This window comes from Strigops habroptila, chromosome 1 (genome assembly GCF_004027225.2).
Source record: "Strigops habroptila isolate Jane chromosome 1, bStrHab1.2.pri, whole genome shotgun sequence".
Taxonomy (NCBI): Eukaryota; Metazoa; Chordata; class Aves; order Psittaciformes; family Psittacidae; genus Strigops; species Strigops habroptila.
Window position 1 is genome coordinate 127,504,042 of NC_044277.2, and position 288,358 is coordinate 127,792,399.

At 37.6% G+C, this 288,358-nt stretch overlaps 2 protein-coding genes and 1 long non-coding RNA gene across 3 annotated transcripts; 1 reads left to right on the forward strand and 2 right to left on the reverse strand.

The window, feature by feature from the left end:
* Window positions 1-515: 515 nt before the first annotated feature.
* AGMO (alkylglycerol monooxygenase) lies at window positions 516-138,267 on the reverse strand. Its single transcript, XM_030503963.1, is given in 13 exon segments — window positions 516-578; window positions 25,203-25,308; window positions 26,337-26,419; window positions 34,378-34,494; window positions 34,967-35,101; window positions 36,303-36,382; window positions 36,478-36,543; window positions 38,204-38,270; window positions 52,284-52,379; window positions 58,833-58,936; window positions 118,521-118,672; window positions 132,082-132,212; window positions 138,121-138,267. Coding segments are annotated over 13 exon segments (1,269 nt in total). The 5' UTR covers window positions 138,250-138,267; the 3' UTR covers window positions 516-575.
* A 19,330-nt stretch (window positions 138,268-157,597) lies between these two features.
* Window positions 157,598-210,985, reverse strand: MEOX2 (mesenchyme homeobox 2). The gene is made up of 3 exons (XM_030503969.1): window positions 210,435-210,985; window positions 171,650-171,822; window positions 157,598-158,898 (listed from the first exon to the last, which is right to left on the reverse strand). Exons 1-3 carry the CDS (start codon window positions 210,943-210,945, stop codon window positions 158,674-158,676), a joined length of 909 nt encoding a protein of 302 aa, XP_030359829.1. The 5' UTR covers window positions 210,946-210,985; the 3' UTR covers window positions 157,598-158,673.
* Window positions 165,785-170,909, forward strand: LOC115615621. The gene is made up of 2 exons (XR_003994109.1): window positions 165,785-165,850; window positions 169,290-170,909. It is a non-coding gene; the product is annotated as an uncharacterized LOC115615621 (long non-coding RNA).
* Window positions 210,986-288,358: the final 77,373 nt, after the last annotated feature.

Here is a 288,358-nt window from a genome sequence, read left to right on the forward strand (position 1 = left end):
AGTGCCAAACAATGCATCACAAATATCAATGCACCTGTAAGTGCTATCAATATGTGACCCCACCTCTATTTCTGTATATTTGATAGGCAAAACCAAGCTCAGACTTCAGAATACAGTCTAAAGGGAAGGAAAAGAATGACTGCTGATCTGGCTTATCATTATGAAGACAAATACTGATTTACTTTTTAATGTATTTCCTATAATACATACTATATACTATATTCTTTGATATACAGCATGTTTGTGCAGGTGTGCTTCCCCATATGTTCAACAAATATATTTATATTGTGTTTTCATTTATATATATACATAGATGTGAACACAGATTTTCATTCTATTTCTAAGTTTTGTCTGTTCTCTTATTTTCTCCATTTGTCTTTTTAAAGAAGTGGACAAAAGTGGAATTTCATGACAAATAACATTCTCTGGTATTCATTTCAGTAGGGAGTAAATAGGCATGGATGACCTTCTTGTCTTTACCTTTGATTTTTAAAATGTTTCTTGGCACTTTAACAAATGGTTCACCACACTTCAACTAAAGGGGAAGAAGATGTCAGTGACTTGATGGATGCTTTTTACTATAAGTAGAAAGAAGACATTTAGCACTATGTATTCTCAGGACTTGTTTTATAACCCTACTGAATATGTACAATTGAATTGCTAAAATATATTGCTAAGAATATTGTTAAATCTTTCTGCTTGAAATCTCTAAGATTAAATGCTATGAAAAGACACTTAGCATTTTCCCTGAAAAGACTACTATGAAGCTCCTAAATCTCTATTGGAATTTGCTTTTAGTCTTGGGTACAAGGACATCTCAAAGTTTTGTGACAATGTTGAGAGTACACATTATGTTGAGACACACAAAAAATTTCACGGCGTCAACAAAAACAACAAAACAGTTACTGACTGAGCTTTCTAAGCTCTTCTCTGAGCTCTAAGGAAAGATCTTTCTATAAAGAACTGCCATTAAAGTTGTATGCATTAAAAAAATAAAATAAAAATCAAGCTTATAATAATGACATTAACCCATGGCTACAAGACATACATTTTGGGAGTGTGAAAGAGGGGCTTTGATTTGCTGTGCAAGGACCCTCTGGTAGTTGGAGGCATTTCCTTTGCATTACATCCAAGGTTCATTTCATTTTTAATCCATGTTGGTTCCCACATACTTTTGCAACCAGCACATGCTAATGGGAGATGACAGACAGACTTATATAAGTCACTTGGGGCCAGCTCCAATAATAGACTTTGATGCCTTAAATTAGATGTCACTCCACCAAACCATACTCAATAATCCCTCACAGGGATGTCTGCAGGGTGTTTTTTTCACTTTTTGAGCCGAAATCACATCTGCTGTTATGTCTTTTGGCATCAGTACATTTGAAATTTCTCATCTTTCTATAAAGTAACACAAGAATTTCCAGAAAGAAAAAGAAAAATAAATATAGGACTTCCATGAAAGTGATGTGCACCTAGACTAAAAGATTAAGCCTTACAGTTTTGTCAAATCAGTATTAGTATGCAAAGTGCGCAAAAAGACCTGCCAGAATGGCCGAAAGCACAAGTGGAAATTGACCCATATTACTTTCCTATATAAGTAGTGTTAAACTCCCTGTTCCATTCCCTGCTTCCCTTACCAAAGAGTCTTTTCACGACTACTTTCTGCCCCTTTTGTAACTTATTTAATTAGTTCTACCTGTGCAAGTCAAGCGCAAGTGGATACGAATGCCAGCAAACCACAATGGTGAAACTATAGCTACATGCAGTTCACAAAAGGACACCATCAGGTACCATTATATGCAAGTAGCCCCTATAACGCTCTTTCACATTTACATTGTTCCCAGTTCACAGGACCCATTACAAGTCTGCAACTGAGTCCAAATGCACAATTTAAGCTATTCTAATACAAAGTCTGAGAAGCCCAATTTCCTGAATTTACCAATTTTTACTCTATATTGCCAAAGTAAAATGGGCACATAGCTATGCTCAGTTTTGCTGTTACCCTTTTACATTCAGGAATACCTCTTCACCACATTTTGCATTCTGTTGCTTGCAGAAAGTGAAGGCGTTATCTTAGCTTGCCCTCTCCACTTTCCCCCTTTCAACTCGTCTCATAAGCACTATGATTCTACTGATAATTTCCTGTTGGACTATAAACATTATCTTTCTCTTCTTTTTTTTTCTTGTTTCCTTTGCTAGCCTGTTCTACAGCTCCCCACCCTTTCGTATTTGTCTCCTAACTGTGGCTAGCCTGAAAATTAGTTTTGAAAGTGGCTCCTTTTATTCAAAAGTATTTTTTCCCCCTAAATATCCACTCTCCACTGACCTCCCCCTCTTTTCTGTCCTTTCAAGCTAGGTTTACAAAAGTTCAGCCAATCCTTCCATTGCATTGAGTAGATTATTTATTTTTAAGTAATCACATTGAGGTGTATTGTCCAGTCAGTGAGTATCTAAGCAGAGGCAAATTCTTTAATTCTTCTATTCTACCTTTTCAGTTTGACAAACCGTTTCAATCTTTTCAGCATGGACATAAACAGTGTACTTTTAGATCACAGAAATATCTTCCAAATTCTTCCTCATTAACATACAAATTTGTACTTTGATTATGTAGGATGTCCTAAACATTATAGTGTCCACTATATGTTTATAGAAATATAAAGCCATTATAAAGCCATTATAATTCTTTTTTTTGGTAAATTAATTTGCTAACCTGAAGTTCTGAATTTCCAATCTAAAAAACAAATGGTGGCATAGAGATTTAGAGATACAATAAGTGGGGGAAAATACCATTTGCTCTCCAAAAAATTATATTTTCCACTTTGATTAGGAAAGCAAGAGGCATAAGACCTTTGTCTCTATGGCCTCACTGTAACTTTAGTTCAATGGGATTCTAAGGAATATGGGAAGACTTATGAATCCCCCAAGGCCTGTAAATTGGCTATTTTTCCCTTCTTCAGCCTCTCTTGTAGGCGGGGTTCTTCATTTTCTAAAATCCTCTGAAGAGCTGAGGCAGTGGAATTTTAGGCTTCAGATTTAATAAAGGAATTCTTTCCCTTTGGGTATGCAGCACTGGGAAGAGGTATATGCAAGTTCAAATCCAAAATGAATAGAATCATTTCACATATTTTTTTTATTATTATCCAGTGCAGGTGACTGGAGAACACTGACAGTTCAGTCAGTAACATGGCATCAATACAAGAGTATGCACATTTCAAATATTGAGGTGTATACTGGCTCACTAATGAGATTTTAATTAAAAATGACAATTTACTTCCATACTGTCGAAGTGTATTGGAAAAACTTATTTATATACTTAATGAACCATAAAGTAGAGAGCTGTATAAGAGTATATTACACTGTGGAGCTCCTATGAGTTCCGCATCCCTATTTAATTATTCCTCTACTGAATGGTAATTAATTATGGTCATTTTCTTTGACAGCTTTCTGTCAGGCAGCCAGGTGTAATCTACACAACACACAGAAAATCTACAACATTGAGACTGATACTACTCTACATGTAAAACATTGAAGCAGAAAATATTAAAAACCTATCTGATTTAGGATTGAAAAGGCAACAATATTGAGTATTTTTTTTTCCATGGACTTATGCCTAGATTAAACTGATTTGGACACATAAATGGCAGGACCTTTTTTAGGCAGATCCAAGAAAATGCAATGCTTCAAGAGGCTTATGTTCAGTGATTATCATTCTGTGCTTGAAGTTAGCTGTACGTGTAAAATTGCAAGCACCATTAATTACCAAAACTAGAAAAATTCTTATTTGGCTACCTGGTTAATGCTTAGTCATGGGCTACTAACTACTAGATTTTCAATTTACAATTTCAATTTCTTAATATGACTAGTAGCTATGTAAATTATATCTCAAAGGAACTTTCAAAGCATCTATATACTTTATCATGACATTTCACTCCAAAGAAGATCAGTAAATGTATACAGCTGCATTATTTTCTTATCAGAAAATCCTGTCTAATTTATATGACCATGGTCCAATGCCCTGCTCAGCACTTCCATCAGATGGCTCCATCAGGGCAGGAAGCTTGGATTTGTCTCAGTGGTGATATAAAATTTTTTCAGTCTGGGAATGCTGATTTAACACCTCTGCTTGAGGCCACAATTCTCAGCATGAAAGGTCTGTGCCCCGGGCTGTTATCTATGACTCTTTTTTGCCCTCCCAAACATAAATGCAGCTTCCAGCTGCCAGATTCCATTTCTGGTCTCATACAGAGACTCAATGCTCTCTAGTAGTATGAGTGATTCCCCAGTGATTTCCTGGACAAAGAGTACTGTGTACCTGCTTTCAGAGCTTCTCCCTCTCAGCGACAGCAAAGCATCTGCTGCATGGCCCAGGACAGGGTCCTAACAGAGGTCACAGATCCATGCTTGCAAATTCTTAATGTATCATTGGCTGAAAACACTCTACTAAGCCATAACAGTGCCTATTAACATGTAATTCAGAAACTCCTTGGGATAGCCTTGTCAGTTTACTATCTTACCACCATCAACTTCTGCAGCTGAAGTAAGATTAGGGTTTCAAAAAGGGAAGGATTACAAACAAGCCTTAAACTGTCTTTTTTTCTCATGAGTTTATAACCTATAACAACAAACAAGAATTTACAGATGAGACAGTTGTGAGCTATGCTTGCAGCACATGCCTTAGGCCAGCAGCCATCTGAATGTTTCTTTTGGGCTAGCCTTCTAACACAGTGGTTCTTGTCTTTTGAGAGCCCTGAAAGAAGCAGATCCTGAAAAAGGATTTAAGGGAGACATTAGTAAATAGTAACTTAAGAAATCAGCTCAGTGAAACAGTGGAGTAATCAGACAGAATGAACACTAAAACAATCAGGCACAGGCTCAAGATAACCCTCCCTGATGAAACACGAGGTGATGGGAGGCTAACACCATGCAGTCAGAAGCATGGAGTAGGAGAGCGAGAATTTGCATGGAAGATCTGAAGATACATACAAGAAGTTTGAACTCACTAGAACTGGAGTCGGTGGAAGTTCAAAAAAAAGAGTGGCATGAATCACAAGTTATGTGGCAGGCATTATTATGTTGCAGTTTGTTCCCTTTGGGGAAAAAGATGCTTCAGAATCTTTTTTTGAACTGGTTTGGCAACTCTCATTTGTGGGACCACAAGCATGAAGGGCACATCAAGCTAGTGATGATTGGTTTTCTTCCTCTCACATTCTCCCTTTGACCTAAAAAAATAAGTCTATCAACATCACAGGAAATTAATACTAATTTATATACACTCTCCAGCTGAAATAATCTGCTGAATATGTGTGATTACAAACACCCCTGTTTTAATTAATTACATTTGCAGGGGTAATTTTCATTACAACTCATCTTAGGCCAGCTTCACTAAAGCTAGTTAGACAGTCTGCCTAAAGATGGAGCAGATAAATATGCTTCACAAGGCAGTCAAGATTCCTGTTAGAAATGAGTAAAGCAGAAATGATCATAAGAATTAATGCAACTCCTAAAATAACAAAAAATTATTTCCTCAGATATTTTCACTCAACTTCTCTGAAATGACTGGGAGTTATCCAGGACCAGGTGGAGTCAGAATCTAGGTTCTACTGGCTTTAAACACTAAGCATTCTCTAAGTTTAGTTAAACTTAGTTTATGTCTGAATTTGGAAATAACTGAGGTGAGGGGAATTTCACTTTCAGAGTTCTTGTCAGACTTGGCCCGCTTAATCCTTTAATTGGATGTTGAACTTTTTAAGTATAAAACCAGAAACTGTACAAGCTTCTCATATAGGAACACATGGGAAAAATATTGTGTGCATAAAACTGATGAAAATCGGGGGACTTAGCTTCAGAAAATACTTTTAAAGTATAAAAAAGTGTTCACAGTTTTGTTAATTTTTTTTTAGTAGAAAACAGAATCCAAATATATATAACTATATTGTTTTATACTAGCATGGATGATACAGCTGACAATATTTAATGAGTTTCCCAATATTTATTTCAAAGTGGTGCTTTACAGCTTGAAATGAATACCAGTGCTGGCAGGTGTCAAGACTCAATAGCAATTTACTTTCAGAGTAATAATGCAAATTACACACTGGAATTCTACAAAGAAAAGAACAGCAGTAAAATATGCAGTGACAGTACTATGAAGTTTGTAAGAGGTGTGACGGGCAGGCTTCCTGGTATATCTGTTTTACCCAGCACAACAAAATTTTTGTGACTAGCACTGAAGGCAGAATGTACTTAAATTTAGCTATGGGACCAAACATTTTAATAGCTTAAAATCTCACTATGGTTCTTGCTGTTTCCAGAGCCTACACATTTTGCTCTGATTCAGCATTTCTCTACATTCTCTTTACTCAATTTATGCTGAATAGGAAATCTTCCAACCCCAGCACAAGTTCACTCACTCCCAAGACCATAGAACAGAAATCAATAAAAGAGATGATTTCCTTAGTTATTTTATAGTAATGTTGAGAGAAAGTTCAAGACTCATTTAAGAGTAAAAACTAGTACAAAAGTTAGATGTCTGTATCATTATTAATATATTTTAGTATAAACCAAGAATTATTTGGATGTTTATTTAAAAAGTAATTATATAAGTACTTACTCTAAAAAAGTAGCACGTCTATACAAGTTATGTGAATTTTGCAAAAATGTGCTACTAGCCCTAAACAAAAATAGAAAACACAGACATAATAAAATTAAAATCCCATGGAAGCTAGGGAAGATCAAGAAGTGAATTCAGACACATAAAATCTTCTCCATAGACAGCGAGAATTTTCAGCATTTCAGACCAGTAAGCTAACTGCCTTGCGTAAAGGCTCAGGTTAGTGGAAACGAAAATACAGACTACAATCCAGCAAAGATTTAAAACACATGCTTAACTTCATGCACCTAAATAGTGCCATTAACGTGCAGTTAAGCATGTGTGCATGTCTTTGTAGGATCATATTCAAGTGATATCCCTTTGATGAATGTTTCTTCCTGTGTTAGCAGGGAACAGTGTTTGATCAAGCCAGCATGAGGTTAAGTGCCCTTTATCTTTCACCTCTCCACTTCGAGAACTCTACTATGTTGGTGGGGGTGAGGATGAGGATGGGAGAAGCAGCATCCAACCTTGAAGGTATACAGTTCAAATTCTGCTTATTTTAAGAAGAGGAGCCTCTAACACAGTGGAAACTGAAGGTCTAATTCTAGGATTTATATTCTGCAGTACCTGACCTGCTTTGGGTTGCAAACAAATTCCTGATCAGTATGTTTTAGATTTTTTTTCTTTTTTTTCATAACTTGTGTCTCGTGATTAATATGGAAGTAGCTCTGCTGATTTCCAGATTAATCTTGTGCTAAGAATATACCAATCATTTTATTTTCTGTTCCCCTCCAACTACAATAAGAGGCCCATTTGTGTATATAACCAGTTTGGATCTTAATCGCAATGGCAGTGATTGAAAAACAGCTGCATAATATACCACACTGAACAACTGTGAGACTAAGCTGAGCTCTAATTATACATTCCTGGCTTAATGTTTCTTCAGGCATGTTCAGTACAGTAAGAATAGTACAACCTATATATGATGAGAGAAGTGTGCCACAACAGACAAGTTTTGTGCAGAATAAAAACAAGAATGCAGGGAACTGCGTTTCCTTCAACAATGTAACTTCCAATTGCTTAAGGCGTTTCATGGGGTAATTCTAGATTTCTTTACAAACACAGTAATCATACCTAATAAACACATTATAATATGTGCATTCTTGGATGCATTTTCCACTCAGTTAAACCAACACAAAGAAAGATTCTGTCATTTGCTTAAGCAGTCACTAATTTAGCAATAGGCAGGAATGGATCCTCCAAGTTCCTATTCTCATTTCAGAAATAAAGAGGTTAGATTTTTTCCCACCATTTTTATTGAAAATATGTTTTGTTACACTTCTTCCAAACAGAAGTTTATAACTGCGTATAACTACTGTATTATGGACTGCCCTAGAAAGACACATTACTAGACTGTATATGCCACAAGGATGTAACTACACATGCTTGCTAAAATGAAAAAGAATTCAAAACATATGAAGTATATCAGGAGAGAATATAAAAGAATTTAACAAAAGGACAAAAGGAATCCACTCTAGATCTTTTGGTGAAGAAAACCAACTGAGGATTATTAATGGCCGCAAATATTCAGTAGCTGTGAAAAATGTTGTCAAAAGCTAAACTGATCCAGAATAGAAACAGAATAGAAAGCTGAGAAGTTGTATGGGAAAAAAAAAAAAAAATATTTTTTTTCTTAAAAGCTGCTTTAATATTCCATATATTGTTCTAACAGAGTGGATTTGAATGTATTTAAATAAGGAATTGTATTAAACCTAACAACTGGCTCATTACACACCACTTAAGTTGTAGCATCCCTGAATGATGTTTTGTGATGGCTTTGCATATTCCTAACTTTACAGCTAATACCCTTTCCAGTTTTTATTATCACCTCGTTATTCCCATTTCTCCTTCACGATGTTATGGTGACTAAAAAATATGTGACTAGAAAATAATAGCCTTTCATACTTCAATCCCCTGACTTCCCCTGGGGGAGTGGATTACTGCATCATAATACTGGTATCTGTTAGTTAATGCTGTGGGCTTCACTCAACTTCAAAGCAAAGATATTAAAGGGTCGTTTTCCACTACAAGGCAGGTGTATTTTTATTAGCTCTTTTTCAAAATTGCTATGACTTCACTCATGGATATACTGCCAACAGCCATTATTGAAAGCTGGACTATAATTACTAAGGAACATGCAATGTCTGAAGCACTAAACCAATGTTACTGCAATCCTCCAACAATTGACTGAAACCAAGTGTTACATCATTAAAGCTGAATTACAACACACCCATAGCATGTTTTCCATGTGTGCTATTTTAAACAATAGTAGAGAAAAACCTGGATATAAATTCACAGATCCCTAATTTGTTCAAAATTCATGAACAATAAGGGCTGTCTGACAGGCTCTGTTGGCTCTATTTTAGTCAGAAATGTCACGCACCATAATTAAATGTCTGTTTGGCTTTTATTGGAGATGGAAATGCTAGCTTTAGTTATAAATTTAAACAACCTGTCACAAGGGGAGACTCCACATTTGTATAGTTTAGGAAAGTTTAGCAATTGTAATTGCTCCACGAAAGACAAATAAACTAATGGAAACTGTTCTATTTCTTAATTGGCTTTGCACTGGAAAAAAATAAGCTAATGTGGTTATGGTATAGCTTTCATCTGGTTTAGACCAAGTTCTTTGCTTCGGTAGATAAAGTTAGTGCATCAGGACTTTCAATTGCTGTTGCTTAATTTTCATGCAGAAATTAACTGACAATTGCAGTGATCACAGCTTCTAGGTTAAGAGAAGATGCCACTGACAAGTGGTAGCAAAATACCATCAGTCTTCCAGAAAAATGTTCAGTTCAATTCAGCACAGTTCGCCCTGATGTTTTCCAAGTGGAAATATTTTGCTGTCACACTGGTATGCAGGGGCTATTATAGTTTAAGCAAATCCTGCAATTTTTCTGCTCAGCTTCAGAAATTTTACAGTGCCCAGATTCCAGTGGAAAATATTTGATCACTCATATACTTGGATAGAAATTTGTCACCTGGAATAGAAATCAGGGTAAACGTGCCAGCATCCTTATGCAGACAGGCTCTGCAAATATATACTACGCAAGGTCTCTGCCAAATAACTTGTGTCTGGCCAATACCACCTTTCAAAAAGTCTGTGAATACCAGTTGCCAATAAAGATTCATTATACCATGTATAGGTAAATATTATCTTAGCTTTTGCATCTACAATTTTAAGCTTACACAGTAGTAATTCATTTGCTCTCCACATACTGTCTGCAAGTTTCTGTGCAGTAGCCAATCACAATATTCACACTTCTCACTAGCACCTAAACAATATTCTTCTTTTACTTAAAATAGATCACCGTCAGATGCAAGTATTTCAAAGTTGTTTTTCACTACACAAGAAGTATGTACTATAGCTATTTTAAATAGTAATATCGCATGAAAAACTTCACAGTAGACGTTATAATCATTTAAGTCTTTTCCAGCTGCACTGTTTTTCAAGAAGCTAATCATTCCAGATGGGTTCTATAATCTATTTAAATGTAAGTCAATGTATAATGTCTTCTACTTCTGAAAATGTATGCATACATTAAATTAAAGCAAAAGATAATACTATCCCTATATCTCTCACAGTGAAACTTTAGAGCCACTGCCTCAGGCATGGTAGACCCTCCAGAATAGTCCCAAATCATGCACTGGGTTACAGTTGTTAAAAATTAAAAACATTTTAGAAGGTGTGTGTGCTACTTTCACCATAAATGTTTGCCTATATATCTTCATTTTATCTTGTTTAGAAAGCCCATCAACTCAGATTATCCCACTTCAAAATACTATTTACTTTTTTGAAAATTGCTGTTATGAAACTTCTAAAGCAATTTTGTTGATTTAATTTTCATTTTAATTTTACCACTATTTTCACCTGTAAGGACTACATGAGAACAACCTAGTGAATAGATATTAATGTTTGATTCTTCAGTAATATTTAGCAGCAACATTTAGCAATCTTTTTTTTTTTCCCCCATAACAGTTTCCTATTTACCTGACAAATTAGGTTGCTGCTTCTTCTTCTTCCTTTCCTTCTATTACATCCTTACACACAACTCCATCACTTCAGTTTTTCCCACCTCTTTCCATCAAAAAATCTTCCAGTGTCCTTAAGCCTCACTAGCACTTCAGGTATTTCAAGCTCTTTCCTCAAACCTTTCTTTATTGTTCCTCATATATTACTTCAGATTTTCTATGGTGTTTGTTCTTTCCTTCTTTCTGGAAATAATTGTAAATACTAAGGCTTATTTTAGAGGGCCCTTTTTCACATGAAGAGAGCTAATAAATGTTTTTCCCAGATTAAAGGCAAGTGTCTACATGTTTTTATGTGCACCAGCTACAACAGCTAATGGCAAAGAGTTAAGTCTTCTTTAGCACCCTGATCTCCAATTCTTCTGGCTGTTGATTTGTCACAAGCATTGTTCAGTGAATTCTCAACACTACTTCAATTTATTCCTGCTTTTGCAGAATAAGTTGGTGGCTGAATAATTGCTATATCAAAGATGAATCCTCAGTCAGTTCCTTCTGACAATAGCAAAATGTGCTTGCAGCATTAGAGCACTCTCCTAGTTGCAGCATGACCAGGGATCACATTTCGTCCCACGTGTCAGAAAATTTAATTTTCATGTGCTCCCCCCCCAAAAATATAAATTAATAAGTCTCACTACGACGAACTCAGCTAGGATAAGTCTATTAATCTGTTGTATATTTGGACATTTTTATTTAAATAAAATATATTTATATTTTTTTTTTGTTTTACTCAAAAAATCTGTTGTGTAGATCTTATATAAAGTTTACTTCATGCCATTTTGTAGGGCTCAGTAGATACATCAAGTTTTTAGGCCATCATGTAAGCTCAGATACACCAAGTTTTTCTGCAAGCTCTGTCCTCCTTCTGCTTTTGTACCCTTCTAGATATTACTACCCCAAGAACAAATGCTATCATCTCTATGCAGATCCCACTCTATTCTCCAAGTGTCTTCCCCTTCCCCTCACCAACTAAATTACAGCCTTCCCGATATTGTGTCTGATTGTCAGCTTGGGTTAAATATAGTTTATATTATTTGTCTCTTCTGTTTCCAACTAAATTTTGCCTTCTTCTTTCCCTATAATTCTAGATATAATCATCACCACTGTTTATACAACATTATCGATTCCCATCTCTCCTGAGATTCCCCATATTCACATATTCAGATCCGTCCCTAACAACATACCTGAGATAGTCTTATTCATTCATGCATCTAGGATTCTCATGGAGGCCCTTGTCTTCTCATATTTCCAATATAGCAATTCTCTCTGCCAAAACCCTTTATAACTCACTGATGTCCACCTAGAATGCTACTGAAATAAACTGGTGTCTTAGACTGCCTCTTCGGCTACATTATTCCTCTCTGTGTACATTTCCTTTGGCTCCCTGATTTTCACAATTTTAAGGATCTTTTCAGTATATCTCTCTGTTCCCTGAGCTAATTCTGTAGCTCCCATTATCAACATGCTCAGTTTTCATAGAAATATTTTGTGATTTCTTCTCTAATGGTCATAATGCGTATTCACATTCATCTGCTGCCTTTTATCTCAGGTTTACGCATACATGCCTGGAAACAGGACTATCATTTTGTTCTGGATCCTGACAGTGTCTTGAACAACCTTTAGAATACCTGGATGCCATCTAGTGTGACATCACAGTTAATGAAGGAAACATCTACTCTTAAGCAGCACATTGCAAAGAGTGATTGTAGTGATGAAGTATTTTGCTACTTGCAGTCCAGCCTCTCATTAGTGCATTAAAATACTGATTTGCTAATACAGAGTGCATGGACAGTAAGGTGCTTCAGGACTTCCTTAACACAGCAAAAGTCAAAACCAGCCAAATGTTAACCATGAGGACCCTATAGCACTAAAGAAACAGTTGAAAAGTATGTTCCTCTCTAAGTATTTTAATCAGAAACAATCTCAATTTTCATATTTGGAAAGCATTTTTTTAAAACCAGACTGGCCAGAAGAATATTTAGAGCTGTTTATTTTAGAGTGTAATAACACCTGTAAGGTGAATATAATTTTTTGCACTAATGAAGAGATTTCTTCACATCAATGACCTCTCACAATTATTTTAACAGTGAAAGCAAAACAAAACAGGAAAGTAAGTGAACTACCAAATTTCATCTAACAACAAGGCAATCTATTCTGTTCAGCAACATACTTCAAAGTGTATATTCAACCAGAATTTTTCAATTTTTTAGCTCCCATTAAAATAAAAAAACGAAGTGTTTCATGCGTTTCATGTAATGCTAAGTGTTATTTTTAAGCTAAGCAGCATGAAAATGCTGGATGAGAATTAGCTCCAGAGAGCTGGCATTCCTTAGAAATTACTGTACATGAATAGTTACACAGGCATAATTATATAATTACACTTGATGGCAGCAATAGCACATAAAGACTATTAATAGCACATAAAAACTGCAGAAATCTCATGAAGATGAATATCCTCCAAAAGCATGAAAAGGTGGCACTTGGTGCAGAATATATTTTAGTTTTACATTTCAGCATGACAATTACCATGAAAGAACGGATCAAAGTCAAATGGCACAGCTGGCAGCTTGAGAATAATTTAAGAGGTGTACTGGCAATAGCTTTTTGTTTTCAGTAAGATGGACTGCATTAACTGTAATAGGGAAACGATGGTGGAGAAAAGTCATACAGCATTCTTGCCTGGCATTAGTACAACATTAGCTGAACCTGCAGTTTGATGACTTCATACAAATTTTAAGGGAGAAAACTTCTGCTAATGAATATGAACAACAGCAACGTCTCCTCTGCAGTTTTGGGACAAAACAATAATCCAGCACCACATTTAGGCTTAAATCACTGATTCAGGAACTCATGAGCCCTGGGGAAATAAGATTAGCATGTGCCTATAGCACATACGATCACGGTTCCTTAACCTTGTCCCCAAATTACAAAGAGATAATCTGTCTGCAAGGACATGACTAAATGCTTTATAAATCAGGGCAGCTGGCCGGGAAGGATGTAAAACAAGCTGTACAGATAATGCTGTACAAACCCAAGGCTCTTCTCTCATTTCCCACTCTCCCTGTAAAGTTTGAATTTTACAGTATTGCAGAAATGGGATTACAGTGGCAACTTCTTATCACCGAGTTCCTTTACAAAGGGAGTAATAAAAGGAGTTTGAGAGAATGTACAGATCCTCCCTACTTTCCATCCTTACCCTAACTCTCTCCCAGATCATTAGGGTATCCTTTGGAGCAGCTGTGCCCTGCATGGACTGGAGAGTGTCTGTTATGTCTGCCTTCCCCTTCTTCAACCCGTTTTCTTCCACTCTGCTTTTAATCTGGCTAATATTTGAATATGCATTCTCTGTCCAACAAAGGATAATGTTGCATTTGATAATATGCATGACAGTCACCAATTTCCAAGTCCTTCCCTCAAAGAAGGCTGTACCTTGGATGAAGGCAAAAGTGTGACCTGTCTTAGCTGAGTTTTGTTCAAACACATGGACATTCAGAAGAAGACCTACCTTTATTTGTTTTGTAAGGTATTAAGCACAGCTTCAGTTTCTTAGCAGTTAAGCCAACAACACAGTTCCCTTTCAACCACAATTTTCCAAAAGATGCTTTGCATTCTAAAGACTGTAAGCCACAAGGCAAACATTTGTCCACACACAAACACTTCTGAAAATCAGAATCTCCTCTGCCAAGTATATTATGGGTTCTCTGAAACTACTGGCATATATGCCCAAATATACACAGTCTAACACATGCAGATTTTACGGCTGCAATATGTTTTTCTGTCGAGTTTAATAGTATGGGTTACTGCACATTACAAAGCAAAATAAAATCATGAGGACCATGTAATTTGATCTCCACAAAGATCAAAATAAAACAGCAGAGGAGGTAAAGTAGTTGGTTGGGCAGGTTTTATGTGGACTGTCCAGGAAAAATGGACCAGTTTTGCTTGCATGCTGCTTTCACAGTTATTATTTTTGTTAGTTTTGCAATCCGATGCTTTTGATTTTTATTTGATCCTAATCAGTTCTGAAAGCCACTCAGTTTACAAAGCCAAAAAAGTAAACCTGGATCTACTAAAGATCCTGTTTTCCTATTTCTTAACTCTCCACTAACCAGGAGTGGAACTGTCAGTTTTACGTTGCTGGAAGAAGCAGATTTGATTAATCTCCTGGATTGAGACTTTTTATTGGAATTTGACAGAAATTAGTAGATGCTTAGAAGGTGATAAATAGTCCAACAAGATACAGAAAAACATCACGTTAAGATGACACCAATTTATATAAAAGTTAAGGCATATGTTCTGTCACTGTTCTTAATCAGAGTAACACTGTATAAACTGACATTACAGTGGGAAATAAAGTTTCCCATTGCAACCATTTAAATTTGTATCTTGTTCTTTGATATAATTCATTGATAGCTGTGCACTACATATACACATAAAACAGAGACTTTGTTTCTCTCCACCCAATATATGTAACCAGCTCTCCTTCAAGCTCCTTACAAAGCATTTTCTAAGATCTTCATAAAGCCTCTACCAAGAATTTCTTACTCTAGAATTATCCATTTCAAGTGAGCTACTCTTGAGTAATGCATAATGACAGAAAAAAATCAGGGTGTGAAAAAGCTGATCTGAATCTCAGGTGGTATTCTACCAATACCAAGGGCTTTGTTAAAACTTGGACAGTGTTTGCTTTTTCTAATATCCAGTTTCCCTCTACTAATGGAAAGCTTCTTACTGCCAATGGCAAGATCCTCATATAGTCATTCAGACAAAGCACTCTATTAACTCTCTCTGCTCTTGGAAGTAGAGATCAATTCAACAATATCAAACAATTTATTTCTTGAAATATATAATTTCAAGATTAATGAATTTATGGCAAATTGAAGGCTTTTGATTTTATTTTAAATGGAGAAGTTTGTATGAGATGGTTTTATTTCAGGCAATACTTACTTTTGGCATTTGACTGTTATTTTGTAACAGTGGGAAAAACCCCCGAACAACCGTAAAGTGATAAAAAAGTGTATCAGCCCAAGTAGAATGAAATATTCTAGTTACCTGCCTCTAACTTCCCACTTGTTTGTCTTTCATTTTGCAAAAGAAGTGAAAATGTTTCTAATTTTCATGGACCTTAAGTTATTTTGTATCTTTATTTTGCTTAGTGAACCAGAAAATTAAGGTTTCCTATAGCTCTCTATTACTTGAGTCAACAGGGCAGAGCATATTGGGCAATGGCAGTTTGAGACTCCAGCAGAGCTGCTGAGTCTTTACTGACCAATTCAAATATTCAGCACATTGATAGGACAAAATATGTTCACTCTTGTGTAGTTACTGACAGAGGGCCATAAAATGGTAGGAACAATTCCGTCTGGAGCAAATAGATTTGACCAGAAATCTTGGGCTAAGATGAAAATACACAACTGCTAAAACTGGCTAAAATTGTTCTTTTTGGAAATTCCCCATGAAATTTTTTTTTTTCCTTTTTATTTTTCAGTTTGGTTTTTTTTTTTTTTAATGAATTCTTCTGTGTATGTCCTCATATGAATCTTCTCCATTTCCTTTCACTATTTTTGCCTTTTCATATATAAGGAAAAGAAAAAGACAAAGTAATAAAAGGGAAGAGAATGAGAAAGGAAGTGAGGGAACATGCTAAAAACTGCATTTTTCAATGCTTTTTAAAATATAAGCATATAAAAGCACGTGCTTTTTTTTTTTTTTTTTTTCCCCCCAACCAACTGCACATTTCGGACTTCTGTCCAGAGGGCATGGCAAATTCTAGCCAGTTGTTCCTTAATTTTTAAAATTTATGAAGCTCTTCTCAGTTGTTGTTATCTTGGTAACACATTTTTAGGTCCAATTTACAAGTCTGACAGTTGAATTCCTGTTTTTTTACACATTTTATAGTCTGGGGATGCATTTTAATAAGCCTCAGATAACCCCAGAAGCTAATTATCATCCATACATAGTATGGAGGATGCATGTGGAATAGACTCAGTATAGCCCAACACTTTCACTAAAAGTGAGGATGGCCCAACAAGATATTAGAATTAGACTACTCAGTTGAAGACAACAGAGAACTTTAAAAATATATGTTTTCTAAAGAAAAAGTTTCTAAAAAATTAGTTTTCTAAACAAGGCAACTGTTCAGTAGGCTTCACTCAAAGGCAGGAATAAAAAAATTACAAGGAACTTAACTAGGATGATGGCAGCTCTATCCACTGCTTACATATAGTGCACAGAAGCTGTGTAGACCCTTTTACATATGTACAAAGGCAGGTATCTGCCTTAAGATGTTATCATCTAACTAGATTGTTTGCAGATAGAGGGAAGTGGAGATATATATGGAGACATGTAGATATAAAACAGCGCAGTTAATAGCCAGATTCTACTTCTTAACATCCTGCTTAACCACCACTTTTAACTGTTTCCTAATACCTGACCGTTCTTTGTAGCCAACTTACATGATGCCAACAAGAAGAGAAATAAATATACCTTGAGATTTATAGTCGTATGCAGATGTGCAATGAATTCAGGAAATAGCTAAGGACAAAATATAGCATCCTTTGCTCCATAAAATCTAAAATGTTCAAACTAAAACCAGGCATTTTCAACTGTGTATTAGCTTCCAATCAGGAAAATAAACAACCTATTCCAGACATTTCATGGGCTCCACATGAAGATAAACCAAACGAATTCTGACAGGACAGATGTGATCACTCCCAGACTCAATAGGGGGTTGCTGCATTGTTTTGCCTTAATTTCAAGTGATAACTAGAGCTTTACATGTACTTTTTCCCCATAACACCTATTTCCAACTCTTAAACATACAAAGTGTTTTGTGTGTTCTGCATTTGGGAATCAGTTGTTAAACATAGCATTTGCTAATCTTCTTTCATCAGGCAATTTTTATTTGACATTGGCAAGAGAAAGAAATTCTAAAACATTCTGTTTGCCTTGCGTAATACCCAAATATAAAATAAATATAGTATTGTTGCTTTCTCTATATTCCCTCACTCTAAACATCATAGAAAACAGAACTTGTACAAAGGAATGAAATAACAAGGCAGCAATAAAAAGGCAGAAAATAAATCACAGCACAGATAATGCCTTGATTTTATCTTATTGATCTATTGCCCACTTTAGACAAGAGGCACTGGTTAGAACTTGGTATGTAATTGCCCAGATGTCATGAACTAGTTTTCAGCCTCTGTGGTTATTTCAAGTGCTGCTATTAAAAAAACAGAGGCCCAACTTTTACTGCGCTTTTCTTTCTTTGTTGTTCCTAAGAAGCTTCTGAAAAAAGACTGATGATTGGAAAAAAAAGTATATCTTTTGCTCAATTCCAATAAAATATATTACGGAATATTTTGAGTTCATTTCTTCTATCCGAAATACAGGTATCAATTTGGCTTTGCAATGGCCGATGTTACAGGCTGATTCTGTGGGTCTTTCACAGACATTCTGTTCCAGAAATGCTAAGTTTTCACAGTTGCCACGTTCTGGTCACTGTTACAGAAGTGGGAAGGGACATTTATGGGAAGAAGAATCTTGTACCTCTATTTCCCTTGTAAGATGTATAAACTGAGCAACCCAGAAGTGCATGTCTTTTTTGCATTTGGGTTTTATCTATTTAAAATCTTGTGAGACAAAAGTATCCAAAATGCTTTAAATACTAGGCTGGTTCTTTGTGGTCACCGTGTATCTGCCAAACCCAGATTTATTCCACATCAGAAATAGCTAGCTTAATTAAAGCTGTCATCTTCTAAAAGCTAATACAATCCCTCTGGTTGTCATGTTGAGGATAAAATTCGAACTAAGCTATTTGCCTTCATGGCTTTGAAGGTACAGCTCTCCTCCCTTTAAGATTAGGAAAATTCCCGCCTGCTAGTTGCAATAGTTCTGGTGGCAGACCATCAGATTTTTGGAAAGTCTACTAATTTTGCATATCAGGTTGTCCTAATAAACACATACATGCAGGCAAGTTTGATAGGCTAAAGACAGCTAGGCCACAGAGCACACACACATGCAGAGGCCAGGCATGGTGAGGCTGGAACGCTCCCCACCTGGGGATGCTCAGTGTGGCTGGGGGACACAGTCTGAGAGACGCTTATCCCCCCACTGTATGGGTGGATGGGAAATCTCATGCACGTAATCACCCATCTTACACTTGCCTTTGACTCTTAGAGATTGCAATATGTTAATGTGCTTTACACTATACCTTTAAATCAGCTTTGACTGTATAACGTGTAAGAGTGTAAATTGATCAGTAAGCACTGGCTGTCAAGCATAAGAAACATGAGTCTGCTGCAACTGCCTTTGCATCTCTCCTACAGAATCCAAATGGTGCAGGTCTGTCTCTATGCCTGCCTCTCACTCCAGCATATGCCAGTGCTGCTTGTGTTGTGATGCAGAGGTGCCTCTGTGCTTACACAAATGACTAATACTGCAAACAAGGCACTCTCTGAGTGCTCCTTCACTGGTAGTACTTTTTTAAGCTCTTTAAAGGGAGGAAGAAACCCACCAAAATTACTCTACAGATTAGTTTTCCTAGCAGTACTACCTCTGCAGAAGAAATCCAGGTATGAAACAAATATATGCATTTGTCCATTAACCAACAAAAAGTCAGATAATACTCCAGTACTGGAACTGCAATGACACAGACAGAAACATCTACCCATGTGGAATATCTCACTTGTCACCAGGGATTAATATCAGTGAAGCAATCCACTGGTATGGAGATTTCTATTATTATCCATGTGTTATTATGATGTAGAAAAGAATGCAGTTTGATGGGGTTTGTAGCATTACTTGCTATTAGAAAAAATATGCTTTAAGCATGACCAGTCTGCAATGTAAATTAGAAATAACATATGTGAAATGGCAGTTTCATTTTTTACAAAGACACACTTAAATGTATAACTGATCATTAATAATTTCATTTGGCATGGCTGTTATCTTTAAAATGCAAACATTACATACAGATACAAGCCAATCACTAACTTCTTTGGGCTAAGAAAGTTTAGAAAATTAACTTTACAACTATCAATGAGAGTGTTGACAGAGCAAAATGCAAAATTTCAGACAATAGGCATGGATATGTATTTTCTTCTTCAGAGTACTAGTTTTGCTTCATCTTTGACTGCATGCTTCTGATTTCTATTAAGTATGACTACCTCCTTGTCTTGTCAAGCAATTAAAGTGACAAAAGTAATAGCAGATGCCTCTTTCATAGTTGAAACTACAGCAAGCAGACCATAGCTTGCATTTTATTACAACCACTCTATACAGCCTAATAATTGCAAGGTAATTGAAAAGATCCTGATAATAAACCAGCAGTTTACTTTGTTTTAGACAAAATAAATATATAACCCAATTCAGGCTTCATTTTAATGACACCTTAAATGGTTTCCAACTTGTCTTGATTTTTGTTTTATTTTATGATTGTAAATAAACCCTGGAAAATTCCTTCCCCGATTTTACCACCTGAAACTGCAGCTGTTGGCTGACACTATCAAAGCCTCACAATTCCAAACTCACGTGCAAATCTCATCAAGTGCAGACACTTCTAATTGATTCCAGAAGTTTTTCTTTTGCTAAGATCAGCGGGCAGAAGAAGAATAATGAGCAGCTTTTAAGCAGAGGGGGGAGGGTGTTGAGCTTGGGGAGTGGAGATTTTAAAAGCTCCAGCTTGGCTGCTCTGCCAGAAATGCAGAGCAATTTTACGGTCAATTGGCCAGAGCATCTGGAACTATACATCATAGTCTTTAGCTGATGGTGGTGAAGCCGACTCTCAAACTGGCTAAGTCTGAAATCAGTAATGACTCTGCTGTCACACCTAAGTGGAAACTAACTTAATCTACTGCCAGATTTTACTGTGACTTTTTCTAAGGGACATTATTCCCCTTAGGGCAGTTGTCAAGAATATTAAAAGTCCAGTCCCGGGGATACACTGCATGGTATAGCAGACTTTTCTGAATGAAGCTCACATAGAAAATACAGATTACAAGTTGTGTTTGTTTAATTCCATGTATGCTGACAAGGCTTTTTATCATAACACAGTAGAGTTTCCTTCCATCCCCAGCTTCATTTCTAAAATACATTTAAAATACACCAGCCAATCTAGTTAAGGCACAGAGACTGCATAAGTGCTGAGGTCATAAATCACAGTGCAGGGCATGGAGCTTTCACCTTAATGGAAACCAAATATGGGATATGCTGCTCCTTGAAAAGTGGCACAGATGATCATAACAAGCGACCAAGGAAAAATGCTCCAGAGCAGAAAACTATCATTTATGTGGAAATAAATTCTTATGAGTAAATGTTTGCTTTAAGTCAGAACTCGTAAGTCAGTATTCCAATGCTGGTAAATTACGCTAAGAAACAAGTGAGGTAACAGCAAGTCTTTGTATGATGAAAGGAGAAATAAGTAGTGTGGTAATATATCACATTAAGAAGGACTGCTGTGGAATACAGAATACAGTGCAAATCAGTTCTTTAATAAAGGGATATTATATCCAGACAAATTAGCTGACACACTCATAAGAAATACTAGAATTGCATCAAAGATCAGAGAAGTAGTCCATTTGGTACAGAATATTGTCTCAAAAGTGTTTGGAATAGCTGCATCTACCAAGTTTAGATATTCTGGAGGAGTAAATAAACAATTTGACCACAACTAAGTTCATTTCTGCATTCATTAGTTATGGGCTGAATTATACCCTGCAGCACAAGATTCTATGTATCTTCCAAAGTTGGTTATATTTCTAATGCACTGCATGCCCACATAAAACAGAAAATAATTATTAATTTAAAATATCACACATGTATACAACCTCTCTTTTTCCCTCTTTTCCCCCAATGAAATTTTTCCTAGATTTTTTTCCTTCCTACCTGTAAATTTATACATGACTGCCAGTGCTTTCATAGCCAGGCAGCCCATGAAGTTGCAGTGCAAGAGGAGTTTGGGTGAGGAGATTTACTCGCAGATAGAATGCCTTAGCTGAAACAGAGGTAAAAGATAAATAAGCCCATGAAGACAGACATCTGTATTACTTCCTCCAGCTTCTTCACTTCTAGCCCCTTAGCTTAAAAGTCTTTCTCAGTACTGAGTTGCAGCCACTATGAGAGAAGTTGGTGAAAGTATTTAAGACAAGTTCCAACAACATGTCAATGTCTCTCATTTCTACTTGCTCCTCGTTAGTACTACTGTTAAATAGCAGCCAGTGCTTGACCAAAATCAGCTCATGGAATATGCTGGCTGATGCCAAACCAGAGCATTTGGATGGAAACACTTTGAAGAGGTGCACCATCATCACAGGTTTATTTTTGCATATCGTGCCTGCTGAACTGTCACATAACTGAACACACGAGCAATGTTTTCTGCTTCCTCCAGGTGGTTGGGAGACTCCAGGCCCAGTCTGACAGAAAATGATTTGGCTTTAGTAATACACACGATCATCACATTACACAGGCATGAAGTAATCAGCCTAAAGAAAATTAACTAGGATGTGGTAGCAGAGATCCTCAGGCAGAAACACGTTGGTTCCTCATTTTACTGTCTATAACCAGTCAGATATATCTCTGCCCTCATCATCAAGGTTTTCAGTGACCTCCACTCAAGAAACAATTTTTTTAAGATCTAAAAATTTCCTCAAACATCACTTTTTTTCTTAAAAAAACCCCCAAACCCAATCAAACAAAAAACCGCTGCTACTTTCACCTAACCATCCATATAAAATAGGAACAGAAAATGCATGCTGAGAAGCGTGCATTGTTCCACCTCCCATGAGAATTAAAAAGGTCAATTTTCTAATTCTGATAATTTCAAATTATTGTCTTGTTTGAAGAAGGAAAGAACACCAGGAGAGACCCCCAGAAGTAAATCTTGGAAGGACTTCAAATATAATAGCAGGGACAACAATATCTTTAAATAATCAGAAAAAAATAACACAAATTTCCTATGTAAACACAATTTCAAAGTATCAATAGATCCAATATGTACTTACTAGAGTCGACATAGCAAATAACCATATTGCAGCTTTAGCAAAAGCAGAAGTCCTTTCTCACACACCTCTAGCTTCATTTTACTTCCACCTTGCCTAAGCCTCAGCATTAGCAATGTTTCTTGCTCCACAGCAAGTTGCATCACTTCACTAAAGAAAAATTCTTCAGCTGCCTAAGCCAGACCAGCTGGCTAATACAATTAGCTGGGCAGTGAGGGTAAGAGAGGAACAAGTTACTCCTGTTTCTTGTCAAAAATGGACTATCTAGTCAGTTCCAAATAAGAGACTAAAAAAAGTAGAGAAGTATAATATAAAGGACAGACAGGTTGGACAGGGCCTTGAGGAACCTGGTCTAGTGGAAGGTGTCCCTGTTCATGGCAGGGGGGTTAGAACTAGATGATCTTAAGGTCCTTTCTAACCCAAACCATTCTATGATTCTGTAATGAAAGGAAAAACATTAGACAGAAAAAAGGAGGGGAAAGTACAGTAGGGAAGAACTCAAGATGGCAATAAAGTTAAAATTTTAATGTCAGATACATGTAAAGAACAGAACAAGAACCTTTTCATGTTAATTTATTCTTGAAAGAATAGGAAGCTGTACAGTTCCCTACAAACAATAGAAACAACAATCTGATAATTTTAGTTCTACTCATTTCTTAGTAAGAGACACTTTCACATATGCACACACACACATCAGCAAGGCAAGTACATGAATTCTTTTTTTTTAAATTGAACATGTATATTTTGACATATAATTCTCCCCAAAACCAGTTAGAATACCCAAATAATTCAAGTCTGAGAGCTATCTCTCAAAGGCTACAGAATTAATTGCCAGATTTTAGAATTCTTTGCTTCAAGCCTAATGACTGTAGTAGGCTACTCAGTAAATAATAAAAACATTTTCCAAATGATATTTAAGCAAGTAAAATCCTTAAAATGTCTGCTGAGTTCTGGCATACTCTTATCAAAGGAATTCAAGAACTGTTTGATTTATATACCAAAACTTTGACAATGTAACAATATGGGGAAAAAAATCAATCCAATGCTTGATTAGTGGTATTTATCTAGCTTTAAATATTGTCCGGTAGTTATTGTTTCTTATCCAAAGTAAAATGACAAAAGAAAAAAACAAAAACCAAAACCAAAACCCCAAAAAACAATAAACCCATAGTAGCATAAGCTATTTTTCCATTCTCCTATTGCCTGAACTCTTAAAAAAGCAGGAGAATCAGCCCCACTACTAGAAACCTCAAATTAGGAAAGTTGCTATAAATTTTGCAGATGTTTCAAGTCAAAGGAACCATTTTGAACTTGGTTTGAATCTCAATCCCTACTGGTTTATTTCAATTTTTTCTGGTTTTAAGCCAAAAAGTAACTTTCTGACAACAGTTCTACTAGTCTAGAAACTCATTCACAACCCTGCTGATAACTGTCTTTGCTGGTAACCAGCACTGGGTAGCTTCGGAGCGTTATTCAGATCAGAATCATATTAATGATTCAGTGCTATTTAATTCAGATAATATTAAAAGAGTTATTATGAAATACCAACTGTAATGAAAAATAAGAAAAAGGTAGATGTGCTGGTTTGGGCTGGGATGGAGTTAATTTTCTTTCCAGTAGTTCATATGGGGCTATGTTTTGGACTTGTGCTGAAAACAGTGTTGATAACATGGGGATGTTTTAGTTACCGCTGAGCAGTGCTTACACAGAGTCAAGGCCTTTCCTGCTCTCCACACCTCCCCACCAGCAAGCAGCCTGGAGGTGCAGGAGAAGCTGGGAGGGGACACAGCCATGACAGTTGACCCCAACTGACCAAATGGATGTCCAATACCAGATGATGCCATGTTCAGCATATAAAGCTAGAGGAAGAAGGAAGGGTTTGGGGGGATGTTTGGAGTGATGGCATTTGTCTTCCCAAGTCACCATTACACGTGACAGAGCCCTGCTCTCCTGGAGGTGACTGCACACCTGCCTGACCATGGGAAGTGGTGAATGAATTCCTTGTTTTGCTTTGCTTGTACCGCAGCTTTTGCTTTACCTGTTAAACTGACTTTATCTCAGCCCACAAGTTTTTTCACTTTTACCCTTCCAGTTCTCTCCCCCATCTCACCATGAGTGGACTGAGTGAGTGGCTGTGTAGGGCTTAATTCCCAGCTCGGGTTAAACCACAACAGTAGATTAAAAATCAAGTCACAAACAAGATAAAAATAAATCCTAAGAACATAAAAGCAATCATATTTAATCAGACCAAAGGTCTATTTAGTCCATTATCCTATGGCTGTCAATGGCCTCAGTTTATACTGAGGTACAATATAAGTACAGAACAAAATATTTGATATTTAAGACTCACCAAGCTTCCAAGCATAATATTTTAATTATTATTATTAATAGAATTATTAATCATTATAATTAAATATTATAATAATAATATGCAGAAGCAAAATATAAATATTTAGTGTTTCAGCTTTTTCTAAAAAGATAAAAAATCTAGAGTCATCAGCATAGACACTTCATAACAAATGTCCTACCTCATATGCATAGCCCAAGGAAGAAAACTGACTCCTGAAGTAGCCAAGTTTGTACACATCCATGAAGACTAAGCAGCGGATGATTTCCAAAATTCCTGCTTTGGGCCTAGAAATGAGAAGTTCTTCAGATTAACATCCAACCTTTTATTCTTTGATAACATGAATGAAAACAAGAATGTAGAAACAATCTGATGTCCTGCACTTATACCAAGTTGTCTTTCTTAACCTTATAGTTAAGTTTTTATAGTATACACCTCACATGGACTTGTAACACTGAATTTGCTGGGAGTGAGAATACTCACACACATATAGTTATTGTCTTTTGATGACAACAGCAAAATTCTGAAAACTGCTACATAAATAGTTCAGAATCTTTTCATCAGTCTATTTCTGTAAATTTTTACTAATTCACATTCTTAACTCCGTAAGTTACACATCTTTGTTATACTGACAGATTTTTACCTATCCTGAAAGAAACTGTTCAGTCCATATAAGTGAAAGGTATTCCCTTCTGAAAACATAATGAACAGCACATGCAAAGCAGAACTGGCACCTCAATTTCAAAGGAAGCTTCTATTCAACATTTCTGCTCTGGTAGGGCAAATAGTTTCTTTGTAAGAAACTGTAGCTGATATTTACTCTTCTGTAGGGTCATACTGCCTGTACGGACTACATCCATAGTGTACATCTCACTGGGCAGGTACATTCAAGATCCAATTTGATTTGAATCCCTACTGATTAAATTTAGTCTTAATACCATTCTTCACATGATTTTGAGTCTACTCTGAGCTACACTGTGTGCTTTTCATATACCACCACTGTATCTGACACCTACAGCCTGCTACACAGAACTGATACAATATGATTACAGTCTGAGCTTGAGCAGGCTTGGGACAGCCTGCAGGTCTCACTGGTCTGCCAGTGTCCCAAACTCGGAGATGTGGACCCAACAAATACAAGCACAGACATCAGTACCCCATCCCTAACTTTTCTGCAAGGGACAATAGAGATATAGCCAGTAATTGCTATGGGAACACTCCTAGGTTTAGGTGCTGTCTAGTTATATGTTATTTTCTAGTCAACAGGCAGCAACGTGTTTGATTGTATCTATATTTCTTTATCTTTGTATCTTACCTCTTCTCCATAAGTAGTCCCAAACAGACCAGGGAAAGAATGGTAACGCCAATTCTCAGGAGAATAGTTCCCTGTGATAACATCTGTTATAAAGAATACAAAGAATTCATTTAGAGAAACTTTCTGAAGAGAAATTGAGTTTTAACAGAACAGTAGCTTCACCTTCCTCACTCAGTGATGTTAGTGTCTGCTTTTAAGAAATTTGTACTTTAAATTTTACAACCAAAATATCTGCTCTGCATAGCACACTTACCTGGAGTGCTATATATAGCTGTTTCCTGAATGCTGTATTTCTAAAATAATGTTAAAGATATTCCCTTCTGCACTACGTGCTTTCCCAAAGTTACTTGATTCGCTTATTCTTTTACCCAAGAGGGAACAAACTTATTTCTAGATAAAAATCCCAGCAGCCCTCATCTTTTTCTTCATTTTATGTTACCAGGTCTTTAAAACAGTCATCTATAAATCCCAGTGGATACCAAAACAAAACATTGGTGAGAGTAAGAATTCACATGACATGACAATATGACCATAGTTAAGAAAAAGCAAAATTAATGTTGCCCCTTCATGATAACTTGACACTTGGTTCCAATTCAGCAAAACTCTTCAACTCATACCATTAACTTCAATCAGACTTAAAACACTTTTAAACATTAATATGTGTATTAGTACTTGGATGAGGACTTAAAATTTAAATCAAAATGATATAAACTAAACTCAGGAAAACAGAATTTATTTTCATTGTGAAGTTTGATTTTTTCTTTTCATTTATTAAATGTTTATGTATTCTACACAGCTGCCCTTGAAAATCAAATATTTAACCAGTTTTCTTGTTCCCTCCCTGACTTCCTTTCAAATATTAGTTTTGAAAAGCCTTTGTTTCTTCATTTAAAAAGCAACAAAAAAGCCCAAAACAAAAGTAGTGAATCTGGCTGAGTTACAGGAATTCTTTCGGGCTTCAATAGCAATAAGGTTTATGAACAGCATCTTGCGCTTCAAGATTATAGGCACTGGAAAAATAAAAATCTAGGCATGTCTGCCCTGATTTCAGTAAATCTCAGCCGGTGAAATGCTCACCTTCCTTTGGTGGTGGCCCCCACCCCTCGATGAGATCTAAGGTATCTGCGAGCGTGGGAGGCCACAAGAAGATATTCTCAAATTTTACAGCTGTGTGAACTTACAGTGCCCATGTTTGTAAAACACATCAAACCACACACTCGGTTGGGGCAAGTTTCTGTTGTTTTACTGAAGAATCACAAGCACCTACTTAGACATCCTTAAGAAGCAGTTATTGAACAACAAAACTCCACAATCCCAGCAATGTGCAAGCTAAACAGCAGCCCACCAGTTTACAAGCCAGAACACACTTCTCACAAACGACATCTGTCAAGCCACTCTGTTGCACAGTTTTATACCAGGATATATCAAGCTCATTACTGCATTGCTATGTTTCCAATCTGTACCATCCCTCCTCATGATAAACTTACAAAACCTCAGACAGATAATTATCACCATTGTCTACCTACATGTAGACCTTGAGAAAGGATATTTTTACGCTTTTCTAATGCTCTTACCCTGGGCATCTGCTATTGGTCATCACTGGAGAGAGGATATTGAGCTAGATATTGAACCTGGGAGAGACTCAGTATAGCAGTCATGTGCTGAGACTCTCACTTAAATCAAGTGGGCTTATAATCCTTTATCAAGGCTTATATTACTTGGAATAAGTTTGTGAATTCCAGACAGAATTCTTAAAATTTGTCAACAAAAGATTAAACTGAGAGTGCTTCTTTTTGAAAACTTCAGTTTCTAGAATCTGAAAATCTCACAGATATCCTAAGTTTAGAAGACTTTCTATTATTAACATGAAGCAATTTGTTTTGAAGTGACAAAATTTTTGGACAGAGCTTTTTTATAAAAATCAGGCACAGACTCTATTTAAGTTTAATAAAATTAGTAGTGCTTAAACTGCTCATCTCATCACAGTAAGTTCAACTACCACTTCAACTTCCTGTAGAAACTAGGTCACACAAAAATTCAGGAAGTGACTAAAGAAAAACATGATTTGTCATAATGGGAACTCACCCATAAATTTATTTAAAAATGTTTTTATATGCTTTTCAATGATTGTTACTTGTCAAATAGAGAAGTCTGCCAGGGAACTAGGACTGGAATTCAAGACTTTTCTCTTTACAGACTGTCCTCATTTTTAAGTTGGAGAATTATACCTTTCTTAAACATAGTTCTACTGGCCAGGTGGGTCTGATTTTGCTTTGTTTCCAGTGCAATGCAATAGCTTCTACAGGCTGCCTTAAAATTGTTCCCTCAATAGTGGGGCACTATTCCGAGAAAAGGAACATTAGGTTTTGTATCCCCTTTAGGCAGGAAAGACAACTGAGCATCAAATCCAGATTCTAAGCAAGTCACATTACAATATATGGCTAAAATTACACTTTATGGAAAATGAATGAATCTGCAACGGTTTTGAGACAACAAATGTTAATATTTGTCTCAGGAAGAATCCAGCAGTACCTGCTATGAATGCATAAGGGTGTCTCCAATTTCCAGTTTAAAAGAGCTGCATGATTTCACATTCTTCTGCCCTCCCAGTGTTTCTGAACTGGCTAGCAATACACAATCAGTCACCAAGTCCTAGGCAGCTGGGTTTCCTTGTGTTCCAGTTTCAGAAAACTGAGATGCTGATTCATTCTACCTTACATTAAGTACGTTTACGAAAGTGCCTAAAAACCTGTTGTTACCCTAGGATTTCTCTGTAATCAGTGGAGAGAGAGCACCTTCCAAATTATTATATTTCTTGCCACTAGCTAGACTGCAAATCTAGAGGTCCCTGTACTAAGAGTTTGATTTGAGTGGATGACAGAAACACTTCTCCAAAACAGACACTTTGGGGTCATATTTTAGTGGTGTTTTCTCTCATAACTTCAGTTTTGGGGTTTTTTTTCTTTGCTTAGAGATATATTTTAATTGCTATTTCTAGAAGAGTAAGGAAAAATGAATTTTAAAGTTAGCATATTTTCAGGAAACTATACCAATTTTTATTATTATTGTTTTATTATATTGTTGTTGATGGACCTTGAAATAATGATAAGTTTGATATTAGAGACACTAATATTGTAATTCAGATTGGAGCTTTTTCTCCACAAAGAAAGAAAAGATTGCATACAAGAATTTGGAGTGTGATCCTGCAAAACTCTCTTCAGCATTTTCTCTAAGATGTACAAAATTGGAGCCTAGACTTATCATTTAACTCTCCACATTTATCTAACCACAAGAAGAAAAAATCATAGATTAAGAACTTGAAAGGAAATTAATAAATCACAGTTCAGTTTTAAACATGGATTTCTAGGAAAAAAAATAGAAAAAACTAGAAAATGGAAATACATTTTAATGTATGTTAATAAATCAGAAGAACTAAAGCAACTTTATAATTTAGGAAAATCAAACTCAAATATAAGAAAGCCTTTATCTTTAAATGGTTAAAGTGCCATATAATAGCACTTTTTTTAGCATAATAACTACCTGAGTCATGTGCAATCATGTTTTACAGATTCCATTTTTCAGGCCAATTACGCTTTCTCTTCAGATGCTCTCCTACTTGAACCATAACACTTTCAACACCAGCTGTCTGCAAAACTTCTTAGGGTCCAATACCACCTGTGGCTCAGAATGTAAAGGACTGGAACAACCCACAGATCACAGTTAATTGCAAACTGGCACTATCACCACATTCACATAGATACATGGCACTGTAATGGCTGAGTACAGTGTTGCAGCCTTCCACTTCCCAAGTCTTCAGCTTTCTGGAGTGATGAAAGGTGAGACATAAAACCTTACTGGGAACCATGAAGGCAGAAGGTGTAAGTTACCCTTCACTGTGGATACATGCACCACTTTCACACACAGCAAAAAAATGTGTTCCTTCACATTTGTGCTCCTAGTCAAGGACTACCAAGAATTTTGTGGAGAAATACGTCATGATGCCATTTGGGAATAACAGCTTTTAGAAAACCAGCCATGTAGCATAAATTTTAGCATTATTCATTTGCTTCCATAACTTTCTCTTTACAACTCCAGTGGTATAATTACATGCTGCCTTGATTCTTTTATTTACTTTCAAACATGTATCACCCTATGAAGTGGATGCTGGCAGCTGAGGCATCCGTTTTCTAGGCATTACTCTACCAAAATCAACAAAATAGTCAGTGGGTTATATCACTAAACTAAACATCATATATTAAATCTACACGCTGAAATTTGCAGTGTGAAAAGAATGTGTCTTTTACACATTTGTTAGTGCTAGCATCCTCACTCCACCTAAACATAATATGCATGGATGTATATATAAAATAAATGAATATTTATATACTGGAGTATTTGTATAAACAGAGAAGCCTGTGCGACCACAGCAGGTTTCCCAATTACAAGTCAGCCACAACTTTGCAATGTGGTTATTGGCTGCAATCAAACAGAAAAAAAATATTTCTGTTGGATTTTGATTTTATTGAAAGCTTTAAAAATATCTTGGAGCCTTTATAAAAAGGCGAGGGGGGGTGTTATAGATTTGGGAAGAAGTTTACATGCCTTTGTCATCAACAGAATGCCATAGCATTATTATTTTATGTTTTTTTAGAAATAAAAAATAATTTATTTAAATGAAGGAAATACGTTATTCCAAATGTGTATTTAGATGAACATTGAAATATTCCAATTTGACCTTTATATTTCAAAGAACTCAGATTGATTCAATCCTTCTGAAACATAACATGCATACATTTTCTCATCCTGACGAGTTCAGTGTTTCAAAAGAACTGCTAGGAACGATGTCAGCACGTTTCACAAGTTAACAGATGCCCTGCTGTCACACATCAGACACTTTCAACATTCAAATGAGTTATGCTAATACAACACTATGTAAATTGTAATGATAGGTGTCTTTCTATGAATTTATTTTAGCTTAGAATTACTAAAAAAACTTAGCAATATTCCATATATAGTACTTGGTTATGTCCTGCTGAATGGATATATTATTTGTGTTCTCAGATTTTGAGATCTATCTCATCCCTTACTACTTTTCCTCTAACTGAAACTGCTTTGCATATTCATACTATTATAAGCACAATAAATGTTACAGTATCTATCAAAAATAAAAAAAGACACTGCAAAATGTGTTTAAGGTACATTTCACTTTGATTTATGTGATACATGCAGTTCTGGAACTATGAGACTTTCGCTTTGAATGTTCTGCAGTCTTACACTCCTAGCACTCTCTCTGGGACTGATCCAAATCCCATTTCTTCAATGAGCTTTGGATCAGATATAGATGTGCAGAGCTCAGAAGTAATTTTTATTCTCTGGATGCAGTGCAGAGCACTATATAGAAAATAAACACTGCATGCTTTCTCTTGTGGAAAATATATATTTGTTCTTTATTGTTTTGCTCTCTTTATAAGTTAAATGTAGGTCATTCAGACAGAAGGTATATGGTTGCTCTTTATGGATAGAGAAATTTAACACTTCTACAGGGTGTGAGACCAAACACTGAGCAACTGTAATCACTTGAGAAATGTAATAGCTGTGTGCTGTGTCTTATGGCTATTATGAAATGGAACTTATACCTAGAAATGAGGAAAACAGTTAGCTGTCTCCATTTATGGAGCTATGCCACAGTTATGACATAATTCATAGCCAGACAGAAAGTTCCAGTTGTATCCATAGACATTTCATAACTCAGCGTAGTGGAAAACTGATATTGAAGAAAGATTTTTGCCAAGTAAAGTTATTCATACACAGGTTTCCTTCTCATGACAGTTTCCCCACTATACTGCAGAGCGATGCTGGAACTCTGCCTTGGGACCAGCACTTTCTACACCCACACTGAAGGTTTATGTCCTGAGATGAGGTGCTTCTAGTCCCCTGGACTCTCCTTCTTCTTTTCTTCTCCTTGCTACCTTATTACACGGCAGTTTTGTGCAGAAAATTTTCTAGTTGGTTTCTATAAGTTCATAAATGGTGGATCTTCAGGATGTTTCCTCCATGACTGCAAGAATTTAACGATCATCTGGGGCTTGAGTGCATTTTTTAACTTCCCTTATTACTTATTCTTAAACAGCTGCAGTTATCAGCAGAGAAAATAATTTGGACTATCCATTTTTCCTTCCAGGGCCAGAAAAAGGCAAAAAGAGAAAAGAATAAAATATGAAAAAAATAATGAGCAGACTCCTTACTTTTTTCTGCTAAAAGCAACAGCAACAAAGTAAAAAAAAACCAAAACAAAACAAAAACAACTGAACAAAACCCCCACAATTTGATCCCTATGCAGAAATTACTTGCTTCTGGTATGTAGGAATCTAGAAGCATATCTGCAAAATCTTGCAGAAGCATTTCTCAATATAAGAACATTGGCAATCATGTATACTGTATATCTTGTATACATTGGAAATATTTATCCTTACCTTTGGCTGAATTTCCTGTCTTCAAAAATTACTCAGAATAGACTAAGCCTCAGACGGTTTAGTAATCTCCAAATTCCCTGCAGTTGCAGCGTGACCCTTTACAGAGGTGAACACGATGTGTAGAATAACTTAGTATTAATCAGAAGAGTAGCAGAAGAGTAGTAGAGTCTGAGGTAGCTTTTATATTATATCGGGAATGCTACATAAAATACTCTTTAAACTTTTCTCTAAAATCGCATCGTTCTACTGGTCTGATGCGCTACTCACACTACATCTCACCAAAAACGTGGAGGAAAAAAAAGGGCTATAGCAGTTAGTATATGCAGACCTGCCAGAGCTGCTATAAGCCTGCTGCCTCCTATCCCAAGAAATTATTGCAAGCAGAGATCCTCTCCTTTTCTTCTCACTCTGGGATACAAGAGTTGGAAGACCAAAACATCAATGCTCAGACAAGATTTCTGACAGCTTTGAAATGGCTTTGCAATCTTCTGGAATCCTTCATGGATGACCATGGCCAGTTATGCGAAAAAGACTTATTTCTAGAAATCTGCCTCTCGCTGGATCCAGTCATGTTGGTCATGGGCAAAGCCACTGGGGTGCAGCATGAGGGGCTGTTCCATGGGAAAGGGGCATGGGGCTAGCAGCAGCCAGGGGACAGGGCCATGGCCCTAGCAGGAAGGGTGCTGTCCTGCAGTGTCCATCAGGGTGGGCAGGGGACAGTAACCACCATTAGCTGAGAGTTGGAGATCATCAAGTGAGTGTGCTAGGACAAAGCAGCTCCAAAGGCAAGCAGAGTCTGAAGAAGCCAGGGTGCCCCTGGCACCCTGGCAGCAGGCCTGTGGCAACATGGGTGACACAAACATAAGCCTTTAACCAAAGAGGTCCTGCTTCTTGTAGGCAGAAGTGGCCTCATGCTTCACCTTCACAGACTGGCAGGTATCAATGGAGGAAGCATACCATATTACAAGGGAGATCTCATCAGCCCAAACACGAAGTGGTAAATATGTACCTCTCCCTGCTCTGTTTCTATCAATGCTGTTCTATGTCCAAGACTGGAAGAAGGATTTGCCCTGAGTCTGTGCTCCTCCAACTCTGAACTCATGCTGACACCAAACTCTCCACCTTCAACCATGACAAAACCTTTGCAATCTTCCTTCTGAAGCCCGGACAATTGACAATATGAACAACTTTGACATCTTAAAACCTACATAGTTTCAAGCCTGAGGTACATTTTTCTTCTCATGAGGTCCTAAAAACTGAAGCTGACACATACGTCTTCTACGGAACATACATTATTTTTTTATTTAATTGTTAACTTAAGCATATTCATCTATAATTAATTGAAATGGTGACTAAATAATGTTTAATAAATAATATAAAACATTATATATTTATTATGGTGTATTTATCCATTTATGTTTATTCTTTTTACAGAATCTAGTTGTTATTGTAATAGTTTAAATAGGATGAGTCAGGCTGTAGAGCCTCTACTCAATGCTTCATTAGTTAAACATGCTGTGCGTCATATAACTGTTAGCGTGAGATGCTGTCTCATAGAGATTACTTACAGTCTCAGTAGCAAGAAGTTCAGTATACAAGTCCATTATTACAGCAAAATGTACAACTGCATAGCAATTCAGATAAACTAGTACACTTGGATTGAAGGGAACTTCTTTTCCAATGATCTGAAGCAAAAGAGATAATAGCCTTTGAAAATGACCTGCTCCAGCCTGTTATTTCTTAGTATTCTTTATACTTACAAACACAAAAAAGATTAAGGGACATATATAATTGCACAAAGGTAATCCATTATCAAATTTATGTACTACCTAGTGTGAGACAGAGTTTAATGCTCTGTGTGTGTATGTTCACAGCTAAAAGAAAAAGACTTTACACTATAGAACAGTTTTGAAATCTCTTCAGGAAATGAATAATGAAAAGAAATAAAAAAATAATTTTTTTCCCTTCAAATAAAAACACACAGCTAAACCATTCATTTCCTTCAGTTTCTGTTCCCATTTCATCTTCCCCTATGCTTTATGACTGCTAATTTGCTAATTTAAAATAGCATGTGTAGAGTTTTTAACATTGATCCAGTAGCATTAAGAGGTCCAAGCAAATTACACAAAACCGAAAGCCTGTGCATGTTCTATTTACCTCTGGGATTTCCTCAGGAAGGCCAAGTCTAGGCTTGCCTGGTCCCCAGCCTGGCCCTTTGAATATGACAGAAAGCTTATTGCAGAATCCAGGTGTGGCCCAAAACGTGTTCCAAATATGAGCCAAGGGACATAACTGAAAAAAAGAGCAAGTAATTTTTCATTGTTGGTAAAATACAATTTAATAAAACATTATGTTTTATTATTTACTTGAAAGTTAAAAATGAATTTTTGAAAGTCTATGGAGAGAATAAATTAGGAGTAGATGAAGACAGTCAGAAGAAGTTCAGAAATCCTGACAGAAATAGGCAGGAGCCGTGACAAGTCCTTGGTTTATAGTGAGGATTACAATGACTTCTGCTCAGAGGAAAATCTGTCTCTCCTGTAATCAATCCAGAGTATTTAACAGTATATTGTATAGCTATATTTATGGTCGTTTTAAATTAGAATTTGGTTACGGGGACCTTGACATGACATATTCTTAATAATAAAATTACTTAGTATCTGACTGTAATGGATATAATTGCGCAGACTGTGGCCATCCTTCCAGCTTCCCGTCCAGACACTCCTGCAGGTAGAATCTCTCATTCCTTGAGATACCTCCTGGGGTGAACAATCATGAAAAGCAAGTGGGGACTTCAATACTACTCAGTCCCTGAGGTTTTTACAGAAAATTTTTATCCAGCTTAAGTGAAGCCTGGACCAATAAATCTGAGAAGTACCACATTAAGTATTTTTTTTTTTCCCTTTTCTTTTCCTTTTTTTTTTTTCTTTTTATTTCTCTTCTTTTTTTTTTTTTTTTATTTTAATTTTTTTCGTTTAAATTATAAAACCTATATTCAACCTATTCTGGAGGTTTTGCTGATATCATGATGGCTGCTATATAATGCTGTCAACAAAAGCATTCTGGAGTACTCTGAACAGCAAATAAGCAGAAGAGATAAAAATAGTGAAGGTTTTGCACCATGTGGTTATTTATGAAATAGCAATATTTAGAGAAGGCAAAAAACAGATGAAATATATATTTTTGTCTGTGCTTCGCTGCATATTGCTCTGCATATGGCAAAATGGAAATCATTCAGTCCAAGGCCTGTTATATCACTATTGGAATTAGTTATTAATTTTACTGTATTGTTTTTTCATGATGACTAATGAGCTCTGCATATGCTCAATGAATCACTAGAAATATTTGTTTTGTAATTAAATACTGAAGAAATTGTAGATTATTTAATTGTGCATCAATGCAAGGATGGCCCCAACTGTGCCTAAGAGAGGAGTTTATTTCAAACTTGGCTGCCTATTAAAGATACCAGAGTCAGTAATACAAATTATAGCACCTGGAGCATGATGGGATCAAAAGAATTAACTGGATGTGTTAAGCCATATATGACTTTTGCATCTTCTGCCTCACATGTTCCTGATGGAAGAAAAGAACAACCAACAATCAAATTCAAAAGTATACATATTTTTGCCACACTAACTAAACATGAGAGAGAACCTTTTTTTACTTACCAAATATCCTGTCCCAGATAATCAGCGTGCCACCATAATTTTTGTCAATGCAGTAAGGATTTCTACCTATTATAAAAATCATTTATGAGACCAGTAATTGTATATATAAGAATACATGTTATTGAATTATGAAGCAAAATCTTCATCATTCGCACCAATTTATAAACTAAAAAAAAAATAAAATTAAAAGATAGCTAACCCACCACTCCTAATATGCTATAATTGTTTTTTCTTAATTGCTCTCTCTCTACGTAGATTCAAACATAACAATCAAATGTGTCACACCCAAAATTCCTGTGAAATAGTAGGATTCATTTGGAGAGTAAACTCAATTCAAAATATATTTATAAAGACAAATTAAAAAGCAAACAAAAAAATAATTTCATCAGTTTTTACCTAAAAAAACACATGCTAAATACATTTATGTGCAATCATATAATTAACGTCTTTCAGCTGTCTCTATCTTCTATTCCATATTGAATCATAGAATCAGCTAGGTTGGAAAAGACCTTTAAGATCATCAAGTCCAACCTTTACCCCAGGACTGCCAAGACCACCACTAAACCACATCACTGGCTGATCCTGCCTTCGTTATTATTAACTTCAGTGTGAGGGAAACTGATCCTTCTATCTGCTTGCTGGGGAAATGAATTTGTATATAGTACAGCTCTCCTATTAAAAGTATGAGCAAAGAAACATTGATTACATATTCCCAGGTTCGTGGAGACTGTCTGGAGCAACTGTACAGCACTTGATCAGCTCCAGGGTGATTCTGCTTAACTCCAATCAGGGTCAGAGGATTAGTTTGGATTTACAGCACAGCAAGTAAGAGCAGAGTGTGTCCCTCCAGGATTACCAGTACTTGTGCAAATTTTAAGGATTAGACACTTACATCATTGCAGTCTTTTAAAAAGGTCTACACAGTGCCATAAACACTTTACACTTGGAGGATATAATAAATATTAATAACATCCTCTGTACCAATAATTGGATTTGAGTCTGTTTCAAATTATTTTGTTCTTCCACTCCCCTATTACTTTTTTACATGTTATCTCTGCACACTGAATGACCCAAGGATATCTATGAAATCCACTTCTATTCCTCATATATGTTCATGACATTTTTTAGTATGCAGTGGAGTTATTAATCCAATTTAAATGTGCAGTATGGTCTGGAATGCCTCTGAATATTGATGAAAAATCAATCATCATGCACTTGTGTGAAGTGAGATTTTTCAATAATTCAGAAAGCTGAAAACAAATTCCACTAAAACATTCAACAGTTCTTCTAAAAGATAACCATGCCTTTTCACACATTCAGTCTTTGAAGTAGAATGAAAAAGCATGCTAGTTATTGACAAGTTGATGATATTTTAGTAGTCAGGGAAGGATGAGATATTTTTCTATCACTCTTCATATTTAGAAACATTGAACTGTTTTGCTGAAAGTCGTAAAATTAATTCTGTTATCCTTGTTTAATTTCTACTCAGTAATTAATCCTAAATGTTAAAACCTTAAAATTAAATTTCAGTTATAAAAAAGCTTTTAAAATACTGTGAAATTTCTAACTCAACAAGGACTATTTTTGAAGCAATGATCAAAATTTAAATTCTTCTGTAAAGCTAATTTTACAACACAATTCCAGTACCTAATTATTATTAAACAAATAGTGACAATGAAAAAAAACCCAAACCACTAAGGAATAAGAGTTCACACTTTTAGATTACCATGATGAACTCTGTGATGACTGGGAGTATTAAGAAGCTACTCTAGAGGCCCAAGGTTGGTGACAACCTTGAAAAAAATAATGTTTCAATGAATATGAAAATACTGTATAATATCAAGATGAAGGGGAAAGAGGGAGAGGAAATGCATAAAGAGGATGTTTATCTTAAGAAGAATTGCATAAAAATACAAAACTGCACTTTTTTTGCCTGAAGCATTTCACTTTTAAAAGAATTTCACTAACATTTTTTATCCATACCCATTGGCATTGCTTGCGATCCAGTGTAACTTTAAGATCCCAATTATGTGAACAGTTTACATCCACAAATAGCTGGCACTGACCCAGAAACAAGTACTCCTTCCTCCTTCAGTAGCTTGCTTTGTTTGTTTCTTGTACCAGTGACCTTCTTTTACCACAGCACAAATGCAGAAACACCAGAAAAAAAAAAAAACCCCACCCTAATTTGGGAACTGATGCAAGTTAAAACTAATTTTGTTTTGTTTTTTTTTAAATTAGCTTAACTGGATCAGTTCCCAAATCTGATCCAACATATAGTCACAAATAAACTGTCATGACTCGGAGGCACGAAAAGAAAGTCGACTAGCATAAGCTCATAGTGGAGCATTGATCTAAGGCAATGATTCCACAGTACAGAAAATCCAGCCTTGATCATCTTTGTACCAGACCAAAATATGACAGAAAGTGCTGATTGCCATAAAATCACTCTAACGATTCATGCTTTGTCAGAAAATGCTGATGAATTAAGTTTGTATCAGCAGGGTTTATGGTAAATTAGGTACTCACTTGTTTTATGGAGCCATAGGAAAGCCAGCACTAACTTCAAATTTTGTGTTTTGGTTATCTCAATAGAAGTGTGTGGATATCTAAACACAGCAACCATTGCTTAATCCCAAACGCAAAATCATCAGTCACAAATAGATGCAGTCACTGGATGACCAAAAAGCGTTTCTATTCAAGATATAGCCTAAAATGGTATTTATTCACCATACCTGATTATGACCATAACGTCTTGCAATTAACAGGAGACAAAAATAAAAAAAACAACCAACAAAATGGCAGCTAAATAAAAATGCTTAAACCTTAAGAAACAAAACTGAGATCCTATCACTTTGTCTTTTACAGAACTTAATTCGTAAATTTTATACTCATACTGCTGAAATAGGTGATCTGTAATATAGAGATAATATTGGCAAACAACACTCTAAGGAGGCAGACAGTCATTACGCATGAGAGCAGGCCCATTCATCTAAATAAATAAATGTACAAGGATGTTTATTAACTTCAGGTTTACAGAGCAAAGTCTAAAATACACCAGTCCCATTTACGTTTAATTCACACTTGTGAAAGTGAAAGTAGATCTGGACTCAAAAAGTAGATATAGGACATTCTTCAGAAGTATTTAAATTTTTATGAATCAGACAAATATTACAATAAAAAGAAAAAAATACCTTTTGTCCATTTTTGTCTTTAGGAACAGCTAAAAGAACTTCTACTTAATTGGTTAAGTAAAGCATTTCTGTAATTAAAGGAGTATATAAATGAGCAAATTCCTTACAGATAATTTGGAATATCTGTCTCAAAATTCTGCACACATTTGCTTGGAAAAGCAGAATACTGGGACAAGTTTGTTTTGTTGAACACAGAAGCCAAGAACAACACGAGTAAGGTCAATTTGTATTTCTCAGTTCTCCCTCAAATAAGTTCAAGCCTGAAAAGACCACCTAAAGGTGAGAAACAATTCATCATTCATGTTAGCTCCATTTCCTGCCTTTCTTAAGCAGAAAATCCCACTGTTTTAAGCTATGTGAGATGTGACCACTAAATTAATTTAATGAGTTGAATGTTGAATTGAACTGCAGCCCAGCACCTGAGAGAGCAGTGATTTATCTCTTAAACCTCACCTAACTTTGATCTCCTTGGGTGTAATATATTTTTATCTCAGTATTTTAACTATTTTTGTGAAAATAAACCAAATCTGTGCTAGGAGAGCAGGCAATCACTAAGGAATAGCAGTCTTCACTTCGGCTACAGGTAGATTATAGTAAATTGTCCTTCAAGTCTTCACTATCCAGCTGATTAAATTCATATTTAAAAATTAAAATTCATCCTTTCGAAGTCCATATAATACATTGGTATGCTAAAGGAACTTATGCAGAATTTTAAATAAATACTTCTGACTAATCCTAGAGAAAGTATATTCTTTGGATAATGAAACCTCTCTCATCCTTTAAAATAGAATTTCTTTGAGTGTTGACATTTACAAATCTACTGAAATAGCTTTTCTTTAGCATAATTAGTGATTGATGCCTAAACCTACTTCGATTCATTATTCAGCCAAGGTAACCTCCATTGCAAAGACATACACAATGATGGAAATAACATCTGAGATAATAATTATAACTGCAGTATAACCACAGAACTCTGTACCTGACCAAGCAAAAATCCAGAATGCTGAAATTAGCAATTCATAAATCAACACTTCGGCTAAAACACATCAAAAATATTTTTGTCACCAGATAGACAAAATGGTACAGTATGGTATTTCTAGAAGTTTCTTTTGCTATCAATAGGCTTACTTCTATATATTTAGCACATTTCTAAAACAAAAGAAAAAAAAAGTTGTCAGTGGAAAACTTTTAGTGGTAAGTATTTGGTAAGTATTTGGTAAGTATTTTGGTACGTATTTTATAAACATATATTTTATAAATAAATATATACATATATCATTCTAACAAACAGAAATATATTGTATCTGGTGGGGGAAAAGAAAAAAAAAACAACTTAAAAAGCTGGTAAAGCTGAATGCCTGCAGCACCACATGGCAAAGAACATAATTATTTTGTTGAATTGTTCTATACTTTCACCAAAGCAAATTGTCAAGGCTAGGACAGTAACAAAATTTTTGCCAGGCAAGATTCTGACCCTCTCATGTCAGGCTGACAGGAACTTACTGCAATCACAGTGAAAGGAATGAAATTTGCAGGAATCAACTTGTAACAAAATTTAATGTGGTGTAATAACAGCCCATGTTCAAAAGAATGCCTAACAGGCAATAGAAAGAAGAATGGCAGTGGCAGGTACTCCACCTACCCATCTACCTTTCAGCTGTCAGTCTACCCTTGTTTCTGTCTCTTCATTGTGTCCAGATGTTTTCCTTGGAGAATGGCAATTGCAAAGTTGCTCATAAGTGTCATGGTAGCAGTAACCAGAGTTGCAACCAGTCACCAAGGCATGTACACCACTAGGGCTCAGTCATTCCAGACTGTGAAATATTTTCATCTTAAAATAGCTTAGTATTCAAAATGGCTTTTTAGACAAAGATCTTTCACAATGTCAACATTTCTGGGGGAAAAAACAAAACAAAACAAACCCAAAACAGTTTTAAACAAAAATTCAAAAAATTAACATAATATTTGTGATAAGAATAGGAGAACAGCTCGGGTTTTGTGGCTTGTAATCAGCATTTTCATTAAAAAAAAAAAAAATATTTCTGCTACTATAACTTTTGTATGCAGTAGAAAGTTTTGTTGCAGACCTTTTTACTGGAAAGTGGTTTCAAAATCAAAAAAAAAGAATAGTGGAAATGTCATTATTCAATATCCCTATCGATTGTACATCAAACCCCACTTTATATTATTGAAAGGAAAAAGAGTCTGCTTGTGAATATAAAATATTCTTGTTCTTTATAGCATCATCTTATAGTGATCTTGGGAAAACAAACAAATAGCTACCAATCTCCTAAAAGTTGAAGTACCACAACTGTTGTCCAACCTTATCTGTATTTTGACCAATGTGGCTGAGGGGTTTACATTTGTGTTTGTTCCCCTGATACAGACACCTACTGTTTAAATCAATTCCTGTCTCCAATTTTTCCTTTCTCAATTAACACATCGTGTGCACCTCAACTCCCATGTCAGTGACCCAGAGATGAACGGCAGCAAAACTCTTTTCCTGTTTGCTTTGTTTGTTTTTTAACATCCCATAGCCACAAAATACATTTTTTCACTTGCCAAAATACTTACAAATGGACTCAATAAACTACCTAAAAATCAGACATGCAAGTATCTTTTGTACACCAGTTATAAAAGCTTTGTCAGATCTCTCCACAAAACATGTATTTGTCTTTCCTTTTAAAAACAAAACAAAACAACAAAATCAAACAACATATTCCCTCTATTTTAGTTTGGTATCGCTAAATAATAAAGCAGAATTACTGACAATCTTTGAAGCAATTCCAAGAGCAGTTTAATAAATAAGGTAGGCTAAAAGCTGCATGCTTCCATACATTACTGAATAAAATATGCTGGAAGTGAAATCCTCATATATAATGAGAAATAAATGTTTTCTTTTCTATAATAGTAGTTCTTATATAAAGATGTTTCCTTTGTGACAGCAATCCCTAGCCTAACGGAAAAGAACATTATGCAATATCTCTTGCGGCATGTAAGCACCTCCGTTTGCGGTCTCAGACTTTGTCAGCACCACGGGAAATCTTTATTGCCTGGTACCTGCACCACTTCAATGTAGTTCTTGTTTAAATAATGAGAAAAAATCGTGACATGAAATCCAAGGGAAACTTTACATCTTGTGTAACAACTCCTCCTGTCACCACTACAACATGAATCTTTACTTAACTCTGTTTCAACAAGAATGTTAGGAAGGAGTGTCAACTGAGTAGAGCAGGCAATGTTACAGTAAAACCGTTCGTATATGAAAAGTTCTGTTTTGGTTTGGGTTTGGGTTTTTTTTTCTTCTCTTTGAGTACAAGAAAAGCTGTTTGTAGCACAGCATTACTTTTAATATCATAGTGTTACTGATCTGCAGGACAGGGAGGGTAAATTCATCTCTGTAGCATCACTAAAGGAGCACTCTGAACTTTGGGGTTTCTGTTAGACTAGTAGGTAGTAAAACACATATTACTATTGATTTCCTCATGAAAATAAAGATTTTTATACCCAGTATATAAATCGATATCTCAGACAGTCTGGTGGGGAAATTTAAAAATAAGACCCTAATTACCTTCCCCAGTAGAGCTGCTGTGCTAATTTAGGACAACCACCCATGTATTTATACAGATGGCTCTGGTGATCAGATTTGCCATGTGAAATCTCTACGGGGAAGCTGGGGAAAGGCGGAATTCCTAGGATTTGTGCTCGTCTGCCAGTTTCACACTTTGAAATCCTCGGCAAACCCTGATTTATACACCGCCAACTGTTTTCCTGTCTGATTAGGCAGTTTTCTACTCCAGCAAGCATGTAAAATGGATGTAGCCAAATTTCCACACTGAGGAGCGAATAAAACAATATTTATAGTTTAGAAATAAAACAAGTGAGAGGAATCAGGCCTGTTGGGATCATAAAGAGTTTCATAGTGGGTGAATTTCTGATAAACTGGGATTGTAGGAAAGGGAGGTGAAAGCCTAATTTTAATGGATAGTCCAGTTTATTATATTTATATAATAAACACACAGACTTAAAAAATGTGTTTATAATAAATTATCTTGAAGTCAGACCATTGTCACTTTTCCTTGTTTTACACCTCAACCAGGAGCAAAGGTTTGAATCAAATTGGCATCTTACATGAATATTTCAGTTAACACTTTCAATAAGCGGATGCAACTTTATTTTCCTTTAAAGGTCCCACTAAGCCTTGTGGGAAAGATGAGCACATATAGGAAGTTTCAATCAATTTGTCCACTAAAAATGAGAGAAAACCTACACTAACTGGTTGTTTTAATTGCAATATTTCAAACAGCAGAGCATGGAGAAAGTAACTTTTCAGTCATGTATCACATTAAGCATTTTCAACAAACTCGAGAAGAAAAAATGCTATACAACTTCAGTACTTTTCAGCAGCTTGACAAATACATGCTGGCAATTGAAAGGGGAAAAAAATCAAACAAAACAACAACCAAAAAAAAAACCAAAACCCCCAAAACCCCCAAAACAAACAACAAAAAAACCCAAAACAAGTCAAAAAACCCCAATCCAGAAATAATAAATACTAAATCAGTGTGCCAGTCCTTAAAAAAAAAATAAAATATAGCCACATGTAGCTCTTCACCTTCCTCTTTAAATAGAGCAAAATATTGTCAGTAGCCTGCACTTTATGTTTTAACAAATAAGGGTGCTTCAAAGTTTTGGTTGGCTTTGAAGCCATTTAGACAGATTCTCAATGAGTACAAGCTGGGAGAAAAACTCAAGAATATTACACGTAATAAATGAAATTTATTTATATTTTAACAGAGAGCAGTATCTCTAACTTATCTCCACATTAATGTGGTTATTGTATTAAATTTATTTGGTAAACAAGTTGTTTAGATCGTTTTGCAGGATGCAGAATGTACTGAAATGCACTGCATCTCTAAGTAGCTAATTTCATTTTTATCTTCATAATTCTCCAGAGACATAATAGACACAAGTGGCCTAAATAAAATTCTTGAAGCACAATTTTTAGTTTATAGGATTTCTGCAGGTGGATTAAAAGTATTCAGGCCCACTGCTGCTGAAGTAAGCATTTCACAGCTGTCTCTTGCAAGAAGAGTTTTTGGTGCAAGGACCAGAAGCAAACACTCAAATGCAAAGACTTCATTATTACGATGAAAAGTGAAGTTCCTGCTTATGTTCTTGTCCCATAAACTTTTCATTTCTGGTCTCACCAGTGACCCAGCTTCAACAAAGAAAGGGAAGAGTTGTTCTGCCTGGATGCTTCCCATCAATACAAATCACCAATACAAGCCGATTATCATGGTGCTGCTACTTTTCAAATTAAAATGACCATGGCTCCTGTGCTGCATGTTGCACTCAGAGCTACTAGGTGCAGAGCACTATTCAGTTCATTTAAATGACTTACATATTTTTAAGTCCCTCTCTATTCTTCAGTTCAGTTGAAAGAAAAGCTAGATAAAATTAAGATACTTAACTCACTGTGTCAAGGCATTTCTGGGTAGACTCAGATACCTTAAAGTGCAAAGGAACACACAGGTTTTAAATAGGAATCTTATCCGGCGGCTACCAGCTTGTAAAGTCAGCTCTCCTAATCATCTCTGAGGTCCTAGATGCCAAGGAAAGAACTTCAAACCTTATCCCACCATGTTTTTCCTGATTAAACTGTGTTCAAGTGCAGCCTACACTTAGCAGGACAGTGCACTGTCTTATGAATGTTATATTTTCTCTCTTTCGTTATTCTTTTCATCTAAAACAAAAAGCAGAGTTATATGCTTTATATACCTAGAAAGATAATACTTTCCTTCCCTCGTAGGAGTGAAACATGGAAAACTGGAACACATTTTGCAGTTATTGCCAGTATTTCTGCTTAGCGATAGTGTCGTTAGCTGCACTCTTCTCCACACTCTGGCAAGTGCAATGATGATAAGATCTTCATCCTGCAGGTTGGTCAGAAAATCTAATAAGCCATTTTGGCAGACAGACTGGATTGAAACCGTGAGATGTCTTTGTTTCTTAGAATCATGTTTGAGTTTTATTGTCTATATTGTGTATGTATATATATATATATCTTATGTGGACCTACAAAGGCACTATCTGCATTAAAGCATTTTTATCTCCCTGATGCTTATTGACTTATTTGTTCTCCTTCCTTCAAGAATAAATGCGTGAGTTGCAACTTGTCAGCAGGCGAACAATGGATTTCTGGATGATAAAAGCATCACCTATCATGAATGCGACCGGAACTTACTTTTACAAACCAAATTTTTTTTCTTTTTGTAAATCAATGATAGTTCATTCCCCACTGGTTTTAGAATAATTTCTTGATTCTTTGTAACAGTGAGAAAATCCAGCTTCTAAAAGCCAGTATGCTGTCGGACAATGTGATCTGTTTCTAGGAATTCCACTTAAATCTGCATCACTGAGACTTGTCAGGCACAATCTTGAACATCAGACTAGGAGAATAGCTGTAATCACCTCTAATTACATTCATCTTTTTGGTGACTTTTAGCAAAAGTCTCATGAATGGTAAGTTTTTGATCCCTTGTAACCTGACTAGGAGAGATATGTGTGTTTCTAATTTGAAAGAGCACATCAGACAGACCCATGTCTATTTTTGACTATAGTGGCTGAATTGAAGAAAATAAGTTTGTTCGTTCATTAAATGAACCAATATATTAGAATACAGAAAATGAAAGGTTTTGTTCGCATATGCTATTTAAATTCAAAATGAGTTTCCAGCATCAAATTCAAGAGATACTGCAATTCCACAGTTACACTCAATACACTGGATTATTACTGATTTTACTTTTTACTGGTGATGCCCTTTATATTAAAAAAAACTACCACCACCAACAGCAACAAAAGAAAAACAAAACCAAACCATGTTTCTCATCTCAGCCAGAAAATCAGATCAGTTCACCACACTCTGTTTCCACTGTGATCCATTCAATACTACTTGTTTGCCACCATTTTGCAAAAACTTCCACGCATTAAATTTGACTCATTAATAACTGACCCCACAGGAACTATTCACAGTACATTAAATTAAGCATAAATATATGCCTTTGTAAACAAGGCCTCAAGATTTTTTACCTACCAGCAGAGCATCTCCATTTTTCATTTGTTAACTATTGAAGATTTTAGTTCATTATCAAACATCTTTCTCCAACTCCACAATACAACCACAAAACCAAAACTATCTTCTTCCCAATGCAAACTCTCAAAAGTATTACAGTCAAATAGGTTTTGTTAAAATGATTTTTAAATTCAAAGTCTCATTTCTTGATCAAATTTACCTTTCAGTTTTACAAAACAGATTATTAAATCCCTTCTAAACCACTAAACTACTTGCAAGTACTTTATATAAGCCTTGTTACAACTGTTTACTCCTGCATTCCTTTCTTGTTTATTTAAATGAGACTACAGCACACAATGTGGATAAGGTAGGTCCAAGAAAATGGAAAAATTATATCTGCAGAGAAATAGAGGACCAATCTCAATTGTTAGGGCCTGGGAATTAATGACTATTTTATGTTATCTCATGCTGTCACTTATTTATCACATTGTCCTAGAGATTTTATGATTCCTTTAACTGCCATCCAATAGACTTTTGTCTCAAATAGCTTCTTCTTTAAAAGACACATATGTCCTCTAGAGTTTCAAGAATAGCTTTTGCTATTGTTGCGGCAATCACGTGTATACTGCTACTTCCAAGAAATACCTCAATTTTTATTTATTTTACTTAAATTTGCTTGGTTCTTCAAGTTGCTTGTTCAATTTCCTTATTGACCTTATGCTCATATTTGGGGAAAAAACAAACGGGAAAAAAAAAAAACCAAAAACCCCATAGAAGACTTTTTCTGAATTGGGCCATCTTCCTAGGTAAGAGCTGGCTGATGTAAGGATTTCAGGATTGGGCCACAATAACTTACTCAGGGACCCTTGGTAGGCTGTGCATGGATTCCTGCCAGGAATGGAATTACTTTTCATGAAAGCATGAAGCCTCTGCAGTTTCTCTATCTTTCAAAGATTTTCATTAAAGAAAACTGAGCAGAAGTCAAAGCTAAAGCAAGTCATAGACAGAAACTGAAGACTAGTACACACTGCACATAAGTACAAAATATTTTTTGACAAATACAATATACTTCCGCAGCAAGTTTCAGTTTTACTTAGTTGGTGATTTCTGACAAAAATAAATGTATTTTGGCCTGTATTTGTAGCAATTTCATATCTTTTTATCCAGCCTGCATGAGGTGTTGCCAAAATTTTTCTTATTCTTTTCCTGTTTTCATGCACGTTACTCCTGCTTAATAGTAGTGGCTCACCTTTTTCTGCTCCCAGAGTTTGATGAGGTAGAAAGACTTAAGAGAAAAAGAGATGCCTTAAGAAACCTGACTTCTGTGAGCATGGTAAAGGGCAGATTACAGTCTTTCCTTAAATTAGAAAATTAAACAGAAACTAATGCATGTCAAAGATCAAACGGGCAAGGAATAATCTGCTGCTGCAATTACCACCATCAGGGATTGATTCAGTTGATACTTTCCAAATACATTTTGACATCTCATAAAAATTACAGCTAAACCAACAGAAACTAATTTCTGTTTTTCACAGGTGTCTATCAGGTTATAAACACACCTAACTTATTGGTTGTAATAAATGCATAATGGAAGGATATAGTTTAATATGAACCATAGACCTTCTGAATCACCTGTGAAAATAAACTGAAATGGAGCATTTCTGCCTGTCAGTAGCAGCCCTGAAACATTTTGTGGCTTTTGAAAAATTAGATTTTTAATGCTCTTTGACCGAAGTATTTTTTTCTACTCCCCTCATGATCTAGATGAGAATGGTCTAATTATAGAAATGTTTCTCCCAGACCATTTAAGATCAGATCTACTGACTCATTCCATTGACCTAAACAGTACTGGATAGGACTAAAAATTGTTTTCTCTTGATTTATTTGAGACCACAGAATCACAGAATCGTTTAGGTTGGAAAAGACCTTTAAGATCATGGAGTCCAATCACAAACCTAATACTACCAAGTTCACCACTAAACCATGTCCCTACGTGCCACATCTACACATCTTTTAGATACCTCCTATCTTTATGCACCATTACAGAAAAGTGCTAAGTGTTTTCTTCACTTGTTTTGGGTTTTTTATTTTTTGTTGTTTTATTAGTTTGGGGGTATTTTTGTTTGTTTGTTTGCTTGCTTGCTTTGTGTTTGTTTTGTTTTGCTTTTCATTTAAATAAATATGAATTTATTTCAATACCTTGTTGCTACTCAAATATTTTTAAAAGATCTTTGGTAAATTTCTGATATAAATTCAGATTGCCATGTTCACAGTGCAATAATGCACAGAACAAGGAAAAAAAAAAGGTGGACTTCAGACAGCAAAAATTCTTTTAATGGGAGAATACAGTTAAGTGCAAATGCATAACTTAAGTCACAAAGTCGTGTTTTTACTCTAGAACACCCAACCCTTCTTTAATAATTACAAAAATGCCTTTCCTTTATCAGTAGCCCATTCTGATTTTAGTAGTAATAAAAGATCTCTAGCACCAAGAGAATGGTATAGTATAATCTTTATGTAAGATTTATGGTATTTAAAACTTTGTACTATTTTACATTAAAGGCCAAAAGCTAATGCATACCAAGTTTGCAAGACATAAAGAAATCTGAGGTAGAACGAGTGGTACTTTTGATCTTTATGATTTGGTATACCCTCTTCACAGTGATATACGAGCCACTTGAGTTAAAATAAAATAGACCATGTCTGATCTGCTGGTAGAAAAGCTGGACAAAAACTGACGTAGCAAATATTGGAGAAGATCAAAGTTATAACACATGAAACTTCTCTTAGTATTACATGAAACAATAGATACATTCAAAATTAAAGTATAGGAAACTATCAGGCCTATGAACTTTTGCTCTAGGCTGAAACATGGCATAGAAAGTTTCAGCACAGCATGATCATTCTCTTGTAATTACCAAATTCAATTTAAATTAGTCCCAAAACTAAACATCTTCCCTCATAAGCTTTCCTTCTTTCCTATTACTTAAATTTATCGCAGTGGGTTTTTTTCTTTTATAAAACAATAATTGTGCATATCCTTTATTAAGATTTTCAACGCTATGTAAAAAAATTACCTATTAAAGAAAATAGATTTTTTCCTGTATCTTACTAGATTTTCTTTTTCTGAAGGAAAAAGACTTGTAATCAGAAGTTGTGAAGTCACAATTTCCAATCATACTTGACCAATCAATATGGGGCCAAATCTTATTTAAGGAAACACCGGCACTTGATTAAAAGCAGTAGAAAACTGAGGACAAACGTAACATTTCTTACCAAATGGTCCTGCATTTTAGAAGCAAACTATTACAACTTGCACTGGCAGAATAGATATAATGAAGCATATCTACACATAGACCCCTAATGACACGTACTGCCACCCAGCAACAGCAGCCACAATGGGCTCCCAGAGGACACCAGAGCCGTTGGAGGATGATGAATCTCAGCTCTCAGAGCAAGGGCTAGCAGCAGTCTAGCTGCTAGCTAGGTTTTCTATATAACCCTAGGCCTGCAGCCCTAAACAGACCTCTTATGTTGGGAAACTGAGAATTACAGAAAGGATTTCCATTTTACCATAATCTGTGTAAGACAATTAGAACCATTCAAATTCAGGAAAAGGGTTGATAGAAAAAATAAATTAAAAAAAAATTGGAGATGCCACAGCTTTAAACAGTTAAATCGTAATAGTTGTTGTAATGTATATGGTGAAGCATCATATTAATTTCAACAAAAATATTGGCCCATACAAACCTGTATGACTGCAATAGCTGCAACTATTTCCTTTCCTTCCCCTTCTCTTTTCTGTAATGCCCTTGCCCTTGAGAGCAGGAAATCTGCTAATACATAGTGTAACCCTATTTCTATTTTGACATGATTTTTGACCTTAAAGCATGGCTTCAACATATTTCAACTGATTTCAGCTGTGCTATAAAATCAACAATATCAACATTAAGAATAATTTCCCTTGTAAACAAAGATCTATGATTGGATCAACTGGATCAGTACAAAAGATTCATTGTTTTTCTACAGCCACTAATTTAATAGTAAGGAGTGCTTATCTTTTCATTGAGACTGAAATTCATTCTTATTTAGACTAGTGTCTAAACTTGGCATATTGCACGTATGCTATGGAAATTCCTTTTAAGCCCTATGAAGGATTTAGCACTTTAAAGGGATGTAGGCAATTCACAAGCCTCTGAAATTCACTTTAGAAACTTCAGACGCACACTGTGGCATCAGTGCTGAGACTCACTGAGTTACTGCTATGCAGCAGAACATTAGAAACCTCTCTGCCAAGTTAAAAATGGCTTCAGACAGCAGAGAAGATGTAGATGAGGCATATTATTTTTTCTTAGTGGCAAAAACACAGTAAAACCAAATTGGGGAACCTAAGGCATGGGCAAAGAAACTGCTACCACGTGATTCAGAGTATTCATTTGGTGTAATTTCAAAGTGTTCAAATTTGTTCAAAACAATTTTGACAAGCTTAATTATGCATTGCTTGAGTTTATGCCAGTTCTGGTGATGTGTGTGACATTTTATTGTAAGCCTTTCCTATTCACGTGGTGTTGTAGAGCATCAGAGATGTATTAATGATTTTAGAAATGTGCCCAAGAGAAATTTCAAAACCAGAAGTTTGCTATTGGGTCACTCTAAGTAGATTTTTGCCTTACCCTCCCTACCCCACAGGAAACACACAGAAAAGAGAAAGTAATTGAGCAACACATTCACTTAAAATAGCAGATAAAGAAAAAAAAAAGCCTTCAAAAATCTTGTCCTATAAATCACATAAGGAAACTACAGAAGAAAAAAAGGCATATGTATAGTCAGAATAATCAAAGGAGTAAGTCCTGTTGAGATAATTAGCCCACAGCCCACTGGGGGCTACTGAGAAATATGCTACTGCCTTATGCCTTTAAACACCTCTAGTGTAGAGCAAGGAAGCAGAAGGCCATTCAACTACCTGAGAAGTGGAGGAAACTACATACTAATTACAGTTAGTTATTAACTGTACATATATGTAAACTAGATATGGTCTATGTACTCACAAAACAAATAAATAGGTGCACTCATAAACAAATAGCCATCAGATAATCAAAGAGCATTTGTCATCTGAGAATTACATGCACTAAGAAGGAAACAATATCCGACTTCAGTTTAAACTCTAAAATGATCTTTAAGAAGCATTGGTGTTTGGATATTTTTCCCTAAAATATTTATCTTAGAAACGAAATCAGTTTCAGTATCTGCCAGAAACATTTAATAAGCTGCAAGATAGGAAAATATAGTATTAAAATAGCAAAAAGTTTTGATTCCTTACAGTTGCTCTTTTTTCAAATCTAATTGGGACCAACTGGCCTCATTGCTTCTTATAAACTTAGCAATATATATTCAGAAAAAGGAATAAAAATGAACAGATGTTTCTCCTTAAAGAAGTCAGACAAAGATTTTTCTTACACAATAAATCAGCTGCTAGTGGATTTCCAGGACACTGCTCCAGGCTAACTGTTTAGGTATGGCTTAAAAACCTGGTTTACCTCTGTATATATCCAAAACTGGTAGAGTAGATTAAACTGTAGATGAACAGCAAACACTGATGGGGGAATGAAAAGAGGCATGGGCACGTTGAAAATCTGGAAAATGAGAAAGAAAATATACATTAGATTCATAATTCTAAAGTTGTGATGATATAACAAAGTATGATCTCAAAAGCTCAAAGCACTACATAAGATAATTACTTCCTCTAATACCTCCATAATGTAGACAGAGAATAGATACCGATATTATATTACTCCTCGATTTACTCGATTTACTCTAGCAAATGAGACATAAACTGATGCAAAAGTGATTTCCCAAAAGTCATACTGAGCAAATAGAAACATCAAGAAAAGAACTCAGAAATCTAGATGTTTATTCGGCGTACTATATGGAGCGGGTAACAACATATCCTTGACATGAAGGATTCACTTATAGGAGAGAATCATCACAGAGTAAGCAAGGTGTGAATTTATAACACTATAGCTTTTCCATCCAAACTCCCTACGTAAGCACCATAAGGGCAAGGCAACTTGGCTTTCAAAGTTAATTATAAATTCCTCACGACATCTCCCTTGAAGCCCCGATACATTACTGAGCTCTAAAGTTGTGCTAACATGAAAACAGTTTCAGAAAACTGCTTACTTAGCAAAGACTTTGAGTGCCAGGAATTTCACCATTAATTGCTTAATTGGCTGAGCAATAGAACGAGACTTCCAAGACCTTCATGTGCTACAACTCAGTGTGCTTTCTTCAGAAAAAGGCCTATGGTTTTTTTTTTCTTTTTCTTTTACCTGACACTGTATTATACCAGCTGTATTAAAAAGCTAATCCTTCCCTAAAATACAGAGATTTTCTCTAAACCAAGCAGTAGTGAAGCTATCTTAACAACTTTAAAACTCTTCAGCACTCAGGGAAGATCTGGATAGCAGATAAGAGCTCCCTGTGAAACAGCAAAATTAGCAAAATCCATTTTCAAGTTCCTATTGTCCTTCTCACAAAAATCAGATCTTTGAACATCAGAGAGAGCAATCTGATAGCCATGACAGGCCTCCTGATCCAGGCATTGCTTTAGTGTAGGTCTACACGCATATTTAATGTTGATATTCCCTCAGTTTTTGTCAAAGGACCTACCTAACGGGTAAGGTGTCACACTGGGGTTGTGAAACAACTGCACCTCCATCCCCAGAGTGTGACTGATGCTCTTGAGAATGTCACCACGGCCATATCTCACTGTCTTGAGCCAATGGAGGACTAAGGCCCTGCAATCCCAGTTTAGTTTGCTGGCTGCAACACCGGACAATGACTAAAGCACAAGAAAGAAACCCTTATAACACTGCGGTATCACTTGGTAGGGCTGGGAAAGCTGTGATTTCAAAAACTCCATTCAACGGCTTCACAGATCAAAGCTGCCCCAGAAACTGCACATGGAGCATTTCTGCTTGAATGCGTTCAAAGTACTTTTGCAAGAAGTAAAGGAATTGTGGTGGAAGGATTATATTGAGCTTCTGAAACTTGGGGGAAATTCCTCCTTCCTCTAACCTGAGAGATATTTGTCTCACAACAGCCAGAAGGCTGTCATGGTTTTTCTCAAAGGTTATCTTACAAAGAAGCCAACGAAGGAGTAGGACACATGGCCACGTTTAAGTAAAGCTACTTTAGTTTTCTCTTATTATTAATTGTACCTGTCTAATGGCATAAGAGCAGAAGGAAAGGGAAATTTAAAGGAAATGGACAGGAAGTTGATTAAAAAAAACCCAAACCAAACCAAAACCCAAACTCAAACAGATGGTTTTCAGATTATTCATGGAAATGGTTGCAGGATTGAAAGCAGGGTTAAAAATTTTATGCTTTTTCCCTAGAAGTATCAGAGGCAATTTAGCAGTATTTACAGATGACTCAGATGGGAATGAAGGATCATGTTTATACTTATTTTCTAACCTACTTCTCACAAGAAGTACTAGGATTTCTCTGCTAAGTGGTGAGATGAGAGCATTTTTATATAAATCTACAGGTAAATTTGAGATTGACAAAGGAGAATGATTTCCTAACTGCCTCATGTTTCCTTGCAATGTAAGCTTTATTTTGCACAGATTAAGGATTTCAAAGATCATTTACAGAAGCAGAACCCACAGGGAGGAACAAAAACCTCTCCTAAACAAAAGATTTAGTTTCTCCTATTTGTGGTTCCACTGAAACAAGAAGATCAATGTCAGAAAAAAACCCAATAAAATCATTAGTTTTTCACTAGAAATGCCAATTCACCAAACCAAAACATTTCATGGGAATGTACCAGCTTTCACTAATCTGTAGAGGAAAAGCTTTCCTGGCTCCAAGATGGAATTTCTGGTCGAAACTGCAGAAAAACGTTTATCACACTTGCAGATCTTTTCCCACTTGCAGATTCAGGGACAGAGATTGAGAGTGCGCTGCAATAACTGATAACCTGATGGGAAAGGCACTCAGCAAGGGGGTGGAGAGGGATTTGTATCTGGGGCTGCTGCACTGTAGCTGTGTGCCTTCACACTTCAGGCATTGCCCCTTTTGAAGGGTGTGTGTCCGCTGCACACTCTCTGACATGGGCATGCTCTACCTTTCTCTCTCCCATTTGTAAGTAAAAGCTAATAAATGCTTCCATAATAGAAAGGGAAAAACCGGAAACTCCTGAGGTTTAGCAGGAGTGCAGTTTCCTGCACTGAGCCCCTCCATCTGACGCTGGGGCCACCTGCTGATGTGTCCAGCACTCACTGGAGAGGACACAGGGGCAAGGGGCAGCTGCCCACAGTTAATTCATGTGGGTTATACTTGTGTAAGGATTCTGCAGGAGTTAAAGGGTAGAAAAAAACCCCTATCCCTTACAGATCCCAGACTTGGCAAACTCCTCAGTAGATAAGAAGTGAACTTTGTGACTCTGTGCTGAAAAGAATGGTGTTACCTATTCCCTTTGCAGATTTATATATAGATGTTTCCACCGCTTTTAAACCAGCAAGGCATAGTTCAACCTTTTATCGAAATGTATAGTCTAAAGCCATCAAATTATTATGGATTTAATATTTGCAATTAAATCTTAACCTCAGAGGAATGTTGAGAACTGGTAGTCAAAGAATCAAATTATAGCTTTTTGAGGTGTATATAGAATCATAGAATCGTAAGGGTTGGAAAGGACCTTAAGATCATCTAGTTCCAACCCCCCTGCCATGGGCAGGGACACCTTGCCCTAAACCACGTGGCTCAAGGCTCTGTCCAACCTGGCCTTGAACACCGCCAGGGACGGAGCATCCACAACCTCCCTGGGCAACCCATTCCAGTGCTTCACCACCCTCACTGTAAAGGACTTCTTCCTTATATCTAATCTAAACTTCCCCTGTTTAAGTTTGAACCCATTACCCCTTGTCCTACCACTACAGTCCCTAAGGAAGAGTCCCTCCCCAGCATCCTTGTAGACCCCCTTCAGATACTGGAAGGCTGCTATGAGGTCACCACGCAGCCTTCTCTTCTCCAGGCTGAACAGCCCCAACTTTCTCAGCCTGTCTTCATATGGGAGGTGCTCCAGCCCTCTTATCATCCTCGTGGCCCCCCTCTGGACTCGCTCCAACAGCTCCATGTCCTTTTTATGTTGAGGACACCAGAACTGTACGCAGTACTCCAAGTGGGGTCTCACAAGAGCAGAGTAGAGGGGCAGGATCACCTCCTTCAACCTGCTGGTCGCGCTTCTTTTGATGCAGCCCAGGATGCGGTTGGCTTTCTGGACTGCAAGCGCACACTGCCGGCTCATGTTAAGCTTCTCGTCAACCAACACCCCCAAGTCCTTTTCTGCAGGGCTGCTCTGAATCTCTTCTCTGCCCAGCCTGTAGCAGTGCCTGGGGTTGCCCCGACCCAGGTGTAGGACCTTGCACTTGGCTTGGTTAAACTTCATAAGGCTGGCATCGGCCCACCTCACAAGCGTGTCAAGGTGCCTCTGGATGGCATCCCTTCCCTCCAGCGTATCAACCGAACCACACAGCTTGGCGTCATCGGCAAACTTGCTGAGGGTGCACTCAATCCCACTGTCCATGTCACCGACAAAGATGTTGAACAGGACCGGTCCCAACACCGATCCCTGAGGGACACCACTCGTTACAGGTTTCCAACTGGACATCGAGCCATTTACCACAATGGCAATTCTTGCCTTTCACAATTACACTTAAACTGTTTCATCAGAAGCAAAAATTTATATGGTATTAGCTTGCTGATTTCTTCTTGAAAATGAATATACATTTTTATTTCCACTTTTTTTTTTTCCCACAAAATGGGCTTCAAAACCACCTTCAGTCTTAACAGATCTGCTTCTCTATGGCCCCTTCACTGAAGTAATAGAAACACTGTGTGTGCAAATGACATGAAGCAATACACATTTGGTTCCAAGCTCAGGAGTATATCTCGTACCACTGATTGTACTTACTGCATGTTTTTCTCTTTTCTTTCATTTCACATCTTTTCAATCAGCTTGAGCACAACCCACACAGATTAATATGCTGATTTATTTATCTTATAATGTTTAACTTAAAACACACACAGCTGGCAGCAGAACAGTCCCACAATCCCACACCATCCACCACAATTTTCTCACAGCCTCCACAAAACTGGATGTCGAACTGCATTCAGCAGTACATATTCAGCAACAACAAAGGAAGATTAACTAAAGGCTTCACTGAGTTTCAGCTTTGAGGCAGATGGATTTGTGGCGTTCTGGATGAGTCTGGTAGTCTAGAAAAATAGCAGTGCTCTAAGAATTAGCAAGAATTCTGTTCATGTACAGTAAGGCTTTGGAGAAAGAAAACTGGTATACCTCTCAAACGTTCTGAGAGGAGGTAAACCAATATTTCCATTAACTAAATGTTTTGGCTAATACCAGCTATTTGGTGAAAAAAACCACTACGCACAAAAGTATTATGGATTCCTAGGTTCATTTCCCTTTGCTCAAAGCAAATGAGTTTTTAATGTACATATATTATTTGCCAAGTGATACCAGTGTGGTCCTGAGGACGGTCTTCAGAATCTATGGCGGATAGACATCTTGGCCTTCCTGAATGTTTTATGCTCTCTGAGGTACAATCCTCAGAATCAGGCAGGCAGACAAAGTGCTCATGCACACACCCATATGTACACACAGGCTTTTTGTCTGTTCTGAATTATTGTTTTTGTTAAGCATTTGCACATATGGTCCCAATGGGTAAATGTGCAAAGGTTAAATCTTTAACATGGCAGTATTTACATAGGAAGCAGAATTGTGACAGAGATGCATCCCTTCCGCTATTGTTCATTGTGGTTATTTAAATTTGAGGCACTCCTGCTAACATCAGATGATTCTTTTCTGAATAAACAAAACCCAAGAATTTACATAGAAGACTTTAAGAAACAAATCTAAGAAACAGAATCTGCTTCACAATTTGCAGGAGAACAAATAATCTTTTTTTTTTTTTTTAACCTAGCATTTTAACTCATTTAATGCTATGTGCTTAAACCAGTTATAAACAACAGATTAAGTCCATGCTTAGATATGTGAGCACAAATACAGACTAACTTTACAGAAGTTAATGGAGGTACATTGGATTTGCATGTGTGAGCATACATGCTGAGCTTTGAGTCATTTGCTCATAGGCTAGTTGAGATTCCCAGAGGAGTGTGGATTTCCTCCACCACTAGTATTATACATCATTGGAGATGAGCATTTATATATTTTATATATACAAAAATACATTGAATATTGCTTTTTTGACCTCTAATTCTGAAAACACAAAATCTTAAATTATTATTTAAAAAAAAAAAAAAAAAAAAAACAAACTACAATCTGAGTTAAAAAGAAATCTGAGTCAAACGAGAACATAAAACTGAAATGAGGAAATCGGCAGAACCCAATTATCCTGGGCCCAAAACTAAACACTGAATAGTATGTTACATTTATGAATGTATTTGGAAATATAAGGTTTTAAATCTGTAAATGACTACTCGCCTGAATTTATATTACATGTGTACACAGCTCAACATTTAAAATAGATCGTATCTGAAATAACACTAGGTAAAAGTAGTGGCATACTGCCCTTACTGGAGTACTGACACATGACATTAATAAGCAGACAAATAAATACATTTGCATGTCCAAAGCAATCACTAGCAACGATTTCTCTCCCTGCTCCTTTCAGTTATACAGACATATTCTAGAACAGTTATACTCTGATCTTTTGCTGTGTTTATGCATGAATAACTGAACGAAAAAATTTGCCCAATTTTATTAAAAAAGTTATGAAAATATAAATGCAGGGCTATAATTAGCCTTCTTAAAGGCTACTTTAAGAAGTACTTCTGCATCTCTTTTCAAGTTTGCTGTAGAAACATTAATGAATGTGTTTTTAAAGCTTATGGTTCTCACATTCTTCAGGTTCAACTTCTGTGCTTTCGGGGTCAAATATCTTTAAAAAAAAAAATGTTTTTCTTCGAAGGAAAATAAACACTATGTTTTCACTTTTACTACATCTTGTTGATATTCATTTGTCAAATCTTGTGCAACTTACCCAGGAGGTGTACCTCTGCAGTACAGATTGTCTCAAGGCTGTCAATAAGTTGTAATCTTCAGAACTATGATGTACTTGGTGCGCTGCCCACAGTATATTAACCTCTGCAAAACACGTAATTTCTAATGAGGTATGTACTAGAGAACAAAGCAACATTTGTTTGCCAAGGCCTTTTTTCATAAGCTAGAAGCAACTAATCCCCCAACTTACACTTTGTTTTTTTGCCATAGTATAGCAGGTAATAAAACCTAATGCTCAGAGGTGAGCTTGGGTAGGCTGGGTTAAATGTCGGTAAGTTGACACAAGTCAGTGTAGCTTTCATGCTGGGGAAGGTGAGGCTGTGGCAAGAACTCAAATGATTGCTGGAAGAGCAGAAGGATGCTTGAGATGAGAGTTAAACAGCCAGAAAACCCGAGCTGAGTCCTGATAACATGAGTCAGTAGGAGCTCTGTTCTGGAGTTCAGATAGACGAGGACTGAGGATGCTTTCATGCCTGTATTTGTTTACTAAAGTTATATATATTTTAAGACCAGAAGGGGCCACAAAATCTTACACTTCTAATTTAAACAACTTAACTGGTGTCTGCTGTTATGCTTACAGGTTTCTGGAAGGCGTAAATCTGCAAGCCCACTGATACCAGAGACCACAAAACACAGACATTGCCTGCCCACTAGTGACAAATGGAAAAACAAACGGCCATGTGCTGGGAACTCTGGACACAGCCAAAGAAGAGCAGTGGCTCTATTGTGTTACAGTTCAAAAAAAGTTGCTGCAATAAGGTAAAAACCAGTGTCAGTCATGTCCTCTGAAGGCACAACACCTCTAATGTGCTGCAGTGAAGAATACTTCAAAATCCTGACTGTATTTCAAGCTATTTTCTTATTAAGTGCAGATCTGGGTGGCCCCTCTGCATTGTATATTGGTATCCGGACAGCTTTAAGTGAGAGGTTAAGATAGAAATGTTTAGGGCCATCACATGTATAGCTACAAGGATGACCTTAATTATAGCAAAATGAAAAAGTGGGTGGTTAATGAAGCCCAAATAATGCCTATTTAGCATAAACCTAAATTTAAAGGTCACATGTTTTTCCAGGGATGAAGCGTACACAAAGCCTCAGCTGATTACAGAAATTAAAACTTAACTGGCTGTCCGCCAGCTGCACACTCCATTTGCCACTGACTTGTTTCACTAGAGCAATTAGAAAAGTGCCTTTGGCAGATATTAGAATTGCATTCATAGAATGACCTTATAATGTGTATTTAAAGTCCTCAAATTATCTGGTGCCAAGCTTACATCAAATAGTTTAGGCCTGGTGATTAACATGTACTTGCAGTGTAAAGTAATGCCAAAAACTCCTCTTAATGAATCGCAAGGTATCTACATCATCTCAGGGGACTAGACAGTCTTGCAACAGGAGGTCAAAGTCTTGTATGCTAGAAATTGAGAATTCTAAATCTAATTAATTTTGGCAGTTTGGTAATTTACATGGCAACATCATTTTTTAATGTGTTTAAGTCCTAGAAAATCCTTACAATTACTGAAATAAAATTGTAATTTCAACTATCATAAGACACTTAATACTAAATCTAAGAATTCTTCCTTCTTTAAATGCATTTGTTCCTGAAGGAACAAATGTTCACTATATCAAGAATTAGTGATCTCTCTCAAAACCTCTCCAACCTCATCTTAATGCATCTCTGCCTAATAAGCTCACTAGGAGATGAATCATTCAGGTGAGCTTCAGTACTCAGTAATAATTTGTATTTGAAATGCTTCCCAAGACCTCAACAGAAGCTAAATGAGTGAACAAAGCATCTGAAAAGGTGGAGGTTAAAGACCTGTCTCCTTAGTTGTTTTAAAAGCATTTACTTCCTATCACAAACTGTGTAACACAAGCCTCCACTCAATGAAGTACAGCTGTGCAAACAGGGTACAGTAACTGGATCTTGCTTCTTTCCCTCAGTCATTTTTCAGCATTATGAAAAGTTCAAGGAAGGGAATCTATGATGATTTTTACAGTCTACTTTCATTGTAGTTAAGGTCAAATGGTTTTCAAAATGAATTACTAAAAAGGCATTTTATTAGCGTTCATTTTTCAGTTAAACTGGCTCTTACACTAACAAGAATATGGAATAAGGTAACTGAATATTGGTAAAATGTTAATCTTTCAGATGTGCAAGTCATCTAAAATGATCTATCATTCAAAAATACACCACAGGAATATTAGGGACATAAACAAACAATTCTGCCACAAGTAATTTAAGTGCTAAAGCTATTTCTGACTTCTTCTGTTACAGCTACGTAAATTAAATCCTGCTCCTTAATGCTATTCTTGCTGACATCAACATCATAGACGATGTTAAATTCCTTGGCAAAACAGGCAGATCTGATGATCAGAAATAGTTTTTGTCTTAAAAATTTACCCGAAGAAACTGATCATCAACAACTTTTTATTTGAAGCAAAAGAATAACAGCAGGAATAAGAGTGAAATAGATCATCCCAAAACTCAGTCTGTAACCATTAGTACATTAAAAATATTATAATCATAACACCTAAAAGACATGTCACAAAGGTAAGAAACAGAGCAAACACTCTTCAAGGAATACAGCTGACTGCTCACCAACTACCCGCAACAGAAACCAAAATCTGTGCACCTATAGAAGAGTTGTGGTTTCACTTTTTCATTCATAATGATGGTAACTTGAAGCAAAATGAGAAAAGTTATTTGAATGAGAACATAATTATAAGAGACTCACATGCACTTTCTCATAATGACCCAAAAGGAGAGCAAAACCAAGATATGGCCAACTCCAACACAGATTTTTATTTTTTTTTAAATCTATGTAGAAAACAGGAACTATTAGTGCATTTTGTAGATCTCTCCAGTCAAATTGTCCCATGAAGCCACAGGGAAAAAGTAGGCGATGGAATTGGAGAAGCCACCCAGAAAATGCTCTAATGGATTTTCAGTGTTTCCTAAGTCAAATGTGATTGGTAAATCCACATATACACAACCCCCCTATTTTGATTCAGGAGAGCGAACATTATAGAATCACAGGATAATTCAGGCTGGAGAGAACCACAGTCCAACCTCTTGCTCACAGTGGGACCAGCTTTAAGTTCCCAAGTACTACACCCAGTTGGATCTTGGAAACCGTCTGCAGCTGATGCTATTATGAAGAACTATCTCTAACAGATAAAAGTGGCATTTCCTTTTCCTGTAGTTGTGCGGAAGGTTATACAAATTATAACCTAGCACAGCAAGGGACTCCTTTCCTGGTATGGCTTTCGCTAGGTTCCTGGTAATGGGAACTGATGAGCTATTCACATCTGGGGAAGAACAAAATAACCACATAGTGCTACTAGATCTAATTATTGTTTCATGCATTGTTATTATTACCATTGTAGAGAATCAATTAATATTATCTTCCATCACCCAATATAAACTGTAAAGAATCAGCACGTAATCCCAAAAGAGAATGAATAATGACATGTAGATGGGTGAGGAAAGAAAGAAAATTGGTGCTGCACAGAATTGCTGGGTGATAGTTATCACCCAGTTATCACCTGGCCCTTACTTTTCCCTCTAGCTTTTTAAGCCTCCATGAAGTTACCTCAGAGTCAGACTTGCAGTTGCCAAAATCAGTGGGCTCCAAGTGGTTGATATATTTGTATCCTAATACTAATTGTAAAGGAAAGCAAAGGTCTGTCTTTTTTTAGCATTAGTTCAATATATGAATTCTACTCATAGAAGAAATAAAATGCAAGGCTAAGGGAAGTAGCCTGGAGAAGAGGAGAATTTAGGGGAAATTAATAGCAGCCTTGCAACACCAGTAAAGCACCAGTTACCAAGAAGCTGGAGCCATCCTTTTTGCAGTATTCCCACTTCATCTTTTTTTCTGGATTTTCCAAAAGAAAGAAAGATTAATAATATTATCCTTCTTCTCCACTTTTTCCCTTCCTCCTCCTCCTAATTAATGCATACATAAATTGCAATGTTTCACACACCATCACAACCATATTGGTACAGCAACCAATGATTCTTAGCCTTAATTTTATTCTATTTTGAATTCAATTTTTGGCACTAATCAAATCCCTGTGATTTGCCTGGGCCATATTGCACTACTTCTGAAGTATTTCTGAAGTATCTTGTGATAGTAGAAACCAGTCATTTTGCACAAAATATTTCTCTTTAAGAATGCATAATGCGGAGAGTTCAAAATGAGACTTTGTTGTTGTTAATTTCTGTAGCTTTCAGTGATTTCCACAGCCCAACACATTCTGGTTAACAGCAGGAGAAAATATGTATGCCAAGAAAACCTGTAGTCCTTTCAAGGAGTGAGGTCAATGAAAACAACCATTTTACACAATCCTCAAAGTCAGTGAAATGGTAAAAATCTGATGAATTCTTAGGGAATAAAAAAGATTACATATACCTTTTAATTAAAAGGGTATGATTTCTTTGCACACTGCTTTCTAAGACCTGGATCTAAAACAAAGTGGAAAAAAAAAAACCAAATTATTTAGAAATACATCCATTTGATGAGTCATGTAAAGCTTTTATTCTCTTTCAGTCAATGCTGACTCTAGTTAGGAGAACAGGTGAAGGCTTCGCCTCAGCATTTACTTAAATTTAAACAAAACCTTCAGTTTCATTATGCTTGCCACCTCCTACAAGATTAAATGCCTTCAGTATTCAGTAAGGTAATGAACTACAGTTTACGTAACTAGAAACTTAAAAGATAGCAAAATTACATTTACTGTGGCACAGATCACCACATTATGATGAACTCCACAAAGCCAAGCATTTGGCAAGAAACCCCTTGTCCATGGCATGGTCCCTGCCAATCCTGGCATGAAAACTGGTGCTTCCTAGAGCAGCTGTAACCAGCAGTGCTTCAGAGGCAGGTATGCTGTGCTGCATTCCCATACAAGCAATAGAAAAGGGATCATCTCATGGATCTACATCTCTCCAGCCAGAATTAGTAGAAACCTGAAAACAGCTAAGGAAAGAAAAATGGCCTGGAAGGTACATCTTCCAGTCATTCCTTTTTTGTGCATTTCACCTCCCCCCACCAAAGATAAAAGAGAGAAAATACATAGTGTTTACATAATTTCTCCAGTAAACTATTCGCTTTTTTATTCACAATTACTACCTTCCTGCCTTGTTCTAATTGATCTGTTCTGTTGATGCTTTCAAAATGTTTGAACAAATCTCTCCTCATGCAGGGCTTTTTCAGAGTCTTATTCCCTGCTGGATTCTATGCTTGCACTGGATGAACAACCACTGAGGCAGAGCACCATTTAAGTTTTGTTACCAGAAGGGACAATTAATGCCTTACATGAAAACAGAAATCTACCTACACAGGTTAGTTATCATCTCCACAACAGAAGTATATATGATCTGTACGTGACTCTCCTGTTTACTCTGTTGTGCTGCAGTCCCTCTTTTGTCACTCTTCTGATTCAACTTTGCTTTATGGTTTTTGTTTTAGTGTTGTTCAGCAAGAGTTGCAAAATAGGTTATTTGCCAAAAGCCTCTGTTTCCTTGTTATTAGAAATATAATTCTTACAGGAACAAATTCTTTCCCCAGTTACGTTAGTGTAAGCATAGAGCTGTGCGGGTTTAATGAGAACAGGATTAGATCCAAAGAACTGGTCTGGAAGACCGTGTTATATACCACACACAAAGAAGTGTGTATACAGGGAAATGCACACTTTTATTTTGCCTTCTTTTTTTTTTTTTTAATAAGACACATTTTTCTTACAGTTCGGCCTTGGCTACAGTGAGTGCTAGCAGTTTGTATTCTCAGGATAATCACATACATAAATCAAAAGACTAGCTGTAAGGGGATCTCAGTTCAAGTCATTAGCCTTGATTCACTGTAGAGCTTCAGATGATTTTCTTAATGTTCTTCTTCAGCACATTTTTATTGGGAAGCACCTATCTGTGCATGTACCTGACACGGACCATTTCAGCATTTAGAAAGAAGGAGTTCCACTACAGTTTAGAATAATAGGAAAAATAGACTACATTAGCCTTTGTTCCCAGAGTTTGTGTGTCAGAAGAAGTGGAACAACTCAGAAGCACCTCTTCAGCCTCAGTACTATCTGGTCGTCTTTGGTCATTTTGCAATGAAATATGTTGTGGCACCCACGTAATTCCAGGCTAGGCAATCATACAGCATGTCACACAGCCAGTGTCAGACAGAAAATAGTGCTACCATGAGACACTCTCTAACCTACCTCATTGCAATCCAGCAGCTTTATTAGGAAATTTCACTAGGTATTCAGCATCTGATATTTCTGTGACGAGAGATGTGCTTTTTCTGTGCTTTGTTCAGTATTATTTCTGTTTTTCAGCCCTCTTCTTAAGTTACTGGATGTGGTCAGCAAACTATTTAGTAAGTGGGCTAACTTACAATCAAGTAATACATGGTATATGCTTCCATGGCTTACAAGCCAAAAATCAGAGCAACCTTTTAAAAAGCCTACCTCCAGAATCTGTTCATAAGCTAAAACCTCCTGCTTGATCTGCTGCCATACCAGTTGAAAACACAAAACTTCTCCCACACAAAAAATCCACAATATGATCTGCAAAACTTAAGATGCAGAATAGTCTAGGAAAACGTGGGAAGAATCAAGACAAGCCAAAGCATTACATATGCTACCCAGAACAAACAATGGGTCAGATCATATCCCCTCTTAGCAAGAATCCAGGGGACTGTGAATTATACTCAGAAAACACTTCCGAATCTGTAAAATATTTAAGATACTACATGGTTAGGAAAGCAGAGCTTGGCCAGGTAAAAAAATAATGGTCCTCTCAACCCGTACGTGACCTATGTTATTTCCTGGCACCCTCGTAAGCATAGGACATCAATAGAAAGGCTAGAAAAGGCAACAGTGTTCCCAAAGAGTCAGTCTCTTCTAGCAGGAGTAGTTCCCTCAGAAGCTAAGCTGCATGGATGAAACTTCATGCGCCATAGTTATATCAACATAAATAAAAGTCTCAGTCAAGTACATTAGGACAGTCCTAACATGCCCTGCGAGGTTTTCATACAGTTGCTGGGAATTGAACAGTCTCTTTCCACACATGCCATAGAAAACCACAAAGGAATAAAGGTTACTAGGTAAGAATTCAGAAATTAATTCACAGTGACTGAATCTCTGATTTCAGTCATAGTTTTTAATAGAAATTGAATGTGCATTCCTTTGTGGGGAAAGATACTGAGAAGGCAAATGATCCAAAGCAATTTTAGCATGAAACTATTGGATTTGGACACTTTCACAAAGACAAACAGGAAAAATTCAAAGGATGAACACATGAAAGGAATGAAGTTTTAGTGACATGTATATATGTAATCTCTGAAAATAGTGAAATACTTGGCAAGTCTTTCAGTACACAGCAGGTCTCACACAAATTCTGACTGACCAACCCGTTTCTCACACCTTTCTGAGGTAAATTGTTCAAGTTCTGTAGTTGCTTGGAGCAGCCCTGCAGCTGGTTAAAGTTTTGTTTGCCTGAGGTCTGGTTGATATCTGCAGTAGATCTGAGTCTCTGGATCACAAAGAACCATGACGGCAAGAATGGTTCACTGTCACTTGTCTCTTTTGTGGCTGTATAAGGCGTGATTTGGGTACCCGTTTTCCAGTTGTTCTGGCTTTCATAACAGATTCCTTAGCTATAAAAGTCTGAAAACAACTCTGATTTGTACCAAAAAAATAAATTGGCGCCATGTCAGTTTTAAAGATAACTAAACCATAGCATAAAATCCTGTTTGTGAACCCCGTCCCCCCCATATTGGGCTCAAGCTTTTCAACTATCCTTTCCTCACTGACGGTTCCTATTGGGTATAGCAAGGTTTGTGCACCTTATACACTCACTGCCTCTTGACTGAGTGACACTGTATATGTTAACTTCTGCAGCTCACTGATGTAGCTTTTTTTTTTTGCAGCACTTAGCTTTTTCTGCACCTTTTTACTATAAAGAAGAGCATATGGCTCATTAACTTCACAACTATAAATCATCCTGTTGGTGAAATTAGATTTATGTATTAAAATAACCTGCAACAAATTTCTGTGCAGAGAAGAAGATCCTCAGCAACTGGTGCAAAGACTTCCATAGATCTGTGCCACTTTATACAAGCTGCAGACCTGACTCAAGCTTCTCCAAATACGGCTGATTACAGTACTGGCAATCTTTAGTTTTGAGCATTTGCCAGCCTATAGAATACAATTTGGTGTTACTGAATACTGATGTCAAAGTGTGGTATAAATGTGTGAAACTCATTAACTGTGACCAAATTAGCACTCTGCTCCTTCACTTGGTGATAAAGAGAACTGAGACTAAATGAAATAAATTCCTTAAAAAAAAAAAAAAAGCTACTTCAGATAAAAACTTTTTTTTTTTTTTTTTAACTTTGATTCTTTGCCCCCTTTTTTTTCCCCCCACCCCAAAAGCATCTCAGCCACTGAAATGTCAGCCTATGCAACTTGAGAACATATTCATCTTGGAGGTTCTTAGAAGGAAACTGTTGGAATGAAATGGAGAAAAGAGAAGATAAGTCTCCTTTTGTTTGGGTGGGGTGGTTTGGTTTTTTTTTGGTGTGTTTTTTTTTTTCTTTTGGTGGGGGAATGAGGGTGAGAGTTCTTTTCTCTTGTATTCTGGGCTGTCTGTACAAAAGATTGATGTCTAGTGTCACCGTTAGGAAGTGCAAACTGTTCAGCTTCATTGCGATCTATGTCCTCATCCTCTTGCTCTGCAGGATACCACATACTTTGGCAGGCAATATTCAGATGGGAAGCACTTTAATGGCAAGAATGGATGCCAATGAAACCTTTTCCCACAATGTTCAAAACTCTGAACGTGCATACATTAAAGCAACATAAAGCTGCAGGATATTAGGAAGAAAACAATAACTGATACTACTCAGCCACATTAATCTTAGTTTTTTGCCCCTCAATACATTCAAAGAATGCTAGGGAAATACACACACACAAACAAAAAAGGGAAGGAAAAAAAATTAACTGGAATGAATTAAAGTCCTCCAACTCAAAGGCATAAACATACTTTTTTAAAGCAAATATCCATAGCCCCTTCACGTAACTTTTATCGCGTAGGTCACATTCCTGCATTCATTTATTTGGTTCTTCATTTTTCCAAGCCAGATACAGTTAGAATTAACACTGACAAGTCAATGGAATTATTCTGGTGTAAAAGAGGAATAAGCTCTATGTAGTTTTCTCTTGCAGAGTGTTTTAGATGATTTACTAAACCAAGTTCCTGAAAGACAGATGTGTGGAAATCCAGACTAGATTTGAAAAGGAATCTATTGAAATTTACTGAGATATCAGGAAAAGCTGGGGGACATCAAGATACCCCACCCCCTTGAATAAACTGTTTAAATATTCCAGAAAAAAAACCCAACATTTACATCCAACTTTCATCCCACTCCTTCCGAGATTTACAAACCATAGAAAAAGCCAGACAGACACTTCAGGCAATGCACATGAGTTTTGCATGCTGTATGGACCTGATTCAAACTCTACTGAATTCAGCTGAAAAATATCCATTAACAGATTTTGAAACAAGTTCATTATATATTATACAATATGAAACAAAGGACAGTTAACCCTTTGAAATAAAGTTCAGGTATTTAGTGAGATGGCCCACCATATTTATTTATACATTTGTTTTACAAGTGTCAAATTATTTCTTGGAGAAATATAAAGAAAAACTGTAGTAACAGATCACAGAATCACAGAATAGTTAGGGTTCAAAAGAACCTTTAGATCATCTAGTTCCAACCCCCCTGCCGTGGGCGGGGACACCTCACACTAGACCACGTCACCCAAGGCTCTGTCCAACCTGGACTTGAACACTGCCAGGGATGGAGCATTTACCACTTCCCCGGGCAACCTGTTCCGGTGCCTCACCATCCTTACAGTAAAGAATTTCTTCCTTATATCTAAATTGAACTTTCCCTGTTGAAGTTTAAACCCATTCCCCCTTGTCCTATCACTACGGTCCCTGAGGAACAGTCCTTCTCCAACATCTCTGTAGGCCCCCTTCAGATACTGTACACCATATGCTTATTTAACAGTGATAGATCCATTGTATTTGGTAGTCACACTGCTTATTTACAGTACATGTGATGCATACAAAAAGAAAACTGCACTTCCACAGATTACATTTGGACAGGCATTGTCAGTACTTATACTCCCACTCCTGAAAGTACATAGCTAACCATAGGTCCTCTGTGTCCATTAAGTAATTAGCTATTGCTGTATCTGTACATCTACACAAACAACAGATTGGCTCTGGATGCTATTAAACATAGTGAGACTTTAATAGGCTTTTCCATTTATCATTCTAACAAGAAGGACATGGAAGCCATGTAGACAGACTAGCTAAAGAGACCAGAACAGAGGTGACTGTCAAAACAAGCAGCCTCAATTAAAAGGTGAAAAAGAAAGCGGGCTTATAAGTTTGCCTCCATACCCATGAAGCTGGGATCCATATGGTAGAGCCCACTCCTAAGTATGTCAGCTAGGACTATCTGGAGGATGCCTCTAGCACCAGATGCTATCTTCAAGGTTTTCTCTCCCACCACTCCCTGCCCTGTCCCTTTAGCAGGGAACAAAGACACGCACCAAAATTAAGTCTACACAAATAGGTCTTTACATTAGAGCCATCCATGGGGATACAGCACTGGCAGTATGATCAGCATATTTATCAAAAAAGCATTAAACAGCCTTTAAGAAAGCCTTTTATTGAGTGTCCGTCACTACTGATGGTCTCTCATGAACTTTGATAATCAGTCAGGAGTTACTTTATACTCCATTTCCTCTTTCCCCAAAATATTAATAAATGATTACCAGCTGAAGACTAGTGAGGCCACATGCAGTAGAGTCTCAGGTACAGAGTTCATTTCAATGTTTACCATAACTTTTGGTACCGATGTTTGTGGGGGCAAAGCTGCTCTAGCACTTCCAGCAAACACTGAAACAGATTACAGGTCTGGGAGCGCGAGATGAGGGCTGGTAACAGCAGCAGCAAACAGATGAAGCCAGAGATGCAGGGGAGCAGGACCAACAGGCTCCTGTGATGCTAATTCGGGACTGATTTGCCAAAGAACAGCTATAGCACTTGACCTGTAAAGGCACTCCTCCTACATACTCACTGGTTTTTGCAGCCACATGTCTCCTGCCTGATGTATTTTTTTTTACTTTAAAGGCCTACAGCTAGTGGCTGGATAATTAGTAGCAGAGCTAACAGAAAGGAAAAGATTTCAGAGACAGAAAATACCAAGTATGGAAAAGAATGATTTTTAACTGATTGATTATGACATCTTGATATATTCCACTGTAAATGAATTAATTTTTATCCTTTATCTGTTTGCTCTAAGCTATAAAATAAGCCAAGATTGAAAACTCATTGCAGGATGCATCTGTCGTACTTTCCAAACACACAAAAATAAGCATTAAAGCTATGAAGTGCAAGATACCACACTGCAGACTTACCTCAACCACTAAAATTGTATATAGGAAACAGATCTGCCCAAGGAAAATAGGTTCCTCCATTTTATAAAGTGTCATTATTATCTGGCAAGGGTAGGGTACTTCATTTTCAATATAAAAACGGAAATCTTTTTCGGCTTTGATATCTCTGGTTAAAATCCATTGCTAGACAAAAGAACTGACCCAAAATGAGAGCGTGCTTTTGGCCTCTTCAGGCAGATTATGCCAAACATAACTCTAGTCTACAAGAAAAATCCCGTTACTCCACAGCCAATCTCCTCCCACAGTTAGCAGGGGAGGAGAGGGAACCAGAGAATCTTTATCTACAAAGTGTTGATTTTCTAATGGAAAACATACTTGTAAGTACAAAGGTTTACAGTGTGTTAAGACATATCAAACAGTAAGCATTTATGTATAATTTCATAATATATTTTATATGCATGCCAGTACCCATTACCTCTATACCCATCATGGGAGCTCTCACAGCTTCTAAGTTAAATGACTACTCCATATTCATCCCAGTGCTAATGTTCATTCTTTAATAGAAGGCCCCAGCAATGGATGAAGTCTTTTCAGCTGCTCAGCCAAGAGACACTCAGTAGCAGCTGAACACTGGCCAGAGGGAGGCACAGCACAACTGTGTCAGTCCAGGCTAACAATGCCATTTGCTAAAACCCCAGGAGACTTGCTGTATGCTTACACTGGGGAATTAAGACCCAGATAACCAAAGTAGTACAATTTACAGCACCTGGTGCCAGTATCACAAAATCTAGTAATTTTGTGATATAGCACAGGAACTTTCTTTATTTCACCTCCATGGAGGGGAAGAAGGGGAAAAGGCAAAGAAGGGTGGGAGGGGTGGGGGAGAGGAGAAAAAAAAAAAAAAAAAGAAAAAATGGTATGAACACAAGTGAGTCTAACTTAGATTTAGCTGGTGAAACACATCAAGATGGTAAATTTACATGTATTTATAAAGAACTCAAAGGATATGAAGGTTGACATTATTTTACAGAAACAGATCAAACCATTGTTTAAGTGATTATTTAAATAATTTTAATCCTATTTAAATAACATTCCCAAATATTTTACCACTGCCATAGAGGAGCAGCATGCCTGATAAAGTAAATGGGAATTGAATGACATGGGCAGAACAGTAAATTTCTCTGTTCCTTAGTTCACAGAATGAAAATGTTACTTCACAGGGCCACCGCTTACTTCCCTCTGCTACTAGCAAAAAGAAATGTAGTTTAAGAGTACTAAATACTATCCTTATTCCCCCCAAAATTATAAGAAAGACAGTAGTGTCTTGATAAAAAATTGAGAAAAGAATAATAAATGTCTTAGCAGGATGTCAGTACAGATTATAAATAGTACAGGTATCAGATCTAAAAGCAAAATAAATATCTACATTTTGTAACTAGTAAAGGCAATCATATCACCACATAGATGTTCACCGAATTCTATCGCACCACTCTTCTAATCACCCACATACTTTCTCCAAAACTAGATTACAAACCATGAGATCAGGAGCATTTCTTTCTGTGCATTTGCTGAGCATCCAGAACCTACCAGCACCAACCTCTTCCGAGACTCTGCAGACCTCCTGCACCATAAGAGCACATAAGATATGAATAATCTAAGATATAAGGAAAGATTTATAAAGGTGTACAAGAGACAGATACATTTGTTTCTGGAATAGGATAGAACTGGTGAAGTAGAGCTCAGTGGAAAAGCAGGTGGTTGAGATTATAATCAACCAATCAAGCAAACTCAGGTAAGCTGGACCAGATGGCCTTTTTTCTGTTACTAATATTACTTATGTTCCTATTCAGCTGTAAGAAGTTACAAATAGTTTACCTGTTCAGATTTTTCTGACTCAAATTACATAAGATCAATGCTCTCACTTCACCATCACATTAAAAGTTATCATGACACTGTCCGTAGTTGTATTTAATAATTTACAATGCTGCCTACCCAGAGGAGAAACTGGTAGGTGTAACAGAAGTTTTGCTTTTTACAGCTCAAATTATGTAGCAAACCATATAAAAAGGGAAAAAAAAAAAAAAAAGAACCCAAACCAAAAGCAGAACAAAAAAAAAAAAAACCCAAAACAAACCAACCAACCAAAAAACTAAACAAACCTTAATCTAGAGGATTAAGTGCTACTAGATACAAACAAAATCTAAAGTTAGAACATATTTCTTGTATTAAAAGATGAAATTTTGAAGGAAAAATAATGGCCATGACTAAACTGCAGTCACACAGATTGCATGACACAGTAATCTACAACTGCAGCAACCATGTCTAAATCTCTCCTTCATCTAACATGGGTCACAGTTCAGAGGCTATAAATATAAATTCAGGAAGGTATTTCATAGGTGTAAGAAAAATTTAACATCTCTAAGCTCCCAATTTGCATTAATTTATTTCAAAATTACACAAGCAATTTTCACATATAAGATAAAGCTCATTTTAAAATTGAAGCTAATATGAGAATAGCTTTCACATGACAGCAGATCTAATTTAATGTTAGCAAAGCAAACTTATTAACATTTGTGGGGTATACTCTGATGCTGCAGATTCTAATGATCCAGTGAAAAAGTTGAGAAACAGTACAGGAGTGACCAGCTTTACAGTATTACAACTACACATAAGAGCAATCCACTCAACACCTATCTTTACTTTCCCAAACAGCTCTCTCCACTGTATTTTGATATCATATATTATAATATTTAAGACAAAGCCAACTGTGCCTATCACAGACCTTATAAATACTTAAATTATTCTGCATTTATGTCTATTTATGTTTTAAATGTCATCTTGGTCAATGATAGTCTTTTGATTCAGCTCTTCATGCACTTCAGATGCAGGAGCATGAGGCCATGAGAACTGCTAAATTCCAGTTCACATCTATAGGGAGCCTTAGAGAAAACTACGAAAATGTGTAAACTATATATTCTTCATGTCCATTTATTAAAGCAGGCATAGAACATGGTACTTCCTTCAGCTACTAATACGCATAGTTATGGATTTTTGCTTCATTTCCTTGTAATTATGCCAGAGGAATGCTGGAGGAAGAGTTTGAAACTAAAAACATACTACAGCTCCTGTGATAGATCATATTTCAAGAACAGCTTTAACAACACAATGCACACATTTTCTTGATCCTGATTCTGCAGACATGCAAGCATTTTCATTAACATGTGGTATGGATTTTTTGTCTGGTTTGTTTGCCATTTACAGTGACAGTGTCACAGCACTGTTTTCTTTAAATATACTGGGCTGAGCTGGCAATGGAATGACAGGTGTAGTGGGCACAGCCAAAGCTGCTGGAAAGAAGGAGACTTTCCAAGGAGCACAGAAAAATCCTCACATGGGAATTATTCAGAACAGAATGTCACTATAAACTTATTAGGGTTGCACTCCTCCCTGGAATGACACAATACATGGGTTTTCTCATCTTTTTCCAGCTTGATGCATTGCAGATTTTGGGGGTATGTGCATTCAGAGATTTTTCTTGTTCTAGTTTATGTATCCACCGTCGTGTTAAGGCAGAGCTTTAGAGACTGGAAGCCTTCACTATATTCCAGCACTCTCGCATTTCAAAGAAAGATCAGCAGTTGTATCCCCAAGGGTCTTGTTAATTTGGGACCTGCTACATATGGAGATTTGATTATTTATGTGTTTAAGTGTTTTGTTCAATCAGAATCAGAGACATTTAAAAATGCTTCTTTTCTTTTGCACCATGCACAGCCTCAATAGCCTTTGCATAACTGAACAACTTAAACTTAGTATTTGTCCCTGTATTACATCAGTTAATGCCAGCCTCATTACCTCAGCACAATAAAATAAGCATTAATGCAAGAAATTGAGCTGAAAGAGCTTATTATGCAGCAAAATATACTGAGAGATAGTTTTGGGGAGTTTCTCTTGGAGGCCAAAGACATAATCCCCATGTGATCATCTGACTAAATATTATGTTAGTGTGCTGTATATACAGATGTTCATTTATGCAGATTTGATTCTGCCTTTGCATATTTTAATGAAGATATTTATTCTGGACTATTTATGCTCCTCCTGTTTTAATGGAACAGAGAAGAGCAGAATACTCATGCATAAACAGCCTGAAAATTGGAAGGACATTTAAAAAGAGAAAAGAATCAAGGGCAAAACCAATATACTCTGTGCCAGCCATCACAGTCTCTTCTATGACTCTTCTAGCATATTTTCAAGTGTATCGATATTCTACTTGACTCTTAGATCAACAAATGAACATGCACAAAACAGAAAGGACAAAGCAAGCACATTTCTCAGAGAATTCTCAAAAGCACTAAATAAATAGCATGGTCACAAACTTTCTGTTCACATTTAATTCAACTCTCTTCCATTAAAGAAATCAAGCGAATGGATCAAATCAGACTCAGACCCCATGGTTTCATGAGCCTAACAGGGGACAAAGATCTGTTTAAAGAAAATCTATGAGTGGATTTGCTGTGAGCATTGGTATTTTTTAACTGTTTAAAGATTTTTGGACAGTCTCTTTTTACCAAGATTGCTTAGAAGCTTTCATTTTAATGCCATTTAAGAACAAAAAGAAATTATTTTTTCTATGTTTATTATTAAAAAAAAAATCAGAAAGGTGATCTCTTTCTTATATTGAGTATTTCTGCATTTTGCCTTACATTATTTAAGTTGTTTTGAGGTATTTTAAGTATTCTTATCATAATCTGTTCTATTGATCTGGAGTAGACAAAATGGCATATAAACTGATTTCAGGAAAAAAGTCCCACTTAGAAGCAACTTTTCAGATAGGGCTTAATCCTGAGAGGTGCTGAGGCCTCAGCAGTGTATATGCACAGTAGGCTGTGTTAGTCTTCTCTTGAGCTGCAGTGCTAGACTAGAGCAACAAGAGATAAAGCCTGTGAAACAATGGGGATCTCTAGAGACCATAAATACACTTTCTTGTCCTTAAACTCTAGCAGAATTTCACACCATTGGTGTCCTATATATGTTAGGAGCTTATATATAAATTGCCAACCTCATGACCCAAGGACTATGCAGTTTATGACCTCATGCACCATGTAATCTACAGATGGCATGGTTTTCTTGCAGCTTAAAGAGTGAACCACAAATGACAAATATTTGCATTAAATTTTCACCAACCATGAAGATCCACAAAATGGTTCCCAGTCACTTTCAGAAATGTACTGCGTTAATTTTTTATTTCTGGATAGAAAAAATTTGCTGAAGGCACAGAACTTAAAAAAACGGTTTTCTTCATAACTTTTTGTTATATATCAAAATGTTGGAGGAAGTCTTGACAAGAAAAAATAACCTACCGGCTACTCTCCGGTTGTACTAGAAAAGATCAATGCGATGATTGTTGAGAAATACAGCTGCTCTGTCCTGAAATTTCTGGCTTTTTTTTCCCCCCAATCATTTATCCTGAATCTATACAAGTTAATTCTTTTAGTGTGCCTAATGTTTTGATCTCTGGATGTCAACCAGGTCTTTAAAATGGCCAAACTACAGATCTAGGGCCTGTGAGAGCAACTCACCAGCTCCAACTCATACATTGCTGCCGACTTTCCCAGATACAGCTTTGCCCTACCTCAACAAAACCCTCATGGGAAACTGGTTTAGAATTAGGCCAGTTGAAATGACTCCAAGTGATGCTTATGGCAGTCAGAGTATGATCAAAAATTACCATTCACAGCCATCCTCTACTGACTAGTAAAGCTCTTGACAAAGAACAAGAACATTCCTCTGCCACTCAGCTATTCACTCTATCGCTTTGCATGTCAAGATGGATTTGATGCTTCTTCAGCCCAGAAGATCAGTACAAAATCACATAAAATATGGAAGAGAGGCAGGCTACGGACAACAGATGAGGAGATCATGTGTGATTTTGAGATCTTAACAGGATGGCTTCCTTTCAAGTTAGAGTTATACAAATGTAAAATCAAGAAAGCTGAGCACCATGCATGTAAGATTTTTGTTCCATAAACATGCCATATTCTGTGTACTTCTGTATACATCTGTTGTTATGTATTATACCTAATGATATCCCCTCCGCAGTACAGTCATCCATTGGTATACAGGTAGAGGTATACGGATCCTATTCACAGTCTATTTTACTAGGCCAGCTTTCAGCACAACTGACTTTAAAACTTGAAATGTGCACGTAGGGATTTGCCTGTGGCCACTATTTTGGATTAATGAATGAGCCCCAGAACACACTGTGCATCTGATGAGATCTCCAGCTGCAACCCAGAATTACAATTTATCATAGAAGAGATCTGCTGGGTTCTATTAGGAAACGGTTTTAGAAGTAGGGGAGTAAAGGTGTCATAGGTCACAGCCAAGGGGCGGCTGAGAAAGCCTGTTGCAATTAAGGCAGCCTTACACAACTGTCACAAAAAATTTTCAGCTCAAAATACAACATCTGTGCAACCAACTCTACCACAGCAGTTGTGAGGACAATGACCAAAAAACAAGGAAAATGATACTATATTCTCTCCTAAAAAGAACTTCCAACAAATATGCAGAATTTTACAGGGCTTGACTGAGTGAAATGTTGAGGTCATAAGGGAGAAGTTGCAAGGGGCGAGCAGAAGAGATAGGTCAAATCCTTAATAAATAAGCATCAGCTACATATTTGCTTAGTGTGGCCTCAGTACTGCTGAGGGAGCCATGAAAGAAAGAGGCTAGGGGATGTAACTTAGGAACAAAGAAATCAATACTAATATTCCAAGGAGACTTAACATTTATAATATTAAAAACAATAGATACAAAGTATGCACTTTAACTATTTACTTACTAAGTTCAAAACATCTTAATTTCTTTATAGCTGCAAGAAAGAAATAAATGACTTGGTTAAGCAGTTAATGGGGAGAATCAGTGGACAAAGAATAGTTTTTTATGAAAAGTACTGTTAACAAATTTAAAAATAGATAATGATAAATTTAAATATGTCAATGCTTTTAAAAATAATTACCATTTTAAATGGGCATATTTCTTTCAGTGGGAACTTGAGTTAAAAATAGAAAGTACAACAGGATCAACTGTCAATAGGTGTCGTAGCTATTAACAACATATATATTAACAACCTATACGGGGGTCCAGCGGACCAACCAGACAAAGTGCAAAATTATGCTTCCCACTCATACATGCAAACAAACTTCATTGGTTAGCTCTATGAACCTCAGTGTTTTTAAGCAGAGGTCTCATGTTCATGGTACAGGAGTACACCGACTGTGTCCTGAATTGATGGACTGCGTTGCACTCACTGATGGTGGGATCTGCCAGGCACTTGTGCTCTGCAGTGCACCTGCACAGCCATATTGCACATCAAGGCAGCATCACTCATACATACAATATTCTCTGGAAAGCACACAGGGAAGAAGAGTACCATAGTGGGTTCAGAAGGATCTTTTAATTAGGCTGGTGACAAAGACCACAGCACACACAGCATTTTAACGTAAATCCGATTCACTTTGCAGGTCTTCCTCACATACCCCAGCAAGAGTATATCCAATATTTATCTTTAAATAATTCGCTCTCCTCTTGCTTGAATTTACCCTTCTGTTAAGTAACTTTCAGCCCTGTTCTTCAATCAGGCTTAATATGCTTGGAGGCATCGCTTTGCTACGCTTATGCTGGAGATCCAACAGCTGCTTTTATTGCCATTTTGAGTCATCTTACTGCACTCTACTGACCCTGGCTTTGATTTTAGACACCAAACTGATGTCCAGATTCTACTGATGTATTTAAAGATGCACGGAAAAAGAAATGGTACCTTGTTTTCTGCTTTCTACTTATATTTCTTTCCCAGACAGCATGAAAACAATAAATTAAACCCCACACAGGTGCAATCGTTCTCCTATTGACCAAGAGCCACTTTTTACAGTTTTGAAGAAACTAGCTGATTGCATCAGTTTCGTTCTCACAGCTAACTTTGATTTTTAACTTCAGAAAAAACTCTATTTAAAACATAGACTTTTTGTGTAAAAAAGTCCTTAGACTGGAATGCATACGTGTAAAAAACAAGTTTAGAGGAGTTTAGTATTAAGCTTTATTTCTTGCTAGGATTAGAAATTGAAGGGGTTTTTTTTTTAAGGATAGGAAAAATGGGAAGGAAACATATTGTTCTAAAGCTAACAAACAAAAAAATACTTTTATTTTTAAAATCAAAATTCTGAACACAATTTTCCACAAGACAATGGCATTGGCTAAAATTATAGGAAAAAAAGTAAATAATAAGTATTTATCTTCCACTGCAGATTTTGCCTGCATCCAAGAAATCTGATTCTTTGTTAACCACAGAAATGACTAAGTCAATAAGAATAGCATAATCTTACTGTTGAATTTCATGTTATTCTGACACATTAGAAAAAAACCCCAATACGTAGCTATCTTGATTTTTTTTTATAATCCAAACCTCAAAACAGCTCATGGCATCAGAGTTCCATTGACTTAATGAAGTTTAGTATTTACTAAAGCTTTGTAGAAGCAAAATTTGGTGTTAAAATTTAAAACCTAACGTTAAACATTTCCAGTGTCTTCCTCATCACAGAAATCGCTCCAAAACACTGAAATGCCCTCAGCATGACATTGTCATTTTGTATCCTGGAATGAAACTTAAAATCAAGATTAACCAAAAAAGGAAACACTGCTGTTCCTAAAATTATCCATTATTTAATAATAGTAAGGGATGGTGAACATATGACTATATTTCCAAATAAAATCCAGTGGCAGATTTTGGGCTGTGGTTTTAAGGGTGTTTCTGTAATTTTATTATAAGCCAAAGTTGTCGGTGATGCAGAAATGATGGCGAAGTTTTTTGTTTTTTGTTTTTTTTTCCTGTGCATGGGGCTCTTGACTGGGATTTAAAGTTACCAAAACTTTCCCTAAAGGGATTATTCCTAAGTGAGGCAAATTTTCCTTTCAAAATTTTAAGCATCTTTAAATGATAAAAATTGATGAAAATTCAGATGTAGTGACTTAGAATTACCTTACCAATATAAACTTGTCATTGTAACAATAAATAAAAGACTAAAAAAACCACCAAAATTAAATTTAAAAAAAATAGTTAGTAAGAGACAGGTCAAATTCTTCAATGTTTGATTTTTATCCATCATCACAAGGTAGTCCTTTAGACATTTTAACCAATCCTTGGAGAACATTCCCTAAGAAATCAGAAACATAGATCTGGGAAGACCCATAAACACTACACTAAATCAATTACATCAAAAAGGAATAACAGATTTGGGATTGTGACAATATTCCTTTTTATTTCACAATGTTTATAATGGACTCAAGTCACACTAAGATTTTTAGGATTTTTTCACTGAAATCACAAAGTTTAGAAATTTACTGTTTAAAAATACTTCTGTTTAGGCTGAAGATTTTTCTTCAGAATCATAGAATGGTTTGGGTTGGAAAGGACCTTAAGAGCATCTAGTTTCAACTCCCCTCCCATGAGCAGGGATACCTTCCACTAGACCAGGCTGCTCAAGGCCCTGTCCAACATGGCCTTAGTATTCATCAGAACTAAGGGGTAAGGCTTAAGTAAAACTACAATTGTTGTGTCAGATGTAAAATTATGCAATTTAGTAATAGTGCAGTATTAGAACCTACTAATATTAAAATCTGTGGTGCAGCATGGTGCTGCTGTTACACCAGCAGCTACCTCTGAGACATACTGGTCCAAGCTCATCCCAGTGTACTGGCTCCACACCTGAATTCAGATTCAGAGCACAAAAATCTAAAGGTTAATGGAAAACTTACTCAACTCTTTAATTTGACTAAAAAACAAATAAACAAACAAAATCTTTACAGAAATTGTTTAGAGCTCAGTCACACATCTTTAATGTCAACCATTCTAATGTAAACCAATTTATATTCCCTGAAATCAGCCAAGTTATATGAGTTTTAAATAAAAAATTAAAACTAAAAGCAATCTAACGAATACTATATTCCAAATAATGATCTAAACATTTTGAATGAGAAAATATGGTAACTAATAAAATACCAACACTACTTGTACTTTACACGTAGTAGACATATGTTAGGAACTGCTTCTGTAAATCTTACAATGCTTATAACACTTCCTTATGGGGCTGTGATCCCTGTGCATCCTCCAGGTTCAAAGCATCAAAGTGCTAAAAATGTAAAATTTATTCCAGTCCAGTTGTGAAATTCTGTCCACAAGCCTGTGCTAAAGTTAATGATGCATTTGATGAAAGGTCAAAAGCTACAACGGGTGTAGAGCCTAATCTCACCATTTTCTGGGAGAAAACTTTTCTGCTATGTCAAGCATAACATGAAAATGGAGTACAGAAAATGAAAGTTTTTATTACGTTTAAGGTAAGCATTTTGTATATTTTATTTGCTTTTATAGTATAAGGTATTATAATTGACAATAAACTATATTCAAATATCATGTCATCTGTATCAAATTATGTATGTATATTTAAACATAGACAATTACTGATAATAATATTGGTAATATTACATCATCAGATCTAAGTTTGTAAAATAGGAAAAATCTGTAAGTATTAGTTTTTAGGTTTTGTTGAGGTTTTTTTGGTAAGGCAACTAATTTCTGCCATTAAGAAAGGGCCGTCAAATATATAGAAAGTACCAAGTCTGTTAGGATTTAGATTCCTTTGGGGTTTTTACTTCCTGGTTACTCGGACATACAGCAAAAAGCATAGTGAAATGCTGAAGCTGGTGTTTCAACCCACACATCACATGCTTATACTAAGCTGGGAAAGCCAGATCCTCTCTAGGATTTAGAAGTTTCACTCCTTTTCTGCAGTACAGTGGGTAAGTAAGCATAGCCAAATTATTAATGGCTTTCAACCTCTTTGTCAGCACAAACCAGTTTCAGATTTCTAAAAGACAACAACCTGCTGGAAGTAGTGAAGAGGAAACCTGGTGAAAAGGGAAATGCCTTCATTTCACCATCTTGCTTCTAGTTACAACAGATTTGGTTAGTGTCAGATTCACTACCTGGAAATCAAATGACTTGAAATTTGTGCCACTCATAGGCACCTGCTTTGCAGTCAGTCATTTTAGGCATCCATGGTGCAATGACTTTCATTTTGGCCAAGTTTATTGCAGCCAATATTGTCTTTATTAAACTATTTAGCTGCCTCTGTGCAGTTAAACTGAAAAAACAAACAAATAAACAAACAAACAAACTCCAACCCAACACCAAAACTACATCATAAAGTACAAAAATAATTGTAAGACATGAGAACAACTGAGCTATTGAAAGGAAGTGACAGCCAGGTTAATATAATATACTGCATTTCTTTAGGAGGTTGATAATGAGCTCAACTTATTTTGAAGATACAGTGTTTCTCACCAAAGTGAGTTGTTTGCTGTGAACATCTTTCTCCTGAACACCAGACGTATTCAACTTCAGATGATGAACAAATGCCAGTGTGCATTTGATATGCTAATCTTATGTCCACCTATATCTTACAGTGTTCTCTTACAATGGGAGCAGATGGGGAGAATAGTTCGATCATTCTTCATACTGATCTGATCACTTTGGGAGTAGGAGGATTTAAGATCTCAGGAGAGCATACTCCTGTTTGGGAGCAATTCCATGAATGGTTCTTTCATTGCAGACATCTGAAAGAAGTGTGCCTTACACATGTTATGCATCTAGCTGCAGTATTCAAGAATCCTTTAATTTTTACCAAATAACTCATATAAATTTATCAGCAGTTAATAGAAAGATTAGTCTGTAGCTGTTGAGATTTTATCTGTAATAATTTAGTTATCTGTAAGAATTTATTCATCTTCACCATTAGTAAGATCATAGAGTTTTACTTCTGTATCCCTCAGTGTTCACTACGGCTTGATATTGATCCATCCCTTTGTTTCCCTTTTCTTGATTACATTTCTTGCTTATAATCAATGTTGTTATATTTCAGTAATCAAATCTTTCAGTTAATACTTCCACAGTTCCTATTATTTGGAAGAGTGCATCTTTGCGGGTTTATTGAATCATAACTTCCTGACAAACTTTTTAGGGGATCATAATGAAATTTTTCTGCTGTTCTACAGTTCTTTAGCAAGCTTTTTGCTTGATTTCTGTCAGCCTGCAGATCTTCCATTTCTTTACTTACACAGGATGGAGTACACCTCTGGCAAAACTCAAATCTCTACTTGGCAGTATCAGCCTTGACAATAGAATCATAATCTTGTAACTTAGTGGTTATGATCTCATGGAATTTTTGTGTAATTTTTCCATCCATAACTTTGACCACAGAAAATGGAAATTGGATCCATTTGAACTTTTTTTTTACACACTGTAAGACTGTTGAACCAGGCTCAGCTCATCCTTCAATGGATGTCTATGAGCTCTGTTAGAGTTTAACTATTAGAGTAAGTCAAAGAAGATAAAAAATTACTTTTCAGTTTTAGATTCACATTTTCTATACATTCTTGCATAGCTCATGGGAATGTGAACTCACATTTAGACACCTGTAATGAACTACATTTTGTCAATCTGCACAAAGTCTATAATCAGGATTTCAAGCACATCATGTTTGCAAAGGTTTTCATAATTGTAATAATTCTTAGTTGTCCAACTAGAAATGATGAAAGAAGAAAATCATCTATTAAGTACACTTACTGAATTCTATTGAGTTATATCAGGAATAGGCTAAACCTGTTATTTTTTATGCTGCTGATTTTAAAATACTTTGAAAAGTATAATCATTTTAGGTGAATTATATTGTTTTAACTTTGGTCTTATTTTACTCCCTCCAAGTATCAGTACAGAAATTCTCAGTTATCTTTAATGGAAGATAAAGTCAAAATCCCCAATCCAATACCCCTTTTTCAACTAACCCTTCACTATGCTTCACTAAATATGAGCTATGAACTGAAAAAATCACAATGTCCCAGCTGCAATGCACAGATGATTGTTTAAAAGAAGAAGAAAAAAAGACTGGACATATATGCAAGACAATGTGGAGTACAGTCAGTCCTGATTACAAGCCAGCTGTGTGAGCCTGAGTTCTCATTAGCAGGGTTTTAACTTCCTGGGTTTAGGCTGAAAGTTAGCACGCATTTTCTTTTTCTTTTCCTTTAAGAAAAAAGATGTGGCTTCATGTAAAGAAAAAAAAAATGTCCTTATCAGGTCAACTTTACTCCTCTCCTCATCAAATGCAAACTTTTTAACTTGCTCAACCATAATTCTTGTTATGGTTGAGTTTGCAAGTTACATGTTCCAGATGTGAGGCAATAGGAAAATTGCAATGTGGGGGTTGGCTTTGGGATCTGTGTGTGTGTGTGTGTGTGTGCAGCATTCTTTTCCCACTAGGAACTTTTCCCACATTTATAATATTGAAATTGTGAATAATGAAAAAAAAAAAAGTTCCTAAACACAAGGGCCAACATTTTCAAATTATAAACAAGAATAAAGTACGTCTTCTCATGATTCATCCATTAATTTTGGAAACTGGTAACTACAGGTCACACCATCTATTTCAGAACTCAGAGGGAAAAGCTGGCTAATGACTTCTTTTATTAGAAATATTTTGAATCTTTGCAAACGCAGCCAGCAGAAACGTAGGATGCAATGGAGTTCAAAGTTTGTGTGGGTGTATGTGGTAGTGAAGTAAAGAACAGCAATTCAGGCTGCTTTAACTTGCCAGATACAATTTCCTTTCTCAACATTGTTTCTATGGGCTTGCTTAAAAACTGGAAAAATTTACTTTTTCTTTGCCAAATTGGCTATAGCTGGAATCAATCAAGCTGCACTACCAAAATTTTAAGTTTCATGTAAGAGAAAAATAGTGACACTGGCTCAGTATTTTCTTTCTTATCCTGAAATAGATACATGCAAATCAAATGAACTGTACATGTTATATGTACACAGATAACATGAATGTATATATAATGTGTGGATTCAAACACAAATTACATATATGTAACCCAAGGTCAAGTCCAAGATTTTCTGACACGATCAGTCTCTGAATACACACACTGGTAAATAAACACATCCTGTTCCTGTAAAGTATTGTGCTCCTGGGGCTTCTCTAGAAAGTAGTTGGTGTGGCTGGAAACACCCTGGAAATAGGGCTGGGCATGCACTGTCCTCCCCAAAGTCACAGATAATCCACTGGATGCAGAATGAAGCCTGAATGTCTGTCTGGTTGTTTTTTATCTCCTCCTGCTCTTTCCCCTAATCAGGCAACAGAAAATTAATTTATACCCGGGCTTGAGTAGGAAGACACTTTGGAAACATAGGCTCCTCCAAATGTGGGTACCCTAGGCAACGGGGTCCACTGCTGCCATTCCCAGATGTTCCTCGTTCTCACAGCCTGTTCCTCCACCACATTTCCAGAGTGGTGGGATTTTTGGTCAAGTCCTCCAGCCCTTCTGTGTGGAGACATGCAATCCCAGAGATGCCAAGAAAAATGAAAGGAGCTGGACTTCTTTAGCTTTCTGGCTCAGCGGACTGTACAGACTTCCTCCAACAAAACACGAAAGGTGTTTTGAGGGCTGGCAAAAATAGCCCTGGCTCTCTGGTGTGGAAGAGTAAAACCAGTCTGGATATGCAATTAAATACTTGGTCATTTTGCTGGGAGTACAAACATGACAAACTGAAATTTCACGCTACTCTGAAGACAGGACATTTTCTTTGTGTATAATCTCAATGGACACAGTTCTGGAGATGGCACAGGGCAGCTCTGCTGACTGATGTAAGGAAACACATTTGAGATTTTTTCTCAAATCTGAATGGCTCAAACAGCTTTTGGCAATATTTTCTCTACTCTGACCCCCAATTATGTCTTCTAGGGCATCACAGCATTCTGGCTGTCTCCTGAATCCACCAGTCAGCACCAAACGAGGCTCATAACTTTGTGACATTAGCAGCATTGATTAGACAGATTTAAAAGCAAGCAGAGGCTTGAAATGGAAGACTTCTCAATGCTTACATTACAGAGACCCTATCTTCCCAGGAAGGATATTCCTCAAGTCTCTGCTTTTGGATTGCTTAGAAATAACAAATACATGATTATAAAGGAAAGGCTTTTCTTGTTTTATATAAATAATATTTTATGACGTATTGTGTTTTGGAAGAGTTATTGAATACAATATTGAAAGATAAGTGCAAAAGAATCTGTGTGTCCTTTTAGGAAATCCGAATTTATTATGAACAGAAAAAGCTTCACTTTCCTTTTTAACTTTAAATTAGAAACAAGCAGACAAAATATTAATTTCCCGAGTGTCTTTATATTATGATTTTTTTCAAGCAGCTACTAGATACATTGCTAACAAAAAGCAGACATATTTATTCTACCCTGCTGGGCAACTTAAAGCACATTATTATAAGTTTATGAGGAGACTTTCCTCATACATTATGGGAATGAACATAGTGACAGTACGCACTAGAACTCTAAAATTACACACTTACAGTTCTTAAATGATCAGGGGGGTTTTAACCACAATTTGCTGAAAAAAGATTTATGCTGAAAAAAGCTGATGCTTTCTGGACCTGGCCAGAGGTTCTCCCTTCCACTCTTAAAATTTTAGACTGGATGAAATAGCAAGTCAACATTCTGCCTTCTACAGAATTAAAATTATTTGTTTGTGGGGTGGGTTGACCCTGTCTGGATGCCAGGTGCCCAAAGCTGCTCTATCACTCTCCTCCTCAACTGGACAGGGGAAAGAAAATGCAACGAAAGGCTCATGATAAGGGCAGGGGGAGATTGTTCACCAATTACCGTCATGGGCAAACCAAACTTGGGGAAATCAGTTTTATTATATTACCAATCAAAATCGGAGTAGGATAATAAGAAAATAAAACCAAATCTCAAAACCCACCTTCATCCCACCCCTCTTTTTCTCCCACTTCTTAACTATGTTATCCCAGAGGTGCCACCACTGTTGCTGATGGGCTCAGCCTTGGCCAGCGGTGGGTCCATCTCGGAGCCAGCTGCATTGGCTCTATTAGACATGGGAGGAGCTTCCAGCAGCTTCTTGCAGAAGCCACCTCTGTAGCCCTGCTGCTACAAAAACTTTGCCATGCAAACCCAATGCGGTTGGTTACCTAGCACAGGCTGTCATCCCAAGGTATCATGCTCTGTTACTTTATTTCAGATTCACATAGACTCTTAAAAAAGTATTGGACCAGTCTAGTTCAGAGTGGTTTTAAGCTAAAAGTGATTTTAAGCCAGGACAGAACTCTGACTTTAACACATGTTATATAGCTGATGTGTTAAAAACCATATTGTCCAAAAGTTTCACATGAACTTACAACAGTCAACCATCATCAAAACTGCTGACTCTGCAGAAGGATAAGACAAAATGGCAACAAACTATCAGAGCTGCCATTTATCAATGGAGCTTTCGCTCTGAACTCCTCCTCTTCCCCTCTGGTAGGATGCCAGGGAATTAAAGCCCCAGTGGCACATTTTTGATGGAGTAACAGGACAGTCACTGATGTTTTTTCTGACAGAAAAAATCCCTACCCAACCCATCCCCTAATTCCTCACGCAAAAGCCAATTATAAAAAAGCAAACTAAATTGTATGGAAAATGCTTAGCAATCAGTGAAACTGCATCTCGGAAGAAATGTAAAGAAGGAGAAATACTAAACAGACATTTGGGTATCTGGGAAACTCTCACCTCTCCTTGAGCTCCTGCCAGGTGCTACTTTCCCCTCTTCCTACCAGTCCTGTGGATTAACAGCTTTTCCTTTTCAATTATCGGCTCTGGTTCAGCTACAGGTCTGCCCCTCTCCAAAGCCTGAGACAGATTTCCTTCTCACCTTGAATCCTCCAAAGCCCTTGGAAGGAGGTGGCGATGTTTCACCTCTACCACTGTTACCTGCTGTTAGCACTTGCCTGTTGCAGCAATGGAAAGCTGAGGGCTGTCTCTGCAGACCTGGTGATTCCCCTCGCAACAGTGAATAGTGTGCCTCCATCAGAAATAATGGAAGTGTGGGGATTTACAGAGGGACATGTGAATCTGTCAAACCTAGCCCCATAGGGATTTCCCTTGAACCACCCTGGCTGCACTGGATTCACCCTAAGCGGAAAGGCCTTAAAGTCCTGCTTCAGTTTGTATCTGGAGACATGTAAAGGAAATGTTTTCTGTGGGAAGGCAAATGGAGCTCCAGGGAGAAGCCAGACCACACGGCAAAGCCCATCTGGTAGTTTGCTCTAACCAAAGAGCAAACTCCCTCTCCGGCTGCTCTTCCCTCTCTCCTTCTGTACACCCACACACGCTCCTGCTCACTCTGGCACTCATGACAACACTCAGCAGGGTAATTCAGCTCAGTGGGTTAGTTTTTGGCTGGGCTTGTAAAACAAGAGGAGAAGTGGGACTGTCATCCTTGGCTCTATCATCTGTTTAGTTTTCCTTTTAACCCCTGCTTTTCCCAGCATGGATAGCACTTGGTCCCAGTTATAAAAATATAGTCCTAACAACAGTGAGCACAGAAACACCTAAAAGACAGGCATGAAATTCAGAGAGTATTTCTGTCCCTTATCACATGCGTAGGGAAAGGTATGGGTCTCTAGAAGCTCAGGCATTGTTCTGAACTTAAGACAACTGAAAGTAAATTATCAGTTTTCAAACCCTGCGTATCTCATGCTTTAGCATTTCCCTGCAGTCCCAAGATCTGTGCCGTAGAAATGAGGAAGCAAAATCCCCCACATGAAAAGCTACTGCTTAAAGTACTTAAGTCATTCTGTTGGATGTAGACAACTGACCTGCTCTTCTCTGGTATGACGGCAAGAGGTGTTGCAGTGCAAACAGTAACAGTTGTGCAAATGCAGGGATCCTTGGACCGTGACCATATCCAGTCCTGGGTAGGACTATGAATCCAGACTGTGTAAATGCAGAGATCCTTGGACCGTGACCCTATCCAGTCCTGGGTAGGACTATGAATCCAGACTTCCTCCAAAACACATCTCAAGATTTTAATTGCCTGTCATCGCAGAAGAGCTAATAACTTCATTATTTTGTATACTTAAAGACCAACAAAAAACATAATAGAACCACCTCTTGAAACTCATCACAGAAGTGCAGCCAAAGATCTTGGGCAAAGGAGAAAGGAAGACAGATTGGACAACACATAATTTGATTAAAAATAATGAAAAAAAGCTTTCGAGATGTGTATATGTATTCACATTAAATGTACCTTGCTTTCTGGCATGCTTTTCATTACCTATTTAATTTTTTTTAATTTCTTGAACATGTATTTGTTTATACACCTCTGTCCTTTGGTGACCACTCTCAGCTCATTTATCATTTCTACAAAGTGTCAGACTGTTAAAAGTCAACCTAGACACTTAAAAAATCTGCATGTAAATACACACTTCTCCCTTTGAATATTACTATAGGCTTACTCATAAGCCAAGTGTTCCTTATGAAGAAATCAATTATGAGTTTAACTGTTCCTACAAATTATTCATATGTTGAGTCAGTAGAAGAGGGGATAAAAGAAATATATGGATGCACTTTTTGTGGTTTTGGGGAAGGGGTGAGTGAGAGGAGTAGATCAACTCCCAGCACCTATTTACTGCTTCTCACCACAGACAGTAAATACTTAAGAGAAAACGCTTCTTCCTTTCCTGCAGTAAAGTATGTTTTGGAAAACAGTTGTGCAAGATTTAAAGGTAACAGTAACGTGAACTGATACACACGTGGCACTAAAACATGCAACACAAAATCAACGCCTGGGCCTTCCACAGTAAGAACGCTTGACAGTCTTTGTCATTGCAAAGTCAAGCTGGTAATTTTTGAGTGGCATTCATGAATTACTGCTTACTTTAAAAACAACTTTGATCTAACTGGTACACATATGCCCTCTCTTGACAGCAGCTTTTTACACATAAATTAAAATAAGGATCAGTACAACAGGGACAAAGTCATAATTGAAATACTACTTAAAAATGTTTCTCAGTTTCACACTATTTGTTAATAAAGACAGAATATATAATGAAATTTGTTTTGTCTGTTAAAATTCTTTCAACAAAACACTGAAATGAAAGACGTATTTAAATATATATGATTTTCTTTTTAGAATCGTAGAATTACAGAATCACAGAATGGTTAGGGTTGGAAAGGACCTTAAGATCATGTAGTTCTAATCCGCCTGCCATGGGCAGGGACACCTTGCACTAAACCATGTCACCCAAGACTCCATCCAACCTGGCCTTGAACACTGCCAGGGATGGAGTATTTGCAGCTTCCTTGGGCAACCCATTCCAGTGCCTCACCACCCTCACAGTAAAGAACTTCTTCCTTATATCTAACCTAAACTTCCCCTGTTTAAGTTTGAACCCATTACCCCTTGTCCTATCACTACAGTTCCTAATGAAAAGTTCCTCCCCAAGGGACGCTGATGTTTGCAGAAGGTACTGTCAAAAGAAAATATCCCCTTTGAAGGAAACATATAATAACATTTATGAGTAATGAGATATCATAAAGGCATAGAAACCCACTGCACACAAATCAATGCATAGCTCAAAAAGGAATTTCATTCACTAATGGGCAAGAATTGAACTCCAGTTCTCTGCCTCTTTTTCACAGATACGCACATAGAAGCTCCAGTACACACAATTGTAAACTATTTTGAATAAACACAGGTACTTGTTGGAGTAATTTTTTCAAATGCTGAGAAATAAACAATATGCCAACTTTTGCCAGTAAAGAAGGAAACGGAAATCTCTCATTTTACAATGTAATCTGAACAACTAACTTAGATGCTTTAGGGAGGAAATTTCACATTGGAATCGCAACCTTAAAAAAAAAAAAACAAACCAAGATGAGCTGTTGAAAACTCATTAAAATCAATGCAACTCAATAAACTGTCATGCGCGTCTACTTTTTAAACACAGTTAAAACTGTACAAAGCAGCATAAAATCACTTTTTATTGCTGTCTAAACTTGTTCTGGATCAGAAAGTGCAATGCTTACTACAAAAAATAATGAAAGCAGCTAATAAACCTTACAGAAAACAGTAGAGTCAAGCACATGCAAGCAATATGCCGAATAGCTGTTGATTTTCTGTCTGCTGAGTGACTTCAGATCTTGTCACCAGCACAGTCAATGGGATACAAAATCCTATGGAATTTGCTGTGTGATGCTGGCCAAGCAAAACAACCACTGGATCCTAGGACACTGGACATGTCACGTGCTGTCATCACAGATCACATTGCTGTTCTCACTCCCATGCCAGCAGAAAAGCCTGCTTTTTATATTAAATGCAGACTCTCTCAAATCAGTTTTAATAAAAAATTACTTGTGTGCAACAGTATTTAAATCTCCAGCAATTACTCTGATTAACTCAAGATGGTCTCTTTCTTTATTCAACTCTTTATACTGACTACCTAAAGGTTAGATGATAGAAAGCATATCAAAAAACATTTTAGTTTGCACTTGCTATGGTTTCTCCTTTTAACCTCATAAGCAAAGTATTGAGCATCCCCAAGAGACTTGTTGCCAAAGCAAGACTTGACATATCTGGTATTTTCTGAACACTTACTAAATGAATGTGTCCTTGAAAGCTGATGATGGGCTATGACAATTTTTTGCAGGATGTAAAGAGTCAATGTATTTTGCAGAATCACATGCACAGTATATACATTCACGTCTGGTATCTATAGCCTACAATATAAACTGGGAGCTTGTGTATTGAATCCCTTCTAAACTAAAGAAACAAAAATTAGAATTTCATATAGTGTCCTGCTAAATCAGTCTAGGTATTTCAGGCACCAATGTCAAAGGATTAAACTGTTATTGTCAAAATCTCCTTGACTTTTTTTTAAGGGATTATGACTATCATTTGAGTAGCTTACTCATGAAAATTTCTTACAAAGAATGCAGTTTGTTTATTTTGCACAACTTCACAACTTGCAATTCGTTAGTAAGACCACTGACACCAGGGAAGTGAGAATGTTGGGTAAACGGAATTTTCTGTTCAATGCTTTGCTTTGTTCCCTATAGCAGAAGGAAGTGATTTTGTTGTTGTTGTTGTTGCAATTCCTATGAATTGGAAAACAACTCTTCTTAACCTGGCTTTGAGAACTGAACAGGTACAGTTCAGTATAATAAAACATGGGGACCCTCTACCCTTGCTGGGTATTGAAATACAGAAATATGATGTGATATATGGAACAGTTGTTACTAGCACACAATTTATTGATTACTCTCCCCATAATACAAAAGGTCTGTAGCTGGCTAAAATAAAGATCTCCTAGTATGAGAGCAACATGCATACCAACATGTAGGACCTTGATTTTCTCCTGATTGCTATAAGGTATTGTCTGCCCAGAGCCCACTGGGATCATACATTTGGTATATTTCAAATTTAATTACAACCACGAAAAATCTGCCAAAAACACAAAATAGTTTCAAATACATTAAAAGGCTGACACCCTCAAAAGGGAACTAACTAGTTGTTCCAGTAATAACAGGTTTCTAGTGAAATTACTGGGGTTTATTTTCCATTTTAAAAACCCATAATTAAGTTCAAAAGTTGTGGTGAACATTAGTTACCAAGAATACAGGCATTGCTCATATTGCATCTTACTGACCTGTATAAATCCACACACTGGAAACAGTGGATTTTTTTCATTTGGTAAAGACTGGAAAGCACTGGAGTGTCAGGGCATCTATAATGAGAATTACGGGGCCAAATTCTTTTCAGATGTACACCTTTGTGAAATTTGCTATAAAATAGGTGGCTAAGGTCACAATAATAAAATAATAACAATGACTAGCATAAATAATTCAATCTTCACTTGTGAAATAATGAAGCTCTTTTCCTGATATGCTATCTCTAATTTTAAAAAACATATTTTTCCAGTCTGCTAAGCTGTACAAGACTGTGTAAAAGAATGTGACTAAATCTTTAATGCAGAGAATCTTTCCATCAAATCAGCATTAACTCTTTTAAAATTTTTCCTATTTCTCTATTTTTTCTTCCATTCTGAACTTATTAGATTGTTTTTCCATTTCTTTCCTGATATTAAAATGGACTGCAATGTACAACTTGAATTCCTGATGATGGATAATGATACTGGAATGATAATTCAGTCATAGGGAGAGTAACATTGTCTGATTTTGTTTAGGTATAATGTGTTGCCTAAAAACTTCCAACATGTACAGTAAGAATGTCTTGAACTATTGAATAAAAGAACATAAATAGATAAAGTTCAGGCAGATTTACTGTGGAGGAACATTAAGTCCACCCATTATCAGCTGTTAGGGTAGTCCTCATTCATTCCCAGCTCATGTATGAGGCTGCACCCACAAAAATGGTACCTTTCCATGTCAACCGGATCAGGCTGGGTTCTTCCACTGGATAATATTGCCCCAAGCTCACAGCTCCGCAGTGTGTATCATTTATCATATTTTCTAGAACGCTGATGTATGTGTATTAATTATGGTTCAACTGCCTATCATGCTCTATTTTCCATTCCTTTCTCCCAGTCTTGATATAAACACACAAATCTAGCTCTTGCTGACAATCCTGGTTTCTGTAAGGGAATCCTGAGCAGCCTTTTTATAGGATTTTAATTTCTTTTTGATTAAGCCTGTGTGAATTTAAACTCTTAATCAAAGCTCTTGCCAACATTTTACGTAAATTGCAAAGCCAATCAAGACTTGGTCGTTTGTTTTCATTATGTTTCACCTCATGTAAATCTTCCACTTGGGGGAATGATGGTATGCTGAAATGTTAAAATAGCAAATAAAGGAAGGAAAACATGCCCTAGAAATATTACAGCACATAAACTCTACCAACATACATTCTGCTCCTGTCCCAGCAACAAGCAGAAAAACCTGAGCCTCCCTATTCAATTCAAATGGCCTTAAAGCTGGTCTTGCGTACTTTTCTAAGTATTACACTTTCAATTCTCTGCCCTTCCCTTTCTTCTTGCACAAGAAATATGGATTCCAGGGTAACGCAACTAATTTCCATCTGTTTATGCACAACTGCAGAGAGGGATAAAAGAAAAGCTTCAGGTACAGCCCAGAATTAGGGATTATGTCATCTCTAATACCTGCTGCAATGCAAAACCACCTAACTGCTACTGTAAGCCCAGTTAGCTGAAATGGCAGAAGTCTTGCGATTTTTGGACCTGAAAAGTCTACTCCATTTGCAGGGTCACCAGTACACAGCTGGCAAACACCAAGGCCCGTGGCTTCAGTACTGATGGAATAAGAGAGGCTATGTATATTCCATATACATATATCATGTTTGAACAGGTGCAAATATTAACCACAAAGAGTTTCTCAGTTTCATTTTGGACTGTGAGACTAGCATGTCATCAGTATGCTCCAAGGAGGCTTCTTCAGTCAGCTTTGAGAAGATCCTGCACTGCAAAGCATCTAACTCAAATGATTTGCAGATGATAGCAAGATAAAACAGTCACCTGTAGGTGGACAGATAATACATTATATAAAATTCTTTTCATTGCAGCACGGTAAGTATGTGGAAAGTCAAAATGAATCAAACATTTATATTATAGCCATTTTATCTTTTCATGTTTTCTATTCTGATCACAAGCTTTAATTATTACTATATTGCTAAGAGAAGTGAGTTTTCTAAGCTGAGATTTCAATGGTATTTAATTCTTTTTTTCTTTTGTTTTTGGTAAAGAATCATTATGGTTTTAAGATTTTATGCAGAAGGCCGTGAGGAATCTAAAATTAAAACTGTTATTAGAAGCAGCTGAAAGCAGGCAGTGAACTGAAGCTGTGCCTTGCAATCTTGGCTATTGTCGTATTATTGCAGAGTCCCATAGGCAGCCCTCACATGTACAGTACAGAGACTTCACATTCTGGCTCTTTTGATTCTTTTGTCTGCCCTCCAACCTGCATGGCCAGGAACTTTCACTTGAGAAAGATTTATGAAGCCTCCACTAACAGGGTCAGCCCTGTTATATCACCAGAGGGCTTCTTCTTAAAAATAATAACATCTATCCGCAGCTCTGCAGGGCGGTCTCTCTTGGCACTCGCCTTCCCTGTTTGCCTTAACAACCGGCACACACAAAGCCCTCGGCTCTAGCAAGGGCAGCCAGCAACTCCCCTAGGCACGGTAGCCCCGTCTCCTTCTATCTGCCAGACCTTGTCAGCCGAGATAACTCACACCTCCAAGAACTGCTCGGTGTTCCGAAAGGCTTGACTCTTATAGCCGGTGGGGCTACACCTATATGTATTCAGAAGAGTTTGCAAATCTGCAAAGCCTGTAAAAAATTTGCAAGGAGAACTAATAAAAGCATTACAGAGGCTCTGATTATACTGAATTACAGTGCAAGACCCTTTATTTTTATGTGCCAGTCGCTAATATTATTTTGCAAGCAGTCATCCTGACTGAAAATCTCCTGTCATTTCTAAGAATCAAGTGATTCTTTACTACCATGTTAGAAGTTACTTCCAAGGCTCTTCTGACCTTTACAGTGCAAGTGGCTTGGCTGTTCATTGCATACATCTTTTGGAAGAGGGAGGAAAATGACTTTTTTTTTCCTACTGAAGTTATCAAATATTAAAAATAGGCAGGGAAAATTATTTTTACAGTGTTTTTCTCCAAAAAAGTTCATGCTTAGATTTTGAACAAATCCTCAGATAATCTGTCCTACTCTGCATATTTCTTAATAACATAAAAAGTTGAACTTGTTCCCATTCCTCCCTTTTTGCTTAAGAAAATGCTCTTAGATTTATTTTATTTATTAAGATTACATAAAGTGTGTCTTTCACAGTAAGCATTCCTAACAAGCTTAGTCCCCTGTGCTGGGAGGAGAAACACTCTTTTCATGGATACTCAGCCAAGGGTTCCTGAGAGTTAATACTCCCACTCTTCTTCTTTAAGTGTCAAGGGATTTTTAACATCCGCAAAACAGACAGGAACTTGGGTTTATGCCTTAGGAAAAGAATGGATTTTTTTTCACCACATAATAATCTGCTGTGCAATTACCAATAAAAAAGCAATATTCTATGCTATAAACTGAACAATGTGCAAGAAGCGTTTATTGGTAATGTACTGCAAAAGGCATAAGGAATTTAAATCAAATATTTTAAAGTGAATATAGAAATCAACAACATAAAGAAACCATGAGCACAACACTATACAATGCAAATTATTTAAATGATAAATAGAAGCTTATAATATGACAGGGTATTGAGACGTCACAGACTAAACTGTCCACTTTTATAAAATATCAATGACTAGTAGCTTACGTTCACCGTATCAAGTGCCATAAAGCTAGAGAGGTATAACATGTTCACATAAAAAAAGCATTAGTTTCAGTCAGCAATGTGTGGGAGCATTTCCCTTCACAAATCCAGCTGGAGGACAGGGCCTTTATTAAACTAAAGACTACTGTTTCCAAACTCTAATAAGATAGATTGAGGGAATGAAGGTTTTGTCCCTGCCACGTCCATTTACTGTGTATAGAAGTGGGGGTTAACCTGTCTTAAATTAGAATTTGCTGGGTTTTGGTTTTTTTTCTGGCCAGAAGAGGAGTACATGAGTGAAACAAATTCTTTACATGATGGAAAATTACAAGGGTAAGGAAACAAGTTGAATGAATGCTGGACCCCCCCAAATAAGCTGTTATTTTGTTCAAAGAGAACACTAATGGCACTTAAATGTTTCATAATAAATTCATCCTGAACACTGAGCAACTGGAATAGTCTTTCATTCAAATATATATACACATGTTTCTACTGAGTCAGAATCTGGCAGTAGTAAAATAGCATTCATGCTCTACAAAATGATATTTTCCTCTCTTTTGAGCCATTTCACACATACAAAATGTTTTTACAAAACCATAAATTTTTGAATCATGCTTACCTTCACAAAGAGAATATTAGCGATGATGTACCTGCCTTATTTAATTAAAACCATTCCTGAAAACTTAATCATCATTCTGCAACACAAATTTTGAAAGTTGCTTTAAGGTATGTTGCTCTCCTAATCCATGGTTAAGCTCTTCCATGGGCAGTGAAACAGCAGCCAGCACAACACGCTTTCAGAGGGTACATACATTCTATGTGTCCTTGGTGGATAGACTAATTCCTGCTTAAAAAAATAGGAGATAAAAGCCACCAAGTATGAAGACTTTCCTAGGTAACTACAGGTTGGGTAGAATTACCAAAGCTAATTCGCAACTAGTTATTTACTGGAAACCAAGGCAGCAAAATGTAACACGAACTAATCCTGCTTTGTCAGAACAACCTTAGAGCTTGCAATGAGATCTGTTTTCCTATGGCTATCAGAAATAAACCAGCTAGATTAACGACGTCCCCATGAGCAGCAGTTAATTCCACAAGAGCAATTACTACAGAACACAGCTATTCTGGAAGAGATAATGTTCTTCAGTCTCTCTAGAGAAAAAGTATTCCCTAGGTTGTTTCCTTCAGACATAAGAAAGTAGTACAATGTTCTCCCTTAAATACAAGCTTTTTTTTGGGTGGGAGGTGAGGGAAAACCCACCAAAAAAACCCCCAACAGAAATTGGTGTTCACATTAAACATAGATCTATAAGTTTTCCTTTAATTCTCATACTGACTCAGAATCACAGCATGGGATGTATCCAGTGAATTAGAAAATTGTATTGATCACATTTTGGCTTATCAGTGAACTGATCTGTCTCACCTTACAGGTTATCACACCAAAAAGTAGAGCCTAGTGATTCAGAAGTCTGTGACCGTTTAAGATATGACTTGAAAATGTGACTGACAATTAATTCGCTTTGAGCTGGCAAATGGAAAGTTGTGGCTCTGGTTCTAGATATCTCCATATTGAGGATATCACCAGCATAATTTTTTAAAAATGTTTCGTATTTCATAATTAAATAAAATTAAAACTACATTGAACATGGCATTAAAAACTATGGCAAGAATATTATCTACTAGCATCATTTGGCATTATTTACGGTTATATTTTTATATGTACAACTCAGCAGTATAATTTAGTAACAGTTGAAGTTAACACATAAACAGAAAATCACAGGGATGCTCTCAAGTTTTCAGGACATTGACTATCAGAAGTCATCTGTCAATTAACAGTTGCATGACTCAATTTTAAATATCTGTTTTTAAGGAGAAATATATTTTGTTACCCTAGTGGCCCCACCCTTTGCAGTGTCTAGTTTTTTATTTGTCTCAAGTAAACATTTTTAAATAGAAAATACTCCATATATTTATAATGTTATGAACATATAAAAATAGCCATCCATTAAATGTGCACAGGTTCAAAAACATTTCTTCCTGCAAAGATGACTTTTCCATACTTCCTCACTATGGTTGGATGTAAAGTACATTACAAGCCACAGCTCAGTAAGGGAAAGGCCCTCCCTCCTAAGCCAGCAGGGAAGTGCTAAGAGCCTCAGCCCATACCCTGTAATGTTTCCGTTGACCTTTTCCACATGTAAAGGAGGCTCCAACTCAAACGACCCCCTCATTCCTCAGGCAACAGCAGCAACTGTCCTCAGTCCCTACCTTGTAACAGTCCACAGTCTCTTGACCAAAAAAAGTAAGGCAGACTAGAATCTTCTTTTTAAGAAATTCAGCTCTTTCTTTGCCATGCCTGTTTCTTTCTCCACCAAAAGGTCAGCTGTTTGTACTTTTTCCTGAGGTCACCTAATCTTCCAAAGCAATGGGAATTCTGAACAATGGAAACATTTTCCACTTTATCTATGGAGCTACTGAAGAGTTACTCCATTATGGTCCTAATGTACCAGGCTCTCAAACAGACATGAATTGCAAGCCTTGCCAACACACACACATACACACACACACAGCCTCTCTCAGCTAGAATAGAAACGTTTAAATATCAGCTTTGTGGAGTCACCTCTCAAAATGATGCTATTTCCATAGACATAAATACCTTGATAATTTGATACCTAGAATTTTAATATCTAGGGATTGGTACTTGCTACTGTATTGTTATAGAGCAATTACTTGTTATTTAAAATTAATATATGATTAAACATTATATAAACTATGTGTTAAACAAAATTTGAATTCTACAAATGTTCTTTTAAAATGTCAGTGCCATCTTTTAAAATGTCAGTGCCATCACCATATTCAAGACACTGCATAGTAACCATTCGCTGTAATAATTATTCCCTGCACTGTGCTATGGAATTAACATTTCCAGCAACCAAATGATGAGTGACTTCTGAGACACCATTTTTATTTATGTTTTTTTATGTCACCTATATTCACTAAAAAAGTATTAAGTGAATTCCCCAGTCCTTCATTTCTTCAGCAAATTAAAGATGAAAAATAATCTTATTTTGTGCACCCTGTACGGAATTTGTACCGTTGCAAATCATGCTCATACAAAACCTAAGCACATCACTTCAGTCAACTAGAAAATCAAAGTTTCTGATTCCCTTATTAAATGAAAACAATGAAAACCCTCTCATGAAAACCCACACACAAAAAAACCCAAACCTTACAGTCCTAAAAGCAATTCATCTTATTTCTTTTAAAAATATGTCTTCAATTGCCAGAACTATCTCATTTAATTGAAAATCTGAAATCATAAGAAAATTTAAGTTTTCTATCATATTTCCAGAATATAAATGTGGAATGGACTTCTTTAAGAAGTCAGCTGTGCATTTTTACCAGATGCTCTGAAACGAAATTAAATCACAACAGTCATACAGGTATAGAATATTTTTTCTCAAATCTTAAAAGTAAATATATTAACAAGTAATCAAACAGAAGCATTAAACATTATTGCAGTTTTGTATTTAGAATTTCTTTTAAAAGCCTTTTAAAATTATCTAAAAGAATAAATTGAGTAATACTTCGTTCTATTTAATGTGTTAGTAAAAATATAAGCACTTAGACATCTGAGAACAATAGGGTTCAGTTTTTAAGATTTAGGAATCGGGGGGGAGGGGGGCAGAAATGGCGTTAATAAACAGAATACCACAAATACATGGAGGCTGAGGGCATTTTGAATCTAAAAATTTTACCTGTTTCCTGCTAACTCCAGTAGTAGTCACAATAGCAGTCATGCAACTCATCGAAGCAGCGAAGTTGCAACTCTTTTACATGTTATAGCTGCAAACTGCCTGTGTCAATTCAGATTTTAAATTCAATCTATATGATAATACTCCAGTTTTGAAAAGGGTTCTCCTCGTTTCTCTCTCCTCTTCAATTTTTAAACATTTTTCTTCTTTGTATAGGGCATTACAAACGTGTTTTGCTTTATTTTGACAGTCACGCATTTGGGTTGAAACACTGCGGTCAGTGGTACCAATCTGAGGAAATGCTCAGGTTTTGGAGAACTCCAAAGCCACAATACTTTTTTTGTTTGTCTGTTTAAGTACTTTATCTGGATTATAACTTTACGAGTCTTCACCTCATATAGCGTGAGTCACCCTGTTCAATCCTCAATAGTTTAGTAGCATTATACCTCACATACACACCGAATCAAACATGCCCAGGTCAGCTGTAGTACTATCAACACAATCTGCTTTGAAAATATAACCCTCAGATTACTATTGTTATGAAATTTTACTATCCGTGTCACACTACCAGATTTATTTGGCACTTGCAGTCATGACTTGTTCTTCCGGAGGAATTCCTCTATAATTGAGCATTAGTTATTGTACCATGAAACTACAGTGTTTCCGTAAATTTTAAACAGATAACAGCACTTTCTAGCAAGTGTTTTTTTAGATACAAGTTTATTACCTAGTTACAGGGAGAAAAAAAGAAAAATTGGCTAGAAAAGGTTTTCCTTTTCTAGTTTAAAAAAAAAAAAATGAGGTTAACAGAAAACATCCTGCCATTGCTCCCAAAGGAATATTCCCCAACTACAAAATGAGCAAAGGCCAGTTCTTAAGTGTAAATATTTTAAAACCTCATGCAATAATAAACAGTTATCCTACATTTTTTTCCTAATGTGATCTTTGGTATATTTATACTATAAGCATTGATCTTTTATAAGTATTTTTATCTGTTTCTTTCATTTGTGGATGCTGGGTTTAGGTTCAACATTATTAACAATGGCAACGGTCCAGCGTCCTGGTAGAAATATGCAGTGGGCACAGATTGCTCCGACTCCAGGGCTTACTCATATTTCAGATGAGGAGTGGGCCTGTGCAGTTGAACTATTATTTTTCCACAAAAACACCAAGAGACCGGGATGAATAGACTCCTTTCATTATTCTCTGAAGGAAGAGGAAGACTAAAAGGTTCATGGCGAACCATGTCCTCACATAAATGTCAGGACAAAGTAAGGCTCTCTGCAAAAACATTTTCTTTACAGCCTTGGCAAGTTTTTCCTGAAGAAACACCGCAGAATTGTGCTCATGATATCAGAAATACTTTAGGGAGTATGAAGGATTAACGTTTTGTATCTCTCTGCTGATCTGCTCACTCTCACATGGGAAGTCAAAAAGGCAGAAGTAACCTTTGGTTAGCTTTTCTTAAAGCAAGATACAGAACTGTCACACCTCACCCCTCGAGTTCAGAATGCTATTTGATCAGAAAGACTGTCACTTAGGCATCTAATGTAAACAATACTGCTTACTGAAGTCTTATTTCCATACAAATATACATCAAAAGCAGAACAAATCACTCAAGATCAATAAGAAGGCAGAGGATTTATTGTGATTTTAACCTGTAGACTAACAACTCAGCCAATGCAGTAAGATTAGGTGTAGAATTAACAATTTTAGTTTGCATTGAGAATAATGTTCTTGAAGTGTCAGATTACAGTACTATAAATAAGTATTTTACACTAAACTATAATCGGTTGTATGTTATAAGATCATGGTCTTTTTTTTCCAAGTACCATATTTAATGGTCATCATATTGTAAATGTAGTGTATCAACCTAGTAGATTATAGAGAATTCATGGAGTTGTTCAGTTATGGATAGTAAAGAAATTTAGATTTAAAAAATGATTTTTTTTTTTACTTTAAAATAACCAATCTCAAAATAGCTAACTGTAACCTGTTTCAACATTTTACACAGTAGTTGACTTCAATTCAAAATCCTTAAAAGTACTGCAACCACAAGTTTAAAAATACTAAATAATAAATAAAATATTCAAAGGGGAAATTCATTACTTGCTTGGAGAATAACACCATGCTAACAATTAAAGTTGCTGTGGCTCATGTCTGGGAATCAATAGCACACAGTAGGACTACACTGTGGCTAGTTTGACCTTGTCAATATCTAGCATCCGAAGCCACTGCCAATGCAGCATTCACCTGAGTCAGACTTGGGGGCTGCAATACCTTGGTTTCAATTAGCATTCCAAAGCCCTCTTCAGAGCAAATCACAGATAAAGTGAATTTCTTCCTGAACTAGATATCATTCCCTGCATTTGGATTTTAATTCCTACCCTAACCATTCTATGATTCTATGATAATAGTTAGTAGCTGCTCCTGTTTTCTACTTCTTCTAGCACAGTTTAATTCTGATTTTACCTCTACTATGCTACTTCTGAACCACATGGCAAACACTTCCATCAATGATACAAGATATATGAACAATTTCTAATAAAGCGAGGAGGGGTTCTTGTAATCTTTTGAAAGTTAGAGATAACTGTGCATTTCACTATTAAGCCAGCATCTGCCATGCTGAACTTTCCTGTATCAGCATCTGACACAACGCAGAATATGCACTTTTGTGGGGTTTTTTCCTAAAATAAACCAGTTTTACTCATTTTCAAGTTGAAATTACTTTGGATATACTGCAATCAAATTTGCCTTGACAAACTAATAAAGATTGGTCCAATGTTTGGATGTGACACCGTTAAGGAAATCTATCTTGCAAGAAGGAAATTTAACAGCTGCTCCTGGAGGAAGCATCTTTATCACTGAGTCAGAGAGGAACCAACTGCTTAGCGTAATTTTAAAGGCAGCTCCTCTGTCACAGGCATCATCATTCAGTTGATGTGTAAAAACCATTTATAAATATTAGCAATCATCTGGCATTTTTCAAAAGAACGGGAAAGTTAATCCTGTTTCCTGACTGAGTTCTGTCTTGCATAATTACATTCTGACTACCTAAGTTCCCCTGCAATTTCAGTTAATTACAGTATTATTCTTACTTCCTGTCCTAAAGTTATTTGTGTAGTAACCATATCCTACTAGAGTGGAAGATGAAGTAAGCTCTGTGAATTATTTTGATTAATGTGTAAAATGTTGTGCTATCGCCTCACACACAAGACACTACATATTGGATATTATTCCCAACTAAAAAAAATGTGTGAAACTTTTCAGCTATTATATTAACACTCAGTAGCACACCTCTCAAGGGATGCTTGTATTACTCAACTAATAGATATAAATCTATATGTAACTAAAAAATATTAATACAGCCTTTTACTGAACACAAGCAAATGAAAAATTTTAGATAGCTCTAAAGGGATAAAAAAAATACCCCCCCCATCATAATATATGTAAAAATATAGTCCTCTAGCACTTGCCATTGCTTTTTCCTTTAGAATAGAGAGTGGAGGACAATTTTACCCAACTCATCCACTAAAAACTACTATTGCTATTTCCACGCATTAAAAAAGCATATTTGCTTGACAAGCATAAGCTTTTGAAGCATAACTAATTGGGAAGTGACTAGAGTATTTTCAGCAGACCAGTTTATCTGTATACAAAAATACAACATTTCTTAGTGCCTGATATAAAAAACGGACTGTCCTTCATTTTTTGCGCAAACTCTCAGTTTGTAATTAACGGCAAAACTTCTGAGGGCTTCTATAGGACAGGGCTTTATCTCTCAGCTTTGACATGCAGCAGCCATAAATCTATCCATCATAAATTTCCTCCCTTAGCCTCAGACCACTCCTCCTAAACTCGTCCTGACTCCACGTACATTCCTCCATACCGCCCCAATGCCTACTGTTTTTTGCCACATTCCTCTGCTCCATCCAGCCCTCCTGCTCTCTCCCCCACGTCCCATGGTGCTTCCATATGCCACTTGCACAGGCAGATCCATAGCTTTTTCCTGTCTGAACATACCCCACTTTGCCTACCACAATCATCTCCTACACAGTTGTTGTCGCAATAGCTGAAATTTCTTAGTGCAACTGCTGTACTCTAGACCATTTCCAGTGCTCTAAAAGTGATTTCACTCCCCCGATATGTATAAAAACCACAAAGTAAATGTCTCTGATAGACACAAAAATCAAAGCCAAAGAAAAATAATCTCAGAATTATTTCAAAGCCAACACCACTAGTAAAGCTCTTGAGACAGGTGACAATATCGCAAGACCTGGCAACACCAGCAACACATGCAGATAAGCCACCACATGCTTGAGAAACAGTTAGTTTGACTACCAAATGTGAACTATGTGTTTTGTCACTCTGCTTTCCATCCCCTCACCTGCATTAGGAAACTGCAGGCTGTTTTCCCCCCAATGAGTGGGAAAAGCAGGTGGCTGGCAGGGTCCAGAGCCCTGCCTTCTTGGGGGGTCATGGTGCCCACCATAACCACAGTGATGGAGGGGGGCAGCTTCCAAGTGCCGCCTGGTTCCTTAACCTTTAGCTGAAGGGTATTTTTCCTAGGGCCTAGCAATTTGTTATCTCCGCATGGGGAGCAGCAGCTGCCCCAGGAGCAGGGATGAAGTCCCAGAACCAGGATTGTTGCGCTTCTATAATCATTTTTTCTTCATGATCACTCCTCCATCACTCTTTCTTCTCCCTTCTTAACCATTCCTCTTCCCTCTCTAAATGCAATGACTCTCAAAATGCAATGACAGCAATTGATCCCTCCACGCTTTCTTTACACCTTTTAATGTCTTCACTTGTCCTGAGCACATGACACTTCCAAGCAATGTTTTGAGGATTACACTGAAACAAGCTATTTCTATATGCTTGCAATAGCCACTCTTCAGATTATGCTCCAGAGCCTATTTGTTCTCACACATGACCAAGAAGAAATAAGTAAGTTACTGAAGAAATTTAGGGTGGGATAGCCTGTGTCTTTGAGACAAGGATTTCTGGAAGCTCTTTATTTTTTCTACGGAGGAAGAGACTGGACTTCTGTAATTATATGGTTATTATGGTTTCTAATGTTTACACACTGGCAGAATGAGAACACAAAAACTAGTCTACGTGAGCCCTTGAAGGCTGTTTCCATTTAAAATTACAGGCCATGCCATTTAAGGGATTTTGCACTGCTAGAACATACTGCAACACTGCCTGCCCAGGAGAAGGATAACCCCGTTCAAAAGGGGTTTTTTTAATTAAAAGAAAAGAAAAAAAAAAAAAAGAAAAAATGTTTCACTCTTGACATGCTTGTTTTGGAGCTCCTAAAGGAGCGGGAGTTCACATAAAGGAGTTCATCACCTCCCATGCACTGGGGCAGGCTCCAGCCCTCACCCGCCTCTCTGGGGCCCTGCGGGCCATGGGAGATCTTTAGCCCAGGGAAGGAGAGAAAGATCTGGCCAGTAACAACATCTACATGCTGGAAGGGGCCTCCTCTCCCTCACTGCTAGTCTGGTGGCAAGACCCTCTTATCCCTCATCAGCAGAGGAAAATCCCTTCCACATTAAGTTCAATTATAGGTGAAAATTGGCTGCCAATTTTTGAAAATCTGTCCCTTTAAGTTTTAAGGGAGCTGGTTTCCTTTTCAATTTTAAATATATCTCACCCATGTGGGAATAATACACAATCAAATCCAATATTTTTCCTACTGCCTAGCAGCTAAGTTATTTACTTGACTTTAACAAGACTTTTCTTTCCTCTTCCCAAGTTTGAGAGCAAGCACAAGCAGAGATGAGCTGTGCTGCTGTGTGAGCAGGCAGCCGCTTCCAACAATTTATTTGAAAAGAAGCAGATCTGTATGTTAGGTGGGAAAGGGAGAGACTTGGCGTAGGCGGGGGAAAGAGGGGAAAAAGTCAAGGTTTAAATTTTTTGTTGTTGTAAATAAGCAGCTTGAAACATGGGAACAGAAAATAGGAAACTTTCAAAGACTCGACACACCTATTTCCTACTGCTGGAAAATTAAGACAGTTCCATAAGCTGCATCTCCCCTAAATTAAAAACAATGCACAAAGGGTGTTAAGTTAGCCACGTAGACATAATGGCCATTAAAAAAAAAACAACCCACTTGTATGCTCTGCAAATTTGCATGTGCAACCTGCATCTGTTCTTAAAACACTAGATTGAGGGCAAAACAGGGTTTTACTTTGAACCCTTTTTTTCCCCCCAAACTGTAGAAATAAAAATTTAGCATGTTTACTATTTACAACTTCCTTCTCAGAAGACACAGGTAGAGCATTCATGCCTTCCAAAACGTAACCTTACACATCTGGCCAGCAAACATCTGGATATTTATCTTCACTCATCATTTCCTTCAGTAAGTCCAAAAACTGTCAGTTATTTCAGCTGAAATTCAGCCCAAGGGAGTACAAAAAAAAGTTACATCCTTCTTTTGTCCAGGCTTTATAAACTGCTTTTTACCTTTTTCCCTGGGATATCAGTAAGTATAAAAATAAGCAGTCTGGACTCCTTTGACTGTGTTTTTTATTCTGTGAATATGTACTTTTGTAGCCACAGGGAGCATACATATGCAATTGTATTTATTACGCAGTCATATCTGCAATGCATGCAAAATATCCTACATCTTTAAACAGGCATTTTTTAAGTGCTACATATAGCCAGAAGAAACCACTCAAATCACAAGCAAGAGTAAGATTGATTTGTGAATAAACTATACAGCAAAACTTATGCCAATTACACTTGTGATAGTCACAAAACAGAAAATGTGAGTATCAATTCACTTTAAAAAAATAAATTAAAAAAAAAAAAAAAAAAATCACTTCCAGAATTCTAATGGAAGCACTGGCTTTGGACTGGAGGCACCAACCCAAGGGAGCTCACCCCTGAGCTTGTCTATTGCTCTACCATTGTTCTAGGAAAGTCTCTTCATTTGCTTGTGCCATCCTTCCTTATTTTACAGGGGGGCAAAATGAGATTAATCTCCTTTGCAAAACACTTTGCAGTTTAACTATGACAAAAATCACTAAGATCTGGTTTGTCATTACCAAAGACCCATATTTAGCAAGGGAAATGTCAATCATATCTAATTATGAGTTTAGTTTTTCTTACTATTGAGTAAATTAAAGTTACTGTCGACTTTAAATTTTCCAAATCACCATCCTGGTATCAAACGTGAAATTGCTTAGCAAATTGTTTTGGACAAGAAATAAGAATTCAAACTATGTATCGAGGGGGTTTTTTGAGTCTCTTGTTTAGCTGAGGTTGCATTCACTTCTTTTTTATTTCTTTGAACTAGCTTCATGCTTTCCAACTCTGCTTAGTGAAGTTGAAGTGCTCTTAGAAGAGAGGTTTATTTAAAAATCATACCCATATTTAAAGGCAAAAGAGCAAAAAATGTGTATTATGGCTTCTTAAAATTTTTTCATTTAGTATGAATTTATTTTATATGTGTTCTGTGGGCACTTTGCACACTGTCAGTTGTCCCATAGGAATATTGCAAAGCATTCATGACTCAGATTCATTTTAACCATATGGTACAAGGGAAGCTGCTAACCATATAACAAGCTTACATACTTAACTCTGTATTTCTCCATAATACTTTTAGTTATTTTTCAACTGTCAATCAACAAATAAAATATATTTTCAAATATAAAAATCCCATTTATAATTGAAAAAAATACAAAATTTCGTGTTAGAATGAATGGTTAAGAGACATCAGGAGAAAAGCAAAGCCACAAATAGTGGGAAAGACTTGAGAGATGGTTTGACAGGTTTGCTCATTCCTGCCTCACATCACTTCTAAGCAACAAACAACTCAAGAACAGTTCCTTTTTTTATTATTTTTATTTTCTCTCTCTTTTTTAAATGTAAGGTAATTTCCAGTCAAAAGTATATTAAATTAAAAGACAGACTGGGGTGAAAAACTCCTTTTATTTTTATTTCTGTAACACACTATAAGTCACCTTTCTGAAAAAAAGGTAAGTTTTTATTTTTATGACTACAAAGTTTTCAGGATTTCAGCATCCATATGTGTTAATAGTGACTATAATGTAAAAGAAAATAAAGGAAAATATAAAAGCATGTAAAATATATAGCACCCATATAAAGTTTATACTTTCCTTATATTACTCTGCCCTAAAATAAAAAATAAAAAAAAAAAACCCACCCAAAAAACCCCATACCTTTTTCTGTCCCAATCTAATAGACCAGTTTCCAGTTCATGGAAGGCATGAACAGGACATCATCAATTTCCGAAATGATTCCTTGTGAAAACGTCACATGCTATAGTGTTCTTACAGCCTGAGAGTCTGTACTTCCCTTTTCATACTTGGCAAGAGCTTTGCCACTGCTGAACTTACGACTATGAAATGGTAAGGTATGCTTAGAATGACAGTGATATTTGTGATATGCTCATCAAATAGAAACGAATTCTAATTTTATTAAAGTTAAAAGTAGCATGAGAAAAATGTCATCCGTGTTTTACAAGGTCACATGCCCAGGTTGCTCTGCACTGTCTGAAGCAATACCCTCTCAGTCTTACTGATAGTTTGCCACTTGCTTGTCCTCATCAGAGGGCATGGTCATGTTTTTTTTGTAAGAAAAGTTTGTAAGAGTTCCTGGAAAGTTAATAACTAGATAGAATCCAGAGTCCTCCTCCTGGACTCCACAAAACCTTGCACTTCCCCATGCATACATACCAGTATGATTTGATTAGTCACGATTTTTGTTTGCCAGCACCAGAAAGAAATTTTCAGAATACTTCAGTTTCCATTTAGCCCTCCAAATAACTAGCCCAGAGGCCAACATCCAGTGCTCAAAAATCCAAGTGCTTTACAGAATCCAACTATGAATACCATAACAACAGCTGAGTGATTCTTATTTAGGGTATTATTTGCCCTTCATACAACTTCATACATGAGAACATTGTAGATATCTTCTTGCAACAGAATATTTACGTTCTATTTAGAGCACATCTTCATTAAGATCAAAAAGGTAATCTTAGTTTTAAAATACTTAACCTTGATGAATTTATTCAGGTTTGACAATTACTGATTCTTGAGAAAACCTAATTGAGAAATACTGTAGGTTATTTAAATATCTTTAGTTGGAAAAAAGAAACGTTATGCCAAAACAAGGATTTACTGATAATTTTAGCTATTTAAAAAAGTAAAAAAAAGGCAAAAATCTGGCTAGTAATTTTTATCAAGTTACATCTTCCACCACCATGCTATCAATTTAGACAGAGTGTGATGTGGAAAAGATTGCCCTTCCTACACTCCAAAAGCATTTTTGGCAGTTTAAGTACTTTAATTAAGGCAATAAAGATGCATTGAAGGAAACATGCATGCAAAGAACATTGTCCAGATACAATAATGTTTTGTCTGCTCCAAACACACTTTAAATGTTAATTGCCAATTTTGAAATGTATAATAAAGTATTTTAGATGGTAATAGCCTCACTAGATTTTAGCAAGCAAGGAAAACTATTACAGACATCCAGCTTCCAGAAATCTGAGTAATATCCTGAAAGGAACAGCTTGCCGTTTGGGGGTTAGGGTGGAATGCACTTTTAGTCTGGTTTAAAAGTAATTTTAAATTTTTACTCACAGCAAGAAACAATACCCCTTTCAAATTTGCAAATTATCATGCACTTATTCTTTGCAAGGAGTATATATCAGTAAAACTGAAGGTGCAATTAGCAATGGACAATCTTTTTCCCTTTTTTTTTTTTAATTTTAGCTAATTCTGAAATTATCAATTGTACACACTTGGAAATATTTCAGCCACATAACTTAATCTATGTATCCATGCATAAAATACACATGGATTGATGGATACACACTGGAAAACTATTTAAATGACAGAACAAATTGCATAAGCAGCACGGAAGAAATGGAAATAGCAGTATTTCTGATATGTCCTTGGTACTAATACTCCAGAAATTGGAGGTTTTAGCAACATCCTGCTGAAGAATAGAAGTGCAAACCCAAGCCCTTCAGAAGGGCTCATCTCCTCCGGAAGAGCGCTGGGTCCGTATCTCTTCTCCGCATCCCCCAGCCACAGAAGCACCTACATGCCCCAGGAGCCACCTTACCTTTCCCTGCAGGTAGACTCCAAAGTGCTCCAAAGCTGAATTCTGCATGGTTTGGTACTGTTTTCAAAATGCTACATGTCTTCATAGTGCCTATTATCTAAAGTGCTGCTTCAGAGCAGGATACAGAGTGATAAGTGTTCTGTGCATTTCTTTCTCCATGATAAAACTGTACAGGCTGACAAACAGAGCAATAATGACCAGGCAATTTTTCACTAGCACAGCAGGAGAAAAACAACTTCTTTTTGAAACAGAAAAAGCACAAGCATCTCAATGGGCCATCTGTTTTAACAATGCCTTTAATTTGTCTAGGCCTTTGCTTCCACTTTAAAACTTAGTGACAAAAAATAGTTACCACTACCGCTGTTTGATGAATTATATGACGTGTGCTTTTACTCTAAATCTAACTCCTTATAATCACATTTTCATATCACAAATTAAAAACTGCTGCTACATTTGGTGCCTTTTATTGCTGATCTGCTGATTTCAGCAGATTGGCAAAACATGGAAGGGACATAAAAATGAATCTTGCCACTCTTCAAACATTCCTCCAGCCCAAGATACAGCCCTCTAGCAAGACAGTGTGCAAAAAGTGCTGTATCAGAAATAGAGAGCTAGCATCTCCAAAACCATTGCAATCGATTTAGGAAAGAAATGTGTTTAAAATGAGCCTCGATAAAATGAGTTGTGTGCAACTTCTTCAGGAAATAGATATTACTGCGCATTTTTACGTTTCTCTCTTGCAAGCAGCCTTTAGTGGAAGTAACATGGCTTAAAATTAGGTCAAGGGAAATAAGAATATATATTCTTAGGTTGATTTTCACTTACTCTAAATGGAAGTTTCTAGCATAAGATACATATTAGAAGTTTAAGACAAAAACAAAAAAGGAAGAGAAGACAGACATAGTTGGACTGTTTTCCCTGAACAAGTAGAGTAGTTGAACTTCCAAACGCACAGATTCTCTCTCTTCTGCGTATGAAGTCACCTGATTGAAAGCGGTTCTGTATCATTAGAAGGTCAAATAGTGCATAATAAAACTATTTCAAACCTTTTTTTCAGGTAAAACCCCATAAAAATAAAACCTTCAAACTATTGCAGAAGAACTAGTTTCTCCTCTCCAACACTCACTAACTACAAAAAGGTTCACTTTAAAACTTTGATAATTCACGTTTTACTTTATGTTCTATAACAACTTAAGAAGTACACGTGTTATGCACCATTTCATTGGTTTTCAGCAGCACACTTGGAAAAGTATGTCAAATGAACTGTTTCTCTGCACAGCGAGTTAGATGCCTTCATACTCACATTTCCACTCAGACTAAAAAAGGATTATTTTTTTCCCCTGTTTAAAACTCACATGTGCAGACTAGATGGCAGCACTAGCCAAGGATAAGAATGTGTGAAGACAGCTGACCTTCCGAATGATCAACTCATGCTAATTTAAAGTAAAATGTTTTCTCCCACTTCACCCCATAAGACACTGTTTTAAGTTGTTCATGTGCAACGACACTTCTATCAGATCAGTTTAATAGTCAGAAGCATGACCGTAATCAGAACAGCCACGTGTGTGATGTATCAGTTCCTTCATGACAACCACCTGTTTAATACACACACTGTGCACATTTCCTGGGGATCTCAGAAGACAATCATTTCACAAATGACTTTTGGAATTCGCTTCAAGCTTCAGAAAGTTTAGGTTTTACCACTTAAAGAAAAATTTAGATGAAAAACAACAGATTTTTCCCCTCGGCTTTGAATATTTAAGGATATTTATTTTACATTTTCTAATGTTTTACTGTAAAAGTGTGTTACAAACTTGCTTTTGTGCAAGCAGATCCAAAGCTTTTTTCCCCAGTCTGTGCACTCAGGAACAACCTAGGCACTGCAGTCAGGAAAAAGATGAGATTCTACCTTCCAGACACCCATAGGTACCTCTAGCTAATGCATGTCTATATAAAGAGCCTCGAGAACACCAATGTATTATGTAAATCCACAAAGCAGGATTTGAGTGATACTTAAGAGCAGTCTTAACCTTGTGCTGGCCCCATTCCCAACCATAAGAAAAGATGACTAACGAGGAAAATGGAGGAATATGGTTTCTTTTTCATTTTGTACTGGGGAGCATGCCAGATCTCTTCATGGTGGAAGCTTGAGAAAAGATAAACAGTGCTGAGAGGAGATGGAATTACCACCTGAATATTTGGCATAAGAACTGTGTCATAACAGTGTCAGCTCATGCTTTCATGAACACATATTTCATGATATTTAAAAGATACATTGTCTCTGGCATCATAAAAAAAGTAAAATTAAAAAGATTGCTTTTATACTCCTATCAAGGCCTAATTCATAACAACCACAGAGATCCATCTCTCCCAGTATCTTGTGGCAAAGAAAAACAATTACCAAATATTTACAGAAAAACCTGAAAGAACTATGGCAAGTGTATAGCTACTTTTCTCCCGATACCCTTCCATCATCCAAAGATAAGCCACTTATGTCTCCTTGGACTAGGTACTGAACCCAGGCTATGGAGTCTCATTTCCCACCTACAGCAATGAGCCATGCCCTACCCTTCACTACATCATATTCCCACTCCAGAACACATCCTATAGCAGCTCCAAAGAGCCAAAAAATCCACAGCCAATCACGTTGTCTTCCATCCAATCTGTTGGCGATTTATTTCCATTACTCTTAATAACCTCTGTCATTTCACATATTTCAAAAAATCTATTCACCCATACATGCCTTTCGGATATGCAGAAATTAAGTAAAAACTCTGTAGTGGATATCCTTTTATTTTGATCTTCTGAGCCCTTCAGGTTACTGAGATTTTTCGGAAAGTCACTTATCTTTCGGCTTCTAAAGTAAAGCAGGAAGGGGCTTGTGATATCTGCATGTGCCACAATAAATTTACCAGACTAAATGAGTCAACCTCACTTCATATCAAGACATTATTCTTGCCAGTATACAAGAAAACAGTCTTTCAAACAACAGGAACCTATTATGAACAATAACAACCTGAAAACAATACAAGCAGGCTCCTATAATTTTATGGGACCCTAGACCACTCCATGTCAGGAAGCCTTACTGAAGCTGAGGTAGACTTCAGGTGAACTCTCTCAACCAAAATATACATTAAATGCCAGAAGGAATAGCAAGAATTTGGTTTGCTAAGATTGACTGTGGTCTTCTACAAATTTAGTGTTGACTCAGAAAATTAAGTTACACATGGTAAAGGAGCACCTCATATCTGAAAACTAAGGAAAGGTAAAAGATACAGTTATAAAGACAAGTGTATAGAAATAACAAACGATGTCATTTATTTACAGTGGACTTGGAAGGCAGGGAATGAATCATAATCACATGAACTCTCTATTTTCAATTCATGTTATGCTGTCTGCAGGTATTACACTACAATCAATCAGAAGATAGAACAGAAAATATGACAACCAGCTATTGCTTTTGCTATTTTTGTGAGGCAAGCAGCGTCAGCATTTTAATATCCTGCTCTCCCCAAGTCTGTTTAAAAAGCAAGAAAAAACAACTGACAGAATGGCAAAAATGTTTTCTCTAAAATTCACAAGAAGAGAATATTTTTCTCTTAATCACTGGGTATCAATTCCCTCTGCAATCAACACAAGCTGTGACAGGAAAAAGAACAGAGCCTCATTCAGTCACTTGACAGCTTCCAAAGTTTTCTATCTTTCACTGGGGTGGAATTAAATTTGTTTCATGCTGGGTAATCAATATGGTACCGAATTTCTAGTCAGGTAAACAGTGGCATCTTCCCACATGCAAGGACAAGCCTAAAAAGCCATCACCCCTCAATCCTTTCCCCCTGCCCTCCAGATGGATCCTTTGGCATGTAAAAGAACATTGTCATTTATTGTATTTCTAGGAGAATATAGATTTTCCTGAAAAGAAAACCTTGCATCTCTGACCATGTTCCTAATAACTAAAGTCAGACAGCATTTTATTATAATGAATTTCCCATGAATCTGAAATCCTTTAAATCCAAAATTATTTCAATATACTATCAATTCTTAATATAAAATTTACTTCTACATTCTAATATACTGACTTCAGACAAGTACATTATAAAATGCAGATGAAAGGAGCACTTCAAAGGCAGGAATGGGTCAGAGAAATAAAGATAGCACAATCATATGATTCCAATACACCCTCCAAAAATGAGATGTACATGTAGATGGTGAAGAGGCTTGGAGTCCTGCTGTCTTTTCCTTTAACAAGCTTGCAAGTTCAACTCATCTCCTCATTCGACAGTGAATACAGCATTGCAATGGTATCCAAAGTGATAACATATTAGGAGCATTAGTGCAGACAATGTATATAATTAGCAAAAAGAACAGGACTGGGTTTTACTGTTACACATTCCAGTCATTTTAATGGCATGAATCTTGATACATTACCTGCCCCAATTTATCCACTCAGGTTGCCGAATGAGTTACCTGCCTGTGCACTGCTGACCCAGAAAATCCTCTCTGCTCCCTCAGAAGTCTCCACAGCTATCCCATAGATTCTGTACTAGCAAGTTTGGATTATGTTGCTTATGTTTAGCCCATGGCTGAGTTGACACCATGACTACTGAACTGAGTTGAATTGTTTAAGAAAGAAACCCAGCACAATCCTGTTTTTTAACATGGACTATTTCAGTGATCTTATGCACACAGTCTTTCTGCAGGAGGTTTTTTTTCAGAACTGAGTGGGTGGTAAACTGCAGCATGGTGTAGGCAAAGAGAAGCCAGAAATTTTGGAATTCAGCTCTGCTGCTGAAGATATTGTTCTATGAAACTGTAACAAAAGATGTTTACTGGGAGAAAAGGGAGAAGCAATATAAGTCATGGCTAAGAGAAAAATTCTTTTTTTCTTTTTTATTCTTTAAATCTACAAAATAGGGGAAGAAAAGTTCACAAAGCTTCCAATTCTTGGAAACTATAGAAAGAAAACCCCCTCAACATCCTCAGTTGAGACATTTTGCCACAGATCTGAGGCATGGCCTTTTAAGGGACAAAGCTGAAGTGAGTTTTCAAGGTTTCTTCTTTGTCCTATGACCCTTCAGAAGCTGGCCTTGGACAAAAGGTCAGTCCTGTGGGGTGGGAGAATCTGAGAAGCTTAGAGTCTATTGCTCCAGAATACACCTGGTGTAGTAGGCGGTTTATTTCTCATCCACCATAAATAAACTCAGAATTATTAAGAGAAACGCCATTAACTCGAAATTTTATGTTACGGCTGGGGAATCTGCCGAGGATATACTTATCAGCTGAGGTCTGTTTTACAACCTCTGCACATAACTTAAACCATCAGCTCATATTGGCTCGGCCTTTTGCTGACAGGGACCGTGTCACGTATCCCACAGGGCGCTGGAAGCCACCAGCGGACAATGGGGGCAAGTGGCTGACACAGGCCACTGTGGCCCTGGCAGAACAATGCAGCTGCTGCGGAGGTTGGCCCTGTCGAAGGAAACTCACTTCTCCCAGGTTGTCCGAGGGGAGGGACACTGAAGCAATGGAAATTCCCCAGCAGTAAAGGAGAACAAAAGAGGTGTTGGAAGCTGCCGTCAAAAAGAGACAGGCTCTCTAAATCTCCTGGCTGCCAGACTTGGACAGCTTCTTCCAGGGCTTGAAAGAGAGGAGGGTCCCCTGGCTGACAGAAAACCTCACTGCTCTGGAGGATGCAATCCCCCAGGAAGTGTGGATTAAAAACTACTCCCTTACAGAGAGGGACGGAGGTTTAGAGTTCCCCACTATCCCCCACTGGGGCACAGGTTGAGAGCGAAGCCGCTGCCAAGGACCCTGCTCAGACCACAGGTGCCCCCGGGCCAGGCAGAGCCCCTCATACCTGAGCCAGCCATGAACCCCCTCATTGCCCCACAGCCAGGACCTGGGCTCCACACAAGTGCACATCTCTTGTTTTTGCATGGGTCTGGAAGTCTCTAGATTTCCTCCCCTGATTAAAAGGTGTGGCTGCTGAATAAATTAGTTTACAGAGCCTCCAAATTCCTTACTGCCGTTGTCATATGTCTGCAACAGGAGTATCCGCAAGGCCAGAGTGCAGGGAGGGGTGTGCTGCGCAAGGGCTGGGGCTCCGCACTGCTCTGGGACCACCAAATCCCCCTTTCTAGCGGGAGGAACTCTGCAAGGACTCTGCACCTGGAGAGGAAACTTGAGGAGTAATCCGTATATATGTTAGATTAAACTATCTGGTAAAAAATCCCTCAAACCCATACATATCGTTCCCTGAAAAAAAGAAAAAAAAATTAAAATAAACCCTGTGATTTTACAGGCTACTTTTCTTGGTAGTACAGCTGTAACGGGTGTTTTTACTGAAACAAAAGGACAAGTTACATTGATTTATAAATTCATTAAAATGCCAGGAGAAAAAGCAGTGGCTAAGTACTCCCATTGACTGCCATGGCTTTTGGATCAGGCCCAGAAGAACGCTGGAATAAGTGGTGAAACTTTTTATTTTCTAACTTTTTAGTGGCTACTGCAAACAATGGAAAATACAAGCACATACTTAGAATAACTCTATCCTTTGCAAAATGAGATCACACCTAAAAATACTTCCTCTTGTTGCTGTATAACTTCAGTTTATGATAATAGCTATTACACACATATAGTGAAGAGGAAAAAATAGCTTCCCAAGTGCTGGGTAAAAACTTGATATTGTATTGTAGAGTTTCTGCTACAGAAGAAACTTAAAAACTGCAATGATTCAGACTACTTATTCAAATACCAGAACGGACACTCCAATTATTGCATGGACAACATGAAATAAGGTACTACAAAGCCAGGAGTTTGAGTTAACAAATTATTGTTTGGAGACGTGAAAAGCTACATGATTATGATGATTCTTCGTATCAAAATTATATCAACTGTTAAGAAACAACTTTAAAACGTATCTTAATTTTAGTTTTCCAGTTTGAAACAATTAGTGCTATTATTTACATCCCCACACATAAGCCTACACAGCTTGAACTTCCTGGGATATACATGTGCTATTAATGGTCAACTTTGCTCTAGGATCCAAACCTGAATCATCCGGCCCTGCCACTTTCTAGCGCAAGGCTGTGTTTTGTCTGCTTATTCTAGAGACTGTTCCAGTGCCCTGGCCTCTCAAAGTGCAAAGGTATTTTTTCAGGAGTTTACATTTTACTTTTTAAAGCCATCTCCTACACTTAAATTTCCTTAGCAACTTCCAAAGCAGCCGACTTTCGCAGCTGTGCTGCCGTGCTACAGACTTCATCATTGCTTGACCAGAGAAAAGTGTCGGTTAAGCTAAAATTTCCATTTAGAGTGATTTCCTATAATGTTGCATCAGTTCCCTGCTGAGTACCACAGGCCTAACAGCAAACAATACTTCTGCAACCTGAAGAAGAGTAAATTATCATTTCTAGAATATGTCAGCGCTGACTTTCTTAAGACAAAGGCAGCATTTTCTTATGCACTTTCCTCAACTCCATTACCTATAGAGAGAATCGGTTTGGCTTTTAATTCTAAAACTGTCAGCGAGATTCATTTCAAAGTGTGCAACCCCCCAAAATACAGAAAAACAGATGAGAGTAAAGGCAAAGTTGCTGCAGGAATAGAAATATGTGCAATTGCTTTAGAGAACATGGAGCTGACCCTGCTCCCTTCTCTCAGTGGGAATTTTACCACTGACTCCAGTGAAAGCACAGCCAGGCTAGTGATTTTCTAACACTTGAAGGCAACTATTTATATTTTAAAATGCAGGAATAGTCCCCCGCTCTGGTCCAGTTCTCAGCCTGAGGCTGTAGCCCTGCCAGCACTGTTAATGTCATTGTTTGCGAAGCATATTCCCAGTCTTGCGTACACCCACGCTGGGCTCCCAGCTCCCGGCCGCGATGTCCCCCCCGCCGCATTGTTCCAGCTCCCCCTGCTTCCTCATCTCCCACCCCGTCCCCCACCATTGTTGTCCCCCTGCACCCACCCTGCATTGTTCTCACGCCTGCCTGCCATCCCCACCTGGGAGGGACCCTTCCTCCCTCCCACTCCCCGCAGCAGATCACGCTCTTTTCCTACCTACTTCCATATATTCCGCTGACTTATTGGCACCAAAACTTTTCCCCTTTCTGAAAGCGCATTACATAAAATATGGTCACTAGATTCCACAGCTTTTGCATGTTGTGGGCGCTCTGCCTTGAGAAGCCCCGTCTAAAGTCTCTTAAACAACAAGAAGATTCTTTCATTGCTATGGACTTTAGATCAGGCCTCAAATAAGGACTGACAGCGTTACTGCATTTTCAGATAGGATATAAAAGGCTAAAACAAAAATGTCGCTATAGAACAGAATTATATAACAAGACAGACACACAGGAATCAATATCATTACATCTTCACAATATATATGTACAGAAATGAGTGGCATGATGCTCCATGGGCTCCATTGTTACAATAAATTAAAGCTAAATCTTTTCTAAACTGTGCTTTTTCTCTTTCACTATAAAAGCAAGTTAAAAATGAACTTCTAAAGAAACCAAGACAAGGCTTGCATTTATGTAGTCAAGTGTTAATTGCAGACAGATTTCTAAACCACCTTATTCATACACGTAGATCTATGTCTACATATACATGAAGTAGAGAAATATTTTTATTCGTTTAGCAATTAAACAATGATTGAATGTTTAGAAAGATTTTTAAAACCACACAGAAACAGATGAAGTTAGCCAGCTCTCTGCCATTATTTTGGCCACCTTGCTTTTTACTGCTTTCCATTTTGCTCATCCACAAGGTTCTAAAATAGTTATCTGTATGTGCTGTATTTTTCATACAGGAATATAAGGATATTAACCCTAAATTTTTTATGTACTTTCTATTTTTTCCTATGATACTTCACTCTTCACAAAATCATGTTTATTATACAGAGGATGATGCATAAACCGTTTTCTGTGCTCAAAGCAAAAGTGAGTCCTTGTTAGTCCTTGGAAAGAAGAGCAGCTATATATGCTTAGAGCAGATTAAGCACAGAAACATAAACAATTACCTCATTTTATTAATAATTAATATATTTTTATTTTAATACACTAAAAACTCAGCAAGTCTTACCATGGCTTATGCGATGAAACCAGTAGTATGGAAAGTCCACTCCCAGGAGTGTCAAATACCACGTCCATGGTGAGTCCCAGGGCAGTTCAAAGAGTCTGTAGTTATTCCATACGTAGATATAACTAATTAACTCAACGCTTCTGAATAAAACACTGAAACCGAGATCCAAAAAATTTTATCGATAATTTTGTCAACCTTACTTACAGAACCTTTTTATATGTATTTACCATTTATCAGATGGGAGTCATAAACTAGTCTCCAAGTTCTTCAACCCCCGTCAAGTAATACTACTAACTTCAGTGGAACCTTTGCTTGAGGTTTACAAGGTTTTTAAAACCAACCCTCACCCACTCACTGCCCATATTGTGGCATGAGGCATGCTCAGTCTTCATGGGAAGGCTGAAGCACTCCCATGTGCTGCAGGTGTTATGATATTCCTGTTTTCCTAAATCTAGAAGAAACCCATCCTTGCTAACTCACAAGTCAGAAGTGACCGAAGCATAGCAGCAATTATGTTTAAACACTAATGTATGACATTAAAATACCTTGACTATCTCCATTGTAAGAAAGGGCATGGAAGGTGACATAATTTTAGGGAGCAGTGAGATATCTGCTCAGCATATTACTTCACTTGACTTTAAAAGAGGATAAATGAAGGAGGAGGAGACAAAGCCCAGTGCATTTGAAAAGGAAAGGGCAACCGGTAGAGAAAAATGTCAGGACTGCCAGAAAAGGGGGAGAAAAATCAAAAAATCACAAATTTGCAAAGGCAGGAAAGCCACCAGACAGCACCTTTATTGGTGTCGAGTTCCTGGACTGAAGGGAGTGAGCATCTGCAATTGACCTAACGCAAGTCAGTGCTGAGACCAGGAGGAGGAGAAAGAAGGTAGTTCCGGGATGGGCAGGCCAGATCCAGTCTTAACTCTCCACAGCTGTTTAGGCTAATAAAAATTTGGGTTATCACTGTCACACCTTCCCCTCAGTGCCCCACCACCTCCCACCTTCTTTCACTGATTTGCAGGCTGAGCTGTTTACAAATCGCTTTGGTTTTGTTGGGTGAGTTTTTGGTCAGATCAGGAAGCAGTAACCCCAGCATGAGAGATATGAGTGGGCACTGGGATGGCCCAGGTGACAACTGGCTTAGGTCGCTGTGAAATGCAGACTGATGTATATTTAGACTGGCATTTTTGTAGAAGAGAGTAATCCACAGCAGGATTTGCATCAGTTGTTTCTTCACACCTCCTCCTTCTACCCTCCTTTGCTGTGCTGCTGAAAATGTTTGTGGGACTGTGGTGAACTCAACTGGGCAGCTTCTCAAAAGCAGCAAGCAGAAAAAAAGTAGGGAAATGATAATAATTGTTGGAAAATCACACATATCCCTTTTTATGGATCAAATGCACCTCAGTTTAGGGTCTAAGAATCAGAAATGCAATTATCATTAACCCCATCATCTACACAGAGGAAAAACTAATCTAGTTCTCATGTTTTGCTGCTGGTATTTTTTTGGGGGGAGGGGGGAAGGAGGTAGAAATTATCAGCAGAACGCTACCTTTCTGCAAAGTTGTGCAAGGTTTTAGAAATCTATAAATAACATTCATGGTTGAAGGAAGACTGATATATTCAAATTCAGGGAACTTCAAATGGAAATTGCAAATGACATACCTGCAAGACAGTACTTGAATAGAGGTGGTAACAAACTGCACATAGATGTCACAGCCTTGCAAAACCTCAGCTAAAAGTTTATGACAGACCTACATCTCTCTCTCACTTTAGTCTCACCTGGAACTTCACCTTACATTGAAATCAGCTAAAAAAGTCTCCATGCATTATTCTGTCCATGTCTGCTTATTCTTGCCTCAGTGCCACTTCCCAATGGTCCTTCTTCTCAAACCCTGCTTTTTTTTCTTTTCCCTTTTTTTTCAGCTAGATTATTTTTACATAGTTTACAGCATAGCCCCCAAAACACTTGAATCTGCAAAACTAAAAAGGAACATACTATGTTCCTTCTCCTCTAAAGCTTTGTTTCACACATCTGGAAAACATCCCTGAAAACAGCCTGGCCATGTCCTGCCCTTTTGGGTAGCTGCACTGAAACACAAGGGAACCTCAGCAAACATGGCTCTTGCATCTTGCAAACCATCCCCCATGCTATGACTGAATTTTGCAGTTGCCTTCATATTTTTGCAGAGATATCCATTCAGAGCTTTTGGCACTAGCACCTCTCCCCATAACGATGTTTTGAACAAGGCTAGAAGGAAACATCTTGAGCTTCTGTGCTGTTAGCTTCTCTACTAATGAGGAACAAAGTCAGCTGAAAATCCCAAGCTCCCAATACTAGGCTGCGAGCTGAACAGTGTCACATCCACCATTTTATCCCAAGGAGCGGAAGCGTTGCATGGAGTTGTTGCTTGGAGGGGAGAAGAGAACTAATAGCTTTTCCACAGCCAGCTACCACATCTTACCTGCAACTTATTCCTACCTTTACTACAATCATCTCAGTTTTTCTCTTGGACAAAAACAAAACACAACAAAACCCACAGAGTTTCATTTCAGCAGCTGGCAGATGAAGAATTTCTCTTGACTAGCAAAGACAGGTGTATCTACCACTTCAAAAACAACTTAGCTATGCACATACACACCTGGAACATGTTTAATTTTCATAAGAGCTGTGTTCTATAAATATTTTTAAAGAAGATTATATATGTCCAACCAGATTTTTGCAATTCATCTCATGAGGCATCTGTAAAGTTCAGTATAAATTCTCAATCCCTTTCACAACAGGTCAGAAGGGAGCTGATATTATTCAAACACAAAGAAATGGGCATTTCTTAACATCTTTTCAATGACCAGGAAATTTAAAACACCTCTTGCAACACAGAGTATCAGTTATTATTAGGTACTGTTTTCTTACTTTATTCTTTTGCTTTTATTAACTTATAATGCCTTTGCAGTACATCCAAAGATATGTGAATTGGTACATTTCCTCCATTTTTGATCAGCTTTCAGTATTTCACCCGTGAGTCCCTTTTTTTTTTTCTTTTCCAGAGGCTGAGGCCAAGGTGTAAAACTTGAGCTAACCCTGCAACACACTTTTTATATATGTAATTTGCTGTACATTCTTTCCCTCACTCTTGAATCACAACTCTACAGCACATAACACTAGCTGATTACTGTAATTCATTTAGAGTAATCCATCATATCAGTATGCAATGCTGGAGAAAGAAGAGTTGCTTAGCTAAATATTTTTTTTTAAATTTACAGTGTGATAGATAGGAAACTCCAGAGTTTGCATTCAGTTACAATTCTGAACGTTCACTTGGAGTTTTAAACGTTCACATTGCCCCTTTTTTTCTCCCTCAAGTTCCATTTTCACTTCTTGAAAATGCTGAAGAGAACTTAAGAAAACTTTTTCCTCATTTAAATGTTTGGTTTTAAAAATAAACATGACAGAAGCAGATAGGTAAGACTCTTGTCATCTAGTTCAATCCTCTGCACAAGGAGTAATAAATCCTACAACAGACAGAGTGTATGAAAACCTTATATACATTGCACAGATTTATCTTCTTGGATTTTGAACATTTCTGCTGAAAATTTTCTTATTATGTGCAAAATACGCACTTAGGCAACTGTTTTGACTCTGAGAGACAGTTCTCATCTCCTTGTTTTTAAAGTTCATACATGCTTTTCTCAGAGGTGATAATATTTGTTTTAATAAACCATTTCCCCCCTTCTCCTCCACTGGGTCTGCTTATCACTTCCTCTAATTAAAAAAGTCCAAGAAGGAAATTCTGGGAGATGAACTCTCCATGTGGAAATGAAGATCTACTTATGGTAGATCCCCATGGGATAACGAAGGAGGGAAAAGGTGGAGGAAATTCAATTGGAAGAAAAGTCAACTGCCCATTTCAAAGAATACAAGGTCCTGTTTTGCTTCCTCCAACTCACAGATCAGCCTTAGAGCCTAAACCTAAAGTTTTAGGAACCCTCCTCCATAGTGCCCAGGACAGTCATCAGAAGGGAAAAGGGTCAGAGACAGTAGCTGTTGTCTCTCTTTCAAGCATGGACAAAAATCCGTGTATCAAAAGTGCAGACCCAAAGGAAACTGCCTCAGCTCTCACCACTATTGCAGTCACCACCTTGCATCAGACTGGGAACCGACCTGGGGGCCCTGAGCTAAAAACACAAGTCCACAGCTGGACCCACAAAAGCTCAGCTCTCAAGGGCTCTAAAGGACTTGCATCCTTGGAGGTCAGACACAGAGGGAAACATGTTAAGACACCCTGGTCACAAGGTTATATTATCATTAAAAATAGTGAGATATTACTAATACAGTGTCCCTGGGTTAAATAAATTCAGTTTTCCCAGGCTGATTTAAACTACGTGAATGTAAAGTTCCAGAATGTTGAACAAAGGCAGTTTCTCCTCAACAATTTGAAATTATTCAGACCATATATGTAGCAGCAGGATACATGAATAATTAAATGTTCTGTAAGCCTTTGTTTCAGAGTGGAAAGCATAAGGATTTCCATTTCCAAGGATACTCATAGAGCTTTCTTTTCCATATGAAAAACTGGCTTCAGTCACAATTGAAATAAACATTTTGATAACATGATTTCAGTAAAGAGGACAAGGGGGGAGGAGGTAGAGGAGCCTGAGAAAAGGTCCATTTGCAAAACAAAGCAAACCTCCTGCAACTGAAATCCCTTTTATTTCCTGTACAGGTGCCAGGTCTTGAACAGACACCCAATTTATTACCTTGTCAGCTGACTTATTAAGGTTGACACAAATCGAGCTGAAATATGCCTGACATACTGCAGCCAAGGCTTTTTTCACGCTTTAGCACAAAGCCAAACTTTCCACAAGGTGGAGGGAAAGGGAAAGGGAGCTGTGGGAGTTTTATTCCCTGTTTTCTATCATCAAGATGAATATGATCCTCTCCCATTCTTAATATGCAAAACCAGTCATGAAATAACCTAAGGCTAAAAAATAATTCAACAAAATGATACAGCTGGGAAATAATTATCAGGCTCTGGAAAGCCCTTGATTACAGGAAATAGCACCTACATTTTGAGAAAATGTTCCCACCAGACACAAAAGCTGAATCAAAGCCTCTCCTCTTCCTCAGTATGGCTTTCTTCTCTAGCATTTTAGCCTAAATAATGCAAATCCCCAGTTGTCCTCAAGGAGGAAAAAAAAAACCTATCCAATACAAAATGAAGTAAAATGGAGGTGACTTTGGTATCCCTACTGGCTGTACTGTACCCAGTATTGAATAATATTTTGTCTGACAGAGCTGACCTTTTCTTTACTAAACCTATTCCCGTTGCACTTAACTTTTTATCCTCTAATTTAAGACACTAATATAAATTTACAGTAGTGGGTGGAATAAAACATGAAACAACAGGTTTTGGAAGGAAAAGAATAAAAGTCAGTGTTGTGCTTTTTTATTATTAAGTCCAAGGCCTGTCTACATAATTGAAGTCACTTGTTGTTTGTCTTTGCTCTTTCATACATAAACAAGCAATCAATTAAAAATCAAGCACAACTTAAATATTTTCACGACAAGTTCCACTGCCTTTAGTGATATATTCCATAGTAGCAACATATTTTGCCCTAAGGTTTTTCAAGGTCATCTGGTAAATTTAATTACATGTGATCTTTAAAGGATTACAAATCCTGGTTTAAAAACCCCAGTACATCTGAGGTGCTGGCACTGTAGCTTACTCTTCTTCCTTTATGAGGATGGAAGTTATATTTCTTTAGACCTACTTATACCTACCTACCTGCACAGCACACTGGGCAGTAAATTCTGTTCCAGTAGCTTCAGGACATGCAATACTGGGAGATTCTAGAACGTCGTCTTCTGCGAGGCAATGGACCTGAGTTTTCAATATTTGCAGAAATAGCACCATGTAAGTGTAATACAAATGCTTACCTAGTACTTTTTTCTAATAGATGATCTGATTTTGATCTCTCCTACTTGATTGTTCCACTGAAGTCAGCAAATTTGCATTACAGTTTGATTAGGAACAAGCTTATAATATTCTCAAAGGTCACATACAAACAGAAGTCATGAGGAAAGAGAAAAGGGTATTTTATTCAGCTCAGATTAGCTCTTCTGAATTTATCTAGAACAAAGGAATTGGTAGTAGATAACTGTTCCTATGGTCTACAAAAATATAGTAAAATAATTTCAGTGAGACATCATAGCACATCAAGTGATTAAATGAGGAAAAATATTTACATGAGAATTTCTATGGAACTGCTTTGGTCATACTTCTGAACTTCTAAAATGATAGTATGTTTTTGTCCACGATATACACAGTAATTAAAGTATATTCTTTTCAGATCTGTACCACTGATATACAGAATCATTAGGAGACATTTTTCCCCAATTTCCATAACTTCCAGGTGTTGACCCAGGAAACTGGTTTGGCAGCTCTAAAAATGCTACCCCTGTGCTCCATCTAGTGGAATCCTGATTTAAGCTTAATGCATCTTTTAGCAGAAAACTGCTTCATTCAGAAGTATACTCTACACAGAAGCAGTTCCTCTGAATTTTTTCAAAATTCATGCAAACTGACACAATTTATCTTACAGAAAGATACAGAAACGTAGAATAAAAATCTATACAATGAATTTGAGAAATAGGTATATTGTGAGCTACAGAGACTACTGAACTTAATTAATAACATGTTTCCAATAAGGGTGAACTCAGTTCACAGCCTGAACTTTCACAGAAGAGCATAAGCATATTTGAGAACAAACACTGGCAGCTTGTCTTTGTTTCTAAAGACATGGCAGGTGCAAAGCTTGGCTCTGAAATTCAGGAACGGGCAATCACTGAGCCATTTACTAGCTCCACTGTATAGAAAAAGGCAACGATGCAATACTAAGGATGTAGACAAATACACATTCTGCAAACAGCTGTGTCTGTGTAAGAGGTTACAACCTAAAAGAGTAATTGGCTCCCTGACCAGCGTGTGTGAAATACAGCAACCTCTAGAACACTATGGTAGGTAGGGACTACCAGTTGCTTCAGTCAATTAGATTGAGAACATCCCAATTCTCTCTTCCGAATCCTTCCTCTTAATATTTAGTAGCTTGTATGTCATTTCATTAGAAACTCCAGAGTTTTAAACTCTGGCTCAGAACTTTCCTTAGTCACTACCAAAAAGCAGCACTCCATGCAAGCCAGGCTGCTCACCATCACTCCTGTTCTCTGCCAGAAGCTCTGTCCATATGTGTGCTCTTCAGCCTGCTTCAAACAAAATGAACCAGGTTAACAAAATTCTGCAGTTTAAACCACTGAAGGCAATGGTGCTGATATGCTTGGGAAGGACTCACCACTGAGGGAATTGGAGACGGTAACTGGGGATTGGGGGGTTGTGGTGAGCACCTGACAGCAGGCAGGAAGCACTAGCTATTTTACCGGGCATAGCTGGATTCAGACTTGCCTGAGGACACAGCATGATTTACACCAAATTTATAAAACTGTGTTAAACTGATGCAGTGAGAAGACAGTAACTCTAGTGTGGATTAATTATCTTAACTTTTACTGATTTAGTTCATCCCTGACAAACCAGATCAAAAAAACCTCCAAACTAATTAGACCAAAAAAAGACTTCATGTAGACAGTCACTGCCATGAGCTTAACTGAAATGATTTAGAAAATCCCTTTCCAGAGTCAGGTTTGCCTGCTGAAAATGCTACCAGCTTCTGCTGCACAGCAGTACCCCCTTATTGAAACTGTTTATCCTACTGTGACTGCTTTACCTACAGAAGATTAGTGAGTTATTTCAAAACCTGTTCTTCTGAGAGAGCTGTGAGGGCTGTGACCTTTGGCAAAATGTGGGAACAATTAGCGGTGTATATGGGACAGTGCAGTCAGGAGAGTGCTCTATAAAATATGTAACCACCTAATGTTACTCAGAGAGAGAGGAGTGAGGAAGTGGTAGATTCTGTCTTTTCAGGCTTGTTACCTACTAAAATCATGAGGTTTGGAAACATCTGTTGACAGGTAGTGTCTTAAACTGCCATAGCTAGCTGCTGCAGGCATGGTCATGACTGCAGGTTCAAGCAGTACCTGAGCCTAGAGCCTGACAGCTCTTGGCTGCCCCATTCCTGCTCACTTGCCTGTCCCTCTTCCTTAAGCAAACATCTTTTGCTCCTGCAGTGAACTGAAATAACTCCACATGGGATCTGATGAGCACCTGAACCAACACAAGAGAAAGGGAGGACTACGTAAATAAGCCCAGGAAGGACAGAAGTGCAGTAGCCAGAAGTTAGTTTGGTTTTAGGGGCATGGCATGGCAGCTTTACTTGCCATTTAACCAGGTTAAGTGATTACCTTTCCAGTTTGGCCCCATCTGCTCATCACTGCCCTAAGTGTGGTGGTTACCAGCCCTCAGACCTGCCAGCATAATTGCATGCATAGCTGCTCCCTGACCTGGCTCTGTCAAAATGAATGCAGCTGAGCTTAAACACCTCTTTTATAGTTCTTGGGGGCTTTTGTTTCTGCTTTTAGCGGGATCACTTTGTCAGGACCAGGTTAGGGAGCAATTAAATGTGCAGTTATGTTGGCAGATCTGAGGGGGCAGCTGGATCAGAAGCAACACATCTGACCATGCTCTAAATAAACATCTGTCTAAAGCCTTAGTCAAACAGATGTGGAGAAAAAAAATTTACCTATTAAGTCTTGAAGTGAAAATATAATTTACAAGAAACCGCATGTATCAAATTTTCTTCCAAGAGATGCAATCACTAATTCATGAGATTATAATTTTCTATAGTTGTAAGTGAAGTATCTAGCAGATCATTCAGGAAACCAGGACATACTTTAAATGGATAAATCCATGCAGTTAAGTATTTTGTGTTCTGCCAGGACACTGCCAACTCCACAGGGTTGTGAACTGCTTGCACCAACCTGAACTGAGTGTATTCTAATCAACTCTGCAAATTGCTACTATTAAGAGTTGAAAACTTCTGGTTTCAGATTGCAAATTTACTTGTGTTAAAGCAGATAACTCTGCAATGCTATAAATAATTGAGTATTTCTTGTCCTGCAACTCTGACTGCTTGTCTCCAAACCATTTCTTATGCTAGCACAATATTTTGCACAGCCACAGTAAGAACTGATGCAGGTTAATACGATGGCGCAGTGCAGGACCTGCATTCTGGGCCACTTCACCACAGGGCAACAAAAATGCAGATGCTGGCAGAAAGGGAGAGAAGGTGCAGAGGTTTGAATAAGCAACCAAAAGCATAAGTCAGTCAAAGGTGCTTCATTTGGCAGCAGTGCTGGTCTAAAATGTACATGAAACTGCATCTTCAGTCTAACTTCTGGAAGAAGACTATTTAAAATCTAGGTGACATACAAAACAGAATACTCAGGAGCAGAAACAGGATTTGTACTCCATTGATTAAATTATTGCTGATGTGCAGATATATTAAGATGGATAATAGCATGGACTAATCAAAAAGTATTTTCTCATCCCTTTCTGATGTTCAACACTTCAGATAACCCTAATCTCCTTTGTTTGAAAAACCAAAGTAAATAATATACACAAATTCGAAAGTGCTCTTTAGAAATGCAGAAGTTCTCTGCAGACTTGACTCACAAAACTCTGTTAAGACATATATATACACTCTCACACACTGTACGACTGTTGCAGAGTTGAACACTAAAAATTGGCAATTGAGCATGACCATAAAGAATGGAGACTTTCCCAGCTAGTTTGAAAATGTACCTACCTCAGTTATCCCCCAAACACTTTTTTATTTGATTTATGTTCTGCTGCTTTAAAAGAAGAAATGAGTCAATATGAAATAATGCACATAGTTGTATAGTGGATATTTATACCCAAAATAAACTTTCTCTTGGGAGAATATTTTTAAAGCAGCATTTCAAGTCTCCTGGCAATGGTTAGTTAGAAAAAAGTTATTTATTTATTTAGAATAAAAGTTCTCAGAAATTTTTTAACCACCAACATTTAGGATGCTGGGAGTAAGCTTAGTAATTCAAGTTTCTCCTTTTCCCCAAAGTTACTTTTCACTGCATATAGCATTTAGTATTCATACATGCAGAGGAATGCAGAGCATTAATTAAGGCAGAGAAAATCATATTTAAGAAATGTATGGGCTATTTTACAAGAGATGATATACATGCACAAAGCAATTCAACTCACTACATGCTGTTGAGTCTAATAAGCTTGAAAACAAAACACATTGCCTTGTTCACTTAGACTTTTCCTATTACACCTACAGTTTTAATATTTGGCATACGAGTATCAACAATATATGATTTGCATTTTCTCCAACAATGAAGTAAGAAACACTGTATAAATACTGCTTTCCCTCAAAATATGCAGTATTTCTGTTATACAGACTGTGAAATGGAAAAACATGCTTAGAGGTTGAATATGGTCTGTGGCTCCTAATTTTTTCATTAAATGTAAAGACCTCTTTGCAATGATGCATCTGAAGCTTCATTCTGACTAATAGACTGAAGCCCACCATTTTAGATTCAACCACAGATTTTTTAAGGAAGTGGCAAACCATTGCTGCTAGTTGAGAAAATGAAAATTAGTCCCTAGGAGAGGATACAATCAATGGTGTGTTAATCTAACCTTCAGCTGTTAATGATTTGCACTACTATTTCCCCTGATGCTGTGGGTTCTGCTGAAATATTGTTTTAGCAGTTTCTGTCAGCTTTCCCTACCTTTTTTCTGCTGAAAGGGAAAGACTGAACTGAAAGTCTTAGCAACAGATTTTGCATGAGCTTTCCCCCTCCCCGCCTTTCTCTTCTGACCCAGTTCTTTAACACCATGGAAGCAGAAGACAGAAGGATAAACTGTTCCGTCTTTTCAGTTCAAGCCTTTGTAGCCAGTCTATTATTCACAATGCCTCTTACTTACAAAAGAGGTGTTACACTAAGCAGTCACCATTAGAATTGTGATATTAACATGCAATTAAATAATTTAGAAAGTCTGTATTTTGCCTGCTTTTTTCACATTCAGCCAGAAAGTTAAAAACTTTACAGAACTCTTTTTGGAAAGAGCTGCTGAGGAGAGTGTTGTATTTCCAGCCATGAGAGCTGCACAAGCAACCTGAAGAAACTTCTTGTGATGGTGTAGCAGTAAGTGTACCAACCCTGCAGATTTGCCTCATCTTTTGAAGTTTGTGTCCTTCAGGATCATTTGGTTCACTCAGTTGAAACAACCTTGCAAAGTAATTCTCATCCAAAACAAAACTGCACAGCCCGCAGGCCAAATTCTGCAGCAAAGTACTGAGTGCCAAAATAATAAAAGTACTCAGCACCTTGCAAAGCTGGGTTCCACACACACAACACTGGTTTTCTTAACAAGCATTTCTTCCAGGAATAAGAGCATCTGAAATATTTCAGTACTCTTAAACTAAAGCCAAAAGGCCTCACAAAATCATTCACTTTACATGTACCACAGTCCCCTTGTTTAACTTAATCAGTCCTGAGCATTTCAGATATTTAAAAAGAAAAAAAAAAAAAAAAGTATTTTGTATGGTATACCTGTGAAGTATATGACTGACTAGAAAATTTGAGTTAAGTTGAAGAAGCGGTATTTGAACTATTTAAATATTAGCTGCATGCAAACTAGAATAAGCCTTTATCAGGGTTGTGTGTGGGTGCACACAAGTCTATTGATAAATATTGTATGATAAATATAGTATAACTTTTATTTACAGCTTAAAATATAATTAAAAAATGAATGTTATTCCTTCAAGATCATGCTTACAAGTCATTAAAAGCAACAAAATGGTTTAAATATAGGAGATATATACTATACACTAGCTGCAAAAACACCTTTACAAAGGTCTTACATAACTTAGTACTTAATGTTTGAAGACATTACCTTATGTTTGAATATTTCTCATGCGGAAAGCTCGTGCCTCTTATTTGCAGATATATGAAGAGTTTTGGGAGAGACATTATTTATCTACCAAGCTCCTTAAAGTGCTTCAGCCGTGGTATCTGCTACTGATAACTAACATAATCCATCACAAGTTGTCTTTGCATCTAATTTAAAGGCACAGACATAGGCCTTGTCAAAACTTTTCTTGATTAGAAAGTTAAAAATGAATAAATAAAAATCAAGTACACGTCAAACGTTCAACAGATTACAAAATGGGTGATTTACACATTTCAGAAAATGTGTGCTAGTTGCCGGAAGGCACAATTTTTTTACTGCTGCGAAATTTTCATGTATTTTATCAATAACCTGGATCGAAAGAGAAGATTTCTAATAAAAATTTCTATGACAAAAACCAGGGATCTTTAAGTAACAAAGACAACATTTTATGGATTCACACCATTTCAGGGCAGCCAAATGTACAATCCGTGTATTTCTATGTAGCCAAATATAAGAACATACTGCCTATGAATGAGGAATGCAAGCCACAGAATCTAAAAAAAAAAAAAAAGGAATGAAGAACAGCTAAAAGGACCTGGGATATATAAATGGAGGAATAACAAGTAGAAATAGAGAACAAATGACTCCATTATTTGGCACTGATGTAGTTATTTCTGAAATATGGAGTCCACTTTAGACATCAACACTAAGGCGGCTGAAAAACCTGCATAGGATTCAGAAAAAGGACTATGGGAATAATTGAAATACTTGAAAATACACCACATAGTCAAATTCAAACAATAGAAACTTTTCTTCATGTAAGGAACAGATTATATACAATTTGATGGTAATCTGTAAATTCATACATGGAGAATAGACACGTAATCCCATTCTAACCAAAAAGATGTAATAAAACCTATCATCTTGAAGCTCATTACAAAGGCAGATCTAAAACATTATATTCTGCAGAAGTAATTAGGACTCCCGAAAAACATTCAGAGCAATTCGCATAAAGAATTTTCTGGATTGCCTGTTACTGGATATTTCTTTAATCCACAATGGATATTTCTTTAAAACACAACTCTGTTCACCATGAACTAATTCAGGTAAATCTTATGACCTTCACATTGGAAGGTAGATTAGATGACCACGTCTGCAATAATTTTCTCAGGCATTAAAACCTACTGATGTCAAAATCAAGATTATGACTGAGTTCAAAGAACTTCGGATTATATGCATATTCACAATTCTACCAATTTGGTTATAAGCACACAATTTGATTTTTTAAAGGCCAATGAAAATACTGCACTTGTTTTGGTTTGTTGGTCTTGTTTCGTTTTCTTCTTTCTGAAGTTTCATGAAAGAAAACTCAGATCTTAACATATAGTCTAACATATGTTCAGCTGACTTGAAGTCCTAGAATCAGCAAAAGGTGACAATAAAGATAAAATATAGGATTAATATAACTGGAGCTGGAAAATATCCTGCAAGTATCATATTTAGCCTTACAGATTAGAAAGACATTTACATGCTTTCTGCATCTTCAATTTAGCAAAGTAAAATCCAGACGCCTTGTTTAATCATTTCAGTTAGCAATAACTTCAACATATAATTATCTTTTCTTCCTTCTTAGTGATTAAAAAACAATCTTAAGCTAATATAACACCTATACTTACTCTGGCAGTCAAGACAGGATATCTAAAGAAAGAGAACATATGCCATCATTGATCCGACCTGACAGTTTATGCTTCTGAATCCAGCTGACAGCAAACTCCAGCGCAATAAAAGCAACGAAGAATGGAATACTCTGAAAAACAGTTTGAAGAACAGAAGTCACAACACAAATAGAATTAGAACCAGCTTTCCTAACAGCAGTTTATGCAGCTGGATACTTCTTGGGTTGGCTGGCACCTTACTAACTACTACTATGATAAAGCTCCACATGGACCTTATGAATCAGAACAACCAAGGCCACCATTTAATCCACAACACAGGCATAAATCCAGTGTACTAACCTTCTCCCATATTATTTTATTTTGTATCTTCTGCACATAAATTGTTAAATGGCATCGAAACGAAACACAAATGTATTTCCTAACTGATTTTTCTCACATTCAGGTAAATCTGTGAGAGCAGCAACATTTGTGGACTCCTCTAACCACAAGGTAAAACAGAATCTGCTTTCAATTTGGTATGTAAGCAGGTTTTGAATGTACTCAGCCACTGAATTTGGCATCCAAGAATATCATCTGAAAGACACAGTAAAGTGAGTTTCTTTCTACTCAGCATTTCTGTAGCCATGCTTTTTGCTGCATATATCAACAGCTCTTCTGATTGCGTTTTCATCAGAGTAACTGATGAAACTATGTAACAGTAACTATGCAGCCCATTCCAATTTGGGCCACACAACACGTTCTCATAGCAATGATACGTTATTCCCTTTTTCCTTTTGTAGTAATTGTAAAACAATTTTCTGCCTTTCTGAAGAAAAATAAAATGATGAGCAAGACTGAATCATTTCTCACTCACAACACTGCTTCAGTCTAGGACTCAATTCACACTGTCCAACTGGCAAGTTGAAAATGTACAACAACAGCACCCAGTAGATGAAGGTATTGCTGTGACTAGTGGTAAGACCGCTAAAATTATTGTGACAATACCATTTTTCATCACTGGAGAAAGACTGTTACAGCTGTTATCACATTTTTATCAGCACAGACAAGAAAAAACATGTTTGTTTATTGACCCTGAAGTCCTAACAGTCCCTACACTTCATGAGTGGAAGGAATGAAGAGGCAGTGGCAACATACCAGCCAGCAACATCAAAATGTAGAAGGCCTGCAGCAAGGTAAACAGGAACAATCTATTTCACATGCATTGGATCTCTGTGTGCATGAATGTTCCTTCAACTGTTCCTCTCGCTCTGTAGAAAATGTTTAGATGACCTTGGAGACATTCACTGGTGGTATTAAGGCATAAAATTCCCACCATGTTTTGCAGGGCAAGAGAAATGCTAGACCAGCGAAACTTTCTGCATCACTACTGGAGGCATCAGCTGCCAAACCTGTCTGTTAGTCATCTTCCGCTGCCCCCTTCAAATGACCTGCAAACACATATAGATTTCCTGACTGAAGCTCTTCAAACTGTAGGCTTGCCATAGAGGAGAGGCTGCTCCTGCCTATATAAGATTTTAATGGAAGCAGCATGTTGCCTCTGCAAATGCTGTTGCGTTTTGGAGGGTGCTCATTTTTGTTGCCAAGTGAGATATCTGGGAATTCCTACCAGGCTGGGACACTAAAGAGACTAAGATGGATATAGACCAGATTGCTCAGTCAAAGAAGAATTGGATGATTCAAACCATGCAAGCAGCGAGAGATTTATAGCGTCTAGGAAATGTGAAAGTTCATAAACTTCAGCAGCTCAGGGTTAGGTTACAATAACAGATGAACAGAGATTAATATCAACATGGCACTTTTTAATGTAGCTACCTAGCTTGCTTTTTAACAGCAGTTTAGGCTTCTAAAAGCCTGTGTTGGATATGTGCTAACTGATGATACAAAAACCTGTGGAAGAAAAGCCTATGGACAAAGCCTAATCAGCATACAAGGGAAGGGAAGCGGAAGGGCAAACCCCAGCACTATCCATTTTTAATCACCGAAACATTTTAGGAAGATATAAGTACTCTTTGTTTTGCTTAGCTGCTTCATTTCTGAGTAGACAAGACCTTTAATGCCTTAATTGATAAAATTAAAGATCAGATTCCTAACTTATCAAAGGTAGGTAACCATAGTTGTACATTCCAGCAGAGACAAAAAGGGTCTTATTAAGAACAATTGAAAAACACTTGACCGCAATATCAAGAGACAGGTCTAGCACAGACTACAGGCAGTTTGATGTTACGGAACAGCAGAAGCTGCATAGCAAATTGGAAGGGCTCAGGACAGAGAAAGTGGGATGCTTTATTCACGGAATGAAAATTGTGAATAGAAAATATATGATGCCTGTATTCTGACTGGCATTTCACTTAACCTACAACTTCTGAAATGGTTAAAATACTTGACTTTATACTAATATACACTAATATAACTTTTTTCCCATTGACTTCATTAGATACTTTCTTCCCACTGTGTGTGATGCTGTGAGATAGCCAAGTATTTGACAGCACTTTTTGGCTCACAAATAGGGAGTGTCATAACAAAGAGGATAAGCATCCAGACAGCCTTAACCTCCTGCCCATCAAGGAGCTTGTGAAAGGAAAAATCTATGGCATACCTCTTAGTATCTAAGAAATTACTACCTCTCTCCCATATACTCACATTAAGCTTTGTCTAAAGCAGATCAAAGGGATCAACTCTGTCACGACTAATATGTGTTATTTATGTGACCATAACACCTAGCAGCTATTGTCATGGAGCGGGATTGTACCATGTTAGATGCCATGCAAACAGAAGGAAAATGCACTCCCTGTCCCAAACAGCCTACAGTCTAAACACTAAATGAAGGATGATGCAGATAACTCAGGAAAAAGGAGGCAGCAAAACAGACAATAATCCCACTAGCCTAATGACTACTTGTTTGGGGTTTCTTTTTAAGTTAAAGTGTCAATAAAGACATTTAAGGAACCCATTAAGGATAGATAGCTCTACAAAACTTTTCAGATTGCCCCTACAAACTAAATGGCGGAAATGTAAGAAACAGTCACATCACAGGCCAGAGACAGTTGGCATCACAGGTCAGAGAAAGAAGCTGGATCCTTTTGATATTTTCTGGTCTATAACTGTTTAACTCTCTGTTCGCAGTTTCTTTCTCTTCACTCATCACCAGAAATATTTAATAATGATTTGCAATAGCTTGTGGTTTACTTGAATAACTAATTCATAACTTGAAAGTCTTACTGTGAGCACTAAGAGGCGTTCCCTTATAAGTAACCAACTCTTGCAGAATGCAAAGGACCATCTAAAATCAGTTTCTGCTTTACGCAGTTGCAAAAAATAATATTCTAAGTTGAAACTCAGCATAAATTCATGGTTTTATTGCAAGTCTCGAAACAAGTTTCTGTTTTCTTAAAGTCCCAAGTCCTTATAAGAATCTCACCTTTCATGTAAAACTAAACGCGAAGGTTCTGTGCCTCGTTATTTAGAAGCAAAGCCTAAAACGTGAATTGAGTGTAAATGTGAGCTTAATCTTTAAGCTCTCAAAAGCAAACAGTAAATAGAAAAGAAAAACAGTGATTATTAAATCTAAAGCTGTCATTCTGAGGCTCTCAGCAAAAGGAACAGTGCTTTCTCCTCCTGAGGCTGACTCATGAAAGTTTTTACTGAGCATAACTGATAATTTCAGAATGTAGCAAGGAGCAAAGTGAAGTTGTTGTTGTTCATGAAAAACACATTCAGCAAGCAAAAAGCAGCACTCCATCTGCCCATCTGTAGACTATGAGAGAATCAAAAAAAACAGAGCATGCAGAGCATAATATTATATCCATAGCAACGAGCAGGCTCATGAAAGGACTGGGCAAGCATCAGTACACATTGTAAGAGTCAGAATGTTCTGCCCTGGAGAAAGCAAACTGACTTACACTCTCCTTTCTATTCCCTGAAATACGGGAAACTCGAGGGTTTCTAATTCTATATGACAAAAGCTTGCATAAAATTAAATTCTATGATTATGGTCCAGGATTTGATCCCATTTTCCCAGAATTTTGAAAATTAGTTGGAAGGGTGACTTTTCCACGGGCACTGCTGCAGAGCTTTGCTACTAGTCACTGGTAGCTGATCAGCTCATGTTTTGAACAGGACTTGCAGCCTTCACATACAGCTCTGCCAACATAGAGAGCATGATGCAGGGACCAGGAGCCGTCCTGCATCCTCTGAAAATGGAAGTAATATAACCACAGCCAGAAAGTACACCACAAATTTAAGCAAACTAAATTATTCTATTCTGAAAATCAGAGCTGCTTCACTCACTGCTGTTATTTGCTGCCCAGATGTAACAGCACAGCTGATTAGCTAAAAGGAGCTACTCCTACAAAGTGCATATATTTTGTAAATCACCAGTGCTCAATTTTGCAGATCACTAAAAACATGAATATTTGAGTGAATTGTGAGGTTCTGACACCTGCCTAATGTTGGAAGGTACATATCAACAGCTGTAGCCACGTGATCTAATGTACTAGAAATGCCCTCATCCACCTCATACATGATAGATCAGAGCTGAGATATAAATCCCACTTCTACATGGTGTCTCAGAAAAAAAAAATGTTTAGGAGACACGAATGTAATCAGTAGTCTGTTTCACACCACCATCATTGTTACTGTCTTTTAGAGTGAATTATTTGAGCTGAGGCCTTCATTTGTTACCATCTCTGCACTAGGAATTTTTTGTTCTGTGTTGGGCTGAGCTCAGACATCCACTTCTGTATTCGTAGCAACTCAAGGGGTTACCACTCCAAGCCCCCGTGATGAATGGCTCATCAGCTCACTACTAAATCAGCCCTGCTGAATCCAATGGATCTGCTGTTCTTGCAATAGTTCCATTAACAGTCTAAGAGAAGCTGCAAGACCAGTAGGTCAAATAAACAAGTGACAAGCAGCTGGAGAGGGACTGTAGATAGTTGCCTTTTGACTACAGACAGAAGTGGCATCTGTCCATGCCATGTGACATCTGTCTGCTTACCTGATCCAAAAGGGCGATGTTTGCTGATAACAGGCATCAGTAGGGGGCTGCTGCACACTACAATTCCCAGAAAGGTGCTGACGGTGCTGCAGGGCTCTACACAACCCATGACACCCCCATGGCAGCCCAACAGCAGCTGCTGTACAGCAGGCCAAGGTTTACCTGGCAGAGGAGCTAATCAGAGCTACAAGTGTGGATCTTCAGTGAAGTTAGACTGAATTTACTTTGACAAGGGCAAAATAGTGTTTACATGCTGTCTCTACGAAAAGCTCACATTGGTCCTGGTTCAGCAGGAGCTGGGCACCAAGGTATGTGCAATAGGTAAGACAGAGGGGAGCAAAGGTACCTTCATGGAAGTGGATAAACTGGCAGAGCAGGAGGGAAGGGAGGGATACGCTGCTGACTGCTGACAAGGGAGTTCTCACCCCTGACCTCTGTACTCTTGCCTTGAAGCTTTAGGACACAGCACTGTCTCAACACAAATATTTGCTCTCAATTCTCTTAAACAACCTTTATTTTTCACTTTAAACAGAAATTTTTATTTTTCTTTCTTTTGCTGAGCTTGTAGCACTTGCCTTAATTGCATAGAGAGACCTAACTTTTTGCTTGCTTTAAGAACCGTAATAGCCAAACACAGTATGGGGTTTTCCATTTTACTCAGCTCAGTGTGCTGTCACTGTATCCAGCAGCACTGCCAATCTGAACAATGTTAGCATCTACCCTCAGATATTTGGGATGCTCCTCTGAAAACTTTAGCTTCTGGTATCAGGAGAAAGCATCTGAGCCTTCACTTAAACTACATTAAAATAGAGTGCACGGTTACATAGCTTACAGAGGCAGCTTGCAGGCAGAAAGCCCAGGAGTGGAAGCAGTCAAAGACAAGGTATTTAATTTTAATTCAGGTGCCGTTTCGCGGACGTTGTTTCCTTGGGCTGCCTGCGGTATCTGCAAACAGGCAGGCGGCAGCCGCGCAGGCTGCGCGCAGGGGACGGCGGGGGATGCTGCCGGGAGGAGGGGGAAAGCGGAGTAGCGGCGGCTCTCACCTTTTCCACGTAGTCCGGCACCTCCTCCACCGTGCGGAAAGAGCTCTCGCCGGGCGGCAGCACGTAGAAGAGGGCGCGGAGCTGCTGCCCCGGCGCGGTGGTTCGCGGGCCGCCCGCCTCGCTCCCCATAGCCCGGCTGCGCTGCGCTCGGCGCCGGCGCCGCAGGTGCGCACGGTGGGGGCCGCCCTCCCACCCAGCACCGCGACGGCGCCCGGCCGCCGAGCAGCGATTGGGCCTCTAATGCGGCCCGATTGCGTGTACCCACAGGAACGGGGGGCTTAGAGGCTGCTTGGGGGGAGCCGCACATTTCTTACTTCTCTTTCACTCGTGCTACTTCGGAGGTTTTCTTGGGGAGTGGGGTGGGGGGAGGTGGTTTTTTGGTTTTTGTTTTGGGGGGAGGAGGGGGTTGTTGCTTTGTTGGTGGGGTTTTTAGTTGGTTGGTTGGGGGAGGAGGGGGAAGGCTATGTGTCATCATGTACATGGCCCACACCTGGGAGTCATAGAATCATAGAATCACAGAATGGTTTGGGTTGGAAGGGACCTTAAAGCTCATCTAGTTCTAAACCCCCCTGCCATGGGCGGGGACACCTCACACTAGACCAGGTTGCCCAAAGCCCCATCCAACCTGGCCTCGGACACTGCCAGGGCTGGTACAGCCACAGCTTCTCTGGGCAACCTGTACCAGTGCTTCACCACCCTCACAGTAAAGAATTTCTTCCTAATACTACTCTAAATCTACCCTCTGTCAGTTTAAAACCGTTCCCCCTTGTCCTATCCCTACATGCGCTTGTAAAAAGTCTCTTCTCCAGCTTTCTTGTAGGCCCCCTTTAGGTACTGGAAGGTTGTCTCCCTGGAGTCTTCTCTTCCCCAAGCTGAATAACCAACTCAAGAGAGCCCTCACACACCTACCCGCTGCATGTCCCAGTTCCCTTCTCCTCCTCAAAAATCTCTAAACAGCAAAGCTCGAGCTATCTTTTTCCACTTGCAGATATGTTTCCACATGCAAAAATATTGTTCAGGTTTTGACTTCTGAATAAAAAGCAGAATTCTATAAAATTAAAATGTTAAGGGCTTTGAGAAACAAGCAGAGATGTGCTCGTTGACTCCTTTGTTCAGCTGTATGGGTCAGTCGAGCACTCTGCCCATTAGAAATCTGTGGTTTTTAAACTTTCAGAAGAGCTTATCATAGCTCAATTCTCCAATTAACATGACTATACTAGAGGTAGCCTCCAGAAGCTTTTTAATGCTTTCATTTACAAAGCTTTATTATGCTTTCATTTATAAAGGAATGAAAACCAGGGGAATGCAAAGAAACAGTGAAAACAAGTGTATGCTCGATCCATGTAGAAAAGTACTTTTAGAAAAGGGAATAAGGACAGGCTTTGTACATTCAGGCCTTATGTCTGAAGCTCAGGAGCACGCATTTCCCTGTCAAATGTTTCTCAATCACACTTGATATGTTTGGTGTTAGTACAAATAATAAGCTTTGTGATAAAATAGATTAGCCAGAAATAAAATAACACAATGTCCCAACAGCCCCTTAATCTCAGATGTTCAGTTCCAGTTATGGTCTTTCCAGAAGAAATGGACTGTAAATCCTGCTGTAAAGGATTTCGCCACAATTTAAATCCTGCCAGTCATTAAATAAAAACTTTCTACTTTAAATCAACCCTTAGTTTTGGAAAGGGACTGTAGCAGGTAACTTCAGCTGAAGTTTTTGTTTAGAAAAAGAAACAATAGAAAGAAACGTATGGAAATTTACATTAAAATAATTGAAGTAATGCACATTTGTGCTGTTTGTATTAAATGCGTTGCCATTTAAACAATATTCTGCATATTGAATTGTTACATTAATGAATAATGTAACAATTCTGTAGTGCATGAATGTCAGAAAATAGCAGGAAGTACCACTTAAAATATTTTACATTAAGCTGAACAAAGCCTAAGTATTTTAAAATGGTGTTAATGGTGAAATAGATTTAGGCACTTTTAATACGTATAGTTTATACTAGTACTATGATAAGTAAAAAAAATAATAAACTTATTAAAGTGCTTTAAAATTACATCCTAGTGTTCTCAACTTCAATGGTGATTTATGGAAATTTGAGATTCTCATAGAACTCTAGTTATTAACTTCTAAAATCTGAATTCACCTAAATGAAAACATGAAATTTACTCAGACACAAACGAATCAACAGCTGTCTGACTAGATCTTTATTGCATGCAATGGACATATGGTAGAAAGTGTTTGATTTCTCATTTAGGTTAGCCTAAGTAGTTCCATGGCATAACTCACATCCAAGCTCCTTGAACTCACCTTAACCTCAGCCACACCATCCCAGCAGGCCACCCCAAGCCCTCTGTTGCTGTGGTGCTGGTGGTCATCTTGCTCCCCTGTCAGCTCGCACGTTATCAGTGAGCAGTATCTGGGGTGAGAAGGATGATTAGCAGGACAAGGGAGCCCATGGCCACACAAGGCGAGATACATTTCAGGTACCATGGAACCACTACCTCACATCACACCATTCTGCGAAAGAAGAGAATCCATCAGGCTTTGAGGACTCCATGCTTCTGTAAAAATGATTATTTTGGACCTCCATTTCAGTGTAAATTATCACCCAAGTATCACTGTACCGAAATTCTTGTTTTGAAAACTAGAGGAAAGAATTTGAACTTGATTATGCCTCACAGGGGAAACAGATGGGTTGTGTTTTCCAGCTTTTCAGTCCAAGGAAAAATAGATTATAGCAGTACAATAGCTACACTTCTGGTGAGAGGAAAAACTTTAAATCCTATCTGGAGCATCTATGAGTTTTAGACAAGCTTCAGTATAATCTGGCTTTACAAATGTCGCTTGAAACTTAGCATGCAGTTTCCAGTGCTTGCTCTTTTCTTCGTTAAAGAATAGAATAGAATATAAAGCATCCAGGAATGTTGCTTTAGTGAAAGCATGAACTCTCTACCAGACAATGCTCTCTCCATTCTGTGACTTTTTTTTTTTTTTTTTTTTTTTGCAAAAGTTCATTTTTTTTATTATTTTCTGCAAAGGGTTAAATAACCTACTTTTTTTTCTTTTTACAATTTTGAAAATTGTAAAAAGAAAAGTAGATGTTTCTCATCCTATACTGCCATCAAAAATGCAGAAGGATGTTCTGTCTGGGGACTGGGATTCTGCTGTTGATTAGTAGATCGTTCCAGTAACTAAGGCAACAAAAGCCTCTGTTCTACTTAGAGGAAATTGGGGAGCTGGCCTAGCATGATCTGTAGGTGGATCATATTTTGTTTTCTCTAAAGAACTCCATCCCACCCACTTCATGAACAGAGAACGCCCAGACGCTTCCTGTTTGGGTCTCTCTGAGCACTAAACCAGCACTAAATAACAAACTCGTAAAGGGAATTAGGGCAGGTTGAAATTGGGGTGGGCGTTATAGTCTCCCTTGGCAATCATTCCCAGCAAACTGAATCATATCCAGAACCGAGCTGGGCTTAGTGTGCTTTATTTGTGTAATAATATCTTTGAATATAGAAAAACTTTAAATGAGTACATTGTGATGAGCACATGTTAGCTCCTATATTCATGCTTGGCAATGGATGTCATTAGAGAGGACTAAATGCATCAGTGTTATTATAAAACTGGTATTATGAAATATTTTGAACATGGTCTTTGCCAGTGATAAACCCTACATTATACAGTATCTTTAAAAAAACCTACTTAAGTGTTTATTTGTTCATATTATATAACCTATACATATTAATACACAATTCTTAATAACAACATAATACTGACTCCAGAAACATGAAGACAGGGATGTTCTGCGTTTTAATCAACATCATGCAATGCATTTAGCTACTTTGCTAACTTTCCATTACTTCTATTAGCAGGACTGCTAACTATAGAACGGTGCTCATATACGATCATGCAAAATTATTCAATTCAGTGCAACTTGTAAGCAAAATCAATTTATTCAAGGGTTGCCAAGATGTCCATAGAAAGTAACACACTAGTCAGTCTGCTGGATAAACTTCCTGTGATAAATGTACATACTAGTCTTAGAACTTTATCCTTTATTTGTTATTAGCATTTATTCTTGATCTTATAGCGGGTTATTTTTATTCTTTTATTTTTTAAACACAGTGATGTCTTAACTTTCTGCTTTCTCTTATGGAGAAAATACACATTTTTTAAAGTTCTTATTTAAATTCCTTTTCTTCCTTCTCTCCCCTAGTGTATTGACCATGGGAATCATTTGCACCTTAGACTCTAGTACCCTACTTAGCTGAGCCAAACATTGACTTTCTGCTGGAAAGTCGGTGAACAGCACTGCTCTCTCTCCCTCTTTACTTCTGACAGGGTTCCTCTACCATTCACCTTGCCCTGGCACAGAGGCTGACAGGATTCCTCCATGAGTTTATGTACCTAACAAACTCGCATAGCAAGAAATTAAGCCAGAAGAGAAATAGTGTTGCAATTTCCTAGTGCTCTACTGAGTTAAGTGGCTCATGAGAGGGTCCAGGGAGGGCAGGAGCTCACATGAAAGCCAAGGAGAAAAAGGGCAGATCGCAGAGCTACAAACCAGCGATGAGAGAATGAGAAGGAAACAGGATTTCATTTCAGCAGCAGCAGGTTATTAGATCAACTGAGCAGCTCATGGAGTCACAGCCTCCTGTGCAATTGCCAAAAATATGGCTTCAGCAGGCTATCGTATGTCAGCATGCAACTACATGCAAACAGTTGATGCTTCCTTTACTTCAGTAACTGCCTTTTTCAGAAAGTTATCCTTTTTTTCTGGAAAGCTCATCTCTAAAAGGATGCAATCTTTTTCTTTTATTTGCCTGTTCACATAACTATGTTATATACTGCATTTTATGCTTAGGGTTTGGCTGGACAGGAAAGTTCCCTGGTATTCCATGTTCTAGCTGCCACACATGCATGGGGTCATGGGGCATCTTCTGGAAGGAGGATGTACAAGGGACCATCAGGCTATGACGAAGCCAGGAAGGGATTGTTCAAGAGGTGTAGCAGATGAAAGATACTGCATGAGATGAGGAGGTAGGGGCCTGATCAGGAAGAGGACAACAGTGGCTCAGAGCTGCAGGAGTGAGGTTCTTCTGGAGACCACAGGAGCTTTGCCAAGGTTACTGCAAAGCTGAGACATACAAGGTCTTTAGGTAATGGCTCACCCTGTTAGGACACAATGAACAGCAGGGGAATTGGCATTCATGCTCTGTATTTTTATTAGTCCTCAAACAGCAAAACCTCATTTTCTGTATTTCAGAAGCTACTTTGGTTTAGTTTGTATTCTAAGAAAACAATGTTAGAAATATAAAATCCTTTCAGTGTTGTTGCTATACTGAATGCAAGGAAGACTGCTGGGAAGGTTCATCATGAAGCTCTGATTTTGGGGAGCAAATCACAAGCAGAAAGCCCTCCAACATGTTTCCATGTTAGCCTTCTTGAACAGTGCTGTAATAGCAAGAAGTTCCCAAGGGATCCCAAGTAGTGGTTTGAGCCCTTCCCCGTTTCCAGCTGTGTTGTGCACTCTTGGCACTTTCCTTGTGCAAGCCCTCATGGTCATTAGACACTGTACTGAGCCATTTCAACATGCTCCATCAGCAGAAAAAATAGCCCAACAAAACTAAATGGTAAAACTGGCTTGAGCTGTTCTGAAGTCAAGACAGACATTCACAACAGAAAGAATGATCTGGATGACATGGTAGTCTAGACTCTACCCTGCTGAGGAAAGCTTGGGAATTTCAGAACATCAAACTTCTCATTATCTCATGCCTAAGCTCTGTAGAAAGATTTGTCAGTAAACAGGCATGTGGTCTGACTAAATGATTGTTCATCCTCTGCATGCCTCATTGCCTGGGCTGTTCAGCTGCCCATGGGTGGGCTCCTAGGCTGCCCCATTTTCTGGGTGTTCAGCTACCAATCTGAAGAGGTGAACTCCTAATTAGGTCAGTTATTTGCACTCGATGAAGTTGGCTTCTTGGGCTGCTTATCTCTACGCAGCCTGAAAGAGCTCCAAGAAGCTGCTTTTAAGCCATCAAGAGCCCTGCACCAGCTGACTCGCTCATGCCCAGTTCTGATGCAGGCAACGCAGCTGCCTGGTGAGTCAGGAAGCAGTCATCAGGGTACTCAGACAAGCTGGAGAATCATAGAATAGTTAGGGTTGGAAAGGACCTTAAAATCATCTAGTTCTAACCCCTCTGCCATGGGCAGGGACACCTCATCCTTAACCATGTCATCCAAGGCTCTGAATAAGGCAGAAACTTAAGGGTATTTTTGTATTTTTTTTTTTCCCCAGCATTTTCTGCTCTTGAAATACTTTAACCTTTTGTTCCTACTGAGGAAAAATGTGTTTTGTTTTTTTGGTGGGAGAGGGGATGGGAGTAACTGGAAAAATAAATTCCATCTTCAAGGCAGGCCTATCAAGTGACTTTAGAACAGTCTGCCCACCTGTTGTGAGTGATTCCAAATTTTATTTGGCATACTCCGCTGTGAAATTTCTTGCACTTTTATTTCTGAAAAATCTTATTTTAGGTTGGTTTATTATGAATACTAGGGTTCGAGTTGCTGCATGCTGTAGATATGTCAACATTATCTAGCTTACAACCTTACATTCAGGATAGATATCTTACACATCAAGATCGTTTAATCAGACATGTTATAACTTATTTAAGAGGTCTTTGTGCTATCTGACCAGTGATTATAACTGTTTGTTATCACCAGAATAGTTTCTTTCATGATTTTTAATTAGGAGCATACTAATACTGAGTAGATCCAAAGTTATGTAATATTTCATGACATGAGCTATAGCACATGATATAATTTGACTACATATGCACAGGCAGGAATCATTTGGATCGTTTCTGAGTAGAAGCATAGTCAGTACCACCTCTCAAGCAAGACTAAGCAAAACTGATTTTTTTTTATCGTAAAGAACAGTCACAGAGAATTATAAAGATTATGCACATATACCTGAACTTCAACAGAAAGACAATTATCATAAATTGACTCTGAACGTCTTTCTAAAGATATAGTACCAGCAGCAGATGAACTTGATAAAAATCACTGGGTAATATTTTAAAGCTTGAGATTTTCAAGCATCATCTGGCATTAAATCAACTATTTTTCTTTATCATGAGGAACAGGTAATAATTTCTTTTTCCTAGGAAAATCACATAGTTTCTACTTCTGCCTAGCCTTCAAATCCCTAGGCCTTGTGGGAGAGATTATTTTCTGTGCATGACTCCCTCAAATAAAACACAGTGAGGTATAAATGCTGAGTGCAATTAATGTGTTTGAACAAAATAAAATAAAGAGTAAAATACTTAACTACCAAAGGTGGTAGAGCACCTTTCCAGAGGTGGAAGTCTCCTTTTCTTCTAATGAATAAGTTATCTGGGCCTCTAGCAGACAACAAGCCTCCTGTGCCAGTAAGCCTGGTAGGAGACGGACATTGCCACCCCATCACCAAGTAGAGTCTACAGCCACTGTCCCCTGCCACCCCAGAGCTAGTGCTCACCTCTGGTCCAGCTGCCTTTGTACCCCCCCCCATTAGTAGAGTTTGTTCCCCTTCCTTGCCTTTGAGCCACTGCATCAGTGCTGCAAATTCAGGTCTGAGGGCAGGTCTTCTGCTGCCTGGAGCCACAAGCTGCCACCTCCAGGGAGTCTCCATCCACGACTCTTCCACAAGTAGCTTCTTTCTCTCCTTCTGTTGTTACATCCTGCAGCTGATGCACATGCTGCTCCAGGGGCTGTCTGAAGAACCTGCTTGTCATCCTTGAAGCTTCATAGTCACACATTTCCTTCCATAGACCCTTACCCAGTGCCTAAGTACCTCTGCCAAAGCACACCTCCCAGTATGAGACTGCCCCAGGAAGAAGCACCAAATTCTCCCCACAGCTCAAATCTGCATAACAGCATCCTTTGTTGCTCCAGTGCATTTGATGCACTCCAGATATTTTATCTCTCATGTTGAGGACCATACAATACTGTGCCATCCCATCCTACCTGGAGACACACCAGCTCAATCTTCACACTCCAGGTAGCTCTCTAATTACCAAATGCCTATTAGCTGAAGTGCTACTACCTAAATAGGTTCTTTCCAAATCAGCAATCAGATAAAGACAGAAGTTGCTGGCCCTTTTTAATCAACACTCTCCCTGTCAGAAAGTAAGTAGCTGAAGCTGTTATCTCCAGAAGACCCTAGAAGCTTTCAGAAACAACTAAAAGCTGAAATTTGGACTGAAGAAAAATTAAAACCAGAGGAAAAACTAATTAAGAAAGAAAACAAAATCTGCAAATTTTTTTTTTTTTTTTTTTTTTTGGGGTGGGGTGGGGAAGGGAGGAATTACAAAAACAACCTTTAAGGAAAACAAGAAAGTGAAGATTCCTAGAAACCCTGAAGTTTCTGGAATATTTGAAATCTAGAGCAAAAGTCTAGTCAGAGGTCGTTATACAAGGTAGTGTATGATGAGGTAATTAAAGGCTACCATAATACATAAGCACCGGAACTATTAAACTTAAATGTTTTCAGCCTTTGAGTGCTTTTTGTTTTGCAAGCTTGAAGTTCATTTCATGCCCCACGCTTTTTAATATGGTATGAAAAGCAAGAATAACTCTAAAGTTATTTGATAAAATAAAGGATTGAAATGAGTATGATCAGTCGAATTACAAGTAATATATACGTCACATTTTACCATATCAAAACCTTTTTTTATTTTATTTTTTCCTCTTTTTTATATGATAAATGTAAATGAAAAGATAAATGACATTTCACTTACGCATGCACATCACTTCGAGGAAAAAAAAAGATTATCCACTACAAAAATCACTTAAGAAATGCCTATTTTTTTTTCTCATTCATTCAGCTTCCAAAATTTTGTTCTCCATATATTCATGACTGTTTCTAATCTCTTTTTTTATGTTTAGGGAATGAAATAGGCTTCAAATTTGTATGTCATAAGTATGGAATGTATTCACTGATATTTACTTGTGGGGAATCCTTCCAGTGTTAGAGTAACTTATACAGCAGCTGTGATCAAGATGTCTGTAAGGCTTTCTTTGCTGTGCTGTTTACCTGTTCTGAAACACTCACTGGTTTAATATCTGAGCCAAAGCCCAATCAGAATAGTAAGATTTGTATGTGCAGTGTTTTGGGGGATGCTTAGGGGGTTGTGTGGGTTTCTGCACCAATTGTTCAAGATACTGGGAGACAAAATAGTGGAAAATTAGAAAAAGGTTTGCAAGAGCCCAGATGCAACTGTCAAGGTCAGTTCTGTCTACTTAGAGTAGGTTTGCAATGAATCAACTCCGCAATTTTGACGTGAATCATCTCTCTAGCTTTTAAGAGACTGACAAGCTACCTGGGGAATGCATGTTCATTCTTAAAAGATTACGAAACCTAGCACAGGCTGCATGGGCAACCTGAATAAAGCAAAACAATTCGTAAAATACGTTATTCTGCATTTTTCAGTTAAAAAAAACCCGACAATGCAGTGACCTCCCAGCTCTCTGTAGTTACTTGTAAATTGATGAAGATTTAGACCGTGGTTCTCGGTCAGCAAAACTGCTGTTGACATATTTGAGCCATTTCTGTAACATGGTTAGTCCTTTCTTTTGTGGCATGGGGATGTATATATTTGGATGTGGAATGCAGTGAGGGATGGGAAGTGGGGAAGCCAAGAATAAGCATAGCCTTTCCTCTACCAACTCTTCAGAATTCAGAGAAGGAAGTTAATATTAACTTCAGACTTTCCTTGAGAAGCGCCGCTGAATACAGGTGTACCTTTGAGGTCCAGGTGTTGTCACAAACCTAAAGGAATTTGATACACGTTGATCTATTTCTCCAGTTTAGCGCTCTATATTTTTTTGCCTTTTTATATTTTCAGCTTTTTTACCTTTTGACTTGTGCAAATCCTGGCTTCTCCTCTAATGTAGTGAGCAAAGAAAATGGTCAATGAAAAGGCTTCGTAGAGGATTCTTGCCCTTTTTTCTGTGTTTTGGTTTGGGGTTGGTTGGTTTGTTTGTTTGTTTTTCCTTTGCTAGATGCTAGATGTAATGATCACATACAAATCTGTATTTGCTTTAGCGTTACAGTACTGTAGGTGACATTAGGATGCATTTGGTATGTAATTCTTAACTACAAGGTAAGCGAATGGTGTGTAAAATATGTCTGTCACATCCAGTCATTCTGCTCCAGTAAAGGACATTCCACAGACATTTTGTCTTACTGATGCTATCATATTAAAAATGTCTTGGACCTTATGTCAACTGGCATTTCAGAAGCTGAGAGTTTTCTTTTTATTTGCCCAAATGAGAAGGGGAATAATCTCTACATTATTATACTTGGCTCTTTTGGGCAACTGAAATCCTCTGAATTGTTCCATTACTCACGTAAGTAAGTACTTAATCTAATTGTTCTTCTGGATCACACCTATGCAAGAAGAAATAGTGTGAAGACAAACCAAAATTTTATCAATTTCCAAATTAAAAAAAAAAAGTGAAGGTAGCATTCTAAGTGAAAACATTATATATATACACATGTATATATTCTCTCCAAGATTCAATTTTGCATTGTAAATATTTTCTTTGTTGATGATTTTATTATGATCAGGTTTATTTTACAACTTGATTTAGGATGAAAACTAATTTAAAATATCAATTTTTCTGCAGAACAAGAATTACATTTTCCAAAAAGTTCACAGTTTGAGTACTATATGACCATAGATATACTGTAGATACAATAGATACAATCTGATGAATCAGGTTAATTAAATTCAAAGAAATGATTTGATTTAATCTTAGATATGTCACTAAGTTGGCACTTGATTTTGTAATTCACAAACACAGAAAAAAAATCTTAAATGTCCTTAAAAATAGGGTATCCTTATTGCCTTGAGCATCACAGCATCACTTGTAAAATGAAATGTCATATTTTATGTGAGATTATGCTTGTACTTGAATTGGAGAAGATCAGTGTGGGAACTGAGCTAATGATTTTGTTTCCATACCTTGTCATCCTTTCTTTGCATTTTAGTGATACAATGCCCAGGCATGATTTTATTACTGCTGGTCTGGGGAATTTGCCATTACTTAGTTGATATGTGAGACATATCTGCCAATTCATAGTTACTAAAAATCATGAATTGTTTCTTATATAAGTATTTGTTGCAATCATACTTGACATTCCCAGTTCAATTAAAAAAAAAAAAAAAAGGGGTATCTACACATTGTTTTCCTTCCAGATAGGAGAAATTAAAAACCAGAAGAGTGAAATCCAGCATCCTGATTAAAATCCAATTTGTGTAATTGCAGTAATCAAGCAGTGCTAAGTAAGCAAACTGCAGTTGCGGTTAGATACATCATTATTCACATTCACTTATTCTGTTGTCATTTCTGAATTGTTATACAGCTGTGAAGTTTCACCTCAGAAAGAGCTGCACAGCAGTGATAGGCAAAACCGGAGATAATAGGTGCTTATGGTTTGCATAAAGCTGCATATACCTTTAGCTTGATCTTTAGATGCCAAAGGATGATAATCTAATCATTTCCTGCTAAAATTTCTGAGAAACCTGTATCTGCCTTAGTTCTTAGAGCTTTATCAGACTCAGCAAAGATGACTCCAAAAGGACTGTTCGGTGAAAAAGCCTTTTTTTTACATCCTTGTGATTTTCTGCTGTTCTGAGGCAGTGGAAGGTGTTTGCACGTAGGTTGCAAATGTGTTAGGAGACTAGAGTCTCCTGCTAGAATTAAAATAAATCTCTGTATTGAACTGTCAAATGCTATATTGACAAAGTCATTCAAAAAGCCATGGTAGGATGGACTCAGTCTCAAAGTATGGCTTCATACTCATTTAATCATAATGTGAGCAGATATGGGATGGATTTTAGCCATTTAGTGCATTATAGCACAGGAACAATTTCAGTGCAGTTTTCAGCTTTGTTTTCCTTTCTTTCTAATCAAAAGGTGTTTACCTAAGCCTCTATTCTGCAAACTTAATGAAGAACGCACTCTAACAAGTAAATACAGGGATTTTGATAGGTATTCAACTCAGGCCAAGAAAGGATTTTAGGGTTTTGTGGTTTTGTTGCATAATGAAATGTCAATGGTATATTTCAATAAATGTACTTACACGAAGTCTGCTTTTAATTTCAGAAGATGCTAACTCCAGCTTCATCAGGCTTATCTTCGTGCCATTGCTGGATCTTTAATTCTTCTTTTGTTAGTCTCTTAAGAGTCCGTATAACTTTTAACAGGAATCTGGCTGAGCCAAAAAGGAAATCATCTCAATAATGCTGCATGCCAGTGCTTTGTGTACATCTCATTATCACAATATGCTAAGTCAGTCAGAGGCTAAGCATGATATTGAAAACACGAGAGGAAGTCCTTATGAAAGTAAAACTGTTCTTCATAGTAGAAGATTGGTAGTTCAAAATCATCCAGATGTCTAAGGGTTGATTAAAACTATAACAGCACTAGATACTCAGTTACTTACAGGACTGCTCTTTATCTCAGTGTCCTATCAATCTATTTTAAATATTTTGTCAAGGGTTCTGCATAAAACTGGGGAAACAGTGGGATTACTTTCATCTCTGATGAAGCAAAGAATGCAAAGTCTTACTGTCAAACGGAGTAAATGTGCCTGTGCTTTCCTCATCCTCATGAATGCCAAGATTACAAAGAGTAAAAGGACTGTTTATTCAAAAGACCTTCTGAAAATGGCATAGGAAATAGGAAGCCTTGCATTTATACTGGTAATCCCTCACCTCCTAACACCACTCATCTGCTAGAGAAAGAGGAGTGTTGTAACATCTGGCCCAGTGTGGTGAGTTTTCATCTTCTGTTGGGAGGGCTGATGTCATGTAAGAAACAGAGGAGCAGACTAACTATTGTAAATGAGAGGCAGCAGCAGTGCTTATCCTGGGAGCTGGGGCTCATGGATCACTTGAATGGCTGCCTGCAGCCCCCATGTGTTGATTCTGGCCCATTAACCATGCTATTAATCTTCAAAAAGCTTTAAAGCACAAGTGTTTTGGAGAGTGAATATAGGTGAGAATGTGCAGGTGTTATTTACACAATGCAGCCATCTTCCATGCTTTTTTTTTTGAACAAACAGCTCTCCCAGTCATTTAAAGCACAGAAGGAAATTCTTTCCACCACCTTTTACTCCGTCTGAAATTACTGAGAGCATCAGGATTTTCAACGTTTTGGAAGATGGCAGTGCAAATGCTAAGGAACAGAAAGTCGGTTTATAAGAATCAGAAGGATATTTGTTTTGGAAAATTTATACACTTCATTCAACCCACATCCTTCAACTTTCAGGTTTTGAGTGTGACCACAACGTATACTGCTGCATGAGTCATCTCAGTCCTGTATGAACCAACATTTCAATTCTCTAATATTCTGTTCTATTCTTTTGGGAAAGAGCAGCATACAAGAACAGGGCAATTTTAGGCAATTCGAAGGTTATACCATGCTTGACACCTGACTTCATTTTAGTAACACCTGCCTGAAGAATAATTAGCAGGCCACTTTTAAAGAAAGAACTTCCATACACCACAGATGGCATTTTTCATACCAGACAGGCAACGATGTATGTTGGAAGTGAGCCAACTGTCTGCAAAAACTGTGAGAAATTCAAGACAGACATCTGAGTGGAAGGAAAGTTTTACCTTCCTCAACACCCCTACCCCCCTGCAATCATTTGGGAACATCTGTTCAAACCTCCCTCTATATATAATGTGTCTTATTTTTCTTATCTACTAATGCCACAAATTATAGGAGAAGGAAAGCAGCATAGCAAGTTTCTTCTATATTGGTTATGAAGGCTACAATTTAATAACATAATGTGATGACTTGCCAGCTATAGAAATCTCATATTATAAGACTCTTGTTAGAACCAAGAACAAAATTTTCTTAACTGGCTAGTAATATGGGGTCCTCAACTCACATTTCCATAAAGTGGTCCTAATTTTCACTGTGTACTCAAAACTTTGTTGAAATCAGGATACTGTGTGTCATAACGGAGGCACAAAATCAACAGTCACTTTGGAAATTATTGGCTAATGTCTTAATCCTGGACTGTTCACTGATTTGTATGAACTTTTGTGTGTACTTTGGGCTAAATCCAAATCCCTGTGAAATCAATCGTAATCTTTCCGTTGCCATCCATAGCCTTTAGATGAGGTCCTTTGCTTCCTTAGCAGAACTTTTACTTCTTTCTTGCAAAAGTATTCTATATAAAAGGATTCCTGAGAACTCTTCATAATATTGTCATGAGAATCAAATGACTTGCACAAATATACTAAAATTGGAAAAGTAACAGCTCTATGTTGTACTTAGTATCATTTATGAACTAAAAAATTGTGCATTTTATTTCCACAGTTCCAATGAATAGGTTTATACGTGAGAATTATAGAAATACGTATACAAAATTATTTACAATGTGTTGTAATTCCAAACTTGGGCACTTTTTTTCTCCCCTGGTAGTTTTTACTCTCTTAAATGCATTTCTGTGGTGATTGCGTAAAATTTTTCTACGGGCACTTTTTAAGATAAATTTTTAATTTGGGAAAATGCCCATTTCAGTATTTTCTCAGCTGTGCATGTGACTTTCTTGGCAAATAATGTGGCAAGCATTCAGAATAGGCATATTTCTAAAAACCCTGCAGTCCATAAGCAAACATAAGTAACATATACAGTGTGTATATATTCGTGGTGACACTAAGGATGAGAATGTGTCCCTAAATAATAAACCACTTGTATAGATATTTGCCACATTCATTGCTTCATTTAGTTTAGGAGCACACTTTTATAACACAAACCCCATGATATTATCATGTGCTTATGAGACAAGAAGGTTCCAACACAAAGCAATTATTGTGCTGTTTACTTAAAGGATGAGTGAATCTGAAACTTGTTGGTCACTACTGTAAAATAACATTTTATAACTTTCTCTTAATGGGTGCTAAATTTTCAAAATTTACAAATAAAATCCAAATGTTAGCAGAAAAGTACTTGCTGCCAAATTTTGTCTCTCTTTTGAGAGAGAGAAAAGTCTATCTGCGGACTAGTAACAGTATTTTGTTAGATGTCAGAACTGAACATTTAAATTCAAGTATAGAACCTTAATAAACATACTAAGTAAAACTTTTTAAAAGAATCACATTGGTACAAAAAATATGAAACCATTTATGGAAAGAACATGGATGTGGCAATATGTTTTATTCCAGTCAATTAGTCATCTGAATAGAACTAATGCCGTTTTAATTATTATTTAATGTCCTGGATCACATTCTTATACCTTATCATATCATTCAATTCTGCTTTGAAGAACCACCTATTTACTCTTTTTTGTGAATCCTATTAGAGGATTCCTATTAGAGGAGGGAGTCAGGGTTGTGGGTTGGAAGAGTTTGTCATAGAAAGCATTCAAAGGCTAAAATGAGATTAAAAAAAAACCAGAACCAAGTCCTCACAGCACATTTAGTAGGGCACTGAACCTAATCCCAAAAGGCTTACTGCGCATATGATACAAGGTGGCCAGTACAAATTACTTGAGTCCCTTGTCATTCATCCTTTGAAAAGGCTAATTCAAAACTTAACTTACCTTTCTTTTAAAATGTTTGTAGTCTGTCTAGAGAAAAGCACTGCAAAAAATGGAACTATGATTGTCTCCTGTTACAACTACTGTTTAACAGGCTCTTCATTTACTGTGCTTTTTGGGGGTTTCTCTGACTGTTGATATTTACCAAGTCTACTGCCCAGGTGACTGTTTTCAACTGAATGAAAGTAAAGTTTCACCAGATTTCCACAGAAAGCAGTCATAACAATTAAGATGCCAGAAAAAGGACAATGGCTAGCAGATCTGCATGCACAATCTGGACAGAAGTAATAAATAGCTGGGAAACTTCTAATACGTTTGCAGTTTGTACAGATGACTGTGATAACCTCTTACAATGCCATGTGGAGGCCCTGACTAACAGCCAGGGGCCTTAAATTACGTTGAAATTGATTCCTACACTGTGGCTTTCAGCTGTAAATGATGTCAAAAGGCTATGGGCTTAAAATGAAAATGAACAGAAAAATATAAAAGCAAATGAGCTCTAGCAAGGCCTTATTAATCTGAGGTAATAATGTGCATTATCACTGAAGCCCTATGCCAGTTATTGCTGGCTGTCGGCTACGCTGCCTTTTTTAAATGAATATAAACAGGTTGTGTACAGAATTCTCCTTTTCAATCCACACACATTACATAGCCATATTAAGTTACAGTACATAATTGGTTAAACATTACTCTTTAAAATTTTTTGAATCTTGTAGCTGATCTTAAATACTGCATGTACTCTATTAAATACAAGCTCACCCGAGAGACATAAACTGACTGAAGCCAGGAAATTCTAAGTGAAGGCTCAAGCTGACATTTTGTCCCTGACTTACATAACTATGTTTCCTCATAGCTACCAAGAGTGCATGTCCTAATGGTGTTTCTTTCTTTATTTGTACAAATAATATTATTGCAGCAGTCAGAGCCTTCATTTAAGAAAGCAGCCTACATAAACTACCTTGAAACTTGGCCTCTAGTGGAAAGACATAGGTATAGAGTCTCTCCTTCTTGTGCTTCTTTTTTGACTATTTTGGGATCCGATGAAAAGAAAATCAAGAAAAGACAAGCACTTAACTAAACTCCAAAACTACTTCCAATTTGTGATTTCATAAATTCAGTCAGTTTGCAATGGTGTTATTTTAACCACACCTCTTGAACTGCTTTTGTCAAAATAAACCTGAAAACAATGAAGACATAGTAAACAAAAACACAAAATAAAAACTCAACAGTCATAAGGGAAGACAAAGAAACCCTGCAGATAGTATGAGATAGTATGTAGCCTCATGCCCCAGCGATAGCAGAAAAAGGAATTATCATCCATCATGTTGAAAATTAAATGGTTAAACATCATTGCCTTTTAACAGTCAATCATATTTCCTGTGTGTGTTTCCTAAGAGTACACATTTCTGTGGCTCAGCGATATGCTAACAACAGAGCATCAAAGAGAGGTAGACTCTGGACAGATGCAATATCAAAATTACTGTAACTCAAAAACTACATCATTAGTCTTTGGAAGCAGGATCCACTGACAATAAGTCATGAAATGTGATTAGCCACTATTTAACAAGAGGAACTAATAAAGATAAATAAACTAAACTAGGTTTCATCACATTCCACTCTATAACCAAGCGCCTGCACAACTCTGGGCAAACCACAATAAAGATAAAATAAAACTTCAAGTTATAGTTCCAAAGCCTTTATCCATAGCTGTTTTCAGCTACAAAATTATGCTAAAATTTTGATACAGATTCATGATATGTTGCAGCAGATGGCTGATCCCAGGGTCTTCCATAAGACAGTGTTTGAGTAATTGGGGTATTTAGAACAAGATGAGGTATCTCCTGCATTGATGAGTCCTGCTAAGCAGACTAACAAAGTGGAGCTAACCCACAAAGTGGAGTTAGAGCGCAGGGTGTTCGTTGCTGCTGTGCGTGGCTTATATGAGGTAGCTGAAATCTGGAAGAAGTATGTCTGTATTTCTGTGGGGCTGTGCCTGTAAGCACATTCCTGCAAGGCCATGGTAGGAAGCTCACCGTGCTTAGACATCATAGCTTCAACTTCTGCCACTGTGGGATCTCTGTACCATATTGCACTCACCAATGATGTACCCACAAAACAGTTTAAAGCCACCAGAGGTCTTTAAGTAATGTCAGGGGTTACTACATACAGTTAGCACCTTACAGCCACATTCAAAGTCTGAGCTGCTTTTAAAATATGGGAAATGATCAATTTTGTTAGTCTTTTTTTTTTTTTCTGTAATATAAAGTAAATTCTCCTAGCACTGTAAATCCATTTGCACGTTTCTCTCTCTTCAACCTGTGCTTTAAGTCTCAACAGATTCAGTTAAAACTAGGGAAATGGAAAAAGGCTATCTTTCTCAATAGGAAAGAATTCTTCCTGCTAATGAGATTATTATGGCTCACAGATTGCCATCATCACACATATTGGCTGCTCCTCCTCTGCAATAACCCAGTCCAATCACAGTGCCTCTAACAGAATAATACACCTCTCAAACTGCCTTGGGCTAGGAACACGTTGCTGGTGCATTTCAGGTAATGTAAATAAAGCACTTCCATTTGTTTTGTGAAATGTCAGCTCAAACTTGGCTGATCCCGTTTCAAATTCAAAACTTTTAATGAAAGACAGTAACAAACAGTTCGGCAAATCTAAAAAGGCATTTTTGGCAATCAAAGTGTTTGAAAGACAATAATCTCTCCCCTTTCTACTAGCAAAACAAGTCATGTTACATTTGGATAAATCTCTGCTGTTAAAAAGCATTATTTGAAAATTCAAGATTATTTTTTCAAATTTTCATTCTAATTTTTCATTTTGAATTTAGCTGTATTTCATTTAAGAGGAAAAAAAAAAAACCAAACAAAAAAACCCCAAAAAACCCCCCCCAAAAAAAAACAAACCACCAAAACAAAACCAAAAACAACCCAAGAATAAAAAGCTTTAGTCTGAATCACTGGAGTTTTTTTTCCTGTTTTGAAAATCACCACCCAAAAAACCTTTCCCATCCAACCATGAAATAAAAACTATCAAGTATTCACAAGAAGTTGGCTTACTTCTCTATCCTACTCCTATTCGCAGCAATTTTATATGACAAAGGCATTTAAAAAAGAATTGAGAAAGAAATGCAAAACCCCTTAACTGCTGGAATCAATAAAATGCTCTGAAGTCTTTAAAGAAATTAATTACCCATTGCTTGGATATTTTAAACTAAAATGATCATGACAACAATTAATGTGCAAGAAAGATCAAATCTACAGTGAAAAGGATTTGGAAAACAGGCACAGAGTTCTTGATCACAATTAAGTTTTATGATACCCTACTGCTCCACACAGCAGAGCTGCAGTGAATGCTCACAAGCATTTGCTAGGATATGCACATTTCTTGCTCGCTCTTTCTTTCACTTATCTCCTTCTATCACACTACCCAGACCGATTCATCTCTGAATTTTTTTGGACATTGTGGTTTTTTCTCCTCCACAGCTTTATTGAACAAAGGAATGATATTATAAGTATGCATCCCTTCCTGATATTTATTCCCTTTCATCCATTTCCACAAGGTATAAAATAATCCTTTATATTTGCTCTAAATCTGGAAAAATGGTTGAACAGATTCTTGTTGGTTTTGGCTGAAGACATAATTAACTGCTAGATGTCTTCTTCATGCTAAAGGAAAGAGTTTCCCACACGGATCAATGTATAAGATTTATGCAAGATTAAAAGTCTAAATTTGAAAACATAGCTTTGCGTTGTCCATTAAGTTCCGCAAGACCCAAAAAAGGCAGAGCTGCTTAGTACTTTTACAAAAAAACACTTGAAGTATTCTATGAAATCACTGTAGAGAGACCAGAATTATTTAAAAAGGATTATTTATTAAACATATTTCTTTACAAAGTACAATCAATGGTTTGCATTAATTTTGGGATTTTGGTATTTGCCTGTATGTACACAAAAGCTTATAACAGAAAACGCATCTTGATTTTACACATCGGACACAATACTGAGTTACCTTCATATTTTGATTTTTACCAACATAAAGAGTTGATAATAACTTTCAGCTTAACTGCTGTTTTTCTAAACTGAAAATGAAGCAACAACATTTCTGCAGAGTGTCAGTATTTATTAATGTACTCAATAATGACAAAGTAGAAATGAATAATCCTTCAGGAAGTTTCCACTGAGCATGAGTGGAACATGACATTTTTGGCAGATTACTGGACTATCTTTATGATCCTAAAAATCTTTTTTTTGCAGTTATAAGATAGAAGAATTGAGGAGCTAGGTAAGTTTAATAATACCCTATCAGCAGCAGTTGAGAGTAAATGCAACATAAGGTTTGTTTTGTCTGTCATACGTGTCCTAGCAGACACTATTGTATTGTTCTCTACTTGAACAAAAGTGTCTGCATGTATTGTATGTCTTTGGAAAAACAAAACAAAAATAAAGAGACAAAAAGCCATTTATTGTCATGAGTGACTATTGCCATCAGCTAATATGAATGCATTGCTAAAATTAGTGAAGACAGGAAAATGCTGTAAGGTAAATATATACAGAGTTAAAATACATTTATCCACTAGATAGTGATTTTGTGGCACTGTGGTTTTCAGAATATAACGTCTGTTGAGAGCAATGTAATTTTCAGTGCAAGCTAAAGCAAAAATACCTGCCCGCTGTCATAAACATGACAAACAAATCTGGAATGTTCAAAGTAAGTTTGTCTTCCACTTCTCCACTCTTGAGGCACCTTTAAGACATGGCACTTACTGTAAACCATCTAAAAATCAAGAAAAGCAGACACAATAAGCCTGAATTTTCCAAACAACTTTAAAAATCACTGCCAGAGTCACTTGCATACGTAAACGATGCCTGTGTAAGGCTTGCCAGCAAAGCATCTTTCCTGAGAACGGAGCTGGGACACTCTCTGTGTATCATAAGTGTGCGTGCTCAGAGCTGTGATCGCTGTCGTGGCTGTCGTCGTTCGCTAGTGAGTCCCCCGTGTGCTGGAGACCAGCTGCGCCGATGCCTGAGAGCTCGGAGGGGAGCAGTGTGCCCTTTTTCACATTCACCAGTTCCTTCTCCCGGGCTGCTGCCCCTTGCTGGCCCCCTTTTACCCGCTTCCACTTCATTCGTCTGTTCTGGAACCAAACTTTTACCTTCGCAGAAGAAAGACAAAACAAGAAAATAAAGATGGGGTCATTGAAGGTAACAATGATCTTTATAGCTGTAGCACAGCACTTGGCTGTTTTTTCTTTTTTTTTTTTTCCTTTCTGTCTGTATGGTAAAAAGCTTAGCAAGCCTTCTCTGAAGAGCAGGCAATCCACTTTTGGATAGGATGTGCATGCTGGAGATATGAGGATAACAATAGCAAAGGAGGAAAAGGGGTTACTGCAAGAAGGCAGTGGGGCTATCTGGAGCAGATAGCTTGCCAGGAAGATCTCAGAGCCCTTTAGAAAGCATTAAAAAAAATCACATATTCTTGGAAAATGTATTAATGCCATTTCACAGGTAGAGAAATAGACAGAAAAGGGTTCCCACCAAGGAACTGTGCAGAAACCCCTACATTTCATGTAATAGAGAGCCCCGTGTGGTGGCACGGGCACAGACTGCTGCCCCTTGCGCTTATAGTGCTTGTAATTGCCCTTCAGAGGAGGATAGTTATTTCAGAAATTAACTTGCACTGTAAAGTTTGCATTGCTTTCTGCCAGTTTGTTTCTGTAAACTTTGTGGTAAGTCTCAGGTGGAGCACTTTAAAAGCTCTTTTTTATTTATTTATTTGCTGAAGTATGTGAAAGAGCATTTCTTAGCATCAGAATGTAGAACTTCCCTGTCTATTTCACAAATGTATTTAAGTGATTCTAGTTGAGTCTATCCTCAATTCTACTCCATTTAAGCCATAGACCCTGATAAAATTTTTCAGACAAATAAATATCCTCAAAGCCAGAGGGCAAGGCATTTATAATTTTGAGTCAAAATCAGCAAATAGTTTCAGATGAGAATGGAGAAGAAATTCGCAGCATGAAAGATTAAAAATGTATCTGTATTTAAGTCACATTAAACCCCAAGATTTTACTCCAGCTGAAACTCATTTTCCTTTCTCCCCTTCTCTGTATAGAAATATATGGGGGGGGGAGGTAAACCTAAATGATTTGCACAGTTCTAAAGAACCAGCACTTCAAAACATAAGGACTTTTTTTTTCAAGAGCCAAAAGAAAGGAAAAAAAAAGGAAAGATGTGTATAGCATCTGTCAAATATATTAGACCAGATCAAAGGCTGATTTCAATTCAATTTAAAATATTGTCACAGAAAGCAGTATTAATAGAAGATTGTGAGGTTTGATCTGTTTAATGTTGCTAAAAAATCTCTTGCGTGTGTGTCTGTGCAGCTCTTCACATGGATGTTCCATAGAAAAATAAACAATGTCTGCAACTTCTCACTTGGAAAGAAAGCAAGAAAGCTTGCAATGTTGGTGTATCCTCTGCTGCGTTTAGCAGAATGTGTTTCAGAGTTTTAAAAGAAACAGCAAGGAACAGGCACAGCAGGACATATTGTACAACATGAGTAATAGAGCCACAAAAATGCTGTTTTGCTGAATCTGTCTTACACATCCAGGAAACATCACAGTGTTTAACCTTTACTATCACTTTGAATTTTACATTAAAATTTTACTACATTTGAACTGATAGTTAATGTCACTGTCTGTATGTATGTATGTGAGAAGTAAGTGAGGTATATTTAGTTTTTTATACTCTATGTGCCTATCACTTGGGACCAGAGCAAAATGATTCCAGGTTAGTTAAGAGCCTCAAAGCACAGCACATCCTTTCCTTTAGTCAACTCATCAGAGCCAAAGAATTTGGCTTGTAAAGTGAAATGAGTGTAAAGGGGAAGGTATTTATTTACTGGCTGCTGTGATGTTGGGAATTATTATACTCAGGACGCATATCAGAGGTTATCATGGAAAGTGTCTTCAAAAGGGCACAGCATTAATACAGCACTGGCAGCTTTCTGGGGCAAGTTAAGATGCCATTTTGTTCATTTTTGGTTTTTAAGACCATAAAGTTTCTATTGCAGAAGACACTACTGTACTGGTGCCAGACAGTGCAGTAGGTGCAACTGCAGTCATAATCTAAATATAAAAAATAATACACTTTGGATTCCACACACTTTGGATTCAACCCACTACCACAGAATATTATCACTCTTCTTCTGAAATAAAAGCCATGATAATTTTATTTGTTAAGAAGAAATTACAGGACTGGAGTGATATTTAAAAGATATAAGCAATTCTTCGGCTATTTTTATGTCCTTGAACATTCACAGAATAAGTCACAGCTTTGAAAGCCTAAAACAAAATAATAACATGTACAAAAATTGTCAAGAAAAGTGATAATGATGTATTTGAAGGAAAAATTGCAATGCAGAGCCTGGATTCAACCTACTTCAACTTACTGGAACAGGAGAGATCCAGGCAAACCACCTTCCGGGTGCACCTATTTCATTTTTATATACTTGAGAAACTGAAGTTAATACTTGTACAGTCATTGTCAGAAACACTTCTGGCTGTGACAGATGTGAGCAGGATGATAACTGCCTGGCTCCTGATACAGGTGCTCACTTCTGTCCTCTGCTCACAGACAGCTAAACTCTCGCATCTGCTGGCCTGACACTTGTTTTGACCATTTTCTTCTTCAGTTTATAGATTATTCTTTTTTGTTTTACATTTTTTCTTACAAAATTTTGTTGCTGCTGCTTTTTGTAATTCAGGTCACTTCACGAAACCACAGACGAAGGCAGTCTGTTTCCTTGAAAGCATTAAAACCAGGAGAACTGATTGGCACCAGCTTCCAGGTAATGAGTAGCTAAGGACAAGCTGGGATGTACCTCTTCATTCAGATCACCTACCCTCAGACTAGCTCATCCAACCATACCCTCAAATGCCTCCACCAGGGATGAGTCTAGGTCAGTGTCTGTATATTAGCTGATATAAATCAATGATGATGATTTCCCTTTTTAGAATAAATGCAAGACACATAAATTCCTCAGAGGATCAGCATGCAATGCTGTGTCTGCACATGGCAGAAACATGGCATTCAGGGAAAGTACGGCTGAAAGGACACCAGCTACCTTTGCATGCACTCTTTTGAGTGTAGAAGGAAGTCAGTAATCCTGACGCTCCCACAGGAGAATATATATCTACTACTGACTGGCATATAGCCTGTCAGGCTTCGTACAGAGAAAATGGTAGTAATTTAAAAAATGAAAAGGTGGACAAAAAAGTTTCAGTCTTTTTATTAATTATTTCTGATAATCTGCATCTGATTTTCTTAGAGAATATAAAATAAGAAACTTCTTTATTTGGTATGTCAAAGTTTATTTTCAAAATCTAGAAGTTGGCTATAGCGAAGTTTATAATTGAAAATTAGTTTATTTTTATACCATTTGCTGCATTAATGTACAGCAGGACTCTTATATGAGGGAATGTTAGGTATGTTCTATAATTTCTTTATATCCTCCATTATAAAGTACTGAAATCCACTTTTGACCTGGTCCAGAGTACATTAATGTCAATGTGAGTTTTTCCATAGAGTTCAATGGACTCTAAATGAAGACTTTAATGCTCATGTGCTAATAATATGAGACAGGTACTTCACTTGTTATTTCCTCTAGAGATCAAATTCAGATATTGGAATTCTGAACTTCCTTTGGAGCTGAAGAGTCAATTATGGAAGGTATAGTTGTTACTGATATGTGATCCATCTATATTTTAGTAATGGGAAGGAAGTGAAGCAAACTTTGTGTGAAGTGCTTCAGAGTGTCAGTTTATCTGGATTCATGGAAAACTGCTTTCCAAATGCACAACTCAATTGAAACTTGCACAAAACATGCATAAGAACAAAACATCCTCAGAAACAAAAATGAGAGAGTAGAAAGAAAGAGGAGACAAAACGAAAGGGAAAAAGAGCAAGAGTGAAAGAACAGAATGACTGAAAGAAAACCAAAAAAGAAATATAAAGGAGAAAAAGCCTTTACTGAAGTGAACTTGAAAAACTCTAGAACTTTTTTCCAGTGAAAGAACTAGCTTGTGCCACTTTTTACAGCTTTGACAAAAATGGTATCCTTTTCAAGTAAAGATCTACTGTGACAAACTTGCTACTGTAGGTTTGATGAACCTTTTTATGCTGCTTTTCAAGTCTAAGTTGTCTCCAGCAGGAGCTGAGAGTGCTCACCACCTCCCAGAATCAGGTCCTGATTGCCTATTATTTATTAAAATGCACTCCCTTTTCTCCACCCTCTGACTAGTAGAACTTAAGTGTATAGAGCAAGCATCTGTATGTAAGGAAAACAAAGGAAGTAGAGGGAAATGAACTATATTAAAGATGATGGTAGCAGTAACAGCTGTTTCTAAATCAGCACTTATGAGGCAGTCTATTGAGCACATCTGCTTACTGGCATGAAAGCACGGTTTCTTTTCCCTTAGTCAATAAGTTGTTTAGCATCTGCATCTCCACATCTGATGATTAGGCTGTTACATAAGATATGAGTAAATGATTTCGCATTGCACATCTCCTGATGTACAAGATAGATAAATGTCTTTGCTGTGACCAATTTATTTTAAGGTCTACTCTGTAGGAATCATGGGAAGAGATTCAAAACAAGGGGGCTGACATTCTTTGTGTCTACAATATTGAAGTAATCATTACATACTTATGAGATATAGGTCCTTAGTGGGCTTAAGGGCCACATTATGTGCTGTCTTGCATTATGTATCTTTAATACAACTTCATGATGTGGACATCAACACATCATTTTGTTTCCAAATGAGCATATGACCTAAACTTCTGATTTAGTACTCTCTCCAGCAGAGCACTTCGGTCACAATCACTTTGAGAATAATTGACTTCTACCCCTGTGTAGAATACAGATTCTTCCTTTTGACATGAGATTTTAGCATTCTGTACTTACAGAGAAAAGCTAAACAGATACCTTCTATAACTAATGATTTTTTTTAATAAAGACATTCTTGTCTGAAAAATTGAAGTGTGAATGACTACAGACTACCTTAATTGCACTGTCTGCTGTCTGTCTTCTTTTAAGAAAAAAAGACATTTCTCTTTTAAAAAGCTCTTTTCTGAAATGAAAAATTCTTTCCTAAAATTAGGTTTTCTATTCCAGGTTTCTGTGGCATGAGTCCCAAATGAGATTAAAATTTGAGGCCTTACATCTCACGAACCTTAAAAATTAGAAACAAGAGCACCATGCCAGTTGAAACAGATATTTTGCTATAAAAGATGCGTATTTCTGAGTCTTTGAAGTCAGTACCCCAAATTCCATGTTTTATTATATCTAAATGATGTGTCAGGAAGAGCAAATCACCAAGCCTTTTAAGCATTCTGTGCCTGGTCAGCCATTGTCAATTTTATTTTTTTTTATAATCTGTCAATTTACTTTCCTCTAATGCAGACAAACACGTGGATAACAAAAATTAATCCTGACTTTTCAAAATAAAAAAAAAAAAATAATTAAAAGCTTGCTTCTCAACTGTCTTTGGCCTGAAAACTTTCCTGTTATTTTTAGATACAACACTCATGCTGCCAAGTTTTAAAGAAAGTCAAACTCCTGAACTCTACAGAAATCACTGCTGTTATACAGCTGAAACTTACCTTTTTTCAATATATAGATAATATTTTAATGATAGTTTATTCAACATACTTATGAAAGCAAATAGGGATGTAAAACAGAAAAGGTTTTGGGTTTTTTTTCCTTATTCTAGGTTATGACCAAATGTATTACTTTAAAATATTTACAGAAATGGTAGTCAGAGTTATCTGTTCCCTTCATTAATTAAAGATAACATGAGATTTTAAAGAGTTCAGCTGGATTTCAGTCATGCTGGATACATGAGAGAGAAATTAAGGTAGTTTTGTTCAATTAAACTTAACTTTCTTCCTTATATGATTTAAAGGAATTCCAATTTCTATTAAATAAAAAGAACAAACAAAAAAAAACACTTAAAAATCTTAAATCTCTTTTGAGCTTAAAACCAGTTTAAAGAAATCTGAGTATTAAATGTCTTCTTCTTATTAAATGTCTTCTTAGTTACTACAAAATAGTACTAAAATACATCAATTGTAGAAAATTAACTTTTCTTTCAAAATTAATGGATGGTACCAGAACCTTCTGATTAAAATTGGTGAAGTCACCTGCTCACTGATTTAAAGCAATCTGCTCCGTGTTATGTTACAGGACTTTGCACTGCATGTGCACAAGTACGTTGCAGCAGCTGTTGAGAAAAACAGGAGGTTTTGGCAGGTGCACAAAGGACAGTTGGAGCTTTTGGCACCCAGGAAAGTGTAGGAGTGTGTTCTGGTTTTTCGTTACATAGAAGTCAGTTGAGGTTCGGTTACTGCTTAGGTGATACATTTTCCTTTCTACCTCCCACGTTTAGACAGAGATGGAATGGACATTATATTTCAGAGGAGAGAAGTATAGGAGTATTTCATTCCAGTTTCAGAAATCTTTGAGAGTACTCAGTTTACCTCCCTCTGCTCCATCCAAAGCACTGCCACCTTTTCCACCAGTGATCTTCAAAATTAATTTGATGATCAAACAGCTAACCCTTCCTATTCAGAACCTCTCTTAAATCAGTTTCAAGGTTAACATACCTTAAGCAGAATGGAACACACTATTTCAGAACACTTTCGTCCTACTGGCTTGTTGTACATAATCTAAGGGAGTATTTTTTATAAAATTAATCTATTTTTTTTGGCCAGGGGCAAAGAGAGGCAATCTGTGGGGCTGCTGCTAGAACTCTGTAACCTTATTCTTCTACAATATATCCTTTTAGAGTCTACCTTCATCCAATTTCTTTGCATATATATAAAAATCTACAAAAGAAACACATGGTGGAAACTAATTTGTGGGGAAGATCGCTTTTAGCTAAACTTTGCCTCTTATTTGTATAGGCACTTACCTGCATGAATTACACCTAGAGCATTTTATTTCACAAGAAAAAAAATCTAATAAGCATCATTCTGCACTCATTTTGCACAGATCAGCTGAGTATGAAAGTTAAAGGATGCTGTGTGATCAAGACTGGCCTTTGGGTAAGTATGTTTATGCTTTTTTTTTTTTTTTTTGCTACTACTTTGGTACAAAGAAAGGCATATATCAAGAAGAGAGACTCGGCAGAAAGCCAGCTCTGACTACCAGCCCATCACAGTCCTCCAGGTCTCTATGGCTATGGAAGCCAACTCCCTGCCCAAGTAAGAAGCATCTTCATTTGTATTCATTTAAACTAGTTCCACAATTCATGACTTCAAACCTAGAGGGACCTTTTTGCTTTCCAAAATAAGCCAGACCTGAGTCTTTTGATGGTAAACTAACTTCAAAATCAATATCCATTTTTAAAGCAAGGAAGCCTCAAGAAGCTGCAGCTATTTTCAGCAAGGCCTGCCTTGAGGAGAAGAAACTAGTAAAACTAGAAAGATATTCTACATCTTTCAGTGTCTTGCAAATTCTGCGTTTATTTGTACCTCTCCAATATCATTTGTTCTTCTCTGTGGTTCTTAAAGTGACCATACATGACAAACCTAAAAAGCTCCTATCTTCTTAAACAGGCAACAGAAGAAGCTGCATCTTTCTCAACTTGTGTCTAAGAAAGGGTAGGGGACAGCAAAGCCTTACTCACTTTGTAAAAGCAGCCGTATGAGCTGCTAATATTTCTGTCTATATCACATATGTTGCTTGGCACAGACAGAGGTTTCTCCCCACCCAGAACCTCACGGGGTTTCTCTGCAGGTGTAGGGCCCATTGACAACTAACAGCTTGGGGCACTTGGATCTTTGCACATGGAATTGCTTGTTTGAATTCAATCAATAGTGCAAAAGTAAATATGCTGTTTGAAGTTTTGCCATGGACTTTTTTTAGAAGAATTATTGTACAAATCAAAATTATGCACAAGCTGTAATTAAGTTTGCCAGGAGCGTTCTTTCCTAAGAAAGTACTGGGTTAGCACAGTAACTCTTACCGCTGGTATTTATATTGCTCAAGACAAATATAAAAGTATTAGTGAGTTTTATTTTATTAAGAGTGTTACTTTAAATAAAACAAACAATCCAAAGGATTTCAAGCAACACAGGCTTATTATTATAGTGTGTATAGAGAGTGCTTAACACATAGAAGCTTGGCCTGAGCAGCTGCCTTTCAGAGAAGACGTGACAGCACAATAAATCAGACCTAGATGGTCAAGCTTGTCCTATCAATCCATTGTTTTATTTTGTTTGAAAGTATACAGGGGAGTAATTTCATCACTTAACCTTAGAAATCTGGTTTCCTAGGGTAGGAAATTAGTCATGCTCTGTGATGCATGGAGAAACATTTACTCTTCCAGAGGTGGTTCAGAACAAACTACTAATTGAGGAACACTGAACTCCCTGGTTTCTCACCCGGGTGACTAAGGGATGCTACTCTTACCTTATCAGTTAAGTCTGAAAAATGCAGTGGTTTTAGCTTCACCCGAGCTCTGCGACGCTGAAAAGGATTTTAATGAAGTCACTGGTAATGAAGCATTGTGGAAACTTTTCTAATGGAAAACTTCATTCATTGCTTGTGTAGTCATAACAATGCAGTGCTACAGTGTGGGTTATGGTATTATACTAACATTGCCCAAATACATTTAAATAACAACACTACTTGCTTCTCTTTCTGTTAGAAAAAGGCATTACAAAGCTTCTTCCTTTGTCACTCATCCTGTGTTGGTACCACACACATAGAAGCCAAACACAGATGCAAAATCACTCTTCGTTTTCACAAAATTTTGTTCTTTGTCTATGCAAAATCAATGGCTTCAGGGCTTTTATAAATGATTGGTGGCTTCTGGGTGGGTATTGGAAATTAAAGTTAAGAAGAAATAAACCTTCTCATTGCCATCAGCAGAATTTAATCTGACTAGGTGGGATTTTCCATTTATGTTGGCAAACAGAAGCATTACATGTTTGGACTGTTTATTCCGGTAACCTTAGCTGGCCTGCAGAACTGCAACATTACTCTTTTGATTAGCTCCATGCAAAAAGATCTTGCGAGGTGGAAAGATCTCCTACTCTTTCTATATTTGGCTGGACCAACTCCATAAAAATGTCCATTTTGCCACGCCTCTGATACCCCACTGCAGCTGTTTCCTCTCCTCATCCCACAGTGAGATATTAAAAAGTCTGCATGGAACCTTCTTCAGGTTTATCTGGATGTACAAAAAAGCCAAGAATGCGCTTGTCAAGGTTAGAAATATCTAGGGAGATAAGATAGTTTTTAGTCTAACTGGCTTTTCAAAATATAATAGGGGCCTGCCAGCTGAAAATTATTAACTACTGGCTGAGCAGGGATTGTAAGTACACTCTATAGGAGATGGAGCAGGAATTATATATATCTATACTGCTGGAATTCTTACAATACCATAACAGACCCATCCTACCACCAGATGTGCTTATAATGCTCTCAAAGTGCACTCTTAATATCTGGGCAATTGAGGCACTTATTCCATTTCATCCTCCTGTCTTGTAACTCAGGTTTCCTTTTTAGGGAGTGATAGGATTAATTCCTTCTCCTGATCCATATGTTGAGAGAGGGGTTTTTTTCATTATTATTTTTTGTGAAATGGCCTTCCATGAGTCATTTATGTTTGCATTGATCTTGTAAGTTGTTTCAAAAGTCAAATGCCTTACTTTGATGGCTGTAGAAAACCTTACCACCCTTATACAGCTCTTTGAATATGGTTAGACATATGGTTTTTTCTACAGCTTGTTTAAATACCAGACAGGTAATTATGAAGTGTTAGTTGGCCAGTGCCTCTTTTAAGCCGTAGCGTATGGTTGAAATTATCACTATAGTCAAGAGGCAGATCGAGCTTTCTTAAGATAATAGGCTCCATGATTTATCTCACATCTTGGGATATAACTGAAAGTTGTAACTTTAGGATGACGCAACAATACTTGCCCCAGATTACTTTTTGTTCTTTTGCCCTTTGAATAATATGATGCTTGTAATTTTTAAAAACCTAGTAAAAACAATTATGCTAAACTATTAATTCCATCAGGGTTAGATCTACTCTCAAACCTATTTTTTGAGCAGATATGTTAGTTCACCCAACACCCACTGCTGGTTATTGTCATTGTATTATCTGAAGCAAGTTTCAGTTTTCTGTGTGCAAATTCAATATTTCACGAGAGATCAAGAGAGTGATGATATTGAGGTTATCACTTCTATGTTCACTTATTTTAAACAAAGGAACTACTGCCTATCAAGTACCATTCTCTGCAATGCAGCCTTTGGAGGAAATATAGTAAAGGAAAACTGTTCCAGAAATAGCAATTTTCTTAAAAAAATGCTACATCACTGAAGAGTGGGTTTTTTTGAATTAAAAAAATATATTTTAGTTTGGTCATAATAATTTTAGAGAAAGGACTGTTTTATTATATCTGTTTAAAATAGGTATCAAAAATGATAGCTAGTGTCTCACCAGGTTCACCCTGACGTATTTTTTTTTTTAAGGGAATGAAGAAATACTGATGTAAAACAAGTATGCAAGAAGAGTCAAGCCTTTTGATTTACTGCATTCAGCTCCTGAAGACTGCCATATACCATGGAAACCCACACCCAGTTCCATGCCTACTTACACCCTTTTTCCATCAAAGCAATATATTTGGTTTTAAAAAAGAGGCGTTTCTAATTGACAGGATTGGAAGTGACATCATTACTTGCGTTAGTATGACTCAGAAACTGAAAAATATGTCCAGAATTTCCTCTCCATTTTTTTTGTGTTTCGATTAACAAAGCAGGTTTTATGCCTTTTTATCTTTTTTTCCCTCAGACCATTTTATTGTGGTAAGATACAGAACTGGAGTTTATCAAGCTAAAAATCTTAATGCTTTCCTTTACTAAGTAAAGGTGGATTTAAGCAGGAAGGAGAGCAGGAAGGAAAGCAGGAAGGAAGGAAGGAAGGAAGGGAGTTATCTCTAGCAGCTCAGTTGCCACTCGATGATAATCTGAGGAAGCAGAGAAGAATTAGATTACATAATTAGACTAATTATAATTCTATAGAAATTGTCACAATTATCAGCAGAATGCTTAGAACTGACATTACGTGACAGCTAGAAAACAGCAAGTGCTCGCATGACTTAAATGAATTCTTTGCACTTGCATAGCGTAGGCTGCCTTTTCTCCTCCAGAGACAATATCTGATATTTATCTGTCCCTTTTCAGTATCTTAAATGCTGTTTAACTGTTTCTTTTAGCGTAGTGAACTGTCTCTTCATTTAGCTGTACTGCTGTACTACTTTTCTTCTTTGAAGAACAGAATAAAGAATTTATCAGGGAAAGTAGTTAAATTCCAGGCCAAATTCACCATTATTAAATATGAGGATATGTTTTCTGAATTCTGCTGACTGATTCACATCAAATTGACAGGCAGATATTTTTTTAAAATGCTTTGTCACTGAGATAATAATTCATTTGTCCTCCCCTTAGCTGTCAAAATAAGGTGTGGAAGTTAATCTAATTGTCTCAGATTACCTTAGTCAGTGGAAATGAAAAAGGCAAAATTTTATCAGTTGTTTGATACAAAATGGTGTGCTTTACAAATATAACACATTTAAGTAACTGAAAATTACTGCATTGGAACCTGGCAACTTGTTGAAGTAAAACAAGAGAAATTACTGGCTACTTCTTGACAAGCTGAAACGGATAGCCATTCTCTACAAGCCTTCAAAGGAAAAAACTGTTTCATTGCTTGTGTGAGTAAATGTGTGTTCATGTGTATAGAAAAGGCTGATTTTCACTGAGGTGTTTACTTATAGTTGGTGTTAATGAAATGCAAGAAAATTGCAAAACTTCTCATATCTAGAGTTCAAAAATCACGGTGCTATTTTTATACTTTCCCTTGAATATATCTTCAGATACAGCATCATCTTCAACCATCATCATTTTATGATCTTACTGATTATATCTAAAGCAATCCCTCTATCTAATATTGATTTGTGAAGAAAGGGTAACTGTCTATCAGTGGGCAAAAAGCTTTCAATTTTAATGATAAAACTGTAGGCAATATTTAATCAGATTTGGTGTACTTGGGCCCAGTATTCTAAATGTCTTTATTAAAACACATTTTTTAAATCTGTATGTTGGTGTAATTATTATTTAAAATGTGACTTTACTACCTATTCAATGTGTAGGGATGAGATCCTGAAGCAGTTCAGTACATGCCTAACATTAATATTTCCATTAGAAGCCAATGTGACAACATGCATGATGAAACTTGAGCACGTGCAGAAGTGTTTCCCAAACCAGGGTTTGGTGAGCAGGAAACCAATAACAGTGATAAGAAATTCCATCATCTCCTCTGCTTTCACAGCACAGGGTAAGATAAAGTGGTTAAAAATGCTGTATTCCAGTTTTGATTGTGTTCCCATTCTTGCTGCCATCTGGAAACAGGATGTTCAGAAACTCTGGACAAATGGCAACTGCATATATTCAGTAGACTAAAACAAGATGCTCATATTTGTTGCATGCAGGCAAATCAACTGCTTGTGCATGCAGTATTTGGGACCTACCACTTCTTCAGCCACATCAGTTTGGACAGATTAGAAAGGATGTGCACCAGTTAAACAGATATATTACTCATGCTTTTATCTTCCATCTTTGCCTACTAGATGAAACTAATCAGTAGCTGGTACATATGAAAATATAAATTACTTGCATAGCAGAGACATAATACCTTTATAACATTTTGCTATAAACATTCAATCTGATATACCAGCATACCTATTAGTAACATAAACAAGTGCTCTACTGTGAAGAGCTACCACTGCTAAATATTGGGCAAGCATTTAAAGTCCATTATTCTGTATTAGTACCTGTCTTTCCGTGAGGTCAAGGTTTACTGCTATCTCATATCGCCTCAGCCTGGTCAAATAGTTATGATGAGCAAATTCTGCTTCTAGCTCTCTGATTTGCTCCTTGGTGAAAGCTGTCCTTTCCTTCCTGGGTTTACTGTTGACCTCTGACTTGTAGTTTCCTTCTTGGGAATCTGAAAGAAAAAAAAAAAAAAGGAAAAGAAAAAATGGAATTAATGATAAGTGTACACCTAAATAGGAAATGCAGTAAGCCCAAAGATAGCAACATGCTTAAGTCACATTCTTCAAACTTTCTTTCTCAGAAACATACCCTAGCTTTCATACCTATGGATTCTTCACTGTAAATCAGGAAAGCAGAAGTAATTCTGACTGACGTGAGCTGCTGCTTTCATTCACAGATGTCAGACTTTAGCTTAAAATCTTACAGTGTTTCATTTCCTAACAGTTCTCTGTCAAATTTCTGCAGAGCTTCAAATCTTTCCCACTTCTGGCAACTCTCAGTGCATCCAACCAGTACAGGATGTGTATCATTTGATTAGTGTGTTAATGAGTAATACTTCAAGAATCTCTCTCTTATCACTTCACTAGTATTAGTGAAGCTTAAGCCAAAGCACTATTTCAAAGTGCCAAAGCACTTAAGCCAAAGCTCTATCTCAAAGAATACATTTTAAACTTTAGTCCACTTACACTTTCAGGGAAAGGAAACAGACAAAGCATCGTAAATTCAACACACATCAAAAAGAAATCAGTGAGCACATCCCATGTGATAGTGGGATCTTCTCTTACTCACACCACAGTGCAGGTAGGGAGGTTATGCCACAGCTGGTATAAGTATAGAAAATTTTCTATGACTACAGCTCATTACTGAAGGAATACTTTGGCCAAAATCAGAGAAGCTTTGCTGAAAGTTTCATTACCACCCCCCTGATTACTTTCACTCTCAGAAATAGGTATGTTTGGTCCTGAGATCAACTACTGAACTCAGTGACAGTCATTCTGTTACTGACAGTGAAGTCTGTTTAATTAAATGAAAAAAAAGAAACTGAGGGAAGAAAAAGAAAAAAGAAAGAAAAGAAAGAAAAAAAGAAAGAAACAAAATAGCAAAAGATGGAAAGTTAAAAAAAAAAAAAAAGGACCAGACATTTATAAGTTTGGGTATGATACAACACCTATAAATCCAAAATTAGCAGGAGATCAGTAGGAGTATCATTAGTCAAATTCTGGCCTCGTGAACCATCTTAAAAACGTCACAGATTAATTCACACTTCAGCTGCTGATTTAAATAGAAACCTGCATCAACATCCAAATGAACAGACTCACAAGAAGTCATTCCCTGGGACTCTGTCAGATGAATCATCAACATGCCTGAGACGGTCCAACTAGCCAGTGAGTCTGGTTTCAAAAATACAGTCAACTATCTACTTTTATAAAGGTATAAAATGTCTTCACTTTTTGTCAGTCACTCTCTTGCTTGGAAGGGAACCTCTATTTTTTTTTTTTTTTAATGAGAACTGTTGATGCTTGACTCAGTGCTATAGTCATTAATTTTAAATTGTTTTAAGCTAATGGCTTCAAATTACCAAACTTCTTAAATTTTGCTGACATGACACAAAGAACTTTATTTCAGACATGCTGCATTCTGCTGGTTGTATGACTGAGGATATCCACCAAAGTTGTTGACTGGTTTGGGAGCTGCTCAGCCACAAATGGAGTAGGATTATCTCAGATACACCCCATTAGATGGCATACCCACTAAGTACAGTGTTGGGCCAAGGTCTATTATCCAACTGAACATAGAAAAGTTTACAGATCAAAGTCACTTTAAATCTAGAAGTTCACATTTCTTGCTTCATATTAGTTGGCAAACTAGAGTCACTATAACTTCTCTCCACATTTTTCCATTGCAGGGACATGGACATTAGCTTTCTTCCTTGAAATTTCCTCATCTGCCATCTCATTATATGGCCCAAATACTATGTAGGTGACCTGAACTTAAATACTTAAACTCCTATATCAGCATTCCAATGAATCACTGAAGAGAGATAAAACATTCTTCTCAGCATTCAGACTTCCTGTCCTTATACCACCAGACATATGTTTCATACATGTTTGAAAGCAGGTGGGTGCCGATACTCCTCATCTGCAGTACAACACAGAAAAGTATTTCATGAAAGTCATTGCTAAAGTCCTCTTAACTGTCTTGGTAAACCTGTGCCTGTGTGGCAAGGTTCTTGGCATGAGCCAAGAAGTCTTCCCATGCCAGTACTTGCTGTAAGATCCATGGCTCACTGGTTTCCAAACTAAAGGTTGTGACCTTAAATAAGTGTTAGCACCTACAGATGACACTGACTCTCTATTGAAAATTGACTCTCTATTGAAAATTAAGTAAGTACTAGAAACAAAGACGTAAACCTGGAAACGCAATGGAAAGTGTGTTCAAGGGTGTAAAACCTTGATAGCTACTTCTATCACGAATGGTCAATGGGAAAAACTCCAGGAGTACCCATCCAAGCATCTCTCAGGAGGATACTGATCTCTGTAAGTGACTACGACTTGTAACACTATCAATTTTTCGGCAAGCAGATGGTTCCATGAGGAAAACAGAATTGCTGTACAGCTAGTAAAATCATAAGGAGCCAAGTCGTTGTTCAGGTTAATACTCATGGTTGTTAGTTCCCAATTTACAAATGTGGTTAGCATCTAAATTCCAGGTTCCTGGGATACTGGTGTAAGGAAAGGGAAATGTAGTTGTATGAGTACCATGTTTCTACCTTTAAATCAACACTGGATTGTAAATGCCTGGCAGCCACAGTTTTGTCAGCAGTATGATTTCATCAGCAGACTGACACAGTGGAAAAGTTTCAGATTTTTATTTGTTTGTTATGAATGTCACTGTATGCATTTTTAATAGTCAAGATACTCTAAAAAAACCCCACATGATATGTTCCAATATTGCTGAAAGCAGAAGCTGGAGAGGTACACAGAAACCTGAGACAGATACACAGAAAGCTAATCAACTCTTAATACTGAGGTCCACGCAACAGAACCAAATCCTAATAAATCTGTTTCAGCAAATATCTGGCCAGCAAGATAATGGTATTCTGCCTGATGCATTTGAGATATTGAAAATTATCTAAAAAGAGACTTGGATGCCAGTTAGGTCAACACCAGTTATGAACTATTGCTGTCATCTGACTTTCTCTGCAGCAATGTTGCTCTGGTTCATGTACAGATTGCCTTTTATTTCCTATTGACATCATACTACTTGGAATAGTAATTTTAGAAATTGTGGTTGGTTTAAATTCCAAAGTGGTAAAACTAGGTTTTCTGATTGTTTCTTTTTAAAAGCCTTTATAGAGCCAGGATTGGGAGCTCCCATCTCTTTCTGAACTTAAGGTTTGTATCACCTGACTAGCTTCTCTTTGGTAGCAAATGGGTGGGAGACTTGGAAGAGATTTTTGGCAGAATTCATGTAAGCCTACATCTGTTTTGCAGCTGTTGCAACTAAGACAAGAAAAAAGTTCCAAGAACCATAGTTTTCTTCTACTGACTACATCTTATGCCAAATGGTAGGTGTAGAGGCAGAGAACAAAGCCTGGAGGGATCTGAGTTACACTGCTTGCCTGTCAAAAGGCACATGTAAAATATATACAGATGGTACAAACCACTTGATGAAAAATACAGCAATCTATATTGTCTGTCTTCTGCCTTCTCCTAGACAAATTCTGGCACACTCTCAGAAGATGTAGCCTACATGCAGGTATTAGTACCTTATCAGTCTCTTTTTTGCAAACCTTTGTTCTTTGGATGTCAAATAATGTAGGCAGTTAAACACTGCTTTGAGGGATGCAAGTCATACCTCTTCCTCAGAACAGCTTTTATCAGTTTTCAGAGAGCGCCACCTTTATCTCCTGTTAGATAGAAATGCTCATTGGTAACTCATGTAGATGGTACCATTTGGAAAGGCATTCAAAGCTATAAGTGACTGTTCTACAGATCTTTGGAGGCTTAGATTTTTCCTAAGTTTAATAATAGCTCTTTTTAATTTTTTAACAAAAAAACCCCACAAAAACATCCTTACTAATTGCACTATTCCCCACCCTCAAAAGTTACTTCTACTTTACTGTAAGGAAAGGATTGCTGTTAATCCCAACATTTGTATTGTCCCGCCAGAGTTCCTATTTCCTTCTCTCCACATTGTTGAGAGATGAAGCATACAAAGCAAACAAACTCAGGATCTAACTCCTATGTGTAGAATATGAAAACTGGTCATTTGGGTATTTTTGCTTTTGATGCATGCATGCCTAGGAAAAAAGGGATTGTTCACAGAAGAGGCAAAAGAGACTGGTCAGAATATCTGTGATACAAAAATCTGCTGCTAGCTGGGTGGGGTCAGAATCACTGGCAAAATGTGCAAGAACCACCTGCTATTTTTTCTTGGATTAGATCAACAGCTGATGTACCTTCATTTCTCAGACAGAAATGAATTTACAGTTAATACCAGCAATGTAAGATCCCAAGCAAAAATTTAAAAAAATAAGCCAGATATTGCTAGTGTTCTATTGGCAGTTGCAGATGCTTTTCAGATCCTGACATCGATACCGAGTGAGCATTGACAATAACCACTAATGATTTGTGACAAAAAGGCCACCAGAATTTCACTAGAGATGTTATTCGATTCCAGATTTTCAACTTTCACTCATATTTTCCAACACTTACTGTCAGAAAGCCCATACTGTGAACGACCTATTTCTAAATTTATTTCACTATAAAGTTATGGTGAAGTTAAATTAAATGTTCTTAATTGCATACCTTCCTATAAATGATGTTCAAGTGTGTGCAGAGAACAACTACTATATGGTTAGTTACTTTAAAATGAAGCAATCTACACAAAGTGATCATTGCAAAAAGCTTGTTATCTCTGAGTAGTTGAATGTTGCGTGTAACAGAATGGTTAGGGTTAGAAAGAACCTTAAGATCATCTAGTTCCAACCCCCCTGCCATGGGCAGGGATGCCTCACACTAAACCATGTTGCCCAAGGCTCTGTCCAACCTGGCCTTGTTCCTCTACGTTTGTTTAAATCACTAAACGCCAATAGGACCCAACAATGATATGTGATTCAATGCAAAATGACTTTTTTTTTTCTTCAAGATATTAGCAATATGAACTTAGGGAAAAGTACTTCACTATCACGGCAATAATCTAGAAAAAAATCATTAATCTGAAATATACATACAAAGAAACATTTTTTCTAGTTTTTTTCTGATGCCTTATAGTTAATTATATTTTCTGACAAAATGAAATAGTTCACTGAGACTTTACACCAGCAAAGAGCTAGCATAAAGGGCTTCATATGGTTATTATTGTTTTACCGGCAACTACATGTGAAAGCAAGATTTACCCAGAAAGAGTCACTTCAAAATATCTTTGACATGTAATAGAGGATACTACGAAGTTTTTCAATTCCATTTTTTTCTAAATTTTCAAGTCAAAGTTGCTCAAAATTAATACATAAACTTACCTTGTGTCCAAAATATTGTCCATTACTTTTCAGGATTCTAATTTAAATCATTATTCCCTACTTTTGAGTATAATCTTTGTACCAAAAAATTAGTTAAATCTACATAGCTATGCTTACTTTGATGCACTTACACTTATTTGCACCAGTTGAGACTACACAACCAAATGCTTCAGACTTAATTAATCTCTTTTTGTTTCATAATTTTCCTTCACTTTACAGTCATTTAAATAATATTCTGAAAAGATTTTGCTCAGTTAAAAGTACAGTTCCAATTCACTGAACATATTCAAGCTGAGTGCCTCTTTTGAGAATGCCATTAAAAGTATTTCTGGAGGTGCAATTCACTAAATGTATTTAGAGAACCTTTGAAAACTGAAACAGCATTGTCATTTCCATAATTCACAAGTCTGCATGTGCAAATGGGCAAAGCTGCACAATAGCACAAATACTGTATCAAAATTACATGAGTCCTTCTTTTCATTTGCTTATTGAGTTAATACTTTGTAACCCAGCTGTGACAATTAACAATTTAAAACAGCCTCATATCCACTCCCAAAAAACCCATGAATTGGCATAGCAAAACCTGTAGATATTCTGAAACACACTATATACCACCCTAAACAATTAGCTACTCATGGTTGCTGCCAACATTTTGTTATTACTGCCTTTTGAAAGTACAACTCTAGGAATTATACTGCAGTATCAGAAACACTGATTCATAACACTGTGATAGCTAATGCTGCAGGTTCTTGAAGATACGTATGCTGGAAAAGATGTGCTCCTACCAGGTCATCTAATCCATCTGATTATATAGAATGTACATGTCATTTCTTCTTCAAACCATGCAAATATGGAAGACCGCATATGAATTATTTTATGTGAATAATTATACTAGTTAGTAGATCTTCAGTGGCAGACACTACTCTCAGTACCGAATGTTTGTATAATTACAGCTTATGTTAGGAAAGGAGACGCAGTTTTTCCTGTAAAGGATCTTTACCGGCTGCCTTTTAATAGGACTTTATTAGTGGGACTTCTAATTCCCATTTTGACTTCTGGAGATGCATCTTTTACATGCAGCATCAAATAACATACACATCGTGATTTTCTGCCTATTTACCAAAACATTTTTATAATTTGCTTTCATGTAGAAGAGTTTCATTAAATGAAGGTGAGAGCTGCCAGCACCATCTCCTCACAGAGTAGTGGTGAGTCCTTCTCAGTAAGAGTTAACTTATAAAATTAAACCAAAAAAATTTCCATGCAGGAACCTCTTGGAACAAAGACATCCAAGTGGAGAAAACAGTAGCTGAGATAGGAGTTTATATAATCTTTCCTTTCTTGAGTATCACCTCCTAGACATGTCCCCCAGAGGCTCTTTCCTAGTGAAGAATGACCAAACACTGTGTGCCTCAGTCATCATCTATGGCCTGATGAAAGCCCTTCCCTGGACAGCAGCTGTATTGGAACTCCAAGGAGGCATTAAAACACCCCTTTTGGCTCTACTTTATTGTCTAAAAATACTTAGGAAAATAGATTTTTTCTGCAAAGATGGTACATGAAAGATCTAAAGAATTACAAACTATACAGAAGCAGTTGCTTAAGAAGCAAACACTGGAAGCAAACATCTGAAAAAAACAGATGACACACAGAACTTAGATAATCACCTCTCAACAAGTCTTATCTCTCTAAAAGCATGGGTTGTAGTTTTTCATTTTAGCTTTGTGAAGCAGGGAGACCCTCGACCTGCCAAAAATACTAAAGCAGCCAATATAGGCAGTGTCCTGGGACTCAGGTTCAACAAAAGGCCCTATTTAATTCGTGTCTGAAAAAAAAAGAAAGAAAAACCTAAAATACTTCAGTGATAAAAAATGCACTTTGGATGTATCATGCATATGCTATCTAGAATTTAAATATAATGAAAATAGTTTGGGGGTTTTTTTCCTCTGTAAAGCCAGACTGCCACTGTTAATATTAGGAATCCAAAGTCGAGTGGGAACAGCAACATATGTCAAGCAATGCATTTTATAAACCTTGTTTCTGTATTAACTCCTTTTATGTGCTTTCAAATTTACATTCAGAGTCCCCTGCATTTAAAGCAGCAGTACATTCCACTGCAGGACTAGCAGTGTTTGCTTCTCAAATATCAGTCAGCTCTTGCTAATAATTCTGTTGCTTGAGAGATTCAGACCTTGTGGATATTATTCTTTGAATCTGTGAGTAAAAGACTTTTAATGAGATGTTACAAACTTGGTTACTCCATGTAAAGATCTCAATTATTTAGTTTTCAGATGTCACTACAATAAATCTTCATTTTAAATTACCAAATACTAATTGCTGTTTATCCCTAAGCAAATAGACTTCAAACTTTTTACACAGCCACTATAGACACTTATCCAAAATTTGTGGACATCAGGGTGTAATTCCCAGACTTCAGGTCTCTTTTGTCCTTAGCTGATGTGCTCTATATAGATAGTGCCATTGACCCTGCTCCTCACACATCAGACATTACATTAAAAATCCATTGAAAGTCAGAATCTATAGTAATTCTTGTAGATCTTGTAACAAACCACATCATTGTGCCACAATACGTACCTTCCCTAGAGCTAGTAGACTAGAAAAGAGTATGCCATTTGGGCCAGTTTCTAAGGATAGGTCATGTTCTTCCCCAAATTACAGTGAGAAGGCTGGGGCAAGCTCAAGAATTTCAGTGGAATTGTTTCTCTAAGGTGTCACTAAGATTGTCAGAGATGATTTTGATCCCATTATAAGTCCCAGCTTACTTTGTGTATGACCATGAGATTTCAGTTGATTAAAGTATTTTCCTAGGCTCCTACATATATATTTTCTAAAAATATGCATGCAGAACTTACAGTCAAACACTTGCCGACTTCCAATTTTGCTTTTTCAAAAAAAATTTATTGCAATTGCGTGAACTCCTGTCCCAAAAAAAAAAAATAGTTTGTGTGAGAGCCAAAGAATCCAGAATTTTAGTTTTCCATACTAAGCAATAGAAGTTGAAACATTTACAGAAGTTTAACACAATTGGAGTTTTTTTAGAGCTCCATATTGCCTTACTCACCTATCTTTCCAAAGCAGTTCTTCAGGATACAGTTACACAAAGGAAAATATAAATGGGCACCAACAATCCTACTTTAACTCTTTCTAAGAATTATTTTGCTGCTAAGGGAAACAGGAAGCCATTTCACAGTGGTATTTTTTCAGTGTAATTCCTCCACTTGTGTTACATTGGCTAATTTTTTTTTTTTCCCATTCATCACGGAACAGATTTCTCTGGAACTCCTTAATTACGTAGTGAAAATTTTATATATGTTGAACATGTGACAGAAAAAAACCAGTGTCTGGAGCAAAGCTAAAATCCAATATTTCTGCTTGATCCTATGTTAGCATGCTCTTTCTCCCTTCATCTGCCCTATGAAGCACTCATAACTGACCTCTGCAAATATGTAGCACCTTGCAGAATCGCAGGATCACAAATCACCTTCCATTTCACAGTTCTGATGAATGTCATGCTCCTCACAAGGAATTTCATGTGGCCATTCCTTTCCTTGGTAGCTGCTCCTGTTGGACGTGGCTCAGCTAGTGTGGCATTACAGCTTTCAGCATGAGGCACAAATGTAATCCCTGTCCAGGTCTTTAAGAAATATCATAGATTTCTTTGCAAATGCATATGCCTGCATATGTTTTAGTGTCATGTTTTGTAAATCTTATTATCCCCGAGAAAGCATTAAAATGAAGCCAACAGGCCCAGCTGTGCTCATAACATACCTTAGCAGATAATCCAGACTTTTTTAAGAACAGAAAAACTCATACATGCACACTCTCCTACTAAACAGGGTTGCTGTTCTGGGTGTATTCTACTATTTCATTCACAATTTACTTTACAACATTGTGCTAAAGCATAACACTAACTATAAAAATAGAAAAACAGTGGAAAATACTTTCCCACATACAATTAAATGGAATTACCTGTCTTTCAGGGGAAACCAAAATAAAGAGGGTTATAAAATAAAAGTTTTTAGATGTTTAAACTATTTATACCATTGGCTTTCAGACCAATTGTGAAAGTTTCATTTTTCACTTAAAACTGTTACTATCTGTTAACACTAGATAAAAAACCTCCTAATGACCACTTTAGAAGTCCTGAATATCAGCTGGTTTTGACTTACAAGTTCTCCTCCTTAGCAGCATGCCACGTTTTCCTTTCCTTGTGTTTTCTCAAATTATTATCAAAAATGACAGAATCCATTATAAATACCCAACGGATTTGTCGTTTGCAGCTAACACAACTTCCTTTTTCGAACCATAGTACAATTGTTAAGGGATGGGAAAACTGTCACATAATTAAACAGAAAACCCAAAATAGTTCTCTAAATAGTGTATTGGGTAAAGAAAATAGATCTGTAAAAGAAATAAAATCTAACAGTGCAGGTTTAAGTTTGCTGCTAAATCTATTTTACTATTTAGGAGAGCTTTTCGATTAATATTTTTTCTTGATTGCTAACAGTCAAGCATGTACAGTTAAAGTTTGTGACTCATAATGGAAAGCTTTGGCAGGATACAATTAAAAAAACAGCTTCAACTTTGATGTGAGCAAAAAGCTGTAGCATAATTGTTTGGAGTACTTCCTATTATTTTAAGATTAGAGTGCAAGAAAATACTATATATCTAAGAGGGGTGGTTACTTCAGCTATGGATTCAAGTATAGCTTTTGAGAAGGAAAACATTTATGCCATACTTGTACTGTCCCGTTTTACATGATATAGAGAGACTATAAGTAAAGTAACTAAGAGGCCTAAGCATCCTTTAAACATCTAAAATGGACTGCTACTTCCAAAGTATTTGACATTACTTGCATCATCTTGATTTTTAATTTAGAAAGAGAAAGTACAGTAATAAGGGCTTCATTTTGCAAACATGTCAGTGTGTACAGGTCTCAGCCCTTTGAGAACAGATATATTTAGGAATAAAAAGATGGAAAAGAATCCCCCAAAACTCAAGACCATCCAATGATCAAACCACAAGTCCACAGTATATTAGTCAAATCAAAAGGTCATTTTATCCCCAGCTTCATTTCCAACTCCTTTTCAGTAATGGAAAGTCTTTTTGTGATCGCTAAACTAATACGAAAGTAGAAACTTTAATTTTCCCAAATAAGAGAGGCCATTTGGCACACAAATGTTAAATAATATGGCCTGACTTTTCCATCATTCACCTCACACAACTTGCTGCATATAAGCTGGAGATGAAAGGCCCTCCTACTAATGTGCTACTGAAATGCATGTCAAAGCATAGTAAATCCTATGTACACTTTACAATCCCAGACAGTATTTGTTTTACACTTTTAAAGAAAGCTCATTTTAAATACCTACCTCTGCTGGGATAAGAAAATTAAGAAACATTCATTACAGTTGAAGATACAGGCTAGGTAGGTATAACTTTCTTCTCCATACTAAAAGTTGTAACACCAAAAGCAAAGGTTATTTAACTCTTCTGTAAAACAATGCTCATCTGTCCCCACATTCTCTATTGTGATCAGTTGTCACCTCCAGTAGTGGTAGGCAGGCTGGAGGTAGAACATCGTTCCCCCTTTCAACTCTGAAAGTGTTGAACTCCATCTATCTAGGAAATTAAAATATAGAATCATAGAATAGTTTGGGTTGGAAAGGATCTTAAGATCATCTAGTTCCAACCCCACTGCCACAAGCAGGGACAGCTCCTGCTAGACCAGGTTGTTCAAGGCTCTGTCCAACCTGGCCTTGAAAACTGCCATGGATGGAACATTCACAGCTTCCTTGGGCAACCTGTTCCAATGCCTCACCACTTTCACAGAAAGGAGTTTCTCCTTATGTCCAACCTAAATCTCCCCTGTTTAAGTTTGAACCCATTGCCCCTTGTCTATCACTACAGTCCCTGAGGAACAATCCCTCCACGGCATCCTTGCAGGCCCCCTTCAGATACTGGAACGCTGAAAATTCCTGTTTCATTTCTTTGCTCTTCTTCCCATCCATATAATCTAAGATTGGATGTTCTGCAGTAAGAGTAGATGCAATACTTAAGATTATTGGATCACAGAAATAGGGGAAAAAATAGCAATAAAACTATTATCATACCTACTGGAGGAGGTAGGAGTGTACTCTAAAAAGCAGAGCCTTGAAGCAACAATGCGTTGCCAGCACCAGCAGCATGAATACACCAGTAACCAGCAATTCCAGGGCTGGACTTCATGCAACAACAATGAATGCTGCATTTGACAGTGCTAATGGGGTGAGGAGGGGGAGGTAGAAAAATCTCCCTCTGAACCTCAAAAAATTCCTCCTAAGCTCTGGTCTGACAGCTCTGAAAAAGAGTATGTGGCAGCTCTGAAACAGCACAAATTCAAGAGGTATATTAAGAAGTGGAATAAAGGTCTGCAGCTTTCCAACAAAATGAGTTATAGCAGTTAGACCCGAGCTCTGGGGCGTTACTCTTCGCAATATAAAACTTTATTCCATCTAATTTTAAACTACTCAGTCACTGAGTTTCTGCCCAATTAAATGAGATGATTGGACATTATACTATTTTTATCAAGGGTATCTTATTTTAAAATTGCACAGCTTTGAAAAACCTTAATGCCAAGAAAGGAGCTTTTCCAGTCTTTTTACCGATTGATAGCCACCCTGAATGTGGGCCTCTCATATCCCTGCTCAGGATCTTGAGGCAAAGGGGAAGTCTATGAACAAGGGACTCTTTGCTTTGCATAACCACCTCTTCAATATACTAGCTGATAGTTTCTGTTCATATAAAACAAAACCTGAATCATCTGATCTGAATTGTCTGTTGTATGAAAAAGTGTCAAGAGGCAAAGGTAAAGTATTGAACAACTTCATTCCCTCTCCCACTCTTCTGGGAGCTCCATAGCAACACAGAACTTTCAGAATGCCTCTGCTTGCTGCCTGGTTATTTAAAATGTCCAGCTAGCATGACTTGCATCTCCCTGCCTTTCTGTGGTCCCTAGTGACTCCAGTCAGTAGAACAAATGTCACTAAGGCTTGGATTGATTGTAGATGCTGTTCTAAGCATGCTCCGGTAGAGCACAGCCCTATAAAAATGGTACTTGTTGAATAACTGCACTGGGTTGTTTTACATTGTTGCAATGTTTTTCAGGGGATTTATAGGCCTCTGGGGCACTGAAAACATGGAGCAATAGCTTCTTCCACAGATGTAAACATGGGCTTGAGAAAATAGTTAATTTATGCTGGTGTTAGAGCATTTGGCAGATGTTCCTAGTCATAAACAAGCTCTCTCCATCTTTGAAAACAAAAACTGGATTTTGACTTTCTCTATCATCCAAAATACCAGCTTGCTTCTTCAGCAAAATTGGACCAGGTTCATTTCACAAATCATAGAAAAAATTTAAAAGGAAAGGAGGTTAAAATGTTGGTTTGTTAGGGTTATGACTATGCTGAACTCATATAAAAGATAAAAGAGCATAACATGCTGATATAGCTGATATTTTAATGGAAGACTGCCTTGTTTCCATTAAACAGCAAAAAGACTGCTACTGTTTAACTGAAGAAACTGATGGAAAATCCTCATTACTATATAAACAGTGGTTTAGGCATAAAAAGTGTTTAGTTTATGCATCAGTGCATTTAGCTGAATGCTAAGCTTTCTAAACACAATTTGGTGCCTTCCTACTCCCGTATATTTTCACTTTCTTTCTGAAAGCAGGAAAGCTGTGTCTTCTCATGCTTCAAAATGTAACACCCCCAAAAAATAATGATTTTTGTATCATGTATTTTACCAAACCTACCGGAGAATCCCACTACATTGCTCCTCGAGTTGTAGTTTCCTTTTAAAGTCTGCCTTTTCTTTCGTGGATTCTTTTGTTTGGGGTGTTTTTACCTTATTTCCAAGAAAGACCTTGGTCTTCCATCACCGTAAAAGACCTTACTGGTTACATCATCTACTTATGCTATTTTGGGATTTAGACTGTTTGCTTATTTGGTGTTCTGTCATTCAGCTGCTTATACAGATCTAAAGCTGAAGAAACAAATCTCATAGTCACGCAATTACAATAGAATGCTCTCTTTTCACTTCCCGTAGCTCATAAGTCACATCAATAAAAATACATACACAAACTATTTCTTTCAATGATGTCTTCCATTCCTGGGTCTACAAATTACACCTCTTTCGGGCTGATCTAGTCCCTGTCAAAAACCTCAATATCAATCCCTTTCTCTCTTCAGTCACTTTCAGTCACTTCACTCATGATGTCAGCCCTTCAAGCCCGTGACATAATAAAAGTTGTCTTGAAGCAACTGTTGTGCAAGTTAGCCTTCAGTTTTGTTGACAAAATGAGAAGACATTGATAAGACAAAGCTGAGAACATTAAAAAATCACCAGTTATTCTTTCCCGGACTGCATCAATGGTGACCAGATAAGAAGCTCAGGTTAACCATCCTCCTTCAACACCTTAATCAGCATATATTAACACCCAAGTCAACTGGGAGTATTTGTAGGTGGTGCTATTTGTAAATAGGACCTGCCCCTAAAAGCTACTAAATAGATCCATACTTGCTTACTTGCTTGTGTGCACTTTTATACCAAAAAAAAAAAAAAAAAGCTTTTTAATTAGTGAAGAACTAATTCTGATTTTTTTTTTTTATTTGCTTTAGCTTGCACTGAGAGATAATAGGAGCTCATTTCAGACAGCTTGCTACTACTTGAAATTATTCATCATTAATTCTCAGAGAAGGGACACTGTCAGGTCACTAATGCACGACCCTACCAAGCCTTAAAGGGAAATAAATAAACAAATACATTTTTTACAATACTACTTGGAAAAGGCTAGAATTCAGTTAAAGATTTAAGAATACCTGCTTCAGCTAGGAAGGCTATTTGCCTAGCTAGGAGGACAATTTTTTAGTACAAAAAATGTAGATACAGCCCAGAAGCTTTTTCTTTGAATGAAGACACATATGCACAGGGAAACTTCCAAATATATTATTCTTTAGTATTAGTGTAGGAGTGTTGGTTAAAGGGCCTCCTTATTATACTGGACACTGTATCTTAAAACAAACAGAAGTGCATGTTCCCAATAGTTGACAATGAGTTTATCATATGTTGCATCTCACTTCTTTGTGGTGGTAACAAACAAGTGAAAACGTTGATTGCTGCATCCCAGCTGTCATCATCCTGGGTGTGCAGGTTTTAATGGAAGATTGAGGGAAAACATCACAGTTGTGACATCAACTTAGTATCCCAATTTATCTAACTGAAAACAACAGTTCCTGTCTTGAGCAAGACTTTGATCCTTGTTTGAGTAAGGTGTGGCAATAACTGTCCAAATTTGTATAATTGCATATTGTTTTGCATATAAATAGTATCACATGAAATTCACACTTTAAATAATAGACCTGGGAGAAAAGGTGGTCTAAACCAAGAATGACAGGACAAAAGCAACAGAAAAATGTATATATAGTTCTCAGCAAATCCTTTTAAACTTTTGTGAAAAGGTGAGCAAACCTTTTGTGAGAGCTATGCCAATAGATATTCAGGTCCCCTGAGCTACATAGCAATTCAGATGCGTTAACATCTGAAAGCACCAGGTTTTGTACATATCCTCTACATGATAAATTGGTAATATGCAACGTGTGTAGGATATATTCCTTTTATAAATGAGTAATTCAAACAGATAAAGAGATCCTCATACATAGAAATCTGACCTATAACTCCAGAAGTACAATTAGGAAGCAGGAATACAAGCCACAGTCAACCAAAAATGGTTTCAGGGTGAAAGTGGTTTCTGAAATTTTTGGAGCATCATTGCAAATGCAAGATAACTATTTATCAGTAAGAGGGCTATGAAAATTAGAGATTTATCTTTAGGCAACTCACACATCAAGTTGCCCAGGGGTAAAATCAGTAGTTAGACTTTCATCTTCCTAATCATATTTAGAAAACAGCCATTCTGAAAACTCCCTCAGAATACAGAAGATGTTTAGGGGAACCAAAATAATTTTTAAAACTTCGTGAAAAAACACACATAGGGTATGAAAGTCATTAGCCCACACACAGTTCTGAAAACCTGTTTACAAATCAGAGTCCAGTGGAGCACTCGTATAGAACATGAACAACAAGTTATTTCACAACTCCCAGTGATGTGTATGTGAAAAGAAAGAAGTGGTGGAAAGTGCTTAGAAAAGTTTTTTATACTCATTTTTTTCTAAGGAAAAATGACCTTCAATGACCTACAGTACTATTCTGGATTAGTCATTTCTCTACATCTTCTGCTGCTACTGATCATCAAATTTATCTATCCCATTTTTAACTGATTATTAAAGGCAGACTTCCCTCTCATATCTAGAACCTTGTGAACATGCTGAAATATCTGTAACATTCCTTTATCAAAGCATTCAGTACTTCTACAAAAGTAGTTAAGAATCAGTAAGGCAATAACGTTGAGATGCCAAAAATGATGTTTAGCTCCTCATTTACTCTAAATCAATATAAAAAAAACTGTAGGAGATGGCAACTTTATATCTGGTACAAATCATCACTTGGACAAAGCACAGCTCACTCTAGCCAGGACCAAAGTACTTGTCTGAAATGCTTTCTTCTCTCTAATGCCTTCTGCCTCACCCCTCCTCCTCCTGATGTTAAGGCATGCAGGAAGATGCCCGTATCACTGCCTAACCCCTGCGTATTTGCCTGGACTGATTCTCACTATGCTTAACTCTCACTCCAAATGATGCCCTGTCCTACTCGAAACAAAGCAGGCACCAACGAGCAGAATTTCCTAACTGATGTAATGCCTGTGCAGGTATTAAGTCACACATCCTGAAAGAAAGATTGAGTTGATACATAAATACACAAGTAGTCTGCTTAGCGTGAAGATTCACATGGCATACCACTTTCCTCTCCTGCTCTGTGCATTGGCTCCCCCTTGAAGTAAAGAGTATACCTCAAGGTCTCTCTCTAGCTCTTTAACCTTCTTCCCCCTCCCCGAAACAGCTTGAGCAACCTGGAAGCTTTTTCTTTCCAAGATACAACTTTTCCAAGACAATTGTGTTCCACTGAAACAATTATAAAACTTTGCAGTGTGAGAGGCTCATAAATGCAGAGGCAGGACTTTTTTCCCACCAAGACTGAATCTCCATTCCCATAAGAAAAGTGTGGCTCCAGAATTCATGGCTTACAAGAGCAGATACAAAGCTCTCTTAACTCTGATTTAATAAGTTATGCACACAATACAAACAAAAGCTGTGTGGTAAAGGGAGAAAGAAGTTAATTCTTTTCTGCTATATTAATATACAGAATTCATAAACATGACATCTTTGGGTTCTCATAAAGTAGTTTAAACTCTCTTTATTATTTCAATTCATCACACACTAAAATTACTTGACCAGCATAAATGAAAATAGTAACCCATTCTGGAAAAACTGACTGTAGCTTTTGTTCTGAACAGCTCCTGAAAAGTTTCGATGCTTGCCATTAGCTTGCCCAATCATTCCAAACTTAGTTTTATGTGACTAGATTAATTCTTAGAAAAAAAGTATCTTTCTGACTGGATTTATACTCTCTGCAGAATACTGGGGTTTGGGTCAATTTTTTATTGGAAGATAAAGTAAACAGGAAACTCCCAAGCATTTATCTGCTGTAAAACTAGTTACGAAACCAAAGACAGAAGTTCCAAAGTTTTGAGTTCCAGGATGATTAAAAATGACTTGAAGATCCCATTTTAGCACTACCTCATCCTACTATTTTTGATCTGGAAAAAATCTGCTTCTTCTCTGCATTCTTTACAACTTCAGATAGATTAAAAGAATCAAGAGGGAAAGAGATCTCTTATTTGCTCAGTAAAATGTAAAAACATTCTTTACAGTTGTCATATAACTAAAATTCCTTGAAGTTCATGTAATGTAGAGCTAAGTGTTTAGTAGCCCTCAAATTTTCCTTCTTCCTGTGACAAGGTGCTTTGGCAGTTATGTAAATACATCACCTAAGGACATAATCCAAGAACCCTTATGCATTTTTTATTCACATATTCTTTAAGGTATACCTGTGCTTATTTAATCTTGTGGATTTTTTCCCCTCTAACTTTTTTTGAAGATCAGCTTGAAAGTGGCAAAACCAGGATTCCTATCCATGCAGAAGGCTACATGCTACCTTACTGATACAAAGATACCGGTATGCCGATATTTCTTCACGTGAACAACCATCAGCCTTTATTGTTAACGATAGGCTAAAAGTCTCTGGGAAACAAAACAGACAAAACAAACAACCAGAAAGATGGTAACTGGAGGTGAAAAAAAAAATAGGAAAAAACCCCAAAAAAACAAAGAAAAAGAAAAAAGTACAAAATCACCAGACTTTGTACTTTCTACTTCGTATTTCCTACATTCCCACTTGGAATACAGTATTTTCAGCAAATTAAACTCTTCTGTTCCCTCTGATTCTTCCAGGAGTTTATTATTTGTTCCTAATGATCATAGATTATGTCTGTGATACATCAGGACCTAAACAGTTGTATAGTTTCAACAAATGGGCTTTTTCAGGACTTCAAGCTACCAAAATCACATTTTTTTCCAAATTTGAAAAATCATCTCTAAGCACTTTTTCAGAGTGTTTGTGGATTCATTTCAAGACATTTGAGCAAATATAATTTGGAAACTAATCCCAGTTTTATAAATAAGTAGTGTATTTTATAGGAATTGAACTGTCATACGTATGGCAGACAGATACATGCCTTTCTTTTCCTCACTTTTGTTCCGTTATTGACAAAAACACTACTTACGTGGGATTAAACAAAAGCCAGGAAATATGTGTTGTCAACTGGAGCCCCAAGTTGTTTCCAGAAGTTTTCCAAATTAGATCTAGCATCTGGCACCACAGCAAGTGCCATACTCCTTTTGGTTTAGTTTTATACCATTTTACTATGGGTCTGTTTTCACATCTTCCCATCACTAGTGCAATCAATTATAAATCCAGAGAACAAGAAAGAAAGGAAGAAGGGCAGCCCCATCCCAGCTCCACATGAGGTTGTGTGATGGGGTAAGCTCCTGGCTGAGGACAGCCCTGGCTCCATGCAGCACTGTCTTTCTCTCCAGTTCCCTTCATCCCTCCAGTATCTTCCCACCAAGGAAGACAAAGACACTTCAGCACTGTACTGGGGGCACGCAAACACCCAGTCCTTGGGATAAAAGGGACAGCTTTAGGAATGTCCCCTTAAGTCACTACTGGTAAAAACACATAAATTTCTTCTAAAGTCCAAATTAACTTATAAAACTCAGTATACACACAAAGCATCAGAAAGCAATATGAATACAGGGGTTAGAATAAGCATTTGAATAGGATACAACTGAAGCTTGTGTTTATGCTTGCAGTAATTACAAGAATAGTTTCTACCTTATCGTGAATTCAAAATGTGAAGTATTACATTTACTAGCAATAAAAAATACAGTGGAATGTCAGCACAAGTCTGAAAATAAGTCACTTAAGAGGATTTGGATAAGAACAAATTAAATATTTTATTTATAGGACTAAAGGCAAAAAAAGAAAAAAAAAGAAAAGAAAAATTAATGGCTGTGGATTTAAATCCAAGATAGAACTTTACTGAAACTGTAGTAACACTGTTTTCCAACAAAGAAAAATGTCACTGGAAATACTGATGTTAAAACTCTTAACAGGCATTGAATGGTTTAGAAACAAGCATTAAAAATTGAATGGATAAAGAAATATGAAAGGCTTTTCAACATTATATATAAACTATGTTGTAAAGCTGTCCATTTAAAAATTTTCATTAGCTTTTGCTGGGCCAGGGTCCACTTCTAATGCAGATTCATTAGATTTTCCTTAAAAAAGTCATCTTTCTTCTATTATTGATTGTTGCTGTCATGAGTTCAGCTTCCATTAGCAGTTTCTTGTAGTTTTCATAGTCACAGACATTTGTACAAGTCAAAAACCAGTTTTTATTAGGAAGAAAATTTAAAGCTATTTTTCTGAAAATAACTACAATTTTTTAACAGGAACATTTTCCCTCACTTCTGTGATGAAGTAAGCTAACCTAGTTAACTTAACCTAAAAATGAATTACAGAATCTAAACCCCAGATTTTTTTCCCTTCACAACAACTACACTCGCCTGTCAGAAGCTTAACTTCCACAACCTTTTTCAGCAGTTGAAGTAGTTCAGCAGAGAACAACCAGAATGAATTAGCTTTTTCAAGACTAATTTTTCACACTGAAGAGAGGTAAAAGATAAGACTTAAGCCACAGGCTATTGGGAAACAGAGACTCCAGTGAAATAAATCCCAGCTCAAGAGCAAAGAAAAAGCAGATGAAAAATTACATGTGAAAACACTTGATGCTAAAGGCAGTCAAGGCACAGAGAGGTGCCCTGTGGAATAAAACACCAAGTGGAAAAAGCAGAGGACCATCTAGTTCAAAAAAGGGAGCCAGAAAAGCGTTCAGGTCAGAAATATGGCACCAGGCAAACAACAGCTGACACAGTGGACATCATGGACCCAGAAGAGCTTACTGGACTCTGTCAGATTTCCTCTGTCCCTGTGAAACTGGCTCTCTTTAAGTAGTTTCCAAGGGCCTGCAATTCATTTCTTGGCTAGGCGAGCTCACTTTCATTGAACACAGTGATCGGAGGTTTGTTTGAATTCCTGCTGTGTGGAAATCTACTGTACTTTCTAGCAGGTGTGAGAACACTGAGGCTCCTTCAGTTGCAGCTCATTTCCACTTACTAACTACTTTATCTCTGTGGATGAAGCAAAAGTGACTTTTGTGTTTCCTGGCAGTCTGCTGCTTCAAAGAACCTAATAGTGATTTGTTTATTTCAGAGGAAATGGAGACCAGTCAGCGATGACAGATTTATTGGTTAAATGGACATCACAAAAAATTTTCATGCAGTACAGGCTGGCTCTAACCACACTGTGAGAACTCATAGTAAGGGGTGATGTGCATTCCAGAAATCCATTCCTATTTAATCCACTCCGCTTTAATCTGTACATTTATATAGCACCCTTCACACAATTTCCAAGAGCTCTGTACAGAAATGTAATAACCACTGTACTGAAAAATATCCAGGTATATTGGTGGCCTACATTTAGACTTGAAAACATAGTGAAAGGAGCCAGACTGTTGAATATCTCCTGGCAATGAGTCAGTCAGTGACAGGCAAGAAAAAGCTGGGTGTCCAACCTCTTCCAATTAAATCTCAGGACAGAAGGGAATTACTTGGTTCTGGAGAGGCAATTCACAATATGGCAATTTCCAGTAGCTCCTAGTGGAGGGGAATTTTACATCAGAACAAGAAAACATGAAAATTGATGTGAAACTTTAGTGACACCCAATATAAATTGTACAATATGACTGATCAAACCCAGTCCAACAGGGGTTTTCAGCACTTGGTAGGTTTGCAAAGCATGAAGGTTTACTCAGAGAACTGCGTGGTCTCCATGTGAAAAATAAGGACATTCTAGAGCAAGGTGCTACCAAAATTTGTGATGCTATAGTCTTCAAATGCTAACTGAATGTGATAATTGCATCTGTCAAAGAAGGTAAAATAGATTTATGGATAACATATTGGAACCTGTGTTGAAAATCCCAGATAACCTGACAACTGCTTATTTTCTGTAAGGGTGAGGAACATTGATCAAGGCAAGCACTGAGATCCAACCAGTCAGCAGGGCATTTCATTTGATCTGGATTCAATTTCAGAAAAATGTCTGGCTGAGGTCGTGCATCAGCCAAACAAACACACCATTTGGAAAGAAGCTAGAATATTTGTTGAGGCAGAGAAATATATCTGCACATCACCTTCATACATATGGTTGGATAAAGCACATCTGCCAATAATTGGCTTGAAAAATCATCAAAATGATAAAAATGCCTCTATTTAAGATGATAAAATAAAAGGTATAATTTATTCTTTGGAGCTCCATACCTGCTCAAAAATACCTTGATTGGTAATTCACCCAGAATTCGGTAACTGGAATTACCATTAAATTTTGACTCCTCCTACTCCCCAATCTAGCTTGATGTCCTGAATGGTTTAGCTCTGTTTATGCATAAGGAACTGTAAGCCAGTTTTGCCCATTTTACAGACTGAAGATCTGAAGTATGGAATAACTACAGCACTGTGTAAAGATTATTGAAATGACTCTGAAGGAAACGAAACTAGCGGCTCTACGCAGGGACTCCTGCAGAGTGTATACTCAGGGTGATTTGCCCAAAATAACGTACTTGCTTCTCAGCAGGGGCAGTTTGCCTGCCAAAATCATGATGTTGACCTGTAGGTGCTAACTTCCAGCCCTGGAGACAGCTTGGGTGCTTCTGGGCAATGTTCTAGTAGATAAATGCATACAGGTCTGTGGCAGAGTTGGAAACTCAGTTGTTTCCTCCTCAGTTTCTTTCCAGTGTCTTATTTCAAAGCCACCCGTCTTCTCTATTTGGGGGTGCAGGGTAGCACGCTGGCTTATTTATTAAAACTTAGTCTTTGACTTTTAAGCCTACTAATAGCCCCCTCCTTTTAGTAATTATATCTACATTTTAAAAACTCATAATCCAAGAATGAAGTCCGAAGGTGCTTTTGAATCAAACAAATACAATATCTTATCCAGCCTGCAGCACAATAGAAGTTCAAATGGTATTTTTACTGTGATGTATTTGTGCATGTGTGTGTGTACAGAACTTGTGTAAAATCAAGAGCTAATTTTTACTAACCTTTTTCTAACTATAAGGCACACTAGACACCTTGTTTGATGTTGATTTAACCCTATTCTTCAATTACTCGTATTATGATCATCTGTATATTATCAACCTTAAAGTATAAGCACAGCGATCTGCAAGCATCCTATACACTAACCTCACTCAAGAATTTTTCTAGGACTGTGAGCTTACTTTATGGAAGAAAGTGCACAGCCCTGTTTTCTTTAAAATATGTTGTATTTTACAGGATTGCCAGCCTAATGCAAACAAAAGCATATGAATGTACTGCTTTTTAAGAGTCCACACATTGGTTGAACTCCTTCAAAAATGTATTACCAAGGCATTAGACGCAGAGAAGTAGGTCCCCAGTATGAAAGCAATGTGAGGGACACATTATTTTTAAAACTCAGGACACACTGAAGGGGTTGCAGCCCTGCAATATTAACAATAGGTCTCTCAACTACAAGCAAATGCTTGCAGGATATAGATGAGGGACAGTTCTGGAATAAAATGTTTACAGTTCGAGTTCTACAGCCAGGAAGAGATAGGCTAAAGCCTAAAAGCTGCCTCAACACAAAAGGATCAGCTTTCAAGAAAGCTGCACACCCAACTGTTACCATTTAGGCACCTAAATGAAGAACAATGGGGGCTGCTGGGTTCTGAGCTCTTTCAAGCATCTGGTCCAAATTCTTTCCTTCCATATGAATCAAAACAAATGTTTAGGCTACCAACTTTCCATTGCCCTTTCAGTTTAATGACAGCTTTTCTAGCTTTTAAATTCCTTAGTATAATAAGATGAATAGAACACTAACTTAGCAAAATGCACTGTTAGGGACTATTTGCAATATTTTCTTTTTTATTAGTAGCAGACATAAAGTTTGTATAAAGTCATTGTAAAAATATATCTTTCAAAACAGTATCTTTTGGAACAATTTTTTCTTTTTGTTTAATACATTTTAAAAAATATGAATCTATCTGTCTTAGTTGGCTCTCAAAAACTGGTCACAGATTAACTCACAAATTTGAAGACAGAACAGATGGAAAATCATCATAAAACAAAAGACAGTAGCGCAGTCAGAAAATTACCAAGTAAATTATATAAGAAAACATAAAGGAGATCACATCATAATGTGGAAGTAGAACACGTGCTGTGCCACACCATGCTAAAGCTGCTCAGGACAATTACGTCCATCTTGCAGTCGTGCAGAACTTGATGCAGGAGCTGCAATGCTCTGCAAAAGTCCAGGATACAGTGCCCAGACCCTGATACATCCTGAGATGCTTGAAAGCTGTGCTAAGCAGTCATAAGACTTTGTATTTAAACATTAGAGGGCAACTACTAGGACAGACTGGCAAATGTAACTACATGGTAGTGCCATACCTCTGTAGCTAAAACAGATCACATAGGAAATACACAGCATTACCTGATACTGACCGTGGGAGAGCAAAGGTCTGTTCCCAGTCCTCTTCCCACTTCGGGAAAACACATTCTGCAGAAATGTGCGAATTCAAACATTTTAAGAAAGTCTCTGCTTAAGAATACAGAAATTCTGTAGGCTTATCACAGTGAATACAAAAACATTCAACACTTTCAAGCAGGTTCATGAATAAGTAGGCTCCACTGGACAAAAGTAAAGAAAAACTAAATATCCCATTTTAGATTTACAACACATACAGCAGCAAAAGAAACAGCAACTAGTGAAAACACAAAACCACAGATGGAAATCTCTGTTTTTTTCTGACTTGAATGAAAAAAAGCTGCTTCAAGAAGCACATAAACAGAGTTGGCAGGAAACATCTTTACTAATTTACATGAGCTAATTTAATAAAATATGGGAGACAGAAAGAAACATACAGTCCATTTTCAGCTTTTCCTATACCTAATGAGCATTCTTCTCATCAGTTTTTCTTTTCCAAACTATATTCAGGTTTAACATTCCTACTGCTTTATGATTCTTACGTAAATTATTTTCTAAGAGTGATACTATAATGTCTAAACAGCCATTATGCCAAAGTTACCTCTGACTTTCAGTTGTAGAATTTTCATTAAGAAAATAAAATGAAAAATTTGGAATGAATATCTTAAGGTAAGAACAAAGACTCATCCCCAAACTGGTCCTGTATATAAGAATGCATGAGAATTAACTTCTAAAGCTGGATGGTGAAGAGAAGGGATAAATTACTTAGAATTGTAGTAGAGCTTGAGACAAGGTTCAGAAGAAAAAGTTTTGGAGTATTTTAAGATGAGTATCAGGCCAAAATTCCTGCAAGTGAGATTTATTACACTATGGAGTCTGTTTCCTGAGACTGCTAATGAAGGCAAGCTATTTTTTAAAGTCCAAATGAGCATTTAATAAACGAGTACCACACTCACAAACCATATACATAACCCCTTTTGTCATATTGAATTGAAAGAAATCAACCCACACTCAAGCCTTTTAGTCGTCACTACTTCACTCCATCTGTCACTCGTCTAATAAAAGAATATAAATATGGATTGCTGTTTGGCGGGCTGGTACCATTTCCCTGTAAATAGGATTCCTCTAGGTAAATTAAGTGTGACTTTTTACCAAGATTTCCTTTCCTTTATATTTTTTTTAACCTGTACTGTGTTTTATGTCCTTCCAGTCATTCCTAGGTCCTTGGAATACAATACAATACAATACAATGCTGTCTAGCATAGCTAGACAGCAATGTAATTAATTATCATGCAAATAATTCCCTCAGGGGGGTTGTTCAACCACCATCCACTGTACCATCTGACCATCATCCACATCCATTACACTGGAAATAATGGCACCCCAATAGACACTGCAGTCTGTAGTTCCTCTTCTTTTTGGAGCCAGAGAAAAGCTAAGCCTGGCATAGAGTAGAGAGGAGAAGAGAGGGGAAGAGAAAAGAGAAGGGTTGTTTTCTCCATTTCATGAAGGTTGGAGGTGAGGTGAGGAAGGTAGTGATGAAAGCTGGTATGCTTATGACAAAAAAAGCTTTCAGGTATGACAGTTTTTCAGCATTTCCTGAAGGGGGGCAGCCTCTTGATCCTGTTTAATATCCTTATTAGTCTCCAGTTCAAGAAGTGTGTGTGAGGACATGCTTAACTCCCATTGAAGTCAATGGTTCTTAAGCATGTGCTCAAAATTTTTCACAAATCAGGACTTTAATCTGTTCCTTATGTACATTTAGGATTACAGAGAAGTCTTCTGTTTTTGAAGTTGCTGGAAACATCAGCCTGCTGATGGGAGGTGGGGGAAGGGAATGGGGCTCCATCATTTTCAGAAGTCTGCAACTTTCTTGCTGAATTTTTCTCTAATTTTGACCAGAAAAGTATCTGCTTGCCAATTTTTCTTTAATCTTCTCAAATACTACCTATTAGATTCCAATGTATGCTGCAGAAATGTGAGTTACTGACACAACACACTTCTAGGTTTTCATTAGTTATAAAGTCACAAATACCAAGGTTAGCATCTCATTCCTCACCCCTTCCTCTATAAAGCTGATAGAAGTCTTACCAAAACCCAAAGAGATTTATTCCCAGCAAGGGGAAAGAAGAGTTGAGACAAAAGCTGTAAAACTGTCTCCGTCCTACACTGCAAATGCACCTCAGTTCTGGCATCTAGTGCTTTTGGCTATTTCAGTCCTGGAACAGAACCCTCTTCACTGAGCCTGAAGGTTGTGCCAAACTGTATGGCGACTTTTGTGATATGGAAAAAAGGCCCACTGGAGACTAGCCGGAGAGCAGCCAATCTTGTGATCTGATCCTCATGTGAATTTATGTCTCCAGAATTCAGATTTAATATCTTCTGTAATTTTACCATGCACTCTATTTGCTGATATTACACTCAAAACCTATAGATATTGAATGTAACTGCAAAATTCCCAAGCCCAAGCATTCAAAAGTTAGCAGCAAAACTCCTGTACCTTTTCTTTTCTCTCCTTGCCTGCAGCTCCGTCATCCTCCCCACACTGTTTTTAAAACACACTTAGGAATAAAACAGCACACTATAACCAAGTGCTGGTCGAGTCAAATCAAGTGGACAGCCCAGGTCCCTATCTGCTGTTATTTTAGATTTGATACACACATGCACGCACATAACAAATGTATGTTCGTGTCTATTATATCAATGAGATGGAATCACAAAAAAAATATTTCACTGTTTTTAAAATTCTTCTTACAGAAAACTAGAGTGAAAGGACAAATTGCCAATTATATTTAAAGAGTTTATAGGCCCCTGCAAAATGAGACTTTACTTTCTTTGAAGCACATTCCTTTTGGCACAAGTAATTATTACCTACAATCTTGGAATTAAAAGAGTGCATTTTAAGAAAGTTAGATTTTTTATTTTTTCTTTTTCACCCGTTTGGCTTAGTTTCAAATGTTCCCTTTTTAAACAAGGCTCTGCTCAACGGTGGGTACATCACCAGTCTTAAATATTAACCACCAGCATTGCCATGCCCGGGTCATGCTTGATTTCCACTATATCTGTGGTGCATACACTTATGAAGTTAAAATCTCAAGAAGATAAGAAAAAAAGCACACAAAACATATTTTCTTTCTCCTTTTTTTTTTTTTCCTGTTTACTCTCAGCCTCACACTCTTTTCTTACACACCATAAATTCATAGAAGAGCAATGCCTGACCTACAGTTACCAAAAGTAAATTCACAGTAAAACAACTGATGGTTTGGGGCTAACGGGACAATGACAGAATATTGCTTCTAGATGTCTCTTCCATGTACATGAGCCGTACGGAAGACAGAGAAGAGTGTGAATGGGAAAAGAACACACTTAAGACAGCACTGAGAAAACACTGAGGTAGATTAGAAACAGGATCTGAAACACTGGCTGAAACATTGGGCAACACCTTGAAGGGAAGTAAGTTTAACTCTGAGAGGATAAGCTGGAACCAGAAAGATTGTAGGAAGGGAATTTCAAAAGGGTATGACTGAAAGGTAGGATAATTTCATCAGCTTTGGTTTTGGCAGGATTAAAATAGGAGCGAAGAGAGGGCCAGAGCAGGAAAACGGGATTCAATTTCTTCTAAGAGGTGTATAAGTCATTTGCAAAGCAGTATGAAAACATATTGGAGAAAGACTGATAAAGCAACTTGCAAACTCTCATGGCAAAATAAGATCTAAACCATGGTTATAATTCTGTTCAGAACGAACAGCAGTCTATGGCCTTGTACTGGTGAAACCAAGGACAAAGTTGGTTTACTCTTGTAAAAAGGTGCTTTGTGCTTACCCCATATCTCTTTTGTGAATGTTCTTCTTTCCTATGGCTGTGCATTCTTACCCTGGATGTAAAGGAAATGCTGTCTGCTTTTATAAAAAACCCAACATTAACTGCATAAACCTGGCTTTTAGGCTTCACAGAGAGCAGAGATATATGAGACATTATACGACATGGTAAGGAAGCTGCAAAGGCTGATTAGTGAGACCTTCTTTTTGTGCTCGTTGTGCAATGTTGCACACATTCCCTGGTCTTGTTTCAGTTCCCAAACTTGCAGAAATACTCTTCCAGAGGTATTTAGGGTACACGTATTCCCCCACCAATAACTTCTGGACTAGGAAGGCTCCATGTAGATTCATCTGAACACCGCAGGTAAAAGCAGTACTTCTTGGATTTCTAGCTTGGTGTGGATTTCACCTATGCCTTTTGTAGTAAGACTCTGCTGATATGTTAACAAGGTCTTTTTAATTGATAGGCCAGCAGTAACATATAATCAGACTTCACTATATGGGTAGCATGAAGATTTCCACTTATCTACATAATCAAGCCAACCATATGTTTCAACGTTAACATGGATGCAGCTTTTCGTTTGTGTGTGTGTGAGTTAAGACTATCAATTAGCTGTGGAAACATGCTTGAAAAACACAAAGCAAGTCAGAGCCTCCATAAATAATATAATCACGGTATCTATCCATATGTTGTGGAATTACAAACATTTCTTAGTCGCATACCATAAAGCTGAAGGAATCAATGACAGAATAGCAACTGACATGCTTGTGCTTAACTTTTTCAACATTATGCTCTTAAATCCAACAGAATTATGCACAGTAACCTAAGCTTCGAAGGGACTAGAGCATCAGTACACAGACTGACAAAGCACTGAGTGACTTTTGCAGGAGGGAAGAAAACTGCTTTCACAAGATACTTGAATGATTGGGCCCGTCTCGAAGTTACATTTCACCAAACGCACTTCAAAATGGCTGGACACATTTAGCTACCATACTTCAAACACACGGTCTCTATAAAAAAAAAAAAAGTGTTTGTTTGGGTGTCATGTGTGGCAAAGATCTCCTGATATGTTTACAAATACAAAAATATTAAATCTGATATTTCTCATGCCAGCGGACTGCAAACTTGATTGGTGCCTTCTCTGCATGTCTAAATTTCAGTCTGAAACCACTGAAATAAAGATAGCTTTATAGGGTTCGAATATTGTTAGATTTCTGTATATACCCTCATATTAAAGCAATAAAGATGTTTGCCTTGTAAAGTTGTAGCAATGTATTAAAATGTAAAATGTAAAGGGCTCAGAATGAGTGGAGAAAAAAATTAAAACGCAAAGCTAAAGCAAAGCTACAGGAAAGTTTGGCAGCACATTTCTTCATAATGAAAACCAATCCAAAATCTTTTTGCCCTTGTCTCCAGCTCTTATTCTGGTGTATATTCACATAATTAAAAGAAGGGGGGGAGAAAAAAAAAAAAAAAAGGTTGTTCTATTTACTACTTTTAATGATGCTATATTGTTTCACAAAAACAAATAATACAGACAGAATAGTCATTCTTCTTATTAGCCCAATAATATAGTGTCTTAGAAGATCATGTGAAGTGGTGATAATACAAGAAAAGATAATGCTGCAGATTCAAGACACCTTATGGACAATTGCTAATGAAGCCTCCTATTTTTATCTGAGATTGCTTCACTGATCCATAACTATTTCATCTTGCATTGCCTAACAGACTAACATTACCTAATAGTACTGTTCTAGCGAATCACTGTGGTTCTTATGTTATTGTCAGTTAACATCTAAATGGAAGTATGGTTGAAGTAAAGGATCTTGGGGTTTTGTTTTGGGGTTTTTTTTTTGTGATAAAGAAAGTGCTCATTCTGCAAGGATAAATGGAAATTAAAAGGATATACAGGCATACACTCCTTCAGAAATGGACTAGTATAAAAAAAGAAAGAGAGGGAAGGAGGGAGAGAGAGGGAGCCGGGAGAGAGAGACCATTAGTGTGTATTGTTCGAATGTCCTCAGGAACACAAAGACTTAACAAACAGCTGCAGCTTGAGGTCATTGTGGTACTCCCAAAACAAGAACATAGAAAGCAAAAAAAAAAAAAAAGAGCTAAATATTCCTATGTCACTTCTAAGTCAACCAAATCAGTAATTCCAAAGCGCAAAGGACTTGCAACGTTTTCAAGTTCTCCCTAAGCCCTGTGTAAGGCAAGTCTGACTTGTGGACTTTTACTAGGTTTAAAGTCTATTTCAGAAAGTATCAATTCAAAAGGAGTCAACACACCTTAGTCCCCATTAGACTGCTGTCTTCTAGCAGAAAATTCTGTTTGGCATTCTAAGCACAAAGCTTTACACAGCATCTTCGAGTGGCCAACACCGCCATAGCTGCCTGGGCTTCCGTTCACACCGTTTTTACCAGCTCATTGTACCAAAGCCTCACAAAATGTGCTGACGTGTTTAGCAACACATCTGACTTCAGTTCTTTCACTAGACCAACTGACAATTATCATGAATTTAGGAGACATCTAGTCACTGTTCCTACCATTCTTTTTACAGTAATAAGCATGTTTTAACAAGTAGGGTTTGCTTGTCCACATATCCTATAAGGATGGGGCCTACAGTGTTCTGGTATTCTGCACCAGCTGGAAGAAAATGAAAGGCTTGAAAAACTAGGAAGATCTGTGTGCCTGAGGAGACGTACTCACCCTGCAAAAACACCCCCTTCCCAAGAAGCCCCTATGCACACTCAGGGTACATTGCATACTTCTAGACTATGCCGGTTTTGGTTTGGCAGGTAGAAAACCACACTGTTCATTCAACTCTCTTCAGAGCTATATTGTCAGTCCACATATGTCCAACAGATTTTTCGGTATCTATTTTTAGAAGGACCAAAGTGGGAAACAGTTTCTTCCGCTTGGTAAATTTAAGTGACTAATGCCGCCAGTTTACCAAAATGTGTAAACATACACTTAACTTCAGGTGTGTTTGTATCAATGTAGCATGACTACTTCTTCTGTGAAGACCTGGCACCACTCAGTTTCAGCACACCCAGATTCCAGCCATCTCCCAGCTTGCAAAATTAAATGTATACTGGCATCACCATAGGACCACAGTCTAAGAATTAAACTCACAATGGCGGCAGAAGCTACTGAAGTGCATCTAACACAGTTTATGTAAGGCAGCATTCAATCAGGCTCACTCGCTAAAAATAAAAAATAGCTGTTAGAGATCTGAGAGAATGCAGAAGGAAGAAGGACTTTTAAAAGCCTGCAGTAATCTGTTTCAGTTTTAGTTTTTCATATCCTATTTGCTATAAAATAATGTTCAATCAACCAATTTTTCCTCTAGTCCAAGAAGGAGCTTCATAAAAAAAAAGAAAGATTACTTGGCTTCCAGTTAGGGTTTCATAATCCACTGGATTTTATTGGTTTAGTAAAAATATGCTCTTCCATCATAATTGAAAGATTTGACTCATTCCTTTGAGACTTGTTTCTTCTGCTGTTTGGTCAATTATTTTGTTTCATTTGTTGAAAAGAAAGATAAAAGGAAACATAGGTTCAAGTACAAAATAACTTTTCTTTCAAATGGCCGTTAAGTTTTCATGCATGTTTTCTTCTGTTCATGTATTTTAAGGGCCCCTTTTCCCAGTACCGCAAGGTTTATTCAGCACAGGTAATTTTTGATACAAAGTTCAGACTGCTTTTCTCTTTGCATTCAGCAAGAAGCACCAGTGATTTCAGATTGTGTAATATTTAATGATTGCATCCATCATTAAGCAACAAAATATTCAGTAGCCAATTTCCAAATGCGATTTCTGGTTTTTTCTTTTGATGTATAATCACATGTTTATTTAGTAATATGCACAACTTCCATTCAAGTAACCTACCCCCAAAACTATTTGTAAAATTCACAATTCCATATGGAAAATAAAGTCATGTTCGGAATAGGACGTGAGTTATGTTACTGTCTGTATAAGGTATGTTACTGTCTTCTGTAGGTCCAAGATCTCAAAATGAAGGACAGCCTGTCTAATCTACAATGAATGTTACATCTTTAATATCATTGATGTTAACAAGTAGAATTTTGACAGCCTAAATTGTCTATTTATAAGGTTTAGTAGAAGACTTCAGAAGCAGCTCTTCATGTATGACATTGAACTATTAGTATATCCCATTATATATTAATAATTTTTTTGTCCATTTTGCATCACCCAGTGAATGCTAGGATACAGTGATGCAACTCTGCAGAGACTGAATAACATTAGTGTGATTTCAATTTTTGTCTATTAAAACATGTTAAATGGATATGGTTTTGGTAAACTTATCAAAGGACACAGATTTTGTAATATATATTAATAAATTAAAAGGAGAACAATCACTAGAAAACTAAGACCGATGACAGCAGTGTTTTTTTAAACAAGCACTTCTTTTCTTTGTTTGCTGCTGGAAGCGTATCACGAAAAAGGATAAGCCTTAGCACAGCTCGCTGGTCTATCTCCTTCTCCCAAGCTAAGCTACATTCATAATAAGAGCGCACATCTTAAAATCTGGTACTATCAAAAATCTGTGGGAGTTTTGTCATCAGTATCTTCCAGGTGAAACTTCCCATAGCATGTATGCTTAAAAGTCATATATTTTAACACGTTTTTTTTTTTAGTGGTTCCAATACCTAAAATACACCCATGACTAGAGTGTGTGCATCCAACACAATTACACCGGGCTATTTTTTTTATTCAAACTTTCATTAAACACAATAGAAAAGCAGTCTCTGGTCATAAAAGACCTCAGACACCCACCCCAGAAGTCAGATGACTTCTTGCTGTGCACACCTACGCAGCCACACAAGCTCATGCTGGTGAAGGTGGCGCGGTTGCCCTGCCGAGTAGTGGGAAGAAGGCTTTGTCTGCAGTGTGGCTGTGTACCATCTCGCTCCTACCCTGCCACCAGCAGTACTTGAGAAATGGTGATGCAGATCTGTAAGTCTTTAAAGCCTACTAAAAAAAGCACGTATGCACACACACTCACACAGAGCTTTTCGTTTAATAAAAGCTTACAGTACTTTATAAATGGAAGGAAAGCAGTGGTATCGCCATTGTATAGGTTGGGGAAACAGACATAAAAGGACAGGGCGCAGGCTCAAGACAGATCATAAGGCTAGATTCGGTGCCCAGCTGCGCACTGATGTAATGAAGTAGCCCCAAGCACTGTTTATCAAACTTCTCTAACACCACACTACTTTAGTTAGAAATCTTATTAGCGACATATGCAAGTATTTATATTTTAAAAATACGACTTTCCTTTTGCGTCCTTTCAAGTTGCATTCTTAAGTGTATTAGAACAAGGACACGGGATAAAATAGCAAAAATAAGGATTGAACCAACCCCACCATAACTACATTTTACTGATGGATTTAAACTTCGCTCCTTCTTGCAGATGAAACCAGATTTATTCCACCTCCTTTCCGGAGACTAGCAAAACTGCTTGGTAGAATACGGTTTGCTGCTGAAAGAACCGTGCTACAGCGACCATGCATACTGCTGTGTAACACTGTATTTGCTGAAAGCAATAATCTGGTGAGCAATATCAGGTTGTTAGCAGACAGCAGCAAACATAATGTTGTCACCTTCTCTAGAATTTCAAGACACAGAGCTCTATTCTACTCTTGAGGACTTCAAAAATGCAGCATATTGTGTCATCGCATAACTAAAGAATGAGTATTTCCAAACAGCAAACTATATGCAGATTAATAGGCTCAATTAAAAAGCACTTATAATTAGCATGTCTAAAAAGGGCAACAAGTATGACAAAGAAAAAAAAAGGGAATCTGAAATCTGATTACTTATTGTGCAAAATGCTAGAGAAGTTATGTTAGATATGTTAGGACAAATTTTATCCTAGGATGTTAAAACCAATGAAATTAAAATTCAATTTGTATGTATAACGCTGAATTGGCAACACTCAAACAATCAGGCAATCCTAATATTTTATCAATTAATATCTGCAAGAATTATAACGCATTTTTCTTTCCCTACCATGCAACAGCAGTTTAAAAATCCTGACAGGTAACTGCAACAATGATTTTTTTGAAAGGTTTTAGTGACATTTTCTTCAGATACTTCAAGAATATTTGGCTCTATAATCCCCATGTGTCCATATCTCCTTCTGCATTTGGTTTTAGTACCACACTTCCTACTCATCCAGACACCTCAGTGACTTTGCTTTGAAGACTGAGATCCTTGATAGTGCTTAATATCAAATAATAAAAGAATAACATGCAATTACATTTCTGTGCCAAAGAGTTAAAACACAGTAACAGAATTGAGCTCCAACAGCTTAAAAAACCTTGAGCACTTCGGCAGTTCAACTAGAATCAATAGACCTTCTCTCAAAAACATTTGTGCTCCATTGAATTTCTGGATTGGGACCCCAATGTTTCTAAGAGAGAAGGCTGGGGGGGGGAAGAAGTGTAAATCCTACTGAATGATATATATAAATAGAGAGAAATACATAATTAGAGGCCATACTTATTTCACAAAATCACTCTGGCTATGGGCAAAGAATTCTGAGAATGTGTCAGTAAAATACTGTTTAAAAATTTTAGTCCTAGGAAAGTTCCTGACTGTATTTCCTGAGAGCAAAAATGAACATAGTGCAAATTTTCATCTATTAAACAATCCAGCAAATAGCTCATGAGGTAACCCAACATTTGCTAGACAATCAGCCTTAAAAGTTTCCTCCTAACACTATGGTTATTATTTATTGGATTTTGAAGTTGTTTCATTTATGAAATCTACTGAGGGGTTTTTTTGTTGTTGTTTTTTTTTAATGGTAAGTGATGCTTTGATCCTGGATACCAAACAAATTAACTCTTCCCAGAAAAACTCTTGCTTTACTATGTATTTTCTCTTGCTTCCGTTTACAACCACGCTGAAAAGCACAGACATATTGATGAATCAGCTACACAGTTCTTTCTGACTACAAGTGTGCAGCTCATTTTTCTTACTGATGTGTTTCAGAAACCAATCAGAAGTCCTCAAAACCCATGATTTCTCAGTATTTATAATCATTTATCAAAATGACCTGGTTTTTAGAGACCATTTCAAACAAGCATGTATGATTTATGATATTTAGATGTGTTTAAAATAAATTCCCTGGAGATGTAACTTTTTACTGCTTACATGTTGAGAATAGGTAGGTTATAAAAGATGTTAAAACACTGGAAAAAAAAAAGAGTATTGTTTTCTTTTTGTGTGATTTGTCAATGAACAAAACCCAGCAAAACAGCTATTGAAACGCTGGATTCCTGAAATGTTTTTGTAGGTTTAACAACAGTGTTTCTGTATGATACCATTGTAAATACAGTCAAAAATATGAATAGATGTTGTTACCCGCTAGCCTTGCCTTGGAAATCTGTGCCATATAAAAACATTTTTCCATGTCAAACTTCTTTAAAAAAAAAAGGGGGGGGGGGGAGGGGAATAAAGGCTTCTTATGCCTGGGGACATGTGTTACGTGTTTAATTACATTAGACTTTAACTGGAATTAAATTTAATTATAAGATATATTTATCTATCTCAATTAAATGTTTGAATAGCTGAAGTGCTTAGAAGAACCCCTTCAATGGTACTTAGCCTCCCCTGGTCTCTTCAGCATAGCACAGATACTCTTTTCGCCATAGCATTTTAGGTTTCCTTTAGGCTACCAGACTCACTTTCTCTTTGTATTTCTCTGTAAACTGAGATTACACTTTCTATACAGACATTAATCTGCTTTTCTCCTGACTGAAGTTTTGAGAAAACTTGGACCTGAGTAAGCCAACTTAGGCAATCGCAACAGTAATTGCGCATTTGATGTATTCTGCATCGTCTGAGAATCAAAACCTACTCTATAAAAAAACAGAAATGGCCTCAAAAAATCACAGGCGAGTAATGAAAAGGGAAGGCATTAGAAAAATCCAAAATATTCCATATAGAACAACTTGTACCACAAAGCAACAAAGCACTCCAAGAATGTTTTTTATATACTCAGCATGGTTTTCATCAGCACCTCATTAGCACACAGATAATTCTGACCATTAGTGCACTTTAAAATAAGCAATTTTATTTGTAACCTCTCCTCAAATTTAGTATCGTCTTTTTACTCCTACATCCTTGACATACGCCGAGCTGAGTTACAAAGGCAAGGATGCAGATGCCATTACTCACTGCAAAATGTTAACATCTAAAGATTTGCGTGCACCACTTCTCAACTCACAGCCTAGTTTGCTGACCCACTTCTGGGCCTACGCAGGTTGAAAGGAATGTTCTGAAGATAATGGGAGAGCGACTACAGAACCTGGAGACACTGACAGCTGTAGCATGCAGGGGTCGATGACTAAGTAAGCAGCATTTCCCAGTCCTTTACAACAAGAACAGCTGACAATTTCACCCTGTTCTGTAGCAGCCTATTCAGTATCTTCAAAGGCAACTTCCCAAACTCCTTAAAACCTGGGTTAGGGCAAAAGAAAGCTGTCAGTCAGTTTAGAAAATAACCATGAAGGCACATTTCACCTTCCTTTCTCAATCCTGAAACAAAAGTATAACTGAGCATTGCGCAAAATATTTCTATCATCGTCCCATTCCCCTGCAGTATATTAATTCCAAGGAAAAAGAGCAAGTACAGGGACAAGCACATGGTCCATCATCCAAACTTTTGCTCGCCCTCTGAATTTTTCTTTATAATTTACAAATATTATACTCCTGCCATCATTACAAGTAAGTAAAACAGGGTATCTCTGCTGGTAAGTTTTCAGAGTATCTATAAGGCTGAGCAACAGTTACCAGTTTGGGAGACAAATGATACAAGCACGTTCACGTCTTCCTTTCTTTAAACTATCTATAAACTCAGACTCAGCTTTATGAATCAATGCTCCTGATCTTAAACATTAAGAAATAAAAGCAGAGCAGTGTGGGAAAGGGGTAGCATAAGGTTAATTCAGCTCCGAAATGCCCAACAGATTCAGTGCTGAAGAAAACACTGAACAATCTGTGGCTTTAAGTGATATGCTTAAGAAGAGGAAATATATCTGTAAATAAGCAAGAGCATTAATAATTCTCTCAGAATGCTGGCACTGAAACTTAAACAGTCTCTCTTCACTTCTTAGTTATTTACTATTAGGATTTTATACAAATGCCTATTGAAGTACTTCCAAGTGTGATGAATAAGTCTCCAAAAAGTAGGGAAGGCATGGATAAAATTCTTTCAAGTGCAGTAACTTGTTTAAAAAACACAGATTAATGAGAAATAAAGGGGATGATTTTTTAATAAAATAAGAGGCAATTATGGATGACAAATATAGAAATGCAGTGACTTAAAAGTAGTTCTTGCTGCCATACATTAGAAGGGCATTAAATATCAAGCACCAGAGGTCAGGATTAATAAAGGGGTGGGGTCAGTCCAAAAATGTCAGGCCAAATGTTCAGTCCAAAGCTCAAGCTTTTCCTGAATAAAAACCAAAGATACAGCAGCTACCCAGTTATTGCTAAAAGACGCCTATTTTCAGTTCGAGAGATTCACAATCATATGAACAGCCATAATGCCTTTTTTCTTAGGGGAAAGGAGGAGGAAATAGTTACCTGCCTTGGTCTTCAGAAAGTCTTAGAAAGTGATGTTTAGAGTACTGTGCAAGATAAGCATAACCATGGCTAAAGGCTTGAGCCCTGGTCCACTAAATCCAGAGGAAGGCTCCAGTCACTCCAGGGAAAGTTGAGACATTCCCCACTACTGTTTCTTTGGTTTGGATTGCAAATGAAGTAACCAGAAAGCGACACAGATACTTCCCTGACAGTGAAAGGGACCGATTTCCTTTTTTCCTTCAGCTTTAAATAGACTGACAAACACAATAAATCCCAACACCACCAGGCATCCAGGTTTTTTCCCAGTAGTAACTGGGAAATTTTAGTATTGCTCATACATTTCACGATAGCAGAGAATTCCTCCTATCTTAGAAAATGTAGTGAAGAAGCAACAATTTTGCCGCCAGTGTTTTAACTTAATACAGCTTTTAATCCTGGGATAGTTTTCAGCCTGTATATGAGTTACGTGAGATGAAATTCAGTTAAATCCATTCTGAATTACTCAGTGTTTCTTAATATAACAGATAATGAAGAAAATTATGGTATCCTTGAAGGTTATTTTTCAAAATAGCTTCTGTTGCTCACCACTTTAGCAAGCTCACATTTACGGTGAAAGAGGTCATGTTTCGGTTGTGAACTTCATAAATATCTGGAAAAGCCTTTCACTTTCTCTTCCTCGATAACAAACAATTTGCTACGCCTGCTCTTGAGTTTTCAAACTGTTGAGCCCTCTCTTTTTCAAGTCCCTGTCTCAGTATATTTTTGGTGACTCCCCAGTTTATGCGTGCCCTGACAAAAGTGCCATCAGTCGCGCTGCCTTCACCGAGTGGCTTTTGTCAGAGTGGGACTTTGACAGGCTCTGCTGTTTTAAAAAGCTGAGATTATGTCAAGTCTTTCTGCACGCTCAGTGATGCCGAATCATTGCCCTGGAATGACTGCGGGTCTACATTTTTTGTGCTCGCCTTTTAAGTAAGAATTGCAGTGATTTTATAAGTCAGACAGCTCCTTCCTTCCCTCCGCCCCCGCCACCAGCAAGCTGAAGTGAAGCAGCTTTCTGAGACTCCCATTCACCCGTTTGCTTTCCAGCCCCGTAATGTTGCCCCTTCCACGCGTCCCGGGATTCACTGCAGCGCAAGCAGACCTTGCCCGACAGCGAGGCTCCGGAACCTCTCCAAGCCCAACGTCCAAGGCCGAGCTCCGGCGCTGGGCATCGCCTGGGAGCGGCACTGGGCTCCGCGGCGAGGGGCGGGAGGGAAGGAGCGCGCTATATCCCGAATTTTGAAGCAGCGGTGGCGTGTCGGCCAGGGAGGAGGGGGGCGCGGGACCAGATGCTAAAATCCTCACCAGAACTACAAATGTTTCTCTCCTCAACTCTAGGAAACTCTGCCCGCGCACACACCACCACCACCTTGATTTCATGCTCTATCACGTGCTGGATTTTTCCTTCTTATTCCTCCCCCCTCCCCCGTAACCCTACTAAAGCTGGCTTTACTGATGGAGATCCCGCGAGCGCGTTTGAGCCACCCGGCAGCCCGGTACCAGCGGGCGGCGAGAGCGCCGCGACAGGCGCGGCCGGGCGGGGGCCAGCCGAACAGGGCCGGGCCGCGGCGGTGGACCCGGATCCCGGCAGCGCAGCTGCCCCTGGCACCCTCCTCCCGCCCCGCAGGGTAAAGCGTGATCCGTTACCTGAGCTGTCGCTTTTCCTTTTGCCGGACCTCTTCTCTGTTTCCACCGGGGACAGAGCCTGCCTGCCATAGTCCCCCGGCGCACACGCGGCCCCCGTGGGGGTGTTAGTGCCCAGGCTGGAAGAGTTTGAACACAGGACGGGGGGGCTGCTGCCCAGCTCCGGGGGTCCTCCTGAGTCGGGCTGAAGGCAGAGGCTGTGCCTGGCCGCGGCGGGAGGAGACGACATCTGAGGAATGTGCCAGTTCGTCTGCAAAGCCTGGTGCTGCTGTTGCTGGTGGTGGTGATGGTGGTGGTGGTGATGGTGGTGGTGCCCCCTATGATGCTGGCTGGCAAACATGCCCTCCTCATTGGGGTATCCCGCTATTATGCAAGAGGAAGAAGAAGAAGACAGATCAGGGTAGGACATGTGGTCAGATCTTCCATGCAGGGCAAGAGAAGACTGGGAGAAAGGATGCAAGCTCTGCGCAGTGGCATGGGGGCTGCGCAGGCAGCCAAAGAGTGTGTGATCCATGGCATGCAAGTCTCAGGTTCCAGGCAGGAGAGTTTAGGAAAGATCCAACTTCACCACCCTTTGTCAACTTTCACTGTAAACAGATCAGGGTTGGGATTTTTTTTTTCCAAAACGGCAACGACAGACTTTGCAGCAGGCAGCTGAGCTCAGATAATCCAGGTCTTTAGCCCTAGCGGCCAGTCTCCGCTGCATAAACACTCGGACCTAGATGAGCCTTTCTCAGAGCTGCTCAGATGTCAAGAAGTAGGAGAGGTTGAAGCCAATAGAAGGTGGTCCCAGAGAACTGCTTGAAGGGGGAAACAGCTCCAAGAGGTTATAAATACAGTAGTGTGTAATGTGAGCTGGGGGCTGGCTCAGCAACACAGCACTGACCACATGCAAACTCCCTCCAAAACGCCAGCGCCGTCCCCGCGCCGAGCCGCTCCGTCAGCGGGCGGCAGCGCTGCGCGCCCTCGCCCCGGGCGCCGCGGCACCGGGGGGGGGGGTGAGGGAGGGGAAGGGGGGGAATCTGAAGAGGGGGGGCCGGCTCCGTGGGGGCGCAGCCCGCCTCTCCCTGCCCGCGGGCGGGCCGCGGGAAGCACGCCTCCCGCCGGGTTCCCCGGCGGGGCTGCCCCGGGCCGCCGCCCCCGTTCTCTCCTCCCCCCCCCCCCCCGCCGAGGGCCGGCGGAGGGGGGAAGAGATGGAGGGCGGGTGGCGGCGGTGCTCCCCCGCAAGTGGTGCGGCCCCCGCGGGGCCATCACCGCCCCGTCGGAGCTGGCGGGGACGCCCGGGGTGCCACCACCCCCCCAGGAAGCGGGACAGGGGAGTGCAGTAAAGCCATGAAGCGACACCCACCCAAAGGGGTGGCGGGCGGGGGTGCAGGGACCACCGCGGCCCCTTTATCTCTCTGCCCATCCCAGGGGCTGGAGGGCGCCGGGCAGCGCCTCACCTGCGCGCCCAGGTGGGAGAGCGCAGCGCGGCTCTGCGGATCTCAGGCCGGGTGCGGGGCATTGACCTTCCACCCGCACCCACCGCCCGGCCCCAGAGTGAGCGCGGCGCTGCCCCGGCCTCCCCGCGCTCTGCCCAGCGCCCGCGGCCGCTCTGCTGCGGCACCACCGGCGCTCAGCGGCGGCCGCATCGGGCCGGGAAAGGTCAAGTGTCCCTTCTTGTCCCCTGTCCATTCAAAACCACAACTCGCCTAAATTTTATTCCCTGTATCTTCATTTTCTTCGTTGCGGGCTGTAGCGGCTCCAGAGGGACAACCTAGGGAGCCCGGCATGGATTTTTGGTTTGCTTTTTAACACGCGTATAGTGGAATTCACAGTAGCCACGAAGGCGGCTGCTAACTTGTTTGAATGAGGCTAACGCACTTATTGAGTTAAAATTTAAAAAAATGGGGGAAAAAAAAAGAGAAAAAAGAAAAAAAGGAAAGGAGCAGCACTGCGCTCCTGCAATTTCAGTCTAAATTCTTGGGTCCATGTGCGAAAGATGAAGTGAATTTCAATTGCTATTGGAAAAAATCAGCAATTGTATGAGATTTGCAAGAGCTAGTTTCTTAAACGGAAATTGAGTCCTATTTTGTGGGAAATTAGTTTTGCAGACTTTCTAAAAAAAAAAAAAAAAGTAAAACTTTTGTTCAGCAGCTGCTCCACTTTTCCCTGCAGTTTCAGGCTGGGCTGGAACCTGCAGCAGTCTGTGGACGGTAAGATTTTCCCCCCTTTTCTGACATCTAATGCTTTTTAGAAATTGTCTTTAGATTTACATATAACAACGCGGTCTTTAAAACGCGAGCGGTGTCCAAAGCAGAAGTTGCTGCCTCTGTGCACTGTTCAAAACTTGATATTTCTTCAGAATAAAGGAAATATACAGTTACAACACTGATGAAATATTTTGTGCTTTTCATTGTGTTTATCGTTTCAATATGTGCTCTAATATTAGAAGAGAGGAGCACAAAGAAAGCTCCGGGGCTGAACCTCGTGGGTTCGCTGACTCGCGGGGCTGCGAGGGTCCCTGGGAAACAGCAGGGCCATGGAGCGAGAGCTGCGAGGCCTCGGCTGGCCCCCGCCCGGCTCCCCGCCGGCGGCGGCAGCGGCCCGAGCGCTCCAGGGGCGGGCGGCGGGGCCGGGCCGGGCCTGGCGGCCCCAGGTGAGAGCGCAGGGAGCGGCGGCGCGGCACCCCCCGGCGGCTGCTTCGCTCCCCTCCGCACCGCACGGCACCGCACGGCACGGCACCGCACCGCACCTCAGGGCTCCAACCTGCTCCTGTCAGTCCGCGGGGGCCAGACGCCGTCGGGGCTTGGGGGGCCGGCGCCGGGGTCGAGGGGGTGCAGAAGTGCCAGGAGCCCTGCTGTAAGGGCCCCCGCCGCTTAAACCCTGACATCGCCACAGCTGCGAAGGGGCAGGGGAAGTCCCAAACCCAAACCGGTGTGAAAAAAAAGCCTTTCCCCCCCCTCCCCCCCCCTTTTTTTTTTTTAATTCTAGGGGATGGCCGCACAGGATTTCTCGCACAGGATAAAAAAAAATAAAAAAGTGAAATAAGTGAAGCACAATGAAGAAAGTGAGAGGGTGCGAGGGGGAGGGAGAAAAGATTAGGTTTCCAAGAGAAATAAGAGACGGAGCCAAATAGCACTTTTTAGGGAGAGGTAGGAGAGGCTCCAAAAGGTGAAGAAATTAAAAAAAAAATCAAAAAAAAAGAAAGAAAGAAAAGAAGGCAATAACAAAATTATAATGGCACGCTTAAGTCTTTGCCATTAGCTTTGTAATCAAATCTGAATATTCGGGACTGGGCTTCCTTGGGCTCCTGAATCCCCTAGTAAGTACACAAGTCCTACATCAAGTGTTCTTACTGGTTCCTTAATAAGAGGTTTCAGGCACACAAGAACTGGAAATACAGATCTATATAGAGCTTTATGCTTTCATTTTAAACTATAGAAGGAGAATGCAAATACAGGCAACTAACATTAAGGTGAATAAACTTCAAAAGCCTACTGAAACAATTCAGAAAGCTGCTGTGCAGAGTTATCAAACAACTATGGCTCTATGATACCATCGTTTGCAAAAATTTGTAACTTCTCATCTGAAGAAAGCTTCAGTGCAAAGCTTCCCAGGGAAATAATTACCGAAGAAAGTGTAAGCAGTTATTACCTCTCAATATTAATGACTGAATTCTTGTTCGCATTCTATCTCTTCAAAATGTGCATTTGACCTACATGTGGTACAAAACCATAACTTAAATCAATGCCAGCAAATTTGCCCAAAGCTTACAACATCAAGTGAAAAAATAGAATGTTTTAAATATATGAAAACAGTAAACGATTTAACTCATAAAAACATCTGGAGCCAACACAGTTTGGAATATCATTTATATTTTCATGTATGGGCTAATATTTGCATTTGCTTTGTGTTTTTCGTTTTTGGTGGTGGTTTTTATTTTTTGAGCTTACGATTTATGGGGAAAGAGATCATATAAAATTGACCTGAATGAACCAGTGTACAATTCCTGCTCTTCAGAACTTTTGTAGCCTTGCTTTTTTTTACGCTGGAGGCTGAAAGAACCATCTTCCTGAATATTTATTGGAATGTAAGTAGGATTCTTGAGCAGTTATCTCTGCTGTGTGGTTTGCATATCTGCAACATGCATATTACAGTAAAATCAGACAGAGAGAAGTACTTGGGGACCACCGTTTGAGTGATATAAATTGTCATAACTTCATTGAAGTCAGCAAAAAGATGGCAGTTTATGCCATTTAAGAGTATTCTCCTTACTGTCAAAGAGAAAGCTTACAAATATGAATTGAGTTTATTTTAGCCAAAGATTTTATTGTACTCAAGAGCCTACCAAAGCAAGAGGACGAGGTTTTATTCTACTGTAATTATGATCAGTTCGTATTTTTCCATGGCAATTTGGTGAAGGCAGGCATCATTATTTAACCTTAGAGTCAATCCAGATTCACAACAGATGTATGTTTATTTTCAGTCTTTCCTTTTTTTCCCCTAAATTCTGCCTGTTTAACTCCCACAGAAGCACTATAATTTGTTTCTCTTGATACCTGTGCTGCAATGGAAACCTACAGATACAAGCAATAATAAAGCCTGGGGATTATGCATCATTTCAAAGATACTTGAGTGCCTTAACTGAAAATCCTTGCACAGAAAATGAACGATTTGTTGACTGACTTGGCAAAAAATACTGAATCCCTGACTAGTTAAGAATGATGGTAATCACATTTACCTGTCCTAAACCGATGGCATACCAGTATCTTCACTATACTTTGCCATAAAACCCACTTTTTTTGTGAGAAATGTCACTCCCACCGCGTGCACCACATAACTTTAACATTGTATTTCTGTGGTGTACTTCCATTTCACTCTTTTTAACGTTTACAGGTGCCATGGTTTAACGCTTATCAGGCACAATTTTTGCTTTAAAGACTACAACACATCTATAAAAACTTTAAGCCTGGATCCATATTTTCAGCTACTTCTCCCGTATACATATGGATTCTGTTCTAATTTTCATGATCTCCAAGTATTACAAATTTTAAAGCTATGCCAGCAATTTAGTACTTTACAGAGAAGTTGTGCTGAGCTATGAGGCCCTCACTGAAAATGATTTACAAGTTTGCATTACATCATTAAAAGTTACTTGAATTGCCAGCTCCCTCTAACAAGTAAAATATCTTATGCTTCCTATTTTAATTTAAATAAACTGATGAAATATTAAAATGGGTAATGTACTTAGGCTTGACACCTGAACTATGATGAATGCTTTTAAGAGTTTATGGGAAACTGGCATTCCACATTAGCTACCCAAAAGCCCCAGAACAAGTTGTCTTCAAAATTTTGGTGTGTGTTTGTTCTAAATAGATAGTTTATTTGCAAACTGAACCATCTTACACAATGCTATTTGTTTCCCAATCTGCATGTTATATTGCAATTTAACAATTGTTTCATTCTTTCTAGTATTATCTCCACTTAAGAATGCTGAGCTAAAAAACAGTTATGACGAGCCTTGTATGGAACTTTAGTAATACTTATCTTTCATTTGTATTTAAAAATGCATTCAAAGTGCATGTGCAGGCAAGTTAATGATGCCTGAAAAATATGTTTTCCATTTTGTTTTCTACAGATCTTGACAGTTAGACACTACACCCAGTCAGTTCTCCTATTAAAATTACTAATCACAGAGAAAAAAAAGAGACTTTTATTTTTACATATTAAGCATTTTATTATTTAATACAATTTGCATTGTGGATTTTGATCTGTGTATGTATTTGAAAGACATTTTAGCAGAGCCCCCATTGAAAATATAGACGCAGTTGTGCACGGAAGAAAGGCAAAGCGTATTTTCAGAAGCAAGCATTTTTAACAATGCTTGCTTCTCACCGTGCTGCACAGTTAATATTTTGCTGATTATACTTCAAATTTTAGTCACCCAGAATAACAAATACAGATGATTCAAATCTTTGTGCATCAAATGTTTCACGCTATGACTTACACCCTTTTGCTGGGTAAATACGCGGTATGCTTACATTACAAAGACCAAAATAGAATCAAAACCCCCTACCATTACCTGAAATATTTGTTGTCCCCTGGCTGACATTTCCAGGCCCTTGCAGGACCAGCAGCAGGGGGCATATTTCATAATTCTGCCTCCATCAGGGGACATTGGGAGAGTGATAAGTCACTAATCTTCATCATCCCTTCACATTAATGAATAAAATACTATTCACAGTGTATGTTCCTAGTCATGTCTAATTTTTTCTGCTCTGGAGGGAGAAAAAGACACATATGCACATATCTATGCACCAAGAATAACTAACTACAAAATATTTAGGTTTTAATAGCTGCTGGGATTATGTCATTTACTTTGCAGGTGTGTTTGCTTATGATTTATAGTGTGATGAGCTCTAGACTTGGAGCAGAAACCCCTAACTAGCTAGTGCTCAGAACAGAAAGATATTCACTGCCCTGAAGAGCTCAGGCTCCATTCATTTTGCCAGTTTCACATGGGAGCACTCCTGTGTTTTTACAGAGTCCTGTTTGCGCTCATGGTGATTTGCTTGACTAGAAGCATTTGCAGGATTGGAACCTTAATTAATAATAGCTGTAGGAAACAAATAGCTAAAAATTACATGTACTTTTCTGTGTATAGCTTCATCATGCTCATCAAAGCCTAATTTCAGATTACACTAGCAACAGATACTGGATGGGAGAAAATAAATAAAAAGTAACAATTGTTTGACGCGATTATTTTAGATTAAACTGGAGGTTTTTTAGATGCAGATATTATGGCTTGTGAAAGAATGAGAAAAGGAAAAAAAAAAAAAGGGCAAGCGAGATTTCCCTAAAACGTGCATGCCAAGCGACATCACCAAAAGCCAAAATCTGTCTCAAAGATTCTGACGAAGGAAGCTATGTTAAGTTTGCTGCCATCAATTACGCAACTGACATTAAAAACAACAGACTAGTTCTAACTATCTTGAAGAAAGGTCCAAGCGGCATACCGTAAGGAGTCTGACACCTTCCAAACACACATTTGCATAAACTTTTTTTGCTTTACCTCCCCAAAACAGAATGTAGCTTTATTGATGAGCTGTGACTATATTATACTACTTCTTGAAATGAACCTTTCTGAGATTTTTGTATTCATTAGGCATCAGACTTGCATGTTCTTTGATACAATGCACAGATAGGTCTCAGGGTGGGTTCAATAAACTATTCCAGTAAAGGGCTGTCTTTGAGGCACTTTCACATCATTGAAGTATACATACTGGACTTTGGAGCACCGAATCACTTTCAGGAGCCACCCTCCCTTCTTCTTTGATGCCTATCATCTCATATATTTCATTTAAATTAGATGCCCACAATAAAAGTTTGGAGCCCATTTAATCCTATCCCTTCTCTTCCAGCTGAAAAGTGCCCAGCACCGTGGGCTCGGTGGAGCTCAGCTGTGCAGCAAAGAAGAGGTGTATTGTTTGGTGTACTTTTCAGCGAGCTGAGACACAAATGCAAAATACAGCACATGGGGACACTGTCTGGATTTGTGCAATTCCCTCACAGACATTTTGTCCATGAACTTTACACATTTGTGCATTTCAGCTGTAGAACATATCACTTAGGGATTTAGATTTTATTTAATAATCCAAGTATATTTCAATACAAGATGGTAAACTAAAAATATTTTCCATTTAACTGTTTCAAAACGCCATGTGCAAGAGAACACAACAAAATGGAATTAACTCGTAACATATGCAACTCTTATTTGTGCAAGAGCATTATATGCCCCTAAATCCAGACTGCAGCATCTGGAGGCATAGCATGTCTCTAATGGAAGAGAAAGGCACGAGACATGTCAGCTTCTTGGCTATGTTACACTGAAAGCCATGCCTTTTCCTTCATGATACCCAATACAACTCTGATTAAAACAGATAAAACAGACACTGTCCAGGTAAACTGCCTTGGAAGCATTTTGGATTTTTCATCTTGTTAGCTGTAGGCAGGATTAATCTGAGTTAGATATTTACAATATATAAAAAAATCTTATCTAAAGCTCTTTGATTTGAACCAATCAAGTTTGAATGAAAACTAATATCCCAAGGTATGAATCACGCATTCATAGTGCATCCAAATATATAAATTCCCATTTGTAGAAACAAGTTTTGTTGTCACCAAGGTATTTGTAGTGCCTCTTTCTTATTACTGCTTTTTACCTCCGGTAGTATTACAAATAATTTATTCTTCATATACTTTTACTACTGTGATCAGCTTGGTAGAAACTTGGAAGACATTTTAGAAGAACAATTCATCCTTTAAATGTTTTACAACATGAACTGTCTTCAGACTTGACCTCGAGAAGTGCTGAGTCTTTTCCCCATCGACCTCGTAGGATCAACTTCATTGTTAGACTGTAATAGCAATTTAAAAAGTGCAGCTAAACATAAATACTTTTCCTTGTGGTTACAAAAAAAACCCCACTGAAAATCGCAAACATGTATGAAAGAGACCTGGTGGATAAAATATTTTACTAACATTTTCAAATTTACTAGCATTTTCAAATTTTTATTGCACTAAAATTGTTAAGTGATCTGCTATAGAAGCTGAGATGTCTAATTTTAGATTTTCTTTCATTCACTTTTATCAGTTAATCTCCTCTGTTATATTCACCATGAGCAAGGGACAAAGTATGCCTGTCTATTGTAGTTATTCTTATTTGTAGAAAATACAAGTAGAAACTGAGAAACTTTGTTGCTGCAAAGATACTAAACTTCGAAAATCCTATAATAAACAGCATGCTGGATGTATAAATAGACATATGCATACACTAAAAGAGGGTGTTCAACCATGCAAAAATACGAGCATACCTCCAGGAACAAACCCCTTAATGTACAATTAAAATAAATTAGGTTAGTCCCTGCTTTCTTTTAATAATAGGGAGAGTTCTTAGGTGCATTGCACAAAAGTAGAAAGCCTCGCGTTAAAGCAAATGAAGGAGCAGAAAGAGCTCTTTGCACAGATTACCAGACAAAGGTCTGACTTTGCTTCCTAGCAGAGTAAAATGTTTGGAAATGTATCTAATCTAACACACCCTATAAAACTGTACAGTAGTCCCTGGTACAACAGTGAGCTGTATGGAAGAAAATGTCACATCCCTGAGCAAAATTCCAAGATTTCAGACTGCGATCCAAAACTGCCTGTTTAATTTCTAAGTTGTGAAGCTGTGTGCTCATTTTGGAAAGTAGGTGGGTAGTGCTCCTGTATACATGTACAGTAATTTCATTATGTATGGCCCCCTGCAGCTGTAGTAACCAGGCTTTTTTTAAAACATACCTTAACTTGATGATGAGCATATTTTGCTCTAAAAATAAGTCATGAATTTAATTTCTAATATGGCAGGCATGGCGTGTATCCAGGGGTGCATGCAGTAAGTTTACCCTGTACAATTTGCAGTCAATCAGACTTTGCCAAATGAAGTCCCATAAATATGAACATACATTGCTTGTTTGTTTTGTTTTCTTTTTTTTTTTTTTTTTTTTAGTTTCCTTTATTGGTATCGTAATAGTATGACCCAAATACAAGGAAATAACCGTATCATATTAAACACAGGAATACGCTTTCACAGTCGTTTATTGTGCATAGCTAGTAAACATTTCCTGGCAAACAATTTAGAGAGTCCATAAATTCCACCCTAACGCTACTTCCGTAGCTAGATGCAATGCACCATACACGAGGGTATTAGCTCAGTCTCTCTCATCCGGAATGGGTGGATTGGAATTGAAAAATCCCCACCCCCCCATTATAACACCATATGTCTCGAAAGTCTATCCTCTCTCAGGGCAAACGGCTCCTCTCAGATCCGCCTGATGGATCATGGCTAAAATGCTGCTGTCCCTCGCTATTTAATCTAACAGCATTTCTGAAGTAGCTATCAGGAGAGCACAACGAGCCAAGCATCCCTTTGGCATTAGTGGCAGTTCCCCACACAGAGAATATCAGGGATATGGAATAGCAGAGGCAAAATCTACCACACCATGCTGATTTGTATGGAAAATTTCATCCTCAGACTAGGGGTAGGGAAAAGAAGAAAGCCTCCCTAGCTCCAGAAAACTGAGCAGTGCTCATGATTCCCCAGTACCTTATGTAACCAGTTAAATGGTGTTACTAGACCAGCTTTGCAGCAGCTTCAGAGGTACTGAGTCTATAAGAATGCCAAACAATTTTCTCTAGATATCTTACTGAGGTGTTCACAGATTGAGGGATTATTAGGGTAACAGTTTAACCATAAAGATTTTTGGTGGATTAAATTTCTGCTCCATGTTTTTCGGTTCTCTTTCTGTGTGTGCATCAAACTATGATGGCGAAAAAAATATTCCTTTAAATGACAGTCAAACTGTTTGGCGTTTGAAAGTGTTTGTGTGAGATGATCATGTTAAGGTAAAGTTCATCTTGCTGGTAGGAGATACTAAGCTGATATATTTCCACCAGTTTGTGTCCTTATTACAGGTATATGTTAATATCATTCCTGTTACAGGTATTATTTCCAGATTATTTTGGATTGAAAATGAAGTTAGGAAAAATCTGGACTCCTTCCAAGTTTCCAAAGACCAGCTTAAAACCTCAGAGGGGTTCAGTCACCATGTCAGTGTTCTACTTTATGATCTTTAATTTTACAGGGTATAATATTAAAACCTCTCCCCTTTAGCCGTTGAATGAGAATCTGAGGACCGGTTGTATGATAGCAGAGGGCAGAAAGATTTTATTTCACTGGTCGTCAAAGTCTCTTTGTTTTTTAACTCCTTGCTTTAAAAAGCTTTCATTTATTTATATAAAGTGGAACCACTATTAAACAACTAGTTCTCTTTTTAGTTGCCAGTTTCTTTACATATATTGGACAGTCCATATATATTATCATTATCTTTCATCAAATGTTCTCTCCTTTGGAAGATTATTACGTGAAGAATCAAAGGCTTTGGAGTAAAAAGTGCACTGGATTATTTCACCTTTTGAAACTAATTTAAATGACCAGAACTTCCGGGCTCTAGAATTTTAGGGTTTTTTCCTGTGTTCTTTGCCCACTGCTCCGCAGCAAACTTTGCACAAACATCCCTCATTTTCTGGCTACTCATCTTTACAACCTCCCTGTGCTTCCTCCTAGTACCTCTAAGGCACTGAATTCAGCCACGAGTCCTTCAGCGGTACTCTGAAGAGAATTAGTTTGTCGTCTGCAATTTGCTCAACTTATTGTCTGATGATAAAGCCCCTAATTCCTTTCCTGGACCAGGACCTCCACCAGCTTCCTTTCATTGTGCACATGGGCAAACAGAGCAAGAAGAAAGATAACGCTCCGCTTGTTCAGCACAACTCCAGCAATCATTTTCTCTTTTATGATTCCAGTGAATCTGATATTGCTGGAAAAAGCTGCCAGAAAAAGACAAGTCTGATCAGAAAGAGCATGAGCAGAGACAGTCCAGTTTCCCAGATGCGTACCCTCAAGGATTATTCCACACCGGTGATAGGGTGTTTTAGCCACTTGGCCCGGTGAACCTTGGCCTCTCCCAAATCAAACAAGTGTTTCTGCTCATGTGAATGTCCCCTAATAACCATTTTGCTGTGAATACTTGATTGGCACAATACACTATTTTTACATATTTAGCTTTACGCTCATGCATGGTTATCTGGATTTTTTTCCTGACTCTTCTCATGGTACAGAATACCAATAGCAAATTCAATTTATGTGTTCTATGTACATTAAATAGTAGGAAATACATCTGTGTAGAAAATGTAGCTAGTTCCTGTGCTTGCAGAGTCTCTCTGGATTTATTGTATTGAAGCCAAATCTATTCTTAATCCATTTAATACTGATTGTATTCTCCAAATATGTTTGGTGTTTCCTTTCTGAACTGTCATATACGTAAGTCAGTATTACATGTTCAAAAGGTACTGGCATAAAATCACTGAAAACTGATAATATATTACGTTCTTGCTGATAAAATACTTATAACCTCACCAATTAATTTTTGATAGTGACCTGTTGAATTATTAGTAATATTTTAATTGGCTCTCCATAGAGATCTTTGCCCTTTTGTGTCAAGTGCTGAGCACCGAATGGGAGAGCTTTTCATCTAAATACGCAAGATAAAAGGTAAAAGAAATGAAACTGGAGCATTATAAAATATAATATACCTAAAATTAGAAACGTATACCATACGCATCCAGTTCAAGTCTCTCGTTAAGAATAGTTTGCTTGAGACACAAATAGAAATGCATTATTCCTCTTTTAAAATGTTTCTAGGGAATTACGTAGCAAGAATTAGGAGATGCATTCCTTGAAAGCATTCTTATTTAATATTATTTTTAATAGGTTTCACCCTCTTAAAGAATGGAATTAAAACAGGGTGAGGTAATTCGGAGTTATGGTCCAGTTAGTGAACTTTACCATGAAGCTAGTGGCAAGTTAAATCATTATAATATGGAACAGCGTTTTGTGAAGAAAACTGCTTGAAGTCTAACAGTTTGAGTGCTACTGACTTCAAAGAGACTGGAATTTCAGACCCAATTTCCAGAATTTTATAATTTGCTGTAATTGTAGCTGCATTTTTGGTATGTTATGTATTTCTGCTTAAAGCACTGAAGTGAGCAATCTGCATATGATACTGTAAATAAACACAGGCTGCGAGAGAACACTGTAACTCCAGGTTCACACTTTACTCCTACTAAAAAAACTCAAATGGCTTCTGTACTTTAAATCTTTCACACCTCTCACTAACTGTGCCAATATTTTTAAAACCACACTCTATTATGAAGCAATAATTCAAATTATAGTTGTATCAGACTGACATTTTATATCTCACTTTTTATGCCTCATCTGAAAGATTCTCATTGCTGTCACATTTAAATAATAAATTTAAAAGTCTGTATTTCTTCCGTACAGGTCATGAAATATCTTAACATGGGAAAAATGCTTACAGGGTATGGAATAATATTAACATGAACTGGAAACCTCAGAGTGTTCATAATAACACATCAGCTACATTAAACAAATCAAAATGGCAATATCCCTAACTGCATCCAGCACGGAGGAATTCTCTACTAGACTTCAATGTGACAGAAAAATCAGAGAATTAAAAATTAATTGCTCATGTGCACATAGCTACAACTTGATTGTATTTGTTATGAGCAAATGAATTAAAATTCAATTTTTCTATTTGTTGATATAAGACAGTCAGCTTTTAAAATGTTGACAGTGAGTGTAAACCACTTATTTGGAGGAAGTATTAAAAGGAAAAATTGATTGACAACTTCAATCTGCTAAATGCACTGCAAAGGGCATCTCAAAAAAGTCACAATCAAGGAAAAACCTCCTACACTTTTGTTGAAACTAATAAATTATTTCGAATGTGAAGGCAGGTACTAAAAAAACTAAAACAAAAGGGAGGAGCAGGGGAAAATGTAGCAATTAATGTTACTTAGAAGTTGGGAATTAGAGAGCATTTAAAGAAAGCCAAAGGTCATAAAGAGAAAACAGAGATAAGGACAATATGAAGATATTTTAGAATTATATTATGAACAGAAAATCCTAACAATTGCCTTGCACCATTATTAAATGGAAATTACTAGGACTTTTTGTAATAACGTTTTTGAGAAAAGGCATTCTCAAGTACTTTTCTTCTGTATTTTGGGAAAAAGTCAAGTGATGTATTCGTATCAGATGCTTATGATGAAGCTCTATTTCAGTAGTAGCACAGGAGAACGTTAAATAGCAGCTAATAAAACTAGACATTTTTAAAATCAGTAGACCTGAATAATTTGCATGGAGGTATTTTGATACATTTGGCAGAGAACCTGTCTGCACGGTTAGTGAGGATTTTTAGTACGTCTTGGAGAACTAGGGAGGTTCAAGAGAACTATGCAAAAATTCTTGTGAATAGCTAAAAAGAATAAATGTGAGGACCTAAATGTCTACAGGCATTTCAACCTCACATTGATCTCAAGCAAAATAAGGAATTGCTCCTGGCAATATTAGTTCATTTTAATCAAAGCAGCAAGAACAGAAGTTTATGGAAAATTATCTTGCCAAAGCTAACTAGATATCGTTTAATAACACTATATATTTGGTAGGATGAAGGTAATTTTAGTAGTATTAAATATGCAGAGGAATATTGGAAAGTCTTTTAGTTGTTAATCATAATATTTTTACGAAGAAAAACTTTATTAAAATCAATATTGTACCTATTAAACAGAGTCAAATCTCAGTCTCAAGCATGTAGTAAGTGGGGAAAAATAAGGAAAAAAAGTTGTGTTTATTTTAACGGTGACCCACAAATGCGTGGCTCTGTGATACTGTTTTCTATTTGTCACTCTTTCATCAACGATAAGAAAACACATTTGGAAAGTTTGCATTTGAAATTATTGGAAGATCAATAAATAAAGAGAAAGCCAAGTCGCTGTAGAATCCAGATTGCTCAGGAAACTGGCCACAGTTAAACTGTAAATTTTGGTCTGAAGACACCGCTCTAATAACAAAGACTCTGTGTCACTGTTACAATGTAGGGACTCTGCCCACAGACTGAAGTCAACCTGAGAAAGCTTGTAGAGCAGATAATCAGCTGGGAAGAACTGTGGGTACAAGAGGGTACACACAGACCTGATACAACCCATGGGCACATCAGCGGAGAAACATACAATATTGTTGTGTTACCTCTGTCCTTGGCACAGATGCAACCAGTTATGGAAATACTGTGTCCACAATTCAAGAAAGATTGTTGAAAAATTGGAAAAGGTTCAGAGGAAAGCAATGAGAATGATGAAAGGATTGAAAAACATTCCTTGTAATGAAAGACTCAAGGAGCTCAATCTATTTAGGTTATCAGAGAGATGTTTAAAAGGCTACTTGATCACAGCTTATAAATAACTATGTGAGAAACAGAAATTCGATAACACTGGAGTTTGCAGTCTAGTGACAAAGGTGTAACAGAAGCCAGTGGTAAGAAGATGTAGTTGCAGAAACACACTGGAAGGTTTAAATCAAGATCGAATGCTTTCCTCCATTAAAATCACATACACACACACAAAACCCAAGTAATTCAGAAAAGTTCTGGTGCCCCTTATGTAGGGGTGGAAGACTGAGTAGATGACCATAATAGCCTTTTAGTTTTATAGGCCATGAATCTACAGCTTCAATTGCAGGCTTCTCTGCTCCGTATTTTCTTACACCATCATTGGGCAGATCCAACTGGTGCAGTTAATCGGAACCAGGTGGAGCCTGTTTTTTGCAGCACAAGGGAGCTTCCCCCTGAAGCTACATTGGATAAGACCAGGATTTGGCCAGACCAAAGGCATTGTATGTATACAGTATGAAGAACGCATGTCTATCATATTGACACCTATCCTTTCCAATTATTGCAAAATATCTGAGTGAGCATAAAACACTATCTTGAGGGCTGAAATATGATAAATTTTAATACAAAGTGATTTTAACCCCTACACGCACCTTATCGGCTCCAGAGAAATAAAAGGAAATAGAAAATTACACATACACAGGGCACTGTTTAAGTAAGGCGGAGTACAGGAGAGTGAGCTAACTCATTTCGCCTGAGTTTTGTGCTCTTCAGAGTAGCAGAGGTCTGAAAACTTTCCTTCCACCGCAGAAGTTTCTGAATTAACGTTGTCGTTAGGAGACTGCAGGAGGAGGTGGAGCAACAAAGGAAAGAGAAATGCTAACGGAAAAAACACATATAAACAACATACCATATGTAGGACACTCACCATATGCCAGCCTCACTTTTTTCTTCTTTCTCTAATGTGGTCCAGTAATTCCAGTCATCTAGAGGGTTATTCACACTGTCTACTTCAGCATCTCATTTAGGTGCTTTGAATTGCAGCTGCCCCCCTTGCCTACAGGCCCCCGGCACCTCTGTCTGTCTGCCAGCTATGCAGAGAAGTACAAACACCTAGGTTTAGTTCTTAAAACTGTGCCTAAGTTAGATATCTACGTTAGCCTAAAGCTGTTGTATAAACACCGCTCTTTCCTATTAAATTGGGGGAAAAAAAAAAAAAATCATTGCTATGGAAAAAATTACTTGTTTAAATTACAGGGATATAAAAGTGCAGAAAAGTTTACAAATTCAAGTCCAGCTCCTTAGCTGGTACAGTTCATACACTGGCATTCAAATAAACAGACCGATTCCCATTTGCCCTGGCAAAAGAGCAGCCTTCAAGTTGGTTTTACAAACGAAGTTGGCCACCTGATCCTACTTGGTAAAGAACATACTTTTTCATCAAACACAGAAAAGAACATTTTACAATGTAAGTCCATTAAGAAAAAAACTCAGAGGGGAAAAAACTAAAAAGAAAAAGTTGAGTAGGAAATGGCAGCTACTGCAGTCTGCAGAAAGCACTTCTCTTATAAAAGCAGAGAAAAAGTGGTGAGAGATCAGCATCAGGCTCAATAAGGAATGAAATTCATGCATTTTTCTGAGGAAGTCTCTTACTTCCTTTCCTAAATAAATTGACATTTTATTTAAAAAACATTCTAAATGTTTTGCTGCCTCATATTAGCTAATAGCTTTACTATATACTTCATTTTTACCGTGTGGTACTGCAGCATGCCGAAGAAAGCAAAGCATGCAGATCTCAGCTCGGTACAAAGCTAGACATTTCACAACAGCAGAAAGGCAACTTTGCATAAATGTTGTTGAAAGACAGTGAAGAGAGAAGAGGAAATTCTGCATCTTTAATGCAAGGTATTTAATGCTAATATATATCAAAATGCTCTGTATACTCCTGAAACCCTTCTGTTAAAATATCTTTAACTCTAGGGACACATTGTATGAGGCAGTTATGCACCATTTAAAAGCGAAAAATGCACACTTTACTTGGAAAAAGATGCGTGATGTGAAGTGTTTTTAAGAACAATTGAATGATTTTGTGATTCATTAAATGCTTTTTCCTCAGCAAGCAAGTAATAGCTTTTCCACTAAGCACCCAAAGGGTGAAAAGTCAAACAGTTAAAAGGAGTAAAGCGTCCTTAGAAAGAGGATCATTTACAGTGCTTTTTGTTTTATTCCTTATCTCTTTTTTTGTTCCAAGAGGAACAGAACTAAGAGAGAGGGAGGGGAAAAAAAGTGAGTAACTGCATGTAGGAAATTAAAAAGATGGAATGCTGGGGACAAAAGGATATGTGACAATTGTCTATTCTTTGGTTTAAGAGGAAATAGAGAAAAATCGTGGCACCTAAGTTTTATTGAATGTGGCTTCACACACATATCCCTGCTGAGACCACAGGATCAGTTCTTTTATGGGACAGAAAAAAAAGAGAGCTGTTTTCATATACCCAATATATCTTTAAGCCGAAGTGTAAATCTTCAGGTTTTCCCCTTTCTTTTTTTTTTTTTTTCCCCTTAAGAAAAAAAATCATCTAGGGAAACAATACACACCTTGACTCCTGCAAAAAAGATCTCTGGCAAAATCACAAGACGCCTGCTTAAGTAATACCCAAAAGGTAACTCCACGCATTCCACTGGCCAGAAATAATTCACAGCACGATGAATCCACAAGAAAGTCAATAGCATATTATAACGCTCTTAGGGGAGCTGTAGCTGTTAGAGCAATGTGAGGCAATGCCTTAGCATGAGCTATCACTTTATGTATGTGCTGTATACATGAGCATGAATTATATTACAACATTTGACACACTATGGCTTTTGATCTACTGTGACTTATGACCTCTGTCCTATTGTGACCTTTATGCCTAAACCTGTAGAGACTAGTTCAAACAATAGAACATACATGATAGATGACACTTAGATAGGATAAAAGTGTAGAAGGAATATAAATGCTCATTCTCAGGGCAATAGCTAGCCAAAAACTGCCAAAGATTAGGAAGATACTTCCCCTGTGATATGATAGTATGAATTTTCTTGCACCTTCCTCTGAGGCACCTGGAGCCAAGGATATTAGCCTAGATGGACCACTAGTCTGATTAGCTATGGCAGTTCTAATATTTCTGTGAGCATATGCTGGTGTGGAAAAATACAGCTTATATGGTTAATAGAAAGCTCTTCATAAGACAGGAAGGAGTCTTTGACCAGTGATAAAATCCTTGTGAGCTTTCAGCTGAGAAGCCAGTTGAACTTTGTGTAGATTCTGTTTCCACCCAGATCAACTGTGATTTCCAGCTGATTGCAGTAGGAACAGAAGGAAAACTGCAGAGAAGCCCCAGGTATTCTCTTGTATGGGGGAGCATCAGACCCCACAAGCAATTGCATTTTATTTTTTATTAAAAAAAGAATAAAATTCCTGTAGATCTGGGGTCTCATGAGATTTTTCAGATAGCCAGGGTTGGCACTTACTCCCCTCCACAGGAGGGAGAATTTGAAGACAGTCTTTTAAAGCTCACCTTTATCATCCTTTGCTGCTGCTCTATTTTTCAACAGATCCTATTTGGTTAGCTTGTTCCAGCAGCTTCCAGCTGCAATCTTGGACTCCAAAGATTGGCTTCCTGATCATTAGCTACCTGGCTCCACAGGACAGTCCAGGGACCAGGCATTCAAATGCAATTAAATTGCTCTCCAAAAGAAAGCTGGAGAGCAAAAAGCAGTGTTGGCATGCAGCAGAAAAGCAGGAAGACAAAGAATCAACTGACATTCTATATTGCATGAGACTGAAGTCTTTGGCTAAAATGTGGAATTATATTGCATCTTGGAAAAAAGTATGCACAAAAAAAAAGCAGCCATGGAATGAAGGTATCCATAAGGCCTTGGCTGGAAAAGTTTTCAGCATTTTTCAACAGCTGGTTATAGACATGTTAGTAAAAATTTGATCATAAATCATATTTTTAATATTATTGTCATAACCTTAAGACCTGAAACTTACTGTCTTTTCATCAAACATAAAAGCAATAGCTTCTCTGTACCAGCTGTAAATGACAATTCATTTAATTAAGCTGATTTAAAAGCAAACAAGCAGAAAAGACTTCAATAAGACTTTCAGTTTTGCTAAACCCAAATTTATTTTAGTACAGCCCTCATTGATTAATTAAAGCAAAACAAGCCACTGAGACTGTAGCCAGGCCTCACATGCTAGGATTTATATTTGTTTGAAAGAAATCTATTTTAAAATCAAGGAAATTTATGCTCATATAGTTAGGCCCTATCACCTTCGTTAGCCCAATTCTCAGCCCTGTGGGGACACTGTTCTTGCATTGCTGTGTGGAAAGGGTTGAAACCTGTGAGTTCAACAGGCGAAGTCTGAAGCCGCCACTTGCATCACTGCCCACTTGACCAGCAGTAGACTGGGAGGTACAAGGAATTTACACTGAAGAAAAAGCAGTGTAAAACAGAAAGTTAATGCATTAAGCAAGGACTAGAGGTTGGCAAACTGCCTTTCTGCTGGAAAATTTACACATGCACAAGCTATTAGTACTATCACCTTGAAACAATGAAATATATGAACCCCAGCTGAAACAAGCCTCAGATGATACCTATCATCCACACATGCACTTATACATGGATATTGCTGATGGGCTATTGATATGTTGGGGGTGTGATGTGAAGCTGGAAGTTAGACATTGCAAATGACAAGTTGTACGGATTGTCTTTTGCAGTCGTCCTCTCATGATAACTACTGTTGAGGGGGATAGATATAAAGCTTGACAACTTTTTCCACATTAAAATTAGTGAAAGCGTGTTACAGAAGCTGGACAAACTAAATAAAACTTCTTTGGGATTTCACCCTTCCCCTCTCCCCCCAAAATATTTCTGTTTTCAGAAGTAGAACTAGATATTGATGTGCTGGCTAAATAATACAGCAGCATTAGTGGTGAAAAGATTCAACATCCTGAACTGAGATTCACCTATGTAACTCAAGCCACTTGTAGCCTAAATGACATATGCAAACTTACAGTTGGAAGAAGCAGGTACGTTCAAGCACAACTCATCTGACTCATTGCAGATATCTACTTTATATAAGCTTGAGCCACTCCCTAGGCTCCACTGACTCAATCTCCAAACAGCTTATGGTAGCAGAAGGAGAGGTCAGTTAAGAGGCTGGTTCTCTCCATTCCATTTGAGGAGTGCTGCTGTCACCAGAGTCCCCAGAAGAGACAACCCTTCTCTCACTGTTACACTACCATAAAACAAATGTATAAACATGTGGATTGTCATTACATCCTATCGATAATCTAGCTAAGGGATTGAACTCTGCTATTATCTAAATATATTAAAAAACCACATGGGTTGTAAAATAATAGGCTGTCAGCAGTACATGCCAATCTATTTAGCATGAATTGAGACAGAGATGCATTGCAGAGAGAAAGCTGACACCAGTGGAGTTTCTATTTCCCCTATGACACTGAGCACGAACCTTGCCTCCAGACCTTTTGTCTTCACACTTCTCTGACATTGTTCCTTTCCCTGTGTTCCTTTTGTCTCTCTGCTTGTCAAACTGTTCCTCAGGCACCTGGGCTTTTTTTATAGATTTCCTACCCAGTGCTTTGGAACTGTGTATTTTTGATCTCACAGATGTATGAACTGAGACATCGTATTGACTTTAAAGAAAAAAAGTCAAAACTTAGTACATATTCAGAGAAGAATCAAATGTTATAATCTGTTTCCTGGAAAGTAGTTATGCTGTGCAAAGAGACGTTTGATTTTTTTCAAGACAAACCAGAAAAAAAAACAAAACCCAAAACCCAACCTGAAAACAATATATTCTAGTCAAATCAAAGTACTTTTTTTCTGTTTTCTCTTGCTCAATGTGATGCAAGGTACGCAGCATTCCATTGAACCAAAATAGTTTATTTTCACGATATTTAAAAAAAAGCTGAAGAAACAAGGGGTATGACTCACAGAATTGAAAGAGGACCCACACTCTTACACAGACTCAGGGCTGCCATTCATGCCAGGCAAGAAGTGTGCTTGATTCCCTTTTCATCATGTTAACAGGAGTGAAACCTGTATTAGCCCTGTTCAATGCCTCCTCTTGAAAATGCCTTCGAAGAGATGGACAGGAAGGCAGCTAATGGCATACCAAATACCTAGAAATAAGAGATCTGTGGAAGTGCAGGTTAGTAAACTGATTCTGTGGAAAATAAGTAAAAGCTATAATAAACTGTAAAATTAGTGGATAACTAAACTGAAATCACATAGGGAATTTCTTAAACAAATTAAAAGAGAAAGATAAAGCTTATAGTTTTAACAATACCTTCCACTAAAACCTTTTAAAAAAGCTAAACAGCCTTGTGATGAGAGGTCTTCAGATCTTAATTCAGTAAAGGGACAAGACAGAATTAAATGGTTAATTTTCAAATTGGAAGGAGGTTCCAGAACAAAGAAGCAGTATGATAGATGCCTGTGGAATCATGAGGGATGTGAAAAGGGTAGATAAGGAACGACTTTTTCTCTTCCAGATTAGGAACTAGTGGGAATCAAATGAAGGTTGTAGGTACTAGCTCAAAAACTATCAGAGAGAGGTAGCTCCACACACAAATGCAGCCACAGAAGTTGTGGATGCCCAAAGTTTGCCAAAGTCACCAGCTGAACTCATGGCAATAGTCAGTCACTATTAAATATGAGGAAACACTGTGGATGAAAAATGTTCCTGAGCCACAAACTGCTGGAGACTGAGTAGTTTGTGGAAATATCAAATACGTGCTTTGTTTGTTTTTTTCTTTCATTACTACTTCAGCTTCTATCTGAAAGGATCCAGTACCATTTCTCTCAGGGCAGTGCGTTATCTCAGTAGCTTTCCTACTCTGCCAGGTTGACACGGCTGCATTCCATACAGAACACAAAATGTGCTGGAAACTTAACTGCAGATGTAACATCAAATTTAAAAAAAAAAAAGAACAATAAAGATTTAAGATGGGTTTGGTTTTCCTCTTATTTGTACAAGATTATGAATGGATGGTTCCTGACTGAGATTACTGTATATGTCCAAAGTGTCCATAACAGTATACCACTATCTGCAGGCAATTATTGTCTCTGCCACAGACAGACAGACCAGGGCTGGCATGTTTGGAGCCAGAGCAGTAATTAGCCCGGCACATCACAGATGAACACCAATGTATTACTCGTATGGCTACTTCAAACCCAGAAGCAGTGTTAGCTCATTTCCACAATGCTGCTCCCCCACTGCCACTCAAACCTAACTCAGGTGGCTCAGAGACATATTTCTGTTATGCAGAGTATTCAAACTATAACAAAATTGTGTGTCTACTGAGTCTACTCCACACTAAGTATAGTTGGCACTGAAGTACTATAAGACTGAAGGCCTCAAAAGGCTCATCTTCAAAATATTCTGACACTGCACACAGCAAAGAAGACCCTGGGGCTGGTGCTGCACCTCAGTGTAATGAGCCCCACAGTGGTGCAGTACGCCGGAGAGCACCAGCTCCACAGGAGGCACCTCAGTTACAGGCTGTATTAGTGTCAAGCTGCACTTGGGCTGTCTTCACAGCTATCCACTCGATCTTAGCCATGACAGGATTCCATTTATGTAGGTTTGTGAGTAATTTTGAATATTCCAGCCCCTTCAATCGCAGATTACAGGAAGCTGTTGATTTAGACTTCTAATTTTTCCTGGTCTCATTTATCTTTAAATGCTGATAATCCAAAACTTGTTACTTCAAAAGTAACTTTATATGTGGGATAAAGGGACAAACTCCTTTTTACATAGGTATTTCTAAGAGCAGTTGAGACAGGGTTTTATTTTTTCAAATTTTTAAAAAACAGTTCTGCTTGTTTGACCAGCATAGCTGATCCAAAGCTCACATGTGGGCAAAGAGCAGAGTGCCACAGGCACCACATTTTAAGCTAAGTAAATGCTCACAAAATGGAGGAAGTGGAAGTGATGAATTAAGTGAGAAGCTTTTGTTATGATTCTTTTAGGTTTTAAGGGTAAAAAATTGAGAATGGATCTCCTTGGAGAGGAAGGAGAGAGAATGGTACATCTAAAGGATGCAATCTATCATCCTAAACATTGGTAAGTGACATTTCCTTAGGCAGCTGACAGCTAAATTTGTCTGGGTTTTTCAGCTTGTTCTGGTAGAAGAAAGAAGGAGTCTTATGCCCTCATTTTCAAAAAAAGACATCCACAATTCTGTGAGCATAGTTTAGTACACAAGCTACTGGTAGAGTTGTATTTAGCATACTCAGCTACACAGCATTTTCCTGTGTGGATATTTTGGGAGGAAAGGAATTTGTTTGTTTTCATGTGTGTTTTATGTTTTTATTTAAGATGCCTGTGATGTGTTAGCAAGCATCATGGGTATAGAGGAACTGCAGCCTTTCCTGTAAATTCCACAAACTGGTATATGCTGAAAGCAACCTCTGAATGATTTACCTTTTTCACAAAGAAAGGTGAAGAGTAGGAGAGGGGTGGGAAAACAACAGATTTTTTAAATTATATTAACACTCACTACCTGGAAAAGCATTTGTAGAGAGTTATCCAAATCTCCTGTGGGCATTTCAGCATAAGTCCAATGCAGAAATACACCAGAAAGGAATGACTAGTTGATTGGGCTACAGGCCAATCCCAGCTACAACTGTATGGTATCATAAAACACCTTGGCCCCTTCCACAAGAAGATGTAATCAAGTCTCCATGATACTGTATTCCTGAGGAATGTGGTTTTTCCAGATAATTTTCATTTTCTGAGTCACTGTTAATTTTCTTTAGGCCTATGTACAGTTCACATTCCTGTTACAAAGAGCAACACCTTAAGAAAGTACTGAGATGGTCAGAAAGCAATAGGAAAAGAATGCTAAAAGCAATTACTTCCTCCAAGAGACACCCGCAGTTGCTTGGGTGTTTTAAAAATATGACAGGTTAGATTCAACCAGGAGGCCCAGGGAACCAACCAACACTCTCTGCTTAGTTTCCTCTCCAGCATGGAGCCAGGAGATCCCTACACAAGGCCTGCCAGCAGCATGCACCTCTGTTCCACTCTATCCTCCTCAAGACTCTGTCCAACTAGGAATGAATATAGTGTCTTGTTACTAAAGTTATTGCTTTAAGACTCACCACCATTGACAAGTCAGTAAAAATCCCTCCCAATGACTTATTCTAACCACACAAATTTATCAGAAAAAAAAGACCTATATATTGTTATATAAAGTTGTTCCAGCAATTATTTTAATTAAGTGATTAAAAATGGGCACAATATTATCTTCCATATGTTATTAGAATGCACAGTAGTAGTCCAGTGCTTACAAAGATTTACATTTGTGTTGGAATAATATTCATGAATTGGGAATTAAAAATCTCACTCAAACGTGCCTTCACACAGTGGGCCAAATAAAGCAAAGTTGTTCAACAAGGGACTTCTGTGTTAGAGACCTTGAAAATAATGACTTAACAGTATGCTAACTTGCTGAAAAGAATCTCATCAGAGGTCTGTCCAGCTATGACATGTTATGGATTTACTTTGGACTGAGCCAATGGGCTGAGGTATGCCATAGAAATGAAGGAGTACAACTTGAAAGATATATATGTCTGTTTTAAGTCGGAATGTTCATTCATTAGCTCACTGCTTCATTCACTAAGCCATGCACAAACTGCTGCACAAATGAATGATTCAGTACAGATGCCTTTAGTACACCACAAAGCAGTAATGAGCAAGGTACTTGCCATCACGACTCTCCTGGTGAGGCAAGGAAGCAATTTCTTCCTGGCTGCACTGGAAGGCAGAAGCCTTGAAATGGAAGAATAGAGGCTATACAGGACAAAGTATTCTTTAACTGAAAGTGATCTCTACATTAATGTTCTCACAATCCTCCCTCACTTCTTCAATGTTATGAATTTATTTTAGGGGAGCAAGGGATAGAAGAGATTTGAGATCCAGGCTGAACAAAACTGTCCAGAACAGCAGCTCCAGGGGCTACTAAAATAATATACAAGCTTTCACGGTGCAAAGTATGCTAAAGTGGGTCATACAGTTTATTTCCAGATGTTCCCACCCTTGGAGTACTTTCTAATGATATAGATGAAATTGTTAAAGACTTTTCGTGTGAGACCAAATCTGTTCAGAAATGAGCAAAACCTGTGCAGAATAATTTAGTGAGATGTAAAACCAGAACAAGCAAATAAGCAAGCAAAGTGACAAAGTCTCTGTATTTAGAACTGAAATCACTACATTTTCACTATTAATAAAATAATTTATCGAAGGTCACGGAAAGCCATTTTTCCCCTTTAAAAGATTCCAAACTCAAGTTTAACAAATTCCAAACACTGGCAGAAGAAGCATAAGAGGAAGCAGAGAAAAGACCAAATGATGTAAACAATAAAAGATCTTGGGTAAAGAATTGTGAAGTGTCTGCCTACTTGAAGCAGCTTTCAATTTTAACACTATCTTTTTGTTGAAGTTGTAAATTGTCTGTAACTAAGACTGTCAAGAAATCATCTTGGTAACCAGCCCAAGAAGGACATATGTCAAACCCAGTATTTTTTGCAGTGGTCACTATGTTTGATTTGCATGCTTTAAACTTAATTCAGATTCACCAGTAGCAATTACAAAGCAAATTAGACAAAACTGTACCTAGCAAAAATTACTTGAATTGCCTAAATAAGGAAATGAGAGGCAGACTTAGTATGGTCTTTTAATTGTCAGCTTCTGTCATTTAACATGATTTTCCCTTTCCACTGCATTTCTCATTGTGACAGTGGTATTTGTAATAGAATGTGCTGCCTTTTTTACCACAGTGTACCTTAGTTACTTTTTCCTGACTGATTTTATAGTCAGGAGACATCTTTTTGTCTTCTAACTTGACCTGCTATATAAATTAAAGAACAGGACCCAGCAATTTCTGCATCAGCCATAGTATCTGTTCTAGACTGGGTGTCTTTCTGAGATATGTTACAGCTCAATTTAAGAACTGCAACAGATGGAAAGTACAGCACATTGCTATGTCAGAATTAGTTCCAAACATTAATTACTATCACTTGATATTTGTGCTCTGTTTCCAGCTCAGAAATGTCAAAATTAAATTTCCAGTAGTTCCATTCTAATTATTAATTGGATAATGTCAAATAGCAATAATTGAAAAATAACAATTAATTTTAAAGACGTTGCTAGTTAACTAAACAGAACTGTTCAAGAACATCTTTTCCATGAAAGGTCTTACAGACTGTGAGAAAGTCTCCTTCTAGACTTAAGTAAACTGAGCTTCTTCAGTGTCTCAGTATAAGGCACATTTCCCAGACCTCATACCTTTCCTGCAGTTTTCTTCTGAGCCCATTCCAGTTTGTCAATGTCTTCTCAAAGCATAAATGCTATAACTGGAGAGATTATTCCAGGAATGCTCTCACTAATGACATACACAGAGAGTATCATCCTCTCAATCCGTATTCTCTTGCTTATACACGAAAGCATTGCACCTGACATTTTAATCATAGCACCATTCTGGTAGCTTGCTTTTAAATTATTATTTAAACCTATTTTAGAGTAGATGCTCTAGAGGATTCAGTTCCCGGTAATAAGTGTTATATAAATTCTACATCCTTCTATATCCATAGCCTCAGGTTTGGCCATGCAAAAGTATCTTGTTTTAATGAATCTATTGTAATGAGCACTCATTACAGATTAGCTCATTCTCCTTTTATCATCATTAATTGTTCATCAAATGATTTTGTCACCTGTAAATTTTGCTATTGATAATCTCACATTTTTCAGACTTCCTGCCTTTTTCTAGAAAAAACAGGAGTGTATGAGCACATCTGCCTTTTGTACATCATGATCCATTTTTTTACTTGCCTTGCTAAGTACTGTATTTAAACCATTACTAAGATCTCACTTTTTTTATATATACTTATTGTTTCCTATTTTCCTCCATCCTCTACAGAGTCTTGCAAAGATACTTTCAGCTTCCTGTATCAATTGTCCATATTTCCCTAGAGTCAGTTTTAAACTCACTGCTATTACTCTTGGTTTTAGTTTTGTGAATTTTTGTTGCTGCCTTCCTTCATTTTCTTCTCAAAACAGTATATTTTTAGGCTGAAGATGTCTTTTAAGTATTGCAAAATAGTGTATTTTGACACTGAATTTATCAAATCTGAATTATATTTAATGTTTTCATGTTTAAATGTTTCCTGCCACATAAATTTGCTCACAGTTTTTGTCAGCCTTGGGAAACCAGTTTTCTAAAAGTAGAAATATATACATTACTCGTAACGTATTGCCAAGGCAGATATTGGCAAACTACATAGATATTTTTGATGGGAAAAATATAACAATCTCACTCTTTTCTTCCACCAAATACACATCAAAATAAGGTTAACTGTAGGAGAATTCTGGGGTTTGAGTTTGATCTTTTTTTATTTACCAAATCAAATTAATAATCTTTTCTCTGCTTTTCAAACAACAAACATTTAACAGTTTAATTCATTGTTTTCACTGATTTTTCCTAAGAAAAGATATATAGTAATTTAGAAGTTAACCCTAAATGCAAGACCATTTAACCTGCTCTGACTCAAGTTGTCTGTGATCTGGAAAAAGCCCCTTAGTCTCTCTGTGCCTCATTTTCCCACCAGGAAAATTGAAATAACAGTTTTCTAACAACATAGGTATTATGTACATATGCACAAAATCACGTGATGACCAGGAAAGTGTGCTGAAAAAAGTATGTAAGTATTGGTGATTTAAAACCAAAACCACTAAATGGATCTGTATCCATCAATAAAACTAAGTGCAGAAGCATCATAAAACTGCATCTGGTGTTCCTTTGTTATTTTCATTTTGGGAAGGACAGTTGTGTCTCTGTTCCACTTCAGAAGTTCTGACCTTCTCCATTTCAAAATTAAATACTGCATACACACGCATAAAGCCAATAGAACTAAGGATTTTTGTATTTCCTTTCCTTCTGCATGAAGATCTCAAAACACTGTGTAGCACTGTAATTCATTTAGGCATCTGGGGATTCTTTGACTTTTCACTGAGTGTCACAAAAAGCAAGCTGAGTTTGTTGTCTGGATCTTTAATTTAACTGAAGCATGTGTTAAAGAGTCCATATAGGTAGACATGTGACAACCTTGCTAAATAGGCTGAAGAGCATAACTTATTCTTTCCAAAACCAACAGTGAACTGGTATTAGAGGCTTCCAGAATTAATGGCCCAGAAATAATTTATGTGCTTGGTAAAAAAAAAAAGACATGATCACATGGGGCCAAACCCATACTGTCTCTTGGAAATTGACCTGTGGAACTGGAAATAAAATAGAAAGACAGGATCTTTACAGCATCATAGAAAAATGGTGAATGTAAATTTGAAATACTGGCTGCCACAAGCCTTCAAATTCTCAATTTCATAGCCAATCTGACAAGCAAATTTGTCTTTACACGTTTAATTAAAGTGTACATAGGACAAAACCTAATTGTTTTATCCAGGCCACCAAAGACACTTCCTCTACTGCTCCTTCAGAAGCGACTTGCTCAGATTTAATTCTTACATCATGATGTCTATTTTTTTTTTTTCTTTTTTTTTTGATTTTTTTGTTTTCCGTTAGAAAGAGAGAACATTTATGGAGACATCTGACACACAAGCGTTCAGTTTCGAAAGGAAAAAATTGTCTTATTTCCTACCAATTGCCACATATTTCAATTCAGATCAGAATACATAACATCTACCTCCAAAGTACACAAAAAAACCTCCAAACCCAAACATCTTAGACCTTAGCATCCGATCCAGAGAAGTGCTAATGTTTCTGTTCCAGCCTGAGGTTCTGTGTAACAAAGAACTGGGAACAGAGTTCACAGGTGGTTTTGCATCTGTATTTGTGTACACTTAAACAATTTTCACAGGGTTAAATGAAAATGAGCTTATAGAATCAGGAACTTGGTTACAAATATCTACACTTATGAATCTGCTTGTTTGGCTGAAAATACCTTATTAATTTTAGTTCACTAAAACATAACCCAGCTGTAACTTGACCTGTTTTGAGTAGCTATACTTAAACCAGTGTTATGTTTTCAGTACTAAAGACTGATAACTTGATAGCTCCCCAGGGTTTGTTGGTTACAGTTTAAGTACAGAGTTGACATTACATGCTATTTTTCTGGAAGTCCCAGCAGTAATATTACAGATGAGATACTGGTATTCAAAGATATATTCAATGATTAAGTTAGAGTGTGGATATCTTCAAACATACAGCATCATTCACTAACCTGCAATTTTATTCATTTTCAGGTCCCTTTAATCTTACGAAAAAGGAACTGTAAAACCAAATGAAAACAGCAGTTTAGGAGTATTCTTTGGACCAAGACTAAATCAGCCTGGATTCTGTCATCCTTACTCACAGTGAACAGTAGGTTACTCTGTAAATATTCCTCATTATTTCAATATGAATAAAGGTCACCCAATTTGGTGCTTAGGGATTATGTAATAATTTTTCATCTGCATTTCTCAACTTTTTTAGAAAGCATGCCCCATTCATTCTTGCTTCACAGTTGGGAAGCTGTGTAAAGTTAGATCAAATGAGTTATCCTATATTGTTCAACAAGACAAAGGTAGCCAAGAACAGAACCTCGTTTATATTTCTGAACAGATTTCAATAGAACAGGGTTGCATTCTATGAGCATTTCTTTCTGCTTCACCGTTTCCCAAAAGCTACATTTCAAAGTAAATGCCTCCATTTACTTTGCCTGCTATATCTGTTTTTCTTACTGTCATTTCTTAGCCCATCAGTGGATGCAGGCAATGATGCTGTCGGATCATGACAAACCCTTATTCCAAATGAAGAAGAAAAAAAATACCATTGGTAACAAATCGATGAATCTGAATGATTTAAGGCTTTCAGGCAGATAAATGGAGGGTTTTATTCCATTTCCCAGAATTTATGTGTTTGTTTTCTCATAATAAAGGAAGTTTCTAGCTTCTGGTTGTGAAGATAGCCTTGACAATGTAAACCAACATACTTTCATCTTGTTGAGTCCTCATCCTTACCAGCTAAAACAATAGCATCAAGCGAATTTAACTTCCCCCATTCATCTTATCGGAGTGTCAGCCTTGAAGCATAAACATGCACACTTAAGTACTAACGCTGTTAACCAATTCACTGCTTATTATCAGATTAGAAATAACTGGTCAGCACAATTAGTGGCTGGATGTTTGTGATGTTCTTGATATGCTATCACTTGAAAATGTTTAGGACACTTGATAAGAAAATAGCAATCTATAAAGTTTAAGATCTATTTTTCAAAAATAAGTATCTGTGTAATGTTGCACACTTCAGTTTTTAAATGCCTTTTAAACACCTCCTTCTTCTACGTACCTTAAAATCTTCCAAACAGTGACTCTTCAGATTTCTTACCTATTCCCTACCTCTAATTTTGGCATTCTATGAAAAATTGCTGCCTGACTGTCAGCTTCCTATGCCCTCACAGGGAACTTCACTTCATACATATATTCAACTTCTTTGAGAGAATGCTGATGGAAACAAGCAAGCAGAAATTAAAAAAACCCACACTAATACCATTCTTAGAGTATTGCAAGGATGAGGAAGGAGACCGTGGGACTATATGAAACCTCTCTTCTAAACACCTTACATAAAAATAAATAATGCCCTGTTGTTATACATCACATTTTCTCTCTAGAAAGAAAAATCCTTTACTGATTGCTTCTGCAATGCTTACTGCCTCCATTTTATAGCTGAAGAAACTGAGGCATTAGGCTGAAAAGGTCATTCAGCAAAAGAGCAATGGCAGAGACAGGAAAGGGTGCAAAGTCCCAAGACAACTCTCAGTTTATTAAATCACCCTGCCTCTGCTCAGGTGGCATCTTAACCATGCATTGCAAACTCTGTAAACAGCTGCTGGGAAAAAAGCTTATCTGCCCTCTGGCCCCCTTACCTTGAATGTCTGCATAATAACACGAACCCACAGGCACAGCATCAAACACAAAGTCTGAATCCTACCTTTGCTACAAGAACGTAAGCAGTGCTGCTATTCATGCTTCACCTGCCAGAGGACAAGACTGGTGGAGGAAACCACAAAAACACTTCATAAAGTCCCCAAACAATGCAAATGGACTGTAACAGGAACCAAAAACATATCACTGATACCTCTGTCTGCATTGTTCAGTGTACTTTGGTTTGCACCAGGAACAAATTAATTTCATTAATACACGCAGCAAGTACCTGATTCCTGGAAGTCTATCTGTGTTTCCACAAGGGATTTTCCTTTTCTTACCTGCTTTCATTTGCTGGACATAAATCTATTGGCAGCTTTTCTTAAACCTTTTATCTGCCAACATCTTCCTGCCTCCGTCTCTTTCTTGAAGCCTCTTTCAGGTCAAGATTTTTTACACTGGAAATACAGTTAAACACCTAATAACTTTAAAAAAATGCTGCAGTATGAGGAATTAGGATGTATTCTTTACATAATGGCAATGAAAATACTTGGAGTGGGTATTTTTTAGAATAAAATGTAGTTTCTTTTCTGATACAGTTCTGAGACAACACCTATGCTGCTGTGTTTATTGAGCAATACTTGATGTACATTCATTGAGCAGCCATCAATGACAGCAGTCAGTTAAAATCCATGTGGCTTTAAATGATGGGAAGATTTAAAAAAACCTAAATTTCAAAAACTTTGTTTACTTTCCCTGACAAGTGTTTAGCTATTGCACAAGGATTCCTTCTTACTAGTTTTATTTAGCAGGCACTTTTCACTTTCAAAGCAATTAAGAAAGATTCTGCTAAGTATTACACAAGTTGAACAATCATTTTGTTAATGTATTTATATTTAGATACCTAGAGGAGCGTACAGAAGCTGCAGTTTGAGCAAAGAGCGGGAACGAAAGCAAGAGAAGAAGATACCAGACTGGCAGCGATCCCAAGACACTCACACGCTGACGTTCAGGACAGCACATGTGGGTGCCACATGAGCAGGTGAAACTGTGATTCTATATGTGTGAAAGGGAGGATAATAATTAAACAATCAGATGTGCTAAGTGCATCATGCTGGGACACTGCTACATTTCATATGGGTTGTGAGTTTCGAAGCCGAAGGCGGTAACTCAGGAAGCGGGCATGTTACAGCTGTAATCGTAAGGTTTTCTGCGTGGTTTTCTTCCTGAAGCGCCTCAGTGCCAGTCTTGTTCTGACACAGTCCCTCGTAGCTTGCCAGACACTTTGCAGCCTGAGGAGAGCGTTCGGCATCTTTCAGCTGCTAAGGCTCTAAGACTTTCACTCTGGACATATTCCAAGGCTCCTCTCCTGCATGCCTGTACAGACTGCAGCCCTCCCTAGACACCGTCTGCAAGATTCCCCGCTGCCGCCTGCTCACGGGAACAGCGACTTGTTCCTTGCAGCGGGGCGAGCCCGGCGGGCCGGGGCCGGCGCTGGGACCGGGAGCGGGACCGAAGCCGGGGCCAGGGCCGAGCGCTGCCCTCTGCCGACTGCCCGCCGGCCCGGAGCGGCATCAAACGGTAGTGCAAAGGGTCCTAATAAAGCCCGAGGAGTTAAAATGTGCCCTTGCAAGGCTTTATGAGCCGTTGAAAGCTTTCACTGCATTTCAGTATGGCCTCCTGCATCCTGACATATCTTTCCCTCTCCATTTTGACTGACAATCTTTGCCTGGATGGTTTAACTATAATGTGATAGCTGAATAATAATAATGTAGTAATAATGGCAATAGCAATAATAACAATAATAATGTTATTATGCTTTTTCAGGTAGAGGCTATACTATCTGGATTTACTCTTTGCACTGTAACTGAACTATTAACCTGAGCTGCATGGAAACACTACACCAAATAGCCATACATTTGTTCAGCTGGTTCTGGCCCTTTTTAAAGCCAAACTGGGGTAGTTTCTCAAGAAGAGCTACAGCAGGGGGTCACAAAGGGCACCCGCCCCTCCGCTCCCAGGCCCTGACCTGAGGAGCACCATGGGGCCCTCCTGTTTCTCCTGTCCAGCACACACACAAAGCTGCAGGGGGGGACCTGTCCAGCTGCATGGTAGTGTCAGTGCGTGGCTGTGCGTTTCCACACAGTCTCTCCACACACAAAAGTTTGAAGGGTAAACAAACAAACCCAGCCTCCTGTGGACTGGAAGTCACAGCTCGCAGCATGGGGCTCAGCCTGTGGGACCGCTCCTCCTTCGCTGCTGCCACTGGCAGTTCTGTGGCTTCCATAAGTTGCTTCTCTTAAATGTCTGCTTTCCGTTCCACCATGTCTAAAGCATCTGTATTTTAAATTACAAGCTCTTCTGCATAAAGATGATGTCTATCTACACACTTGCAGAGCGTTTAGTACAATGGCCCTGATCTCTTGCATTGCGTCTAAGACCTACAGTCATACACCACTAGCAGTAAACGCACATTGATGAATATTTTTACTCCACTGTCTCCAGCTGAATATAAAGCAGTTCAGAGCTTTGCCTGTCACGATGGAAACCTTGCATAGCATGAGCTCAAGCTATTTCACAGACCACCTGCCTTTTCTTAACCATGTGTAGAATTGACTACTAGGATTCCCAATGTGTTTTATATGTTATTAATACAGATAATATTTCTATTAAATACTACTCTCTTCTGGGATTCTCACCCAACCCTGAGAGTAATAATCAAGAAAAATACTTTCTGTCACATTATTAAATGTTCAATTGTAACACTATAGAAGACTCTGGTAGCATAATGCCATGCCGACATCTTTCCAGTATGGGAAATTTTTTCTATATGTTTTTTTTTTTCCAAGTCAATTTATTGCAAAACAGTTGCTTTCTGTAATATCGCAGATTTATCCAGAGTTTACAATGCAATCATTGCTCCTTGCTATTGGAAAAGATTTATTTAGCCAGTTTTGGCCTTGATTCCAAAAGGCTGAATGCCAAATCATTACAGTGTATCTGGTGTTTTGTAGTTAGAAAATATGATCTAGCATTAAGATACTACTCAGAGACTCTAAAAGCCAGAGAAAATAATTGTGGTAAATCAAAACCTCATAAATACTTTATAAACTTGTTTTTAATGTCTGTTCTTATGTGTGACAAAAAAGTACCAGTTTACTTACAACGAGAATACATGAGTCTGGAGGCTTCATTTCCTATATTGTTTAAGTTTTAAAACAATATTAAAGTCTATCCCATATAGATGCAGAAGTCAGGCAGTAGTTGTCGCATTGTATTTTCTGGTACTACTGCATTTTAATAAGTCAGAAGACAGCAAACTGCTTTTCTAGACTTAATTCCAAATGATGCATTTTCTTTTTTTATTTAAGGAAAAGACACCAAGAGGCTAAGAAACATACATATGGTTCTGAAGCTGAGGCCACAACTGTGCGAGCACATACACACAGGCAATGCTCAATGTGGTTAAAGAAAAGAACATGCCAAAGACTTAGGAGCAGCTGGCCCCAGATTTTGGCCCCAACACACCATGTGAAATTGAACATATGTGTGGACTACGTTTGACTCCCTTCAGATGCTTTCGAAACCAAATAATATCTCACTGGGTAAGAAAGCTGTTCTGTCTTCCAAACTACCTATGCCAATAACTTTTTATTCCTCCACCAAAAAACGCAGAACAATTTTCCTGTGTAGCACATCAGTGTGACAGATAACAGTGATTGCCAAATGTTTGGAGATGGCAATATGTCTGGAATGGATATTAAACTGAGTCTGTCTGGGAGCATGGGGGAGCAACAGGAAGAATAATAAACTCAAGCAAAGATCATGTCCAGATCTTACCCTGTAAATATTCCACTTACTTATTTTTGGAGCACCAGAAATCTATCAATAATTTAAGGTTGTAAAATTAGACAACCTGTGGGCCAGCGAATCTGCTACTTCACATCATATTGCATACAAATTCAGAAGCAGCTAACCAATGCAATATGGAGAGGTGTCTTTTTCTTTTTTTTTGCAAAGAGGAAACCACAGAGGCCAGGAGGTAACACTGGATTGAAAAGAGGGGCTAAGCTTGGAGGTAGCACTCAGCCTGATCTGACTCAGTTGCTTCTGAGCAGTTTAAATCATGGCCATATTCCAAAGGAAGACAGAACTTATTTAAGCACTGTTATGAATCACTGGTGGAAGAAACTGAAGGTAGTGAAATCCTGCCAAACTCTGATGTTCCTGGTAAGCTATAGAAGTAACAGCAATTTTACCCAGCTGGGGTTTTTTTGCTAGTGAGGAAGGAGACTGATCTATATGTTCTGAGCTGTCCAGTAATTTTATGGGCCTGGCTCAAAGGAAACAGGTTTTCATAAAAGAGGTATTGAGCATGTTCTGAATATTAGGCGACTTTAACACTGTTTCATGTTGAACACTCAGAACCTGACAATATGCAGAATCTTTAATCAACTTTGAGAATTCTGGCTGTCATATGGACCCATTCTTGGTAAAGGTAGAGAGCATCTCACCAAGAAACCCAAAACGAGGAAGAGGTAATCTAAGGAGCATATATCCTCCCATTGGAGATTTTAACCCATCCTAATTCCTATTATATCAGTGTGCTTTTTGAGTAAGTAAGCCCCTCTGCTGACTCTGCAATGACAGTCTCATTTTTAAAGATCTCCCAGAGGTAGTAAGCCTTCACAAATCTGGAATCAAACCCAAGTTCTGAAAGACCTTGGTTTTGAGCTGGATATTACAATTTAGCAGACTGCAAGTATAATTATAAGTGGATTACTTCCAGTTTACTAGGATTATGGAATGCAAACTCTTCATTTGGACACTGTCTCGAGCAGTCCTTAAATGCCCTCAGAGTTTGATGATAAGGCTGAAGTATAAAAGGAAACTCACCAGCAATGAAAAAGGGAAAACATGCAACATAGAAGAAACAAAGTTTACTCCAGTTAGATTCAGCTTCTAAGAAATATAAAGCTTTGTACCAACCACAGTTATTTTTTACTGAAACATCCCAGTCAACATACTGCTTGCACACACTTAAATGCATCCTTCAGTGAAAGCACACAGAAGTTTCATAGCAAAGCAGTCAAAATACACAACTTCTAATATTGCTGCCTCAGCAATGTTAATTTGGTCCCCTTAAATATATACATGACTATTACTGTTTTGCACTAGTGTTCCCTTACTGTATTTCTTTCTTTCTATTTGTTTCATTGGGGATATTCCTAGTAAGCATGTAGTGAATAGTCCATTTTATCCATGCAATTCAAGGTGTGACTTCATGTCACCTTTTGGTACATAGCTCAGTCTTACTCTGAAGAAAGAATTTATGTTGACTCTCTCAGATTTCTCAACGGCATTAATTTGTACAGTGTTTCAATCCACTACAAATTATGATGATACCCCTATAAGTTCAGGGGAAATGACCATTCACATTCTTATTCAGAAGTAACAGAAATACAGACATAGCTAGAGCTGGCAGACCAGCTTCGTACATGTAGGAATGATTTTTTAAAAACATCTGTCATGGCAAGTATTCTATAGCTTTTAAAATCATGGTTTCCCTTTCAGTTTAGCTACAATTGTGAATGTTGAGTAGTTCTGCAGCTTGGTCCTCCATAACCTCTGCTATCAGACACCCAGAAAGTAAATAGCACATTTCTGAGTGCCTTTGAGAAGCCAGTTTTAACAGAGTTATCCAGCACCACCTCCCAGGAAACAGAGGTAGGAAGAGCACCTGGATCACCGCAGCACCACGGAGCTGCTGTTCATGTAAAATGGTCTTCTACCTTCTGCAGTTCCTGACTACAGCACACCTCCTAGCCTCTACAACAAGCAAGAATAACTTCTGTGGCTATAAAGTCCTGATTCACCCCTTAATGAGTTCACCCTGTAGGCTGAAATTTTCTCCTGCTAAAATAATATATAAACATGTGAACAAAGCCTCTTATAATTAGAGATGCCAAAAGAATACAGGTTATCTCTTTGTGCTCCATAGAAAATTCTGCAATTAAGAAATGTTGAACTTGCCCCACAAACCTATAAAGCTCTCTGAAGCTGATCTGCTTGTCTTGATTTCAACTTCTAAAGCTTTGTAGTTTTTAATGTTGTATTAATCCAAATAAGAAACAAGATGACAAGAACTATCAAAGCATTTCATTCTGAAAATGGGGAAACAAAACCATGCAGCAGAATCAAAGCACCTTTTCCTCCCCTGCCACCAACGGAAATCTTTAAATCAGCAGATATTACTCTAAATTATCTGCAGCCTCAGTTCGGGCACATCCAAATTTTGAAAAGTTCAGAACCACAATATTTATGTTGCTTGGTATGTTATTTTATCTTAAAAATGCAAACCAGAAAATCAGAAAAAAACCTGTCAGGTCAAGTTCCAACCAGCAAAGTTTTGGTAACACCTTCATAAAGATCATAACCTGTATCTCTAACTTACAGTAACTATGAGCAAAATTCATTAATTATTCTCCTTTTCTTCCTCTTTCATCTTCCCTGGTCAATGAGAAATGCTAGGATGAGTAGACACTTTAACATTATTAGAGTCCATACTAGACTGTGATTTCTTGTGACAGTTTTCAGAACGCGTAACTTCCTTGTGAATTTCCTTTAAAATACTATTTGACTTGAGAACTAGTTTGTGTTTATGAAAAATTAAGATCAAGTTCAATGAACCCACTATAGACTAAATATTTGCAACTGTGTGTGAAGTTTTACTCCACTGTGCGCCCTGAGACAGCAACACTGACAGCAGTTGGGATCCAAGAGTAAAAGGCAAATCTATCTTTCACATCCCCCATGGAAAAAAAAAATCCATTATTTATAGATATGAGCACATTGGCCAATTGTCCATGCCAAAGATATTTTTCCTAAAGCTGTGAAAGCTTCTAGGTTTCGAAAATCTCTTTCCATGCTAAAACTCCACATGCTAAACCTTAGAAAATAGTTATAATCTTGTTAATCGACATACAAAATTCACAATCATTTAGATTTTAGCTTTGAGGAAGCTTATATTTTCACAAAAGGAATTCTGCTGTTCCTTAAACCACAGTCCTGTCTAAGGCAAAAAACAATAGTCAATAAACACACCATACAAAAGTATCTTTATTTTCTGCCCTGAACTTGGATAATGAAAAGTGTCATGTGGGCAGAATAGCATCAGGACAGATTACACTTTACTTCTACTTTAACAACTTTTCATCCAATTTTCAGGTTTAAAACTCTCTTTCATAGCAGATGTCTGTGTTCAGTGAAAAATTTCATTTTTTATAAAGAATTTTAGAGGAAACAAGGAAAAAAACAAACAAACAAACAAAACCCCCAACAAATAAAACCCCCCAAAAAACAACCAAAAACCAAAACCCTCCCCTAAACAAGAATTGCCATGGCACATTGTAATAGTAATTTAACACTTTGGGAAGCAATAAGAATATACACACTACTGAGACAACACACAGTAAATAGAGCTTCAATTGCCACACTGCACCTAGCCCTAGGTTTTCAGACAGCACCATTTAATGCCTGCACCACCACCTAAGAGGTATGGTGTAATTAGGTACTCTGGCCCACAGGATGGAATGGAGATACAACATTTTAACATATTTTCGTTCTGTACCACAGAAGGAAATAATAAGATCAGGACCAAATTACAAGTTCCCAGCTGAGGGAATTCCCACTTTCTGTTGCAGTTATGTTTTGAGGGTTTTGACTGTTTTACAAAAGCTTCCAGGAAATGCCGATGAAGACAAAAATTTCTTTTAGATGTTAGTTATCAGTGAATATTTCACAGAGGGGGTGGATGGATCTGGAATGAAGAAAGAATGAAAAGAAAGAAAAAAAGGAAAATAACATTTTCAATTCACTCGTAGGTTTCTCATTTCAGCTGGCAATATTTGAACCACTTCTGTACTTTTATGCAAATCTGATAGAATTATTATTATTATGATGCTTTGAAATACTTAGTTTTGGTCAGGTTCTTAATTTTTAACCTCACAAAAAAACGCCTACAAGATCCTTCCAAACACAATGCTCTCGATCCAGAAGAAAAATGAGTACTAACACAGTAGGTGGTCTTCCCACTGAATCACTATCAATGCCTGCACCATCTGGGTTTTCCTTGGAGGCCTCCTATCCAAGAACTGACAAGGCTCAACCTTGCTTAATTTATGAGATAAGATCACAGCCAATGATGATGTGAATGCAAGCATGTATAGTAACATTTGTGAGGTGTACAAATATTGTATGAAACAACTGGTGTATAAGCAGGCTTTTAGGGTCATTATCACACCTTTATGTAATTCTACGTCAATGAACTTTCATGGCCTACTCAGTTTACACACTATTTGCCTGGGAAGAGTACCTAGAAAAGAAAATAAGATTTCATTTTTGTTGGAAAACATACAAAAACTTTATTTACTACAGATGGATGATGTTTTGAAAATCCAGTGTGTGCCCAATTTTTTTCTCCTGCAGAACACCAAAAAGTGGTAGTCAAGTGGTAGCATAGTTGCCTACATAAATTTAGTTAAAGAATAAAACAGAGTTTATGCAGAAATGAAACAAAAATTTTGTGTACCAAATCTTTATTAACTTTTTTATTGCAATTTAATTTTATCCTGTTTAGAATTTAAGAGAAAGATGTCTATCTATGTCTAAAGGACTTTAAAGAATAAAATAATATTTTTTAAATCCTGAAATCATAAGCATAGAAGAACTTTAACACACAGAAGCATACAAGTATAAAGAACTGTAAATGATAACTGAGAGCAGCAAGCTTTTCAAATCTCTGAGCAGTATAGCTGAGTCACTGATATCCCATATAACTCAGAAGGAAACCTATATATTTCATGATTAATAAATTCTTACCAATGTCCCAAACTAGAAAGGTAGTGGAAAATCAAGTTCAGAAGTTCATATCCAGATTTAATACAAACTGAGCTGAATTACAAGTCACTGTGGTTCTGACCTCCTACTCATGAATTTTTCATGGTACCAAAAGTTTTTCTTTCTACCCTTTTATAGTTAGTAATTTGTCTACTTTCCTAAAGAAGCATTTTTTCTACTAACCTAAATATTACTCACCAGTTTCTTTTCTTTCTTGTTATTTTCTCATTTTAATTATTTTGATTTCTTTTTCCCTCTTTTAAAATAAAGAGATCCACTATGCAGACTTTCACAGTTCCCTAGTATATGCAATAAAGAGACAATGGATGAAACTTTGCAACCCATGTCCAGCAACAATGGGCAAGTTTTCACTTAATTTCCTCTTAATATCAAACATGCATCTGGCTTGTCTAGACAAAGACACAGGATAAAGACTTTAGGCACCCAACTTAGGAGCACTAGCTCTGCGTAAAGACAGGATGGACAAAAGGCTCTGTAGTACCTACAACTTCATGGTGAGAAGACTTCTCTACAGTTCATCCAGGCCTCAAGTGATGAGCAGCAGCTGTAAGACATATTAATTCAGTGGTGTTAGGGATGACGTTAAAAGTTGGACCGAAGAACTGGGAATCTCCATTAGCAGCACTGCCAGCTGCTTCTGGGCAGCTAGCTACTCTTAAACATGCCTTCTTGAGAGCAGTTGCCCAGTCAGTGTGGATTTACGAAAGGCAGGTCCCGCTTCACAAACTTCATCTCCTTCTATGACAAGGTGACCTGCTTAGTGGATGAGGGAAAAGCTGTGGATGTAGTTTACCTGGACTTTAGTAAAGCCTTTGACATCTTTTCCCACAGCATTCTCCTGGAGAAACTGGCTCCTCATGGCTTGGATGGGTGTACGCTTCACTGGGTAAAAAATTGGCTGGATGGCTGAGCCCAAAGAGTGTTGGAGTGAATGGAGTTAATGGAGTTAAACCCAGTTGGTGGCTAGTCACCAGTGGTGTTCCCCAGGGCTCAGTTCTAGGGCCGGTTCTGTTTATCAATCTTTACCAATGACCTGGATGAGGGCATTGAGTGCACTCTCAGTAAATTTGCAGATAAGACCAAGCAGGGCAGAAGTGTTGATCTGCTGAATAGTAGGAATGCTCCACAGAGGGATCTGGACAGGCTGGATCAATGGGCCAAGGCCAACTGTATGAGGTTCCACAAGGCAAAGTGCCTGATCCCTCATTTGCATCACAACAACCCCATGCAACAGTACAGGCTTGGAGAAGTGACTGGAAAGCTGCTGGGCAGAAAAAGACCTGGGCATGGCAGTTGACAGCCAGCATCCTGGAGTCAGCAGACCTTACTACCCTCTGGAAGACTCTCAGTTTAGCTCAGGTGTTGCAGTCAGCTGTGAAAGCACAATTCTTACCTGCCTGCAGTATACAGGGGCAGTTCTACTGTCTGCAACAGAGATGACAATTTTTATACTACATTTATACAGTATTCAGGATTCACAATAGCCTTTCAAGTCTTAATGACTATTGCCTTCCCTTCTCCATGGCAAGAAAAACACAGCAAAACAGATGACGCCTTCCTGCAAGCAACTCATTTCCTATAGGTGAAACCCTGCAGAACAGAACAGATGTCTATGAGAAGATGACAACGTGAGTCATGGACTCATCAGCCATTCTGAGCCCAGCTCAGCCACAGATACCCTCTCAACATATCTGATGTTTGCAAGGTCTGCTTTGTGTGTCTGAAACTTAGTCTCACAAACACATTTAAATTTGAGCTCTCATACATGAATTTTCATTCAGATCTAATCTATCCACTTTTCCATAACACTACCACAGATAATTGCCTCTTCTGTTACATGCTTAGTTATTTACAAAACTGTTTTCAATAATTTGGATTGTCCTGTTTCAAATCCTACAGTCTATCAGAAAGCCTGAGCAGCTTTTTTTAGTTTTCAAAAGGCTATTAAGAAATCAGGTTCTTACCGGGTTAGGTAAGGGGACAGAAAAGTGCATATGGAGTCCCAAACAAGTAAAAGTCCATGTGTTCGTTGCTAGCAGATGTCACTGGACATTTTCTGACACAGGTGCTGTACAAAATGCAAGTTCAACTTAGGAATCAGGTTAAGGGTAATAGTATAGTCTAAATAATATTTAAAAGAAATAAAGCACTGTTAGTGCTAGAACACCTCGTATTTAAACTAACCCTAATTTATAGAAATAAAATTTCTAAAATATAATTTCTTTCTGTATTCATACAAGAAAGCAGGTAAGAACTCCAATTGAAGTTACGTCTTCATTATAAAGGTACCGTGACCTGCATTATTTAAGACAATGGTGTAGAAAGCAAAGCTCTGCTTCTCTCAGATATTTTCTTTAGCTAAGAATTAATAATCAAATGTAAATTGTTTAGCCATTTCAAAGTCAATGAGACTCGCAAACAGGCAACTAAAGACCATATAAATTTAATCACACATTTTCAGGGACAGCAGGAAGGCTGTTCTGTAGTCCAGAGATGAAAGCAATAGATAAATACAGTATTCACCTTTTCATTTACTCCGATATATAAGAATGATATAAGAAAGAAATTCTTCACTGGGAGGGTGGTGAGGCACAGGAACAGGTTGCCCAGAGAAGTTGTGGATGCCCCATCCCTGGCCACGCTGAATGAGGCTTCGAGCCTTTGTGGCATGGGGGTTGGAACTGGATGATCTTTAAGGTCCCTTCCAACCCAAATTACTCTATGACTCTATGATTCTATGATTTTCAGGTACACACAGAGTAAGGAAAGTGCATTTTGAAAAACACAGGGTTGCTTTAACATAAAAGTCAAATGCAGCTTCCTTTACTGAAAATACACCTATGCATTAAGGGTTATCGTACCTATGTTGCAGAGAGAGTTGCATTATGTAAATGCATATTCCTTCCTTTTGCTGCAGTCCCAGACTGATTCAGACATATGGTTTGCAGAATGCTTGCAACTGTCTCATTTTTGGCACTTCAAATACAGGAAGCAATACGTTATTTGTATATTCTGTTAGGGACTAATACAATACAAAGCCCACTGAAACAGCTCAACTTTGGAACATACCCTTCAATTCTCTCCTGACTAGTCTACATTGTTTCCTGAAAAGGCATCACTTAGATTTTTTTATAAAGGTAGTTTGACAGCTGCTTTACTGGTTATTACTAGTATTAAGGCTTTTCCTGCGTTATTCTGCATTTACCCTGTATTTTTTTCCACCACCTCTGTGTTAGACTCCAGACCTGATCTCACTGAAGACAACAGGAATCTTTCCATTACTTCATGACAAACAGTTTGGCTTGGAAACCGAGTCTTGCCCTCGAGGGTGAGAAGTGAATTGCTTGTCTTCCAGCTAGAGAGGCTCTAGTCTGCATCAGGACACTTGGCTATCTCATCACACCCTAATTTCTGAGTACTTATAGGAAAGCTACGGATTTGCTGTGTTAGCATGTTAGGCAGCAGTGCCTGTAAAGGCAAGACAAAAAATATGTTTCTCTAATTCAGTGTCAACAAAGCTTATATATAATTTATCATAATCCAGTTAAATTTTGTTCTAATATGGCTTAAATTAGTGTCATTTAATCACAATTTTATTTTTACTGTCCTTGCATTTTAGTCCCAGTGAAGCTGCCTTTTAAAACTCTCAGTGATCACAGAGAGTACAATGATACTAAATGTTACACCTTACTCTTTTCAAGCAGTGCATATGGCCATTAATTTACCCTTTGTAAAAGGACACTTTTTTTCAGTTCGGTCTTCCAAGATCTACAGTAAGGTCTTTTCTTCTAGGAAGAAAACAGGTTAATAAATAATCCAAAGTCTGAGGTTTATTGGCCTTTTTTGTCATTCACCTCCAGTGGGAATTATAGCAAGGAACAGTTGCCCTTGTTAACCTGCAAACATTTTTCACTCAGTTAGGTCATTGCCTCTGGCTCAAGGGTCCAATTTTCCTTTCATTCATTAAGCACATTGGGAAGCGGAGTTCCTAACCCTTTCCAGTCTAAATGTGGAACAATCACATCCCCTCACAATCAAGTGCCAATGTGCTGGGACCTTTACGTTTCACTGTGATCTCTCAGTGACGCAAGTTTTTAACAATTGAAGGATATTAAGTCAAAAAGTTGTTTTCTAATTGGAGGAGCTCAGGGGATTTCAAATAATGAACTCTTATAAACTGGAAGCTGGTACATGTGCCTTTCCAATTATTTTTGTTTAAAATCAGGCAAGAGGGCACTGCTAATCTCAGAAAGCAGATTCCAGAAGTTCTGCCTAGGAATTAAGGCCATGAAGCATAACAGTTGAGCAGGCACAAACCATTATTGCTTTGAGGAGATGAAATGACATAGTCCTATATGTCATTTTACTGGATGGTGTAATAGCTAAACAACAATGTAATTTCAGCTTTGAAAAGCATATTTCTTATTCCTTTTGGAACATTCATAAAGAAAGGAGAATGACTGTTTCCTATTGGTAAAAGACTTTGCTACAGAGGGTCTCTGGATGCAGAGATGAGTGAATGATGGATGCAGTCTGGTAATTAAGAGTGAAACACTAAAGTTCTATATAAATAGACTTCTCTTTTCACATCACTGGCTGTGCCAAAATAAAATAAAAATCTTATCTCTGTAATAAGTTAGCAGAAGTGTTTAAATAGGGCCAGCTCTATAAGATAAGCAGAAAAATCACTAATCTTTCACAGCGATGTAATTGGAGATTTTATGAAGTAGAATATTTTAAAATGGGAATAAAATAACTAAATAGGTAAGCTCTGTAAAATTGCTCAGAAGAGGCTTTGGGATATGGTAAAGGAGAAGACAACTGAGTGAGAGAAACACAGAATATGGAAAAGAATAATTTGAATCTCACATCTTCATCTGATTATTACTCCTGTGAGTGGTCAGAGAAAAATATGGGAAGGATTACTCGAGAGCTATATGTAATGATTTCATGGCGTAGTGTGGAGGGGTAAACTGGAAAAGAAATGCAGTTAGGACATGAGATAAGCACAGTATGACCCAGAATCTTGGCAATGGAGAATGAGGGGAAAGGGATGCAGACTGAAGACTGAGCAGAAGGAAACAATACACAAGGGTCTGGATGTGTGGGATGCATGTAAATAACAACTCAGCTACAGACGGAGGATGAGAAAGGTTGACATTAACATTGGCGTTAAACAGAGAAAAGAAAAGAGTTGATGGTCAGAAGCTGGCAGAAGAAAAGCTGCTGTGGATTTTCATCTTGAAAATATTGAGCTTATTGTGGTCTGTATAAAGATTCCCAGAAAAGTTAGCAGACATGACAGGGGAAGCAGAATATTGTTCATTAGGGAGAGATGGAAAGGGAAATTTGGGAATTATGTCTTGGCCAATTGTCGAAGAAATTGGAACTGAGTCAAATTTTCAAGGAGGTTCCCAAAAAGAGGGAAAAGCAAACCTGGTGCTTTTTGAAAACACACACATCCAGCTTCCTTCTTATTTGTACAACTTATGTGTCAAATATCAACATTTTATTATTTCTAAGAAAGGAGGGAAGAATCAGATTTTGTTTGAACCATGTGATTGCCTACATGCAGATAGCAAAAATGAAGCCTTCAGGTAGAAGAGTGAAGGGTAATTAGACACACACATTTTGAGATCTTTCCTGAATAAGTTACCAGTGCAGACAGGCCATTCTGCTCTTTTTACACTCTCAAAGGCTCAGAAATAAGTTAGGCAGGAGACTGGTCGGAAGAGAGTAAGTCACAAAAATTCAGAAGCATTTATTTTCTCCAGTTGGGATTCTGTCAAAATTAAATTCTTAAAGTTTATATGCAGAAGTACATTTAAGTATATATGCAGGGAGAGAGAGAGATCAAGAGAGATCTATACCAGCATAGTTATAGAGATATAATTTCCATCTGTTAATATTGTGCCAGATACCAGCTAGATTCTGGAGCAGGCCCTCGTCTCCTGTTCAACTGTGTTTGCATCCAGCCCAGCAGAAGCACCCCCAAGTGAATCGGGAGCCAAAAGGAATAGCTGGAGGATCCTCACTCCCACACTCTGTCCCATAGGGTCCAGAGCAGGCAGACTTCCCCATGAGCTGGAGCTTCCTAAGGTTTCCAGACTACTATTGACTCCAAAACAACTTAATTTTATTTTTCTTTTTTTTTTTTTCCCCCTGCCTTTTATTTTTTTAACCAAACATGAAAGTCCTTTCCATACTGGAATGAAAACAAAGCTTCTCAAGTTTGTATGTGTGTGGCAGATTTATGCTGGAGGAATTCAACTGTGTCTCACATGGGGGTTGTTACAAAAGCCTGGGACATCAGAGGTTGAGATTCTTGCTCTGATATAAAGAACAGTTCTTCATCCATACAACACCACAAAAAGCTGTGTTGGACCTATGTCTTCTGTCCAACCTGTACCACAAATGTTTTTTCCTCTTATCTGTTGCTCCCCAAAAGCAACTGAACAAAGCTGATATGTCTCTAAAAGCTTCCATTTTGGGAAAACACTCTCGTGCACTGAAGCTTTTTTGATTACTCTACTCAAAGCCCTTTGGAGTGTTTAAAGAACACTATGAAGCCAATGCCATTTTCCAAAGTGCTCCCTCTGGGTATGGATTTCAAGTACAATAGTTTGAAGATGAGCACACTATTTCAAAGAGAATGTCTTAAGTTTAGTTTTGCGTGAATGAAACTAAATTTAGAAATATCCAAAAACTCTGTGAAATGGGGTTGCTGCTTTCTGTTCAGTTCTAGCCATACACACAGGTTTTACTGGAAGGTCGAGGATCTTGGCCAGAGAATAAACTGAATGATAGAGGAAGAATGATGTTCTGTCAGCTCTCATCCTGAAACCTGTAATGCTGCTGCTGCAGATTATGCACTTTCAATGTCAGCAGTTACTATAATTTTACTGCAAGTCTGATGCTATTTGGTGGTGTTCCTAAAAGCCCAACTTCTGGAATCTTGCAAAGAGATGTGAATTTAAGTGTAATTTTCCCCTTTAAAACAGATTTAGGTTTGTATTGGCTGCAGAGAAAAGTTTTGAATTATGAGTCAAAATGCTCAACCATCACAGAGGAGATGGAAAGACCCTTCTCTTCAATGCCTTTTCATTTAAAGTTCATGAATTTTAAAGCAATTTGCCGAATTTCTGGAGTGCAATTCATAATCTTTGAGTACTCAGGTTTGGCAATACTTGATTTTTTCTTTGCCCACACACAAGCTGATGCAAGCAAGTCATGAAAAAGGACTGAATACATCTAGTTATAAAGCGCTGCCAAACCTTTGTTTGCTGACAAGATCAGCATTTTGGAAAGGCCTGAGAAGTGCTGAAAATCTTTTTACCAGCTTAAAAAAAAAAAAAATACAAGTTGCACCTCTGTATTCCAGGCCACACAGACTGAAGTAATTTCTGAAACGGAGATTACACAGGAAAGAATGTTCTCATATACATTTGCTAAAGCACCGAAATCCAAATGCAGTACTGATTCTTTACATTATAAGTCAATGTTACAAGACAAACTTTTATTCTGTGAGTGTATATGGCAATAACAACAGATTGTACTAGTCTGTTCAGGAAGAAACACTTCTAGGTTAACTTCTTGATCACATTGAGAAATTATTTAAGAAACACTGTAAAAGCTGTTTACACTTTCCATGTATTATACATAAATATTTGTTTATGAAGCAACTGTGTGGTACTTTGCCTTTGTCAGCAACTGGAAGTTGTTACTAATAATGACATTTAGGGTTATAAATGCCATAACCCCTATCTGACTCCATGCAGTACTTTCCAAGAAATTGCAAAGTGAGAACTCTGGCCTGGGCTTCAAGGAAAAGTTATGCTGAGATAGACAAAAGTGTTCTGTGAGAAACTTAAGTGCTTTCCATACTCCACATTACTCCCATCTCCACAGCCATGTAGAGGAAACTCTGGAGCTTTAAGCGAAGGTGTGTTTACAATGTCAGTTAGCCAGAATTTTGAGCCCATTGTTAAAATCAGACCTAATCCCTGCCATACAGTATAATATCACATCATTCTTCTCTGTCATCCAGTTCAAACTTCTCCCTTCACTAAGGACCTAAGTCCCTGAGCTAGCCAGCTCTGTAGGCACTACTGACATGTACTCTTAATAGCAACGAACTTTATCTTCTCCTTACATTTCCATGTTTAGCTCTTAGTTCACTGCATTCAAATTTTTAATTCCAATTAATACACGTCACACAGAAAGAGCAGAAAGTCTGACGTGTGTGTTTGTGACATGTCAGCAATCAGTTTAAAGATTTAAGGATGAGCCAAAATGGAGCACAATCAGAAAAAATCCTGTCTTGTATTCCAGATAACAATCTCAGACTTTGGCCAACTATTTGGGTACTAACAGAAAGGCCTAGTGAATTAGCATTGTGTCCAGTTTTAAGACATCAGGTCTTACTACATTACCTTGCCACATGAAAGAGAAACCTTATGAAGCAGGATAGACGAATGAGCTCAGGAAAGTGTTCTGGGCATTCTGCTGCACAGCAAGGTTGTGCTACCCTCTTTCAATAAGCACAATTCCCAGATTCCAAAAGCTATCCCAAAGAAATTAGTACAGTATTTGGCCCATTGTTAGCATACTATGCTTAGCAATCTCTAGCATAGAACAATACCCAGTGGATTTTGTGGGTTCAGCTTTCTACAGAAATATTTCTTTCCTTCATACAAAAAAGGACAAAAAAGGCATGGCATGGGAAAATAAGTTAGGCAGGAAATAAGTCTGTAGTCACATTTGTTATCTGCAAGAAAAGTGCATTTAAAAAAAAATCATATTTAAAAAGCTGAACATTTTAGCTTAATTTTAATTAGTATTTATTCAGTGTCCTGTGGGAAAGAAGAATGAATACTGTGTAACGTATCTGATGCTGGAAAGCTCTGAGTATCCTCAAACTCAAATTGATTAAAGTAGGAGCTGGAAACATGGGAACTGAAGGTCCTGTTCTGTATTTTTATTTGTAAGTGTAATCTAGGCCACAATTTGATAATAGTTAAAATAGTAAAGCATTTGGGAATTTGTATCACGTAAGAATTCCTAAGAGAAAAATCCTCTATGTTTAAGTCTCTGGAAGAGATGAAAATCATGTGCTTTAACAGATTGTGTGTGGCCAGTATGCTTAAAGCAATTTCTTTTATACCAATTTTGTTGTAAGTAAAATTATTCTAGTTTGCATCTACAGGACTAATAATGCAAATGCAGGGATTGTAGTAGATGTGTCTCAGTTTATCTTACCTGTCATTAGAGAAGCTGTTTCAGAGTAGTTCTGTGTTAAACTATATCACTTAGAAAATTCAAGCAACAAAAGGCAGTTCACAGAATTTGGGTGAAAAGTAACAATCCATTGATGTTCACTTCATACTTGTTATACTTCATGGGAACCAAGAGTAGCCTGATAAGTCCTCATAAATCAATAAAAAAGCAAATGACATATGAACTGACTATATATGAGAATAAAAGTAAAAAACACTACTGTTAGACTCATCCATATTTCTTACTACTTTCTTATTCGTGGGTGGTTCTCAGTTTCTTATTGGTAGGCACATTAAGTCAACTTTTGAAAGTCCTCTGATGACAAATCATCCAGGCTTTTCCTCTCTACCATATAATCTCCCCCAAGTCTTCTCACTCTAGTTTAAGAAACAAACTCAGATTCTCACTCTAGTTTGAGAACAGCTGGCCGCTATCATCAAAGAAAAGGTGAAGAAATTCTTCATGGTCACTCCTATGTTCTGAAGGCTTCTTTTCAGAAGAGAGTTTATCTTCAACAGTAAGCATCATCCCTATTGGCAAACCCCTCCCATTATTAAAATCTTACCTGCAACACCACATGTCACATTTCTCTTAAGATTGACTGATAGCTTTTATCCTTCATAATCCTTTTGTTTCTTTACATAGCATCACATGGAAGGGCATCGCCCAGTACTGGCTGTGGTTTGGAGAATCAGTGCCACATACTGGAGATCTCACTTGAATTTCCAGAATTCAGGATAGTCTATAAAGTCAGGTGCTGATGATGTACAAAATGGTCTCTGTTCTTTTTGCACAATCCAAAGTGTGCAAAGAGATTAAATACTATTGCTTGATCTAATAAAGTAGTGGAAAAGTGCTATGCACACATACTCCAAACACATCGTTCTATTTCTCAGCAGTCTATGTAGTAGACCCTCTGGTTTGGAGAGGTTACAGCACAGATCCTACTACACTGTTCATGAAAAGACTGCAACTAAGAAAAAGAGCTTTCTCTGCCTATATATTTGAATATATCAGTGTATATCTGAAAAGAAAGGAAGAACAGTTCCACTGAAGATCTGCTTTATGAAATTATGACAGTGCTGGCAAGATATTACTAAAACAGTGTGTTTGGTTCTATGAGCACTGGCAATTGTTGATGCTTAGCTGGAAATAATTTTTTCTTCTAGTAGGGTTTGTCAGGAGGAGGGTGGAACTATAAAGTTCAAAATATTTCCTGAAACACTTGTAAGTTTTTAAAAATGAAAGGCATTCTCAGTGAGTAGGAAACTATTTGATACATACTTCCATTAAAACAGACTTCAGCTTTGAAAACAACGTAATTATCAGACTACAGGCCCATTCTCCAAACCTTTATCAGAATGAAAGGGTAGAAATAGTGAGTTTATTTTTCTTGTTGCTCAAAATTATGTTCTCCACCTAATTCTGGAGAAGTGGGAGGGAAGAATTTGGCAAATCCAATTTCCTTCAAGTAGGAAAAAAAAAGCAGTTCCAAATCTCTTTTTATGTATGCCCCACCAAACTCTAAATAAATTGTATTAACCATTGCCCTGGCTCTCAGACATTTTCTCTGTTTCAGAAAGAAGATGTACCCTTCATTTAAATCTGCTTAACTCACTCACAGCGAGCCTGCTGTGTGAATAACAAAATCTCCTTTATCCTGGACAGGATGCTTAATTAAGTCCTGACTTTTAAATATTTTCTGAGTTCACCTACAATGCACACTGAAGCCTTCGAATGCCCATTTGTATTACCTTGAAAGGTAGTTAGGTTTTGGATTCACACAAACTGCATATTTACCAGGTTTCCCAATATCAGCTGCTTCAGGATTCCTCTCGAGAAATTTTTTTTATTGCTTTGATTCATATCATTCCAGAGGTCTGCATTTTTCCTTATACTATTTCCCTTTCCAGCAGCTGTTAGCTACCTTTGATCTGGCAACATAACTTGATAGACTAGGTTGCTGTGCTCTGGTTCCTCTCTCCCAGTACCAGAGGGGTCAGCCATCCACATGTGCTTACTTTTTAAATGCCCAAAGGTAAATAGCCATAATTTTGGCAGTCTCTCCTTCTGTTATCTTTCAGCTCTTTAACAATTGGTAAAGCTTTTAGATTATATTCTTAAAATCAGGGAACATTTTCCTTTTGATATAACAAAGCCCAAAATTTTCTTAATTACTATCACTGTCTGTATTTCACACTAAGTGTCCAGACCTTCTTGAACACAAGAGAATTAGATCATTTTTAAGCTCAAACTCTATTTAGTGTGTATAGTTTTGCACCCACTGTCAAATGTAACTACCAATTGACAGATGTCGAAAAAGAGCATAAGTGTCAAACTTCAGTGTGGCAATCTCACAATCCTGTCCTTTGGGATCAAGCAAGCAAGTAAGCAAGCAAGCAAGCAAACAATCCCAACTGTGAAACACCTGAAGAACAGGTGCCTGGTTTCTGCTCTTTGGAGCGCTCATGTCCTGATCAAATCTCCATATTTCTTTCCCTTTTCGTTAGGCTAAAACTGCAGTTATCCTTTCTCATTCCTATCCAGTTGTCTTTTGTACAATATATTTATTTCTTGTCTTTTGTGTTTGCATAAGGATCTTGTAGCACTCAAGTACACACACTGAAAAATAAAGATTAATCACATAAACTGAAAACTCGGAAGAAAAGAATCAACTGAGCTGAAAATGTTTAAAGTCCTGCAAGGGTTTAAAAGGTTACAAACTGAAAGGACAAGGGTTTCTGAAAGCAGACTTATGAGTAAACAACCTTACCATGACCTTGTGGTCATATAAGGAGTGAAGAGGAGGCGATGGACCCATTAGGCAGGAAGTTACAAGAAATCTGCTGAGCTAAAAAACAGCAGAGAAAATAATATATGAAGGTCTGCAGTTGAATTTGAAGAGGAGGACTCTCCAAGGACTAACTGGAGAGAAGAAACTACATTACAACATTTTCCTGGCCTATAAGCCTAAGTTAGGAAGTAAGCAAAGCCCAGACCCGGTGCCAGATCACCGGGATTCACTGAAGCTTACTGCGTGCCAGAACATCCTCCAAATTGAACAAGAGGGAACAGAGACAACAATGACCCTTTTTTTCATAAACTTTCTTAACTAGGAGCTGTAAAGCAGCAAAACCTAGGGACTGACCTGGAGATGGTCCACACGAATCTGCTGAGCTGTCCACAGGAAGAAAACTCCCAGAACAATGCACAAGAGGGCTGAGACAAAAGGGATTTGGATGGCTATCATCTAAATGTAGAGAAAGAAGTTCATCTCTCCTACCAGACAGGATACTCAGAAATGTTTGAAAGGAATTTCTGCAAACTGACCTTATTATTTTTCTAGTGTTGAGAAAACATGCCGGGTTCCTAACAAGCAAAGAGACAATACCAGTTGAAAGAGCATCTTACCTTAATATAGCATGACATCAGAAGCAATGGCTATAGAGAGAAATGACTGGAATGGCAATCTGTGCCTATTTATATTCAACTTCACTGGAAAGGGGGCAGAAGCGATACTGAAGAAATGTAGTTAATGGAGAAAGCACTATGCTAAAGTCAAAAGGAAGTACGAGAGCCAGGTTAAGAAAGAATAGGAGCTAGAAGTGAGTAAAGAGCACACAAGGGGGAAAAAAAAAAATGTTGCAAGAAACCATAAGGTGCTTATTTTAGAGAAAAAGCAAAGAGTCGGGGAATGGAGATCCAGTAACAAATCCAGTTACTGTTTTAGGGTGTAGAGTCCCATGATGTATGAACTTGTAAATAATTAATAGAATTAAATAAACTCAGCCTCCTCAGAGCAATGGTTTTCGTATGGTGACCTAGACACGTAAAGGTAGCTGTACCATGTTCTGCCCAGAGAAACGTATGGATTCCAGTAATCCATTCCTTACATTTTCAGACAACTGTACAGCAGGTATTGTACTATAGAGGGCTCATCCAAAATACATGCAGTGCCGTGTAAGCCTGTGCTTTCTAAACTGAGAAAAACCCACTTTGCTGCATCTTACTATAATTTAAACTTGTGGGAGAAAGAAATGGATTAACAAAAATTTGGGATTATACAGGCATTTCACACCACATACCTTAGCCTATTTAGGATTTGTCTTCCTCCCTGATATTTCCACAGTGAGTGCAGAGGGATAGGCAGCTGTCAGGCAGTTTTTCACAAGTGGTCTCTAGATGTGTCTATATCCTCCTTTGAGTATCATCTAAGGAGTTTAGAAAGGCTAGTCTTCTGGGCTGGGTGCTTCAGTTGAGTGCCCAAAGTCAGGCAGTGTCGCTATTCCCAAACAATCCCTTATCTCAGTGGTTCAGAGACTAAGGTAAAACAACGCTTCATGAGTCAACTGTTTATATAATCTAATTCCTCCAACTCTAGTCTGTGCTTTATAGTATAACTTTCAGGATGGTTCCTATACATAAAGACTACATAAGGTCACCATTTATGTCCTGCAAATGAGTCCCTTAAAAATTCTCCTGTGCTCTTGAATTGGTTTATAGAAATATTTGTTCCACATGAACATTTGCCTCACCACACTTGTCCCAGCTTGTTATATATTTCTTTGTTCAAAGGCTTGGCTTCTCATTTCACAGCAATCGTTAATATAAAATATAAATATAAAAGCTACAGGGTGTATGATGTATAATTGCTTCCCATTCCTGAATTGCCAGGTTTCTGCCTCCACACATAGTCATGGCACTCATTTAACAAAGAGATAAAGAGAGAAATCATCTTCCTGGAACATTGTAAATGTCTCTCAAGGCAGTCAGCGAGACAGAAGGGCCAGTAGGAGATAAGAGTGGAAATAATAACCTCACAGACCTGAAGCACATGGAAGCTGAATGATGGGCTTTCATGGGAGCGAGCTCAGTGAAGCTAATTAGGGTGTGAGTGGGTGAACAGGTAGGCATAGCATATAAAGGCAGTAGTGTGTGTGTACACGTACACATTTGTTTGTTTATGGTAGCTGAAGGAACAGAGTGAATTCAAAACTCCATAACTCAGAATAAAATGAGCTGAATTCATAACACGTAGTTTGTAGCAGTCTTTACTGCACATGTCATATCTGCAATAATCTGGGGTCCAGATGGCTGAATAATGAGAGTCCACTGGCCTGTCCTGGGTGAGATTCCCAACTCTCTTCTCACACATGCTGACTCAGGGAGCTGCAGCTGCTGTGCCAGGAGGCACACTACAGCATGAGCTAGGTACATCTATGTTTGACACAAGCATGACCTCTGTAAATTAATCCATCAAGGGCGGGTAGGGCTGGAATAACACAGACTGGAGTAACCTTCCTGACAGTGACATTATGAGGAGGGACTCTTCTAAAAAGGTTATTTCACTGTTAGATGAAGAAAAATGTTATAGAGTTCATAAGAAACCTACAGTCTGAATTTCAATCACTTGTTCTCTGTGAACTACCAATAATTGACTGCTCAGCAGTCAAAACTATGGGGAACAGCCATAGAAACAGCATATCAGTCGGTACTTGGGTACTTTAACCCCATTCATTCTTTTTCGAAAGTGCTGTCAGGCTGTTGGCTCTGCTACAAAAATAGTAAGAGCTAAGGAAAGACATGTGAACTCGAGCCTGAAGCAGCATTTAAAGGGAAACAGACTATACAAAGTATTAAGGCTTGTGGTGGTGATGGAGACACATACGCACAAATGCTGAGTCTATTGGCTAGTCACAGCGAAGGGATTTTCTGTAGGCGAAATAAGCTCCAGTCTGTTATTAAAATTATTAATTCATTCTGGATCATCCCTTGTGCCAGCTCCACCTATCATTCACACTTCATGGGTAGTTCAATTAAAAACACTAACAACTGCCAGCTTTATAATGTAAAAGGAAAAGAATTGTTATTAAAATAGAAAATAGCAGCAACCCGTATCATCAGACCACCATAACATTGCACAGCTTGGCACAAATCTTGAAGTCTCTGCTGTACTGAGGCCCTGTCCAGACCACACACAGAGCCTGAAATAGAATATAAATCATTAAAAAAAAAAAATAAAAAAAGATAAAAATAAGATGGTCTGTCTTAATCAAAATTTGTAATATAACCATCTGCTTTGCCTAATCTGTAAGAGGCATAGCTGATCAAAAATGAATTTTCCACCCTAGGGGAAAGTCAGATATTCCGATGCTTGTTTTTTATAATTAACTGGGACAAAAGTTAAAAATTCCTCTTTATTCTATTTCAGCTTTCTAGCTGAATTATTTCATATCCCTGAATCAACTTATTTTATCTGATCTGTCAAATCCAAACTGAAATAAAAGGATCTATTCTCTCTGCTAGCATGAATCCCCAGGGACTGACTGCCATGCGGTATGGAAAACATAGTCCAGATGCACAGCATCTTTTCTATTGGGAAGAAAAGCGTGAAAGATCCAAAGCAACAATTTCTATATGTCATTGCTAAGCTTATGCTGAGACAGAAATTAAACACTGACAGACCTGAAATATTTCCACCTCCTTCCTGTGAAATCTTCAGAAAAGAAAAAAAAAAAAAAAAGGATGCTTTCTTATGAAAATTTCCATTTTGATAAAGCCAGGTTTACTGATATAGAAAATTCTGTTCAAATTTCACCACCTCACACATTAAAATTACTGTCAATTCTATGTGAACATAAAGAACAGCCACATCCAAATGTGCACACGTATACCTTACAACAAAATCAAAAAACTACACATTCTGGCAGTTTCAACGTCACGCATGCAACAGTTAGGAAATCTGCAAGTCAAGCATGTCTTTTGAACTGTTCTACAGTTCTCCTGTGCTTGTACATTAGGATACAATCTTTAATTACACAAAACACATACTATTTTTTCCACAGACACCTCCTGCCTCCCCGCCCCCGGGCCTCCTCCCCTGGTTCATTTGTTGCACAGAGTGAAAGGTAATGCAGAAATGAATCAGTGTTCTGCAGTGAATGAGCCCATTGTCCATCGGTCTCTCGCCTCACTAGCTGCACAGCTTAGAAGGTGTCCAATAAATGAGGCAAAGGGCTGCAGGAAGAGGATTGTTCATCCTGTGCTCAGTGTGCCTCCTAAAAGTGCCGTTACAATTATGCCATTAAACATCCTGATTGCAGTTCTCATGCACAAGGAGACCTAGTTGATGTTATCTATAAAAACATAATGATCATTTTCTAACTTTTGAAGAGGTAAATTTGCAATGTTCATTCATATACAGATCAGTAGGACTTCTGCACTTGGTATCAGACTTCAGCTGGGCTTTCTGCAGAGAAAGAGACCATTCACTGACAAACTTTAACTCACAGATTCCCACCAAAAAAAAAAAAAAAGTAAGTAAGAAGTAGAGGGAAGGATTGAAATAAATTCCTTTAATACTTGAACAAAAGTTATTCAGCCATTAAAGGAAGTGAAAACCAGTTTATACCACTGCTGCTAAGAGGGCAACTATTCATTTCAGTATCAGAAAGCTTGTTATGTTGTGTCAAGCTGATGTTGCTGAAGACTACTGAAGTGCTGATATGTGAACCTAATTTGGAGGATTTGCAAGCTGTGGAACTAGTAAGATCACAGATAACAAGAGGATGGATCTATTACACACTTTCTCTGGTTTCATCATGACATAATGCTCCAAAAATCAGAAAGTAAAATACAGAGTTGGCTCCAGTCCAAGCATCCCAATATGTTAACTACAAAGCTGGATTTGTGGAAGCAGCATCCATTAGTTTGTTTTTTAAAAAAAATTTAATTAAAAAAAATAAACATAATCAACAGTACTGAAGGCTAGAAGTCCTAGAAGTCCTTGTTAAACACACAAAGCAGGCTTCTTGCTAGGGGTAGGCTGCAGGGGAAACTCAGGAGGGTATAGCGCGCTCTCTTTCCTTTTCCCCTCCAGTTAGCATCATTTAGCACATCACAAACTCTGGGTCACATACAGTCATATGGTTTGCAGAGCTCCACTCCTTCTTCCTCTCTCCGCATCACAACTGTGCTTAGCCCCTGCCTTCTGCTGCAACATACCTCTGGCCTGAACAGAAAAGATAATTTCTGCAGTCAAGCAGGATATTCTGGCTCAAAGTCCATTCAGGCTTTGGCTGCTTTCATAAAACTGACAAAAACTAATGGAAATGTGTTGCATTTACTGTAATGATTTTTGTGTTATAAACACCTCGTCTTGATGGCTCAGATATTTGGTATAGGCTATATAATGATGATTTAGATCACTGCTGGCTCTCAACTTTGAACATGTTACTAACAGACTATTGAAGGATCTATGCTAGAAGCTGGGTGAAAAGGATATTTTCATAGCAAACAAAAATTTCTGAAGATTTTCCTATGTAGTGTTTAGATGAAACAGACATCTTTTAGAGTATTTTGAGAGAAAACAGCAAGAGAGTGTCACTAAAATAATCAGTGTCCCTTGATGATGCAAAAGAATCATGCTCAAATCACCATCTTGAATAAATGCAACACAGACTGAGCCTTTTTTTCTCAAACTGAGAGTAAGCACCCCAACCATTTAGCCATCATCACATCCAGTGTTTCTGGGTTGGGTTTCTGTAACTTGAAATTCCGTCTTGAACCTGCAACGTCTCTCCTAAGCAAAAATTCATTGAAATCAGCATGCTTCCCTGCAAAGTATGATTTGGTTTGTGCACTTTCCAATAAAAATAATCATGCAAAAGTATGAACTGCATTATAATTTATATGTCATTTATTATCTTGGCACCTGAATTACAAACAAATTTACTTGTAAGCATGAGAATTTTTCAACTCAACTTACCAGTTTCCTCAGCAGCCAAGCTCCTGACTTTTGTCTGATTTGCAGTCTTGAATCTGATGACTTGGGCCAAAGATATGAGAAATAAGACATTTGGCTTCTATTTCCAGTTCTGTCACTGAGTCTTTATTGCAACTTGGATAAGTCATTTAACCTCTCTGTCCCACAGTTACTTGATCTACTAAATATATACAGCAGTATGCAATCTGAGTGTGTTATAAAACTAAATTAAAAGCCTTGAACAAAAGGTTCTAAGTGTCACTTCCCCTCTTTTTTTTTTTTTTGCTAGTTAAAAGATCAAAGAGTAAGAGAGGCAATGTATTGTGTTTATAAGCAATGAACATCTGATAAACTTTATAGTCTATGCCAGTATCACTGTAATGCCCTTTAAACCTACTGTCCCCAATTACAAAAAATAATAATAATAAAAGATCTTGTAAGCAAACAGCAGTGCAAAAGACATTCCAAGGTGCAAAGTACAGTTATGTATATTCTTATCCCAATACCTTTGGTGAGTGTAACAATTACTGCAAGCCACAGCAGGCTTCCTAGTCCCCAAAGTTTTCTGATGATTACCATCACACAAGTTTTCAGGGATTGATGTAGACTCCCTTTTACTGATCAAAATCACTTTGCTTGACTCCATTTTTAGGTTTCTTACATTCATTAATCCCTTCCAACACTTTAGACAAAATGGCAGCATAAGCATACTTTTCTTAAGTTCCAAATGCAATTGGTTGTGCCATGCCACGTTTATGCTGCAGTTGTGTATCAGATTTTGTAGCTTCATGCACAGACGGATAATAAGGAACATTACTACCAAATCTGCATGGAGTTATACAATTGAAAATTGTTCCCGTACACTCTTCCATCTCTGATATAAATGTTTGCCTTATGTCTTTAAAGCGCATGTCAACAGAATCTGGGAGCATACACTTATTCATATTGTCAGCAGAACACTATCATGTCAGAAATATTCATACCTCCACCAAAATAACTACATGAAATAACCTTAAATGTATTATTCAGCACAAGTCATTTCTCCCTTCTTCAGCACTGCTACCTGGTGAAAAGCTTACATTTTTGTTTACTGCTGTAGGCACAGTGTATTGGACAGTAGAATAAGTCTTTAACTGGAAAAGTCTTCTACAGTTTAATTTCCTGTGGGTTTTCTATTTCTCTGCATTGTACTTCCAATGCAGACACCCAGTCCACGTTTGTTGTTTCTAAATTTTTCATGCAACCTATACAAATCTCTGTTCTTTGTCTAATCACATTAATCAGTTTGGACCTGGCTAATGTGAATAGCAATTGCATGATTATCCACAGGTTCTGGCCTAATTACTGTGGTATTACAATCTGATTACCACTTTTCACTGATCTTATTTTTCAAAGTTTATCTGGTTTTTATTTAAAGGCAATCTTCCTTATTTATTCTCATCAGAAGAGCCACCATTTCAGTATTAATGCATAAGGACCTCAAATCTATCTTCAACCCAATGTGAATTTGCTTTGACAACCAGGAAGTTACTTCCACTTTTGTTATGCCCCTATGTTTCCACTTCCTGCAAAAACACGAACTCCAACTTAACCCGCTCCTTGGACCCACACAATTTATAATACCAAACAGGCCTTCACTTCCTATGATGTTCAATAAGTGAGATGTATACTCTTCCAACTGAACCCATCATGATACCATACTCCTTTCCCTATATTATAATTCAAAATACCAAGAGCAGTCAACAAATGTAAAAGGACACCAGACTCCAAACATTTATCTTCTGCGCTACCCAGGGAAAAAGGGAGAAATGCTGAAGTCATTGCTGACTTATGAAATATCTGTTACTAGAAAACAACCTAATTCTTCAGGAATTAGATTTTCCAGTATAGCCCATATTATTGATATTTGGAAACATAATAAAAGCCTAAGTAGCCTAGACTAAAAAAGTGGAATATGAACAATTATGACAGGACAAGAAGAAAGGCAGAAATGAATTCATTTTCTCAAACATCAAAACAGTGTCTCAAAGAAGACAATACTGTTCAAAATACATCTTTATGAATGTCTAAGGACTGATAAATTCACTGATACGGCTATTGCTGTTTTTCAGCTAGGTCATACTGGGAGATTACAGTGTAAACTGGAAGGGTCAATACTGAAAAGCTCTGTAAGTAATCTCTTTGCTGTCTTCACTAGGATTTTCAGGGCATCTATCCAGTCCAACTACATTCTGCATCTGGTTACATCTCAGTCTTTTACCAACAGATCTTCAATCTAAATAGACAGTGAAAATACCACCTTGGTAGGAGCACCAGCTTAAGGCGAGTTTCAGGCATAGAATATGAAGTCACCATGAGGAAACTCGTTATCACAGATCATTATATCAACCTCAGGTCTTGTCTTCCAACATCCATGTCTCAGGGCATTTATAAAACTGCTTCAAATCTGGGGTGAAGACTGTATTTAATAACTGTTTTCCTCTGGAAGACTGTCCAGCTCTCTATAGTAATTAAAGTGTTTATCTAGGCAAGAGACAAGATTTTCTCACAGACCTTTCAAAACTCTGAAATGGGCTCACTCATCAAGTAATAAACTTTAGAAATCTCACCACCTTTTACTCCAAGATCAAAGCGTATTTCCATTAGATGGACTTGTAAAACGGTAACGGTATCCATAAAAAGTGAAGAACAAATCAAAAGAAGCTCTATCAAAACAAATATAAACATCATTTTCCCTACGGGAATAAGATCTGAAAAGCAAATACCCCATGCTATTGCTCAGCATTTTATTGAGAGTGCTCAGATACTGAATTAAAGAATATGATGAAAGAATTAGGTCTGAAAGGATACACGTACAAAGGTACTCATACAAGAAGAGCATCTCAAGATGAAATATCTGTAGACTAGGAAGGCTCACCATTTAACCATATTTATTGTTTGACCTCTCACCCCTAGGTCAAAGTTCTGAATAGTTCAAGATTTAAAAGTTTCCAAACAAAACAACTCAATATTACATGTGGAAATACCTTTTCAAATACTCTTACATACTTTTGCATGAATGCACTCTCAGTCATTTTACTGAGCAAATCATACTCCCTAGATTTAAGCTATGATCCATCTTTCAGATCTTTTTTATCTAAATGAATATTGCCTGATGGTTTTTTTTTTACTGCATCTGGAATTCTCAGGGTCCAGACATACTTTTTATTGTAAAAATCCTACATCTAGACTAGCAAAGATCTAGTAAGCAAAATTATTATGTAATTTCTATCTAAAGATTCATATCAACTCTTGCTAACATCATAAGCCCATCTGCTTCATTTGACTTTATCCCTTTGATTTTCTCTGATGGTGTTGTAAATCCCCTGTCATTTTCTGTTTTCTGCCACATGTCTACCATATGTATTGCATAAAAATAAAGGTTATTTTTCTACCTCCCACCTATAAAGACTATTCAGCTACCAGAGTGTGCCGAAAATGATGCTTGGAAGTTTACTCTAAACAGCCTGTGAAAAGCCAATCTACAATATACAATAAGGATCCTAAAAGTTGGCAAATGGAAGATAACCACTTGACCAAACAAGCATGTTATTTATTACCTACCTTGGAATAAGAATCAGGTCTCCAGAGATGAAGGGCTAGGGCACTAAGCCCTGGTTCTCTGGGGCTGGAAAAACTATCTGCCCCTGCAAGTTGTTTATTGAATTTCATCCTTTTTTTGTTTCCTGGTTGTCCAAATTTCAAAGCACAATTTAGATGTACTGGAGCTCTAAAAATTTTTTTCTTCAGCTGGAAGGATTCCACTTAATGGATGTCACATTTGTGGAGATTGATGTTATTTGAGGCAGTGGATATCTTCATTCTACAGTGTTCCTACAAGACACTGAATGGCACAAAACCAGGACTATCTGTGATCTCGGATTTCCTATCCATTCCTTCCTTGAAACATTCATACAAACATGGCATTTAATATTCCGTATAAAAGTACAAGTTCTAAGCGTTGTTTCTTAAAGGTGTCTATTGCTTATTATAAGCGTATTCAGAATACAGAACTAAAATGCATGATTTCTGTGAGTAAGCCACTAAAGAAATATTTTTTTGGTTATGTCCTGGACGGCAAGCTCAGAAGTGTGCAAAACCATAAACAGAACAAATTCTTTAAATAACAATGTGTACATTTTTTGTTTGTATGTAGCTCTTCATGTCAAAAAGTAATCCTCTTGCTTTGGTGAGATAAATCTGACGACACAGTCTTGAAATATATTTTTGCTCTATGCCACTTTCATCTCCTTTGTAACATGCTCTAATGTGACTGCCAGAATGCTGTTCTAATCTGGGGGATAATTTTCTATACGATAACTGACAGAATAAAAATAAATTCAAAGTTCCAGGAAATAATGAGTTCCCGATTATGTGTCTGATTACTGTCAGCTCAAGGAATGTACAGACTTCAGAAACAGAGGAGATCACTTTTGCTTTCACCAAACTGGGAGCCTTGAGTTGATGGCACAGGGAGAAGGCTTTCAAGTACTTTTAAATCCTCCCCATTTCTACATGAGAGTTATTTTGAGGTCATGATCACTTTTCTAGACTGAATAAGATTCTCTGGTAGAGACATCTGAGTCTTATCTGCCTATTTCTGGCTTTGTTTGAGAATGTTTGTATTATTCAATGTGGGAGACTTGAACTCATGACAAGGAACATGATAAATTTTCTTAATCAAACTGGGTATCAAGAGGTGGTCTGTCATCATTTCCCTTTCGTTGCACTGTGAAAGAAAGCAAATAAGGAGCATCCAGTGTGATCCCCACTTCTGTTTCAAGTCTCCCCACCAAGTCATTAAACATTCTCTGGCCTTTGTCAACAGCCTGGTAAACATCCAGAGAAAGAATCAGAATAAAATAGTTTATTTAACATTCTTCTCCTCCAACTGCTGATTAGGATAAATAGTTTGGATAAAAAGCCTATCTGATCCAAAAATCACAAAAAGAAAGGATTCAGCTATCAGCAAAGTTTAGATTTGGTTTCAAATATTTTTAAACAGCAAAAGAGTTTTTTGTGCTCTTTGATATTTTCTCCATCCTCAGCACATCATGTTAGCACCGTGTCAAAGCAAAACATCAACATCGAATGATCACTGGGTAAACTCCAGTGATCTGGAGTGAAAGGCTGGAGGCTGAAATTCCAGGCACAATATAAAATTTGGAAAGGCGCCAGCACAGAGTTCTTTTTAAACTGCCTAAAAAGCTGAGGAATTGATACCTAGCAAATCCCTTCATTGACCTAATAGTTTGGCAATTGCTAATTCTAGTCAGACTGATGAGCCCTTTGAGCCAGGATCATTTCCTCTGACAGGGAAAAGTGTCAAATGATTCAAAGAAAAACATAATCTTCTTCCTCTGGCCACCATTGTGCTCATCCATAATGAAAACAAAGCAACGTTACGCCTAACAGAAAGCATGTACCTAGCACACAGAAACTTGCGGTCAGCTCAGGAAGTGAAACAGAAGAATTCAGAATCTGTTTAGATTTTTATCCTGGACAAAGTGATTTTGTAATACTGATCTCCTTGCATGAAAATATCGGGGGGTGGGATACTCCCCAGTAGTTAATTATGTGCTCTGAAAATATGTCTTCTTATCTATAATAATACTGTTGCCATTTAAGCTTGCCAACTGTCCCACTGCTCTTATGTTATACCACAGCAAACAGAAACAGCCAAATGATCTTAACAGCCTTCAGAACTATCGTGTCAGATGCCTAGCCGATACAGGTTAGAATAGCTCTGTTGCATTCAACCATCATTTTAAACACTGAATGACTATGAAAGGCTAAAATGCCCATTCTTTGAGTTCCGTAAGAAACAGTCAATCAACAGTTACTTTTTATTGTATGTCTGATATGTTTAATATCTTTTAAACATTGGGTCAGATCATCAGTTAACATAAATCAGCAAAGCTGAAGTTACTGGATCAGTTTACACAACTGAGAATGTTGCCTGTGGCTTTCCCACAGTAATAAAGTTAGACCACATACCCACTTTGGTGAAATATTTGAAAACATCCAAATGATCTGCATGCTTAGCTCCCTTTAACAGGAATTAGGGATAATCTCATCCATCTATCTGACGGGTAATTTCTATTTGTAAAGCACAGATCCCCATGGTGCACATACACACATCAGAGTGATAGAAGGCAAGAAAATTCCACAAATGAAGTCCACAAAGGAATGTTTTTATATATATATTCTTTTATCAAGAAACTGTAACCACAGAATGTGATAACACTGCGGCTGGACTGAAAATTGTGAGCTCATTTCTAATTTTTAAAAGTATATACCTTTAAATTTCTCTTGAGAAAAAGTTTCACGATTTTGGCACATTGAATAATACATAGCTTTAGATTTCATGACTAATATACTAGTAAAACAGAATAATAGAACAACTTATAAGCCAAGAAGCAGATAAAAATAGCTCAATTTTCATTTTTACTATTGTCCATGAAAAGAAAATTAAGACAAGCTTTTTCAAAACCACTTGTAGGAGGTGGCTACGTACCTCCATCAGTTGAGTGAAGCAGAGAGTTTATCACTAAATTCGCAATTGAAAATAATTATGTTCTTAAAGTAACTGTGAATGCGTGCAGTGCAAAAGATTTAATATCCTACACCACAAATGGAAATGGAGACACTTTAAAATCTTACAACTTTATCAATAGTGTCAAAAATATTCATGATTTTCCTGAAAGCTACAGCTGGTTTCTCTATTTTATTAGGTCCCTCTTTCTCACACAGTTTAGGAGAGCTGGCTGAAAAGGCGATCAGAACAAACTGAACAAACGCTGGAACCAGAATCAGAGTCAGAAATGCCTTCTCCCAAGGAGTAGTGCTTGAAAGACCACCATTCTCACAACACCAGGGAGCACTAAGGAGTATTTCACCAGGATGGAGGAAGCAACACCTGTTGGCTACTTCATGCAAAGAATTTCGTGCATGTAGTTTAAGTGAGGCCTGAGAAATACGTGTATAATGACAGTGTATCCTCATCGCAATGAGAATGTAGAAAAGCCCCATTCAGTTATTTTAACATCAATTCTGAATCAGAGTGGAACCAGAAACATTATTCAAGAAATATGAAGTTTGAAACTTCTCACTTCAGAGTCGTCCTCCTGTACTTCAGCATTTCATTTCACAAACTACTGCAAGACTGCCCCAAGGCAGCTCAGCCATATGAAAAAAGCCCAGCATATCACAGGACGATGGGCTGGGCTGGTACAAAGAAAGTGAGGGAACTCCAGCTCATCATTACAGCTCATCCTGGTGAGCTGAAGAAACAAAAACCAAATAAATAACAGGATCTAACAAATTAATAAGGGGAAAAATAAATCAAATTGGTTATCTTTTTTCTTAAAACAGGGAAAATAATTTTGTTCAACGTTTCTACTTTAACATTTCAGTGTTGATCGCTTCTATTCACCCTCTTACAATTAAGAATTTTTCACTGAGTTTAAAAAAGGACACAAAACTTCTGTGGTTATATGGTTTGTTTGCATTTTTTTCAGCTAGTACCATTCATAATAGTGGACCTAGGAGGAAAGAGAAGCAGCAGCTGTATGCTGCCACTAAAGGCAAGGAATACCATGATACAGCAGTAGCATGCAGAGACCAGGAGAGAGAGGAAGCCAGATATCATTTCCTATCTGCAGAAGTCAGCCTGGAGCTGGATCTCCTGGGTAACATGAAAAAAGTGCTTGTTTTTTTTTGTTTGTGGGGTGGTTTTTTCCCTTTTTACAAAAAGGCAATATGGTTTGAACACAGAAAAAGCTCTAAGCAGCAATACAGAAAATACTAGTTAAATTTGGTCAGACTAGTTTGGAACCGGTAGCCTGGACAGAGTTCATTTTAAATTGTTGCATGCCATCTGTAAAATGATTATGTATGCATAAAACAACCTTGAGGAAAAGGAAAAAGAGAGAAGAATTGACCAGTGGAATCCCTTGTGAAAGTATGTTTAAAAATACTGAGGTTTAACACAAACCAAAAAAAAAAAAAGCCAGGAAATTCTAACTTAAACCTAACAACTCCATCCTGAACCCATGCTGCTGAGAAAAATAAAAGGAACAATGCTGAGATTTCAGAACAGATCTGCAACTTTAACTGAGCTTCCTGGTTCCTCTCCCTTTGTTAAACACTTCTAATGTTAACATTTAAATAGTTAACTGCATTTATGTCTGCTCCTAAGTTTTGCAGCCATACTGTAGGGTAAGTTCATTTGCTGCAGCCCAAGCACTGGGTTTAAGCACTTTTCACAATGTTTCTTGTGTAAACAAACATCAGTGAAGCTTTGTGAAGGTTTGTTTTTATGGCAGCTTCTTAATATGGTGTCATACCTAAGTAAATGAGGGTTTTTTTTTCAGGTTATCTCTTTGGGACGATGCATTATTTTTAATTTTATGAAAATTCATAAAATGATTGAGTAATAATTTTATTTGTATGCCAAAATTACAATCTGTTCATTATTTCTACCTAGTATGTTGGCATTTTCAGTTGTTAGTGATTTGCTGTTTGATCTTGGATACGATACAGGCATAAATGTCCTTCTGCAATGTGCTTATGTGTGATATTTAGATTATATTTATGATACCGGTATTTATTTTGCAGAATATTTGTTTTCCTTTGTAATGATTATTTCACGCTCAGAGAAAAGAAAGCGTAAAACTTGCTCAATCAGATAAAATGTGTATTTTAAAATTGTCTAATAAAAGTGAGACTGCTCCTGTTCATATTCTGGTTTAGAAACAACACATATCGAGTCAGAAGACTGACGTTAAACCATGTTATTCTTCTGCCAGTCAAGAAGAAGCTATATTATTATGCAGTATGAGTTTCCAAATTCAGGCTGCACGCTGCAGCTTGGATTTTATTTTATCAACTAAATACATTTACATCCATCTACAAAAGTTCACATCATTTCCTTTGGTATACTGAAAGCATACAATGATCAAACATTATTAGTCTGAATTATCTGCTGATTTGCCCTCAACTCCCACCAGTGGATAAGTCCTTCCCACAAGACATGGACCATTTCAATCCCTTTTTTCCCAAAGCACTTGCCCACATAAGCTGACTTTTAATCACTCTTTGATCAGCATTGAAGAACCTGAATATTTGTTTGCTTCACTCACTGATTTTTTAAAAACTTGTTTTTCCTCTTAATTTGACCACCTGTTTGCTATTATGCTGAGTTCAGTGTAGGTCTCAATGAAAACATTTCTACTGTTGGCTGACCAAATGGACACTGGTTGTATAACAGCTGCAGTTTGATAGGTGCAGGAGATGAGCCTGTGGAAAATATGGCAATGTGTTTTGCAGACTTTAAAAAAAAAAAAAAAAAAAAAAAACAAAAAACCATAAAACAGTGCTTTGTTCAAAAGCAGGCACTCAGGATTATTATTGTTATTATTATTATTATTGTTGTTATGTTTTATTCTGATAGGCAATGTATGGATATTAAGCATAAGAAAGTCTCTTTACTGAAATCAAAGTAGGCAAGATAACCCTGAAACAGGGCAGAATGCAGCATTGGAGGCACACATCATTCCAGTCCCATGCTTTTGGAAGGACTGAGTAGTTAAGACTTAAGCTAGGTAGGAATTGAGCATAGAAAACAAAGCAAATAAAAGATGATAAAGGCATATGTGAAAAGACTGTGAGAGGATGGAAGGAAGCAGAAGAAATTTGGAGCTAACAGTCTATTTGCTTAGTGAGAGAATCTGGTCAAAACCTTGAAAGTTTCAGCCAAAATCATCATCTTTGTTTGTTTTGTTAGGTTTTCTTAGTCAGTGAGTATGAGCAAATGCTGCTAAATTGCTAAACTGAAGAACAAAAATATTTTCAGATACAAAAGCCTCACATATATCTGTTATACCTCCAAGCGTGGGACAAATATGATCTAAAGGTGGAACAATTTCCACAAAGAAAAAGAAGAGAGAAATTATACATTCCAGAAGTCTTTCAAAATATCATAGTGGCATCTAGTGAGCAAAGCATCAGTTTCTATTGGGAAGAAATTCAAATGTGGTATTGAACACTGAATTAGCTAGAAAAACAACTCAGAGGAGCTGAAAACACCTCCAGTAATTAAAGGATGAATCACAGTTCTTACCAGAAACTACATCACATGAAAAATTAACATGTAGGTTTCACCATAATAAAGAATGTAAGAAATGGAAACATTCTTGGGCCACATTACTTCTGCTCTGCCAGCAAATTATGTAAAAAAATAAAAAATAAAACAAACTCCATCTCTTCCACATTCCCAGTGGCTTGTTTTAGTAACTTCTCTCTGCCTACACAGAGAAAGAGGACTGTATTTTCACAGATGGAAATAAGTGACTCTCTTCTGCCAGGATTTGGCAACTGCTGCCCCATATTGGAAGATCTGGGAACTCTAGCTGCAGCAAATTGTGCAAAATGTATACTATATACAGCACAGTTTGTCTTGTAAAGAAGCAAGGTATTCAAATAAAGGGAATTGATTCACGTAACAGTTTGGAGAAAATTCTACAACAGCTGCAAGTACTGATTCAGACCTCTTTCTCAAAATGCTGAGATATCAGTACAGATATTTGTATGATCTTATAGTTAAACATGAGACAGCGTAGGGAATATGCAGTCTCCCTGAAAATTTTTATTCATCCCTGGACATTTGGAGTCCTGAAGCTGCAGACCCACCCAGTTCCATGTGAATATATAGAATTATTCCATGCTTATGTACTACAGCACACTGATTGAAATATGCTTTTCAGTTCCACCATATTGACTATATTATGCAGACAGGGGGATAAAAAAAACATTGCAAACCAAAAGCAAAACAGGTGCAATAAGAGAGTCTTGCTGCAAAAATTTACAAAATTGCTGGTGGGGCTGAGGACTTGCTTGAGGTCCAGATTACAATTATATTCCTTTGTGCAATAATTGGAAGGATATCTTGAAGATAAAGGAAAACAGTTATTCTGTAGCAAAATCGTGTAAAAAATTTTCTTTGTGTGTTCTGCCAGTGGTTTTCCAGGTATTTAACAAACAATTTATCAGCTGCCTTTTACACACAGGGAATTTAAGATGTACATCAGCTGTTTCCTCAGGGTCATAACACAGAGTTTTAGCAAAGCTGGAATCAATTCCCATTTCTGCTTTCTCCCTTTGTACATAAGCATGACAGTGGTTGACCTGGCAGCTCATCTGAACTAGGCTTGATTATTTTTCTAGCTTTCAGTTTTGTGTTTTTCTTTTATCTACTGGTTCTAGCTCTTTTTTCTTCCTGGAATCAGGGGAAAGAAAGCAAGCAACTAATTAATACAGAAAAAAAAAAAAAAGGCAAGGAAACTCTAAACATATCCAGTTACCTTTCTGGTTTACATCACCCAATGTGTTATCATTCTGCTGAAGCTCTGCATGTGAAGGACCCACTTTCTTTTCAGCCCTGGGGCAATGATTGAAATATAATGTACTCCTGTGAGCAGAGCGCACCTTTGGAAGATTTGGAATAGGTATTCTGGAACTTCTCATTTCAATCTATTTTGAATAGATTTCAAACTATAGATAATGAGATCGGCTGTAGCAACAGAAGCTCTAACATTCCCCAGGTGGAACATGGGACTGTAAACCTGGAAAATTGCAGACTTGCCTAACATCTAAATACTAAGGATGAAGTCTGTGCCTTTTTGAAATGGTTAAGACTTTTTGTTACCACAAAAGATATTCTCAAGAGCTTAATGTCAGTGCGGTGCAATGACAAAAAAAAATACTTTCTTTGGATGTGTAAAAGTGAGAGCATTAAGCAATGAAGAGAGAGTAATCCAGCTTCTGTTATGCACAGGACTAGTAAGGCAAGTACTTGACCATACTTGTGCCTGAGCTTTGGGGAGGGTGTCAGATCCTGGAGTTCAAAGGAGAGTCACAGAGATGATACAGGGCCTGAAAAACAAGTCTTCTCAATCAAGGCTTAAGGAGAGCTGCTCCAGTGCAGACTGCAAGAACACACAGGAAGAAATTCAGCTAAGTAACCAGAAGCTTTCCAGCCTTTTTCACAAGGATTTTACAAGACTTTTTCTGAACACTCACTTGAAAAAATTCAATCCCTAAATATGACAATAGCTTAACAATGAAGATGATTAAACATAAGGAAAGTCAGGGACCAGGGCATCAAGTTTCTAAGGTGAAACTAACTCTCTAATAAAGTTTTTGCTTTCATTGAGCTTTAAGGAAAATTTCTTTGGCCTCTTCTTCCACAGATATATATGTTTATATAGATGAAGAGGTAGTGAGAGGAAACTGGGCCAAATGGAAGTGAAGTCGTTTCAGATGCCAGAACTGGTAGACCTGTATCTCCTACATCCCCTCACCTTAGGTTCAACCGAGGGTTTCGCCTCCATATTATGTGACACATTTGATGGTTTGAGGTTTCAGTCCCTTACATAAAAGTCAAGAAACAAGCAGAATTATTTCACTTCTGCTTTGCACAGCATAATTTTTTTTTTTTTTTTTTTTTATCCCTTTTTTTCCCTTCTCTGAAACGGAGAATCAATTATGTATCATTTCAGGGCATTCAGGAGCCTTCAGCACCTAAAGGAGGTCTACAAGAAAGCTGGAGAGGGAATTTTCAAAAGGGCAGGTAGTGATAGAACAGGGGGGAATGGCTTTAAACTAAAACAGGATAGATTTAGATTAGATATAAGGAAGAAGTTCTTTACTGTGAGGGTCGTGAGGCAGTGAGCAATACAGGTTGTCCAGAGAAGCTGTGGCTGCCCCATCCCTGGCAGTGTCCAAGGCCAAGTTGGATGGGGCTTTGAGCAACCTGGTCTAGTGGAAGGTGTCCCTGCCCATGGCAGTGGGGTTGGAACTAGATGAGATTTAAGGCCACTTCCAAGCCAAAACATTCTATGATTCTATGATTTGCTATTTGTGCAGCTCCTTTTCCACACAGCTGTGATGCTGAGAATCAAAACATTTTGTGCAAGTGCTGTAAGGGGGTGGGTGAGATCTATGGCAGTCAGCACTAGTAGTGCAAGGCCAAAGGAGACCTTACCCTGATATACTCCCTATCCCTTCTCACACACCTCTTATGTCCCTCACAATAGCAGATACATTTTGAGTAATTATATAATTGAGTTAAACCCAGAGATTTTCTCTCTGGATTACTCAGAGTGTGTCCATATAAATGAATGAAGTACAATAGCGTTTGTAGCAACTTCCCCACGGATGTTTTTAGTGTGGTCTGAATCCAAGGTGATTCTGCCATTTTGCAAAACAGAGCCCATACATAGCTGTTGCAGAGTAATGGTGATTAGTGGCGGACTTGCTTGGGGAGAGAAGTCATCAGGCAAACTTTGCAATGCAACTATGTTCAGAGCGAGTAAAGAAAATTAGAAATTTAGTGGGAGGATTGAAAACATAGGCGTCCCTGCCAGATGTTTATGGAGAGCCAAGAAAGAAACAAGATTTTAAGCCCCTCCTGTACTAGCCAAATGAACAGATTCTGGCCACAAAAAGCAGTTGCTTTCTTTCCTCTGTTTGTTGGGTGACACAACATCCTTGCTCTAAAACGCACTCTGCCAGAGTCCCCATATGCTTAACCAAAAAGCTTCTGAGCACACATTATCATCTCTCAGCAATAAGTCAGCCAGGTTGTGGATCCCACTTTGCTTGCTATTGTCCAGAGAAACTGGACATGGCAAAGATCAACCAAGTCACCAGCCTGTGTCTGTGAATAGGAGGCAATAATTCAACAGTTATTGAAAGGAAGTTGAAACAGTACAGTCTAAACTATTTGATTGTGAAACCAGTAATGGTCTGTCAGTTCTTAGGCCAACTCTGTCCCAGTTTACAATGTCCAGGCAGGTCCAAAGTATGCACGCCAATCACAGTGCCCAATGGGACCATTTAGCTGTTTAAACTAAAAATAAATTAAAATAAAAATAAAATTAAAAGCCACCACTTTGTGAAATCTCAACTTTATCTTTGGCCTTGGGGAGCTGAAGCTGCCAAGGGAAGTCCCATCCAGGCCCCATCCACTGAGGCCAGTTTCCAAAGCCCTTTATACAGCTGCAGTTTTCCAGGACCTGTTTTGATTCTTCAGAGAGTACCTGAAATCTCAGTAGTATCCCTTCCTTTCCAGCCCAAGGATACAGACCAAGACGCTTTATAGTACTCTTAGAGAACAACAGATGACAAAAAATGCTTGTGCTTCCTTAGCTATCTTTGTTCCAGAGACTTGTTAAAAAGAAAACTTAGATGAGAAAATAATGATTAATAAAATAAACCAACTTTAAGTCCTTTTCTGTCTATTGAAATCTTTTTCCAGGCTACTGTTAGGCATCATGTAGGTTAGTAATCTTTGTGCAGAATCAAATACTCTATCACATAAGGTAAGTTACTGGCAAAATGTGACAGGTACCACAATGGAAACACTGAAGTTATTTTAATTTATTTTTTATCATCTAATTTCCTTTGTTTCTGTAACAGTCTAAGAAGCCAGAGGAAAAAAAATGTCACAATTGAAGTGTGAGAGTGACTCATAATTTATAACTTTTTGACAGCTGTCACAGGGAGTCACAGGAAGAGAGAAGATTGAAAGTCCTGATACCTGGAAAGATGCATATAAATAACAGCACTTGCCAAGAGGCATCTCCTTGGGCTCCTACTCATCTTTCAACCTCCTTTATTAATTATTGTATGATATTATCACTCCTTGGAACACCTCCCTCCCTCTAAGTAGTACCAGCAGCATAGACCTCTTAGAAAATATCAACTGGAAGCCAGGAAGGAGGTCACAAGACAGGCCAAGTCTAAGTTCCACACTGTTCAAAGCACAGGATAACACTTTCATTAATAAATGTCTTCTCTACTGAATAGTTTAATGGTCCCACTCTCATCTCAGTCTTTCAAATTTTATTTTCCTCTTTCCTTTGCATCCCTTTTTTTTAAAAAGCACAGAGAAAAAGCATACCATCCGAACCAGAATTGTGGTTATATAAAATCAAATTTGAACCAAAAGGCAGAGTTGGAAAGGAAAAAAAGATGAACCCAAATATTTCATGGAAAATAAGTTGTTAAAATAGTTCCAAAGTTCTCCCTTTTGCTTTCACTTACTAGAAAAATTTTGACTTTTTTCCCCACACTCAAGTTTGTATCACTGTGCTAGTTCATAAGGAAAACAATGGGGGAAAATGAACAGGAGCAGAAAATGTCATTTGTGTCTTAGTTCAAACACGGAGAGGAAATATCACAATGACAGATAAGTCTAGTGACCTAAGATCTTATTTATCACACTTATGTACATTATAGGGTGGGGGTTTTTTTAAGAACCAATGCTCCTTTAAGAAATAAGGGAGTATTTTGATCCTAAGGATCCTAAGGAATCACAAAGAAGCCTCCCAGTGTAGTATGATTAATCAGCCTTTTTCAGAAAGCAATAGGTAGAATCAAGATTAGACTCTAGGACCAAATGAAACAATAGCTTGCTTTATTCCAGAAGTTTTAATGCATGGAGATAACAGTCTCTTCACAAATGTCTCAGATGGTGCTTCCAAGCCCCAGGTCAGAGTTAGAGAAAATGAAAGAATGGGTAAATCAGTGGCACTCATATTCACGCTCTTTGATTTCATGGCAGTTACCCACAGATTTGCAAATACCAGGATTGTATAATCTTTTCCACGGATTGTTTTTGTGGTTTCCAGTGGCAGCTACAGTCACAGGAATCTCAAATAATGCTCCTGCTGGAGACCTGTGGTGGAAAGAATCCACTGCTTGCTACAAAGTCACTGTCTAGTTTTAGTTTCTGAAGCATGTATTTTGCCTTTCAGCAGATTGCAGAATAGACTGGAACCAACAAAGTGATATTCATTGAACAGAACTAATTGAAGGATATGGAACTCCATGGATGAAAACCAAGACAAGCACCCAAAAGGGTGATTTAGGAAGCATATCGAAAAAGACATTTCAGCAGACACTTAACCCTGGGGAGGAGAAGTTACTACAGCACGGTGCTGAGATCCAGGGAATCTCCAGTTTAATTCTATTCACTTATCTGCCAAACAATGTGGTTTGATTGCCTAAGCTTCTTGATGTACAAAACAGTTGTTTCTGTAAAGTGTTTTGAGATTTTTAAGTCAATATTCTATATAAAGGTGACTTATTTCTGTTATAGTCAAAGCCATTAGAGGTGAAATATAGTCCATGCATGTATCAACCACAGTTTGCCAAACGTTTAAGTTTTTCTATTTGAAATTGACTGTGTATGGAACAGTGCTGTGTTTGCAAGGTGGTTGAACAAAAATTCTTTTTCTGGTGCGTAATTTCTATTGTTCATTTCTGTTTATTGTAAAGGAAATAGATCATGTTGTACCAGGCCCAAAGGTGGTATTAGCTAATAGGCGCCTTTGGTATTGAGGTAATAAATTATCAAGTTTTTATATCAGCTTTACTAAAGAGGCAACTCTATGATCATATGCTGAACAAATGGAGCATTGTTTCAGAGAAGAGATTCTGATTCAGAAGGGATTCCAAATTTAATTGCACAGAACTGATAAAAGAAACACTTTCCCCCCTTTATTACCCGATAATACACAATTACATAGAGAAAAAGCACACAGAGCTAGACATTGCCACTGGAGTATTGACCTGAAACAGACAGGAAATGGCTGAAACATCTACATTTATACTGTCACCATACCTCTACATTTAATTTTAAAGTAAATGTTCCTATTGGTATTGTATTTAGACCCCTTAGCAAGGCAATGGATACAAAAAATATGCTAAATTAAATCTTCTACAACTCACACACTGACTATGCTTCTTTTTTCCTCTCACTCTTTGGCCTATGTAATTTTGTTTCCACGCAAAGAATTTGGCCCTTTGGTGCATTACAGAGAATCCAAAGGACTAACCTTTTAGTGTTGGGAAACAGCTAATGTTCCTGCCAGTGAGCTAAAGCTGGAGTATCCCTTTGTCATGGCCAAATTTATGACATGGATCAAAAACTATAAAAAGCTGTGTTGCATCCTGCCATTAAGGAGAATTAATATTTTCAGTGGTATGTTAACCGAAGTTTTTCCAGTGTCTCTTGTTAAAAGCAGATTGTTGACTTTTCATCCTGGTGTGCCAAACATTTTCACTGAAACCCTAACAAGACTTTCATCTTACAACCATTATTTCTTAATGGACTTGGATAGGGGCAGCGTACGGGAATGGATTTCCTTTTCAGCTCAGCGCAATGGCCTATCATTAGTGTGTTGGGTCTTGGAGAACCGTTACACATGCAAACATTTAAAGTATTTCCAGGGTAACTACTTTTCTTTCCTGAAATGCAATTCATGTTTTATCTATTATATTTAAGCAACATTTGGTTGCATTTCACCTTTCAAGTATCTATATTATGATCACTTCTCATTCTGCTGCATAGTAAAAGTCATAATGACTGAGCTCATACACAAATACTTTTTTTTTTTATGGAGTGGATTTTGTAGAACTTTCCCCTCATCTTGGGCAATAAATCTGTCTCTGAAAACCACGAAGCCCAAATGCTGACCATTTGACAAGAATACTGTATGACGACATCACTTGCCACTTATTATTGGGTAGATTATAGCATTCCTAGTTGGAAAAAAAAATAAATAAATCTACTGTTTGCCCTTTCAGTGCTTCTATTTTTAGTGATTTTCTATTCATTCCTGTTTTCCTACTGGTGATGCCTTGATATCTGTCGCCAAACAGCATTCACTTGCTTTGCAGGAATGTATTTTATTTTTTCCTAGCTGACATGAGCGGTGTCAACTGCTTTCTAAAGTTGCCTATTCCTCCCGTTAAGTCCTCTCATTCCTAATATGTACTTCTAAAGATTCCTTAACAATTACATACACAGATGCAGTTTTGGAAACTTTCAGCCTTTGATGGTATTTTGAATCATGGCCCTGTTGGCAGCAAATGAACTCAAAGTTACAACCCTGGAGTGTGATACCATCAGTTCTAAGAAGCTGTGTAATATTTATATGTCTTCATTCAGACTTTATATCAAATGTAACAGGCTTTGCAACCTTCATTAAGATAAGCTGGCACTCAGAGGTTACCATATGTTCCTCTTTTTAGGCTAGTATTTAAGTGCAGACGTATATTTATTTTTCCACTCTACAGTCCACCCTGAACTGTTCTTACTGCAAAGCTAGTGAAACCATTGCTTTAATCCCCTCTGGCCTTCAGGGTACATCATATGGTCCTTACTATTTCAGAATTCTTTTTAGTGTGCTTTCTATTTCCTTACTTCTGCAGTATTTATAACTTCCCAGTTCAAGAGGCTTTGGTTTTTCTACGGGCGTCAGGAAAACTAAAACCTTCAGTATCCCACTGAAGGTGGAACTGAAGCCAAATCTGCCTAAAAGTCAGATGCAGAACAGTTCTGCCCGCACACTTCCCTATTTTCCCAGCATCTTCTCAATTAGCTGAGCCATCCAGGACGGCCTTCCTTTATAAACAGACTGCTCGCCATTCTAACCCAATGATCCTTCTTGTATTCCAGCTATTTATACAACATAGTTAATTACAGGAGACTTCTAAATTCTGAAACCTTATTACTTAAGGCTTTGCAATAGACACTAGCCACCCTCTTTACAGCAGATGAACGAATCTAAAATGTCTATTATTTCTCTTCCTGCACCGTAACGTTTCCACTTTTTCTTCAGGCCTGATCCAAACACTTCCTGAATTAGTGAAAGCCCCACAAAAGTAGTGGGTGATTTTATTTATTTTTTATAAGGAACATACTCCAATTCATTTGAATTATGGACCTCATCCCACTGCCTTGATTCACACAGGTAGCCTTCAGTCAGAAGAGCACATGCAGGGCATGCTGGAGGCCTTAAGGCTATTGCTGAAAGCAACGGCTACAGATTTGGCCCCATTTTCTTCTTTCCCTTTCTGCAGTGGATGTTTTGCAAAAGATGAATTCCTCTGTGCTTGATAGTAGTCTATAAGATTAGACTTTTATACTATATTTTATACTTTAGCAAATCCCACTGAACTCATTCTGGTTTATGCTGCTTCTTAGAGGAGACTATTATATGTAAGCTGAATCTCTTAACTATATCAAATCCAATATAAACACCCTCTTTATAAGACACACCTCACTCTAATGCTCAGTGTGGAACTCCTAACAAAAATTGTAAATGGAGTGCTTTGTTCAGGCATTTAACTCTTTCATTCCTAATATTAAATCACAATGCGTAAGCTGTTTTTATTTTGCACTTGAAAATAAACATAAATGGAAGCCGTAACTTAACCCACATGATGTGTTTGAGCAAAACTGGGAGAAGATTTTAACAAGCGACAAAAACTTAGGATGTGACTTCACCCAAGTTTTGAAGGTTTTTAATCTTATTTTTTGGAGAGGTATCTGGGAAGGAGTGGGGGGAGAGGGAACGTGCTAAAACTTTGCTAATTGTTGGAGAATTCAAACCTGTTTCCATTTATTTGAAATTATTACATAATGGAAGAGGGACGCTATAATTCAACCCAAATGGACGACTTCAATAAGCGGGTGGAAATGATTCAGTACATTAAAGAGAAGCTGTTTCAATAACAAATCTTTATTATAATCAGGAGTGAAGTGGTTAATTTAAGTTTTTACTGAAAAACAGGCTGGCAAAAATGTTTCCAGGGATGTGGGGATTTTTTTCCTTTTACTCAGTAGGGGTTTGGAGAGGAGGTTTGGAAGGGAAGGAGGGCTTCAGTTCCAGGATCCCTGCATTCCCACGAGTTCCATTAAGGAAGGGGGAAGGGCTTCCTGCTGAGGCAGCCATCTGCAGCTTTCTGTGAACAGCAGGAACCAAAGGCCTGGTAAAAGGAGAGTAAACCCAGGGTGACAATTTTGTCTGCATTCAAAGTCAGAATGTGGCTGATTTTTGTATTATTAGTTGTGTTGTTACTACTACTATTATTAAGGAGGAGGGAGGGTTTTTCTGGCAGAATTAGCAGGTCTATAATGGAATATTAATTAAGAGCAAACAATAGCATTACATGAAGAAAAGTGTCTAGCGCAAACACACCCTGACAGCCTCTCCTGGAATGTGCTGCCGACAGCAAGCTGGGATTGTCA

Coding starts and splice junctions, on each gene's coding strand:
- MEOX2 (XM_030503969.1), bottom strand. CDS start 210,945: ATGGATCACACACTCTTTGGCTGCCTGCGCAGCCCCCATGCCACTGCG. Junction 171,823..210,434: donor AAGGAAAAGCGACAGCTCAG/GTAACGGATCAC, acceptor TTTTTCTTTCAG/ATTCCCAAGAAGGAAACTAC. Junction 158,899..171,649: donor TTGACCTCACGGAAAGACAG/GTACTAATACAG, acceptor TCTTCTGCGAAG/GTAAAAGTTTGGTTCCAGAA.